General features: G+C 37.9%; 4 protein-coding genes across 15 annotated transcripts; 1 reads left to right on the top strand and 3 right to left on the bottom strand.

The window, feature by feature from the left end:
- Positions 1 to 4,382: 4,382 nt before the first annotated feature.
- Positions 4,383 to 31,668, bottom strand: zmp:0000000760 (collagen alpha-1(XXII) chain). Its single transcript, XM_048205900.1, has 27 exons — positions 31,330 to 31,668; positions 30,606 to 30,718; positions 29,973 to 30,096; positions 27,601 to 27,994; positions 24,647 to 24,724; positions 24,451 to 24,552; positions 24,318 to 24,371; positions 16,888 to 16,941; positions 16,757 to 16,810; positions 16,614 to 16,667; positions 16,349 to 16,402; positions 16,192 to 16,245; positions 16,040 to 16,093; positions 15,376 to 15,429; positions 15,214 to 15,258; positions 15,072 to 15,125; positions 14,920 to 14,973; positions 13,119 to 13,172; positions 12,911 to 12,982; positions 12,798 to 12,833; positions 11,179 to 11,223; positions 11,050 to 11,082; positions 10,621 to 10,767; positions 8,333 to 8,509; positions 7,225 to 7,315; positions 5,136 to 5,213; positions 4,383 to 4,995 (listed from the first exon to the last, which is right to left on the bottom strand). The coding sequence occupies exons 2-27, from the start codon at positions 30,664 to 30,666 to the stop codon at positions 4,730 to 4,732; spliced, it is 2,343 nt and encodes a 780-aa protein (XP_048061857.1). The 5' UTR covers positions 30,667 to 30,718; positions 31,330 to 31,668; the 3' UTR covers positions 4,383 to 4,729.
- A 7,684-nt stretch (positions 31,669 to 39,352) lies between these two features.
- On the bottom strand, positions 39,353 to 255,225 carry dst (dystonin). Of its 12 annotated transcripts, XM_048205886.1 has the most exons (106): positions 254,823 to 255,225; positions 254,458 to 254,489; positions 253,909 to 254,085; positions 243,622 to 243,835; positions 202,434 to 202,495; positions 194,973 to 195,062; positions 191,756 to 191,791; positions 186,887 to 186,964; positions 184,340 to 184,432; positions 166,085 to 166,251; positions 164,840 to 164,952; positions 162,113 to 162,219; positions 160,546 to 160,665; positions 156,881 to 156,976; positions 156,648 to 156,775; positions 150,558 to 150,651; positions 149,766 to 149,920; positions 148,785 to 149,235; positions 146,826 to 146,954; positions 146,635 to 146,712; positions 146,387 to 146,548; positions 145,797 to 145,901; positions 144,175 to 144,270; positions 143,955 to 144,080; positions 143,656 to 143,808; positions 143,414 to 143,568; positions 142,118 to 142,244; positions 141,848 to 142,031; positions 141,111 to 141,268; positions 140,817 to 140,995; positions 140,278 to 140,416; positions 139,988 to 140,181; positions 139,538 to 139,700; positions 139,370 to 139,453; positions 138,963 to 139,070; positions 138,774 to 138,872; positions 138,208 to 138,309; positions 131,437 to 131,583; positions 128,835 to 128,923; positions 128,568 to 128,676; positions 123,422 to 127,990; positions 123,147 to 123,293; positions 122,720 to 122,935; positions 122,479 to 122,628; positions 122,137 to 122,370; positions 120,992 to 121,144; positions 118,846 to 119,079; positions 118,407 to 118,691; positions 117,298 to 117,846; positions 116,730 to 116,906; positions 114,699 to 114,822; positions 113,300 to 113,508; positions 112,501 to 112,818; positions 111,757 to 111,923; positions 111,019 to 111,175; positions 107,540 to 107,666; positions 107,369 to 107,425; positions 107,000 to 107,235; positions 105,452 to 105,581; positions 104,561 to 104,760; positions 103,153 to 103,648; positions 99,810 to 101,278; positions 92,146 to 92,307; positions 91,608 to 91,778; positions 91,339 to 91,505; positions 90,167 to 90,326; positions 89,643 to 89,969; positions 89,425 to 89,509; positions 89,093 to 89,334; positions 87,735 to 87,941; positions 86,947 to 87,066; positions 86,759 to 86,866; positions 86,462 to 86,680; positions 83,904 to 84,107; positions 83,104 to 83,335; positions 81,206 to 81,432; positions 81,003 to 81,125; positions 80,282 to 80,383; positions 76,995 to 77,096; positions 76,390 to 76,563; positions 74,875 to 75,030; positions 74,586 to 74,783; positions 73,808 to 73,936; positions 72,889 to 73,059; positions 71,013 to 71,168; positions 69,911 to 70,117; positions 68,886 to 69,005; positions 66,653 to 66,822; positions 63,892 to 64,051; positions 60,434 to 60,628; positions 60,104 to 60,232; positions 58,850 to 58,993; positions 56,942 to 57,130; positions 56,712 to 56,841; positions 55,354 to 55,517; positions 54,808 to 54,970; positions 54,579 to 54,733; positions 54,411 to 54,485; positions 53,533 to 53,550; positions 51,710 to 51,826; positions 49,692 to 49,809; positions 48,494 to 48,601; positions 47,177 to 47,367; positions 44,742 to 44,852; positions 41,345 to 41,468; positions 39,353 to 40,385 (listed from the first exon to the last, which is right to left on the bottom strand). In XM_048205886.1, the coding sequence occupies exons 1-106, from the start codon at positions 255,001 to 255,003 to the stop codon at positions 40,129 to 40,131; spliced, it is 22,671 nt and encodes a 7,556-aa protein (XP_048061843.1). In that variant the 5' UTR covers positions 255,004 to 255,225; the 3' UTR covers positions 39,353 to 40,128. The 12 variants fall into 12 exon arrangements, with proteins under 12 accessions (XP_048061843.1, XP_048061844.1, XP_048061845.1 ...); XM_048205887.1 differs by lacking the exon at positions 51,710 to 51,826 and having other exon boundaries at positions 254,823 to 255,224; XM_048205888.1 differs by lacking the exon at positions 51,710 to 51,826 and having other exon boundaries at positions 48,536 to 48,601; positions 254,823 to 255,224.
- On the bottom strand, positions 131,582 to 135,053 carry LOC125277492 (plectin-like). The gene has a single exon (XM_048205899.1). The coding sequence runs from the start codon at positions 134,095 to 134,097 to the stop codon at positions 132,028 to 132,030; it is 2,070 nt and encodes a 689-aa protein (XP_048061856.1). The 5' UTR covers positions 134,098 to 135,053; the 3' UTR covers positions 131,582 to 132,027.
- Positions 255,226 to 261,449: 6,224 nt separating the features above from the next.
- Positions 261,450 to 267,338, top strand: LOC125277490 (trypsin-1-like). The gene is made up of 6 exons (XM_048205885.1): positions 261,450 to 261,574; positions 263,457 to 263,607; positions 263,701 to 263,951; positions 266,226 to 266,362; positions 266,756 to 266,857; positions 267,186 to 267,338. Exons 1-6 carry the CDS (start codon positions 261,535 to 261,537, stop codon positions 267,231 to 267,233), a joined length of 729 nt encoding a protein of 242 aa, XP_048061842.1. The 5' UTR covers positions 261,450 to 261,534; the 3' UTR covers positions 267,234 to 267,338.
- The last annotated feature ends 3,804 nt before the right edge of the window (positions 267,339 to 271,142 follow it).

Raw genomic sequence — 271,142 nt, 5'->3', positions numbered from 1 at the left:
TGCTTAATAGTATGAGAAAGACATTTCATACCACTAAAGCAAAGACATAATACAGTCTGCTGTTTTCACGTCTTTGTTTTAGTTGAACTACTTTGAACTCTGGCTAAATAAATGAGCCCTCTTTGTTTTGGCAGGGTTCGTCAGTAACACTGTAATGGTTTATAATTCCATGCAATAAACGGCAATTAATGTGATCACTTCTGCGGTGTGCCTGGGAGAGTATAGCAGCAACAAGTGATTATGCTGACAGAGAGACGGAGGGACAGAGGCAATAAGAATTTCCATGGAAGCAGTTGGTGAGATGTTTTGAGAGGGAACACGTCTAGCCATATGAGCGTGCACAGTCTCGTGCACAGAAAGAAGGCAACGGAACACTACTGAAAGACAACCTGAGACTCCGTCACGTAGTCTGAGAAACGGCTGTTGCGCAAAGCGAAAAGCCAGCTTTATTCTAGGAAAATGGTTGTCATTCTAGTCGTTTCCAGTGTATTTTTGCTTCACGGTTATGTCATTACAGACTGGGTAACGCTGTGTTGATACAACCTTCACTTTCACAGCAGTCAAAGTTCATTATTCGGAAGCTTGGAGAGTCATGGCTTCATATTAATGTTATAAGACAGTTTTCTTCATCCACCAAGTAAATATGGCACATAGCCACATTTATGCATAGTTTGCAACAATGAAACTGAAAAGTTTTACATAGAGATGCACTGGTCAATCTGAACCGGCCGTTTTTTGTTCCAAGCACATGATAGGCAACCAGCTTTTAGTTTTGTTTTGGCTGAACTCTATTCCAGGCTTGCACACAAACTGCATTACAGTCATTTCCCAAAATGTAATTTATAATTTGTGCTACAGTAACAATTAATTGCCCCTGCACAGAAGCAGACACATTAAACTCACTGTTCACAATGCTCGAAGTATTGGAAGAAAAATATAAATAATGAATTGGGGGTGGGGGTTTATATGAATGTATCTCTGACTGTCTTCGGAAAAGATTTGATGGCATTTTTATTTTTCTCTTACCTCTGTATAAAGTGATGTTTATAAGTGCAGCACAGCTTTGTGTACAGTGGTAACCACAGAAACTGCTGCTGTTCCATAAGCGCCACTTACTGTCAGAGTGAATTTGCATTTTCATTCAGACTGTCTGTGTTTAGTTCTGCAATTAGTTCTTTTGCAAAATCTTCATTGTAACCCTTGTTGATGAGCAGCGTATAGGTACAAATAGCGAAGTCACATAGCTTCTCGGTTGTTTTATCGATTAAGTAGTAGTTTTCTGTATCCTGGCACTATTTAAGGAATTAAATCATGTGTCCTGTATTTTCTGTCACTTGTTTAGGATCAGAACTAGTGATGTCCGATTGGTGGATCAAACATAGGTTCCTTTGGGTTACAAGATTTTATTTTATATATGTAAATATTTGATTATCATTTCAGAGGTCCTATACTTGAGGATGGAAAGACACTTGTCACATGAGGCAGATACTAAATGCTGAGTATAGGCCTTTGATCCAGATATGGAGTGGGGTGACTCAGGGTTCCTGGAATCGCTCAGTTCCCGCTCCAGTCCGTGTTTTCAGATTCACACTACTTGCTCAAATGAGAAAAGCCGCTCATGTTCACTCCATAGCAAATATGATTCTCACTTACCAGTTCACTGTAACATCCTTTAAATATTTGTAAATTTTTTATTTATTTATTTATTTTTTTAATATTACAAAAGTCTAGGCACAAGATATACTGATTGAAAAAATACATAAACAGCACTTGGAGAAAAGTCTTATGCTTTATTGAAACACTAACATTAGCCTGTTGACATGTGTTTTGCACGTGATGGAACTGTATAAGAGTGATCTTGGAGTGAGAGAAAACACAGACGCTCTTTAAAAAAAAAAAAAACTTGCCCGGCTTCTACTCCACATCACTCATGTCCTCTGGCCTCTGTGTTTTTTGTGTTGCGATTGGACTGCTTTTAATGTTTAAAGATGTACTAGAAATGTTAAAGTCAGGGAGGGTCTCAGATTAAACCCACTTATTTAATTTCTTATTCTTTGTATTGATACTCTATATTTGTACACATACTATTTACTTTCTGAGGTGTATATCAAAATAGCATTGTATTACTTTGTGATACCATGACTAGGGCTCCAGACCGCGCCTAAAACGGTCGCATTTGCGACTAAAAATATTAATTTGCGAGTGATATTTTTGCATACAAATTCACACATTACGACTGTAAAATGTGCAGTTATTTGCGTGTTCTGTGACCAGTAGTCTATCACATAATTTGCTGTGTTGACATAATTTAATGGAGATGCTGCGTGTGAAAGTTTCACTGGGTTAGAGCGCCAAAATATGAACTGGTGGGGGAAAATATCACACACCGAACAGACGCCAAAGAACTATCGCAGATGAAAGCCAACTATGCTGTCGCCTCGCGTCGGTGCAAAAAACTGCATTTGAACACACCGTTCTGCTCCTGTGTAAAGGAGACAACTGCCTGTTTCTTCATATAAATTCGCAGACTGCAGATACAAACACAATGCAGCGCGTGCTTACCATTTTGAATATCAATCATGCTGATCACTTTCATTATTTTACTCCGCTCATGCTCATCAGATCAATTTAAGGGCATAAAAGTCCACCTTAAATAGTATAACAAGAGTATTAATGATCATTTTAAGGTTCCAGCTATGTTCCAGTACTTGTGATGTCTACAGATAAGATACAATTTATACAAAATGAAATTCACTTTAAAGAAAGGTTTACTACAAAACAAAACTTAATGAAGTGGTGAAAATCACGTCTGACCGACTGCATGTCTCCCGACATACTGCACATCTTATTAGCCTATATTAGTAATTCTGTTCACTTTTCATAATCAACATAAATGAAATTTAAAAACGAATACTAATTAATACTAATTACTATAGTCTAATATTTAAACATAAATATAAAACTAAATAGGCTACGTGTTCTTTGTCCCTCTGGCCGACGAACGTGCCGGCACGTTCTGATGGATTTTTCTTCATGACAGCTGAAACAACTTAAAATAGGCCTACTCTGTCATTTTTGGCGATACAGATTAGTGCAAGACATCATCACAAACTACAAATGGTCTAATTTTATTTGTGTGTGCTCACAATAAAAACAAAACCTTCTGCTTTTGTAAAATAAATAAATAAAAAAAAACTGAATGTGCTTTCATCTGTCTTTGAATCTTTCTGAAACGTCTAAAAATGAACTGAAACTCAGCGAATAATTATCACACAAACACGAAACATAGCCTGCGTCTAAAGAAAGCATGAAATGTTTACTTTTAAATAAAACAATTCACATTTAAAACAACTATTCTATAATTATATTAAAGTTTCAAAAAGTTGCATTTATATCCGGACTGTTACCTCTTACCTGAAAAACAATATCTAAAGAAATCAGAATAGAAGTTTAGCACAACTCACCAGAACTAAGCAATGTTGGGGTATGTTCTTTCTGTAGAAAATAATTATTTGGTGCCTGTTTTTTCCCCCTATAGGAGCCAATGGCTCCTTAATACGTTTTTTTTTTTTTTTGTCTGGAGCCCTGATGACTGTACCATGTTTTTGACACAATAGTTTATTTATAATAGGCTACATTTTGTTATAATGTTACACTTAACATGCTTCTTAGTAAATGTGTTACTCTGCAGTATGTTGACAAGTTTTAAAGACAGTTGCAACTAAGTGTAAATAGCCACAAATATCTTTTTTACGCATAAGTGCATGTATGCATGTTTAAATGGGTCATAAATGGCTTTTTTATATATATATTGCTTTCTGAGATGCACTTATAGTGTTAGTGGGAATTTTCCTTTAAATTAATTTACACTTGCATTGTCGTATTTCTGTTTGTTCCATATCTATCTGTAAAGTCTGTTTGTAAAGCCTGTGTTGAATTACAACAGATTTACCAAAGAATCCACAGTGAAATTAACCAAACAAACTAATAATGCTCTATTTCACACAGTTGAAAATAAACAGCCACTTTCCTAACATTAGGAGCCTTTGGAGTTAACCTGTTTCTGTGCAGGTGGATGTATTCATCTCTGTAACATAACAAAGGGGAGGAAGTGCAAAATTAGTATTTTATTTATTTTTTTCTTTCAGTTTGGTTTCAATAAACAACAGAAATACACATCCAGCTAAGGTGTATGTTCTAGAGTATGGAAAAATAAACCTTGTGAAATAGGCGATTTGCTCTTGTCACTGTAATGGACTACAGACTCCATATTGAGATTTACGGTTTCTCTGAAATTTTAGTTCTGAATCTCCAATAAACTTTAATAAAAAATGCACATAACATGATACAAGTCAATAGAAAGAGAGAGGAAGGCTTAGATATTAATTTGTTTCATTTTTATTATAAACAGCATTAATTGAAAATAAAATTGAAAAATGTGCAGATCACTTTGAAACTACATGTACATTGGGTAATATAGGCAAACTTTATCTGTATCTTTAAATTACCTTAATTTGCAATTATAATAAAAGTTGGTCAACGGGTTTAACTTCTTGCAGTTTGTGATAGCTTTGCATTTTTCAGTGTTTCAGTCTTTGAATGGACACATTTCAGTTTTATATATACATTAATTACCCTTCACCTCACAATTTCAGTTTCTAATCCTTCCGCCATACTACTACACACACATTGACCCATATGTTTCCAAGTGTTTCTTTCAAGGGTGCATTCATTGGCGTCCTCTGAACCTCGAAGTCGCCCGTTGAGGTGATCGTTGAGGTGATCGTTGAGGTGCCCGCTGAGGTGCCTGCTGAGATACTTGTTGTGGCGATCCATTAGAAGTAGCATTGAGTAAGGCACACCCAGACGTCAGACAGACTCCAGGAACTCCACGTAGTCCAGGGTGGCCTCTTAAACCAGGCTGGCCAACATGGCCTCTCTCTCCCATCTGACCTGGTTGTCCATCAAAGGCCTGGCCGGGTCGCCCACGCTTACCTAGTTATATTGAAATATATTAAAAAAAAAAAAAAAAAAAAAAAAGCTTCATAGTCAACCAACATGGCTGTGAGATTAATTTGATCTCATCTGATGTTTCTATTACAAGATAGGTTAATTTTTGTTCATTATTATGTTACCCTTTGGTCCCTGCTCCCCAATGTGGCCAGGAAGGCCATAGCCTTTAGCTCCCTTGTCTCCTGGTTCTCCCCTGTCACCTGTGGCAAACACATTTTATTAAAATGAACAACCACCTAAATCTTCGAGTCCTACACCTTCAGGCATGTGTGTGCTGAGGTCATTACTGAATAAATGTATAAAGTTACTTGTTTTTGGCAGGAAACTGATACATGACATCACTGCCAGACTAAATAAAGGCCGTCGGGCAATGTCGGGTCATTTTTAAGCATCGGTTGGCTTAGTTTTTCGGTGTGTTCTGCACCGTTGGCTCTAGTTGGATGTCGTCTGGGTTTTTTGGGCCGATTCAGCATGTTGAATCGGAGTTGGGCCATCCATGATAGAGAGAACTCTGATTGGCTGTTCAGATTAGCGAACGAGTCAGTGCATGAGAATAAAAGCGAAACTGATGAAAGCGAGCAAAAAAGTCAAGACGGTACAGACAGAATGTTTTTATAATTTTACATCATCTTACCTGAGCATTCAAATGCACAAATATTTTCATAATAACATGAGCTGACTGGAATGAAGAAAACGATCAGTGTGATTGATATTCAAAATGGTACGCAATCGCTGCTTTGTTTACATCTGCAGTCCTAGTTTCGGTTTCCCTTTTTGAATGACAAAAACCTGCTGATAATGTATAGAATGATATTTACTTACACGCAGACACAGAACGCACATGCTAGTTGACAGTCACCAGTAGTCCTTTTGATTTTTTCAAGCGCAGATTTTAAGCTAATGAGAGGCGAAAACACAGTCAGCTTTCGTCGCCACTAGTTCTTTGACATCGGCTTGGTGTCTTCCGGGTTTAACAATGCAAAATAATGGCTTGTCATTTGTAACAGCAAAGTCTACCAAGCTTTTGAAATGACATTCATGACATACAATGCAAGAGGTACATGCTGATTCAGTAAATTATGAACAACTAGTGCTACAGTTACAATTCATTGCCCCTGCACAGAAGCATTTTGCATCTTGTTTGCAGTGAAAAATTTGTGCTTTAGTAATGCCTTTCATAACTATAGTTGTGAAGCATCTATACATCCAGGAATTTTCCCAAAACACTTTCAGCCTCGGGCCATGGGGCAAATTAATCATTTTGTTGTTGTTATTATTATTACTATTAAAAAACTTTGTTAAAAATTATATTTGTCTTCTGGGAAACATGTAGCTTCTGAAGAGCACATTTAAAAAAAAAAAAAGACCTTCCAATTAACTAAGAACAATTTAAACCGATCATCCTGTTCAAAAGTTTACACCCCATTTATCATGAGTCCTCAGTGTGAAAAGATGGATCTCAAAAATCATACAGTCACTGTTGGAAAGGGTTTAAAAATACAGATGATTCTGGAAAATCAAATAATGTGCAGAATCTGCACATTGAGAAGCAACAAAAAGTTTCAAAGTAGCTTCCCTAACATAGATCCATAACCCCACCTGCAAGCAAGCGCAAAACATTTGTCTAGTTTGTTGACATTTTTAACTTTTATATTATTTTATACTGTCAAAACAAGGTAATATAGGTAATTTTTTTTTCTTTAAACACTTAGTTTGAACTGTTGCACCTGTATACTCATTTGCCTCATTAATGCCGTTTGGCAGAGTCATCGCACATCTGCTCATGTTTAATAAAGCTATTACTTTTCCTCCACTGACGCTTGCAGACTACCATTACTTAAGAACACAGGCGCTGATGTCTATTTATTTCATGACACATCCCATTCCAAAAGACAACAGTTCCTTGTAAAGGTGAATCCCTCATATGGTCTGCTCACTTGGGCAGCTTTTCCAGCTGAGAAGTATTTGTTATGCTAGTTCCTCATGCATGAACACAGCCAAGAGCAATACTGACAGATGCCCTTCACAGCATTATTGTTTCTCTATATCTGGGCACGTTCTTTATTTGTAACTTTTTACGCTATCTGATGTTAAGGCAACTGCATATGATTAGCGTGAAGGCTCCAACATGGAGGACCACCCTTGTATTGGTGTATGTCCAAAAAGCTATTTGTACAATATGTACTACAGTGTGAAGATGGTTTACTGTACCTGGTGAACCCTGTCTGCCCAGGTCACCGGGTTCTCCGTAGAATCCCTGCTGCCCGATTTCTCCTTTAAGACCATCAATGCCAGGATCACCCTATTATAATAGTTTTTACAAGAAATAGTTGCAAATTTAGTTATTTGTTAGTAATTAGTCATTTAGCAAACACTGTTTGTCCAAAGTGACAGTATCTTTATTTCAGTTGCAACTTCCTTGGAACAGCCTTGATCAAGGGAACAATCATGGGTATCTGTGGGAATCAAACCAGCAACTTACCAATTACCAGCTCTGAGCTATATTGATTTGAGGTCTGTTCCTCACACAATGCTATTCGATGGCTTCAGGAGACTTTTTGTAGCCACTGGCAAATGTGTACTTTTGTTGTATGGAAAAATAGTAGCTTAGACATTCTGCAAAAAATCTTTTGCATTCCATGGAATAAAGTCATACAGGTTTGGATAATCATGAGTGTGAGTAAATGATAGTGGTGAACTATACGTTTAGAACCTTAGAATCAAAGTCTCTGTAGACTCTTTGCTATGCTGATCCTGAAGTTTTAAAAAGAGAAAGCCTCTTTATGTTGAATGCAGTTTTTTCCACAACCTTCAATTTTACAACCTTTTATGTATTGCATGTTTAAATTTGAGGCTCTGTGAACTTTTATCGGCCTTTGGGCCCCTTGAGTGAATATGTTCGAGAAGTCTGAAAAAAAGATCTGCTTGAGAAATATGGAGAGGCTTTCCACTCCAGTGAAGGTGGGATTCTCTCCAAAAACCATTCAACACAAAGCAAGTGCTTCGTCTGTGACTTCCTATTTGTCTTCACGGGGACTTGGAAATTTTGAATGTTTTAATTCCAACCTATTCTGCCAAACACTGCTGCACACTCTCCAGAGGCCTTCACACTATGTACATATCAGATTTGGCCTGGAAGAAAGTTGATGTATGGAGCATGTTCTTCCTTAGTTTACTATGGCAAAAACAGGTTTAACATGTGCTAACTGTGATGTCTAAAACAAACCACATCTAAATGCTTTTGTTTCCAAGGGCTAGCAAAATTGAGACTGTTCCAGAGTTGTAGTGGGGTAATTCTTCTCAGAGGTGGGAAACTTACTGGAGGTCCAGGTGGTCCTTTCGATCCTGGGGGACCTGGGGCACCCATTGGCACGTCTCCATAGAGCGGGCACACGGCCGCGCAAGTTCTTTTCACAGAGTTGGCAAATGTAGACATCTGCTCCAGCACCACCTGCTTGCAGACCTCGATAACATGTTGAGCGGGGAGAGTGGGGCCCTATGAAAGAGATCATTACCACTGAAACATGGAGCTCAGATCAGAGCACCTCTCGCCCGTGGTACTCTGGAAATGTGTGGCTGTGTAATGAAGGAGAAACAAATACAGCCAACAATATTTCACCAGCCTCATTATGGATTTACAGCCACACTAAATGAAAACCTTGCCCCGAGCTGCAAAGAAAGCCGCACTAATGAGAAAGCGTTTACTAGCGATCTTGACACCAAAATAGTTACCACATATTTCATGCATGTTACGCCAAGTGCCACAAGGGCTGAATCTCCTAGAGGCTTTGAAGGCTTTGTCTTGATGCTTGTTAGTCGGCTGGTGAAATGCAAACAAAAACACCTAACAAAGCTGTAAACAGACATTTGTTTCAGCTTAAGTAAGGAGGAAAGGTTGCATTTCAGCTTTCTTATGGACCTTTGGTTACTCATGGACCCTCATTTGCTTATGGACCCTAACATAAAGTCCATAAAGTCCCTCAAGCAGGTGGCAGCCATTTTGGCAACATGTCCAGGCAGCTATTTTCTATCCAAGTAACAGGAATAGGAGCACAGCTTCTACTGTTTCTGCTTAAATGGGGGGAAGAGCTGTGCCATTAAGTCAAGTCAAGTCACCTTTATTTATATAGCGCTTTTTACAATGCAGATTGTATCAAAGCAGCTTTACATTGATAACTGGTACATAATTTTTGCTGCACAGCAGCTCTTCAAGAATAGTGTCAATGCAGGCAGATCAAAGCACTGTTGAATAAATGTCAAGAATACTGTTGAATATCAAATGTCAAGTCAAATGTCAAGCGTCCCCAACTAAGCAAGCCAAAGGCGACAGCGGCAAGGAACCCAAACTCCAACAGGTGACATCAGGTGGCAAACAAGTGGCAAATAGGTGTTAAAATGGAGAAAAAAAAAAACCTTGGGAGATTACAACCATATGTCCATGCATCATAATATTTTGGCCAGAGAATTGTATCAGTACTTAAAGGTACACTATGTAGCTTTTGGCCCACTAGCTTCAGAGATATAACCAGTTTAGATGGATTGATAGATGTTGATTCTTGTTTTATTGTGAGCTCTATCACGTTCTCTTTTTGCCATCAGATAGGGCTCCACGATTAATCAGACGATTCGAAAAATAACACTTGAATGATTTGGCTTTGTGCGATTATGAAAAGCAAAGGTTGCAAATATTTTTTTTTTTTATGTGTGGTTTGTCAATGAAGTAGGGCTCCAAATGCTAATCCATCTGAAAGTCACCTATAAATAACATATTTACTTCAAACTCACTTCATAACAACAGTTGAAGCATCCTTCTGTGAGATGATGTGGCTTCATACACAGAATAAGGCAGTTGTGTGTTTATTAGTCATGTTTAATCAATCAAAGCGTTTCAATCTTCTGTTTATTCTTCTGTTTATACTGATCACAGAGCTGTAAAGCTCTGACAAGCTGCGCATTAAATAATCACAGGCTTTGGCAAATGGCATGCGATTTAATTGCGATTAATTGTGCAGCCCTACCATCAGACTTTCCTCTGTTCAGCGTATGTTTAAAATGGGTGATTCCTGGAGATTGGAGATTTAGTTGCTCCATGTCAGCCTTTCTTACATGTGTCAATGCAGCTGGAGCACTTTTCTCTATTTAAGGATATGACGGGCGAGTGACGTATCTACGCAATATTGTTTCTTTATTTTTATTTATATACTTGTGCCTTATCATATCATACAGTTAAATAATGAAAAAAAAAAAAGTCTAAAGAAATGTAAACTCAGAGTCTGGTGTTTCTCAGTACTGTCGGAGCAGCTTGTGCGTGGTGTGAGAGACCCTGGGCTGCTCTCACATATTTACACTCCCTGTCACGAGTCAGGCTAAAAATGTATATTTTTGAATCCAGTCTATCCAACCCATACATGTTGTAGAGCAATAAGACAAGGCAGTGCCTTTAGCAATAAGGTGACTGGCTCTTTGAACCAAAAGGCAGAGACTTCACTGCATAGCGAGCCTTATGATTTCTCCAGTTCAAGTGGACAGTCTCTTCATCTTTATGCTGTTTCTGACCATAGTGTTCAACTGGAAAACAGAAGGTATGAGTTGTATTTTTAGACTTACTGGTGGGCCTGGAGGGCCCTGAAAGCCCACTGGACCACCGTCTCCTCTCACTCCCTTGGAGCCTACACGGCCTTTTCTACCTGACTCTCCAACGGGGCCTCGCTTTCCTCTGCTTCCCTGTTGCCCTGGCACACCGGCGTCTCCTGCCTGGAAAACAAACAAAATACAAACATACCCATAAACAAGCAAGTGCACTTTTATACTGTGTACATATTTCTGAATGATATCTCGACAGCACGCCTGGAAAGAAATACGAAACGGAACTCAAACAGTACGCTCATGTGGCCATCACTTGGTTGTTTGTAATCCAACTGGAGTTCTTCTGTTGTTGTGACAGTGGACAGATCAAAAGCCCATCGCTAATGCTTATATGAAAGCTCCATGGTGGTAGTCAAACTAAAATGTGAACAATCTCTGAGACAGTCTTACCCTGCCTTTAGGTCCTTTGACTCCCTTTGCACCCTGTGGAACCAATGCGGTGGTGTTGTGAGAAACTAGAACCATATGATAATGGAAATGTGTCAACAGGAAATGAAATGCATGAGTGTCGTTAATTACCTTCTGCCCTTTGTTTCCCTGGACCCCTTGAATGCCTGTGTCACCCTGGAAGACACAAAAGCAATGTTTGCAACTGCATTCTGGATTTGATACAACAAATGTGATTTGCAGTCAAGATGTTGTGAGGGGAAATCCCAAAATGCTGGTGATGCTTTTCATCACTTTGTGTTTGTGTGAAAAGAGGGCTGTAAAACTCTGAGGAAAACCATTTGGTGTAATGTGTCCTAATCGGAAAATTGCCCTGGAATTTGACACATTAGCCTGTGATCTAATTTTGTGTACTCTGGCTCTCAAATACTCTACTGACGCTCTACACAATGAACATGATGTTCCGTGTGCTGCTACAATGTTTCTGCTACCAATAACTATTTTTATAATTCTTTCTAGATGTGTGTGTGCATTTGACTTCTAGACCAAAGACCCTGCTTCTATTCCTGAAATGAAAGGGGCAGGAACAAACCCAATATTTTCCATTTTCTAACTTTTGTATACTTTCCATTTTCTAAAACTTTCTAACCATGTATATTACATTACATAACATGTAGGCTCTTACCTTGATGACCGGTCGTTCAAATTTCACAAAATATGTTCTGGTAAATGTGCCTTTACAGTAGTTAAGAGTCATTAGCACTTATGGCAATATCCACGTGATGCTGAAATAATGTTTAGATAACAGATGACCACAGAAGGAAAATACGTGGCTCTATTAACACCATATGATGCTTCGTCATCTAATGCTAGAGCCCCTGTGGAAATTTGATTATTTTCAAATATGTTGATGAAAAGTCTTGTCTGCAGCGACATGTTTAAATGAAGTGTGGCAATCTTCTCAGAAGTTTAGATATCAGTGAAGGGTTGATGCTGGAATGAGAACAGAGCAGTCAACAGTTTTAGTCTGACACACTTTTAGTGTGACTGCACTCAGAGCCAAGTGACTGTATATGCAGCCAAAAACTGCAGTGCTAACCAGTGAAGAGCTGCACTGCTCAGACATGACTCCAGTGTGAAAACATGCTGGGGTTCTATGCTTTCAGATGACGGCGGGTGTGTTCTGGCTTACCTCCATTCACTCCATTTTTTTTTTTTTTTTTTTTGTGAATGGGTCAGTTCCTACTTTCAAGAAGATATTGCAGCAGTTTGTCAGGGCTTAAACAAATCTGGTGACAGGTTGTATTAGTATACATTTCACAAATGTTTAAATGGTTGTCTTTCACAGCAGATTAGCCCATTTGTACATCTGATGGTTTGCTGCTCACTGTAAATGCTCATATTCTTAGCATTCTAATTCTGTATAGATGCCAAAAGCACTACATAAGAAAATGTAGGCCTCAAAGTTTTTTTTTGCTTTTTTCTTTGGATCTTGGGATATCTGGTTGCAGTAAGCTAGTACTGAGTGACACATGATCTTATACATCTGCAGTGACCCCTCTATAAAGATTGATGAACCGATATAGAAATGCTGTATATTTACAAGACAGTGATTTACAGGAGATGATTTACATCACGCCCTGTCCCCAGCCCTGTCTAGCCATTGCAGTGTCTTGCAAAATTCAAAATGCCCTTTTAATGAAACGAAGTAGTGTTAATTTTGTGTTTCATAAGTGACTGGAGATCATTACCTTGGGGCCTGGTCTGCCGGGTATTCCCATGTGCCCCTATGAAGAGACATGACATGTTTTAGCATTTTGGAAGGTATAAACTTCTATTTCAAAAGCTTTGGGATATAGCTCACCGTTCTTCCAGGGGGCCCAATAAATCCCGGTCTTCCTGGCTTTGCAGCGGAGCCCTTGTAACCTTGTGGCCCCTGGAGATTATAGCACTTTATAAATCTACCAGAAGGCAGGGTGTATTTCTATGTCGTAAACGTCCAAAGGTAAAATATTTAGGTGGTATTTACATATGGATCAGTGTACTGGTCATTTCTTCACATGAGCACTTACTGTAAGTCCAGGTGGGCCCATGTTCCCTGGAGGCCCTTGTTCACCTTTCTCACCCTGTGTGAAATATAAAAGCATGTTACATAAGCACACACAGCTACACCCAATCAGACAAATGCTTCTTTAGAGATGGGGGTCATAAAGCAATTTAGCAATAGTGGTTCTGATTCTGATTTCCCTAAACGATTCTGATTCGTTAATGATTCTTTTAGTATTTTTAAAATATCGATTATAAATTTATATCTGAACAATCAACATGTATCACAACACAAACTATATCTTAATATAAACTATGTATTTAAACATATTTTATAATAAAAACTATGCTTATTAATGCATTTTAACTTTTTAACAACAATTACATATTGTCAAGTCTTAAGCGCACATAACACAGTACAGGCCTATTCACACCACAATTATATCGATAACAGCACAGAGAAGCAACATCGTTGGAATCACTTTCAGAACAATATTTCCAGCTGATGAATGATAAGAAGCACTGACAGCCAATCAGAATCCATCCTGCTCTTAAGAGCTCAAGCATTTAAAGCAGCAGCAGATCATAGTTGATCCATGATATGTACAGACCAGGCCCCACCCCCACGGTTCGGCGCGCATGTGATTCGCTGATTAATTGCAAAGTTTAACCATCTTAGAGTGATAGTTAATCATTTGCATGTTTTATCTTCCCAGTTTACACATTCAAGCGATTTTAAACCATTCAAGTGCAAGAAGAGGCAAAAGAGAACTCAATTTGGTATTTGCATGCTGTTATCTGTGCACACAGCCACACATACCCGAAGCACACACACACAGAGACACGTTTCAGATAGCGTGCAAACACTTGCGAATTGATAGCGCCAACTGATTCCTCTTCCACATCTCCTTGTGCTTAAACGGACACATACAGCAACGGCATATGACACAGCGCTGCCCACAAGGCTATTGCTCATACATAACAGCTTATTTTGATCAGTTCTTTTGTCTTTGGGTCGTTATATTTCTCACAGGTTTCTGCTCATTCTGAATCAGTTACAGATAAAGTAGCACAGTAAAGATTACATTTATATGAATACATTAATGAGAGGGTGATTGTGTGTGAATTAATTCTACCAGGCCGCGTCTCTCTACTAATAGTAAAGTTGTGGGTTTTAGTTACTAAGAAATATATGCTAGAACTTTTCAGTTTCTAAGCTATTTTATTGATAAATCACAGAACAGTGTTCACAATACATTTCTGCACTACTGAACGATTCTGTGCGCGCGTGACAATGGGCTACTGTCTGCAACTTACATGTTCAATAAGCTGTTTAAAAAGTGCATTCTCTCGATCAATTTTGAGCATCCAGATGGTATAATCAAACATGTCTTGTGGAGCGCTCTTGGAGTATGTATTTATTTGTCATTTTAACAGTTTTTAAACTGAGCGTAAATGTGGTTTTCAAAGATTTCTTATCCTGTTGCAGCCCCTATAGGCCATGACCAGCGACTAGTCGACGTCAAGCTTAAAGTAGCAAGCAATTCACTAGAAAAGAACTGTTGAATAGTTTGAGTTCTGTGTTGCATAACTTTGCTGTGGTGCTTTACATTCACTAGCTGAATAGCAGTGTAAAAACCACAGTAGTTTAGTGTATAAAAATTAGAGTATTTAAGTGTGTGCATCAGAGGTAAAATACAGGTCATGAAATGATAAAGACCATTATGTCATATAAACCATTCTATTCCTTTTATATTTTTTACAAGATTGATTTATTAATTCTTAGATTGCTATAAGGAAGTGGTTGATTAGGGAGAGTTAGGTTACCCTTTCGCCAACTTGTCCATGTCTTCCGTCGGGTCCCTGTGGTCCTTGATAAGCCTGCATGCATTTATACCATGACATTTTAAGCAAACTAGTGGGCATGAAAGCACTGTAAATCATTATTTCTGATCTTAATATGAAACAGCAATCTATACCTCAATTCCAGGGTCTCCATCTCGCCCTGGCAAACCTGGATCACCAACAATACCCTGAAATATTCAAAGGAAGCAACACTAGACATTTCACTTTCTGGTCAACAAATGATTTGACATTATGACCGGTTGACAAGTAACCAACCTTTCCCCCCATTCCACCAACTCTTCCTTTTGGGCCTAGAATACCCTGTGGAGAGTAAAAAGTTATGTGTGTGCCAAAAATGTTTCCATCTTTCAGTTAAGCTTAGCAGAGGAGTGTAAAAAGCAGCATGATTTGTGGGAATGTGATAACTAATATACGTACTGGCTTTCCCTTTTCTCCAGGTGTTCCTCGCTCACCGGGATCTCCCACAATCCCCTGTCACAGAGCAGAGACAGATTATAAACATCAAGTCAGATTCCCAAGATATTTGCATCATTTCAAAAAGACCAAAGGTCCAGCTTTACTACTTGCGATGTCAGTGGATTGTATATGGCAGGATGTCCTCACAAGTTGGGTCAGAATCTGTATGCAATCTTAGAAATATTGAATTGAGCTTTAATTTTCCCCAAACCACCATATTTTTAAAGCTGGCATTTGCAAACAATTTTGCTGATGTTTAAATTGTCCCTGCAGACAGTTTCATTTCTCTTCAAACCCCAAAAGATCAGGAATTTGAAGCTTGTGGGTTTCCTTGAAGCTTTGCGTTCCTTTTAACAGCCCATGTTTTAAAATTGCAATAACCCTAATAATAGGCTTTATTTAGTTTATTCACAATAAAGTTTCTCCTTTTGATTTTAGGTTAAAATATAGAATAAAAATTCCCCCCTTAGAGTCCTAAAACTTTTCCACTTTGACCTCCATGAGTACAGAGATGTGCACATGCAAAGATAATCCCTTGAAGTGTCAAATTTTAAATTTAAGATCAGCCCATGGCTTTTAAATGTCATGCAGCACAACGCAGAAGGTCCCCAGACTGTTTTCATACCTGACGACCCCGTGGTCCTCGAGATCCTTCAGCTCCGGGTAAGCCTTCATTTCCCTGTTCCAAGAAGCATTGGGAATTGTGAGATTTCCAACCAAACACAGCAACAAATGTTTTAGAGACAAAAACAAATCAGAGTGAAAGAGAAAGCATACCTTCACTCCCTGATATCCCACAACCCCCTCGTATCCCCGTTCTCCTGCTGCACCCTGGGAGATGTGGTGGGGAGCGAATGAGTCATTCATATCCCCAATAACACAATCCATCTCGCATGTATTTTATCGAAGCGGAGTGTTTTAGAACAGAACTTACAACTTCCCCTGGCTGGCCGATTTCACCCCTCTCTCCAGGTGACCCTCGCACTCCCTATATTCAGATGCATACCGTAACACTTATACAATGTCCAATGCATTGCTTACCGTGATGTGTTCAAGCTATGATACAGAACATCATTTCTTTGTGTGGTACTATCAAAATTTGGTTTCTACAGTTTTTTTTAAACAACAATCTATAAGGTACAGTGGTGTTGCATCAAACCATATTGGCTGTTTTTGCAACCAGCTGATGATGTTTTTACCTTATGGCCTGAAGCTCCTTTTAGCCCTTTCAGGCCTTTGGGTCCTCTGTCACCCTGTGAGAGAGAAGATGATTTGTCATTGTAAAACTTTGGAGGCAGAGCTACAAGTCCGTCAAAGTGGGCTTTGCTTTCGTATACATTACCTCCTGGCCTCGAAGTCCTCTCATGCCCTTTTCTCCTTTGATACCTTCTTCACCCTGTGGGACGCGAGTTGACCGGTGAGCGAGTCTGTACAACAGTGCCAACCAAGAGACTGTACAACGAAGCCACTCACCTTAGGTCCAGGTTCTCCTATGTGTCCATAATCTCCAGTGTTCCCACGTATCCCCTGCAACAAGAAGGTTTGAGGTGAATGCTTGCAAAATTGCTTGTAATAGTAAATAGAATGTAACAATGGCAACAGATGCAGAATTTAATTAGCCAATAAGGTTGGCCAAAGACGTAAAGAACTCTGTTTACGGTGCTGGAAAAAGGCAGCATGTATTCCACTATATGAGAGCCTGGAGCTACAGAACGGCTGGAAACGGTTCCCTCCATGTTGGTATAAAAATGCACTTGACCAAACAGGATCCTTACTCACACAACTGAACAACTGCCAATAGCTTCCAGGGTTATAATGAGAAAAACCTACATCTAAATGGCAAGCAGTGGAAGTCTAAACTTCTTAAGGCCTGTGCACAGTTTGTTTTCTTGATTTATTTCTTAAAAAGTAAATGACACATACTTAACAATGCATTAACAATATGCTGGTGATTTAACTTGCTCTTGCACCACAGAGGTCAGATGTGTAATTAGGTCTAATTGTGTAATATGTCTTCTTTCCCTTCATTTGTAAACCATTATCAAGGACCGTTTTTCTTGACTGATTTGGGGAGAAATCTTTGGAATTCTCCAAAATGAATTTAAACATGGTGAAATGTGTTAAATGGAGCTTAGAACCTCTTAAGGCCTGTTTCAGAGTATGATCAACACATATTTAGAGAATTCGCTCTGCATGTCGAGACAGGAGCAGGAGCAAAGCAGAAGTGACGTGAACGTTTTAGCACCGAGTGTTTTTGCTGTGCTGCTCATGCTTAGCCTGACGTGGTCATACTCAATTCTAGTCAGAATATGAGTCTGATACTGCTCCATTGGGCTTTGATTATGGGGGCGTATTTCAACCGATCCAGGAAAGACCTCAATTGGATAGACCTACAACCAATCAGAGCTACAGAGTAAGTGACGTATGTTGAGCGACGCATAGGTGTCAACAGAACTCTTCTTAGCGACCATCGGGGCCAGCTGATAAATCAAACTTTTGCCGAATTCCGTAGGAAGGACGGCAAAGACATCTTTCCCATCGACAAATGCCTTGATCGCGGTCCTCTGTTCCTCTTTTAAAATTAATGCGCTGTCGATATCTTCTATAACGGACGCGATGGCGGAATCTACACATCTCAGTTCTTCAACAACAGCCATCATTGTTGTAAACTAATTGACCTTTCGCAAAGACTCGCCCCCCTTAGTTACTGTTGCTTTGTCCGACAAGCCGTGGCGCTGTCACGCCACACAGAGTGGAAAATACATCGTGGAGCAAAGAGGAAACTGACAACACATCGACAGACGAGACAGAGCAGGTTACTTATGATATTAAACAAAGTCCCAGCTTTCAAACTGTGTAGTTATTAAAAAAATTCAAACAATAAAAACCGTTTTGTGGCTCTTTAATGTGTTGTGACCATGATCGTGACAGATTGCTGTAGCGCCTCAGCTCAAGAGGCTCGTTAACCGATCATCTCTTTCTACTAGTCCATTTATAGCATCAAATAAACATGAATGAACATGAGAATGAATGTTGTTTCAAACGCGGAAAGACGTCAATATGCACAATTTTTCAAGTTTAACTCCACCGATGTTAATCTTCTAACTCCTGACTGCTTTGTCGAACAAAATGGCGGATGCGGCGTTCTGATTGGTTAGATCGCTTGTCAATCAAACTCCCCAAGCGCTCTTTGATGACGTGGGTGGTTACGTAACCGCAGATAGCCTGTCCATCATCGATTAAAGCCTGCCCTGGCAATTTGATTGGCTCGGCCTTCTGGGAGCCGAGCATAATTACTCCACAATGGATCGAGTCCAGACCGAACTTCCCGTCCAAAAAATGTTGTGGGCGGGGTTCGGGCTGGCACCCAGACTAGCTCATGCTCAGTTAAAGCAACAATTCATTGTTCGTAGTCAAAATGGCCATAACACAAAAAAGTAGTAACCACACAACGTTACATGGTTTAACATCGTATATGATTATATGCAGCAATCACTTGACAGGCTGAAGATGATTGGACAACTACATTATTGCATGCAGTTTCATTTCACCCACTAGAAACATTTTCACCAGTGTGAAAGGACAATTGGCACTCACTTCCTTCACCCTGCTTACCCTTCCAGTGTGAAATAGGCATAAGCCTTGATTACACACTGATGGTGATTAAAATATTAGTTTCCTTCAGAATTAAAACTTCCTGATAATTTACTCACCCCCACATCATCCAAGATGTTCATGTCTTTCTTTCTTCAGTCAAAAAGAAATGAAGGTTTTTGAGGAAAACATTCCAGGATTTTTCTCCATATAGTGGACTTCACTGGGGTTCAACGGGTTTAAGGTCCAAATGTCAGTTTCAGTGCAGCTTCAAAGATTTCTACATGATCCCAGACAAGGAATAAGGGTCTTATCTAGTGAAATGATCAGTCATTTTCTAAAAAAAAGAAAGACATAAAAATATATACTTTTTTTAACCACAAATGCTCCGCTTGCACAGTTTTTCGAGAATTTGGTTAAAAGTATATAAATTGTTTTGTTTTTTAGAAAATGACTGATCATCACACTAGATAAGACCCTTATTCCTTGTCTGGGATCATGTAGAGCTCTTTGAAGCTGCACTGAAACTGACATTTGAACCTTCAACCCGTTGAACCCCAGTGAAGTCCACTATATGGAGAAAAATCCTGGAATGTTTTCCTCAAAAACCTTCATTTCTTTTAGACTAAAGAAAGAAAGACCTAAACATCTTGGATGGCATAGTGGTGAGTAAATTATCCGGAAATGTTAATTCTGAAGTGAACTAATACTTTAATCACCATCAGTGTGTAATCAAGGCTTATGCCTATTTCACACTGGAAGGGTAAGCAGGGTGAAGGAAGTGAGTGCCAATTGTCCTTTCACACTGGTGAAAATGCTTCTAGTGGGTGAAATGAAACTGCATGCAATAATGTAGTCGTCCAATCATCTTCAGCCTGTCAAGTGATTGCTGCATATAATCATATACAATGTTAAACCATATAACATGTTGTGTGGTTACTACTTTTTTGTGTTATGGACATTTTGACCACAAACAATGAATTGTTGCTTTAACTGAGCATGAGCAGCACAGCAAATATTCCTTGTCTGGGATCATGTAGAGCTCTTTGAAGCTGCACTGAAACTGACATTTGAACCTTCAACCCGTTGAACCCCAGTGAAGTCCAGTATATGGAGAAAAATCCTGGAATGTTTTCCTCAAAAACCTTAATTTCTTTTAGACTAAAGAAAGAAAGACCTAAACATCTTGGATGGCATAGTGGTGAGTAAATTATCCGGAAATTTTAATTCTGAAGTGAACTGATCCTTTAAACCACTGGAGGTGCTGAGCCTCTTTGCTGTTGGTTGTATTTAGTCATTCCTACTGGACTGTAGTTTCTAGAGGTGGTTCTCTGTGTGCATTCCCATTGGTCTCCACACTGCTCTTTTGCATAAGGTTGAACTCTTCTCAACTTCGTTGCATTGACATCACTTTGCTCATTTGTCACTTTCAGCAAAATGACTGGCCATTATGAAACACTGAGTTACTTAACACAGTTAACTAACAGCTTCCTCAGTACATTAAATTCTGTGCCACAGCCAATTAGTGGAGTAACCTCTGGGAACAGGGGTTCACAAAACACAGTAAAGACTTTTATAAACTATTCCTGGTACAAAAGAGACCCCACACACAGCAGCAGATGTACAGTGTGTTTGCGGGGGAAATACACTCAGTAGGCAGTAAACACCACATTGCCCCCTCCTACAGCGCTCATTATCAAAGTAATGAACATGTGCATTTTGGAAAGATAGTATAGATTCTCTGACTGATTAACACGAGCGACTACACTGTCAATAATTGGAAAAGGGCACGTTCACTCCGTCGCACGCTGCCGGGTCTGACTTTTAAAGATATTATTCCAGCACACCACAGAGAACTGGACTCAGATCAAAGAGGTAAATTAGTCATAACTCTGGGGTGGAAAGAATCAAGTTCACCGCCCAAGGTCGCTCACGAACATGAACTGTGCTTGCATAGCCCAAATGTATACAAGTAATTGGATCCTGATGCGCACAATGCCATGTCCTTTAATTAAGCTGATCGGCAGACATTGTCCTGTATATTTGCAGGGCCTGTTTAGACTCTAATAGCTTTGCTCCCTTTGAGTTCGTCTCAGGGACTCTGAGACTGACGCCACAACTGATTTTTCCATTTATTTATTTATACCCCTGCAAACTCAAAAGCAAGTGGGTGTACCGTAAATATAACGCTTCTGGAAGCATTTTAAAAAGTCACATTATGCACAGTGTCCCAGAACATTTCTGAAGGAGTGCAACGGTAATGTTCCGGAAGTAAAAAAAAATCTGTTATTTTCATCATGGAGAAATATTTTTTTCAGAGCCTACCTTGATCCAATATTTAAATTAGAATTAGCCTTCCCTGTGTGTTATTTATAGTTCAGATGAGTTAACCAACTGATCAAGGGTGTTTATGTTGGTACAGTTGGCATTTGGGCCACAATGTGCTTACAGTAAATTAAGTCCTTAACTTTGTTCTTACTGCACCAATTTTCTTGTCTTTTTTTTCTTTTTCTCAGTCTTTAGGACTGAGTGTCACCATTGACATGTTGCACAAATGCATGACCTCCTAAATGTCTAAGGCATTACTGTTTTTAGACATTCATTCATAAACTGTCTAAAACTGCTAACACATTCACCACTCAATTGAATGCTGCATGCGAGTGTAAATGAGTGAAGTCAGGCAATTGTAGACTCTACTGCACTGTCAATGTTACTATCACATCACATCCCAAATAATGAAAAAAAACTGAAATCTGAAATCTGATCTGACCATTAAGTCTTTAAATGTATTTCCAAAGTCTGATTTTAATCAGATTTCAAACCACATATGGATGTGGTGTGGATTGGGTTTGTAAAATTTGGATCTTATGTGGTTTTTTGGTGTTTGAACTACAAACAGCTAAAGGAATTTGAGTCGTACAGTATAAGCCAAAAAAATCCTTGTCTGAACAAAGCCAAGACAATCGCTTAGAAACCTTCCCAGAAAACTATATGGTTCAACCTTTCCAGTTCATGCAAGATATTTAGAACATAGACATATCTCAGATAAGTGACAAGAAACATGCAAAACCTCTGTGTTTGTCCCAAAGTTGAGGTTTGGCTGGTTAGCATGCCAATGTTAGCCCTAATCTGGTCTGAAAAATCAACAAACATTGATTTTTTTAGATTTTTTTTTTTTTATAATATAATATAATATAATATAATATAATATAATATAATATAATATAATATAATATAATATAATATAATATAATATAATATAATATAATATAATATAATATAATATAATATGCAGATGAGATTTAGCTCTGTAGCTAATTCTGGGGCAGTACTCTTTTATTGTCCATTGTCCCTGTCAAATAAAGAATTAAATAAATAAAATAAATATAATAATAGATTGTTTACCATTGCCTAATTATTTTTTGGAGAATTCTTAAAAGTTAACATGTAGGGTACAACGGGGCTAAAGGCACACCTTAAGAAAAAATGTGCTTTTTAATAATGTCTAGGTTAATACTTGTTCAAAAGAATCACTTTAGCAAAGTTTGTACTATTTTCTGTTTATTTTGATAAATAAAAGAATTCATTTTTGTTCAATAAATATACTGTCATTAAAATAGGCCTATGTTAATATAAAAATATAGTTTAAAAATACAGAAACAAAATTATTTAAAAAGTAAAGATTCTGAAAGCATTGAAGGAGATCCCATAATATTTAATATAGATTCACAGCAGTAACAATAAATGATATTTTATTATGAAATGATTATATATATATATATATATATATATATATATATATATATATATATATATATATATATATATATATATATAATTTTTTTTTTTTTAAATATGATTGTTTCATTAAATATGGGTATTATCTCTAAGATGGAATTCCCATTTTCATATATGATATTTGCCATCTGAATCTAACCATGTCACGTCAACAAATGGAAAAGTCAGTCTGCTATTCATTATCATTTTAATTACTGTGCCTTTTGCCCCAAATACCATACTTTTACATATTCTTCCATCATTGAAAAACTGTTGCTTGAATTACCTTGAACAAAACTGAAAATCATTAGAAGACCTTTATCTGAAAATACAAACATTAATTTAATGGATTCTTATTTGCTACTTAAATCAACAACATTTTAAAAAGCATCAAATATTAGATCAAACTACCTCAGAATCAACTTTGCGTTGCTGCCCGAGAATGCGTCAAGGATCAGACAAATTTGCACGTACATTTTGAAAAACGAAGCAAGTTTTTGTGCCATCTAGTGGTTTAGAGGAAAGTAAAATCAAAGGCGCCTTTAGCCCCGTTGTACCCTATTCATAATTTCCATGAGCTCATTGTTTCTACCTTAAATTAATACATTGTTAGAATAACTGTGATTTGCATATGTACATTTCGGAAATTACATTAATTTGGACACAGTCAACTCTGATAACAGATTACTCTAAATTGTAATGTTGACATGCATTCTCTGTAAAGCTGCTTTGAAACGAAATGCATTGTGAAAAGCGCTATACAAATTAATTTGAAATGAAAAAAAAAAAAGCATGAAATAAACTTTTTCTTGTGCAATTAGACAATCAGCATTATCATTATGTAAATTTTATTGTGATTATTCACATGACATTTACAGCTCAGATTACTGGCTGAAAATCCTTACGGTTCCATGAGCAAAGATGGTAGGTTGCAAATCTCATACTTCCAAGGGTTATTGAACCAGCCAAGCAACTAATGCACCACTGAGATATTATAGACCTTCTTGGTTTGTCCTTAAAAGAGTGCCTGCAAGTGGCAGTTTTATTTAACACTGCTTTACACACTGGTTTGTATTTGTATTATTATTCATTCTTAAATATTCTGAATGCCACATACTTATGATGGGCTTTAGCTAGTGTAGAATAGTAACAGCCTATCGTTGACAGTGATTACTGCTGCTGTCAGTAAATATAAACCTACCACAGGATGCTCTGCCGAACGAGAGAAGCCACAGTGTTTACCATTTTCTCAAAGCGAGTCCTGACTCTTGTTTCCATCATGCTGTACTTCAGTAATGCTTCGACTGCCATTTTCCACAACTTCACTTCCCAGACAGGATCTATTCCAGGTTAATTCCTTCTATCTCTTCTTTCAATCCTCTCTGCTTGCTTTCATTCCTGACCGTGCATGTTTGTCCATTAATGCCCTCTCATTAAGACCCTAATGACCAGCGACTGCTGTTTGTTGTTTGACCAACTCAAACACAGTGGAGTCCCACACTATGGTGAGAGATTTCAGACAGAACTCTTACCCAGTTGCCCACTCTGCCTGGCTCTCCCGTATTCCCTGGCAGGCCTCTGTGACCCTACGGAAGAACGATACAGTTGTAGAGATTGCATTACAGAGTTTATTGTTTAGGAAGACAGATGATAGATTTTGGCTACCTTGGGTCCTGGCCGTCCCTGGACACCCGGCTGTCCATGTACGCATTTACAGGTTGCTCTTCCTCTTCCTGCAGTTAAACCAATCTCAGCATATCCTCCGCACTGTTGAGGATCAAGCTGATGAGAACAGGCTGACGAACAGCTGAAAGCTCAAACAGAAGAGGGCAAGAGCCCACACACGGGGCAACTGACTCACCATGCTGGAAAGTTCACAGCAGCCTTCAGAGTATGCCTGATCAGCATCACAGGAGACTTCCATCTTTTGCAGATCCACCTTCACAAGAAATAAGTACTTATCAGATATATAATTAAATGTATACTTAAGCATGCTTGGCTTATTCTGATTTGGCTTATACTAGTATACAGAAAAGTCAATGTATATTTGGCCTATCCCTGTACAATTTTTTTTTTTTTTTGATCAAGATATTCTTAAGAAAATCATTGGAAATACGTGCCTGTGGTGACATTTCTGGGAAAATGATATTACGTTGCTTTTCGCACATTTCGCCACACTTTCAAAGTGAAATGTCCAGTGAGTGGCACTAAAAGCTCATTCAGTTTTATCCAAATACAGTGTTTTATAGTGTTAACAAAAGTGAGAGACGGGAGATAAAAATACATTTGCCTAAGCAACCAAGCTTCTACAAGTCCTTGAGTTTTTTTTATAGTGACTTGTGTTTCACAGTACTCGTGTGCAGTGCAATGCTGTACCAGGTGAGCTGCCGAGCAAGTTTACAGTGTCACAAAAGCCAAACATGGAGCTGGTTATGGGATGTAGACATCAAAATGTCAATCAAAATAAAGTCTTTATTAATCGATAATCTGCCCCTGTAATCATAATTTGTGTGAAAAGAAAAAAAAAAAGTTGGTGTTTTACTGCCACTAGTAATCATTTCAGCTGAAAACTGCATTGAATTGTATAGGTGTGCAGATAGAGGCACATTTTCCAAGGCGCCTAGGTTCAGGACAGGACTTACCATTGGACTAGACTGGGCTCCAGCCCATTGGCCCCACCTGGGTATACTTCGTTTTATTTATGCGCACGCTAGTGTACGCGCACAGTGGAACGCACAGCCTTGGAAAGTATACTTCATTTGACTCGTACGCATACAAAGACAGTTTTGAACAATCTCTCGCCATGAGTTACAACCCATATAAACGTCTTTGGTTTTTTTTTTCATGCTAGAGTTGAACAAATGAGGGACTTTCTAACCTCTTCACACAGTCTCTTGTCTATGTAGACCTCAATTGTTGCTGTAGCCTGCAGTTTATGCAGCTATGTAGTTCTGTTTATGCAGGATTTCTTCGACTACCTTATAAATCGACACCCCCAGGGCATAGTTGCCACTAATTACTGCAAAAAAAATTAAATGCGCATGTGCGACCTGCGTGTACTAGTATGCATGGTTACAAAAATCTGGCGTTGCACGTACAGTACGCAAGTACTCATCTGATGACTATACGTTGGTCTTAAGGGGCCCTGCCTTTACACGTTTACATTTGTAATGTCTTGTAGTTGTCTTTGCCTATATTAAATACTTTTTTTTTTTTTTTTTTACACATAATGGCTTCTTTTAGATAGTACCCCAGCATATGTTTTACATACAGTACTATCTGATAAACTTACATATTTTAACTTAAACTAACAATTCAGTTTTGGTGTGGAATACCTTAACTCTTTCCCCACCATTGATAAAAATTTTCATAATTTATGACTCAACACTTCCCCACCATTGACGAAATTTTCAGTCAATCCATGTTTTCACTGTTATACAGTAGGGGGCGCTATTATGCTTCTTCTGAAAGAGTACAGAATCTCTGGATCAAAACACTGGCAAAAAAAGAAGCAGAAATAAGCGACAGAAGCATTGCTTTTACACACTGTAGTCTTTGACAAAAATAAAAAAATATATATTTTCTCAGCTTTTTGTTTAAAATGTAGTTTGTTCTTCTTCTTTTTTTTTTTTTTAACTTACCTACATTCAAAGCTATATTTTTAACCAGAGGCTCTTTCATGTTCAGAGTAAATAGTTAATAAAGAGGGGGGTTAATAGAGTACATAATACATGGGCGGAAATGAACTTGAGATTGCAGTACTAGAACCTACACGGAATCAGATAAACATTTGGTTGATGTTATTGACATTTTTTTTTCTGCCTCCATCAAATTTCGTGCTGCCTCCGGCTGTCAACAAAACTCAGTACCCCTTTCCCACCTACACGGTTCTGTTCCGGGTTTCCTGCCCATTCTCAAACCGTTCGATAGTGATGCACGGATCGCGGTTATATCGACGGATTCTGCAGATAATCTGCGGGTCGGACATGCCAATTAATTGTGGGTGGTTGAGAGATAAATCTTTAATGTGTTGATTTTAATAAAGACACGGAACTCTCATTTCACGGTTAGATGCAACGAACGTGTGTCACTCTTTTACTTTTGTTTTCAACTGAACACATTTCTCTTCAGGGAAAACCAATCAAGGAGAACATGTGCCTAGTCATTATATAAAACACAAAGGAAAAACCCTACATGAGATATTGCTTTATAACTTAACAGCTTTAACTAAAAATATATACAAGCTTAACTAACAAAAATAATTTTGATAAGAGTGTTTTCCAACAATGATGTAATGACACAGTGACAGTTTAAGGTTGAACAGAGTTAAACCTGTGTTTATAGGCTATTTAGGAAATTATTTGCCAAATAAGAACTTTTATTTTAAATAAATGGTAATTTATAAGCAGCATTCTTCAGTGTGATATGTTACCTCATCATGCTTAACAATGAGAATTTGAATATTTGTACAACAGTTCAGTTCATTCAGATAATTTCATGCTGATTCATGCTGGTGTTTTCCATAAAACAAAACTGAACAAGTAGTAAAATGTAAGTCTCAATCTCATTTGCTATTCATATTCACACGTATCATGGCACATAAGGTTATGAGACTAACAAGACACACGAGAACCAACTGGAGGGAATGATTTTCAGCAAATAATCTTCAGCATGTTATAAAAGTTTCAGAAATACATTTTCAGTTTGTTACTTCTCCTTTGGAGTACACCATGAACAACATGGTGGTGAGTAAACGGTGATAGCATTTCCATTCAGCCTGATAATTCCTGTTAAATATTATTCCCTGGTACTCACCGAGACAGAGCGGTCACCTACAGCCCTCTTGACGATGGAGGTAAAACCTTGCCGGATCACCGGCCGCGGCTCGTCCAGAGGCTCCACGCTGACCTCCTCACAGTCCACCAGTAGCTTCACCTGCTCTCCTTTCACACTCAGAGCCAGCTTGTGCCACTCGCCGTCAAAGAGTTTTTCCACCCTCTGGAAGGTCCGCAGCATCTGTGTGCCTTGTGGGCTGGTGTAGAAGAAGTCTAGGGTTTTGGTGTCACCCTGAAAACGAAGGCCCACCTGGTCCCGTCCTTCAGGGTCGCTGACTTGCCACAGATTCCAGGATGTTTTAGCAGTGTCCTTGGTCACTTTGAAGGTGGCAATGATAGAGTAGTCTGAGGGTAGACCGCCTGGGTAGATGTCGCTGGATGGAGGGATGGGTGAGAGCGTATGTGAAGTTCACAGGGCAGAGAGAAAGGAACACAGTTTTACTGCAGACAAGGCCAAATCAGAATCAACCTCTGCACAACTCCAAGCAACACAAAGTAGCGGTGTTTTGTTCCAGAATGAATCTGTGTTGTTGAAAGAATTGGTTGAGTGAATGATTCAATAAGTTACTCATTAAGACTTTCTTACCAGCTGAAAGAGACTAATGCACAGACATGTCAGTATGTCTAGAACGTGTAGAAGAGACGAGTGAAAAGTTGGCTTGTGTGTCAACACTCTGGGAACCTTGGAGATTCTCTCATGGAGATTATTTGGATATGCATTACAAGGATAAATATTATGACAATATTAGTAAGATTTAGTAAAAAATAAATGTCCTATAAGCTGTGGGTACAGTGGAACTTTGATATACAGTATATTGTGGTCAGTGCTGGGTAGATAGTCAATTACTGATTCCAAATTACATGTCAAAAATTGTAGTTAGTAACGTGATCCATTACATTAGATATTTAAGGTAATGTAATCTGACTACTTTTTGATTGCTTTTAGATTAAAACTCATTTATCACATTGATTTGAATAGGATAATCTTGTACCATACTGATATAAAAATACAAAGGGAAAGAAAATATATTCCATTCTTTGTTATTAACAAATGAAGTGTAATAAATATTACATCACGGTTTACCAGACTGAGGTTCGTGAGTTTAATGAAAATCTAGTAAGTAATTACATAATAAAAAATTTAAATTTAAAATAAATAATTTTAAAATAAAATAAAAAATCTAAATATATATATATATATATATATATATATATATATATATATATATATATATATATATATATATATATATATATATATATATATAATTTGTTTACCTGCATGTGATGTGACATCAGAGAACCATGAACTTAATTTTATTTATTATTATTATTATTATTATTATTGGCCTAACTTATTAAGTTAAAATCTCAGGTGTCACTTGGGGAATCCCTGGATTGCATGTAAGTATGAAATTATGTGAATTTGTACATTTCAGTGTGTTTTGAAGGACAGAAGCCTTTCAGAGACCGTAATACATGGTTAAATGACTCAGTGATAAATAATAATCATGATTAGATATGCATTGTTGCAACGTTGAGAAAACACAGTAGTCTACTTACTAGTATTTTAAAATGTAATATAATTACAAGTGCTTAATTTTTGGAATCTGATTATGTAATCCAGATTACATGTAAACAGTTACTACTTGTACTGAATAATTACCATTTCCAAAAACATGCCTACGTTTTTGCTAAATTGTGGTCTTTCACAGTGACCTTATGTGAAGTTTTGCATTAATCTAAACCAAATGGTCTCCAATTGTTTCCAATTCCATTTTCTGCTCCCGTTTGTTTTTTAAGAGAGCCAGTTTGCTTAAATTAGCATTTAATGTTTCCAAGAACAATGTTCATTTACGCACAGTGTGGTTCCACAGCTCTCGTTTTCTCTTTTGATGTTGTTGATCCACATTTGGTGGCTGTTTTACAGTCATGTACTTCTCATGATTCTTTGGTCAAGTAGGGGATGTTAGTGGGAGATGGTTGTGGACAGCATTGTTGGCCCACACACACAAAAGGAAAGACCCAGCACATGCCATAACCACAGCTGACACGAACGAACAGCTGCTGGAGCTTGAGAAAATCATGAGAATATAATACAAACATTTCAGGACGATGACTGTGCTGTTTAAGAACAGACAGCTCTGTGTATCTGTGCTATACATCCCGTCGAGGATCATGTGTGAGCATATATTTGATCAAATCAGAATAAAAAGCCAGATTATAGCAGTGGAAGATTCTGAGAAGCAGGAGCAGGAAATGAGAGATATTGTTTGGAGGCGAGCATGATTACGCTCAGTGGAAAAGCAGAAAGAGTGGAAAAGTATTATGTCAGAAGGACGATATAAATACCTCGTGCTCTTCTTGAGGTGGAGGGATGGGTTAATGCGGTACGCCACCGCATCAGGTTCAGACCCATTGACCCTTCTCACCCCTCTAGACTCGGACAAGCGGAACTCTTCCAACAGGTCATACGCTAAAGATAAGAGCAAATGGACCACTCAGAAGCCGGAAATTTAATTTTCAAAGAGTAAATGCACAGGTTTTTTTTCAGCTACAAATAATTAATCAAAGTCTATGTCATGTTTTATTCCCTAGTAAAGAAAAGGAAAGAAAAACCAATGGAAACATTTGGATATGGAATCTGGATATTGAATTAAGCTGACAGATCAGTTTCCACAAAAAAAAAAAAAAAAAAGGCTTGACAGAGTTCAATCTTCATTAAGTAACCCTACTGCGCAGATGACGACATACTGGGCAGAAATCTCTTAAACTGGTCCGTGCTTCCCTCTACTGGTCAATAAGAGGAGCCAAAGGACTCTTTCATAGCTATATTGACTTCACTGCACCTGATATCTGGCTTCCTGTCATCACAGCCAGAATGATCTGAGATTCTCATCATCTTAAAATCTGAGGTCCATTTCATTTACATTGAAACAAATATCCTCACATGATACTGAGTTGTGCGGTCAGTTAGATTCTTACTTGGTAATTCCTGACATCTGACAAGGCCAAAGACAGCCAAGAGGACTGTGAACAGCAGCATTTTGTTCAAAGCTGGAGTTTTGGAAATCAAGACTGTCAGGATTTAAATGTGCCTGCAACAAGGAGAAAGATAAGATGGAGCATACAACAGGGAAAGACTTGCAGACCCTGTATAAATGAACTACAGAAATTATATATTATGTACAGTAAATGCCCATTGAAACTACACATTTCACAAAATGGAAAACAACAGCACATAACACTAGCAAAATGCTTCGATTAATATTAACATGATATTTAACTAACATTTAAATTCCAAAAGCATTTGAAATGTGAAGGAGGTTACTGCTGTGAAATAACGCTGACAAGATGCACTTCACAGACATTTGCTACAAAATTGCTTGTACCTAATCACATGCATTTCTATTTGGTGAAAGCACAATCATTTCTTTGTAAGCACTTTTTTAAGGTAAATATTTCACATTTTTTCTATTACTATTTTAGTGAGTTTAGAATACCAGGACAATCAATACAAAAAAAAAAAAAAAAACACTGATGCAATAAACAGTACAGTAAATTTGCCATCTACTATGTTTTGTAGTTTTCAGCTGCTGAATAATAATGTTTTAACTCAGAGTGTGATCTGCCACCCTTATGAATTGCAGCTCACATTTTAAATGAACTAAAGAGCAGTATTTGCTATAAACATACAGCATTTACTTACATATTCTTGTGAAGCCGTTCACTGCAGATTGGTCCTTGGCTGTTCCAGCAGTGATCATAAAGGCAATTTTAAAGAAGCATCTCTGGTCCTAATGCTGACTTGAGCTTAAACCTGCTGAGAAGAAAACCTGATCCATGAGCTCCACTCCACCCTCGGGCCCAAGAGGCCTTCATCCCTCCAGCACATTATCCTATGCAAACACTGACCTCCACATTCTTGACACAATCATTCTGCAGTCAGATGTTGCATTTGGGGACATTTTTATCCATGCTGGTACGTTCATGCACATTTCAGGAGGGCAGTGATGTGTGTGCAACTGCATCATAGAGACTTCACGCAGTTTTGTGCATAATTCTATGGCTGCTGCCCCAAAAAATGACAACTAGGTTTTTACACAGATTGTATTCATTACATGTACATTATATTTATTTTCTTACAATCTGGGCTGACCGATAAAATCATTATAAAAAAAAAAATAGCATTTCAGCACTAATTTTAACTGAATAGATGTTCCCAATCTTCTAGCTGAACTTTCAGATACACACCAAAAATAAGAAAAGTCAAACTATATCTCTGTTAAGTCTTCAGCAGACAGTGGATCACTGTCTAGAGCACTAGGAGACAGATGTAGTATGTCGCAGATAGGCACTAGCAGAGCTCTGCAAACATTCTGTAGGCCACAAACTGACCTACTCTCCTAAACCATTAACCAGGCCTGAGTGGGAATATAAGCTACATAAGAGCTATTCAATCAGAACAGCAACAGAAAACAGTAACATTTACTGTATTTAAGAGATTGGGCAAGTGCCTTTACTTCTTTGCATTTTAATTCCAGGACACTTACTGTAAAAAAATATATTTCTTAAACCCCTTACAATTACTTGCAGTGTTGTTTTGCTTTTTTGATCTATTTTTAAATCAAATCTTAAAAATGACATGTATACAGGTGTGCGTTTCCCGAAAACATTGTTAGCTTACTATGGTTGCAAGCTCCGTCGTTATCAGCATAGTTCTATGAGTCTGTGTCTACCATAGTTCCAATGAACATTCGAAAAACTGTATCGGAAAGTTGTGTGGTTAAAAAACTACAGCTCTCGAATTGTGGTAACTTAGAACCATAGTTTCTTGTTTGCATGCCGAGTCGCGAAATACGTACCGATGCGTACATCTCGCTGCAGTTTCGATGCGAAATGTCCACTGAGTGGCGCTAAAAGCGTGTTAATTTTTTATTTTTTTTTTGGCCGGAGCAGATAATAGGGTGAATACGGTACGTTTTTATGGCGTTGCTTTTTAGACGAATCGCCGCGGTTCTTGATTTGACATTTTGCGCTCCGTTGCGTTTTTAAAATAACGACACTACGCCTAAACCTACCCGATAGCATTAACAAAAAGCAAACGTGAGATAAGAAGCGTATACCACATAAGAAGATCGTATACCGTCTTTTCAGCTCGTTTAGATCTCTCTTATCTCTGAGCTCTCTTTTTACTGTCCGTCACTCGCCTTTCACGGGATTCGTCCCCAGGGGGACTCCTCGTCGTAAGTCCAACTTCAATTTCACTAATTCCATTCAAAAAGTGAAACTTGTATATTATGTTCATTCATTACACACAGACTGATATATTTCAAATGTTTATTTCTTTTAATTTTGATGATTATAACTGACAACTAAGGAAAATCCCAAATTCAGTATCTCAGAAAATTAGAATATTGTGAAAAGGTTCAACATTGAAGACACCTGGTGCCACACTCTAATCAGCTAATTAACTCAAAACACCTGCAAAGGCCTTTAAATGGTCTCTCAGTCTAGTTCTGTAGGCTACACAATCATGGGGAAGACTGCTGACTTGACAGTTGTCCAAAAGACGACCATTGACACCTTGCACAAGGAGGGCAAGACCAAGGCTGGCTGTTCACAGAGCTCTGTGTCCAAGCACTTTAATAGAGAGGTGAAGGGACGAAAAGATGTGGTAGAAAAAAACTGTACAAGCTCCGCACCCTGGAGAGGATTGTGAAACAAAACCCATTCAAAAATGTGGGGGAGATTCACAAAGAGTGGACTGCAGCTGGAGTCAGTGCTTCAAGAACCACTACGCACAGACGTATGCAAGACATGGGTTTCAGCTGTCGCATTCCTTGTGTCAAGCCACTCTTGAACAACAGACAGCGTCAGAAGTGGGGAGAACCAGGAAGTTTTAGAGCACTTCATGCTTCCTGCTGCTGACCAACTTTATGGAGATGCAGATTTCATTTTCCAACAGGACTTGGCACCTGCACACAGTGCCAAAGCTACCAGTACCTGGTTTAAGGACCATGGTATCCCTGTTCTTAATTGGCCAGCAAACTCACCTGACCTTAATCTATGGGGTATTGTGAAGAGGAAGATGAGATATGCCAGACCCAACAATGCAGAAGAGCTGAAGGTCACTATCAGAGCAACCTGGGCTCTCATAACACCTGAACAGTGCCACAGACTAATGGACTCCATGCCACGCCGCATTGCTGCAGTAATTCAGGCAAAAGGAGCCCCAACTAAGTATTGAGTGCTGTACATGCTCATACTTTTCATGTTCATACTTTTCAGTTGGCCAAGATTTCTAAAAATCCTTTCTTTGTATTGGTCTTAAGTAATATTCTAATTTTCTGAGATACTGAATTTGGGATTTTCCTTAGTTGTCAGTTATAATCATCAAAATTAAAAGAAATAAACATTTGAAATATATCAGTCTGTGTGTAATGAATGAATATAATATACAAGTTTCACTTTTTGAATGGAATTAGTGAAATAAATCAACTTTTTGATGATATTCTAATTAAATGACCAGCACCTGTATAGATGTGTATATATATATATATATATATATATATATATATATATATATATATATATATAATATACGAATGTCATGTTAGTTTGTTATGAGATTTATAGCACCGTTTTTGAAGAGTGCACGTGCGTACATGCTCTAGTCTAGTACATAAGAAGGAGCAAAATAACAGAAAAATGAGAAGTAGTCCTCAGATACCATGTCCGTAATTTATAGCAACAGATGTAGCATTAATTCGATCTCAAACGGATTCATTATAAGATGTTATTACTCCACCACCTGCATAACCATTAACCAATGTGGTGAACGACAGGTTTGCAACAATGTGATTTCGGGAAACGGTCGTGACTAGCTAGTTGATTTCTTCAACGATGCATTGTACTATGGTAGTGAAGCAGCGAGTTGTGTCGTTGTATAGGAAACACACCCCAGACTCAAACACATCTGAACAAGTTAATCAAGACCTTCACAATCTCTAGAAAGCTGTAGATTAGTTTGTTTAGGGTTGGAGATAAACTTCACAGGACACTGGATCTCAGGAGCCAGAGTTGCCCAGCACTGATGAAGGCCAAAGCTTATAATTCACATCATTTTCGTAGTCATCAAACCATTCAGTGAGCCAGTGTGTCCTAATTGGGGCATTGTCTGGAAAGAAATATTTCATTATAGGATAAAGATAATCACACATAAAGGTGTATATATTAGGACATTAGACTAGTATTATGTAAACCAACTATGAACCTTTTATGTTTAAATATGGTACAAAGACGTCCCTTTAAGGGTCCTGCCCCAGTATCAAGCTGTTGTACCCATAAGTGTATACAATTTTTGAGTTACTGTAAGTTGATTCAACAGGAATTACAGGAGTGTCCATATTGTGTAGTTTACATAGTGTATACTAACACTATCGGTAACACTTTATTTTAGGGTTTAATTGTCACTTTTAACTAGTTGCTTATTAGCATGCATATTACTAGAATATTGGCTATTTATTAGTACTTATTAAGCAGATATTGATGCCTTATTCTACATTCTTAATCCTACCCAATACCTAAACTTAACAACTACCTTACTAACTATTAATAAGCAGTAAATTAGGAGTTTATTGAGGGAAAAGTGGTAGTTAATAGTGAATATGTGTTCCCTATACTAAATTGTCACCACACTATCAAGCACTATAGCTGTGTCCCAATTCTTCAAAGGATGCAGACTTCAAAGGCATCTGCGAAGGACGGAACTGGCGTTGTTAAATGGGACAGTCTAGATAGGAAGGATAGTTCTTGTTGCCTAGCAACTGTGACAGCTGGCATTGATGAGCAGCAGTAACATTTGTACTGGACTCTTTTTTTTTTTTTTTTTTTGTTATATTCAACTGCCTGAAAACAAAACATATATATCTAGGTCCTTTTATGTTCATAATAAAGAGTGTAAACTATGTCACCATTTGAATGTTTTTTTTTTTTGTTGTTTTTTTTTTTTAAACAAAACATTTGTATCATTATATTTGAGAAAATTGAAATCCAGTACTTACATTTAAAAGTGTAATCCAAAAAAAAAAAAAAAAAGAAGAAGAAGAAGAAGAAAAGAATCTAATCGTCACCAGCATGCAATGAATCTTGGGATAGACTAGGCTGAGATGGATCCACTTGTTCTATCCTTCACAGCATAAGAAAGGAAGGACGCATTTGTAGGCCACATTCAAAGGAGCCTTTGAATTGGGACAGCCTTTGTCGTGCCGCTGTGATACATTCGATCTTTGAAGGATGCAGCTTCTGAACTTTAAGCTTGTGTCTTAAAAGTAAAATGGCTAAACTTTTCCATTGGGTCATTTTTGATACACCTTTTGAAAGAAAAACAGCTCCTTGGGATGATGTAAAATCTCAGCTTTATTTTCTTGATGTATTCATAACTGTGGTTCATCCACCTGAGCTCTGCCTTCTTTACTATAATGAAACTGTCCAACTTAAAGGATTGGTTCACTTTTATTTCAGATTTTCCTGATAATTTACTATCCTCCATGTCATCCAAGATGTTCATGTCTTTCTTTCATCATTCGAAAAGAAATGAAGGTTTTTGATGAAAACATTCCAGGATTATTCTCCTTATTGTGGACTTCAGTGGACTCCAGACGGTTGAAGGTCAAAATTACAGTTTCAGTGCAGCTTCAAAGGGCTTTAAACGATACCAGACGAGGAATAAGAGTCTCATCTAGTGAAACTATCGGTCATTTTCTTAAAAAAATGTAAATGTATATGCTTAATATAAAAAAATGATCGCCTTCCAAGTGCTTCTGCCAAAACCACACTTTTGTATTCTTCAAAAAGTGTACGCCGTATGTCCTACGCCTTCCCTATTCTACTTATGGAACAAATGCGGCGCCAGTTCCATTTTTTTCCATAAGTAGAATAGGGAAGGCGTAGGACATTGTAAGCTTTTTGGAGAATACGAAAATGCGGTTTTGGCAGAAGCACTTTGAAGGTGATCATTTGTGTTTATAAAGCATATACATTTACATTTTTTTTCGAGAATGACAGATCGTTTCACTAGATAAGACTCTTATTCCTCATCTGGTATCGTTTAAAGCTCTTTGAAGCTGCACTGAAACTGTAATTTTGACCTTCAACCATCTGGAGTCCACTGAAGTCCACTATATGGAGAAAAATCCTGGAATGTTTTCATCAAAAACCTTAATTTCTTTTCGACTGAAGAAAGAAAGACATGAACATCTTGGATGACATGGGGGTGAGTAAATTATCAGGAAAATTTTATTTGAAAGTGAACTAATCCTTAAAAGGCACAGTATGTTTTTTTTCACTGCTAGGGATCGCTAAACTCTTCAAAACAATAACAAAGGCGTAGATTGATGATGCGGAAAATGAGCGTGGACTTATGGAACTTGTCGTCATTCCGATGGATCTAATAATGTTTATGGGGAAATAATGTTTATGGATGAGTGAATGCATGTTTTTAACATGACTGTGGTATAAAGCAGGGCACGATTGCTAATGAGAGACAGATATCAGTGCCACACGCGAGTCCCAGGGGATATGAGGGAAAGAGGACATTTCATTCTACTGAACTACTTGCAAAGCTGAAATACTACTAATACAGGTCCGTTTATTTGACAATTAAAATTGTGAAGTAATGCAGCAGTTTCACTTGGTCTCACATTACACTATCATACTAAACTGCATTTGAGTGTGTTGAAAGTTATAATGTTATTCTATGAATTAGTTTGTTGGCTGTATGAGACTAACAGTAAGCTAGATCAACATTAGAATATCATACTGATGATATTCTAACATTTCATCGTGTTGAGCTATATAACATTGATTAGTCTTATAGCTAACACCTTGTCTAATAATGTGCAAGAGCGGCGTCGAGCTCTGTCAAGTCAAAGTTGTCGCAAAGCCATCTCGGAAACGCCACGCCGATATTGATCCTCGTTTTATTTTATACACAATTTAAAATTGTGAATTTCTCTTGATTTACAAATTATTGGAAACATTTAGGATAATGTAAGTACACAGCTGAACGAAATATATAACACTGTGCAAGTGGTTTTTTTGATATTTCAATATAAAAATCTTACATATTGTGCCTTTAATTTCCTTAGACATTCTCTCAATTTTGTGTCATTTCTAAAATACTGCCTGCCTTTTGTCAAAGTCGTCCACAAAATCCACACCACTTTTTGTTCTGCTATGCATTTCCATCTGCTTTGGCTTGTGGAGCACATTCTGTCAAGTATTTATTTTTTTCTCCCATGGTCCACTTGTGATGGATGTATCAGTTGACAGTCTTTAAATATTTGACCCTTTTGAATGATCCTATTCAAGCTGCCAGCCACTCTGCCGGGATGCTCATGGCAATCATCGTGGATCCTATCAGTTCATCCCTCAGGACTTGTGTAATCAACATAAGTTATAAACCATCGGATGTGGTGAGAACATCTTCACTGTAATTGAGAAACAGCTGTTAATGCTTTCTGGGACATTGGTGACATAATTAGGCCAGCCTGTATTCACATAATGAATCACCATTTGTAGCAATGTATCTTCTTTTGAACATGGATCGTTTCAAATAAATCATTGGCCTTGATGCATGTGTTGAGTCATTATGGGCCTCGTTATCATTTGCTAACCCAGCTGTAATGTTTGGAGGGGCGGGGGGATCGTTATATCAACCTAGTTTCACTTCAGCCGTTGGAAATTGCAAAAGAAGCCAGCAAGTCAGGACCTTTTTTTTTGCATAGCCACTCAAAACAGATTTTATCCATCTATCACTGGGTAGAAGAACTGATTATTCCAATTAGAATGATTGAATCTCTGTCTTCTTGTATTGCAGTTGCTGTCATTTTAGAAAAGCTATAAACCGCTCAAAACAGTGATTTAACCACAATTAGCCATTCTGCTTCACAATGTGCCCAAAACACACCCTGACCATTATAAAGAAATCTCCTTGACGGATGGCCTTGAGTGGCTTACTAGTTTATCATTTACGAAAGAAACTGAACAGTAAATAGTGTTAAAATAAAGTAGATATAACAGCTTCAAGGAAAAAAAAAAAAAACTGAGACACTCTAAGCATTTATAAGCTGTGATAAAAATGATATTCATGGAAAAAAGCTTGATCTTTACTTTCATTCCCAAGTTTATGATGCAACACATTGGATCCATGCCGAAACATGCGCATTATCATGACTGACTTGGGCAGATCCGGTGGAGATAAATCACACACATTTCTGAGACATACACATGTTGACAAGAATCATCTGATCAAATGGCTAGTGATTGGTGCAGAACTTTACAAAAAAACATATCAAAACTATCTCTTTTTCCCCCCTAGCGCTCTGGTGCAAGGCTAGGTTGTCCATATCCTATAGGAGGATGTTGAGGATTTACAGCACAGCACCACTGCCCTCAATTTATCTCATCTGATTTCACTCTGACATACTAACATTAATCCAACCAACATTAAAGGCCATCTGGCATCTTTACACAAGATTTCTTTGGTCCTATTCACTGCCAGAGGCTACAAGGCTGACTTGGCATTTTAGTGTCATAAAACATTTTATTTTCTTCTCAAGACTTGTTAATCTCAGGCCCGAGACATTATTGTGTAAATATTCATCGTTGTTTGAATGCTTTACAAAAGTCAGATACTTTGGAGCGAATGGAAACAAGCGAGTCTGTGATTGTTATATATATCGTTGAGCTTTCTGCAAGCATATTTATTACAAAAAATTGAGTAATTTGCATCACTCAGGCAAAAAGGAACCATAGAATACACAGGCATGATTGCACTTGAATGTTTTTTTAGTCAGAAAGTTGTAGTCACAGTTAGCAGGTGGCACACAATCTGTGATTTGATGAAATGATCATTACGGCGGGTGCTACAGACGGGAGTTTATAAGTTTAAAGGCCATGATCAGGATTAACTGTAGTGTATAGCAGTGGTTACAGTTGGTTGTATTGCCCTTTAAATGCATAACAGCAGCTTGTCATTGCACTTTAAATAGATGAATAAATAATTGTGGTGTCCTGGCAGAATACAGGGGCATATTATCGCCGACAAGCACGTCCGCACGAGGAAATGACTGTACATTCAGCTTCTCCCTCAACACGAACATGTGGAAAAGTGTTAGTTTGCCTAACAACATACAGTCTTCTTGTGTTCGCTTTCCCAGCGATCAAAGGAAATATTAAAGACGTTCACACAAAGTACAGGACAAATACACAAAGCCATTGCATTCCACACACACACACACACACACACACACACTCCACATGAATTTCCGTTTTCACGTTCACAACAGAATAATTTACATCTTGCTACGCTTTTTAAAAACGATAACACTTTGCAGTCTTTAGTGCGAATCTACGTCTGTCCAGTCTGGGTTTAGTGTGCGCTAACCAGTGCTGTCAGAACGGGGCACTGTAACGTGGCCCCTTCTGCGGACCGGACTGTTGACTATCTCTTGCTGGTCTTGGCCAGTTTGCTCGTAGGGGTGCTCCTCCTTTGGGGAGTCGGGATTTTGGAGGGCTTCCCCCCGTGTTGGCGAGAGGCTGAGCGTGGCGTCGGCCTCCCTGAGTCCGTCACGTTCTCCGACGCGTCCGAGCAAACCGACTGGATGTCTGAAATATCGAAGTCTGAGGCGTCGCTGCCACGGCGACTGCTCCCTCGACTTCCTGCTTTGCTGCCAGGCCTGCTTGGGATCTTGCTCAACCCTGAGGAGAAAGTTTAAAGCCAGTTACAGCTCAGTGATACAACACTGACATTAACATAACGACTCATGATTAGAGATGAGCCGTTAAGATAAAAAAAATAGTTTATATATTAATATTTCTATATTTTGATTTTTTTTCCCAAAGGAACCAGAATCATTTCATCCAAACAGCCACAGTTTACAAAAATGTAGATTCAAAATCTTTAATCCAAGAAGTAAAACACAGGGAAATCAAGGCATGTTTTCAACACTGCTGTTTACTAATAAATATAAATGAAAGTATTTGTTTATAATGAACTGTTATACAATATATTATAATAGACAGCAGTATTTAACAAAAAATTTAGGGCTGACCGATATATCGCATGCGATTGTCACGCGCATTTCGTCAGTAAAGCCGGTTCCCTTATTACCGCTGAATCGCCATCACCTGCTTTCAAATGGAACGGCTCTGTCTATTAAATGCCGCTACATTTGAAAGCAGGTGATGGCGATTTAGCGGTAATCAGGGAACCGGCTTTACTGACGAAATGCGCGTGACAATCGCATGTGATAAATCGGTCAGCCCTATAAAAATTATTAAAATATTATTCTGTGGTCATCATCATCATCATCTAGTGCAATTGCGCTTTGGGCGACTCGTGTTCGAAAAACGGTTCATGGTCATTTCCTAATCCCACCCTCTCTCTCTCTCCCACTTAACTTCCTGTTCTCTCTCCAATTGTACTAGAATTTTGGCAAAAGTGCCAAAAATAAACCTTAAAAACAACAACAACAACAACAACAACAACAAAAACATTAGTTTGTGGTAATTTTGGAAATTAATAGTTAAATAATAGAATGGACAGATCAAAGGAACTGAACTCTACACTCTCATAATAACATGAGACATAGAAGTACAGTAAAACCAGTCAGTCAAAATCATGTGACTATTCAATATATTGTATTTGTCAGACTCACCTATGGCTTGACCTCTGGCCTTCATGACTGCAGCATTAATCAGGGTTCCATCCTCTCCCGACTGAAAGCCTTTTCCTGACAAATATCCTGGAAGACGAAGCTTGCTGCCCTGAATGGGGGTGTTCTGTAAGATGTCATGATTTGGAAACAAATTGGCCATTTAGAACAGGACAATGAGGATGTAACTGGTAATTGACTGCTCATTGACAAGCAAAAACAGCAATCTCTGGATAAGAAGAGGTTTCTAAGATGTCTAAGGTACACCTAACATGCTGGCAATAGGGGCTTTCGCACCGGAAGAACGTTTTCATAGTTTCTATAATTAATGGTGGCGCGTTCGCACCGGAGGAACTGGGAACGATTTAGTTATAAGAACGCCTTTTGGGGAAACTAAATATGCTTGTATTTCAGAGTAGAGTCTGACCCAGCACAACAGGAACTACCAGTGACGCAAGTGTTTGTTGATTGGCCGAGCACATACCGTATGAAACACAGGCACTCGCCATTTTTAAAAAGCGGGGTAAACACGCAGTTTACATATAGCCTACTTACTCCATGAACTAACATAGCGAAAGCTAATGGTAATGGCATTTACCTGTCGCATTGTGTTCTTTTCTCAGCCTCGATGATGTATAGCTCTGCAAGTTGTTGTAGATTGTGTCTCTTAGCCCTCATTTTTGCTATTTCAATTGCATAACTTATACATCTACATTCCATCTCCATTATCATGAAACACACAACAAACACAGCTCTGATCACGTGTCCTCCATCCTCCAGCTGTTTAAATGGCGTCGCTGTCAGTCAGCTTAAAGGTACAATATGTAAGATATTCGCAGTAAAATATCCGAAAACCACTAGGCTAGTGTTATATATTTTGTCCAGCTGATTACTAACAGTATCTCTAATGTTTTCAACTACTTGTGAATCATGAGAAAATTCCCATTCTAAACAGTGACACGGGGCAGTGCAGTCGCCTGTCAATGACGTCAGTTACCCTTTGTTACCGCCTTTACTGACGTAGAAACCACATGACAACAGTGTCGTGGACAAATGCGGAAGTAGTGTCTAGCGTCCAGCAAACCACTAGCTTGCTTCAAGCAGTTCCTTATTTACTTCTTGCACGTTTTATGGTGGATTGCGTTACTTATTTATGGAACATAATTACTGTTTACCATCTGCCGCTGGTTCTGTCGACAAGGACAGCTCCCGTAAACGTAAGCGTACGGGGCCAACCAAACGACCCAAGAAGAGTTTGGGACAAGAGGAGAGAAAGAGCGAGGATCAATATCGGTGTTGCATTTTCTAGATGGAGAGAGCTTCGCGACAAACTTCACCTAGAAAGAGGTGCCGATCTCGCTTGTGTTTTACTCGACAGGTGAGTTGTTTTGATTCGTATCTTTACAGAAAACATATGCCATTATAACGATCAACACGATTAGTATTATGGGGCATACACGCCAAACACAGGGCATCGTGTCTCTAGACCCGCGCGAGGACGTGTCTGATCCATAGTCTGATCACGTCTTTGCATTGAATTTGTATGTAATCTACTCGCGCAAATCATGTTTTCGCGCAAAACTCGCGTTTGCTATGTATGCCCAATTACTGTGTTTGAATGTACACGAGTGTATATATTTGTTGAACAAGTGGTAATTGTTTTCATATCAACTGACTGAACAGTAATCAATTAATTTGATAATTTACTGTCAAACTATATTTGCTGTATTGTATTGCAATATAGCATGACGCAATATGTAATGGTGGCATGTGAAAATTGTCTTTTTCAGACACTTACGAAATCCAGTATTGGATAGATTTTGTTAGTTACTGTAGCAGCTACAGTGTAGTTATCATAATTTTACATCATAACCTCACAATAAAAATTGTGCTGTCAATACATATGATACATATGGAAAAGCGGAAGCGGCGCCGGCGACTGTGTCATAATAAAAGTCCCGCTGCTCGTGAGGCGTGTGTTGATCAATCGCTCCAGCTTCTCGTTCAGCTCCACAACACTCGCTCCTGCTCTGCTTCATACTACAGTAACGTTAATAATCGCATCCATTAACATGTTTTCTTCCCAAGTCCTATTGCACTGTCTGTTGAGGTGGAGACCACATGTCCCAAGATTCCACACTCAAACTTGCCGTCATCAAGCTACGCCTTTGTTTTGAATAGGCCTCTAGCGACCTCTAGCGGATAAAATTATCACATACTGCACCTTTAAGTCACTTCAGAGTTCCTACTGGAGGTGCAAATTCAACCAGGAAAATGGCCCTATGGGAAACTGTAGTTCTCAGTGGACCGCCCTGGTGGCTAGATCCTAGGGCTGGACGATTAAACGAAAAGTAATCGATTAATTAATAGACAATCACTCGTACTGGTACTGTGCTCATTTATCTTCATAAATCATTTATCTGATTTACAACGAGCAGAAATCTGTAAGAAATGTTACGAACCATAGATAAAATAACTGCTGATGGTGAGCTGTTATGTCAGATCACTCTTTCAAAAGGAAAAAATATCCCACCTTTAATATTCAATCATATTTACAGTATAAACCTTGTCAGTGAACTACGAGGGCAACAACAACAAAAAACAGAAACAAAATAATCGTTCATTAATCGTAATCCAGGTAAAATTAATCAAGGTTTTGATAATCGTCCAGCCATACTAGATCCTATAACTGAGTTCCTATAACGACCCGGTGCGAAAGACCCTATTGAAACTGCACTGAAACACACAAAATCTACATTTGACATAACAGAAATCCTGAATGAAACATTTAACTGGACAGATTGGATTAGGAGTGACTCCTGTATTCCATACACACACATCACAATCATTTAGGGAGTCACTTCTGCATTTAAATGCATTTGTTAATCCAAAACTTTGCAGTGTGTATGTTACATGGCCAGAATGATGGAATAAATGCATGACAGACAAGAAAATTACAGTTTACTGCTTACACTGAATAAAATTCAGCCATACACACCAGGAGAAAGAGAGGAAACGGTTAAGAGCGAGTTCTGGATGTAGAAAAGATCTCACAAGCATCAAGTTTTAGTGGCAACAGTTAGAATGAGAAAGAGAGTTATGTTTAGAAAAGGCCCAGTTGTCTTTGTACATCAAGCTGATTTAATTTAAGACAATCACACCATCCCCACTGCGACAGAGATTTGAAGATCAGCATTAAAGGACTTAGCAAACACATCCGCCTTAATAGCAGACCAGCAGAGTCCCTTCCATGCATCACTGCAAAGCCAAAGATAGAGCCGGAACTCAATTCCAAATCCACACAGGAAGCGATTAGATCAGTAACAAGGCAGAAACAGAGGTCAGGAGCAGGAGACGGAGATTAGATGGTGATTTGCCACTCATTTCTTAAGCACTATACCTCATTGGACGACCCTTGGCTGTCAAAGGAGTCAGATGATTTAAGAGGAGTAGCTGATTTGCTGTTTGTCAGCCAGGGTTTATCATAATTTCGGGTTAAATGTTGGGGTGTCTGTGAGAAACAGTTGTGGATAAACCACATACAAAGGGTAGCAATAGAAAAAAAGAAAAGAAAGACAATACAGGAAACAATTATATATCACAAAATGATGATGGGATAGTCAAAGGCTCTGTTCCAAATCCTAGTGAGCTCCCCATGTAGGCAGCACTTTATGATGTCATAGACACACTCCTGAGAAAAGATGTTTTTGCTGCCTTTCCAAAATATCGTCTTTTGGCCAAATTATAAATTCGATATCAACAACGAAGTGAGAGAAATATAAATTATAAACATAATTCATTAAAGGTGCAGTATGTAATAATTCTGTCCGCTAGAGGCCTATTCAAAACAAAGGTGTAGCTTGATGACGCCAAGTTTGAGAGCGGAATCTTGGGACATGTGGTCTCCACCTCAACGGACGGTGCAAAAGAATCGGGATAGGACTCGGGAAGAAATCATGTTCATGGATGTGATTATTAACGTTACTGTAGTATGAAGCAGAGCAGGAGCGAGTGTTGTGGAGCTGAACGAGGAGCTGGAGCGATTGATCAACACGCCTCACGAGCAGCGGGACTTTTATTATGACACAGTCGCCGGCGCCGCTTCCGCTTTTCCGGTCATGAGTATGAGGTAACGCAGCTCTGTTTATCATATTAGATACATTTGAGAGTGTTGAAAATGATGTTATAACGTTACTCTGTGCGTTCGCTCGGCGGCTGCTGTGAGACACTGTTACACACTGCAGTAAGATAGATCGATTTTACAATATCATATTAAATGCTGGATGGCTTGTGTTGATTTTAAATCATTTTAAAACGCATTGTATGATGGAGAAAATGCTGTATTACTGTTCCTAAAAATAAAGCTGCGTCTGATTATGCTATGTTAGCTACTTCACAAAATAGTGTTTTTCTCTGAGGCGTGGTGAAGCATGGTACTCGCAAAAAAAAAAAAATCAAGAAAATTAGATTTAAACAATAAGACTAAACGTGTTGAGCTATATAACAACAATTAGTTTTCTGTCTATAAATATATCAAAACAGTTGTTCATTTGTCTATTAAAACACGTAAATATTAAAGCGTCTTTGGTGTTTCCTTGGTTTCTACAAGATAAAACTGGAAACCGAGGGTAACGCGGGTATGACGACATTGACAGGCGACTCCTCACACGTCCCGGAGCCTTGGTTAAAATTGCAATTTTCTCACGATTTACAAATAGTTGCAAACATTTGGGATATTGTAAGTACTCAAGTGAACAAAATATATAACATTGGCCTAGTGTTTTTTTTGGATATTTTACTGCAAAAGTCTTACATATTGCAAAAAGTTGATTAAAAATAGTTTAGTCTAAATATTTTTTGTGTGTGTGTGTGCAAAATACTAACACCAATCCAAAGTCCCTTTCAGTTAAAGTTGGAAGACCAAAAGAAAAACATTTATGTCAACCTGTATTCGCAATGGACATTGGTTATGCTCATCTGTGGTAGCTCCTCTAAAGGCGTCTTGAGTAAAAGAGCTTCATATTTAATGTTGCATGTACAAAAGACCTAAACCTGAAGCAATGTGACCTGTTTTACAGAATACAGAATTTGTTGCACATAACCTCTGATTTACTTGAATGGGGAAATACCAAAATCTCAAAAACTTTAGCAATTAGCGATCAACTTTTTTATTTAGAAGGCGGGACTCAAGGCCCATTCACGCCAAGAATGATAACTATAAAGATAATATATATTAGTGTCCTGTCCACACCAATGCACGATATCATTCTGTTTATTCTAAGTGTGCGCTGCAGATTTGTCGCCTGTCACTTTAAATGCTTGAGCTTGTTACAGCAGGATGGATTCTGATCAACTAATCAACTGAAAAAAAAAAAAAAAACATTCTGAAAGCGATTCCAAAAATATCATTCCTCTGTGCTGTTATCGTGGACCCTGCTATTCTTCTATATTTAGAATGATTTTTAGAACTATGTCTTTATCATTATAGTTATCATCCTTGGTGTAAATGGGCCTTTATTCTGTAATATAGCATGTTGTACTTTCTCCTATTCTTAGTAATTTGAGTGAACCATCTTGACATATACACAGTCTTTGACAAAACTCATTTGACTGTGATCAGTGTGCTGTTTGTATTATGCACAGAGCTTTTGTCTTTGTAGAGTGTTCCAAACCAATAAGGTTTGTCACCTTACAAAGCAGCTTCCTTTGAAAGCGTTGGGCAGCAGGCAGCTCACTAGGTTTTGGAACCAAGCTAAATGATTGGCGACAGGAAAATGTGACAAAAACAGAGAGAAGTTACACATTTCTCTGCAACCCCATCAACGATAAGCATACCTTGGGTGTGCTGGCTCCGGGTGGATTGGGTTGTGTGGCGCAGCTGTGGCTGGAATTGGATCTGTTAGGGGAGGCGCCTCTTGAAGATGGCCGTGACCTTCGACCTCTGTAGCGGAAACTGGCCATCACCTGGGTGGTGCCTTCTGGGAGAATAAACTTCTCGCGCAGCTCCACATTGGTTCTGCCCTTAGCTGGAGGAAGAACACACAGTTCAGTGAGCCGGGAGCCATGACCGCACCAAAACCTTTAGCGTGGGTTAAAAAATAAGCCTCTGAAAATTGATTCAATGGAACATTTGGGGTTCAGTTTCAACTTAAGGTCTGTGTACGATACATGTGCTACACTCTTAAAAAATAAAGTTTCCAAAAGGGTGTTTTTGCAGTGATGCCATAGAAGAGCCTTTTTGGGTTCCCCAAATAACCTTTCAGTGAACAGTTCTTAAAAGAACCATTTTTTCTTAGTGTGAAGAACATTTTAAAAACCTGTTTCCACTATAAAGAGGCTTTTGTGCAGTGGAAAGATTCCATGGATGTTGAAGGTTCCTCACAGAACTGCAGAATAAAGAACCTTCATTTTTTTCATCGATTACATTTAGTTGTAGTGTCAATTTAGTAAAAAAAAAAAAAAAAAATTGATTTGTAAATGTATTTTTTGATGCTGTTCATAGAGATTGACTTGTTTTGAACCCAAAACATTAATTTAAATCAAGTTTCAGGAACTTCTTTCTGAAAGCCATTGTAAAGGTTCTGATCTTGGTTGAAGGTTTTATGAAGGTATTTTGAACTGGGTTGGGGATTGATGGGCACCCACTCAAATGAGCAAAACACAGTTCAGAGTTTTGCGCTTTGGTTTGATGTAGGGAATGACTTGCATGCACTTCACATCACTGGCAAATAATAAATAACACAACTATAAAGAAAAACATTGATGCTGCATATAAATATATTATCGTGAAGTAGATGATTAACTTCCAGACACTGCAGATTAGAAAAACAAATTAGCATAAAGTTTAATAGTTTATCATGTATTGTTCACTTCAAAGTGATGTGAGTTATTCATATCTTGCATAGATGAGATTGTCGAGCAAGTTTCACGACACTGAAACAGAGCTACAGTAAGCACATGCAGAGAAAGCGAGAGAGGACACATGACGCAAGACAAAACCGCATGCTAAACAGTCCCAGACAGCACGATGGAAAGGGAAGCATGAGATTAATGTTAATGAGAATACCATTCAAGGATCACTGCAGTGCACACACGCACACACGCACACACACACACACACACACACACACACACACAGGGATGCACACATACCACTGGGATGGAGCAAGGACAGAAAGTGTGAGAGTTGCCAACCTATAGGAGACTGAGTAATTGAAGAATTTGATTCCGAGCGCAACATTTTACTCCCGTGGTGGTGAACTAGAAGAAACGATAATTGGGTTCACTAACAAAGCAGCAGAAAAAGGGAAATTCTGAAAGAAAAGCTTCATGGGAAGAGACCGGCAAGCGTTAAGAATCTCATAAACAGCCAATTAGAATGCAGGAAGAAAAGATTCAGCCACAGTAAATTATTACAGCATACATAAGAATATCATCAGCATGTTCTCTTTCTAAATATTCAAATTCTTTAATTATTGGATACTAAAATTTGGATTTGCTATGCATAGGATCTGTTCCAAAACCTGGTCTACATTGGCAGGTGCCTTCTAAGGCCATTTATGAATAAGACCGAACTATTTTAATATGTACACTGCCCTCCAAAAGTTTGGAAACACCCCTGGCAAAGTGTGGTTTTGGACGATATCAGCATAAATCCTTATCATTTTTTCATGCAAATACATTACAGTAACTTGACATTATCATTGAAGACCAGCAATAATAATTTTCATTTTGATTACATAATAATGGCAATATATACATGTCAAAGTCAGACATGCCCCTTTGTCAGCTGTGATGCTGGTTACTGGTTTAAACTTGGCCCAGGTTTGTAAAAGATTTTTGGGTCAGCACACCTTAATAGCTTCAACAATTGATTGTCAATTAAGTTTAGAATACAATGAACCAATCAGAACCCAGTTTAGGTCAGATAGCTGCTAATGCTGGATATTTAGATGAAGTTTTTTTATATGTATAAACTGTTTATATAATAAAAAATGTTTTCGTAGTTTGTGTTGTCCCTTATCAGTGCAAAATGATCACACATTAAAAAGGATTCATCCCGATATTGTCCAAAACCTCACTTTTCTAGGGCGTTCCCAAACTTTTGGAGGGCAGTGTACTTTTCTGTAGCTTGTCACAATGTGATATTGGATTGCCTTTTGTGTCTATGATGTGTTCAAATGCTGCATACATAGGAAACTCAGCTAGGTTTTGGAACAGAACTGTCGGAGCAAAACACTGTTTACAAATAAGTTGAACAATTTTGTTATTCACAACTTCAATGTAATTAAATCACCATGGGCTAATGTTGAGTACAACATAAAGTGGAGTAGAAGTGGGTGGACGTTACCTCTGCACGGGTCATTTTTCACCAGGAACTCATCCAGGGCCATCCATCCACCACCCACCCGCACCATCACCGTACTGCGCAGGATCCGCACCAGCCGGAGCTGCTGGGAATCTCCAAACTGGACACGAACAGAGAGCATAGTCATTCCTCCGTGATACAGTCATGTTGTCAGTGACAGGCTCACAGCAGAGCAACATCAGAAACATCTGCCCTGTAACACTGTTTTCAAAGTAGTAAAAGCTAGCCATCAAATGTGTGGTGGAAGTCAAATCGCATCATTATTACAGTCCCAGTTAGACGCTACTTCTGTTTATCGTCTAGTTTCCTCTTGTTGCCCTGCTGAGCCATTTGATTTAGACAAAACAGCTTTTGATTGAGACACAACATTGGTTTCATTCCAGCAGACATGAAATGAATGGTCAATCCAACTGGTTTCATTTGTGGCTTTGTGCTAATTTAAGACTGATCATGAACAGAATATTGAGTGTGGTGCTGCGGATCACTGTTTGTCATTAAAGGTGCACAAAGTCCATTTTAGTTTGTTTTGCTGGCTGATACGACAGTAGATCTAGACCCTAAACTGCCACCTGCAGGCGTGGAGGAAGCATTATGCAAAAGCAAGAGATTTCCGTAATAAACGCTATTATAGAAATACTTGACTTGCAGGTTATTTTGTCACCCGTGATTAATTTATTCCACATTCAAAAGTGTCCTCTGTCCTCTTGTGAGTGTAAACAAATGTTAGCTAACTAATTTCTTAACAACAACTAAACATCCAATAATTTACATAATAAAAATATTATTATTTCAATCTTATGTGAGCAATGACGGTTAAGTTACTCTAAAAAAGTAATTAATTACTAGCTGCTAATTACATCTTCAGCAGTGTATTTAGATTACTCTCTCTCTAAAAAGTTTTGCATTACTTATTACTCATTACTTTCTAAATCCCATATCAACCTCGACCAGCTGAACAAGGATTAGACATGAAACTACTCTTTTAATTCTTTCAAATAAATGATATAAAATTGCACAAATTATTCTTGTACTGACCAAAGTAGGTCACATTAAAAATATAAATTTTAACATCAGACGTTAATGTTTGATATTAAATCCACTTTCGTTCTATATAAAATTGTTCTATAGTTCAATTACAGCAGAAGAAACTGTAATTAAATTACAGAAAAAATTAAGAGTATTCTCTTACTTTACTTTTTCCAGGGAAAAGTATTTAAATTACAGTAATTAATAACTTATTAATGAGTTACACCCAACACTGCTTGTGAATGAAGATCATGTTAAACGTTTGTCAGACATACTGTCAATGTCTTTCTGTCTGAAACTTTGCTAGAATACAAAACAGCACATTTAAGACAAGGTGGACAGTACTGTGATCAGTGTGTCCACTAGGGTGCGCTACGAGTGCACTCTGCACCCTCTGGCAGAGGATCTGTTTTCATACAAATAAGGGCACTGAAGCGTAGGGGAACGCTAGGGTATAAATCTACTGCATCCTACATGCCAAAGATAGGAGCTAAAGAAAAACCAAATCAAGCCAAATCAATTGCGTCCAAATGATTGTTGCCAGTTGGATTTGGCCAAGGCATACAGATTTCACAGCACAGAAAATTATGGCCTCATGCTTTCTGTTCAAAAAAAGAAATCATACCATATGAGAACTTTTTCCACAAACCAACAATACATACAGAAGTTGCACCGTCCAGAACTACAAACTACCATTCTCATAGAGGATGCGTGTGTTGACACTGATGCTCGACTCCAACGACACACAATATGGAAGAATGGCTGAAATCGACTCTCTGAGACTCGACATGACCAACACACTGATGGCGACCTGCTGAGCATCTCTCTGGCCTTTATTCTTTAAGTGATACCCAGAATGAATCGATATCACTGGTGAATTTGGTGATTGGGGGAGGAGAAGATGAATTTTGAAGCATGATCAAGAGAAATAATCAAGAGAATCACAACAGACGGCTTTAAGAATGACCATTTACCAGGATACAGCTTTCCAAAACGGCAACGTGTAGATGGGGGGTTAGATTTTGATTGTCCCTGTTTGTTATAGTCTCGTCGGCGATTAAGGGATCGTGTAAGCAGTGAACGAGACCAAACTGTCAAAAGAATGGTTTCAGTTGATGTGATATAAAGTTCTCAATACAAAGGAAGAAAAAACATGAGGTTTGCATGGCCTGCCCGATAAAAGCCCTTCACCAGCTAAGAGTCACGTATCTTCCCAAAACACGACCCTGAGAAAGCATGTAGCTCATGATTTTATGTGATTTATGTAGGGAACACCATGCATCTTTCACTGCAACATTTTTCTTGAAGCTTTTTGGCTTGCTTGAACATCAGCCACAAAATGTGGTTAAAAGAAAGAGTAAGCGCACTGACGTTGAGTGAAGCTCCTGTAAAGCAGAACTAAAATAAGGAAATTAGGCAGGTAGCAGAAGGCAAGCACACTGTGCTGTGTTGCAAAGCTCTTGCAAATAATAATAAAAAAGCGGAATGCAGCGCTGCGGGGAGAAATGCATTTGAACTCAAAAGCAGATAGGTGATAGTTGACTACAAACATAGGTCAACATGAAACAACATTAGCAACCATTACATTACTGTAACTACTGGCAAGATTTTAGAATGACTTACAAAACAATAAGGCCTGGATATGCTAATATACACACACCTGTGACCACATGTTCTTTTCAATGTGCCAATGTGTGTTTCTACAGTATGTTGACTGTAAACTAGAAACAGCTGCAAGCAGCAGAACTGTTTAGTATTAATAAACGTAACTATTAATGTAATTCTTCATACTGTTATTGGTCTTTTCCGTGAAATGTAAAAGTCACTGTTACCGCAGGACCTCTCATGGCTTATTGCTTTATTTGCTTTGAAAAAAAGTTTGGTTATACTTTATTTTAAAGGGTTAGTTCGCCAAAAAATTTAAATTCTGTCATCATTTTTTGAGCACGTTTGAGCTTCTGCAAGAACCAATGAGGTTCATTCTCGTGTTACGCAGCACGTTTGAAGTGGCAAAGTATCAGTTGCGTGGACTGTCAATGGAGTGACAGAAATCTCTCAGATTTCATTAAAAAGATAAAAAGATCTTCATTTGTGCTTCGAAGATGACTGAAAGTCTTACGGGTTTGGTAAGTACTTAATCACAATTTTTTTTCCTTTATGGGTGAACAAACTCTTTAAGCTGTCCTTGTTACAGTGTAATTACACATTTAATTACTGACTAATATATGATTAACTACATGTACTTACTACATGGTTTGTTTAGGGTTAGTTGCTTGTAATTATGCATATTTTACAGTTATTACTATAGTAATTACATGTAAGATGTGTAACGGACACTGTTTTACGAATAATGCTCAAAGTTGATTTCATGTTGACTTGAAACTATTCTCAAACATTTCTGCTTGCTTAACTTGATTTTCTGCTTGCTTGCTTAAATTAATCGATCTTATAATTGCATTATTTCACCACACAAAGAACGTTGAGGACATATCCACACTAGACACCATTTTTGGTGTCATTTAGTATCAGGGAAGTAGATGTTTTTTTACTCTCTATTCATAGCTTCACCTGCACTAGTTACTTTCCCACTCCACTGTGCTTGAATGCCAGTGGAGATTTGCACACAGCCACATGGCTGGCTATGGTAAGAGGTTTAAAAACTAGTTTAATATGCTTATCCGCTTGTGAGTTTAAGACAGCCTTAAATATTGGGAATTCAAAGACGCAATGACAGTGAATCAGATCAAACAAAAAAGGGCAGCACAGCAAATCTTTAAAAAGCACTATGCATGTATACCTGGTTTCCAAGGTAGAACTGATGTGGGGAAAAAGACAATGAAAAGACAAACATTAGTAAATACCAGTAGACTTTTTCTCATTGTACAATGAATTCTTTTGAAATCAAAAAAACAAAAAAAAACCAAGTTCTATCCAGCTTGTCTCCAGAGTGGCACAGTTACAGGGCTCCAGCCAGTCAGAAGAACTATGTTTTTATGGACACACTTATTATTCCCTCAGATTATGGGCAGTAATAGAACGGCTGACCGTGACCAAATGGCATGGGACCTGTTTATTAGGAGTGTTAGAGAGAAGTGGACCGGGAGAAAACCCTCACACTTGAGAGACTGAAAAATGCAATGGCACATAAAAATGTAATGAAGTCATTCTCTTTGGCATCAACAGCATAGGGGGCAAAGAGGCTTGTCTAGGGGAGCAGTTAAACAGGGGCCTGAGGAACACTGCCAACTTTCCAGACTTCATGTTTCCATCTTGTCCTCAAAACATTCCTTATTTCAGCTTTGATGCAAGGAAAAGGCCTTTTCATTTGGATACAACGACTGAGCTTTACTATATTGTTTTCATACAGTTATGTTGTTACTACCGGATAAACAACATCTTTTCTAATAAAAGCAGGGTTTTTTCTAGCATTTTGTTGTAAAATGACAGTTAATTAACAATTAATATGTATCATTCATCAACTTATTTTCACAACCATAGAACTGTGATTGTCTTGGGGGTCTTGTGAATTTTTTTTTTCTCTTTTTTTTGAAAATCTAACTTGACTGACTCAATGAACAGGTTTCTACATTTGTATTGTTCCATACTGAATCGAGTTTTATAAATATAAAGCTTTTTCTTGACTCATCATCAAAGCATGAAAAATCTGTCACTTACCCGATATTTGTTGGCGCCAATCTGCTCTACTTGGAACCGTTTTGGACACTTGCACTTTGCAACTTGGCGAGTAACCTAAACACATGAAGTCATAAATCAGACCGAAAATGACTACATGAAAGGCCATCTGTAATACTTCCAGTTAATAGGTGCACTGGTAATGTTTACCTCATCTTCAATTTTGTCAGCATCGGTTAAAGGTTTGTAAGCGTCTTTGTTTGGATGTAAAGCAGCCACAAACTCATAGTAGTCGATGTAGCCATCGCCGTCCCTATCAAAGATATCTGCCACGGCACTCATCTCCAGACGACTGGTGGGGAACTCTACAGGACCAGAGAGGTGTTGAGGGTAAAGCCTGAAAGACTTAAAGAAGACACTGTTTGAAATTTTTCCTTACTTGAGGACAGAATGCCATCGATGAATTCCTGTCTTGTGACTTTTCCATCCTGGTCTTTATCAATACGACGGAAGAAATCCATGACACGTGATTTCTTGTGGTTCATCCAGCGCATGTAGCGTTTCCTCCATACGTCGAAGTCAAAGTTGGCAAACTCTTTCAGCTTAGAGAAGAAGATTAAGAAAAAAATTTGTTTGACACATAACTGCTACTCTATCTTCAGGGTTTTTAAATTCAACATATAAATGTTTAGATTTTTACTATTGCACATTAGTGTCTTTTTAATTCACATGCTGAATACAAATGCAGTGGCACTTATGAAACAGCAGAAATATAGCGGTTACCCTGGTAAACCCTGTACACAATGCAGCTGTGCTGAAATGTGATGAGTTTGCAGGCATGAAATATATCCTGAAATGCTAATTAGGACCTTTTTTATACCACTTGAGATATTTAAAACATTTTAGGGCCTTAAATTTTATATAACTGAATATAAGAATTTTAAGGACCCTGATGATGATGGTCAGGTGTGCATGTACGACTGACCTCCTCTAGTCTGTCCAGAGCATCGTTGAGCTTCCTCCTCCTGTCCAGAGCCAGCAGCCACACCTGCTGCCACTTACTAACCAGCAGGTTCACTCTGGGGTTCTTAGTCTCGATTTGTGTCTGAGATGCTGCGGCATACATGGTTTGTGTAGGGGATCTCTTTCCTGATGACCAAAAACAAATGACTTAAACAAACAATCCTAAACAAAAAGTGAGTGCACTATATTTGGTGGACTTACTTATTATAAAAGCAGATGCTGTTTTTGTCTAGAATTAATTAGTCATTTAGTCAAGGGCACACATTTACATCTACTGAGAAAGCATGCGATTTTGGACACAACCTAGGTCTTTGTATTACCAAACCCTATCCCAAACTCTTAACAAATCTCCTAATTTTTAAACCTCAACCCTTACCCCAACACTGTCCTCAAAACCTAAATATAATCAAACCCTGCTCAAATCATACTAAAACAAGAGTATTGTTCAGGAAAGTCCAGCTAAGCTACATGCACATTTCATAATAATGACTTTCGTGAAGACCTGTGCCAAATTTAAAGGGATAGTTCACCCAAAAATGAAAATTTGATGTTTATCTGCTTACCCCCAGCCAATCCAAGATGTAGGTGTCTTTGTTTCTTCAGTAGAACACAAATGATGATTTTTAACTGCAACCGCTGCCGTCTGTCAGTGGTATAATGCAAGTCAGCGGGAACTTGGACCATAAGAGTAAATAAAACACGACAGACAAATCCAAATTAAACCCTGCGGCTCGTGACGACACATTGATGTCCTAAGACACGAAACGATCGGTTTGTGCGAGACACCGAACAGTATTTATATAATTTTTTACCTCCAATACACCACTATGTCCAACGGCATTCATCACTCGATTCGTTTGGTCTGATCGTGCTCTGACAGCGGCAGTGATGTCTCGCGCATATACTTCAATGAGAGCGAGACATCACTGCCGTTGTCAGAGCACGATCAGACCAAACGAATCGAGTGATGAATGCCGTTGGACATAGTGGTGTATTAGAGGTAAAAAATGATATAAATACTGTTCGGTTTCTCGCACAAACCGATCGTTTCGTGTCTTAGGACATCAATGTGTCGTCACGAGCTGCAGGGTTTAATTTGGACTTGTCTAAGCAAGTTTTATTTACTCTTATTGTAGAAGTTCCCATCCACTAGCATTATTTGGCTGACGGCAGCGGTTGGAGTTAAAAATCATCATTTGTGTTCTACTGAAGAAACAAAGACACCTACATCTTGGATGCTCTGGGGGTAAGCAGATAAACATCAAATTTTCATTTTTGGGTGAACTATCCCTTTAATTGAAACACTGGACCGGTACTCACTGACTGTTCGTCCTTTGTCTAGAACAGGGATTTGAGACTGAACCGGGGGTTCTGCTGTGGCTTTTCTCTTATGAGTTTTGGTGATTTTGTCCACATCCGGTTGTTTTCTGGTCATCTCTTCCATGAATGTCTTGAGCACAGCAAAGACACAAACAGCTTGTTTCTACAATTCACACTAATAAACCTTTGACTAATTCTGTAATTACGTTAAACTGAGCTCTTGATGGTACCTGGTGATCAGCGATGAGCGATTTGACTTCCTCTAACTCCTGAGGAAGAGGTTCCTTGTCTTTCTCGCCGAGTGTGGTCTCGGCCCACTGGAGCCAATTCAGGAGGTTCTCCAGCAGTTCTTGAGTGGCCAGCAGGTCGGCCAGAGCACTGGAGAGTCTCTGCTGGTGCTGACGAGCCCAGGCTGTTACCTGACATGAACACGGAAATCTGATTAGACTGACTGCTAACAGTTACGGATCACTCATCGTAGGATTTGACCTACAACATTTTGGTTGCCAGCAAAGATATTTGAGGTAGCATACAAAACTGGAATGTAGTTTTATGATCTGGAAAGATCTGATTGGCTGACTTTACACAACTTTGGGAAACAAGAGAACAATATAGTTTTATAAGTCCATCTGGAAGTGTTGTATTTACAAGGTAAGACGTTGATACAGTGAGCAATTTTGAGGAAGAACTAGTCTTTAATTCAGTGCTAAAGATAAGTGTGGCAGGCTAGTGGAATCAAATCTCTGAAAAGGGGCTTTTGCACTGGAGTAACATTTTCATAGTTTCTTTTTTGGCGTGTTTGCACTGCAGGAACTGGAAACGATTTTAGTTATAGGAACGCCTAACCCAGGCGTCTAACCCAGCACAATAGGAACTACCAGTGACATAAGTGATTGCTGATTGGACGAACGCACGCCATATAAAATACCGGCACCCGCCAATTTTAAAAAGTCGTGTAAACTCACAGTTTACATATACTTACTCCACTAACTAACATACAGACAGTTAATGGTAACGGCATCTGTTCTTGCCTCAGCCTCGATAATATGTAGCACTGCAAGTTGTTGTAGGAGATTGTGTCTCTTAGCTCTCCTTTTTGCTCTTTCAGTCCATCTCCATTATCACGAAACCCACAACCCACAACAAACTCAGCTCTGATCACGACATCCTCCATCCTCCAGTTGTTGAATGCCACATTTAAATGGCGTCACTGTCAGTCGGCTTACGTCACTTCAGAGTTCCTACTGACGGTGCGAATGAAACCAGGAAAATGGCCCTATGGGAAACTGTAGTTCTCGGGGGACCGCCCTGGTGGCTAGATCATCTACCCAGTGCAAAAACCCATAAAGATGAGAGCTTTGTTTGAGGCAGTTCATTGAGGTTGCAAGTAAACAGATACATTTTACCACTATTGTGGTAAAATCTAAGTCAACAAAATGAATGTGTTAGGTAATTTTACCTGTTAGCCAGATGGCCTTTTTCTGACCTAAGCCAGGTTCACTCTGTACAATTCTGGCCACCATTTGGCTGTCTCAGACAAATTTTGCAAATCCTAAAAGATTCCTCTAATCCTAGGATAAAATCTGTAGTCTTTGATCACTAGTTTGATAGCCAACAGCTAACAGCCGTTTAATGACCATTGCGATCAAATTTGACCTATGATGAAATTCTGCCAGTGTCAGAAGATTTGACGTGCAGTCCTGCAAGTGTGGCTTCTTCTATGAAGACCGTCAAATCAAAAACCAATAGCAGATGACCGATTAGTCTCTTATTCAAGAGAAGCCATGATCAAAATTAACGCTAGAGATTGTTTTTGTTTGCTAGCCACCATTTCAATCCCGCATGTAAATGCAGCTTACAGTCACTGAACGTGTCACGGACTGATGATGTAAAACCTTCTTGCATGCAACTGAGATCCTGCAGTGTGACATGGCTTACAGCGAGGATCATGTTCATACTGTCTGACAAGCAACAATCATAAAGGACTATTATAAATCGTACTTTACACATCTTGTTTAAGTGAGCGGTTCTTGGCCAGACTCAATACTCTATATGATCTACTTTTATTTAAATAAAAATGATGCTTCTCATCAAATGTATCTGAATAATTTAGTGAAAACTGGTAGAAATAGACAAACCTCCTCAAACCGCGCTTTAATGATGGTGTTCCAGTGTTTGATGGTGGTGATGGAGTCAGGGTGGCAGATGGACAGGATGGCCTCTCCCATGCTGGTGGCTTTATTCAGAGCCAGTCGTTTCTCCTCCAGGTTCTTCATAAAGTCCTGCATATATCAAAAGTTCTTTCATTAGTAAGTGGTCATGGTTACACAAAGAGAAACCCATCAACCACCACTATTTCTTCATGATCTGTGCACATGAATAATTCCTCAGGAGGAGTGTTGGGCGAAGTTAGATGAGATGCATCTGGTTCGCCATGACCGGTTAAAGTTCAGACATGGACCACAATGAAATTGCAAAACTAGATTTCTTCCATTATAATCTAAATATAATTCAACTAAACTGTCTACACTGCAAGTGACGCCTACAAGACTACCTATTAGGAAAAGAGAGGTTTCGATTGTAAGCTATTATAAACCCCAGTCGAAATAAACTTGGAGGAGGTGGTCAGGATCCTGATGAAAAGCAGATATACATTGTACTGACTGATTCCTACTTACTAAATATTAAGATTATTTTATTGTTTGAAAAAAAAAAAAAAAATACCAAGAGAAGAAAATGAATATACAAATATTTGGCCGTATGGATTACTCATCTAAAATAATAATAATAATCTTGGGTGTAATGGTGTAAATTTAAAATGTAACATGTTAATTCATTTGTTATTTCAAAAATGTTACTTCCAAAATTGGAATATTCAGTAAAATGTCACCATCAAGCGCTGTTCATTAGTAAGTGGCGGTTTTTACATAAAGAGAAACCCCATCATCACTCTGCAAACTGTGGACGTGAATAATGTCTCAGGGAGCAAACTATTTTCGATTGTGAATATGAGATCACACTACAAGGAAATATGGGTTGAACTCTTTCCTGGCAAGTAGTAGTTAATAAAGATTTGAAGCCATGTATGGCTTTTGTTACTCAGCTGGACATGGAGATAGACTGTCAGAATGAGCTGGGCTTCACATTATTAGAGCTAATAAAAAAAGAATGTCAAGGCTGTGGAAAACACAGACACACGTTCTGTCTTGGAAAGATTCTGATCCCACTGGCTCAGGCTTGCGTTTAAACACAATGCTGTAATGAAGAACAGATAAAATTGCATTTTTTGTGTATACTGTTGCCAGTAAATACTGATACACTAATGTCATTGAGAGGTTTTAGGAGGTAAAATCACACTTAATGTGAATTCTTTGTCCTTGTGGGAAACTTGCCTTGTGCTGTTCAATGAGAGCACGGAGGGCTTCTTCATCGTCAGGCAGGGCACCGTGGAAGCGAAGGCTCTGCTCCGCCTCGGCAAGCCACTCCAGTAAAATATGAACGGTGGAGTGGAACTCCTCAGCCTGAGGAACAGGATTTTCAAATCTTCTTTAAATGGAATAATGTTAGACAATTATAACAGAGATCATTTACATAGGAGCCACAGTAGCTTGTTTAAATTGAAGGGTCAGAAAGAGCGTGGAAAAATGTCATTAAAACCACATTGTGTTTTCATGATATTACCGTTTCAGCGTCACATTTGGCAGCATGACGGCTGGTCTTACCTGACACAGAGCCTGCTCAAGCCGTGTCTGTTTGGACACAGAGAGGCTACACACCGTCTCCCAGCGAGTACTCAGCTCTTGCATCTGAACTTTGACCCAGGACGAGTCATCGTGGCTGTTCTCAATAAGCTCACGGGCCGAACGCTTCAAAGCCTGCACGCTGCCGGTCCTCTTGCCCAACTCTTTCTGGAACACCTGTAGTGCACATGGACACATGTTTGATGAAAACATTCAACCAATCCACTTTTAGCTGCCTACATATGAGCCCACGACCTCGTAAATGAGAATGGTTTACATAAGTGATGCTCTGAAATTTTAGCAACTGAAAATAATCTGCCAAGAATTTTCAGTTTCAGATGGAACCGAAATCATTGAAATTTCAGTTTTGAATCATTGACAAAATTCATATTTTAAAATGAAATTCAATCAATAAATGTTATTTCGACTCTCTTTAATGACAGACTGCTGTAGTGTCTCAGTTCAAGCAGCACGTGGACCGATCATCTCTTCCTCTTTACTACTAGTTATAGCACAAAATAAACATGAATGAACATCAGAAGGAATGTTGAAAGATACAGTACAACTTACTGAAATGAATCGTGTATCTAAGTAACTGTGGCTGTCAATCCCAAAAACAGTGTGAACATAGCCAAATATTATTAAAACGTTTATTGAAAAACTGCCTTATGTGCAACTTAAATATTTCTGTACACCTCTGTGTTTATTTATTGAGTTGATTATTAAATACATTTGATTAATTCATTATTAAACATCATTTTTAGTTTACTTTAACTTCTGTTTTGGAAAAAAAAAAATTGGTGCATCACTAGTTTGCACAGGCAGCAACTTCATATATATATTCATCAAACAAAAAGCACTCCTCATGCAAATGTGATACTCTATTAAGAAAAAAAAAGTAATTAGATTTAAATAAAACTGCTTATTTAAGAACTACATTAATACTTGTCAGTACTTTAATGAATCATATTTAAAATCAACCTTCTGTCCACATGTTGTGGGGATTGTTTTACAGAGCTGGTCACACTGCATTCTGGGATTACAATCACAGTACATGAAATGCCATACTAGAATTTGGTAAAACTGCTTTTGTAGCAGCTTTTGCACTGAGAGCATGTCTCTGATGTCTATGTCATGCCAGGGCCCATGTCCACCTCTGATGTCATCACAGTTCTCGTCCTCGGATATCAAACACACTCCTAACTTTATTAACAGTCAGGCTTTTATGACATTTGCACATAATAGCAGTCACGTCAGCACCAGGTTTTAATTATGCAAGCCATGCCTTCCCATCAGCACTGATCATTACAAATACATCACATTATGTTGGCTCTGTGACTTTGATGATGTGGTGTATGAAGTATGGATCCCTTTAGGTGCTACAAAAATGTTGTGATATTTATACAATGTTGTCAAAAAAGCTGGCTTTTTTCAGCTCTAGATTGCATCGACAGAAATCGGGCGTAAACAGCACCAAACATAGTCAGAAAATTGCTGGTGACCATTTTCTCAGGCTAAGGCCGCAGTTATGATCATGAATGAGGTCATCAGCTCAAGTGTGCTCTGATAACTGTTCTGAAGATGTGATTGAGTTTGGGCTTTCCAGGACTCCTGTCACCTCTAATTGAAACCAGTGGGTTCTGTCATATTACACTCCCGCTGATGATAATACTGCATAATTATATTTTATTCTTGCCATAAACTCCATATATAGAACCAAGAGGCTGAAAACCGGGGCGTATATTTTAAGAAAGCTGCTCAATGCTTGAAAAAAGCACACACACACACACACACACCTAGGTTTGTTTTTGTGAATTGTGGGGACATTACATAAGCGTTATAGTTTTTATACTGTACAAACGTATTTTCTATGGCCCTACACCTAAGCCTACCCACCACAGGAAACTGTGCACACTTTTACTTTCCCACAAAAACTCATTCTGTATGATATATAAGCCTTTAGAAAACTGGCGACATGGGGTGATGTCCTCATAAGTCACCCTCTCCTTGTAATACCTATGTCATACCCATGTCATTATACACTGTGTGCAGAATTATTAGGCAAGTTGGTTTTCTGATCATATTTTTTTTCCAAGCACATTTTACCAATTCCAATCCACATCAATCTTAATAACTACTATTAATATTGTTTTTAATCATTTATAAGTGATATATAATTGTTCGTGAAGGCTGGAAATGGAAAATGCCTTATATTCAGGTGTGCAGAATTATTAGGCAGGTTTTCTTTTACAGGCAAAATGAGCCAAAAAAGAGATTTAACTCAGACTGAAAAGTCAAAAATTATTAAATACTCATGAGAAGGACGCAACACTAATGCAATACTAGAAATTGCAAAGTTAAAGCATGACCAAGGGACAGCAAAATGCTCATGGGGTCAGCGGGGTCATACAAAAACAGCTGGAGAAGAAATGACACGTTAACTGCAAAATAATTAAGAATTAAGTGTGAAACCATCAGGAACCCTTTAGTCTCCAGCGCCACCATTTTCCAGAACTGCAACCTACCTGGAGTCTCCAGAAGTGTAAGGTGTCAGGATCTCAGAGACTTAGGATTGATGTGGATTGGAATTGGTAAAATGTGCTTGGAAAAAAAATATGATCAGAAAACCAACTTGCCTAATAATTCTGCATACAGTGTACAAATTTGTGTCCTGATATGTCACAAACACACACACCCGAACCCTTACCCAAAACCTATCCTTGACCTAATTATAACCTTACCCCTAAAATCAAGTCTTGACCCTCAAATAGGCCTTTAAAGGGGTTTAAGAAAGTTGAGACTGGCTAAAATGTCCTCACTTTACTCTCTTTGTCCTCACTCTGATGGTCTAAAACTCAAACCGCTCATCACAAAGATATCTGTACAAGTACACTCACACACACACACACACACACACAGAACATTGCATGTGTCAAATTGGACGTCATACTGCCCTCTTTTGTGTCATAATCATGTGCAGTACCCACCAAGGTATATGCTAGGGTATATCTTATTCATTTTTGTCATTACTGTATTATAATATTTTATCTAGATATGCACTGTATTTTTGGTGAGGTTTGTTCTGCAGTGTCATGTTACAATGTATTTGATGAGCTCTATGTATGTGTATTGATCAATATGCATATGTAAATAAAAGCCTAAATTAAATCTGTTCATCACATAACATCAAATATAAAAATAAAATAAAAATAAAAATAGCAAAATATTTAGCACTTCCTTGCAAGATAAGGAAGAATGATAAAACTAGTCTAATGACATGTTCTTTAGTAGAGCCAAAACAATCAAATAATAATATATTGTGTAATAATATATATCATAACTTTATATTTTTGTATACATTTTATTTAATTATTAATTCATTCATTTCTTAATATCATGTTGTACAGTTCAGTAATGAAGAAGCAGGTTGTGTAAACTACCTTATGGCTGTCGATGAGGTTCAGGACGAGGTCTATGTCCCCGTGAACGGGCTGATCTTCTGCTAGCTGTGGTTCTACTTTATACAGCCAGTCGATGAGAGCCTGCAGTGCGTCAGTGAACTGACCTGAGAACAGCAGAGCCTCCTCCAACTTGTTCTGCCTGTGGATAACATAGCCCATACAGTGTCAAATACACAGTTGTGAACACATATCCTTTAGTCTGATCACCAATGATGCACAGTTTATTGACATTAACTACTGTTTACTCAACATTAGGATTTTAGGTTTCAACTGATATAAATACATAAAGGAAAATATGTATTTCACTGTAGGTGTTCTGATGTCACCTTTGATAAGACAAATTATTTTATGGATATATGGTAGGGTTGGATGGTATGGATGTATAAGGATTTATTTATTTATTTATTTTTTTTAATGCATAACAATAAAGAGAATCACTATTAAGAACAATGGGATTGCAAAAAATACATAAAATGTAAAACTTCTGGACATTATAGTTTGGGTGCAAATGTGCAATATTGCCATAAAATACCCCAAATGTGACCAGTCACGGAAAGTAGGTTTTGACAAGTCGGTTTTGGGGCATTTTGAGATATTCACAGATTCTGAAAGTGCAGTCTCCAAGCTTTCCAACGATGTGTGACACATGGAAATCTGATAATATTTGGAGAAGTTGTGGCCATTTGAAGGTAGGCAATCAAGAAAGCTCTATAGGGAGAAAAACGCCTCTAAAGTTGCAGTTCTCGCCTGTTCTCACCTGCTGGGAGTGACAATAGGGCTCATTTACATCTCATTTAGATAAGCCATACCCCCTGTAAAGCTGCATGGACCGCATACTATTAATAATAAAGGTTAATGTGCATTGTAAATGTCAGTAATTTATCTTTTTTGACTTTTATAAAAATGATTTAGAGGCTGAAATATGTGACTTTTTTGTCAAAACTCTATTTGAACTTGTGCATTGTAGATAACATGTTGCAAGACACTCCTTTAAAATCTGCCCATCATTTTTAATGTTATTATTTTAATGTTTATGTAAAGAAAAAGTACATATTGATGCTAATTTTATTTTTTATTTGCTGGTTTTCCACATAAAACTTGGTGAATTGACTTTTTGAACAGGATTCTGTGATAACCGTGATCATTTTGGTCACTTTAATCATGAAATGAAATGTTCTCACCTGAGAAGCCTGTTAAAGAAGAATAGGCAATCCAGGAAATAACTGGAAATAACTGGACTAACAGAGGCCAGAGATCGCTACCTATGGCTATTCAAAACACTTTTCAAGTCAATAAATACACGATTGAGACGATGAATGCATGCATTGACTCAGAATTTGCGTCTGAATAGCGCTGGCTCCGTGGGCGTGGCCGCATTAGCAGATAATGAGCTGAATCACGGACTTCTGACATGGCTCTCTTTTCATACAGATTACATAAACACAGAAGGTTTGTTTTCGATTTGACTTACACATTTTAACACTTGACATTTCAACGTTTTTTCAGACATAGGCTAAGTATAATTTTTTTATGATTAGTATTCACTAAGTTACAGTTCATTTTCTGAGAACTATCAGATTGGACTTCATTCAGAGGGAGACGAGAGATCACGCATAATGTTAGTTTTCTTTATTTTTCAAAAAGCACAACATTGTGTTTTTACTCTGAGTGTACACAAATAAAAGAAGACATTCTATAGTTTCAATTTGATATATTACTTATGTCTCTATGACAAAAAATGACGGAGTATTTTAAGTCTGTTTTGCTGCAATGTGAAAAAAATCCTGCAAAATGCGCCGGCGCGTTACCCGACTCCAGAGAGGTAATGTCTTATTATGCCGCTTTCATCGTCGCTCAGATCGTCTTCAGAATCAGTGAGCGCTTGTTCATAAGCATCCGGCTTGTCGAAGAAGTACTTCAAAACATTCATTGAATTTTGATATCAGCTAGAGCCGGCCAGAACGCTGCATAATAAGTAGCCACGCTTCCCCAGTATGGAAATACACACAGACAATGACACGCCCCTACTGCGTGCTAGAGTCTCCGAAAAACAAGCCGATTTCAACCTCAAAATGTACGCTTTTAAATATACCAATACTGCTATCTCAAACACGGAAAGGCTTCTTCATGATCTCAACTAACAGATTCTGCAAAAAAACGAAAATCACCAATTTTGAAAAAAAAATGCTTCTGTCTCATTTTGCTCGAGAGTTGTGCTGCCGACTTGTGTCCCTGGTTTCCGTGACGGGTCACAAATTATCCCAAAACAGGCTTAATTTTGATAATGCAAAATATATGCATTTTTTTTTTTAAGTGGACCTATTATGCTTTTTCCCATGTTCATCTCTCTTTAGTGTGTAATGTTGCTGTTTGAGCATGAAAAAGTCTCTCCAGCAGGAGTTCTTCTCTATATCAGTGTTTCTGAACTCTCTGAAACACCTCCATTGTAGTCTTGAGTTTTCTTCACAATATTTCTCATTTAAATAATTAATATGCAGAATAAAGGGGTGGGGCCTGGTTGAGTTGGTTAGTAGTGTGTTGAAACTGGTGATTATGGTAAGGGGTGGGACATTTCCCAAACACCAATCACAACACACTGCTCCAGCCGACCAATCAGAGCACATTGTGCTTTCCAGAAGGCGGGGCTTCATAGAGACAGGAACTAAACAGAGCGTTACTGACAGACTGGGAAGAGAGGAGCTAAATGTAACCAGAAAGTGTTTGCCTGAAATCCATGTACCTCTCCACAGATTTCCCGCAGACTGTGTCCCATTTGTCCCTGAGCTCACTGAGCATGTCGTCCAGTTTCTGGTTGTCATCTTGCAAGGAGGTCTTGTCCTTCAAAGCTCGGCCCGTGCGACTGGTGGTGTCATACACTGAATGTTTGCTGCCCAATGCTTTCTGAAACTCCTACAAAGACAAACAGAGGCGTGAGGTCTTTCAACTGTAGCTCAAGGGCACACGTCATCCTGTGAGGCCTTACGGGAAGCCTGATGTCATCAGATCCTGCCATTTGTATTTGTGACTGACTCATCAGAACTTCTGAGGCACTGCTGAGCTGTTAATTACAGCACTACGGTCGCACAATCCTCCGCCCACTCGTATCCTGCTTTAAAACCACTGATGGAGGAGATTGACTTCAGTTTTGAAGCAAGTTGAGAAACATTAAACATGCTCAGTGTGTTTACTTCCAATATTTGGCATTGTGTGTCATGAAAAGGTGGATCTTTTTTAACCGCTACAAATGTAAACCATGTAAACCTCTTTAAAATATCATGGTTATTTATAAAATGCGGGAGATTGAATTATACAGGAGTATAACAGGATGACACTTCTCATGACCCTCATTCAGTGAGTGAAGAAACACCTGGTACTGTGATTCACACTCTCTGTTAACCAACACGTCAGATGCTCCACACAGATGGGGGATAAAAACATAGTAGCTAATGGTGTGAACAGGAAGTCTGTATGACCCCCTTTACACCTGGCAAAAATATCTTTTTGTGTGTGTGTGACTGAATCACAAGCGGTCAGCGATAAATACCGGTGTAAATACAAGGGTTTTTATTTGATGAATTTTCTCACTCACTCATGAGCTGCATAAAATGGATTTGTTCATTTAATGTTCGCCCCCGTGAAAGTGCTGTAGAAGATAAGAGGGGAGTGTCTTGAAGAAATCAGAACACAAGCTTTCGCAGGAGACACATTTGGATTGCATGTTAGTTTGTTCACACAAAAATGAAAATTCTGTCATTTACTCACTCTCGTGTCGTGTCATGTCCAAACTAGTGCTGTCAATCGATTATAAAAAAAATAAATCGAACATTTTTCTGTATTTAATTGTGATTAATCTCACCTAAGATTAAAGTTTTGAATTTTTCATATTGTAATAATTTCACATTTAATCTTCAAATGAATGTAGAAAAAACATAAAAAGAGTATATTTTAAACATTCGATATCCAAATATCCATAAATTGAATAAAGTTATTTATTATAATTTAAATATAGATTTTTTTTTTTATTAAAGCTACAAAAGTTATTCAGTCAATTAGTAATTGATTTTTTTTCTTTGTCTTTTGTTGTTTGATTAACATTAATGTCAGACAGCAGCAGGTTTATTAGGTTGCTGTCACTTTAAGACATGACGCAGATCTTATACATCCTATTTTCTCACAACTCTTGACTTTTTAAAACTTTATTTAACTCATTTAAGTCTGTGCTGACTAGGATACTTGACCAGTGGGCATTTTGGCACAATTTTGTGTGTTTTTGTCCGTTCAAATGCGCATGAGTTGGGTTTCTGTCACACAGACAGAGGATTCACAGACAGTGTGCCAGTACCGCACTGCGTTCTCTTTTGTGTCTTGTTGCGCTTGAATGGTTTAAAAGCATTTGCATGAACAAGAGCATAATATAATGAAACGCTAAAGAATGACAGAAAATAAAAAAACAGATACTGCGTTAATTGCGTAAAATATTTTAACGTGTTAAACTGAGAAAATAATGAATCACATGCGTTAATGCGTTAATTTTGACAGCCCTATTCCAAACCCTTAAGACTTTCGAAACACAAATGAAGATATTATTAATGAAATCTGAGAGATTTCTGTCCCTCCAGTAAATGATGGCAGAATTTCATTTTTGGATGAACCAAACCTTTACTACCAGTGGCCAGCTACATATACTGCTTAGTACAGTCTTACACGTTTACAAGTAACGTTTTTTTTAAGTCATAACTTTTTAAGTCAGCTACATAAAAACATAGATTGTTCTCATTTGAATCTGAAAGGCACGGTTCTCGCTAAACTAACTGCTAGTTGGCCAGACTCGTTCTTAACTAGTTTTAACATAGTGGCTGTGTTTATTCAACTGGGCCCAGGTGGAAATGGTAAAGCATCTAGACTGACCACTAGTGATCGGATCATTGAAAACGCAAGAAGTGAACACTGGGTAATGGACTGGTGTCAGTCACCTTGTGCTGGGTTAACTGTGTCTTGATCTTGTCTGGATCATTAGCGATCTCCAGCTCAGAGTCCAGCGCTCTCTCGGACTCTTCCAGCCACTCCATCAGTTTGTTCCAGGTCTCATGGAACTGCAAAAGACAAGAGCACGGGAATCCATTTGTGTAGTAAACAGTATATTACAGCGTTTTCTTTTCCCAGCTTACGGTAGATCAGATCCAAATGACATACAGTTGCTTGATTGAACCACATCTGAACAACAAAATATTCTTTCATGCCCAACAAGTTTGCTCAGAATCAATTACAGTTGATTGCATATATATTCACCCCCTTCCGCTCAGTTTTTATTAGATGCACATTTGGCAGCAATTCCAAAAGTGTCTGTGTTGATACTATAGGACTTTATCAGCTCTGCACATCTGGCCACTGCAATGTTCCTCATTCTTCTGTGCAAAAGTGCTCCAGCTCAGTCAGACAGCATGGAGCTTATGAGTGAACAGCCTTTTTAAGTTCCCTCATAAATTCTCCATTGGACTGAGATCTGGACTTTGACTTGGCTACTCCAGGACATCAACATTGTCGTTTTAAGACATTCCTGTGAAGCTCTGGCTTTATGCTTGGGGAAAACAAATCACTGCATATGTCCTGCATAGACAATACAGGGATTTCCCTGTGTTTTCCTACATTTATTTTATCCTTTTACAGTCTGCTGCAGAGAAGAATCCCCACAGTATGGAGGGATTACTGCAATTTTCTGCACCAGTGACAATTTAGGTGTGTTGTAAATAATAATAATAAAAAAATATTTTACATTTAAAATTAATACATGTATATAATATGTGTAATATAATAAAATAGTATAAAACGATACAAAAAAAATCACTTAGTAGAGATCTGTTTTCACTTTGACATTAAAGAGTCTCATTCTGTTGATCAGTGGAAAAAAAGTCCAATTAAGTCCACTGTGATTCAATCTTTACTATAGTGACTGCATGCTTTCTAAATTAGTTCTAGCACACGGGACCATTTTTCCCACCTGTTTGGCACGTTTTCTGGCATCGTCCAGCTGGCGTCCTCTCTCCACTGACCGCTGCACGACCTTCTCCCAGCGGCCTTGAACGCTCAGCAGGAGGTTCTTGATCAACACCACATCCTGTTTCTGACTGAAGTACTTGAGGTGTGTTCCTGTCTTATCCAGCTCGATAATTTGATCCCGATGAGAGTTCACCTCAGTCACAAACACCTGCAGAAATCCAGCAGATCCATTTTAGGAAAAGACATGGCTCATAAGTCATGATGAAATAGAAGTTCTTTTCGTCCATATTATGATGTACATCCGTGATAAATTACGGATTACGGATAACGAATTACCCAAAAAGGAGACTTGGTTCTATGCATCGGTTGCTGATTGGATGTTGAGATGTGGGTGTGCCACTCAACAGTGTATGCAGATGAGCATGAGGTTGTTTGGGTGGAGTTTATGCACACTTTGGGTACGTTTACGTGTTTTAAATGCTAAATAAAGAAAAGTTTTTTCTTCATTTTTTTTTTTTTTGTACAGAAGACAACATTTGTCAAATCAATCCTCGTTGACACAGATCCGTGAAAACGACTAAAAATGCTGTATTCTGTTGCCAGGCCAGTAGTTGGCGATGTCACTTTGTAAAGAAACACTATGCGCCTATAGACTGAACATGTAATAGGCATGTGCATGATGTCACCGTTTTCACAAATTTCTGTTTTTGTAGCTTACACAGAGACAATAACAGTGTTGTTTTCAAAAACGTTCAGTTTGAAACCCGATTTCAAAAGTTTTCAGTTTTCAGGACCCCAAAACACTGTTGTCGTGTAAATGAATGACCAAAATGCATAAAAAGTTTTCCACTTTTAGTTGAAAATGGTGTCATGTAAACGGCCCCTAAATCATTGGAGAGTCCTGTATACGTCACCAGAGAAAAGTCTGCCATTTCTCTGGAAGACCTAGTTACAAAATTTTTGATTTAAAACCATGAGGTCAAAAAATAATTAAAATGAAACTTATGAACGGATGAATCGTTCGCAATAAGATCTAGAAAATAGATAAAGTGCATTGACATCAAGTGTTATATCATGGTGTTTATCATGTCAAGAGTACTGACCTTATGCTCATCTATCTGGAACATGATGGTCTCGAGGATGAGAGAGGCAGGAGATATCATAGTGAGGGTCTGTTCGGCCTGGGTCAGCCAGTTAATGAAATCCTGCAATGAGTTATGGAAGTCTGTGGCCAGCGCCAGAGCTTCCTCCAGTTTCACCTATGGGCGATCAAACACACACACATTAAAGAGGACCTATTATGCTTTTTTCCATCTTCATCTTTCTTTAGTGTGTAATGTTGCTGTTTGAGCATGAAAAAGCTCTGCAAAGCTCCAGTTCTTCTCTATATCAGTGTCAGTGTTTCTGAACTCCTGAAACGCCTCCATTGAGTTCTCTTCACAATATTCTTCATTTAAATAATTCATACGCAAAATAAAGGGGCGGGGCCTGGTTGAGTTAGTTAGTAGTGTTTTGAAACTGGTGATTATGGTAAGGGGCGGGACATTTCCCTTGAACAGTCACAACACACTGCACTGCACCAATCAGAGCACATTGTGCTTTCCAGAAGGAGGGGCTTCATAGAGACAGGAACTAAACAGAGCGTTACTGACAGACTGGGAAGAGAGGAGCTGCAACAATGGAGAATATGAGGAAAATAATCAACATTCAAGCAGGAAAACCTGTTCTAGTAGAGCCCAAAAACAACATCAAGACTTCGTAAAAGTCTTTAAAACAAATCCTTCTATCTCAGTTTAATGCACAGGGACAACTATAAGTCATTCGTAGGTTGACCTCCTGAACAGTGTAAACAGCATTTTCAAAGCATTAATGTTTAGTTCAACCAGTGGGGCTTGAGATGGGACTTGCTGTAATAAGCTGTTAGGCTTATTGTGGAGAATAGACTGGTTTGACGATAGAAGATGAGGATGGAGGACTGTTTGGGAAACGTGTTAGAAAAGGCAAGTTAGTAACAAGACGTGGCAAGACACCTCTTGAAAGTTGAAATATGATGTTAACTTTTGGAGCACTTTCCTCGTGTCACTGATAGGCAGAGGAGGATATGAGACAAGAACTTCAATGATCTCATCAACATCAACAGCATGTGACTCACCGCATGTAATGTGATGTCTGGTTAGCATCACGTCAAGAGCTATTTTTGTGAAAGCTGCAAACTTTAAAGGAGGACTTCACAAATGTTACAGATGACGATCTGACGAGAGCTTGTGTGGTCAAATTCCTGCTGTAAACAGGCGTCTTTGCCAAGCCTTAGATTCAACACAGCAAAACGACCTAAATCAAATTTACATTAATCTGACGTCAGTCGATGAACAGCCAGATCTGATTTGGACATTTTAGAAGCCTTTTGTTTTCCATTGAACACATGCCAATTTTGAACTTTGAGAAACTGAATATGCGCTCATCATTTACTCACCTATAATTTAAGTCTTATTTTTACTGTACCTTACTTTTTTAAAGCTGCTTTTATGCCGTTTTTGGTCTGTTTTATTATATCATATGCGTTCATTGTATGGAAAAGAGCAGTGTGAATATTCTTTAAATGTTCTCTTTTTGTGTGGAAAAAACAAATCATACAGGTTTGGAACGACGACAAAGGTGAGCAAATGATGACAATGTTTGTTTTTGTCTAAACTATTCACTTGTTCCACTTCAGCAACTTTTTTTTTGAGACCGCAGACAACCCTACTTTGTTCTGTACTGATTTATAACTCACTTTGGGCATGTGCTCAAGTGAAAAAGAATCATTCATCTGACCACATCAAAGCACAACAGCTCACAGATCTGATATCACAGCTACACTTCAGCTCTGGGATCCAAACCATCAGCTCAGTGATGATGATGATGATGATGATGATGATGATTCAAACTGACAGGAAGAACACAGAGAATGCTAACAGAGTAGAGTGAGTAAATTCTCACCTTCCTCTCCATCACTTTGGCCTGAACACATTCCCATTTGTCCTGCAGGTTGCGTAGGTCCAGTTCAGTGGTGCTGTCTTGACCCTCAGGGGTCAAGGCCAAAATCTGCTGCCCTCGCTGAAGAAGTTGCTTGTATATTTCCTCCTTCGCTTCCAATGTACTGCAGAGCTCCTACAAACAACAAGAGACATTGTGTTAACTCAATATATGTTTACTATTCAAAGAGTTATTTCTGATATTTGAGTGTACTGGAAATATTTCCTTCATTGATCAGCAGAAATTAGAGTGTGAAAAGTCAATAATTTCTCTTTAAAAAAATTTTTTTTTTAATTGAAAGTGTTTTTATTGCACTTTAATACAATGAAATAAAGCCAAAGAAAATGTGAACGTTGTTGTTTTTCATCCCATGTTAGATTTAAAGACAAAACTTCTGACACCACTAAATCATTCTAAACCTGTAAGACTTTTTTTCTTCTATGCAACACAAGATGAGACTGAATGATGAATGTATTTCATAAAACTCACACTCTATATTTCAATATTTATATATTGCTTTTTTTATTCGATTCTGATCACTGTATTCTTCTATTTTGCATGGAAAATAGAGATGAGCTTGGTGATTTTTCATGCTGTATTAAGAAAAGAATAAAGTCATGTGGGTTTGGATTGGGACTGTCATGATGTGAGTAAATGATGACAAGATGTTCAGTTTGGGGAGAATTATTCCTGTAAACAAGACTTTTATAATAAACATTCTCTAACAGAAAGCTTTGATAAACCAAACTCAGCAAAACTGTTTTCAACAACAAATGCATAAATCTGTTATTAAAATTGTTGATACGCAAAACAAATATCGTGTCCATTAGCTGTTATAAGCTTGCCATACGTGTGCAGATCTGTTGTAGTATTAAACACGTACCAGATGGGTGTTGAGCTGCTCTCGGGCCGTGTCTGGTAAGCCTCCCAGAGCCTTTGATGCTAACAGCTGACGCTCCGTGACTTTCAGCCACTGCTGCATGTCTTCAATCTCACCATGGAAACCTTGAGCCTAGAAAGCAGATCAGCCAGCGTCACAACAATAGGGTTCACACATTCATTACCGCCGGCCGGAGGGGTGGGGTTCAGAGAACAGAGGCTTGATTAATGAGCACACATTATTAGCCTTAAAAATGGCAAGTTTGTTGGGATTCTGCAACAAGAACAATGGCGTCTGGAGAAAAAGAGTTAACACGGTCTTTTTTTTTTTTTACTTAATAACAGAATGTTTCAGTTTTTTCTTAAGCCAGAATATGACGTTCTATTAATCAACACTAATAATCATTATTAAGAGCAATAATCAACAGTAATGATTTTGTCATGATATTGCAGCTTCACCCTCTACTGAGTTCCATGTATGCATGTATAATTAATAATGACCAAATTATGTTCTTTTTAATTGTTCCTAAATTTTAGTTTGTACGGTCAAGTCATTTGACGTCAACTTTAGGCGTTCACACATCAAAGCAATCTCTGTGAGTGAGAGCATGTGGACATTGAACCCTTTACTGCTTCTCTTTCACATTCTTTAAGATTAAGAGAGGAAATTTTTGGCCTCATGTTGAGAACATCATCAATCATATCTCCATTTTAGGAAACGCTCGGCCTCTGAGATTCCAGAGGGTTGCCAGGCCTCCGTCTGGCTCGTACTCGCTCCTGACCTGCAGAAGGGCACTGTCCAGAAGCTGCCATCTCTGCTCAGTCTTCTCCAGGATCGTCTTCCAGCGCTGGTTGAGGTTCTCCAGCTTGTTCTGCAGACCTCTAGCCTCCTCTCCAGCGCTGGAGTCAATGAGCTCGCTGCCGGCCTTGTTCACCGCCTCCACTGTGGTCTTATGGGCCAGCACGTCGTTCTGCAACACCTAGAGAATGGAAAGAAATTGTGAGATCTCCGGTGCTTGTGGTTCTGTGGCTTAATGACCGCATTATGAGTTTGTTTTCCCCGTGACGTACGTGGTGCTTTGCGAGCTCGATCTCAATGGCTTTGGGGTCTCCGCAGGCCTTCCTCTGTTCACTAAGCAGCTCTTCAGTATGAGTGAGCCAAGCCAGAAGTTCATCTAAAGCATGCTGGAACTGTCCTAGAGCCAACAGCGCACCTTCCAGCTTGTGCTACAAGAGATGAAGACACACAGCAGCCATTAAAATACTGCGTTTTCCTTCATAATTTGGCTAACGTTACGCTATATGATCACGCTCTTATTCACGCAAATGCTTTTAAACCATTAAAGCGCCACAAGACAAACGAGAATGCGCTGTCTGTGACGCGCACATGACTTGTGTGCAGAGAAAGACACGCGCCAGTATCCAGTTCTCTTTCGCCCTTGAACGAACAGTAACACACAGAATTATGCCAAAATGCCCATTTTTTCAAGTATCCTCATAAGAGCAGTCTTAAATGAGTTAAATAACGTCTTAAATAAATTTAAAGAGTTGTGAGAAAATGAGATGTGCGTCAGATCTGCGTCATATTCGGTAATGGCAGCTCTTAAAGTGACAGCAGCCTAATAAACCAGCTGTGATGTCTGTCATTAATGTTCATCAAAGAATAAAAGTAACAGAGATAATTGTAGCTTTAATAATTTTTAATTGATCATTTATGCAGCGAAGAATGTAGTGTTTGATAACTTTATTCAGTTTCTGCATATTTCCTACCTGTTAGACAGGTAAATGTGACATTTATTATAATGGGTTTATGTGAATATTGTTTTAAGTTCACTTAATATATATATATATATATATATATATATATAATAAATGTTTAAAAGAAATCGCTTTCATAGAGATATCAGTACCAGTAATAATATCAGTGATACTGGCCTTCATTCATAAAAAGATGCCATTTAAAAAATGGCTGTCTCTTTAAGTTGTTTCCACATTAATTTGGAGAGTAACTGTGAAATTATTACAATATACAAAAACTTATTAAAACTTATTAAACTTATTAAAACTCTATTAAATGATTACTCTATATTAATATTAAACATGTTTTAACTATGATTAATTGCAATTAATTACAGAAAAAATATGCGATTAATTAGTTATTTTTTAATCGATTGACAGCACTAAATAATAATATGATTAAACCCACAAGCCTTCATTTCATATAAAAGAAGACCTCTGACCTTAGATCTTTGTACTTTTTTTAAATTATTCTTTATTCTTTGCTACTTTTGCATTAAATTTCTTCAAACGTTTAAATTTCTTTTATGTGAATGGCAAAATGTGATTGATTTAAACTTCACCATTATTGCAGTTATCTCAAATAATTGTGATTAGATTAAATACCCATGATCAGATGATTAATCAATAAATCCAACAGGCTTTCATGATTACAATCCAATCAATTCCTGATGGATAAAATCTGCTCCTTTTTTGACTATCCTGCTGTACTCTGAGATGCATCACATTAACAGACGTGAAATGGGTTTTACACTGATTTTAAAGTTGAGATCCTTCTCAGTGTCTGACCTGTCTGTTGATAATCTTTTTATCCAGGTTTTCCCAGAGCATTTTCAGCTCAGTCATTGGCTCCAGGATGGAAGTACGGTCGGATTCCTCGACCACCTTCTTTAGCAGGAGCCCGGCCTGATGGTTCAGCCTTTCCATCTCAATCTGTAGCTGGTATGCGTCACCTTTGAACTCCTTCACACACACAACAGCACACATTACGTGATGAGATCACTGTCTCACTATGGCTGTGTTTGTATATCTCTACAATAACACACTGCTGGGCTATTGTGAACTATCTCTGCCACTAGTAAATTCTCAGGAATTGTGTACAAATGAAATCTTGGACTAAAAGCATGTTGGTTCACCTGTAAACCATTTTAAAAACATTAATGGTCAAAGATTTTCAATTGTGCAGGCTTAAGCCAACTGTACAAGATGAAGCAAATGAATGGCTCAGTGTAAACACAGCTGCTGTGTGGTCTGTCAGCTCAATTATATTCATGAAACAATCAAAAATGAAAGGGACTGGAGATAAATAGCTCTAAACTTTGATCTGACTTGAACAGAAAGCACTGTGTCATGGGTATGAGAAAATCTCCCACACAAGAACAGTAAATCAATACCTTCAGCTCCTCAATCTGTTGTTTCACAGTCTCCAGGTCTGTGCCCACGGGCGGCATCGAATCCAGTTTGCTTTCCATAATATCCACTGAGTCAAACATGTTCTGCAGAGGAGGGGAAAACTATTGTCACAGGCTGCACAACATCCGAGCTTTACATCGAGTCGAGTTTCACTTATAGCCCCGATACAAATGTGGCTCAGATGACGGTGAGAATGAACAAAAGCCACACCTGAACCGACTCTACTCCAATCTGGGGTTTGGGGAAAACAAGTACAACTGGTTGATATTCACTTTGATATGAAATAAAATATCTGCGAGAATAATTGAGATATAAAACTAAAAACTATAAAAAGTCAATCATTCCCTTAAAGAGGCTATATGTATATAATTTGCTTTTTGTATTGCCAATGTGTGAACGGCTTGTAACAAAACTTCCTAGGTTGTCTATGAAAGCCTGTAGTCTGATTTTTATGTGAAGGACTCAGGATGTTTTTGCTGTAAAATCTAAAGGATGTGACATTTACACACGCTCTCAAAAGCCTCTCATGACATAAATGCTTATGTTCAGGATAATGCCGAAAGAGTTATTCTGTACTGTAATGTCATTGTGTCATGCAAAGAAAAGGGAGTTATTCAAATTGTAGACTCATATAGCCAGATCTAAATAGTCTATAATCTCAGATATACTTTATAATCAAACTATCATAACAGTGTCATTTTAATGACCTCATCTGTCGACATGATGCAGGTGAATCACAGAGCTGGTGCAAACACATCCACATCACTATGATCAGATGCTTTCTTAACAGCTGTTTTCTCACAGCTGTCATTTTTGTTGTGTGATTATATTGTTATTGAGAGGAAAGTGCGCAGCACATATTTACATATTCATCTAAACATCACAGCAGTGTGGATGTTCATTAACAGTATATCACTGCAAAGGTATTTCCAACTTCTTTGTGCCTCTAAGCAAGGAACAAAAAAGACCTTCGCCCTGAGAACAATGGGATCTTGAATCACGTTCAGTCTCTTGTACTTTATGTGTGCATAAGGAATGTACAGGTGCTGGTCATATAATTAGAATATCGTGAAAAAGTTCATTTTTTTATTGTAAATTATTTTTTAAAATGAAACTTTCATATATTCTAGATTTCCTACATGTAAAGTAAAACATTTCAAAAGTGTTTTTTTTTTTTTTTTTGAATTTTGATGATTAGAGCGTACAGCTCTCAAAATATTAGAATATTTACTAAGATCAATCAAAAATGGATTTTCAAAACAGAAAAGTTCAAGTTCTTTAAAGTATGTTCATTTGTACACTCAATACTTGGTGGGCAGCACATATTACAGCAAATGACTTGCTCCTAGCACAAATTACAGCATCAGTGAAGTGTGGCATGGAAGTGATCAGCCTGTGCACTGCTGAGGCACTATTGAGCCTTCAGATCATCTGTATATTGTTGGATCGACTGTTTCTCATCTTTCTCTTGAAAATATCCCATAGATTCAGGGGTCAGGCATGTTGGCTGGCCAATAAAGCACAGTAATATCATGGTCAGCAAACCACTTGGAAGTGGTTTTTGCACTGTGGGCAGGTGCTAAAGTCCTGCTGGAAAAGGAAATCAGCATCTCCATAAAGCTTGTCAGCAGATGGAAGCATAAAGTGCTCCAAAATCTGCTGGAAGATGGCTGCATTGACTTTGCACTTGATAAAACACAGTGGACCAACACCAGCAGACGTCACAGCCCCCCAAATCATTACTGACTTCAGAAACTTCCCACTAGACTTCAAGCAGCTTGGATTCTGTGCCTCTCCAGTCTTCCTTCAGACTCTGGGACCATGATTTCAACATGAAATGCAAAATTGACTTTTATCTGAAAAGAGGACTTTCGACTACTGTTCACTGTCCAGTTCTTTTTCTCCTTAGCCCAGGTAAGATGCTTCTGACGTTGTTTCTGTTTCAGAAGTAGCTTGCTAGTCCTTTTCCTGAAGATGTCTGAGTGTGGTGACTCTTGATGCACTGACTCTGGCTTCATTTGACTCATTGTGAAGCTCTCCCAAGTGTTTGAATCGGCTTTACTTGACAGTATTCTCAAGCTTGTGGTCATCCCTGTTGCTTGTGCACCTTTGCCTACCCAATTTCTTCCTTCCAGTCAACTTTGCATTTAATATGCTTTGATACATCACTCTGTAAACAGCCACCACATTCAGTAATGACCTTCTGTGACTTACCCTCTTTGTGGAGGCTGTCAATGATTGTCTCCTGGACCATTGCCAAGTCAGCAGTCTTCCCCATTAGTGTGGTTTCAAAGAACAAGAGATACCCGGAATTTATACTGTAGGGATGGTCATTTAATGAAACTCAAATGTAAATATTCTAATATTTTGAGATACTGGATTTTGGACTTTCATGAGCTGTATGCTCTAATCAACAAATTTATAAAAAAAAAAAAAAAAAAAAACTTTTGAAATGTTTTACTTTACATGTAGGGAATCTAGTGTAAATGAAAGTTTCATTTTTTAAAAATAATTTACAATAAAAAAATGAACTTTTTCACGATATTCTAATTATATGACCAGCACCTGTATATTGCTGGCTGCAGTTCACTTAACAGCCACCGGTGTCACTAATAACAAGGGATTCTACATATAACCCCTTTAACATGATTAAAGCAGGGCATGTTCTTGATCTGAATACAATATGCCAGTGACAAAAAGCACCGGGTCATCATGGTTATAGGAAAGTCATTTTTTGCACTGTGACTTTTCCATGACAATTAAGCACTAAAGAATTTCCCTTTCAAATTCCCAGTAGTTTCACTTCACTTTCTGATTAAAAAGAAAAAAAGTTGACAGTTTATATATATATTTTTCTCTTTTAAATTCTCCATGTACCCTCTCGGCACCCATCAGGGCTAAATCACATCATATGAATCATTCATGGGTAACACTTTATTTTAAGCTGACGTAGTTATACATGCTATACATGTACTTACTAAATTATGCATAATTGTAAGCAATTAATCCTAAACCAAACACTTTTAGTAAGTACATGTAGCTAGTTCAAATTCTTCAATATGTAATTACACCGTAACAACGTCACCTCAGAATAAAGTGTGACCCATTCATGTAATAGCGCTTTTCCTCTATGAACACATTCAGCATGACAGGCGATCAGACTGCGCTGACTACCAACTAGTTACAGTAGTTTGCCACAGCTGAATGATCAGACAGGTCTGTGGTGTGAGTCATCGGGAGTGTAATGGTCTGTGTGTGTCATATGAACCTGGAGACTGTCCTGGAACTGAACCGCAGCTTGCATGGCTTCCTCTAGAGTCTCTACTCTCTCCTTCCACGTCTTGTTCAGGGTCTCCCAAGCTGAGTTGACCTGTGGGACGTACAAGATGTGGTCAGACAGTGTGACGCCAACTCTGACTCATCCAGCAGGAACATCCTAACACAAATTACCATCATCGTTATGTGTTGTAGGATGCCTAAAGTTTTTAAATTGCTATTTTATCTATTAATTTAGAAACTCCATGTAAAATTCCACCATCACAAAAATGAAGAACGTTTATCCCGTTTTTGTGATCAGTGCAGTGTCACAGAGAGACTTATACTTGTTCACTCTTTATTATTTTTATATTAATAAAATAATTACACCTAAGGTAAACCCTAACCTCACACATGTAATGCTGGATAGACTAAGTTCATCATTTTTAAAGCATCCAAAACACTTTAGAACTTTTGTAACGTTTACAAAAACAACCATAATTAAGAAAGCCATAGTTACTACAGCTTTAATTTAATATAACCCTTGATAACTTACTTTTAGCCCTCACTTCGTAGAAAACAAAATTAAAGATTCTGAAAGCTTACATCAATATATTATGATTTTACAATAATTTACAACAATTACTCTAATAACTATGGTATTTTGGCAGAAACTATGATTACTTTGGTCATTATTTGCAAGGGAAGCAACCGTTCTCCTTTGACATCATTACCTCATCTATACTTTTCTTGATGACAGGTTTATCAGGTTCTCCACACGCTGTCATGAGCTCAGCTCCCAGATTCTGGACCACATTCAGTTCCTCCTGCAGCCCGTCAATCTCTTCTCTGAAGCTCTGTGGAGCAAAACAACGACTATGAAGTTGTTGCACGAAGCTGAATGAACATCAGACTCTCTGTTCTGAAGCCTCCAGACCTCCACAGACTCTTGCTGTTGCTTGACCACTGAAGGATCGACTCCAGGCTCCTCCAGCTCTCTCAGCAGATCGTGCGTGTCCTTGATGGTGACGATGAGAGCGCAGTGATCACACCAGAACTTCTCGGCTAAGTCCATGACATCCAGGAGCTTGGCCTCTCTTTCCTCCAGAAGAGCTTGGATGTCATTCCATAGAAACACCATCTGGTCCAGCTTATCTTGAACAGCTTCAAATGAAACAAAAGAAGGGAGGTGTCATCATGTCCAAAACAATACGCATTCTGTCACACTGCCTTAAAATCGAGTAGTCACGCAACAGGGTTATTATAGCTAACTAAATCTAAAATTATAAAAAATAATTAAAAGATATGCAAAATGCTCCTCTCTAGAGTTATGTTTTTATAGTTAATAAAATCAAGTTAACAAGTTTCACGATTGAGTTTATTCATTAAAGAGCATTGAAACAACATTTATTGTTATCAATTTGAAAGTTGAGATTTGATTAATTTCAAAAGTAACAAAGCACAACGCTTATTGGATGGCAGAGATTTTAAAGAATCGATGCATCACTAACTAAAATAACAAAAAAATTAAATGTATAAAAACTATAAAGATATGGAGTCAAATTAATGCCTTAAAGTTTTGCACAAAAATAAAGTTTTGCAAAACACAAAAATGAATTGAGCAATAAAAAAATGTTTTGCAAACAAAAATAAAGAATTGCAAAGGAAAAATAAAGTATTGAGCGGAAAAAAATACGTTTTGCAAACAAAAATAATAAATTGCAAAAAAAATAAAAATAAAATGCATTGGGGGGGGACGTAATCGGCGACAGGTGAAATAATTCTTTGACATTGTTAAAAATAATGAATGGTTTGTTTTTGTTGGTTTGTTTAGCATATGTTGTCGCCGATTACGACCCCCTCCAATGCATTTCTTATAGTAATATGACCCGCTGCGCTCTGTCTCACTGCCTGTATCCACTTTTGTGTCCTTAAACATTCGTTTTTTGGGGTCGGCAGCTTATAAAAACTTATTTCTGGGTTTTTTAGCTTGTTAGCTGTACACCTTGTCACACAGCAGCTTTTAGGCATTGTTCTGTTTTTTGTAATGAGTCAGAAAAGACGAAGGCAGCCTCATGCAATACAAAGTCAATGGAGACGGTTGGATTGTTTTTCCCCCCGGTGTGCATGGTTTTCAGATTATAATAAATGCGCTCTGTCTCTATGCTTGATCTGTTCTGTTGCGATCTGCGACAGAACAGATCAGAACAGATGACGTGTTTCGCGGGGGCGTGCCCCCGTTTCTTGACTCCACCCCCACGTCAAATCAGTGCCATAAAGAGAACCGCACAGAAAAGTGCAGCGCAAAGGAAAACCGGTATCGTGAGCGCACGCTTGACTGAAACGCAGAATAAAATGAGCGTTGCAAATGATTTAGTAGATTTGAGCATAAAAATATGTGGCAAAGATAAAATAGGATTACAGCTGTCACTGATGTTTGTAATTGATTATATTTTTATTTTTGCACTACGTTATTTTATTTTGCAATTTATTATTTTTGCTTGCAAAACTTATTTTTTTCTGCTCAATACTTTATTTTTCCTTTGCAATTCTTTATTTTTGTTTGCAAAACATTTTTTTATTGCTAAATTCTTTTTTTTTTTTGCAAAACTTTATTTTTGTGCAAAACTTTAAGGCATTAATTTGACTCCATATAAAGACATATTACACACAACACCTTTACTAAAAGTTTAAAATTTAAAAGAAAATAGAAAATATTTAAATAAAAATTAATTCAAAATATTATAAAAAAAAAAAAAAATTACAATATTATCTCAGTGACACTAACACCGTCACTCAAGCCCAGATACGGCGAGATGATGACAGCATAGTTACCTTTGGCTGAAAGGTCCTTGTCTGCTCCTTCGGAGCGAGCGATCATCTCCTCTCCTCGCTGCTTGAGCGTCTCATACGACGGCTGAAGCTTCTCCAGGTCTACAGTCACCGCTTTGTTCTCTGATATCTGCTCACGGATCTTCTCCACCTCGACGGAGATGGACGGAGGCTGGCGCAGGCGTTCGGCGATGCGCTCCAGAGACTCCAGCATGGGGTCAATCTTATCATGGAACTGTGGAGAAATGATTTACAAGAGTCATTTAAATACTTACAGTACTGCTCAAAAGTCTGGAATAATTATGTTTTTGAAAGAAGACTCTTTATGCTCACTAAGGCAGTATTCATTTGATAAAAATATAATAAAAACAGAAATACTGTTGAAAATTATTACAATTTAAAATGACTGTTTTCTATTTTAATATATCTTGAAATATTTTTTATTTTTGTGATCAAAGCTGACTTTTCAGCATCAAAAGAAATCATTCTAATTTGCTGATTTGTTGCTCTAGAAACAGTTTTGCTACTTAATATTTTTGTGGAAACCATGATGCACTACCATTTAAAAGTTTGGGCTAAGTATTCATTTTTGAATGCAAGGATGCATGACATTCATCAAAAGTGAAAGTAAAGATTCATAATGTTAAATGTTTATTCACATAGAAAACACTTATTTGAAATTGCAATAATATTTCACAATATCACTGTTTTTACTGTATTTTACTGTATTATTTCTATGAGTAAGAGGGAGGAACACTGGTTGACAATGAAAAAAGAGTATACAGAATATACAGAAAGTGTACCTGGGTGGATTTGGAGATGGCCTCATCCAGGGCAGCTGCTCTGTGCTTGACGTCGACTTTAAGCTGGCCGTACAGTCTGTCGGTGGCCTGGTATTTGTCTCTGATGGCCGTGGCCTCTGTGGGACTCAACTCCACCAGCTGAGGGCCAGTTTTATTCATCTTGTCAATGTGTGGCTTGTGCTCTGCTATCAGCTCCCTCATTTGCTGAAGATGGAAAGATTAATATCATCAGAATAAAATGCACCGGATTGTTTACAACATTATCAGCAAAAAACTGTTAAAGATCAAGCACAGTCCGACAACATATCACGCAGATCTCACATAGCATCTGTCAGGCCACTGAGGTACATAATACTTTATCCTCTTAACCACTCTAATGAAGCACTAAGCCATCCAAGGCGCTGCATTACAGTGATTTTGTGACAGTTAAGCACAAGGCAAAACAGAAAGCCATGGTAAAATGAACAGCATATTGCTTAATTAAAATGCCAGCAACTGCACTGTATATGACATTTCTTATGTCCATATGTCTGTAAATTTCTTCAACGTGTCTACACTGGAAGAATCACCTCATCACCACACACTAGGTACGTTTACATGCACTAATTTCTGATTTCACAATCTGAAAGTTCTGTTTAAAGGTGCCGTAGAACGTCTTTTCAAAAGATGTAATATAAGTCTAAGGTGTCCCCTGAATGTGTCTGAAGTTTCAGCTCAAAATACCCCATAGATTTTTTTAATTAATTTTTTTAACTGCCTATTTTGGGGCATCATTAACTATGCACCGATTCAGGCTGCGGCCCCTTTAAATCTCTCGCTCCCTGCCCTCCTGAGCTCTCGACTATAATACAGTGCATAAACAAAGTTCACACAGCTAATATAACCCTCAAATTGATCTTTACAAGATGTTCGTCATTCTTGCTGCATGCATGCGTCGATTCCTGTGAGTATTGTATTTATTTGGATGTTTACATTTGATTCTGAATGAGTTTGATAGTGCTCCGTGGCTAACGGCTAATGCTACACTGTTGGAGAGATTTATAAAGAATGAAGTTGTGTTTATGAATTATACAGACTGCAAGTGTTTAAAAATGAAAATAGCGACGGCTCTTGTCTCAGTGAATACAGTAAGAAACGATGGTAACTTTAACCACATTTAACAGTACATTAGCAACATGCTAACGAAACATTTAGAAAGACAATTTACAAATATCACTAAAAATATCATGTAATCATGGATCATGTCAGTTATTATTGCTCCATCTGCCATTTTATAAGTAACTTTACAACTGTATGTCAATGTATTCTACTACCCCTAATAGTCTACTAATACTCTAATGAGAGTTAGTCGACATGTAGGTGCAACATTACTTATAGTCAACAGCAGGGCTGGATATTAACTTTTTTGCTCACTAGTCACTGTGGCTAGTGGTTTTCCAAAGTTAGTAGCCACTCAGCATTTTCACTGACCACAATTTTGACATTAATACCATGGGGAAAAACTGCCATATGGATATTTTTAATATTATCTCATAATTTGTCAGCAGGTTTATTTGGCTGCTGTCACTTTAAGACCTGATACACGGATCCATTATACTGTTACACATGCGTTTTCTTTCTGTTTACGTTCACTTAAAACATAACTGACTGTGTTTACATGAATACTCGCCAAGACCGGCATTTTTACATTATTTTGTCTGTATTTGACTGTTTAAGCAGCAAAAAATAACTCAATTTAGCACTGAGAGGCAGCTTTATGTGTGCGCACTTTGGGTGTGGGCAGAAAATCTGCGGGAATGAGTAAAATTGTGCGCAATATACGCAATCTGATGCTGAAATTCAAGCTCTGTAACATCAACAATATTCATTCGGAGCAAATGAAACGAGGTGGTTTGTGTGTCGACTGGCTGTCGGAGAGATGAGAGAGAGAGAGAGAGAGAGAGAGAGCAGCTGGTATTGTGTGTCTATTCTGTGGAAAATGAGTATTGGAAATGTGTCAGATATTTCAATAATGACGTATTGAAAAATCAATATTTTTGACAACACTACAATGCACTTAGTTTATTATTTCTGATTATTCAGATTATTTTAAAAGTCTACAATTGAAAAATGGGTAGCACTTTATTTTACAGTCCTGTTCTCAGTGTACATACGATGTACTTTTTACAGTAATTACAATAACTGGGTAATAACTAGGTACTAACCCTGAACCTACCCTTAAACCTAACCTTAACCCATGTAGTTACCTTATATAACCCAGTATTTCCTTAAGTAAGTACAATGTAAGTACACGTACATATGTTATATATAAAATTCAACCTGTCAAAGAAGGAGTGACTAGTAGGCTAGTGTTACACGCCACTGCTGAAATCCACCTGCATTTGGTGGATTGGCGGGTGTTACTGGCCCTGGTCAACAGAATGTCTAAAGTGGACCATCAAAATCAAGTGTAAACAAATGATTTTATTTCAGACAGATGATGAGTAGGTGTGCGCTGCATCAGGCACTTCCCATGTCTACAGCTTCATTGACTGTAATAGGAATGATCTAGTTCTTACCCTCAGCTCCTCTTGTTGCTGTCGAAGGGCTTCGTACTCAATAGCCGGCTGGGACAGCTGAGTGAAGGTAGTTCTCGTCTCCTGCAGCCATGGCCACAGTTCATCGTATGTCTCCCAGAACTGGCAGGCTAGAGAATGAGCTCTCTCCAGCTGCAGACAGCGCTCCGAGTTCAGCTGACTAACCACGCTGTATTTCTCCGACAAGGCCTGGAGCTTCACCTGTACGAGACCACAGTGATTTTACCTCTATGTTACACAGCTTAGGCTCCCTTTCTTTATAAATGTACTTATATTTACCCTCAACGCCTGCTTCTCTGCTTCATCTTTGCTGTTCATAATGGCCTCGCCGGTCTTCACAATGTCATCCACAGCATCTTTATGCCTCATAATGTCCATGGAGAAGCTCTGGAGGAGAAAGCGAGCTTTAGACAATGTGCGCTTTATAATGTATATGTTAAAGATGACCACGCAAATGCCCGACCGACCTTCTGAGCCTGTAGCTGAGCTGTGGTCTGCTCCGGCTCAAGCCTGACATCTCCAAGGCACAACAACTTCTTCTCCGCCTCCGTCAGCCACTCCAGCTCTGCGGCAGCCGCCTGATCAAACTGCACATCAGAGGAAAAGCAAGCAAATCGTGCTATGTGATATGCATTTCTAGTATTCCATGCAGTTCTAACAAAATGCATACATTTAATTGTAAATAAAACAAATCAAGATGAATTGAGTTTGATGTATTATACACATATTTTATATGTTCATAATGCACAACCCAGAGAATTCATGGAAACAAAGCAGCAAAATCAAGCCATTCAGAAATTCACACATCTATGAACTCATTTACATGATCCCCTACATTTACATAACAACACTGTGAATATTCAGCAGATGAAGACAGGTTGTTACTTGTAATATATATATATTAAAATGTATTATATCTTATTAGTATTTTATTGTATATAGTATTTTCAAAACTAGGTCAGCTATGCATAAACTAATCAGTATAAATGATATAAACACACTAATGTGATGCAAATGAAATCAATCTGGGTCACACTCCATTAGTTTATTATGTAAATACCATCAAGGCGACTCAAGAGGATAAATTAAGTTTGGATGACTATAAAGCATTAAGAATTAACAGCACAATGAGGCTGATCACTCTTGGCAGCAATCACAGGCGCTTCATTGTTTGGGCTTTTCAACAAAACTTCATTGTGAATCTTCCTAATATATGGGTGGTGTTACTTTCTCAAGCAGCTGAGAACCGCCATACCTGCTGGGATTTTAAGATGGCAGCTCCAGTCTGGTCCACATGCTGTGTAATGGCATCGCTGGCCGATCTGTAGCGCTCGTTGTAATCTGTGACCATCCTGTCCAACCCTTCTCTCGCTCGCCACGGGACGAGTTCCAGCAGAGCGCTGCTTACTTCATTAAGAGAGTCGACCAGTGGCTTCTGATCCTTCACGTCCTTCAGCAGAGTCTGAATGTCACAAATAAAGGATAAACTGATTTAACCAACCAATTATGAGTGTATTTGAATATTAAAAACACTTTCCATTTTAAAATATTTTTCTGTTAATTTTAAGTAGATTTTTCTTAAGGGTTTTAATGTGTGAGCTAGAGTTTTTGGTGTCACTTTATTTTAGAGTGTTCTTGTTATGCATGTTACATGTACTTACTAGAGTAATATCAGCAAATTATGCATGCTTACAAGCAACTATCCCTAAACCTATAAGTACATGTGATGTTAATTATTAGTTGTTAAGTACTTATTTGTGTAATTTCACTGTAACAATGACACCTTAATATATATATATATATATATATATATATATATATATATATATATATATATATATATATATATATATAACCTGTCTTATTTTAACTGCATTTTTTTTTATTCAACATTAGCATTATATTGCCATCAGCCAGTCTTTGCAAGCTTTTTATAGGAGTTATATTTGATTTTAATTCTCAGTTATGTTTCAGCAATAAAGTTGGACATCAAAGACCATATAATTTAGTCTGGCAAATCTGAGCACAGTTTGAGATATTATTGAGATCTCTTCTGAAACTAGGAAGGACACAAATAAGAAGGAGACTTAGGGTACGTTTACACACAACGATGTACTAAAAACGGAAAAGTTATCCCTTTGCCTTTTCGCATACAGACAACACAGATGTCAAAATGATACTTGATCACACGGTTCCATGAAGACAGCTAAAAACGCTGTATTTTGCTGTCAGGCCAGTAGATGTCACTTCATAAAGAAACACTGCATGCCTATAGACTGAACACGTAATACACATGTGCATGACATCACCGTTTTCACAAATTCACGTTTTTTTTTTTAGGTTATACAGAGACGATAACAGTATCATATCAGTGAAAGTCAAAAACTTTCACTTTGAAACGCATTTTCAAACGTTTGCATTTTCAGGCCCCCAAAACGCCATTATCATGTAAATGAACGACCAAAACTCATAAAAACTTTTTTGTTTTTATATGCAAGTGGTGTCATGTAAACAGCCCCTTTAAAGACTCCATTTGTTTGGTATTCTAAGTGCCTTAGCATAAACACTGTTGTGAATTTTCTTTCCAATGGGTTAAAATGCTGCAGCACTTACTTTCTGCCTCTCTTGCAAGCAAGTGAGCTGCTCTCCGACTGGTTCTTCAGCTTTAAATGTAGTCAGCTCGGACTCTACCTTCTCCAGCCAGGAGCTCAGCTCCTCGTGGGTGTTTTGCAGCTTAGTGGCAAGAGACAGGGCTTTGTCCAGAGTCTTTGAAACATTGCTGCTCATTGTGTTGATCTCTGAATACCTCGTCTTTATTCCATCCAGTTTACCTTGGATGACGACAACCTCATCGCCTGAATGAAAGTGAACACAAAACAGAGAAAACTTCTCATCAAACAGCAAACCTTCCAAATATTGACTAAGGGTTTTTTCTTTAATCTTACCTGTGGACTGTTTCAACAGTTCTAACCCATTTAGGATGGCCTGTTCGATGTTTTGTTTCCTCAACTCAATGTCTTCATGAAGAGCCTGGACATTGAAACATACGTCAGTCATCTTCTAACAGAGCGATACAGAAATAACACCACACCACAGAAGACAGAGAAATTAAATGATCAAAACAAAGGGAAGGAAGCCTTAAGAGGAGGAGCTTGTAAAGTACCAGCTGCTCGGCGTGCTGTTTTGCGAGCACGGCCGTCGTGTAGTCTTGAATCGAGACTTCGCTCAGTTTGCGGTGCACCTCATCGAGCCAGGTCATTAGGGACACTTCGTCCTCCCCAAAGAGCTGCGCATTAGCCAGGGCCTGTCGCATTAACTCGGCCTTCTGCCGGCAATGCTCCTGCAGCTCCATATAGCTGCTGTTCATGTTGTCTAGCTTTGCCTGCACCAACTCCTTGTCATCCACACAGCCGACCGCCCGGAGAGATTGGCCCAGACTCATGGCCTGGTACAAGAGCTTACCACGGCCCAAAACCTCCTCCTCTAAGGACTGTTTACCATGGATGTCACATAACCAGGGAGCGGAAACCATAATAACAGAAAAAAAGAATGGATCAAATGTGAACACAAGGGAGAAGAACATAAACGTAGGGGAAATGATGGGCAATGGATAAAAAAGTAAAACGCAATGGTAAACGAACTAAGCACGGTCATGGGACTATGCCGTCGCTACAGACGGTTCTGTACCTTATGCTGAGAGATTTGCTCCTCTAACTTGGACGTCTGGGTGCCAATGGGCTCTGAGTTGGCTAGTCTTTTTTCGGTAGCTGTCAGCCACTCCGTCAAAGGCTCAAGGGTCTCGTGGAATTGCTGTGCCACCACCAAAATATTCTCCAGCTGCTTGTGTCTGCCAAGAATGCTGCAGTTAGTTTTATTGCTGGACATGACTGGGTTTGATTATACCGTACATACATATACTAAAACACAGTCCTTTACCCATGAAAAAAAGACAAATCTGGAATTTATACATGCAAAGCAGTGATTATGATTATACCTTATAAGCAGAGTTGGAAAATGAGAACTGATTCGTATTTAGAGCTGTAACTTAAGATTTGTCCACCAAAGTTTAAACTCGTTCAAAACCATTGTAAAATGCTGGTAAACACATAAAACATAAAAAAGCCAGAAATTGCTAGTAAATTTCCCCAAAAAATTACAAACAAACACAGTAACACATTAAATTAAACTAGTGCTGTCAAATCGATTAATCGCATCTAAAATAAAAGTTTGTTTACATAATATATGTGTATATATATCTTTATATATATATATATATATATATTATGTAAACAAACTTTTATGTTAGATGCGATTAGTTGCGATTAGACAGCATATGACATTTGTTGTTGAAACACTGAAATTGTATTTTTTTAATTAAGGGAACATCTTATAAGACATTTTGCAAAACAAAACATTTTGATACCTATTTGATTTGCCACCAATGGGCATTTTATGTCCAGAATTTAATAACAGATTTGGTAACAATTTATTTCAATGGTCCACTTTAGACATTCTGTTGACTATAGGGAATGTTGTTCCTACAAGTCAACTAACTCTCATTAGAGCATTAGTTGAGTATCAGTAGACTGTCTGCTTAATATCTGCTAACACTTTATTTTGATGCATTCAACTGACTATAACTTGGCATATAAGTAACTATAAGTACATTTCAATTTACTCTAATAAACCTAAACCCTTCTACTAACCCTAATCCTACCCCTAACAGTCCACTAATACTCAACTAATGCTCTAATGAGAGTTAGTTGACATGTAGGTGCAGAGTTACTTGTAGTCAACAGAATGTCTAAAGGGGTCCATCAATGTAAAGTGTAACCAAAGATTTGTGCTAATAGTTTTACCTGTTCTCAGCTTTCTTGAGTAGGGCATCCCACCTTTGCCCCAGGCATTCAATCTCTCTCGCTATCTTCTCCTTATCAACAGTGTCAGCTAAGTCTGTCACCTTCCGTCCCTCCGTCTTAATCAGCTCCACTGTAGTTCTTCGGTCATCCAGCAGTCTCTGCAGGAGCTAGACAGAGCCGATTGGAAAAAATAAATTAATAAAACCAAAAGATTCACATCAGTGAACTGATTCTCATTGTGATGGGTCTAAGCATTTCTGACGTCATACCTTCTGCTCTTGTATCTGTGCTTTGACCACTTTGAATTCTGCTGACGGAGGCTTCTGATTGGCCACCAGCTCCTCTGTGTCCGTGAGCCAGCTGAGAAGGGACTCCAGTGCATCCTGGAACCTGCCACAGTGCAGCAGGGCTTCATGAAGCTGCGCAGATCGCTCCGCAACCTGAGAAGATCACACATACAGCAGTGCTGAGGAAACTACCTTAAAACTGTAGCTTGGCATGCTACACATGATTAAATTTGTTGGTGTAGCATCTCACACTACACCGCTACTTGTTCTAAAACATAGATACCGGAAAGGCTACACTATATTGAAAACTTCTCAAAGTACTGAAAAATACAGCTAAGGTACTCGTCAGTACTTGTTAGGTACTCACCAACATTGGCAAACATTATGATTGCTATCAAAAGATTATGAGCATTCCAGAGTGCAGAGGATAAAGAAATCGAACAATTCACACATGATATTATTGCAACTTTTCAACTGAAACGTAAACATCTTGTGAAACTAGCTGAAGAGTGGGTCTTACTTTTTTGTTGAGGGTGTTCCATCTGGTGTTGACCTCTTCTAGATCATGATCAAGGCTTTTGGTGCTGGTGCCTTTGGCGGCATTCTGGATCAATGAATGGCCCAGAGTATTCAACTCATGCAATTGGCTCTGCAGCGACTCAATGACGTCTTTCTGGAAAACCTGTAAGTGATAAATATAGAAGAACACTAAAAACCAATGAAACCACGCTAAGCTATTAAATGTTTGAAGATTCACTGAACTACGATCTTTAAAGTTACTCATTGACAATATCTAGAGTTCTCAGTTATGGTTCTACATTAAGAATCAAATGAAGAGTTTGGATCCAAAACGCAATAACTCCATTTTGATTAATTTGAGTAAAAAGGTGTTTTCTTTACCAAGAAAGTGGTAACTTTTTCTGTTTCAACACTATTTTCTATTTCAGACTTTCACATAGCATCTTTTGGTTATAAAAACATTAAAAATTCAAATCTACATTTTGATTTTAAAAAGTTTATTATAAAAACGTATTATTTTTTTTCCCAAAATGCAATAAATCCATGACACTTTTTTTTCAAAATGCAATTAATCCATCAATATAAAAGTTATTTTTTTTTTATTGAAAATACACAACAAAGTAAGTTGATTCACATTTATGACAGAGTCTAAACTTTGCCAATATTTATCTTATATACAGGCATTTTACTAAAAATACATTCAGCCGTCGCTCCCAAAATGAATTCAACGGGTCATCTTGTTGATGTTATAAATTATTTGTCATTACTGATTAAAAAGTATCTGGAGCCACCGCATGGTTAAATAAACACATTTGCCAAGTACATTGGTATTAAAAACAGCTTTTTAAAAATGCCTTCAATGTTTACAGTGGGTGGAATGGTGCGCTGTGATTGGTTGAGTGGATATATCGCGTTCTGCAGAAAAAGGAGACTGGCGTTTGTCACGTTTTGGAAAGAAAGGGAGAAAACATGACAGAATAACACGATGGATATCGCATTTTGCACAAAAAATTAATTCAATTCAATACCGACCAGACACAATACTCTATTTTTTTGAAAATGGCATTTATCGCGTTTTGGAACCAAACTCTTCACTAGTGCCCAGTTACGTTGGTCTTTTCATCAGGGTAACTAGATATGTTTTAGCCAGCATCCTTATAAGGTGATGTTCTTCCACTAAAACGGGCACTATGTGCTCCAGCGCCAGTCAACTGGTTGTTGTGAGAGGCTTCTACTCAGTTATAGCCAGCTGTGCACGATCACAACATCAGCAAATAACGATAAACCCAATTCAGCTGTCTCCTAATCTGATAAAGGCCAAACTGCACTAGCCAGCCTCCCAGGAAACGCTAATCAAACAATCAACATTCACCAGCTATTTTGGGGTACCTGGGTGGAAGGCAAGGCCACAAGGTCCATCTGCGAACATTCAGCTATGGATGTTAATAGACTCTCTATGTCTTCGTCGTCCATGTGTTTTATTCCGTTGGTGAAGCCTGCCTCCCTTTCAACTAACAACAAGAAATCCTCCAAGTCTGCCATTTTGGAGTCTGTAGCTCTTTGCTCGTATTCATAACTCTTTTCATCCTTAGATACATGTTGTTCTATATTCTGCAGGCAATGTGAAAGAGTCTTTGGTTCTGTCACCACAACGCTGAGCAGCTCGCAGTCATCCTGTGAACAAGTGTCTTCAAGAAGTTCAGCTGTGGGTAATTCCTCATATCCTGAAAATGTTGTGGACATATGTGTTTTACTGCTTGACTCTGCCAGCGTACTGACATTTATATCTGGACAATTGCTATTAGAAACAGTGTGCTGACCCACACCAAGGTCTGAGTTGTATGTATTGTTTAGCTGTTGGCTTCCAAGAGTTGATGCGTCTGTGTAATACAGTGGAATTGGTAACCTGTCTTTCACTGGGGAGAAGGGGAAGTCTTCCTGACCAGAGCTGAGGGAACGCCCTGGCTTCAGGTCCCCAGATAAGTGCACTCCCTCAGCAGAAGAAAGGCTTCTTGTGCCAGGCCCGGTTCTCCTCTGGGCTCGTGGGTTTTGTTCTCTTTCCACAGTGGGACTACACAGGCCCGAGTCACCTTCTGAAGTAAGAGAGTTCGTCATACTGCGTCCTCTTCCTACTCGACCCAATCCACGTTGGCCCGTTCCATCATTGCACAGCGTTCCGCTGGAGCTGCCGAACTCACTGAGGTTTGCGGGGGCGAATGTCCGCCAGGAGCGGCGGTGCTGAGGCGGCTCCCTTTTCTCGCCAACTGGTCGTGGCTTACACAGCATGGTGTCTGCACCCCGGATAATATCCCCATTAAGCTTCAAGCCGTCAAACACGTGCCGCTCATCCAAACGCGCCGCCTCCCTGCTGCGGAGCTCAAAGGCACTGGAGGAGGCCAAGACGCCGTTCCCACAGAGTGCGCTTATGTCCATGGTGCGATGGCTATATGGCAAAGTACCAACGAAGTGCCTTGAGGCCAGGCTGCCCTTGGAGCCTGAGTCGATCTGTTCATTCAGACGCACTGTGTCATATATGGACCTCTGGGGAACGTAACAGTCATCGATGTTGAGGTCTTCCTCCTCTCCTTTGCCCACACAAGAAGGGTTCTGCCGCAGACAGTCTGGTCTACTCAGAGGTTTTCCCATTATGACAATAACTTACGAATGACGTATAACAATGAGGTAAAGGTTTTCAGTGCAACAATCCCTACAGACATGAAAAACATTAAAAGACTTAAAAAGAAGCCAAAAGGGAGTCTTTACTTTTGCAAGTCACTAGACATACACTTTACCCCAATGAAAAGGTAAGAAAATAAATACAGCAGTAAAAGAAAAATATAGACTTTTCCTATGAATATACAATTTAAAACAAAAAAATACTATGAATTTCTTTAAATTACTTTTATAGAGATTGGCGGAAATAAAATTAATGAAAAAATATATATATATATATATTTTTAAAAATAAACTTTTGGTATTTCACTTAATACATCACTTCTTCCTCTTAAACATCCTTTTCCAAGATGACAATCCTGCTGATTTCCATTTCTCCCCATTGTCACAACTCTTCATTGTTGCTTGTTTCCTTAGTTCTTTATAACTCCATCATATACATCATGCAGTCCACAAAGTGCCTGGAATTTTAGAATTTCCTGAGAACTCCCCTACAGTTATCCACACAGAGGTATCCCGTATGCATGATGGTGGCATATCCCGATACAAATCCTTAAATCTGGGAAAACAAAGCCATAAGCTCCAGGAGAAACAAAAAGCCACTCCTGCCTCTCTTGTGGTCCAACCGGCAATGACAGACACCCTCCTGGCACAGGGCTCAAGGCCCCGCCCCCCTCACATTATTCAGGCAACATCTGCCACAGCTCCATTTGTGTGGTGGCCGGCTCATGCTGATTGGTAGACGCTTGACCCTCTTTTAATTCTCCCCTTCTGTCTCCGTGTCCCATTTGACTTAACTTCTTAGTGTGCTTCTGCTCTGACAGCAGCCCTCCTCCTCTTGTCAGGGTAGGGCAGAGAGAGAGAGAGAGAGAGAGAGAGAGAGAAAAAAAGCGGCCGGCACCCTTTCAGATGACATCACACAAGGCAGAAATAGATATGCTTTCTGCTCTCTTGCCCTCTCCGTCCCTTGTTTCTCCTCCTCTCTGCCTGGTGTTTTGGAGCCACAGAAGTGCCTGTAGTGTCTCATAATTACAGTGGAATGCTGAGGGAGGAACTAGATGCGGGTAATGAAACACCGTGACCTCTGCCAAGTGCATGACAGGTCTTTTTTCATGGCAAGTGGACAAGGTGGGAGAAGCAATGGATTAAAGGCTAGACTGAATAAAGAATGCAGTTTTGTTTCTGGTACTTGTCAACGTTACGTCAGCAAGATAATCTCTGGATAAGTTCTAATCACCTGATAGTGCCTTCCGTAGTGAACTTCTCAGTGCATTTTACTCAAGGGAGATTCCAAATTCTAGGGAGTGTATATGCTCAGATTTAAAAGGGCCCTACATAGGGAACGGGGGGGGGGGTCATAAATGACCACGAGCCAGGACTCATACTCAGGGCACCCGAATTGCAACCGCACCATGTGTTGGAGCGCTGCCCACAAGGCAACTGGCTATATATCGATAAATCGCTCAGTCTTTGCTCACCAACTCAGTATTACATGACATTATCATATGTGAAAACCCTAATCTAGGAGATTTAAGTGTTGCCTGTGTATGATGACATTGCAGCGTATTCTAAGTGAACTACATACTTTCCCTTCTAAGTGTGTGGGGGTTAGTAAACAGTGCGCAGGCATCCAGAAATCAGAACACAGCCTCTGTGCTAGCGAAAAGAGGAAACTGGCAGAGGTGAAGAGGTTAAAGGGATGTCTGTGATTTGAAGAAAGGATATTTTGAAATAATCCAGGCAGTGAATTAAGAAAGACGTTTGTTTTCATAGTTCGAAGGTCCAAGTCTTTAATGTCTCTGAGACGTGTTTACTGCTGTTGACGCCACATGGACGTCTCATGAAGCAAATAAAAGGGATTTATCTTTCTATGACGCAATGTATTTGGATGAACTTGACCATTTGCTGTGCTTTACAGCTGCTTGATCTCAAGGCCTCATTTATGAAACATGAGCAGAATTTCTGCAGAATTTTTTATAAATTAATTCTTAAAATGTGACAATTTAAGCATGAATTATTTTACAAACAATTTACACAGAAGTTTGCGGTCCTTGGAGTTTTGCCATTCATTTGCAGTTTACTAATGGAGCCAGCTTGCAACTTTGTAGTGGGCCTTTTAAATGTGGATGAATAAATTCTCTGCCCTGATATTACACGCATGAAACCATTCATTTAAAACCAGACATGATGGGAAACAATGCCCGTCTGTGCACAGAAACAGGGCAGGGATGTTTCCCCATCTGAAAAAAAACCTCTGTCAACAGAATCTCTCACCATTCACATGAACAATACCCACAGGCACTGAAACGCAGAACTATTATTTAGACGAGAACAAAGCTTTTGTTGAGAAAAAAAAAAAAAAATCTCAGAATAAATTCCTCGAGCACTCAAGGGCTGAGATCCGTTGGGCCAAAAACGTTATCTCTCTCTCTCTCTCTCTCTCTTTGCCAATGTCCCATGCAACATGATCACAGTCAAATAACAACTTCATCATAATGCAACAATGTGCATAAGTTCTGGTGCTCTGCTGGTGCAGGGTTTCAGGTTCCCTGATGGGCGTCTGTACGGTGAGTCAGGCTGATGATTCAGCCAACACTGGGGGCCTCACAAAAACCCTTTTCCAATAATCACCTATGGAATTACGAATAGCTATGATTCAAGAGCCAGAAATTCCCACAGGTTTGCATGAGACATTAATGTCATGTCTAAGTAGTGGAAAAGAAGACAAACAATTCCTTCATTTCCGAACATCTCCTGTAAAGCTCACCTCCACAATGCTGTTTGTCATTGTCATGTGTTTGCTAAGGTGTTCTGGGTAGTTGTTAGAATATTGTGTGTTGATTCTAGCTGGCTTTACTCAAATGACCCCACCTCCAGTTCTCTATGATATTCTGGTCTTTACACATGGCTCGGCTCCCTAAATATTGGGTTTGTTCACAAATGAATCCAGTGAATTGAAGTAACAAAGATAAGGATAAACAAGCAACACATTTTTAAATGACAAAGCCTCTCTTTGTGTTTCACGATCTGGGTAATTTCCCTGAGTTTAATGGCCGTATCAGTGCGAACAAAGCTGATTTTCCAGCAGCAGCTGATGTAGCAGTGATCATCCATCCAGACATTGAAAAGAACAAAAAGAATGGGGGAGCCCGAACAACAAGGGGCCAAATGATCGACTGAACAGCGGCAGCTGATGCTTCGGCACAGCGCATGGATGTCCATGTTTGATTCATATGCACGTCCAAATATAGGTTAAGCTTCTTTCAGCTTCAAGCATTTAAAGGCTTTCCGGACAATGTTTTATCCCACTTTGACAATGGTTTTATCCAGGAATGATATTGTAAATCACATTGTTTTGTTCAGCAGGTTTTCTATCACTGTTGTAGTAACATTATAATATTACCCATCCTAATATTTCCCAAGATTTCTCCTAGTAGTAATTAAACTGTAACAAAAACTGAGAAATCTACTCCAGGTCTTTTGTTTATGATATGAATCACACTGCGTCGCCATAACAAAAGAATAGAAAGAAGGCTTTGCTCCAACTTTTGGAGGCACAAGCTTTATTTTTTGAGGATCTGAACAATCCAGAAATTCCTGCAGCAGCATACTTTTCCAAATTATGTACTACTTGAAATATGGAGTCAAAAAACATCCAGGAATCCAAACTGACAGGCCAAAACAAATAAGTGGAAGTCAACGTCTCTAAAAATATTCCTGGTTAAATACAAGTTTAGCTTTATCAACTGCATCTGTGGCACAGAAAACATTTTTGACTCATTCCTCAGTTTGTAAAAACGAACAAAAATCGCTGTATAAAACAAGACAAATATACATTGTTCAGCATTGCATACATCTGTTGTGAGCGTGTAGCTGTCAGCAGGGTTTTCATTTTTTTTTTTATAAAACATTATTTTCTGTTAATGTAACGCTGAAAATAAAGTTTTATGGAACATCCTTTAATCCTTTAATGCTTTGCTTTAAACAATATCATAAACTTGCATTAAAAGCAACCGCAATAGCAAAAAAGGCTGAGCTGATTTTTTTTTATATATAGTAATAATCAGTTTTGCTAATGTTCTGCAATCAGAATCCTTAACGGTAGCAGGTTAAAATGCAGAAGAAGAAAGAAGAATCTAGCAGCTAAAAATAAGAGAGCTAAAAACATCTTTTGTTTGCACTGAATATAGAGGCCTGCACTAGCACTCACTAACAGGTCAAGGAGCAGAAGTCAGACCCCGCTAGCTTTCACTGGCCACTACGATGCACAGCACCCCTCTGGCCCTCAGCTGCCTCACTGCACATTCGCAACAATGCCCCATCAGCTGACGTTCTTTTGTTAGCACCAGATGCTCACCCACATATTGAACTGTCAAGAGAAAGATCTAACACGTGGCTAACAGACCAAAACCATGCTACATAACTGAGGAGCAAGATAGCAAAAATCCTCACGTAAAACTAAAAAATAAATTTCATTTCTGTGAAATGTTTTGCTTGCAAAGTGTGGCACTTGCTTTGATATTCAAACATTTTTAAGTGTGACATAAAGGTGAAGTGTAATTTCTGTGCTACTAGTGGCACCAAAAGGAATTGCAGTCTGTTTGATTGAGCAGCCCAACTGGGCACAACATAACAACACTGGCTCAACCAATGGCGTGAGTTTGTCCAAAAATGTAACATTGTGACTGACTGTTTGAAGACAGTCAATATTTCGGAAACTCTTTTTGGTGCCATTAGTGGTGCATACATTACACACTTCACCTGTTCAAATATTTTTGGGTCCACTGTAGATACAGATCTTGTTCATTATGAAATGCAAAGCTCACGTTTACCTCATTATATTGATATTTCATGTGTAAGACTACTATTAGTGTTGCTAAAGGTTATTTCTTACAGTTCTTACTTGCAGTATATCAATCCTTTAAAATGCCAGTGCACTGCTATGGATCTTCTAGAAGGGGAACAGAACAAGGTAATGAATCTTAATTTTACCTTGAAGGACTCCAGTTGTTGGTTAATGACTTCTGTTTCCAATCCAACAGACCCTTGGGACTCCTCTTGCTTCTCAGCATTGCTCAGTTTACGGGTAAACTCTTGGGCCTTGCTGTAGAACTCCTCCAGGTGACCGAGGGTCTCCTCAACCTGCTCTCTTCTACCAGTGGCTCGGTCCATCAGCTTCCCACATTGCTTGCCCAGGGCTTCCAAGTCTCTCTTCAGACCCAGGAGATCTGGTGAGGCCTCTGACTCCAGCATCTTCTTGCAACTGTCTCTGCCATTGGCTGTGTTGGTCATCAGTTCCTGAAGTTTAGCAACAAAGTCTTTTATAGAGCTTTGCTGATCCCGTAAGGTGTCAAGATCCCTGCCTACTGGAGCCATACCATCTAACTCGTCGTCCAGGTCTGCGAAGTTTGCAAACATTTCGCGGATGCTATTCTGGAATTGCCCAATGCCTTGGAGCTTGTTCTCCAGGGTGGAGCAAGCATCCTCTACCTTTTTGGTAATTGACATGTGGTCTTTTTCCAAGCTATCTGCCTGAAGAAGAAGGTCTGTCACACCTTCGACCTCAGAGGCATCTACTACAAGACTTTGTGCAAGACTTTTGAGATGCTCGATCTGGTTGTGGACACCCTCTAAGCTGTTCTGCTGAGCCTTCATGTTGGACAGGTTCTTGTTGCTGTAGGCCTGGACACCCAAGGAAGAGTGAGAATCGAGCTGTTTCCTGACACCCTCCAGTTGGCCCTTGGCTTCTTTCTGTAAGTCGTTGAACTCTTTCAGCTTCTGCGAGATATTTTCTAATGTTTCTCTTTTGAGCATTAAATCTTCTGTCAGCTTATCCACTCTTTTACCAGTGGTTACCTTCTCCTCCCTAACCGTATCACCATCTGATGTGACGACCTCCAGGAGGCTGTCTGCAGCTGTGTTCATCATCACGACTAGCCCTCTATGCTTGTCAACGTCCTTCTGGATGGCCTTCAACTGCGAGAGGGAGCCCTCGATCTCCACTGAGTTCATGCTGAGCTTCACATTCTTCTCCCTGTCTTCACACTCTTGCAACCATGAGCTCAGCTTCTCTAAATGTTCCTTGTACTTCAAAGCCCTCTGCATGGCACCTTGAAGCTTTTCTGCTTGCTCAGCATTGCTTTTCTTCACATCATCCCAGCTGGACTTTAGAGCAGAGAGCTGTCCCTGAAGGGCCACCTTTTCTGCCCCCTCTGTTCTCTGAAGGAGAGTTTCACCCTCTTTCATGATGGTGTTATAAGGTTCCTCATGGTCACTAATGGCCTTCTGAACAGCACTGTTCTCCTTGAGACTCTGTTTTAACATCTCTGCATAAGCGGAGATGGGCTGTGTCTTACACTGCTCCTGGAGAGTTTGATTCAGCCAGGCTTGGAAGTCCTTAGATGTCTGATGGAACTGCTGGGAGCTGGCAAAGGCCGAGTTGAGCTGCTCAATCCGCTTTCCTGGTAAACACAAGGTAAAATATAAGAATGTTAGATAAGAAGTCTGAACAGTTGTCATAATTATGTAATAGAGTGTCTGAGCAGGGAATAACATGACAAGTGTCTAGCGTCTAGAACATTTTCAGCCATGACTGAAAGCAAAAATGCTTTCAAAAATGCGGGGCTACCCAACACCACTGTTGCCAAATAGTTTCAATGGGAAGTTGCTAAAGCCTGCCCGAAATTATAATAATTAGCATAATCATGGCATTTGCATTCATCCTAGTTTCAGCTCTTTACATTTGTTTGCTCTCTCCTACTCTCCATACTGAGATACCCTCTGGCCTCTTTGTTTAGGGGTCACACTCGACTCCTTCGCAGTCAAAAGTAACCAAAGCCTTGAAATGTAACTGTTTTTTGTTTGTTAGTTTGGTTTTTTCAGGAAAACCAGTGTAATATATTTTTGTTCAATATTTTTTTTGATTATTATTTAAAATTTTGAGGGTATTTTATGATACTATGCAATATTTATAAATTTGTATTAGCTATTTTCCCCAATGAAAATAATACACAATTTTTTTTCTAATATGTTTTATGATTTCAATTAAAGCAATATTCCATATTAAACTAGAGACAAGGCATTTAAAAATCCAATTTTATGAAGGTAGACTAGTGCCATCTGGTCGGAGTAAAAATAGAAAAACTTATGTAATGCAACTAGATTCCTATATAACTCTATATAAAGTGGCGTATAAATTCTCTAGTGTTTTTTAGACATAAATATTATATTTTTATTAAAATAACATTTTTATTAAGTTGTGGATTTGGATTTATACCAAATGGATTTATACTTTACTTTTTGTCAAGGTTTAGATTTTTCTTTTCTTTTTTTCTTTTTTTTTCTTTTTTTGATTGAAATGTTAATTTGAAGTGTCAGTTTTTGCAATAATTTAATACAGTCAAACCTGAACACAGAGGACATTATGTTACATATAACATCAAAATTCATTAAAAATGTAACAAAAATGAACAGGTATGATTTATCACAGCTTAATAAATCCTGGTCTGATCTTATTTCAACATTTTATTTGAGCCTTTTGGCTCAATTTTACCATATTGTTATAGCCACACCAGTTCAATAGTGTGTTGTGTGTGTGCGCGTCTCTGCATGTGTGTGTTTGAGTGTGTGTGTCTGTTTTGTACTCTCAATGTTTTAGAGTGCAATCTCTTTTTTTTTTTAGTGCCTTGTGGCTGAATTATTGATTTTATCTTTTGCAAAAACTTGCTCTGTTTAATAGTCGCACTGTTTGTGTGTATATTTTGCACTCTTGACATTTTAGAGTGTCAACCCTTCAGTGCTGTGCACGTTTTTCTGCACAGCGGCTGGATTGTAGTTTGTACCACCAAAAGATTCTCTGAGTTTTCGTATTTTTGACCGTGAAGTCAAAAATAATAGTCAATGTGACTATTTTTTTTCAAAACTCTTTAACATATCCGAATCATGTCCATGATTTGTGTGTGTGTGTGTGTGTGTGTGTTCACATAGCTAATGTGCCAAAAGTCACTAAGTGTCATCCCATTCCGATGAACCAAAACAAAATTAAATTTTAAAAAGTAAACATTTTCGGTCATTTTTGACCAAAGAACACATTATGAAGCCTTGAAATGTAGTATTTTCAAAAAGATTAAACATTATCAAATTAGCCAAAGTACTTGATAAATGAGCATGCAGAGGTCGGGGGATGTATAGGACTTCATGAATGAAGGGCATTCATTCAAATTCTAAGGAAATCTGTATAGCTTTCGGTACAGTTATGTGTGTGCAAATAGAAAATCAGTATATTATGTGATGTTGCAAAAAGAAAGACAAGACTAGTTGAAGTTAACTACAATACCTGCTTTGTCCTCAAGTTGTCTAAATGGTTTAGTGACGGCCTCAAGCTGTTTGGTCAAGTCTGCTCTGAGATATTCCTCAGTCACCATGGCAGAGAGCTCAGAGCAGACGTTTTCTGCCTCTTTCAGCCTCTTCTTCTCCTCTCGTAGCTGAGCCAGGATTGCATTGGTGGCTTCAATCTGCTTCTTGACTTCATCAGGTTGGGTGCTGAGAGGCTGCTGGTTATTAAGTTCAGTCTCCAGGCAAGTGGCACTTTTATTGAGGCTTTGCAAAATCTCCTGGAATTGAGTGGTCTTCCCAACAGCCTGCTCAATGAGGGCATGTCTTTGAGACAGCTGACCTGTCAGGGCCTGCCACTTCTGGGAAATAGATGCCAGCTGTTCTTTAACCTGCTCTACAGCAGGATCCTGCTTCTCTGATGCACTAGTGATTGCTGTGGCGGCTTCAGTTAACTTCTCATACTGAGGCTTGCGGCTGTCAAACTCCTTGAGGAGAATCTAATCAAAGGAACGACATATGACATTAAGCAATAGGCATTATGGGATACACATTCTTCAGTAGCATAAGAAATAGCACAGTATGTCACTCCATCTTTGTAACTTAAAAAAAAACAATTGACCAAAAAAAAAAAAAAAAAATCTGTCATCATTCCAAATTGGTTTGACCTTCTTCCATGAAACACAAAAATGTCTGGCAGAATGTTTACACTGCTCTTTTCCATACAATGAAAACACACAACCAGGGTCTATCAAGCTCCAAAACCAATAAAAAAGCACATGTTCATATGACCAGTGTACTATATTGCAAGAAGATCACTTTGATCGAAGAAGGCACTGAAAAGTCACTATTTACAAAACATCGCATCAAATGCCATTGATTCTTTTGTTCCAGGTGACTGATCAAGTGTGATGTGCAAATAAGAGCAACTGCTGATTTTCAAAGAAAAATTACTTATATTGTGGTGTGTTCCTCACAAAAAGCCATCATATGATTTGAGAAAACTTGAAATTGAATGCGAGTCATAACCATATGTGCTTTATTGTGTTTTTCGTCTTTGTATAGAAAAAAAAGGGCAGGAACATTCTTCAAATCATCTCCTTTAACTGTTGCACAAAAGAATTATGAACATCATGCAGACGAGTGAATGATGACAGAAATTTATTTTAGGGTGAATTAGGGCTGGGCGGTATGATATATTGTGATATAAAGTGTCTATCACTAAAGCTCATGCTAACTGACACACACCTGAAGCGCAAACTCAGAGAGTTTGCGAAATAAGATTTTGGTCATATCGCCCATCCCTAGAGTGAACTATGCGTTTAACTTCATTTAACCTTTAATATTTGATAATACTGTTCTTTCATATGAATTACAGTTGTTATCTATGTTTACAGCATGACTGCCAGTACCTGGACTTGCTGCTTTTGTGTGTTAAGCATGTTGGGATCCATAGACAAAGACCCCAGGACGCCCATCATCAACTCCTTCTCCTGCAGCCACTGCGAGAGTTGTGGTTGGGTCGTCTGGAAGAGCTCCAGCATGCGGGACGACTCCTCCAGGTGCTGTTTCCGGATCTCCATGGTGTCCTTGACCTCCTCCCATCCTGCGTCTGTGTGTGGAGCAGAGCACACGTCACTTTATCACTCCCAGCTTCACTTTAGCTGAGCATTGATTCAGAGTGTGTGGAGGAGGCCAAACTCCTCCACTATCAGCTTGAGCTTTCACAGGAGCTTCACTTCAGTTCACAGCAGGGTCGGAAATTAACGGGGGCTTGGGGAAAAAGCCACCAAGATGAAGAAAAATGCCTGCTAAATTCAAGATAAAGAATTAATCTAAATCTATTTCGACTGTTGTGATTAAAATAAATTGTGTAAATTAATGAAAAGTGTCGATTACAGATTTACATTTAGATCAGGTCACGTTGCATCAAAGATTTTGCGGCATTGAGCATTACAGCCACTCACAGATGTGTCTGTTGAGCGTATGAATGTAACGGCCAATCAGAGGCTAGCAGCTTCTGCAGTGTAAAATGGCTTTGTTGATGTTTGTTAAAATTTTATTGGTAACAGCCAACATAGTATGTCATTATTCTGATCATCTGAATTAATTGATTAAATTTAAGTATTTGACATAAAAGATACATTAAATAAGGTAATTATAAAAATTGCCCCCTTAATGGAAAAGTTCATTTCTGACACCGGTTTGCAATTGGTGCAGAAAGGAAGTGTGTGAATTTGCACCTGGCCATCTACACAGCAGGTAAAAGTAGATTAATGTTTTTGGATGTGCTGGACGCATACCTATCTGTGCCAGCATGTGCTTCCACTTTTCTGCCTCAGGTGAATCTGGGTTCTCCTCGATTAAGCTGAGCAAATTCTCCCTGAGCTGCTGGAGCTGCGCTTGCTTTTGTTTCATATTCTCTTCAAAGACCTGCAAGACAGATATATTAATAATAATAATAATAATATAATATAATAATCAGCTTTTCTCAGTGCTTACAGTTTAAAGAATGGGCTTATAATGGCCGACACAGAGTTTGTGCTGTGTTTTTATCATCTCAGAGTGACTCAGTTCACAGTAAACGCTGCTTCTCATCAACTCCATCTCTTCACTTTATTTACACATTTGCATAATTATCAACATTTCTGTGGATTGAAGTTTACAGCAATTCACCAGTATTTGTAACAGTGTGGTAATCAGGCATGAAGCAGAAACAACTAGACAGTCTTTATTTATAACACAAAATACGTAGGAGAACGCACGCAAACCACATAAATCATATATACGAGAACCGACAAGGAGCTGAACATAACAGGAAGTTTAAAAAGAATAATGACTGACAGGTGATAATTATGCGTAACCATAGAAACAAACAAGGAGATAGTCAGTAACAAAAGAAACACGGAACTAAACAGAGCAGGACAACAGGAACAAAGGGAACAGAACCGAATATTAAAGTAGAAGACCATAATCGTGACAGTATCACATTTTTAAACATTTAAAAGTGAAGAACTTAAGACATATTAGTATTGAAACTTGTAGTGTAAAATAAAATTATTATAATTATTAAAAAGTCATGTTTTTATTTTACAGGACAACTGTAATTTACAACAGTAATATACTGTGTTTATATCTTCATTTTTAATAATTAATTAAAACAATATAATAATAATAAGCCCCAATATACGTGCAGCCTGATGCATATAAATACATTTGAAATAAAAACAATCAAAATTATTTTTATGGATTATTATGGATTTTTGAAAATTACCTTTCATGTAGTGTGTAACATAGCTAGGCTAGGTTCGCTAACATAAACATAAAACAACTTATTTCCAACTTCTTTATTTTTTACAACAGAGCGGAGCACCATCATTATTATAATACAATGTAAGTGATGCAAGCACTGTATACTGTCCTCCGTGTTAAGTCATCTGACCAATCACCGCAGATTAGCGTCACGCAAACAAGGGGTTTGAAAAAATTAATCGTTGAGCGGATCGTTTGGGAGTCGTTGAGCAAATAAGGTAAAAATAAATGCATAAGACAATGAAAATGTTTTTTGACCTTGCATGCTTGTAAACCTGTTGTTGGGGACTCCCAAAACAAAAATAGGAACCTTTCAAATGCCATAATAGGGGCACTTTAAAATGGTATCTGTTTACTTGCATGTCATGTGACCACTGACCCAACATCAGAGAACCATGAATATGTGAACGTATCGTTAAATTATTGAAATATTCAAATCTGAGGGGGTACAATATTTTACATCTAAGGGGTTCAGATGCAAAAAAGTACAAATAATGCTAATGAAGTACACATAATCCACATTAACGAGTTTCATTTACCTTCTGTTGCTCTATCTGTGATTTTACTGTGTCTTTCCCAGATGGATGGTTACTCCATGATGATGCTGTTTTCTTTGTGTCTTCCATCCACTGACGTAAAGACTCAGCCTGTTCATGGACGCCTTGAACTTTCTTCAAGAAAGCGCTGATCTCAGATGATCTGGCCTTCAGAAGCTCCCCCAGATGTTCGTAACTGCTGTTAATGCAGGACATGTTCTGCTGCACCAGCATCAGCTCTAAAGGCAAATAAAGTAATAATAGGCAGAATAGTATAGATTTACATTAGCCATCATAATAGTTATTAGTCACAGCATTTAAAAAAACAGTTATGTCAGCCAAAACTGATGCATCACTAGTATGAACTTTCACCTTGGTTTGTCAGATAGGCATGACTTCCTGGACCAGAACCATTACTGACAGCTGATCCTAAAGATGAAAAAATATATGTGTTCACTCTAGATGGAATTAATGAGTGATCATGTAGAACTGAGACATGCAGTAAATGTTTTTGTAAAACCTTAAAATACTCCTGGGCAATACCTGAGTTGTGATGTATCTTGGCTTTGGCCGGTGATGTCAAAACACTGATTAGGCTACATAGAGCAGATCCTCTGCTATTTATATCCTGGACCGCAGGAGCTTTGGAGGTCCATTCATCCAATAATCCCTGCAGACAGCATAAAAAAGACCAGAATATGTCATTTGAAAACTTCTATATCTATATAGAGTTAGGAGACATTTTGACATCATTATTCATCACATGTTCATTATTCTCCGTTGACCTTTGCAGCATGACACACACATTCTTGAATGCTGAGCAATGCTGGAGTCCAGTAGGCTGGATGTGACTAGAGTAAAGAGGGTTACCTCCCTGAAATAAACACTTTAAAACAGGAATGTGAGCAAAAACATGATCCACTGTTTATCCTCCTTATATGGGTGATTCTTCAGAGAAACATGTCGGTCCTTAAGGAAGATTTTAATGGGAAAAAAATTCTAATTTAACCCTTATGTACTGTTGCAGGTCAATTTGACTCGTTTTGATTCGAGTTGTCGGAAATATCAGTTTTTTCTTCAAATTGTGTGACTTTTTCTCATTTAGGGTCATGAACATGCAAGCAAAGTTTCAACACACTGACGTGTTGTGAAACGTACATACAGAAATCGTATACGTTCTTACTGTTCATGGGTCAATTTGACCCATATAGACAGCTGTTCAAAAGCAACTGTACAGACCCAAAATACAAAACACTTCTGTGATGCATGTCACAGCTCTTCGACTTCAGTCCTGAAGTGCCAGTGTCTTACTGAGTTTAACAACTTTTAATTCTCAAAGTTTGTGAAAATATAAAGTTTTTTTTTACCCATCAACTGTCTACTTTTTGAGCATAGACTTAAAAAAAATGACTTTTCCAACTTAAGTTTGGACTTATGTTTGGTATCTTTTTAAAGGGAACACTTCACAGATTATTGTAGAAGTAAAAAAAAAAAAGTAAAGTTTAAAAAATGTTATAGAAGTTTTAGTTATGATATATTAAAATATATAAAATATATATTTTTATTTTATATAAAATATATATTTTACAAAAAAGTTCAACTCTAAAACATCAAGAAAATCAAAGCTAAATATCTGAACAAGTTCTGTGCCACATTTTAGGTTGATATCTCAAAAAAACAACATTCAGTAAGATTTTTTTGTGCTCAGTACCAAACTTTTCCACCAGATGGCATGCAGACTCCACTTCGATTTCCATATATGGTTTCAGTGATCTGGGGTCATATTCACAAAACATCTTAAGACTAAAAGTAGCTCCTAACTTGTCGATTTAGGAGAAACTCTTAAAAATAATGGGAGTGTCAGTCCTAATTTTATATTTCACAAAGCATTTTAGTGCTAAAACTAGCTCCTAAGTCTGTGAAACGTTAGGAGTAGTCAAGAGGACTCCTAAGTCACTAAGAGCAAATCACAAACAGTCCTAATCCAACCAAAGACACTGAACACCATTGAGGCAATAGCGATAGAGCCTTGGGTGCTGAACCTTTTCTTCATAAATGCAATACATATTACATATAGATTTGAATCTATGATAAAACGCCAAAAATAAATCTTTAATAAATAAATAAATAAATAATGCCTGATTGCCTGTGGAAGTTGTTTTAATTAGTTCACACTTACAAATGATCAAACAGAACATGTACTAGTTTAATTAGTGACACTTAGCCTACATTTTAAAACTTTTAATTGAATATGGCAACATTTTTATTTTAAAACCTTTATTTTAATATAGAAACATGATAGCTCATTCTACAATATTTCTATGATTAAATCGCTGACAGAGACTCCTCCCCCATCAGCCAATCACTGTGTGTTTACTCCATATCAACGAGGTCAACCCCGCCCTTACTCTTAGCTTAAGACTTCCCTCTATTCCTTAGTAAAAGTTGGTCTCAGCAGCTTTGTGAATAGGTTTTAAGAGAAAACTCTTAGCTAAGAACTTTTACTGCTATTTAGGAGAACTCTTAGTGGTAAGATAAAATGTTTTGTGAATATGGCCCCTGATCCATATATTTCAAAACTTTTCAAAATATTTATGAAGTAGACTTCCTATTCACAAGTAGTTTGGGCAGTAATGTTAATATATGGTTTGAATTCAATCCATAAAACACATAAAACACATATGAAAAGAAGCAGAGCTTGTTTTATAGTTTGGCACCACATCACAAATGAAGAATCTATCGTTATTTATCTATTGCTCTGTCATTTCTTTTGAAAATCAGTCACCAAATATGAAAACTAGAGTCTGAAAGCTTTGATATATAGTTTGTCAAGATTACTTTAGGTTTAGACTAAAATATTATTGTTATAAATGTGTAATGGCAAGTGTCCCATGGGTGCAGGGAGGAGCATTGCTATAAATCATAAATTCAGATATTTATTCCTTGTAATGTGTGAAAAGTATTGATATCAAAAGTTGATTACTTGTACATGATTGTATGTTTCTTTTTTTTTTTTTTCATTGTGTGATTTTTTGGGAAATTGTATTGAATCTAATTAAATCGAACACTGCATGACGGTTAAAAGGGTGGAAATAGATTTAAAAATCTTTATTTATTTATGTTGTCACTGTTCAGTGAGATAATATTTGGTAGAATGATTGTTTTTTGCTTAAACTTCTATTTTTTATAATACTAATCACTGCTGTTGTTACCACTGTTTTACAAAACAATTGGGGGAAAAAAAATTTGGTTATAATGGAAATGGTTTGAACATCAGATGTAACCCCTAAAGGATGTAATTTAGAAACAAAAAATATATAATAAAATATATACAATATATCACAATAATTGACTGCAAAATATCACAATAATGGACTGATAATAACTGTTTTAGCAAGTCCACTGATTACTCAACCTGTCCAAAAATGAAGAAAAAATAAATAAATAAATAAATAAAAAATATATATATATATATATATATATATATATACACCAGCTCACATTATACCAAAATCCATTACACCTTTAGGTTACACTTTATTTTGATGGTCCACTTTAGTCATTCTATTAACTATGAGTAATTTTGCAACTACATGTCAACAAGCAGAGTTTAGTAGACATTCTGCTTAATATCTGCTAACTTTATTCTGAGTCCCAACAGAATTTGACTTAAGTAACTTTACAACTACATGTTAACCTATTCTACTAACCCGAACCCTAACCTAACAGTTTACTAATACTCTAATGAGAGTTAGCTGACATGTAGTTGACAAGTTACTTATAGTTAGTAGAATGCCTAAGGTGGACCATCAAAATAAAATGTAACCGACCGTTCATTCCAGGACATGATAAAAAAATTGGCAAATAGATTTGGAGTAGTTCAGAAGAATCTGAGTACGAAGACTCATTCCCAGTGAGATGCGCTTCTTCTTCTAGTTCCTTTCTGTAAATTTACAGCATCGTTCTATCCTGAAAGTTTTGTGACAGCAAATTAGAGGTGAAAAGTTAAATCCATCACTCACATTGACCTTCTGCAGGTCTTTTCCCAGGCCCTGTTCACTGCAGTGGGGCTGAAGCACTGGCACTTGCTCTTTTGTCTCCTCCAGCCATTTCATTAACACCCCTGCGGCTGCTTTGAACTCCTGCAGCTGCTTCTGGCAAGATGAAACCTCCTGCTTCCTGCAATACACAGGACACATATGCATACAGAGCTTTATTAAAGAGCTTGACATCTGGCAAAAAGCAAAACTAATATGTATTGTAATACTGTTTTATTACAGCACATGGTTTCTATAACAGTCCTAGCTAATCAAAACCCTCACTTTATACAATTAAATTAATAGTTTTCAACATTGATAATAATCAGAAATGTTGCTTTAGCAGCAAATCATCATATTAGAATGATTTCTGAAGGATCATGTGACACTGAAGCCTGGAGTAATGATGCTGAAAATTCAGCTTTGATCACTGGAATAAATTAGTTTACAATATATTCACATAGAAATAGTTATTTTAAATTGTAATAATATTTCATAATTTTTACTCTATTTTTGATCAAAGAAATGCAGCCCTGGTGAGCAGAAGAGACTTCTTGCAAAAACATTAAAAAATCTTGCTAGTGTATGTCAAAGCCAAGAGAAGCATAAAAATGAATGAGACACTTTGGAATAAGACCATATTATCATTTGAGGTGTAATCTGTATTAACATTTAACATTTCTGTACAAGTATTGTTTTTAAGTGCCTTACTTAATCACTTACTTCTCTGTAACTGTCTCTTTGAAAGCATTAAAGCTGTCTGAGATGTTCTGCATCTTGTTTTGAAGAAGAGCTGCGCTTCCTTCAGGACCAAACCCGCTGAGTTCCTCGGAAAGTTTCCGTAGGGTTTCCATGTCCTTTGCGTGCTCAGATAACTCTGCATTTGTGTCCTACAAATAAAGACTTTATTAGAACTTCAAGGTGTGAAACATAAACAGATTAAAGGACATAAACAGTCAGACTGTCTCTGCTCCAAACTGTAGACAGCTGCCTCACTTTCTATCCATTAAAAAAAAAAATCAATATCCTTTCATTAATTTACAGCCATGAACCATGATTTATATCATTGGACAAAAATATGTATTGATCTCTGAGTGCAAAACAAGTTATCAATATCTTTAGAGGAGAAAGCCTGTACTTTTGTATGTTCATATCAGTAACACTTTACAATAAAGTTCCATTTGTTAACATTGCATTAGTCAACATGAACTAACACTGAAAAATATGTCTAAAGCATTTATCAGTCAGATACCACATTGCTTTAGTAGGAAATACTTCTTAGCAAACTTTTAGTTATAATGATGTTGACTTTTATATCCACTATAGGCCAATTTTGTCAACTTTTAGGAGGACACAGAGGGCAGCCAGTATAGATTTTGACCTCAAAGCTAATAGAAATGAACCAAAGGCATAAAACTCCAGATAGGTAGTTCACTGGCTTTAGGAACAGAGTCAGGTTCAGCATACCTGGACGAGCTGTGAGAGTTCAGCGACGTTCTTTCCTGGCCCGTCTGTCTCTGACAGAGCCTGTGAGCTCTTCAGCACAAACTGCTGCACCTTCTCAGATGTCTTTTCAAACTGCTCCACCTTGTCTCTGAGCTCCTCCATCCGAGCCATCTTCTGCTTGTGCTGCTCAGAGGCGTCAGTAAAGCGCTGGGACAAGCCCTCCATCTTGGTCTGGAGCAGTGCGGCAGCTGCCGGGTCAGCGTTCTCCGCAAACTTCTTCACCTTTGCCTTCATGGCTGAGATGCTGCTCTGCCTGCTGGACATGTCCTGCTCCAGAGCCTGAAATAAACATTTTTGAACAAAGTTTTAATGGGTTCATTTTATTATTGTGTTTACTAAGTTAAGATAAAAGGTGTGTAAGTTTGCCACCAAATGGAACTGAAGAAATAATTAAATTATTAAAAAATAATACTAACTAAAATGGCAAATTTAGTTATATCTTTTTTTAACAGAAGAAAGAAACTCATACAAGTTTGGAACAAAATAAAGGTGAATGTCAAAATTTTCATTTTTGGGTAAACTATCCCTTTAAATCGATACAATGGAAGTCAATGGGCACCGAAACTGCTTGGTTCCCAACATTCTGCATGATATCTTATGTTCTACAGAAGAAGCAAAAGCATAACATGGTGCAAATGATGATAGAATTTTTGGGGGAACTATCCGTTTAAGAGTGCATGAGTTCTGTCTGTTATGCTTTTGCAATGTTAGTTTTGTAAAGTATAGAGTGTCTGTGAATGAAAGGTCAAAGGTCACATACTGCCTCCTTGCTAAGCGCATCTGTGATGGAGTTGGAGTCCAGCGGCACTTGTGTCGTGTCCTTCACGCTCTTCTCCACCTTCTCCATCCAGGTCATCATTTCATCCAGCCCGTCCTGGACGCTCAGAGAGCGCGTCAGAGTCACCTGCAGCTTCTCATTGCGGTCGCTCACTGACTTCGACAGGTTGTCGTATCTCTCTACGATGTCATCTACAAATAGAGGCATATTTTAAAACATTCGACTTGTGATATAAAGTAAGCTTGGAGAAAAAACGTGGTTTTAATCTCATAAATTGTCGTGCATTGATGGTGTGCTAAGCTAACATGCCAGCTAACCCTAAGATGCACCTGCCACTTAGCTGAGCAAATATGTTATTTTTATAAATGATTTTGAATAGTAAGGATCACTGAAATGTAATTTTTTTTCAAGAAGGGCATTTGAAATTTCAATGAAGGTGCAGTGAGAAGTTTGATCAAAGAAATGAGGGATTAAAACTGTGTGAATAGAAAGTCGTCAGTAATTATAATAAAGACATAAGAAAAGTATAATTAGGGCCATAACCAGGCCGGAGAGGTGTGAATGTGTGCAGGGGAGACAGAACTGAATGGGGCAGTTTGCACCACAAAACAATAGAGACACTGAATGGATGCTCAGAAGATGGCAATAAGCATCACTTAGCATTTTAGAGTCTTCTCAAAATAAAATAGCATGACATGATATATACATGAAATATAACATGGTCAGTCATATGGCTTTAGCTGCAGTGCATTTTTAGGTTGCAACAAGGCCAACTTCAATTTTCATAAAGATACTTCATAAAAATAAATTTCTAAAAACTTTTCAAAATTTTGAAGCTATTTATAACTTTTTTTTCATTATGACAATAATTAATTTTGACTTTACAGTAAACTGCAAAGTGTCTATTTTCAAATTAGATCATTCTTATGTTTTTAGTGCAAAGGCTTCATGAACTGTATCTGTTTTGGTTTGGTTATGCCATTTTTTGGGATTTTTTCAAAAGCGGGGGTTCAGGCTAACAGGTTAATGTAGACAGACGTTTTAGCTTCTAAACTTATGATTTAATCATACATAATTTAAACTGGTTTAATTATCACAGTTGCACTTTATTTTACAGTGGTAGAGTGCTACCAGTATTATTGTAGTATGTTATACTGCTATTTTATGCTGATTTTAAAAAATACTGAATAAAGAAATTATTAATGAATAAAATATACTTTGATATTACAGTAATGAATTTTTGTGTGGAGATTGTGCTTTATTGTCATGAAAATTCTTCATGATGCTAAAATAGGCCTTATTTTCTTTTTTTTTTTGTTTTTTTACCATACGCTTCTGGTGTGAAAGCCCAGACATGTTTTTGCGTGACTGGTTGACTCACCCACTGTCTCCTGAATCTCCTCTGGATTGGACAGCAGGTCTCCCTCTGCGCTGATCAAGGCATCAGCTGTTTTTCTCAGCGCATCCACCGCAGCCTGACGGGACGTTGTTTGCCCTTGAAGACTCTGGAACAGACCAATGCTTATTACAATCTACTAATACGAGTGCAGTCAATAGACTGAAAAGCACAGCATCAGTGGTGTGTGCTCTATATTCATCTCAGTAAGTCATATGAGACAGTGACATGAAAAAAGGTCCTTTAGCACAAGGACATATACATTCAAGGTCAGAAGACAGTCGTACTGCACATCCCTAGAGAACAGTAATGGAACATGAATACATTTTCTCTCTGTGTATCTGATCTCGCTGCTGATCTCAGCTGAATGTGGTCTGAGTGCATCATGGGAGATGTAATTTATTTAAGTATGATTAGCATTGTCTGCTTCTCTATCCATGTTTGCAAGAACAACTAGCAAGTTATTTGTGTCATGGCAAGTCTTCAGTGCTATAAATACACAGAAAAAAGTGAAACGACTGTGTATCATGATTTTGTTCAGTTTGTCTAGAAGCAAATCACTAATTTCAATACTCCCCATAGAAAGAATAGTATTACAATTTAAAATAACTGTTTTCTATTTGAATATATTTCACAAAGTAATTTATTCCTGTGATGGCAAAGCTGAATTTTCAGCATCGTTACTCCAGTCTTCAGTGTCACATGATCCTTCAGAAATCATTCTAATATGCTGATCTGCTGCTCAAGAAACATTTATGATTATTTTCAATGTTGAAAACAGTTGTGTACTTTTTTTTTCAGGATTCCTTGATGAATAGAAAGTTCAAAAGAACAGCATTTATCTGAAATACAAAGCTTCTGTAGCATTATACACTACCGTTCAAAAGTTTGGGGTCAGTAAGAATTTTTATTTTTATTTTTTTGAAAAGAAATTAAAGAAATGAATACTTTTATTCAGCAAGGATGCATTAAATCAATCAAAAGTGGCATTAAAGACATTTATAATGTTACAAAAGATTAGATTTCAGATAAACACTGTTCTTTTGAACTTTCTATTCATCAAATAATCCTGAAAAAAATATTGTACACAAATATTTTGTACAATTGTACAAATTAAATGTTTCTTGAGCAGCAGATCAGCATATTAGAATGATTTCTGAAGGATCATGTGACACTGAAGACTGGAGTAACGATGCTGAAAATTCAGCTTTGCATCACAGGAATAAATTACTTTGTGAAATATATTCAAATAGAAAACAGTTATTTTAAATTGTAATAATATTTCACAATATTACTGTTTTTTACTGTATTTTTAATTAAATAAATGTAGCCTTGGTGAGCAGACGAACCTTCTTTTAAAAACATTAAAAATCTTAGTGGTTCCAAACTTTTGGACTGTACTGTATAAAGATATATATACACAGAATGCTGGCTTATGTTGCTTTGCGCTTCACATTGCTCATAATGTCCCGTGGTTAACAATTAATCCCGGGTGTTCATATGCTGCCATTTCACACTGTACTCCTAAACCCTGTGTTAATGTTCTTATTTGCGGTGTCAGTGTCATTGATTGGACGAACGCCGTACGAGACCTGTTTTCATAAAGGCTCCAGCACTATGCACCTTCATATTATATATTGCGGACTATCAAGTTTATACTGAATTGTCTTTTCAGACTATAAAGGTAAGAATGAAACTGTATATTCTTCACTCCAAATGATGTGTTTTCTGTCACCATTTGACATTTTTCCATTCAAATGCTGAAACAACTGTTTATATACAATGTGCAGTGTTTCCGTGACTGTCCAAAGCATGTGCTGAGCACCAAGCCATAACATTCTAACACCTCATCATTGGCACTGCAATGCGGGGATAACAGCACAAAAGCGTTGCTAATCCGGTTAAAAGAGGGCTTTAGAGCGATGATAACTCGGGGTTCAGCACAATATGAAAAGCCTGACACAGTGCCACTATAATTCTGTGAAGTGAAATAATGAAAGTAGATTGTGTTCATGCCTTGGTCTCCTCCAGCTGTCTCTGTAAGGTTTGTGGATCTCCAGCAATGGGCTCCGACTGCTGCCTTCGGGACTCTTCCTCTGAATTACTGAGCCACTTCACCAGAGCACCACTGGCATCTTCATACTTCTTGTACTTGTCCACCACGTCTTTGAGATTGTTTCCAAGCTGATTACTCTGAAACAAATGAGATGTTTGTTTGTTTGTTTGTTACAGTTTATTTGTCCTGTTCATCATCTCAAACATTTAATGTCATTTTTTATTTATAGTAAAAAGATTGGAGGATTTAATAACGTAATGTCAGAACAGACCTGCTGGATATTGTTGATTGTTTGCTGAATTGGAACCATTTAGAGACAAATGCTGCCATCTATTGGTTGTAATTATAAAGTGGTTCATTCATTTCCCATACAGCAAAACTAACTAAATGTGTGTGGAAAATGCAATTTTAAGCAATGTTCCTTAAAAATAGTATTTTTTAGGCTAAATGTAATTTCTGTAAAATTTGTTTGATTTTCAGGACATATTCTTTACAGGATTCTACCATAGAGATCAAAAAGAGCATTACCTGGGTGTGCAAGGCTTTGTAGCGAGCGGCAGCAGAATCCAGCTTTTCTTTGACTGCAGCACAAGTCCCGGACATATCAACCACCAACAGGCCGTCCGTTCCCCCAGATTCACTACGATCGCAGGCCTTTGCTGCGTCCAGCACCTTCTGACCCGAGATGGTAATGAAGCGCAGGTCTCCTTTATGAGAGATGACGTCTTCAGAGAAGCTCTTCTGTCTCTGTAGATTATTACTCAGAGCGTCCAGACCGGCAGCGGGCGTCCCCAGCTCCTCCACCTGGCCGTGGGCCTGCTGTAGCCACGTCTCAAACTCCTCACAGTCACCCTTAAACTTCTTAAGTTCCTCCTGAACAGTCTGGACTTGCTTCATCTGCTGCTCGGCCTGTGTGAGAGAGGCCTCGTAGCGACCCTTCAGCTCTTTAATGTCCCTCTGTAACTTGTCTTTTTCAGCAGGTGACAGGACTTGAGCCTGTTTGTCGAGTAACGCCTGCGCTGACTGTGTGGCGATGATCAAATCCTGCTGTTGGGACAAGATCTCCTTGTGGTGAGCCTGTGGAGATGGAGAATGGAGGGCTTAGTAAGTCAATGCATTTAATTGCCATTAAATCTGGTTTTTAATATATATAGTTCAGTGATGAAACTCTAGAGGGCTCAGACGAATAGGTCCTTTACATACAATTTACTGCATGGTCTCTGCTGATCCCGCAGCCAATGAAATAGCTTACTCAATTAAATAGTCTGGTTCAGTGCTTGCTGTAGGTTAGCCCTGCAGTGCGATATAGAGAGTTCCTCTGAACCCCTCCACCTCCCCAGCTCCACCTGCCTAGATCTGCTACGGGATTTATGTGCGTCTATTTATGAAACAGCAACATCTTACATGCTCACAGCAAAGTCCATACTTGCTCTGCAGCAACAATAATCAACAGCAGCAGCGTAACAGATCTAGTCAGCCAACACCAAATACATTAACACTGAATTGCACCACTGTTTTAAATTATATCATTTTTTTCTGTAATAATTACACTTTTGTATGCTGAAGTGTACTTCTGTTTCACAAGGGTATGAAAAGTCTTCCAAAGAGCTACTGTAAATAAATACTGCAGTACTTACTTGAACTCTATCATACTGCTGGTCCAGGTCCAGGGCTTTACCGTCTTGTTTTTTGCCAGTAAGGACACTTGTGTTGTCCGTAGCATCTAATGCATTTCCATTAGGATCATCTCCCTCTCCAATTATTCTCTTCATTGATGTATCCTCCGGCATGTTTCCATTCTGTTTACCTGTCTGGTCCTTTTGTATGCCACCCATTTCTTTCTCTTTCCCAATGTTGGAGATCCAGTCTAGAAGACCCTCAATTTTGGTTTTGCTCTCCTCAAGTTGTTCAACAGCTGCTACCTGTATTGTAAAAAATAACTACGATTTACTGAAAATGATCACAGAAATCCAAAGATACTTTTGAGAGCCAGTACAAACTGCACTAAAGTCACTAAATTTCTTTTTTTAACGACCACTTGAATAGTGGTAGAAAAAGAGTTTTTATCCCCCTAACCTTCTCAGTCTCCTGCTTGATAGCACTTGTCAAAACCTTCTCCAGATCCTTCCTTGACTCTTCTGCCATCTGGTTTAGCATATTCGCTTTGCTCTTCAGTTCTTCCAGTTTGTTCTCAAGAGCCGATATCTGCTCTGGTGTGAGTTTACTGCGATTCTCCTCCAGAAACTTCTTTGTGCTGCTGATGACTTCATTGAGGGCATTGGCATTAGCCTGCAGGTCTTTCTGTAGAGCCTGTGAGACCAGTATAGAGAAACAGTCTTTAATATTCAGCTTCCATCTAAACAGATAAAAACAATATAACACACATAATTAATTGCAACAAGCCACTGTGTTACAGTGATTTTACCTCAGGTAAAAGAGTTAAGGGTGTTCCGAGGCATGCAATAATGGTAAAATCATTGTAACACGCAGACATGAGTGGCTAATAGCCTATGCAAAAGAAACAGTTACATAAACAGTTACATTTAATATTCATTATTAATGTTCATTATTCTAAATATAGGCAATTAACAGCATGTTTGTCAGGACATTGATATGCAGCTGCTAAAGTATTCTGACTGGTTGTTAGACCGTTGCTCAAGAGCTGCTCAAATGTTCAGGATGGTTTCTAAAGTGTTGCTAGGTGGTTTCTATAGGTTGTTTGCAATCACGTGGTTCTGGTGACGCGCGAAATACCGGTGGAGGGCAAGCAGTGAAAATTAGAATGGAAGAGATGGAGAAAAGTCCTTTCTGTGCTGGTTTAGAAAGGTATAAACAGAAAATCACAACATATGCTGGACGTGATCCTTATGTTATGAAGATGAGCGACTTTTCCACTGAATTGAAAGACTTTCCTGCCATCGAGGAGATAGATATAGAGAATGTGAAGCTGCCGTTACGCCAGGTTCAGGTCTAATCTGGGTTTGTTTATATCGCGCTGCCTTTCTGCTAGTGAAGTTAGGGCAGTAATTTTGATTTTCTGCCACGATTGTGAAAAATGTCAAAATTGTAGGTCATTTATGCTGAATCGAGAATTGCAACAGGAGTTCACATCATCGTTCAAAGAAAAAACTGGACGGTGTAATACAATTGTTGCCATTTATACATGTAAAAACACACTAAGGGAAAGTTGAGGAGCTGACGGGAAGACGCCGTATATCAAATCTAATAATGTCACTGATTTAACCCACTCCCTCTCACTCAATAAAATAATCGCATAGCTGAGTGTTTTTGAAAGTTTTGTCTTTGTTGTTGAATCAACTAATGTCAGCTTGTTAAACATTTATTTATTTGGACATTTTCTACCATACGATGGCTGAAGCAGCAGCGCGTGACACTGTTCTCATGGTAACCAGATCAACATTGTGAACGGAATACTACAAAACTGAAGTGAAAACACCAAAGTGAAAACGATATAAGTTATAAAAAACGGTATAAGTTATGTAAACGATATAAACACCTTCTGGGTTCTCGATTTTATCGATCTGAGCAACCATAAACGACGCAAAACATATGAATTTTGAGTTTTTGATAAGATTCCTATATAGAAAAATCACTCCCTGCCCTCCAGACTAATTCGCGCTGCTGCTGTGACCTCATGTGCAAACAACCTATTGCGTTCTATGTCATTGAAAGCTAATTGGTAGGCAGTTGTGAAGCCAACTTGACTGAGTGTATGCTAGGTATTGCTAGAAGGTGATTGAGCTGTTTGAGGTAGTTGGTAATGCATGTATTTTGTGTTTTGTGTGGTTGTTAGGCAGTGGCTATGGTGTTCTGGGTATTACTAGGATGTTGTTGGGCTGTTTATCAATGCAAGTATATGGATTTTTTTTGCTCCTCTTTTTCATCTCCCAAACAAAAATATGGTCTGATCATTTATAAATGTAACAGCACACTTTAAATCAATAATCGCCACAAATTGAGTATGATTCATCAGCCTCCATTTAGTTAGCAACACCCAAATTCCTATGATCCAATCAATTCCCGAAGGACGTAATCAAGTCCCGCTCTACTTTTCCAAGTTTCACTTGGATATACATCACATTTGGGAAGAAATACTATCGCATCTTCCATTTCATGCCGACTTTAACAAAGATCTCCAATAACTTCTTTAAATGTATGTGTTACATGTACAAGCGTCATAGGAAGTGTCACCAGGCTGTACCTGATGCTCTTGCTGGTATTGCTGGAGGTCTCCCACAGTCTTTGCACTGGCAGCCTGCTGCTGGTGGCCAATGAGTCGGTTTTCCGTCTGTGTTAGATCATCAAACAGCTCCTGCAGCTTTTCTGAAAACTCCCTCTGCTTCTCTACAGCGGCCTACCACATAAGCATTCAGTTAGAAAAGAAACCGTTTCCACTGAGAAAAACCACAGCATCAAAGCAAATACTGAGCATTTAACCATTAGCAGTGACTGAGTATGCTGTAAACATGCCAGCCATTCAAAGAGATTTTGGCAATGGTCAAGAACTGTAGGTTAGTGCTGCCTTTACAGCCGGAAAGCATATCCACATATAATAAAGTTTAGGTCCTTTGGTAGTAAGAGCTGAATAGGTTCAGGAAGCCTGAAAAATGCAAACAGGATCAGAAGAAGTTAAGTTGGTGGCAGTGATCAAGCCATGGCTTTTCTGTGTTGTAAATAAAACAGAAATTGTGGTTAAACTCAGCAAAACACACACACACACACACACACACACACACACACACACAATACATTCCTGAATAATGAATTTGGTCTTAAAAATATCATTATAAAACTCTTTGTCGCAATGACTTTTTTGGAGAGGGCTACAATTTATAGTAAATTTACAGTACAGCAAAAATAACTAAAAATATTCATTACTCATCTAAAATGGCATATCCGCATTTTGGTCCAAAACAATGAAATAATGATTGTTTCTAGAATGTGAACATTTATTATCAATATCAATGACAAGTAGCAGATCATAGTTAATAGTTGTGGCATAAACAAAACACTATCTTTTTTTCTTTATTTCTACCAATTTCAAAAAGAAATGTCAACGCAGGAAAGAAAACTGCACTCAAACCACTTTTTGGGGTCCCATGGGTTAATAGGGCAATGAGTTTTCCGACACTTCATATCAAAATGAAGTGTCATATCACAACTGAATTTCCCCTCTGGGGATTAATCAATCAATCAATCAATCAATCAATCAATCAATCAATCAATCAATCAATCAATCAATCAATCAAAATACACCACACATCAAAGCAACAACTTTTAGAAGCATCTCCATGCATTTTCATGTGATCAGGTAAATGTCAACGGTCAGTGTGATCTCTCTCAGACCTGCTGCTGAGTCTCATCCTCACAGATCTCCAAGTGGACCTCCAGAGTTTGTCTCTGAGTGAACACTCTGTCCATGAGCTCTTTAATGGATCTCTGGGTAGTGCTGAGAGCCCTTAGAAGGTGTCTGCTGTGAGCAGGACTCAGGAACTGAGCATGCTCAGAAATGAAGTTTTGGATATCAAAAGCAGCATCTTCCAGGAGCTGTCGGGTTCCTGATAAGCCCTTCTCTATGTCCTGAATCAGGAACAATAAAGAACATTAAGTAAAACTGCTCAGATGGTGACATATGATGTGGTAGCTGAATAGCAGGATATGATGTCACACTGTATAAAAACAACTTACCTTATTTTGCTGAATCTTGATCTTAATTCTTTCTGTGTCATCAGTCTCCATGATATCAAGCTTAGCCACCATCTCAGAATCATCTTGTATGCAAGCTGAGATCTTATCGAGAGAGCTTAGCAAATCCTGATATGAGGTTTCCAAATCGATCTGTAACCCATATGTGAAAACGTGTGAGATAATATAATTTGCATTATTCTACATTTACTCTTTCTTTCTTTTCTCACGTAACCTTACTAACCTTCACTGTTTCAATGGCTAGTAGAATAGCATTACTTCGCTCAGCTGACAAGTGGCAAACATCTGTGAAAGCATTCTGTATATCTACATAGACCGTAGCCAAATCTTGGTGGATTTGCATGGGAATGAGTTCATCGGAAGAATTCAGAAGTTGTTCTGCTATGCTCAAATCAGCTGTTAACATGTCAGGGAGAGCAGCGATTTGTGCTTCCAGAGACTAGAAACAGAGTGTGTGGAAGTTGTTGAGGGGAAAAAGGAAGGAGTTGTAAAGAACAGTGACAGAATAAAAGGAATAAGCAACAGACTACAGTAGAGATAATCGTGCAGACAGAAAGCACTGGTCAAAGATTAGCAAAAAGCAGGAATATTTGGGGTCAAGAGAATTTCAGTGAAGTGAAGAAAGAGCCTTTATATTATATGTGACAAACCTGAACTGCCTCTAACTGACAATGCAACCCCTCAATGTCTTCTGCTAACGGACCATTGGTCCGCAAGTCGCTTCTTATATCTTCAAGAGTATCGCAATGATCCTGAAGTCTCCCAACACATTCCAAGTAATTCTGGGTGGAACATCTCTGTAAAAAGTACATAATTATACTTACAACACTATCTGAAGATCCAAAACATGCATCTGGATGATGCAGAGTTGATAATGCTTTGGTAATCAGAGTCTAACTCAGCTGAGAGTAGTAGCAATACTCACTCTTGGTTTGTCTTCATCTGTTTGCTTTATGTTTGGATCATCTGCAACAGAGATCTGGTTGTTAGAGTTGGTTGACTGGAAGACATCATCTGCAGCAGCATCATCTGTGGTTGAGATCTTGCTTTTAGCATCCATGCTTTCATCTCTCAGGACAGTGTCTCCCCTGTTAAGCTCTCCACCCACATCTTCGAGCATTCCTTGATCTCTACTTGTGGAGATCCCCTGAATCATCTCCAGTATATCAGTCTGACGCTTTGAACCATCATTACTCTCATCGGATGGACAATTCTGAGCTTCACTTGGATCAAGTCCTTCATGTTTTTTCAAATCCAGGAGGATATCTGGATCCTTTATTATCTCATTTGAGCTGGGATAATTGGCTGGAAAAGATCCAGAGTGGTGCTGAATAATTTCAATAATGCCATCAATGGCTTGACATTTTTGTTTTTGAGTCTCGTCCACACTTGTTCCATCCATCTTCGTTTGGATTAACTCATTTAAAAAATCATTGCTTCCCATTGATTTTGGAGCACTTTCATCTTTGGACCTTGCCATTTGAGGTAAATGAAGGTCGTCTTGGTGTGCAGCTTCAGCAACCACTGTATCTCTACCCTGAGACTGTTTGAAGATGTCCGCCTTTTTCTCGCTATTCTGATCAATCATGACTCTGACAGAAGGACTTGGAATTTGGGGGTCAGACTGCAATTCATTGGATTCTGTGAACATCTCGTCTGAACAGTGACCTGAAGTTGACTTTAGAGTTCCTACCAAGTCTTTTACATGTTCATCATTGTCACCTGTAAAGTTGGATTCAGTCGATCTGGCTATTGCAGTGGCCATTGAGGCTACTTGATAACAAAACTTGCCTTGCTCACTTGGGTGTTGTATGTTATGCATAGCTCCGCTTGAATCATTTTGACTAGAGTTAGTAGCAATTTCAAGAGGTAATGGCTTAGAATTTACTGTTGATCCAGCTAAATCCTTCAAGTTGAGTTGAAGTGTGTTCTCGGATCCTTTGAAACCTATAGAGTTTTCAATGTCACCATTCTGTTCTACCTTACAGTCAATTGTGCTTTCTGTACAGACCCCTCTGGGCTCAGGTTTTGTTATTGGTGCATTTCTGAAGATTTCTGACATGTCCTCATAACTAACTGACTCATTTACTCTGTTCTCTGTACAAGATGCACCTGGATCCTCATCAGAGTGCTCATGATCTGGTTTCTCATTTATATTATTGGTGTATTTAGCTTTATATGATGCATTGGTCTGAATTGATATATCCTCTTTCTCATTCTGCAAATTTTGAGCTAATATGTTGTGACAATCAGTACTTAAATTTACTTCTGTTGCAGTTTCCATTGGTGACTGGACACTTGCTCCACATGAAGACAAGGCTGACCGTGCTTCTGCAAGTGTTCTAACTTGTGCAACATCTTTTACCATTGGAAGCGAAGTGCTCTCAGAGAGCCCCTTGTCGAAATATGCATTTGTTATTGCAGACTCTGCTTTGGACCTGTTGAATTCCTGTTCAGGATTAAGTACACTCTCTGATTTTCTTTCATCGGTGCAGACATCACTTTGTGATGAACATGATATCCCAGAGTCACTCTGTACAGGGCTAACAACCTGACTTGCTATAGTCTCAAGATATGCCACCTGCCCGACACACGATGAAGGAATTCCAGTTTCACGAGAAACATCAACAACAAAAGTGTTCACATTGTTATTTGGCCTTTTTGATTCATTTCCTTCCAAAGTGAAAATACCTTCTCTTTCATCTATAGTGTTTATCTCATTTTTCATATCCATAGTCTTGAAATTACCACATTGTACATTACAATCCTCCCCTATTCCAAGAGTCTCTGAGACATCATCATACACGTTATCTTTTGTAGAAATAACTTTAGATGGAATGCCACAAATGCTGGGTAACATAAGATCCTCACTACTGCCAACATCTGATATGTCTGTAGATACCTGTGTGGCTTCATCTGATCTTGAAGTTATTTGACCTCCTTTTGCTGAGTCAAGTGCCATAATGTCTACCCTTTCATCCTGCTGTGAATGTAGCATTCCCTCAGCCTCTTCATCATCCAACATTCCCAACCGGTGGGCATCATTTACACTGAGCACACACTTTGTCTCTGGATCAATGATGGCCTTCTTGATTGCCTCTGAACAGAGAACACTTCTGCTAATATCATCAGTAATCAGACCCGTCTCTAAAGCATCACAAACGCTAATGGTTTTTCCGACAGCTGCATCATAGAAACCGCCCAAAAGGTTCTGCTTTTCCATGATCCGTAGTGCTACCTTACTTGAGATGCAGCCTTTATTGACAGAAGTGTTCAGAACTGACAGTGTAGCACTTTCGTTATCCTTCAAACCATCCTCTTCAAGCTGCAATGCAAGTACTTCTAAGACAGTCTCTTCATCAATAAGGCCTTTATCGAGAGCAGCTTCAAGGTCATACCGTTTTCCTGAGGTGACATCTAAAATCCCACCTTCCTCTACTTGTGCCATAAGAAGATGGATGGCATAATCTCTCTCAACTTTGTCATCCCACACTACCTCTGCATGTGGGAATTCGGAGGGCATATCTGTATAGTTGGTTGTTTCACTGGACGACAGTGAGGCTGTCGAAAGTTTTTCTTGGTCTTTAACGGCATCACTACATTCAGGATTCGCTACGGTCGAGCACAAACTTGTGGCAGTTGCTGCTATAGAGAAAGCTGTTTGTGGTAACTGCATTGTTTTTGATGGTTGATGGGAATCTATGTCACTTTTGTCTGCTTGGTACTTGTCTGTGTATGAACTTGTAGAAACCTCAGGCAGTTTGTTAGTTTCAATTGCAGTCACATGTTCATTACTGCCTGGGTAATTATTACACTTCTGATCTGTTGCTAAGGTGTTTACATCAGATTCAAAGGGTAGAGTAGGTTCTAGGTAATTGTGTGATACTTTCACATTCACTACTTCATGTTCTTCTTCTGTTGTGCTTTCCAAAGGTTCACATATTTGCAGTTCTCCAAAAGCATCATAATCAGCATCCAGACAATCGTCAACACTATTAGGAATGCTGCTGTTCAGTGGAGACTCATGCAAATCTTCTGAAACATTATTCATATGAAGACCACAAATGTCACATTCTGATTCTGATGTTTCAAAGAGTAATTTAGCCATTTTATTTAACTGGCAATCAAAGATCAACAGCCTTTGGCCTGACTTTGGATCCATATAGCTATTCATCATGAGGTAGGAAATAAATAACTGTTTCACCTCAGAGAGAGATGGTGCATCTGTGCTGTTTTTGTCACTCATTTCTTCACCGGATGTACAAGTTCCTTCCATCTGTAGCTCCCGCATTACCAGCCATGATGAAAACCTGTTATTCAGTTCATCTATATCAGGAAAAACATCTGGGATTTCTATTGTCTTCAACAACTCTTTTGTAAATGTCTCAATCAAGTTATTCTCCACTGCAGAGTCAACGTCAACTACCTCAGAGGTTTCAGGTATGTACAAGGCTGTTATCTTCTGCCGGTTATGCAGCAGTTCAGACGCCAGTTTGTCTGTGATTATATTTTGCTGAAGAGAGGTGGAGAAAGAGAGGATTTCACCAGCATTTGGCCAAAGGAGACCCATGAAGGCTTTCTGTCTCTCCAGAACTAACAATGCACTGCTAGAGCTTATTAAGTCACACTGAACAGCCTCATCGACTGTAAGTCTCACCCCATTGCAAGGATTAACAATGCCACCATTTTGGGCCTGATGGCTCAATATCTCGCTCGCAGTAGCCTGATCAATCAGACCCTCAGATAAGGCTTCCTCAACAGTCAGCTTTTGGCCGGTTTTAGGGTCAGCTATGCCTCCTGCAAACAACTGGGTGCTCAGCAACCGAAGCATGGTCTCTCTATCAATGGCACCCTCGTGCATAGCTTTCATAACGTTAATCTCTCTCCCAGATGTCAGGGATATAGCTCCATCTTTTCCACGTTTCACTGGAAGCAGGCGAAGTCTTGTCGGCTCGTGGATCAGGCTCCTCTCCAAAAGCTGACTAAGTGTGACTTTTTCTGCAGTGTTGGGGTCAATCAAGTTCTTCCAAGTGTCCTTTCTCTCTAACATCTGGATAAAGAGTGAGTGGGGTATCAGGCCAAGTTGAAAAGCCCTTTCCAGATGTAGGATATCACCAGTGTATCTTAACCCTCCAGTCGCTAGCTGGATTTCAATGATCTTTATAGCTGTTTGCACAGATATAGCCCCATTTTCCAGGGCTGTTATAACTGGCAATGGTTGGAAAGCAAACTGGGGATCCTGAACACATTTTATAGCTTCATTCAAGTCTTGCAGTTGCTTGAACATTGTGTCATCCACAAGTTTGTTCTTGAATGCGTCCTCTAAGTCCATGCACAAGTTCTTTTCAGGCCAAATGAGTCCGGTGTTTATAAGTTGAGCCTCTAGAAGACCAAGTCCTGTGTTGTGGTCAATGAGGCCACTGTTCACCGAGCAACACACAGACATGACAGCTCCACTTTCAACATCCAGAATCCCTTGGATGACCTGCAGTGCCTGGAAAGAGATAAAAGAAATCAAGATGTTTCTGAATGTATGTTCAAACATAATCACTAGAAATTTGGATAACGATATTAGTTATAAATTGGATCATACATACTCACCCATCAGTCAAGTCTACGGATTGTAATAGCTCATGTGCAAAAGTCATCAGCAAGAGAAATGGGACGCAATAAAAGCTTACATGCATCTGTGAACAGAACTATCAGTATTTTGTAGAACAACACAGTTAGAGAAAACACGCAGAGCATTATGTTATTATGTGCAGTGTGGTGAACCTCATGTAGACATGGAAAAGAGTGTCCTGCTGTGAAGAAAGACTGAGACTGGCTGACATGCAATGTATGTTTACAGCATACTCAGTTTACCATGAAGTTTTAAAACACACACAAAAAAAGTATTTTTTGCCATCTTTGCAGTGGTGGCATTAAAAAGTTAGAGTGGCTTACCATGCTACATATTTCAAGCTGTCAAAACAATGTTAGTCATGCAGTTGGAGAGAAAGTTTACACTTTGCACACACATAATTACCATATATAACCACCATTTGGTTGGCAGTGGCAGAATATCTCACCTGATCAGCTGAAGAAGTTGCATCTGCACACTGTTGAGAGAGCTCGGTGTAGGCCTGCTGAAGAGATCTTAGCTGCTCTTTTGCTTCTTGCTTTTCTTCTTCTGTCATTCTATTAAAAGAAAACATTTTACAAAAATTCCTTTGGTGAAACCACATAAATCACTTAAAAATGAGAAATTAAGTTAAACAACACAATCAAGTGCATTCAAATAACCAAGCCACAATTCATTCTATGCAAATTCTTCCCCTGTCGACATTATAACATACTTGTCACTGTGTTTGGTTAGCATCAGCTGGGTAGTTCTCAATGCTTCCCCAATTTGTTCCTTCTTTGTCACCATCTCCTCCATTGAAATCTATAATATAACATGATAATGAACAGTGTTTAGCAAATCACAGTTAGGTTAAGATTAGTTGCACTTTGAAAACCACTTCATCCAACATCTACTGTAGGTTATTCAATCATTTGAATTCAGACAAATGTTTTGTAAGCAACCACTACCCATATAATTTGCAGAAAATGAGGGGATATGTCACTATAAGAGTTACATTTTTTAATTTTAGTCCAAAAGTTTGAGACCACACTGAAAACCTGGGATTCAAAATCTAAATTAACACAGTAAATAAAAAAAATTTCATGATTTTGAATATGTTAAAAAATATAATTACTATACATTCATTCTCAAATCCTCTGTAGGAAGCTGGAGCCTATCCCACACACACAACTACAGACAATTTAGGGTCAGATTTACTAACAGCTTGCACCACCGCAAACCCTATTTTGGTGTTAAAAACTACTGTCAGGATTTACTAAAGACACTTTTTAGCGATGAAAAGGAGTGGACAGTTATTTTTTGCAGCTGGCCTTATTGCATATGCATTTGTAGGAGTTTCCCTTTAAACGCAAAATTAATGGGAGGAGAGTATTTAAATGAATCCTGCAAGGTGATTTACTAAGGTTTGCACTAGTCAATTTACTAACGCCCCCAAAAAAGCATGTATTAAACCAGACGCTTTTAATTTGACCTGCTCCTGGCAGATTACGTTGGTCATTATGGAAATGATCCGGTTGCGACTGTGTTCTTTAGTTTGCATGTCGTCAGTAGATCATGTGCAGAACTTTCCACTCCCATCGCACTTTTTTGGAATTGCATTCTCGTGCTAATTTGCCCTGTTTAGTAAATCTGGCCCTTAGCATCTATGGATTGTAAAAATCAGAGCACACATAAGAAACCCATGCCGACACGGGGAGAACGTGCACACTTCACACAGAAAGGCCTCCTGACTTGAGGCAGGATTTATACCAAGGACCTGTTCAATTATTAAACTTACCAATTATTTATAAATGTAATATTTGTAAGTTGCTTTGGATAAAAGCATATGCTAAATGCATAAATGTAAATTTAACCATTTATACATATTGTGACACTAACCATGTGTACCTTTGTACAAAAAGTACTGCTCCTACTTTACCACAAAATTCACTTATTAGCATTCACATATCATGCTAAACAACATGATCAACAGATTTTACACAAACATGTGGAGTCCATGTCAGCTTGTGTGCATGCTGCTATTAAAGGGTTAGTTCACCCAAAAATGAAAATTTCGTCATCATTTACTCACCTATTTTAAAGAATGTTGGTAACCAGACAGTTGACGGTAGCCATTGACATCCATAGCATTTTTTTTTTTCCTACAATGGATATCAACGGCCACCGTCAACTGTCTGGTTACCAACATTCTTTAAAATATATTCGTTTGTGTTCAACAGAAGAAAGAAACTCATAAAGGTTTGGAACAACTTGAGGGTGGGTAAATGATGATAAATTTTTCATTTTTGGGGTGAACTTCCCCTTTAAAGCAAATACAGATTCTGAAATTCATGTTATTTTTTCAGTTACACTTTTACTCAAATTGTTATGGTGATCATATGATTTGAAATTGGGGGGTTGGTGGACAGAAAATGCGAAATACAGGAATTTCCACAAGTGGTCTCATACTTTTGGATCCCATTGTATTTTTAAAGACAATTTGCCATGTTTATATAAACATGAAGGTTGAGTAATCAATCTTTTGTTTGGAGAAGTATATAGTCTGTCATTAGGGATGTGACATTGTAGATGGATGAATAGTCATTCTGACACAACTTTCTAACTTGGGAAACAATTTATTTTACATGGCATGTAAATTGCTCTCTGGTCTTGGTCAGTCATCAGTACATTTACCACCTAAATTACTTGGCTCAGACAACCAAGCAGCTCTCCAAAATGAGCGGTGTGCAAGATTGTGTTTGATGAAGTGTAGAGATATAGCAACGTCACTAGTGCAGGGAATGCTTTAACCACCATAGAGCACAGAAGGCCCAGTGTAATTTGTACAGTTTATCACACTGTACATGCAATATATGTTGTTAATGTGTCTGATAGAGCCACTTGTGTGCTTGTGGATACATTTCCATTGGATTATCATTGTTGCACCTTGTATAAAATGGGAAATTGCCTGATGGCTGGTCCAGATGTGATCAAAATAGTGATTATGTTGATTAAATAAATCACAATTTGAAATGAAAGGGTAGACACATCACGGGTAAATATTTTATGTGAAATGTGGGTGGATAATAAAAGTAAGCAACAAGTATGTGAACAACACAAACATATGAAGAGATACACAATAACAATTTTTATTCAGAAAAAAAAACAATGTAAATGTGTTTTGATGTGTCTGACATATTAGCAAAGTTTTGAAATGTCAAAAAGGTCAGGTCCCTATAATGTTCACTATGTTGACAAGATGCTGACATTAAAACAGCTACAGATAAACCTGTTAAAAACGAAGAGAAAATAATTGGGTAGCTTGACTTGTTTACCTGGGGTTTACTAGTGCTCTCAGTGCTGGGTTTACCATCACTTTGAGCTTTTCCATCTTTGTTCAGATTCGTTTTCATACTGGACATCCAATTCAATAACTTGTTAACTTTATCGCCATGTTCTTTCTTCTCATCCTCAACAGACCTCTAAAATCATTGAAAAGAAATTGTAGGGTCGATTAAAAAAACAATGTAAAACATTCATTATTAGCGCAATAAATCCTGTGTTTTAATGCAATATACAATAAGGAATTAGCAGGTCTATAAAGCTCCCAGCCATTTTACAGGGAAGCATGCTTGGAAATAAATAAAAAATGCCATCAAAAAGAAAAAATGGATCACATAAGATATGAGACATTTTTAAACAATATCTTACAGTAGAAAAAAAAATCCCATATTTTCTAAAGACTGCCATTTTCACCATTTTGACCATTATGGTATTTTTTCAGGATAAAAAATATATATTTTTCTATATTGGATAATGCTCCATCATAAAGTGTTGCAAATATACTAGGTATGTCAATTGCTTTTTCTGCCATATACAAAACATTCACCAAAAAAACGGCCTGATTTTAGATGTCCAGAAGCACATCAGAAGTGCCGATAGGTCCAGAAGTATTGGAAAGATGAAGTATTGCCAGTACTATGGGGCTTTGTTACTTCAAGAAGGACAAACCCAGTGTGGCTGTCAAAGACACTCTTTTCTAGAGCTTCGTTGAAAGACATTTTTCTTTTGGTTTTGGGGCAAGTGATACATTTCGAATGGGAATTTTCATGTTGAAGATGTGCAGCAGTTGCTTTGTCGATCAAGCAATTCTGTATGGCATCCTCCAATGAGACTCTCTCTTGGCTCTCTGGGTTTATGAGCCCACCTGTTGCCAGTTGAAACTCAAGACACCTCACTGCAACATCTTTTGGGAAAAGGTTCTCTTGCATTGCCTGAGCCACAGTCAAAGTCTTTCCATTTTGAGGGTGAATGATACCATAGTAGGCTTGCTCACATTGCTGGATCTGTCTGGCAAAACCTTCATCTAAGAGTCCTCGATGCTGTGCTTCTGTAATCAGAACCCTTTCTCCAGACGCTGGATCACAGATGCCTCCAGTGCAAGCCTGGGCTTCTAGCAACCTCAATGCGGTGAGTCGGTCCACAAGGTTCTGCTGGTGTCCTTTGAAAACTGGGAGTCGTTTCTTCAAAGAAACATCCCAGAGTCCTGCAACAGGACTGTTTGAAACTTTAAAGGCAACTCTTCTAGAAATCAAAAGATCAGCAAACTCGGAAATGCTGAGCTGACCACTTCGGTAGCTACTGAGCTCTTCTGCTTGGAGAATTTTCAGACTAAGAGCGTTTTCAATGCAAATCTGCCGCCCACTCTTATGGTCTGTTAGGATGTGTAAAAGATTCCTACTTGAGTCCATGATTGTTATCTCATGCCATTCGCTCTCTTGTTGAGAGAGAAACAGGTAAGTTCTCTTGTCAATGTGACCAGTCTTATATGCTTCATAGGCTGACATTTTCGCACCATTAGAAGTGTTGATGACCGATATTCTGTGTTTGCTGGAAGGTGAGAGGGTGAAGAGATGCTGGTCACCAAAAGGAAGAAGATATACTCCACCGTTGATATCATATACACAGATTCGGAGCAGTTCGCTGTAGTATGCCTTCTGCCCTGTTTCTGGATAGTGAAAATCTTTTGGGTTACTGACTGGGTCATAGAGACTTTGAAGGGTGGCTTGATTTATGAGCCCCTGCTCTAGTGCACAATCCATGGGTAACCTACTTCCAATTAACGGATGAATCAAACCTCCAGTGGCGATCTGAGTTTCCATTATTGCTTTCCCTCTGTGTCTATCAAGAATTCTCTCCTCCATAGCCTGAAACACTGATAGAATCTTCCCAGCATGAGTATAGCCACTGACTGCTTTGTAAGCATCACTTATTTTGTCCTTGAGATCCTCAGTAATGATACCTTTCTCAAAAGCATCTGAAGGAGAGTAACCTTCGCCTGTCACAGGATCAATAATGTATCCTGTGGCAGCTTGCGCTTCCAAAAACTCAACGGCATAGGTTTTAGATATGAATCCTCCTGCAACAGCATCAAGGAAGGACAGCTTTTTCTTGCTAGACTCCATATAAACACCTGCAATTGAGGATGGTTTACCAACAAATTGAGCAAGTGATGCTTCTATCTCCTCCATAGTGATGAGGCCTGTTTGCAACTTGAGTGCAATTTCCTGAGAAATTATTTTTGTTTTGATTAACTTTTTAATACTTATCCGTCCTCTGAGACCTTGAATTTTATTGGAAGAAGACTCCATTTTCAGCCCTTTCGATTTACTTGTTATAGGCGAGTCAGAAGCAAGATTGATGGAGGACTCAGAATCATTGATATTGAATGAAACAGTCTGGCTTTTACCAGACCTGCCTGAGCTTTTCCTGAGTATAGGGTCAGTGATGTCACTCTGACTGTTACCAACCATTACTTGATTTGTGTGTATTTCAAACGCATTTGAATTCTGGAGTGGAACCGAATTTTCTGTTTTCTTGGTAGCATATTCCAGAGTTCTTTCGTTGATTACTTGCATTTTGGTTTGCTTGACCTTTTGTAGCTCCTCCAGCACTTTTTCCTTTTCCAGTGTAGCTATCTGAAAGCATGAGATCATTTATGCAATTAGAGCATGAAACCTAAATTGAAATGTAGACTCTATGATGATGATACCGTACTGTAAATTCATTATATATTACATTACATTTATATATTTATATATTCATAAATATTTTTAGAATTAAGAATTAAGGTGAAGTATGTGATTTCTGCACTAACAGAAAAAATAGAACCTCTCTACCCCACTGCTTTTATTCCCAAAAGTGAGCACTATTTGCCTCATGCAATTATTGCGCTATTACTGTCTGGGGTACAAGTAGTGAACAGAATTTAAATTAACAGAATTTATAGTGAGCACGGCAGCAATAATTTTTCAAATGATGATCAAATTCTGGAGAAGAGGAGGAAGGACAACTATCAAATGACTTTGGTGCTTTCAAACTTTTGGTGCATACTTGACGTCAGAATATGGTTTGTTTGGATAATGTGAACACTGTTTTCAGAACTCGGGTGCACACCTGTAAACCATGACAGACTCCACTTAAAAAGGTGGTCTGGGGTACTCCGGTAGGGTTTACTGCTGATATGAATGCTATTGTTCTAAATCATAGAAGTGAGCTGCTATTGATGACGCATGATTGGTCAAATTGTGTCAGTGTGAGGTCACTCACTTTCTTGACAAGTAGGATTGATGCACTGCAAGCAGAGAGATAAAGGTTTATTATTTATAATTTCCGCTCGCCTCAGCAGAAGCCGACTTCCGCATTCTCTGGAATCTTTGCGGCAGATAGACCAAAGTATAAAAGTGAGGCGAGCAAACCTTTCTATTTTGCTGTCTTGCCCTGCATTATCAAGGGTAAACAGCTGCCAATTTGATGACGCAAGCATACTGAGGATCTGACTCACAAAATAGTGTGAATAGAATACAAGAGGATCAACTGACCAAGCAATGGAACCAAGAGTGAAAGCACCTTTAATTATAGTTGTCTCTGCACGTCGTTAAAACACAAAGAAATCACACACTTCACCTTTTAATGAATGTTTTCAGAGACAACTGTGAATGCACTTGAAATCGTACCTCAGAGCTCATTTTCATTTTCTTTAGTTCCTCCTCCAGGCTCTGTTTCGCTTCTTCGTATGACACAACAATTTTCTGAGTCAGCTGAAGTTCAGTCTTGAGCTTTGCCAGCTCTTCGTCTTTTGCACACTGATGATTGGCTTGTCCAAGAGCCTCCAATTCTTTTAGATGCTTCTGCTCAGAGTTGACTGCTACCTCAAGCTTCAGATTCTTCTCCTGTAGAGACTTCATTTCCTTGATGTAAGAGACAATCTGTTCTTTTAGAGATCTTGCTTCCCCTTCTGAGATGTCCAATTTCTGCTCAGTCTCGGCCAACATTTGCTTTAACCTTGATATCTCATTTGAGCTGTCTTTGTGAATATTGTCGAGTTGAAAAATATTGGATTTGACCCTGATTTTTTCAGTTTCTAACTCAGAAATTTTTGATTTTGCTTTGAGAAGTTCAAGGTCAAGAATTCCCCTCTGTCTGTCAGATTCGTCCAACTGTATACGTACATTGCAGAGGTGTTGTTCAGCTTCCTGTTTGGCTTTTGTTGCATTAGCAACGAATGCTTTCAGCTTCTCCACTTCTTGAGACAGGTGTTTGTTGTCTCTCTCTGTAGTTTCCACAGTATGAGAGTGCTCCTTTGATTTCCTCTCATGCTCCAACTTTAAGCGTGATTCTTGCAGTGAAAGCTTTTGCTCCATTTCAGCCTGCACTAACTGCAGTTGAGTCTCATAGCCTTTCTTTTGTAAGTTGAGTTTACCTTTGAGATCATCGAGCATCTTTTTACAGTTTTCCAGTTGTTCACCAAGCTTTTTTGACCTCAACTCAGCAGCTGCCGTTTGATTTTGCTTCTGCTTAAGCTCTTCCTGGGTTTGTCTCAACTTCTGCTTAAGTTCTGATGCTTGGAGAGTTAAACTTGTTATTTTGTCTTCCGCAGCATTTCTATCCTTTTGAAAAGTTACTAGTTCTTGTTTTAAATTCAGTACAGATTTATCTGCGCTTGAGCTCAATTCTCGCATAACAGAACTTTTCCTTTGGAGTTCTGCCTCCAATTCTTTGAATTTGGACTGACTTAACCTGTTTTCTTCAGTCACCCGCTGTAGCTCATCTTTTGTTCTTTTTAGAGTGGAACTAAGATCATCAAATTCACATTTTAACACCTGTAACTTCTGGTCAGCGGTTTGCTTATCCCTCTGAAGAGATGAAATGTCCTGTTTCAGGCTTACGGTGGCTTTTTCTGAACTTCCACTGATCCTGCTAATCGTCTGCTTACATTTCAAAAGCTCATTTTCAAGTTCTCGCACCTTTGACATGCTCTTCTTACCTTCAGATGACTCCCTTTGAGATTCTCCTATGGCTTTTTTTAAAGCCATGTTCAGGTTATTTATCTCGACTTTATGTTCCTGAACCTTCTGATTAGCCAGATTCCTCTCGGTGGTTATGGAACTCAGCTCTGCTTTGAGATTTGAAACATCTTTTTCATAGTTGCTGATAGTCAACGTGAGAGACTTGATCTTCTGTTGTAGCTCGGTTGTCTTTATGGCTTCTTCATTGTAATCTTTAAGTTTGATCTGAAGCTCATGAGATACCTGTGTTTTGTTCAGAAGTTCCTCTTCAACTATTTTTACCTGAGATTTTGCACTTTCTGCCTGGGATCTGAGTATATTAATTTGCTGTTCCTTACTGTCAATCTCAATAGATGCTCTATCGAGTTCTGCTTTCACATTTTTAATGGAACGCTCACTGTCCATGTTAATCTTCTTGAGTTCTTCTACTTTCTTAGCAAGCTGTGTCAGTTGCAAGGAACTTTTCTGAAGCTCTAATTCAAGGTTTTTGATTTTGTGTTGAGCTTCTTTCTCTGTTCTTGTCTTCAGATTGATCTCTTCTTTGGCTCTCTGCAGTTGCTCCTTCAAAACCTCTGCTTCACCTTTCAGGGTTTTAATCTTTTGGTCAGCGTGTGATTTGTCTTGCTGGATTGACTCAATACTTACCTTAAGATGTCTGGTATCACTTTCCAATAACTGATTCTTTCTATTAAGTTCATTGACCTTGAATGTCATCTGCTCTACTTCAGTTTGTTTGGAAGACAACTCATCTTCCAGGCACCTCAACTTATGAGTGCTCTCCTGTTCAAAGGAGGTCCACTGTAAAAGTTTTCCTTGGTTGACCTTGAGCTGGTCCTTAATGCCATCAACCTCTGTCTTCTGGAATAGCACTCTCTGCTCCAGAGCCGATTTGTCTCTTTGGAGAGACTTGATTTGTTCTTGATACACGTAGACAGACTTTTTAAGTTCAGAATATTCTTGTCTTAACTCCTCTGCTTTCTGTCTCATGTTGGACCTATCTGCATCCGTTTCCACTTGAAGCTTCAAAAGCCTGTTGTTTGCCTCATCTAAGAGTTCTTTAAAACGTTGGGCTTTCTCCTCAGCCACAGTTTTGTGGACAATGACTGAGTTCAATTCAGACTTCAAGGTCTTGATCTCATTCTCAGCTCGCTTCTTGCTCATAATGAGCTCTTCCATTTTGCGTTGCAGAACCTCTGCCTCAGCTTCAGAATGGATTATTGAAGAACTGGTTGTAAAGGTTGACAGTTGTGCACCTTCTTTGGAGAAACCCAACAAGGATTCACCTTGCATCATTCTGACTTCCGACTTGTGGGCCAGATCCATTTCCATGATTCTCACCTGGCTGATGAGCTCTGCCTCGGCATCTTCCTTAGCCCTCAGTTCTCGCTCTAATGTACGACTGTGCTCCTCCAGGCCCTGTACATCACTGTCCTTGCGACGTAAATGATCTTCCAGCTTCTTACGAGCTAATGTACTTTCCTCTATGCTCTTTTTAAGGTTGCGGAGGCTCTCTTCCAGGGAGGTCTGTTTGGCCTCTGACTGCTGAACCTGTTGTCGAGCTCGATTCAACTCTTGCTCGATGGAACCCTTGCTTTTGATCACACCTTCTAATTCAACACGATATTTCTGGGCCTCATACTCAGCCTTTGACTTCTGTAAGGTCAAGTCCTCAATTGACTTTTTCTGAATCTCAAGATCTGCTCCCAAGATGTCCAGCTGCTGTTGCCTGTTAGAGAGCGATGCCTCGAGTTCCAGTACCTGACGCCGCAGCCTGGTGATCTCCTCTTCACTTGCAGCTTTCTGCAGCTCCACGCTCTCAGTCCAGCTTAAGTACTCCACATTTTCCAGTGATTTCCTCCTCTGAAATGAAAGATACAGTCATCTTCCAGTCAACCACTTGGAAGGGAAAAGGCGGTTCTTGCCCACTTACCAATAAAAGGCTGAAAAACCACCACCATCACGTATTTGCATGTACTCTTCAGCGTTTTTCCAGGACATGCTTTCCCAAAGGTCAAAGTCACCAGCAATGATACAAAATACAGCAATCTGTGCTATTTTGTATCAAAATAAATCTCCCAGCACTGAGCAACATTTTGAAATGCAGTGTGTAATAAAAATGTGTGCCACATGTTAGGGCATTTGTCACTATTCTAACTGGTGAATGAAACATGGCTGGGAGCATAGCCTTGCTAAATAACATGCAATAAAGCTGCTACAAAGCAAAAAACAGAAAGGTAACATTAGCATTTCAGCTATGGTGCTGATGCTAATCTACTCTATTTGATGAAGCACGAAAGACAATAACAAGTCAACAAATGCCCTACCTCGTCCTCTTCCGCCCTCTTCAGTGTTTCACCTGCAAACTTCACATACTGTGTCATGAGAGTGACCAGCGCTGTGTAACGTGTACGAAGGTCCATAAACTGAGGAGGGAAACAAAGACAGACATACTCATACAACCTCAATAGAATAGCAGTGTAAGCCTATGAAAATGGGTAATATTTATCTCGTACCTCTTGCTGGATGACATCAGAGGAACTCTGCATCTTCCTCCTCTTCACTGGGGATTTATGCTGAGAGTCAACCATGGCTCTATAAGTCATCAACTGCAGTTCATAGTCCTTAAAGAAGAACAAGGTTGGAACAATCAGTCTAAAGTTTGGTTGCTATGTGCTTAATTGCCATATTGCTATTTTTGTTTTTATTTTATTGTTTCCCTGGGGATAAAGTATTTTTGGGTATAGCATTTCCACATAAAATTACTATAATGGTACTATGGTAAAGTACTGGTGTCACATGGTAATAACATGGTGCTACATGATTACAATATTCACATGAGACAGTATATCGTAGTACCCAAAGATTATTACCATGGTACCATATACTTTATAATGTCAGAATATTTCCAAGTTTGTCTTACTTTCACTCCAACTGCATACTGCTCTGAATACTTCTGGCACTCCTCAATTTTGCTCTGTTTTTGCTCGATTTCTGCAACCAAAACCTAGAAACAAAACAAATGTTAGGATTAGATGCTAGTAAACTAGATAGACATACAATTTACCAATTTTTTTTTTTTTCTTCGTACTTTCTGTTGGTTAAGGAACTCGGCCAAAGCCTTGCTGTCCTCAGGTTGATTCTCTTGGGCCTTGAGTTGCTTGGCTTCCATTTCTTTGCTCCATTCATCCAGGCCGTTGTATGTGTCTTTGTAGTATTTAAGAGATTTGCTAATGCCTTCCAGGTCTCGGAGCCTAAACACAATGGAAAACAAATACACCGTACATCATGAACAAGACAAATCGTGCATTATCAAAATAAATGTCCATGCATTAAGCTACATGCATTCCTCTAGCTCAAATGGTACATCGTGGTGCTAGCAACGACAAAGTAATGGTTTGATTCCTGATAAAATGCATACCCTAAATGCAATGTGGCGCTTTAGATAAAAGCGTCTACCAAATACATAAATATATAAGTTATAAATAAATGAAAAAGACACTAATCCCTGCAGCAGGGGCAAAAGAATCAACTTAATGACCTGTTTTCAATCTGAGAGTGGATGTTTTGCCAGCGTTCTTTGAGCTGGTCGGCCTTCTCCTTGTGCCAATCCAAATCAAAGTCTCTCTCGTTGTGTGTTTTGAACATACGCTCACTGACCACTCGGGCCTTTTGCAGCTCGTCCTCCAAGTCATGGAATACCTCGCGTCTTTCATCGATTTCAGACCTCCATTGCTAAAAAATCAAAAGTGTTAAGTCAAAGATGTTCCATGACTAAACCATCATTAAGATTGAGACAGCTTTTTCAAAGTTACAATGAGAGTTTGTTACCTTAAGAGTGCTCATGACACCATCGATAGATTTTATATTAGCATTGACTGTATCCTCCTCACACAACTTGGCTTCATAAAGTTTGACCAGAGCTTCGGCACTCTGACTGTGTTTCACCACCAAGCTCACTGTCTTCATCCTGAGAGTGAAAGATAATCAAGTCAGATAGAAATTATATAGCAGCCCTTTCTAGCAGTTCCTACAGTATAATGCTGTTCATCTTTCTTTAGTGTGTAATGTTGCTGTTCGAGCATGAAAAAGCTCTGCAAAGTCACAAAGTCCCTCCATCAGGAGTTCTTCTCTAAATCAGTGTCAGTGTTTCTGAACTCCCTGAAATGCCTTTATTGTAGTTTTGAGTTTTCTTCACAATATTCCTCATTTAAATAATTCATAAGCAGAATAAATGGGCGGGGCCTGGTTGAGTTAGTACTGGCAGTTACGGTAAGGGGCGGGACATCTACTAACCACTAGGCTACATCAGTAATACTTGTCTTAACTCTTTCAAACACATCTCATTTAGGGACTGAGTAAAGACTCACTTCTCCAGGTAGATGCAGCACATGGAGTAGACCTGGTTTGTGCTCTGGGTGAGGATGTTGAGCTCAGAGGAAAGTGTGGGGACGGATGGAGAGGCAGCTGCTTGCCTGAGGAAAACTTCACACTTCTCTCTCAGGGTCTCCAGGTCTTCCTTCAACCTATCCAGCTCTACCTTTTTTTTCTGAAATGTGTGAGAAGGAGAAGCCAGATGTATTATAGAAATTGTTTTTGATTCAGGATCCAGATTTAACACTGGACGTCAAGTGCTGATCCAAAAACAGAGCTGAAGATCAAACCTCCTGTTCAGTGATGCGCAGCAGACACTCCTGCAGGTCATCTCTGTCTAGCGGAGTACGGATTTTCCGGATCAGCTGTTCCTCATGACCCTCCACACGCATGCGGAAGTTACGCACCTCAGTTATGAAGTGGTTGAACACAGACTCCTCGTGTTCTTCTGTTGACCACCAGAGGGCAATGTATTACATCAGTGAGACTCCATGATGTCCATACAATAATTTACAGTTTGTTTCTTTCTTTTTCTTGGAGAAATACTGTGAAAATGTAGCTAGTGACAACACAACTAAGCCTAATTAATCTTTAACACTTGTGTATGTGCATGTAAATGTGATCAGTTTTGTTGACAATTCATTATTAGATTACAGGCAGCAGATATAGCTAACTTATGAAACCTCACAATAAGAGCAACAAAAACAAAAAGGACCCAAAAACACTTGCTCTCTAATTTCTAATGTTGATGAGGAGATCTGTGCATGGATAAAACATCATTCCTTATAGTATTAACGTTCTACTTAATAGGCTTAGGAGAACACGTGTTTCTAATGAACGTGTGCTATATGTCTGGTGGCACCAGTCACTGCTAATTCAAACATATAGTTCAGTTATTCTCTGAACAGCCCCATATTTCACTACTCACATTTGATGTTGCTTTCCTGATATGGCCACTGTCTTTGAAAATGCATGACTTCTGGTCACTTTGTTGTATATGCGGGTGTGTATGTGTACAGTAACTTGCCTCTCTCTGCAGATTTGAGGAGTTCCTCGTAGTACTCCTTACAAGCCAGAACCTCCTTTTCCAGCTGGGCACAATCAGCCACTGTGAAAACATCCGATTCATCGCTGTCCCGCAGGAAGTCCTCAAAGTGGGACTGCAGGCTGCTCAGCACCTGCTCGTGATCACCTGGCAACAGGGTCTTGATCTAGGGAGGGAAATTAACATTATACGCTCACTAGGTTTTAAAACATAACTTTAGTCTCAAGGGACACGCAAACAGAAGATCTGTACCGAGGCAACAGTGCTTTTGCGGATGGCACGGATGTCAGTCATCAGATAGTGCCAGGACACGACGCTCTTCATGTTAATGTGAGAGTGATGCCACAGAGCCAGAACATTCTGATACAGCTGCTCAATCCTGATGGAGTGAGAGAAAAAGTATAATATTTAATATTCAATATTTGTGAGTAACTGCCATTAAGATGAATGGGAAGGATACAGGACAAATATAGAGACCTCCCTCCTTTGTTTGAACTAGGGCTGCACGATATTGAAGAAAAATGCAATATCCTTATCGCATAAAACACTGCTTAGTCTTTGCTGTATGATAGAAATATATAATGATTCTTATTAAAGCTAAACAAGTTATTCAGTCAAGAGTGAGTGATTTTCTCTTTGTCTTTTGTTGTTTGATTGACATTAAGCACACAGACGGAAGCAGGTTTATTAGGCTGCTGTCACTTTAAGAGCTGCACGGATCCAACATACTGATACACGCACACTTTCTTTCTCAACTGTTTAGTCTACTTAAGACATAACTGACTGTGTTTACATGAATACTCACCAAGATGGGCATTTTGACATTATTTTGTGTGTATTTGGCCATATAAGCTGCATAAGATAACTGAAATCGGGATTACGCGCTGTCCGAGAGGCAGCATTGAGCATGTCACACGTGTGTAACAGTCATTTCCAGCCTACGATGACCTAAATCTTGGACTTTTTGTAATCTTCTGGAACATTAAAATTATGCAGTTATCATAGTCATTGCGATATGCATATTACGATATGTACATTTGCGATATTTCAATAATTTCGATATATATCGTGCAGCCCTAGTTCAAACAATTACTTAAATGCTGTATTTTATCGTATTTGAACATAAATTGGTAAATTTCACTCTAAAGCTTGCATGAAATGAAAATTCATCTGTTTTCTAAATGCATGTTATGCATCTTATTAATAATTAATCCGTGCATATGGGTTATATTTAAAAAAAAATGCCCTCGTAATATTTAATCAGAAAGTCATTAGACTTCTTTCTGTTGACATATGCAGGACTCTCCAATCATTGAGTGTGCTTAAACTCCACCCCTGCAAGCTCATCTGCATACGCTTTTGAGAGCCACGCCCACATCCCATCATCCAATCAACAACCAATGCATAAAACCAAATCGTCACCCTACTTTTTTTCCCGATAATCTGTTATGTTCGGATGTACGTCACAATACAAAAGATCTGTCACTACTTCCATTTCACAACTTTTAAAAAGAAAAACAATCAAATGGATTCCCAGAATGTCCTCACCTGCTTGCCATTTCAACTGCCTCCTTGTTGGGTGGAGGAACACTGAAGCAGACCGAAGGCACCATGGCCTCATTTCCAGACGGACTGATCACTTTCCACTTTGCCCTGTGAGAATTACTCACTAGAACACATTCATCTTCTTTGCCGATGGTGATCTGAGGAGAGAAGAGTCACAAAATGCATTATTGCAGACAATGCTGTTAATACGGGCAGCAGCAGCAGTTCAGGCATGGTGACCGTACCTCTATCTGCCGGTAGTCACAGATGGATTTGACGGTGATGGAAGTTCTGATGGGATTCTCTGGGTTGCGAGCCTTGAGCTGAACAACGGACTTTGCCCGGCCCACTAACCCACCCACAGTGCTGCTGTATTTCAGAAGCTGCTCTTTCTCATCCTGTGAAGAACAAACATCAATCCATCATGCCATGTCCAGTCATGCACATACATCTACACATTAATGGACAGGGATGAGAATCTGAAGAAATGTATTGCTCCAACCCCAAATAATTGCATACATTTATTTTGTTGAAGCTAACTAACCATGGACTCTTGAATTAGATCTTCCAGCCGATGTAAGCTGCTGCTTCGGTCACAGCTGTACTTCCTGTGGATGGCATCTTGGAGGCTCTTAAGGTAATCCAATGACTCTTTGGCATCGCTGAAAAACTATAGGGAGAGTAACGTCATAACTGTAGGTCTGACATGAACTGACACAAGTCATGAAAATCTGTTAAACAGCTAAACTAGCTGCATAACTCACGTCGAAGTAGACAGCGTTCTCTTTCAGATGTTGCTCCACACAGTGACAGAGCTGCAGTATCCAGCTCCACTGAGTCTGCATGGCTGCTCTGTATGCCTGATTCACAGACGGAAGCAGAAGGAACATCTATGAATTTACTCAGTTTTATTATTTTATTTTATTATGCAATGGTCAAATAAACAAAACAAAATAGCAATAAAATGTTAATACAATGTTTCCATAATGTTAGAGGGAACATATATAATGTTTCATTTTTAATTTTATTTAATTTTATATTATTTTATTTCAATTATATTCTATTATATTATATTCTGTCATTATTTTAGAATGGTAAAAATAATAATAATAAAAAATAAAAATAGTAATGAAATGTTTTTGTTATTTTATTTTATTTTATTTTATCATGAAATGGTAAAATAAAAAATAAAATAAAATGTAAAAATGTATTTAAAATTTTTTAAATGTTTCCATACAGTTAGAGGGCACATTTTTATTTTATTATTTTTTATATTATTTTATTTTATTATGGAATGGTCAAATAAAAAACAATTTTATGTAATTTTATTTTATTATGGAATGGTCAAATAAACAAAATAGTAATACAATATTAATACAATGTTTCCATAAAGTTGGGAGAGGGAACATATACTGTATGTATTTTTTTAATATATGTATGTTTCTTTTTTAATTTAATTTTATTTTATTTTATTTCTATTATATTCTATTCTTTCATTATTTTAGAATGATAAAATCAAATGTTTTTCATTGTATTTTATTTAATTATTTTTTACTTTATTTTATTTTATTATGGAATGGTAAAATAAAAAATAATTTTTTTTTTTTTCCCATACAGTTTTTATTTTATTTTATTTTATTTTATTTTATTTTATTTTATTTTATTTTATTTTATTTTATTTTATTTATTTATTTATTTATTTATTTATTTTTTTTATTGAATGGTAAAAATAAAAAATAAAAAAATAGTAATATAATGTGTCCATAGGGAATATCTATGTATTTTCTCAGTTTTAATTGTATTTTATTTTATTATTTTTTATTATTTTATTTTATCTTTCATAAAAAATGTCTCTCTTTCACGGAACAGAAGTTTCACAGAATGTTCAATGCTCTGTTACATACAATGATCTTGAATGAAGATGGAAGCTGTCAAGCTCCAAAAGAAAAAAAAAAAAAAAAAAAAACACCATGAAAATATATCATAAATGTGGTATATTCTGATACGGCCCATGACGATGGTAATTGTAAATATGCAAAGAGCAGAAGGGAAAAATGATTTTAGAAGACTTACAAAATAATGTACATGAAGTTTGCCTAACCATAACTACTTTCCTCATATAACCTTCCCACTCCCTTTCATTATCTGGAAAAGAACAGTGTGAGTCTTCTGCTAAACTCCTCCATTTGTGTTCAACTTCTCCTACAGGTTTGGAGCAATATGAATGTAAATAAATGATGACAGAAATGTCTTTTTTGTGTGCACTATTCCTTAAATAGTAGTTTCATGACTTTTTATATTTTATTAATAAAAATGACGTTTTAAAGTTTAGATGGATAATTTTGTTTGCCATTAAAAGAATGTTGCAGGCGTCAGTCGGCTCTACCTCGATGGTCAGTCTGGCAGGATGGTTCTCCAGCAGGAGGCTCTCTGCCTTCTCCTGTACTGACTTGATCACCTCTTCCTTGTCATCCAGTTCTCTCATGAGATCCTGTGGAAAGATGCGGGCATATGAAGACTTTCCTGACACAGATATCTAGCCTCCTTTCCAAGAACCTGCACCTTAACACGCAAAGGCAAGTGAAGGCAAATCATGACGGATGTTTACAGTGCCGCCACATCTAACAGCTGTCTTTACAGCTCCAATAGAAGAGGGCGTGTTCGCTGCTGCTGCGGTTAAAGTTAGTTTCCAGTGCGGCTCTTCTGGATTGATATAATTATGGGCGGCTTTTCATATTGAAGCATCAAACCAAAACACTATTTATCATAGGTAATCCATCTGATGGAAAACTATATTACTGTTCAAAAGTCAAAGGTTTGGGGTTGGTTTTTTAAATGTTTTTGAAAGAAGTCTCTTCTGCTTCTTACAGACCCCATACGGCTAACAAAATATATGATAAATATTCCATACTGTATATAACTCAGGCCCTTTAGACTGAGCACAACATTCAGTTGATGTGGGCTGGATGGTCTTACTGCATGATAATCCCTCTTCCTCGAAATGTTACTGTTTCGTTCACTCCAGTCGAAAGCCACTTCCTCTTCCTCCTTCTCATTGAGCCAGATCAGCTCCTGAGTGGCACGGGATACAAAGTCATACAGGCTGTCCAGGTGTTTCTGCCTCTCACCAGAGCATTTCTGCAAACACAAAAGCACAGGAAACAGTTCGCACAGTTCTTACAGAATGTGGGACCTTAATTCAGATCTTTACAGAGTTCATTTACCAGCAGCCTCCTGTACTGGCTTTCTAACTTGTTCAGCTTCTCAGAGTAACTCTGCTTCAGTGGCTGGGTCATCTGAATCTGTGGGGGTGACACGGTAAGTTTTATAGCATTTATAGGAATAGTTCACTCAAAAAAAAAAAATGACAATTTAGATTTTTTTTAATAAAATTTCAAAATATGTAATGATTCACCTCATTCATTTTGGCTTCTTTAATGCTCATCTGGAATTCTTCAATGGCTTTGTGGAAATCTTTATGATTCCCTAAATTTGATTCAACACTCGGTAGGTCAGATCCCCATTCCGCTTGATCCAGCTGAACCTTTCAGAGACAAATAGATCAGAGCAAAAGCATTAATAACCTCAACACACCTCTTTTTGTCTTGCTGTGCAGTAAATATATATAAACATAATTACACGGTTTTGCTTCTCAAGCAAATAAGGGCCAGATTTACTAAACAGGGCAAATTAGCATGAGACCGAAATCCCATAAAAGCGCCAATGGGAGTGGAAAGTTCTGCGGGTGATTTACTGACAATGAGCAAATTAAAGAACATTTCCAAAATGACCAACACCATCTATTAAATTTGCGTAGGGTCGTGAACTCATGTGATCTACAGTACAAATAATGGCACAAATACTAATAAATTGACTAGCGCAAACCTTAGTAAATCACATTGCATGATTTATTTAAATACTTCCCCCCATAAATACTGCGTCTGAAAGGGAAACACCTACAAATGCATATGCAATAAGGTCAGCTGCAAAATCAACTGTGTCCACGTCTTTTCAGCGCTAATTTTTCCCTGCGTGTCTTTAGTAAATCCTGACAGTAGTTTTTAACACCAAGAGAGGGTTTGCGCTGATACAAGCTGACTTGATTTCAGAAAATAATAATTACATTTTGAATTACATTTATTTTTCTTACTCTGTTGGCAAATGATTTTTTCCTTATTTTAAGCATAAACCTCTGAAAATTTTGCAAGATATATTCTCTGAGATAAATTACTTTAATAATTCTGTAAGTTTTGTTTGCATCATCACTCAATGCATTAAAACAGTGTAGAAAATTGACAAATGGACAAAAATTTTTTTTCTAATTCACACAAAAAACAATAACTATAATGATAACTATATTAGAGTCCACACCAGCGGAGGATATTGTTTTCTTTATTCTAAGCATGTATTCTATGCATGTTTGTTGTCTGTCGCTTTAAATGCTCAAGCTCTTTAAAGCAGGATGGATTCTGATTGGCTGTCTGAATTTATTATTCATCAGCTGGAAAAAAAGAATTCTAATAATTAATCTATTCTGTATCATTATAGTTATGGTGTGAAATTTGCTACATTTAGAATGATTTTTAGAACACTGGGCCCTATCATACACCCGACACAATGCGGCGCCAGGCGCACCAGGTGTTTTTTGCTAGTTTCAGCCTGACGCAGTTATCATTTTCACGTCAGCACCATGTTGTTTAAATAGCAAATGCACTCACACCCATCTGTTCGCACATGGGCGCGCTGGTCTGAAAACTAGGTGTGTTCAGGTGCATTGTTGGCGTGTTGCTATTTTGAGGCAACTGAAAACGACTGCACCATTGACCAACAAAAACCTGCTCTAAAGTCAATGGTGCAGTATTTTTTGGTTATTTTAAGGGCACGTTAGTAATATGCAGCTATAGGCAGGTGCACAACGTGCATACACTCTGCTTGTTACACACACACACACAAACCTACATGTCATAATGGATAGTCATTGCATATATCAGAATTACCTATTTACAGTAATGACGAATGAAATTGGCTAATGATTTGACCAATCGTGGCAGTACACACATGTATTTAAACCATGGTGCAAGCACACCTGGCTTTTAAATGGGAGATGAGACTCTGATTGATTTATTGCACATTACGCCCAAAACACACCCATGACTCATTAAGAGACTAAGCACAACCCTTTTGGACCATGCGCCTGGCGCCAACCATTTTTCAATAGTTAAACTAGCAAAAGTGGAATCGGACACGCCTTAAGTGCACCTGCGCCGTGTGTTTCAGACCATGCGCTTAAAATAGGGCCCTATCGTCCTTAATGTGAACAGGCCTTGAGAATGATTGTTTGCAGTGCACTAACAGAAGAAAGTCTTGAACATACCTGCATTTCCTCAACCCAGTTAAGTAGATCCTGCACAAACTTCATATTAACTTCATCCTCGGTCAAGTTAGGATCCGTGAATGAGGATTTGAGCATGGGCTTGCGGATCTGCAAGTGTTTGAGGTGCTGAAGGATAGGAGGCTCCATGCCTCCTCCTCCTCCTCCACCGGTGGTGAGGTAAGCCTGGACCGAGGCAGGCTGCATGTTGGGGGTCATGGCTGGGGTCATTGCAGGGCTGCCGCCCGTACTGACCAGGCCTCCGTGAGTGAGAGCTGGAGTGAGGGCAGGAGACAGTCCGGCGTTGAAGCTTTGGGAAAAGTTAGAGTTCAAACTCTGCGTGATGCCGGAGATCATCATCTTGGTCTGTTCTGAGGTCAGTGTGCGTCCTTTGCTGTAAACGCTGGAGCACTCCGTCCTCAAAGCCAACAGGTCGTCACGGAGCTTAGATACCCTGAGGAACCACAGAGAGCGTCACTATTGCTTGTTTTGAGAACATTGTAAACCCTAACGCTCAAAATACTTAATTGCTTTGAGTAGGACAAACTTAAATTAAACAAATTAGTTCAGTTAAATTAACTGTTATGAGTTTTAGAACTTTCTTTATCTTTTGAGTTCACAGCACTGACATATTCGTTGTTTTGAGTTGTATGAACTAATTTCTTTTAAGTTTAACTGAAACTGGGCTGAGAATTTAATATTATTATTATTTGCCCATGGCACTCAAAAGGGAAAGTAAATGCTAAAATTAATTGTTATATAATGTTAAGTTTTGTGCAAGATTAATGTAAGGGAGATTTAGTAGTGATTAATGTTTAGTTATGCTAATTTAGAAGAGTTTCTGTTAATGTGAGATAACCTGACAAGTTAAATGTATAAATTAGTGTACTCAAATATTTTATGGTTTACAGTGAATGCCACAAAGAAGATTATAAAAGTGAATTATTATCTTTAATAATGAAGTTCATTGATCCACGTTCTGACCTTTGAACGAGCTGATCAGCCAAGTAGAATTTCCCATCCAGTAGAAGCTGAATATCCACAACCTGCTGCCTCAATAAATTCTCACACTCCAGAAGATAACCAGCGATCTCCGCTTCATTTTGGAACTGAATTCCTGATTCCAAACGTTTCGCATCCTAGAGGAGATATTCGTTTTCTTTCAGATTTCCAAAACAAAACGACATACCTTTGCTTCTGCAAAGTTTTAAATAATTATTAAAAAATATATATTTTCTTCTTCAGTATTTTTGCATTTTCCAGTAAAATATCTAAAAACATAACACCTAAACATACAAAAAAAATCTAAACATCCTTAAATAATAAATATAAATTACTTGAGAAAAGTAAAAAAAAAAAAAAAACATATTGGCCCGGTTCCACAGACAAGGCTTACATTAAGCCAGGATTAGGTTTTAATTCAATTAAGACATTTAAATAGCTTTTATAAATTGTTGCTTAGAAAAAAAACATTATTGGTGTGCATCATCAAAACAATGACACTGACATATTTTAAGATATGCTTTCAGTTAAAACAGCTCAAATGTTCATTTTAGTCTAGGACTAGCTTAAGTCTTGTCTGTGAAACCAGGGGATTAAGTATAAATCATATTTTATTTCCTTACTCCACTGGCCCAATTAAAGGTATCTGTTAATTCATGGAAATCATTTACATTAATGCATTTAGCAGGTGCTTTTATCCCCAGCGACTAACTAAAGACAAAAACAGTTGTCCAGTATTCGTAATATATGCAAAATATTCAATTCTGAACTCACCGACTGAAGAGCCGTCCGTGCAAGCGCTAATTTGTCCTCTCCGCCTATGCAGTCTCGCTGAACTCTGTTTGCAATCTGCTGGAGCATTTCAAGTCTATGAAAACAAGAAGACAGATACAGTCAATCATCAGGGCAGGAGAAGCTCATCTCCCTACAGCGCGTGCGGCTCCCTCACCTGGGTCCATACACAGAGCTGTTATTGAGATAAAGCGGGGTGCTGGACAGAGGCTCGTGAGCTCCGGAGAGCAGGTTTTCAGCAGAGCCCAGGCTGGTTAGAGTGCTGTCACTCACTGATGAGGTGCTACTGCAGTACACCAGGTTGCTGTGCATCATAACAGACTAACAATGTCTTTGACTGACCCAGAGAATGGTGATTACCACCCATCCATCAGCAGCAGACACCCCACCGGCCATCTACAGCCCTTCTGACGGCACCCGCTTCCAGCCACTGATATTTATAGGCTCATACCGGTTGCATAAAAGCCAGCCCACAAAAACATTAGCCCCAGGTAAAACACTGAGCGTTCATTTCATGTAAGACAGATGATCCACCACAGGTTCAGACAGTAAAGCTGTGAGAGATGTGGGTGTGCCACACTACACACCACATTCCTCACCCGCCTTCACAGTCATTTCAAACATTTAACCATTTACGCCATTTATGGCTGTTGTTATATAATCACGTATAAATAAAAGTGATAACAAATATTAAATACATGAGTGATTTCCATATATTTCCAGGTGATTTCCAACACCATGTTTTCACATAAATCTCATGAGTAATTCAGCTGTGAATTGCACAGGTGCGACAGTCATATCTGTGCATAAAACAAAACTAATCAATATAATTAAAAAAGAAATTTCAATCTTTTTCAGCCTTTTGGTGATATTAGTTATATACACCTGTCAAAAGTTTGAAAACACTAAAAAATGTTATGAAGAAAGTCTCATGCACACAGAGGCGGTATTTATTTAATCAAAAATACAGTAAAAACAGTGAAATATTATTAAAGTTTAAAAAAAAAATAGTATAATGTAATTTATTCCTGTGATCAAAGCTGAATTTTTCTGCTTTTTTCTGCTTAACATTTGTTTTTGAAACAATGATACCATTCAAATATTTGCGGTAATATTTTTTAAAAAAGAGAGAGAAATTAATACTTTTATTCATCAAGGATGCATTAAATATATCAAATGTGACAGTAAAGACATGTATAATGTTACAGAAGATTTCTATTTAATAAATGCCTTAAATCAAATAAAAACATTTAATAAATGCTGTTCATTGAACTTTCTATATTCATCAAAGAATCCTGAAAATATATCACCATATCCAAAAACATGTTGTGCAGCACAACTGTTTTCAACATTGATAATAATCAGAAATGTTTCTTGAGCAGCAAATCATCATATCAGAATGATTTCTGAAGGATCATGTGACACTGAAGACTGGAGCAATGATGCTGAAAATTCAGCTTTGATCACAGGAATAAATCACTGTACATTTTAAAATATATTCAAATAGAAAACAGTTAATTTCATTTGTAACAACATTTTGCAATATTACTGTTTTTACTGTATTTTTGATTAAATAAACGTGGCCTTGGTAAACAGAAGAAACTTCTTTTTTTTTTAAATGTAATGTTTCCCAACTTTTGACATGTACTGTAAAAAAGTGGAGTAGCATATAAGAGTGATTTTAATTAACTATATACATATTTACTAAAACATTAAAAGTGGAGCATGTAAACTAGCATCAATAGCCCTAATTCATGAAACATGAATTTCATGAATTTCAGCATCAGTCATATTTATAAGACATTCTTGATTTTGTCAGCAAATTATTTCAGTACATTCGTTGAGTTTAAGAACGGATTCATGAATGATTGACACAGAAAATCATTCTGCTCATGTTTTGTGAATAAGGCATCCATCTCCTATTGATCAGAGAAACAGATGGTCCCACCCCAAACTCAACCACTGGTTGCTACAGTTGTGGTCAGAATTATTGGCACCCTTGGTAAATATGATCAAAGATGACTGTGAAAATAAATCTGTATTGTTTATCCTTTTGATCTTTAATTCATAAAATTAGCAAAAATGTAACCTTTCATTGAAGGAAAAGAATTGAAAGTGGGGGGGATGTCACATTATGAAATAAATGTTTTTCTCCAAAACACGTTGGCCACAATTATTGGCATCCCTAGAAATTCTTATGAGTGAAATATCTCTGAAGTATATTCCCATTTATATTTACATTTTTTAGCAGACAGGGTGATCATGAACATGAAATTATCCAGCCATGACTTCCTGTTCCACAGGAGTATAAACATGAGGAAACACAAAGGCCAAATTCCTGTAATCGTTCATCACAATGAGAAAAACCAAAGAATATAGTTCTGATGTGCAGCAAAAGATTGTTGAGCTTCACAAAATAGAAAGTGGCTGTACGAAAATAGCTAAAGCATTGAAAATCCCCATTTCCACCATCAGGGCAATAATTAAGAAGTTCCAATCAACTAAAGATGTTACAAATCTGCCTGGAAGAGGACGTGTGTCTAAATCGTCCTAATGCGCAGTGAGGAGGAGAGTTTGAGTGGCCAAAGACTCTCCAAGGATCACAGCTGGAGAATTGCAGAGATTAGTTGAGTCTTGAGTCTCAGAAAGCCTAAAAAGAATTATCAAACAACACCTACATCCCTACAAGTTGTTCGGGAGGGTTTCAAGAAAAATCCTCTGCTCTCATCCAGAAACAATCTCCAGTATATTCAGTTGTCAGACAAGACTGGAACTTCAAACGGGACCGGCTTCTATGGTCAGATGAAACTAAAAAAAAAAGAGCTTTTTGGCAGCAAACCCACCAGATGGGTTTGGTGCACACGTGGATAAAAAGTACCCCATGCCCACGGTTAAATATACTGCTGGATCTTTAATGTTGTGGGCCTATTTTTCTGCTGGAGGTCCTGGACATCTTGTTCATATACATGGTATGATGGATTCTATCAAATACCAACAGATAAATCAAAACCTGACGCTTCTGCTAGACATCCAACAATGGGCCGTGGTTGGATCTTCCATCAGGACAATGATCCAAAACAAACATCAAAACCAGCACAAAAAATGTGTCACTGAACACAAAAATGAAGCTTCTGTCATGGCCATCCCAGTCCCCTGACCTGAACCCTAAAGAAAATGAGTGGAGTGAACTGAAGAGAAGAAAGCACCAACATGGAGCTGGAATCTGAAGGATCTGGAGAGATTCTGCATGAAGGAATGGTCTCTGATCTCTTGTCAGGTGTTCTCCAAACTCATCAGGCATTATAGGAGAAGATTCAGAGCTGTTATCTTGGCAAAAGGAGGTTGCAAAAAGTATTGAATAAAAGGGTGCCAATAATTGTGGCCAACGTGTTTTGGAGAAAAAATTCAAGATCAAAAGCATAAACAATGCAGATTTATTTTTACAGTCATCTTTTACCAAGGGTGCCAATAATTCTGACCACAACTGTATGTCGAGCTGGTTAGGATGTTCAAACACACAGAGCAATGCTTTGACAGCACCACAGTGTTTACACTTTTCAGGGGAATGACTAATAGCAAGCTGGACTACAATATCTGGAAAATACCATCATTAGCATTCAATGGCAGTTACTTGGCTGCTGCAGGGCCCACCAGATATGAAATCTGCCATCTTTGTTTATGGCAGCTTTAAAAATTTCAATATAAGTCCAAGTATCTACCAGCAAGAGCTAACTGGAACGTGCTAACATGCCCAACCTTGATCCCTTGACTTAAATGTCACTTTATATCATGTTGAGACATTCAAAAGTATTTTAGTGGACATTTTTAAATGATGACACTTTTAAATCACTTGCATTTTTGCAGCTGAATTAAATAAAAAAACAAAACAAAACAAACAAACAAAAAAAAAACACCTTGAACACCTTAATGCTCTCATGATCTTATTTAATGTAAAAAGTCATAAGACAAGAAATTCCGCAATAGTCAGTGCACTGTCCGCATGACATTGTTTTCGTCATTTGCAGGGTCCACGGACATCAACGTTCAGCCTAATTTTTGTGTTTGCACGGATGGTGCATAAGGTGAATGTTGAGACAGACGAGACAAGTAGTTGAAGAAGAGTGCAGAAAAAGTGATACAAAACAAAACGCTGTATCAAGAACAGTAAACAAAGCAGCAAATCACCCTAAGCCCTCGCGATCTTCCTCCAAGCCCACACTTTTGTGACGTAATGCCGCTTTGACTGTTGGGTAGAAGTCTGCTGAGGAGCTCGCGGGCTTGCAGACTTGGGAAAAGCATGCATCGAGGGTGCATATCGCCCGCAAAGGGTCCCTTGAGAAACTTAAACCTATTTGAAAAGAGCCTTCGAATTGGGACAGCCTTCGTTGCGCCACTGTGACGCAGTCGGCCTTCGAATGCCGTCTTAGAAGGATGTAGTCTATGAATTGGGACACAGCTGAAGTGTGCCATTTGGGACAGGGTAGAGCTGCATGATTAATCATTAAAAGATTGCGATCTCGATTCAAACACCCACACGATCTCATTCCTAATTGACAACGATTCACCTGTATCTATTAAACCTTTAACAAAATCACACCGGAACATTCAGATCTGCGACGGCGCTGCTGCTGAGCCAGAGAGAGCCGTTGGTATGTATAGGTATGAAACATCTTCAAAACAGTCAACCACATAGTATCATTATTTCTGTGCTGCAAATATTCATATCACAGAAGAACTGTGATAAAAGTTCATAGTTTGGATATAAACACTGTCTAAAAATAGAGCAATCAAAATCACCTTTTGAAAGTAACATGGCACTTCATATGATGATAGTATCAATTACATTGTTTTGCCACCAGGTGGCAACAAGTGACTGTTAAAAAATGTATTTGTCATTGAATCATTCATTCAAAAATGCTGATTCATTCAGTAATGAAACAAGTGAAATCTTTATGAGTGAGTCATTGAATCATTCAATCAAACCGATTTTTAAAAAATAATTCATTAAGATTTATTAAACATTTTAAATAGACTGCAGCAATTAACATTTTGTCAGAACCTCTAGTAAATTACATGTTATTTTGTTAAGATTCTGTTCAGAATCGAAGGAGAATCGTGATCTCTGTTTGAAACAAAAAAATCGTGATTCTCAATTTGCCCAGAATTGTGGATAAATTCAAGGCCTATAATTTGAAAGCTGTGCAGACACGACTGTGCGCGAGATGGAGCGGAAAGTGGAAAATAAAGTATACCCAGGCCTAAAAGTCTCATGGATAAAAAGCTCATTCAAAATCATTGATTCAATATGTATCATATGGTGTAACTTCATATCACCTGCAAAATTATAGAAAAAATAATCTGTATCACCCATATAAAAATAGAACACATAAATATCACTTTGAAAGATCCAATTTAAAAATATCGACATCACAAAACATTTGACCCTTATAAATGAATAAGCAGTACAACCAAAGACTATAGAATAAAACAAGATGTGTCACTCTTGTGGCGGAATAAGTCCCGCCTTCTAAATAAGAGCTAGTCACCGACTGGTAAAGTCATCACATCACTGCAGAATAGAAACAGTCAGACGCGCGCCTCCGAAACGAGGCACAAGAGATGTGCATTTAGGTCTGCGCATGCGCATTAGCTTGATCCAGCATATAAATACAGGTTTTCTTGTCATGATTCGAGCGTTTGGAAAAAAAAATTATGAGACAGTTGTTGTCAGATTTCATTGGTGATATCAAATATGAAATTTAATCGAAAGCTTGGCAAACAGCTTTGGAGCTGCATGATGCCCAGGATGCCCGAGAGGCGTTTCAAAGATGGCCGCCGAGTGAAATGACTTGTCTTAAAGGGACTTTGGTACAACTCCTTTCTAAAAACATTCTAAAGTTCTAAAAAAATGTGTATTATTGCTTGTTTGACCAGATAAAAATGATCAAAAATGTCAAGTAGATCCTAAGTGAATTCCTCAGTGGGATGCATGTCATCCACGCCCATATTCTTTCATTAAGAAATAGCGATGGAGAGATAGTGTGTGTAAATCATGCCGACTGCCTCTCATACCTGTCCACTTCAGGCCTCAGGCTCTTCTCTCTCTCCAGCATGGCCACGATCAGCTTGCCCCATTCCTTCTCCACATCATTAGGATGGTAACCTTGAGGGAGCTGGATGCGACCGAACTCCATCCACACCTACATCCCAACAAATAGCAGCGCTTAAGACAGACCTACATGTGTCAAGTATTGTAAATGTAAAAGATATTTGAATGATAAAAAAAGCAAACGAAAGATACAAACCTCTAGCATTTTGTAGAGATGCTTGATTTTGGCCTTTTCGTTCTCTTTCAGGGGTATTTCATTTTCTTTAAACTGTTGATACTGAGTATAAAGTGCCTGTGAAGTTAAAAACAAGTTAGTTAAGACAAAACAAAGCACACCGAAGAAAAGACAACATACCCGCTGCAGAACACCTGTACTCTTTGTGTCTCCAAAATCTAGGAGAAAGATGGAGCTGCTCCTCGAGTCTTTAATAGTTTTTTAACACGAGTGGGATGCTACCTATTTGCCGTGTAAATCCTCTGAGCGAGTGCAGGTAATTTGCCTCAGGATCCAATACACTATGCAATGTTTAATGTTAGCGAGTTAGCAGCTGCTGATCTCTGAAAATACATGTCAGCAAATTCCTTATATATGACAAATTATTACTTCAAATATATCTGCAATTTCATAAATCACAGTGTAAAATCGGCCTTGCAATGATACACCACGAAACTTCCCTTCATGTCTCTCTAAATCTGTATATTTCTCGTTTCCAAATAATCAAAAAAAGAAATAGGACATTATATTTTGCATAAAGATCGTCTGTAACGAATATTGTCATTATTACTTTATTTGATTTTTTTTGCATCATGGCATTATTCATGATAATTTCATGAAAAATAACTAGTCATTCAGACATGGAAGCCCATTTCCTCCACATAAGGGAAAAAAAAAATCATGTTTTGGTAAATTGTAATTGAGATGAAAAGTCAAATTATGCCAAACTAAGACATAAAAGTCACAATTATGATATTAAAAGTCAGAATAATTATATAAAAAGTCGAAATTATGACATACTAAGTCATAATAATGACATACCAGGTCAAAATTATAATAGAAAGTTGACTTTATGACATAAAAAGTCAAAATTCTGAGATAAAGTAGAAATTATGACATACTGAGTTATAATTGACATACTAAGTCAAATTTTGACTTGTATCATAACTGACAGTCAAAATTATGAGATAAAGTCGAAGTTATGACCTGGTGTGTCATAATTACGACATAAAAGTTGAAATTATGATATAAGAAGTCAAAATTGTGACATACTACAGGTGCTGGTCATATAATAAGAATATCATCAAAAAGTTGATTTATTTCACTAATTCCATTCAAAAAGTGAAACTTGTATATTATATTCATTCATTACACACAGACTGATATATTTCAAATGTTTATTTCTTTTAATTTTGATGATTATAACTGACAACTAAGGAAAATCCCAAATTCAGTATCTCAGAAAATTAGAATATTGTGAAAAAGGTTCAATATTGAAGACATCTGGTGCCACAATCTAATCAGCTAATTAACTCAAAACACCTGCAAAGGCCTTTAAATGGTCTCTCAGTCTAGTTCTGTAGGCTACACAATCATGGGGAAGACTGCTGACTTGACAGTTGTCCAAAAGATGACCATTGACACATTGCACAAGGAGGGCAAGACACAAAAGGTCATTGCAAAAGAGGCTGGCTGTTCACAGAGCTCTGTGTCCAAGCACATTAATAGAGAGGCGAAGGGAAGGAAAAGATGTGGCGGGAAAAAGTGTACAAGCAATAGGGATAACCGCACATTGTAGAGGATTGTGAAACAAAACCCATTCAAAAATGTGGGGGAGATTCACAAAGAGTGGACTGCAGCTGGAGTCAGTGCTTCAAGAACCACTACGCACAGATGTATGCAAGACATGGGTTTCAGCTGTCGCAACAGACAGCATCAGAAGCGTCTCGCCTGGGCTAAAGACAAAAAGGACTGGACTGCTGCTGAGTGGTCCAAAGTTATGTTCTCTGATGAAAGTAAATTTTGCATTTCCTTTGGAAATCAGGGTCCCAGAGTCTGGAGGAAGAGAGGAGAGGCACACAATCCACGTTGCTTGAGGTCCAGTGTAAAGTTTCCACAGTCAGTGATGGTTTGGGGTGCCATGTCATCTGCTGGTGTTGGTCCTGTGTTTTCTGAGGTCCAAGGTCAACGCAGCCATATACCAGGAAGTTTTAGAGCTTCAAGTTTCACTTTTTGAATGGAATTAGTGAAATAAATCAAATTTTTGATGATATTCTAATTATATGACCAGCACCTGTATATTATAATTATGAGACATTATGACACACTAAGTCAAACCAGTGTTGGGAAAAGTTACTTTTAAAAGTTACTTTTGCATTACTTCGTTACTTTTTATGAAAAGAAATGCGTTATGTTACTTTTGCGTTACTGTTTTCTCACCTGAGCTGGGCTTGCTTGTTTCTTATGTAACAACAATAATAATAATAATAATAAAATAATTTTGGCGAATGTAAAGGCCGTTTCTCATCGAAAGTGATGTGAATAAGCTTTGGGCTGAAGGAAATGCAAATTCACACGTGTACAGTAGAGTGCGCAGCTCAAACAAACCTTTAGTTTAGAACTACAGTAACCATCATGTTCACACTGCGCACTCAACGCCTCGGCACTTACTCGTGATTCTCTCAACATGAGGACAGGAGAATCAGTCAATAAATGGGAAAATAAAGTACTATGCTTTACTTGTTTGAAAAAGTAACTCATACCCCCCTTTCCACCAGCACGAACCGGGTGCTAGTTCAGAGCTAGTGCTAGTGCCAGTTCAGAGTTGGTTCAACTGACGAGCCTTCTAAGAACCGGTTTGCCTTTCCACGGGCTAGAGAGCCAGCACAGAGCCAGGATTTACGTCACAACTACGTCTCATATTTCATAGCAAAGCTAGCGCTGCAGCGCCAAACACAAACACATCAGGCTTGTTCGAGATGCATCGGCTTCCCCCAGAGCGATCGGCGCATGACATTAAAGCACCACGCGAACGATCCAAAAGCACAAGGAGTCGTATGCTTTACAAACACACCCGTGGACCTGCGGCACTCTGATGTCACCCGCCGAATCGGTCCGCGCTGCTCCGATGCACCTCGAACAAGCCTTCCATTAACAATCGCGAATGTTTTACTACTGTTGATGCTCATGGCTTTGCGAACCTATATCCATTTGTATACAGACGGAGATTATGATCGAGCTGCTATTAGCTCGATTAGCTGCTATTTCAAAAATGGCGGTCTTAAGTTTTTTGTTGGTCATGGTAACCCCGCCCCCAGCCCCTGACGCAAGCGGTTCTTACTTCTAGCCCAGCAATGTTTTGGTGCTACTTACGAACCACTTTTCCTGGTTCGGAGCTGGTGCTTTTTGTGTCGAAAGACAAAGAACTGATTTGAAACTAGGCTCTGGCTCCGAACCAGCACTCAAACTGCCTTGGTGGAAAAGGGGTATCAGATATTCTGTTGTAAATTTAAAAGTAATGCCTTACTTTATTAGTTACTTGAAAAAGTAATCAGATTATGTGACTCGTGTGACTTGTAATGTGTTACGTTTACCCCCAACACTGGTTGTGACTTAATAATTATGACATAAAAAGTCAAAATTATGATATACTGAGTCATAATTATGAGAAAAGGTTGAATGTTCAGACTTTCTATGTCATTATTTTGAATTATAAAGTCATAATTTTACCTTTTTATATCCTAATTATGGATATTTTTTTTCTAATGTGGTGGAAATGGGCTTCTATATTCAGGAAACACACTGAGTAGTCAGTTTTGAAAATATGTGAATTCTTAAAAGCATGATAAAATCGTGAGGCATCTCACCTTAAGTTCCACAGGATTGCTGGGGAAATTTCTGTCTGACATAACAGTCACATTGTGTTTGATCCACTGGCTGAGGTACATCACCATGTTCTGGTATTCCACCCATTTAATGTCCACATCCTGGAACAACATCAACCATCTTATGATCAAGGTCGATATCTCACTGCAATTCCATGAAATGTGAACACATACATACTTCCAACAATATGAGTTTATAGTATGAGTCACTTCTTGGCTTTCTAAAAGCATTTCCTTCATATTCTATTCATTCGCTCATTTATTTGAGAATTGCAAGCATGTCTGATTCAAGGTTAATGTGACTTAAATGGTAACCAGTATACTGGTTCTCTTCCTCAGGGAGAATTTTCCTGTTCTGGGAATGACTCCAAAGAATCAACAGATTCCTTAAAAGCTTCTAACTTAGTTCAGTTTCCTGCATAACAAGCCTCAAACTCCTCCAAGACACATGGAATGCTTATGTAATAAAAAAAAATTTAGACACAAAGTTTGTTTTCATACACCAAGCCCACCCAGCTGAAAAACCTTCTATAGAAAGTCAGGCAGGTACTGTCATCCTTGAGATGTTAGCGTACTGTCAGCCTGAGTATCCTCAGAGAAGAGTCATGGCTGAAATGAACATATTTCTGTGTTTCAGTCACAGACAGAGATAGACGCAATGGCAAGAAATGTCTTTATAGTGCCATCACCACACAGACAGCCCGCATTTAGCTTGCACTGAACACCGAAGGCCCATTTCAGGTCATTTGTATTTGTAGTGCTTTCAATTATAACACTTCAGAAAAAGAAGTGTGCTTAATTGTATTGAATGTGCACTTTTAGTGTGTTTCAAATATTAAAAGTATATATATAAAACTGTTCTTGCAATTAATATCATATCACTGCAATAAAAGGCCACTCTTTCTTGATACACTCAAGTACACTTTTAAAAATTGCACTTTGTAATAATGTCAAATTAAAGTTTTACTTCAAAGTACATTTTAAAACATGTTTTAATAATCTTTTCTCATGCTTTAAAGATGTGTTGACAAACAGATTATTATTTTAACCATAGTGTTATTCAATATTACATTTAAAGTTAATATATTTGAAACATACTAAATTGCAACTTCATTACAAATGTGTAGCTGCAAATATTTTTAAATACATGACATAAAAATTTCAACAGAAATAACATTAAAGTTTACTTTAAATATGTTATACGTTTGAATAGATAAGTTATTAGAATTAAATAAACTATAAATGCTTGTCAATACATTCAGCAGTATTTATGAAATTACATATAAAGTTGTACTTAATTTCTACTTAAGTGGGTTTAGAAATCACCCAAGTTCAGCAAATTGCATTTAATATAAATTTAAACTATAATACACTTTTAATTAACATGCAATTAAGAGTCTGAAAACATTACAATATATTTTACATTCAGTTTGTACTTAAGTATATTCTTTTATTTCCGTAATAAGTACTCTTATTAAAAGTATGCTAAAGTGTACTACTTTTTCACCAGGGCAGTTACTGCATGTTATAAATCTGTGATTGTACTTACATTTGCACTGATGCCCTCCATTCCTTCCGGTACTTTCGGGAAGACATCGTATAACGTTGAAACGTATGTAATGACCGACTTCTCATCCGGAGATGACACGTCAACATCTGCTCGAAAGGGCAAACATTTGCATAGTTACAATGCTACTTTATAAAACATTGAACAGTTTTGTAACAAATATTGATGATTGTAACCTTTCCTTTCAGAACAATTCACTACAGACAAAATGTCTATTCTGCTGAGGCCATTGGGTTTGAAATGAATACTATTCTTAGATCCCAGTGTTGTTTTACAAATGACCATGAAACACCATGAAACTGCAAGGTAAAATGTCTGACATTCAGACTGCAGCTCAGATTCATCGCTCTGGTGACTCACTGTATAGACTGAGGAACCCGTTGTGCTGCATCAGACATCAACATGTCAAAGTTAAACCAATGATTGGTCACTTCAGAAATTTGGTAGAGTTGTGTAAACTAGCAGCTCATTCTCACTCCAAGGAAACAAGTCTCACACTTCACCAAAAAAAACTTTGGCGTCATTATTTTGCAATGCTTGGTAACCTCATTGTTTTCAATGAGAAAACGTTGGCATAATAAGGATGAACTTGTTTTCTAATGACATTGCTGTCAAACCTGGCATGTGAGTTTTTAATTTAATTTAATTATTTACATTTATAGTCATGCATTTAGAAGACACTTTTATCCAAAGCAACTTTGTCACAGTATCAATAATATTCATAGTGTACAATTCTAGGTTTATTAGAAAGTCAGACTAGGAAGCAAGCTAAACCAGGCTCAAATTACAGGAGTTTTAGGCCGATTTATCCATGATTTCCCCTACCGACAATCTGAGAAAAAATCTTGTCCAGGACCTTGGTTGTTTCATTAGCATTAAAACATGTGGCTAACGTGTTAGCAATATGCTAATTAATGCTAAAGTGCTAAAACATGATAATTAATGCTAGCATTGTGCAAATTCATCCTAGCAGTGATGCTAAAACATGCTAATTTAGGCTAGCATTGTGCTAATTTATGTTATCAAATTTTAATTAATGTTAACAATGTGTTAATTCATGTTATCAACATCAATGTGCTCAAACATGTTAATTCATGCTAGCAATGTGCTAAAACGTGTTGTTAACAAGTTAACAATATGGTAATTTATGCTAGCAATGTGCAAAAACATGTTATCTGTTAAAACATGCTAGCAATGTGATAATTCACGTTAGCAATGTGCTAATTCATGCAAGCAATGTGGAAAAAAATGCTAATTCATGCTAGCATTGTGCTAATTCATGCTAGTAATAGGCTAATTAATGCTAACAATGTGTTAAAACATGCTAACAGTAGGTGCGTCCCAATTGACCCTTCGCAAAGACCCCCTTAGTTACTGTTGCTTTGTCCGACAAGCCATGGCGCCGTCACGCCACAAAGAGTGAAAAATACATCGCGGAGCAAAGAGGACACTGACAACATGTCGACAGACAAGACAGAACAGCTTACTTATGATATTAAACAAAGCTTTCAAGTTGTGTAATTTTTAAAGAAATTCGAACAATAAAAACCATTTTGTGGCTCTTTAATGTGTCGTGACAGATCTTTAGCGCCTCAGCTCAAGCGGCTCGTGAACCGATCATCTCTTCCTACTAGTTAATTATAGCATCAAATAAACATGAATGAACATCAGAAGGAATGTTGTTTTAAATGCGGAAAGATGTAAATACACACCATTTTTCAAGTTCAAGTCCACCGAGGTTAATCTTCTAACTCCTGACTGCTTTGTCGGACAAAATGGCGGATTCGGCGTTATGATTGGTTAGATCGCTTGTCAATCAAACTCCCGGTGAAGGGTCAATTCGCGTACTTATGCACTATTCTATGACGTTTTTAAATATAAATAGTGCAAGTAGTGTGTTCACACTGACAATTCCAAAAAGAAAAAGTGCACTTTAAATACCCGGATGATGCACTAAATTAACGGAAAAACACTTGGACACTTCATGCACTCAACTGTCGCAACTTTAATTACATAGCGGAGGGGGAGGGGGATCAGACTCCAATGTTAAATAAAAAATAACCTTATACAATTCACGCACTACATGGATAAGTACATATTGTACAAGTGCATAGTGCATAGTGTGTCATTTGGGATGCAACTAATGTGCTAATTCATGCTAAAAACATGCTAATTCATGCTAGCAATGTGCTACAATCTATCTATCTACCTATCTATCTATCTATCTATCTATCTATCTATCTATCTATCTATCTATCTATCTATCTATCTATCTATCTATCTATCTATCTATCTATCTGTCTGACTTCTTATAGAGTGTATTGCCTTCAAACTACTTTAAAACTACTTAAACTTCAAATTAGTTCAAACTGAGAACCTCTGAAAACCAAAGCTTTTGTATTTGGATCCAGCTCTCCCTCATTTCTGAGTGTCACCTATGTTACATTTACAGCACAGCCAATAAACTTTGTCTTTTATAATGACTTATTAATGTATTATTTTACTTTTACAGTTTAAAATATTTTTAAATATTTTGACTTTTTTGTTTTTTTGTACAATCAGCATTGTGATAAAAGTACCACATGAACAGGAACGTAACAATGCTAAATGGTTCCATTGGTGACCTCCAGTCCAAACATCAACATGTGACACCTTGAAGCCAGACAGTGTTGAAAATGGTCAATATGGATTAGGACAACAGAAACTCACCCTCTGGGTCCAACAGTCGGGCCACACCAAGCTGCTCGGCCACACCAAACGCTTGCTCTAAGTTGGATCTGCTACTTTGTGTTGAAACTCTGCTCATATCGACCAGGTCAGGCCTGAATGAAGACAGAATCGAGACGATATTATGTTATTTCACAATCTCTCCATGTCTGATATCTTTCAGTGACAGATATGTTTTGTATCACAAGATTTTGCTTTAATCAAAATGTTGTTTGATTAATGATGACAGGACATTTTCATTAATGAAAACTGACCCTGGAGTCACACTGGGTTTGTGTAAATCCCCAAAGGATATCAGTGTCAAAGACTCCACATGTACAGCCCTCACTTGATCAAGCGACGCCATTCATATGAAGGAGCATACAAGGAACAAATATATTTTGCATAGAGAAAATGAAAGCTATTTTAAGCTATTTTGGTCCCAAAAATAGGCTTCATAATCTTTAAGAAAAACAGGGTTTCTTTCTTTTGATTTCGGGGTGAAATATGACCCAGATTTGCTCTGGCAGTGATGGCTAGAAATATCTTTGCACAAAAAAGTAATTATTCAGAATCTAGGCCATCAGTGCATCTGTTAGGTAAAAAGACATTTCATCAAACTATAAAGTGCAGGTTATGATTATGAGGCACAGCAGATCATTCCAAGAATAGAGATCAGAGATAAACATACTTTATAAGTACAAGAAACAGAGTTCATAACCTGTTTTACTTCAATAATGTAACATTTTATTTCAGAGTGATATTCTATTTGGCAAGACTAGGGTTGTCACTGTCCTAAAATTTTAATAGTCGGTACCAACAGGGGCGGAACCAGACATTGCACGCACTTTAAGAGCTCAAATTTAGAAGCTCCAACCCATGTTCAGTGTGCAAATTAAACAAAGAAAAAAGTCTGAGCATTGACTTGTACCTGAACTTTAAACCTCTTTTTAAATACCTTCTTAGTCTACATTACATTCAAACTGCTGTTTTAGGAAGCCAAAAGATAATCTAGATCTATAAATGGATTGAATGGTGAAAAATGTCAATATGACATTTTGATGCACTATGAACAATATGAGAAAGAACCTGGTAAATGTTGATGTAATTTTGCTTTTACTTTAAATCAATTCACATTCACAATTCACAAACTGAAATTCTGTCATTTATTTACTCACCCTTTAAAACATGGGATCAGATGCAAACCTATAAAAAAGTCATGCATATGGATATTCTGTGGGCTGTTACCTGTATTTATGAATAATAGCATTGAACAGTCGTCCATCCCTCCACGAGGTAGTGAAGTTGTCACAGCGGACACCTACATAGCCTTCAGTCATCTGCTGGGACCACAGCAGAAGCCTCTCCTTGGCTGTCATGTCCTCGGACTCTCCTGTCACATGGATGTCCGAGATCTGCAGGCAGGGAAAATGACGTTTTCGTTAATATTGTTAAGGCCCTGTGTTATAACATAGATGCGTGGCCTCTTCCCAAACCTAATCATATTCAGCAATCTGTAAAAAAAAAAAGGTCATTTTGTAACACAATTCTTAAACGGTTTTAAAAATAATTGTTATATAACAGAATTAAATTGATGTGCATGACATAATAATGTGTACCCATTAAGCTTATGTACCCTTTAAGCCCACTTTTAACTTTGAAGTCAAATAAAAAAAAGAGCAAATCATGTTTTATGCTGCTTATTTAAAAATCCAGTGTTTTGTTACTTCCCTGACATTTTTTATTGCATACAATCACATTTGGCAAAGTTGAGTTAGCCCTGCTCATGTTCATGCCGTCTCAGGGGACCTCACACAAACACACCCAAACACTTTGGTGTTTCGAGACCCTTCAGAAATCAACACATTTCCACAATTTTCAGCCATTTCTTTGGCAAGTACATTTATATGTCAAATAAGAGATAAATGTATTGTTTTTTGTGTATGAACAAATAGTACTTTATCATTTTAGATCATTTTCCTTTAAATGAAACGATGAGTTTTATTAGCTTGTGCACAAAGCTAATCTCAGGGTCAAACCATTAGCGTTACTGAAAGATAGAATGCCAAAGAATTAAGCAGGTGAACTACAAAGAATAAATGTTTTGTGCTTGATTTCACATTAATTTACAAATAAATACATCATAAATTGTTTTGTAGAACAGATTATTTTCATAAATTAACTTTTTTTTAAGATGGGCTTAAATGGTACAGCGCTACAAAACGCATGCAAACTCAAGCTAAACTTGAATGAAAAAATCGTAACACAATGAAAATTACTTTAATGCTTAGTCCACATTATATTTAAGCTCCATGCATGACTTTTTAAACCTATCTTATATTTTTAAAGGAAAACATTGTCTTTTTTCATCATTACTCACTGTGGTACCATTTAAGCCCACCTTATGTGTTTCATTGAGGAATCCCACAAACTTTGAACAATTTTCTGAGTGAAAGTGTTTAATGAATACATTTTTTGTGTACTTTTACCTTACTAACCTTTTACCTTAACTTACCTTACTTACTACTTTAATTTACAACTATATTTAGATATTTATATATTTAGCCTACAAATTACACACATTAATTCAATTGAGACAGAGCCTGTTGTCCTAAAGTTCCTTATATATAACCGGACATAACTCTAGAGCCAAGCCAAGTTAAGGCTCCATACTCCTGGTGTGGGAACCCCTGTAAGCCCAGAGTGTTGAGCCCCAACTCGGCTTGGCTCCTGAGATACACCCGGTCAATAGATAGATTTTTATATTTTGTGAGTCAGTTATGTTGTGGGCTAATTTGGAACACATGCAGGCTTAAATGGTGCCAAAGTACCAATTAAGCCCATGCCAGACTTCTGACTTTATTCATAAAATTTCTTAATTTGTATATTCTAAAATGTACATCAACTAATTAATACATTTTCAAATGAGAGATAAATCTTGCATTTTAACAAATTATTTTTCTTATAAACCATGTCAATATCTATGAAAAACACCTAAATTTGATTTTAGTAGGCTACTCTTACCCCTATTTTTACCATAATGTAATGTCAAATCTGTTCTGCAAATGATCTAGGAAAATTCTTCTAAACTCTAGAGTTTAGAATTACGAATAAATAAAGATGCATATTTAATGCACATTCCAAATTTTTTGCACACCTCAATTATTGTGTTTTAAGAACATCAGTCTTTATGATTATGACTGTGAACACAAAGCATGGCAAGACTTAATCGGCAAAGAAGAATAAAGGGGAAAAACTAAAAATGAATGACAGGGACCGTCGAACACCAAGGAGGATCACATCAGTGACAGCCAACATCAACATGAAAGAGCTGTGCTAAAAATCTAATCTAGACACCAGTGGTGTTATGATCATAAAACCTGGACAGTTGAAGCACCAGAATGAACATCATCATCATCTGCCCTGGGCTGCGTTTCCCAAAAGCATCGTAAGCTTAAGTTGATCATAGAGACCATTGGTGGCAATTGTCTACGATCAAGCCCTGGTCAGTTTAATCACCTGACTTGAATATTATTCAGCGAAGACTGAGAAACAGATTCCCTCCCTTCAACATCTCTGAAGAAACTCGCAGATGTTCTGATAGATGACATTCAAAAGTTGTATTATTCTATTCTAATAAAGTTGGAAGCTGTATTAAGAGCCTACTTCCCTGTTCACATTATTGTGTTCAACCCTTATCAATTGTGTTAAATTACAGCAAAAGACTATTAATATAAATATTAGCAAATATCTGTAATTTGGCCTTTTTTAAATGTCTGTTTCAGCATTGAGGCTCAGCTGGTGCAAGGAGAAAGTCTGAATCATGTGATATTTGATCAGTGATTCACCAGCACAGGTTGGTTGCTCTGTTTCTTCATTTAGAGATATTTATAGTAGTCTCCATGTAGGCAATTAATCATATTAAATGTATTTTCGATATAGAACTGAAAGACATGTCCACTGACCATTAGACTTCACATTATAAAAATAGAAGGATTTTCACCTCTAAAATCAAATGCCTGGAGCAAAAGGTAAGCCAACGCCTACAGATTTAAGGAAACACATTATACCACAACATATAAAATCTATCAGCTTAACAATCATTTACAGATTGATAAGTGTATAATGTGTGTACGTGCTGACACTGAAGTAAACTGAAAGGAATCTGCCGGCCGGCCACAGTGTAATTATAGCTTGTAGGAAGAGAGCAAAGCACATGGTGTTTAGACTGTGGGTGTGGAAAGACTGAGCTATTAAACCAAGAACCAAACACACCAAAAACATGCCAACTCTGACTAAACATTGCCATGAATGATAATATTATGGAAACTCTGTGTCATTCATTATAAAATGACTAGTGTTTAGATTTTAGATGCTAATTGGTCAATATATCTAGTTAAAATAAAGAATATAGTAACAGCCATGACACAAAGTAACTGTTACTAGTTATATGCAGCATAAAGGTCAACTATCACCCTTAGTTTATTCTAGTGGAAGGATGCCACTAAGTTAATTTCCTTGTCTCCTATAGCATTCCTGTAGTTCAAACAGTGCGCTAATAATGCCATATTAATAGCTTTGATTGCAAGAACTGCTCAAATGCATACTTTCAATGCAATGTGAATCATCTGGGATAAAAGCATCTGCCAAATGCATGAATGTAAATGTACTTATGTAACAACAAAACAACAAAACATTAAGGCACTCAAGGCTGTTATATAGCTGCATTCACGCCATGTCACGCCATAACTTGAAAAAGCATGCATGTCCTTGTAGAAATCATAAAACAACAGAATTTTTTGACAGCCCCAACTTGTACCGCTTGACCACTGCAGCATCATGCATGTGAAAACACTCAAAGTAGTAGTGACTTCAGGAGTGAACTGTAGTTATTTCGTAATATTTCTGTTTAAAGTCCTATAATTTACTATTTTTAATGTCTTAACGCAACAATCTGGAAATAAAAGATGTAAAATACAGTTTAATGTAGTTAGAACAGAGTTGAATAACTAATGTCTCTCTAAATAACATAACTATAGCGATTATCAATAATGCGGTTGCCTTACGATTACTTTTGTTGTACTGTGGTTATGTCTACTGATTTTCTCAAATGACACAGATTGATTTTGATGTTAATAATGCCATAGAAATGCATAATTCTCCTAGGCTTCTGGGGGGCCCAAAGCAAAGCTTTTAAGGGGTCAATGCGTCCATAAAAACCCCAAAATGACCCCAAACCCCTTAATCTGTTCTTTCAGAGCAGTTTCACTGTCTACAAACAACAGTGAGTTGAAACAGTGACACAATAAAACAGAAGAAAATTACAAACAATAGGACAAATACAAGTTACAGATGAAATAAACAATTTAGCCTACTAAAAATAATTTTCTCATTTTCTTTTGTTGTTCGATTAACATTAATGACAGACAGCAGCAGGTTTATTAGGCTGCTGTCACTTTAAGACTAAACACAGATCTAATATACTGACAAGCATTCGATTACCTTCCCAAATTTACTAAAGACATAATTGAATGCGTTTAAGTGAAAGCTCCCAAGATGGACATATTTTTGTGTGCATTTGTCTAAGCGCACACCCAAAGCCCAAAGTAGCCTATACTTGTCCATGTTTCGCTATATCTCGGAGCGTGCACACAGAAAGCCGCCTTTGCAGCTCAATACGCTCTTTTTTAGTATCGAGCAGGTTCAATAGGAGACTGTATATTACAACAGTCACGTTACATGATTGGACTGATTTGGATGTTACGTAGGAAGGGCGACAGCGCACACTGCTTTAAAGAAAAGGAACGGAATGCAGCATCATGTATTCATAATCATTGGAAGCCGAACAAAAGTAAAATTCTAGTAAAATTCTATTAATCACACAGGCATTAAAAATTGGTAGTTCAGGGGCCCTCTGCATGATGTAACGACACTTTCATTGTGTCATTGCATCATAAATGGCATCTCAAATGTTTACAGATGCTGATATTACCTCCTGGTGTTTAGTAGAACCAAGTTTAAGATCTTGCTGGACAGTATCCAAAGAAGCCTGGGAAACTAACTCTCCCGAGCAAGTGTGGGCCCTCCTCCGCTTCCTGTGCACTTGAGTGTCCCATATAATTTTGGAGAACCCTTCCATGTTTTCCAGCTGATGATCTACACTGCTCTTCGTCAGGGAGCCTCTTCCTCTCAGTGTCTGGAGCATATGCTCCACCGCTCCAAAACTAACCACCCTCCTCAATTGTCTCCGCAAAAGTTTCTTTTCCAAAAGCCCATCCTTTGAGGCGATGCTTCTGGAGCTCTTGGTGACCCCATGTAGATTATGCTCAGCAGTAGGCCTGCTTTTGTCCTTACTGATCTGATGAGTACCTGGCCTCCTACCGGTTTTACCTCGGAGGACTGGGACTTCTCCAACGTAGACCCCATGGCTGATACTGTGCTGCCGGGGCCTTGAAACCTCATCTTGCTCCGAATTCAATGTACCAACCTGACTGAGAGAATTACTACTGGATGTGGCATGATCCAAGTCATCAGTCTTACAGCTCTCAGTTCCATGACTTCTTAAAGTATCAGTGGCATTAAAATCTGCTGATTTTCTCTTTTTCCTCCTTTGAAAGTATCTGCGTCCACTGAGCTCCTTTGGTGGGGGGCTGATTGGGGCTTTCGTGGGATCAACATAACACTCCTCCTTGGAGCCCCTCACGCATCCACACATATTACCCATGGCGGTTTCTCATGCTAATAAGGCTCCCCATCAAGAAAGTTTCACTCCTTCCTGCCAGCTGTAAACAAGTTCAGCAAGTTCAAGGGTTTCTTATCCCGGGAAGTATCAGCCATCTTTTCCCCTGCAAGTGTTTAGGTACGACAAACAGCAGTAGTCCAATATCCAGAGCAGTACGGATGATGTGAATCCCTCTGAGACTCAGCAGAGGACCGAGACACTCCACATAAACTTCTGTTTCCTGTATAGCACGTTCTCGCTGCACAGCCCGGCCCTTTCTTCTCACGCTGCCAGCACACTGAAGTCTCAATGACCTTTGAAACGGCACCCTTTGCCCTGATCCTCCAGAACAAACACTATACAGATCGAGCGCACGGCAAGAGACACAAACTAACTCTAGCTCTCTGTCACAGCTGAGGAAACGTCACAGTCCTCATGTGATGTGTAAACACAGCCACCCCCAGAGCCCTGCTGGTGTTAAGTTTCCAGAGGCTGAATGTCCTTAGCGGTCGGAGGCTGGAGAGAGAGGGGGGGGGGGGGATGGGAGGGGAGTGGGACACACTCTCATCTGATCCCTGATGGATTCTGGTAACTGTGGGCTGCGTGTGAAAGCTCTGCTCAGCAAGTTGAGCCATTCAAATAGGACGTACCAGGCTGAGAGAGTCATGGCCTGTCATGTGGCCTTTTAAAATAACAGGACAATGTGGCTGGCTTGACAAACATGGCAAACTGCGCTGCCCCAGATGACAAAGCTCTCTATTTGCTCTTTAATCTTGCTCAAAACAAGAGCAAAGCTTTGAAAAGGATCAAGTCCAACACTTAAAGCAAACAAAGATAGCCAGTGGTCATAGATATGGAAGATGATAACTTATATTGACTATATAAACTTGCTTGGGTGAATATTCAGTCATCTAAGTTGTATAGTTGTAAAATATAATTAGCTTATACAGCAAGTTACTGAACAAACAACCATTTAAAGTTAATTAAGGTTATTTGCATTATTGCATTAAATCGTTTTAGGGAACCCACACAAGATGTGCTAAAACATTTGCATAACATATCACCACCATAACATCTCACACACTTGAGGATGGATGCCTTAGAAAATTGTTTTAATCATGCAGCAACATGCAACAAATTGCTTAACAATAGGGCTGTAATGGTACACAAAAAGGGAAAACAGGTCTGAAATGCAATTTAAGCTGCACAAGAGGGAAAGTTCTTAAAATGCTATGCTTATGAGTTAGTTTGTAATGTTTAGTATAAAGCATGTCTCACTTTTAGGACAACTTGTATTGTGTACTTCAGATGTGTTCGCAACATCAAAGTGAATCAATGTCCACACACAGAATTTCCACACGTGCAGTGGTTAAAACAACGCTGCACTCGTCCAGTACACAAGTGTGCTGAACTGAAAGACAACTAAGTAACCAATAAATTTCAGTATGAATATGTGTAAAGTTAGGACCCATATAGCAAAATTCTAGCACCATGGCTGTGCCCTTTTCTAGTTTAATCTCTAGTTTAATCTATGGATGAACTAGGGTTGCCAACTTCTGGAAAGGAAAATAAGGGACAATCGTGGTTCTTTATAGGAAAATAAGGGACAGAATAAGGGACACTCAAAATATTTGCATTATACCACACAGTGTATGTCATTTAACTATCTGCAGTTAAGTAGGTGTATAAAAGATGTATAAAAGGTTCTCAGACATAAACACATTTGGGTAAATTTGTGTCAAAATCAACCAAATTTCAGAAACTTTCCCTGCTCAAATTTTTGATTTTTTTTTTTTTTCTAAAGAAAGACAAACATAAATCAAGAAGAAAGCCAAACTATTAAATGTAATGGATGTATATTTACTGAGTAATCCAATATTTTGTAGAGGGGGGGCAGAATTACAATTTTCACCTGAGATTTGGAGTCAAATTACGGGGAGTAAAATGACTTTAGAACAACATATTTTACACAGAGATTGGTAGGACTGTTAGTTAAATCTGTTGACGTTAGCAATCTTTGTTGCATCATAAGCCAACAGTTCAAAAATGGCAAAAAGCACTTCTTGTATTTTCGCCCAAAGTTTGCATTTCTGTAACTCATATTACAGATATCCTTTTAGATTATAATTCTTAAAAAACTTTTCTTTTCTTAATTTTTAAGTCCCAATATGGTTAATTTCCAGAGAAAGGGATCTCAGTGCACCTCCAATAGTGAAAATTGGTACACATTTTTCTGAAGAACAAATAATGTTGAAACTATAAATGTATCTCGTTTTTTTCTATCAACACAATTGGACATTCCTGTCTGAGTGCCATAAATAGTATTTTTCCAAAGTTTTTGTGCCTGTAATTCTAAAAGTATTAAAGATATCTCAATATCCATCTATATTCTCATTCTTAATAAACTTTTCTTCCCTATATGTTTCAGTCCCATATAATGTGGCTCCATGTTCAAATTGTTGAATTTGAACCATTTTCTACATATATATATAGCTACACCAACGGATCTTAAACATCAACCTCTATTCAAAATCATAAACCATAAACAACAACAAATAAAAATGTCAGCAAGATAGGCCTACATAGATGGCATAAAATTTGAAAGCATAATAACTGAACATCTTTAAAATTTCAGCCAATAAAGCATTTTTTTAAACAATGGTACTTAAAAGTTGAACTAAATGTTGTTGCAACCATGTATGAATAAATAAAAATGATTATTTTTCAATTAAAGAGAAGTAGAGAATTATGGGCTGCTGAGTTTGAGACTTTATTATTTTGTGTTTCAATAATGAGGTCCAAGTTAGGCTACTTAAATGAACGTAACATGTTTTTTTTCTCTATTTAACAATATTAGCAATAGTGAAAGACGACTTCCCTTTTTGATCACGTCTTCCCTCAGGGAGATTGCATGTTTTCTTGCGTGGCTGAATGCTGAAATCAAACCGCGAACAGTGAAAGGGATTTGCCGTTACCGCGAGACCCGCTCGCTGTGAAGCCGACAGAGAAGTCTGCTTCCGCTAACGGCTATGTTGTCAAATTTGTCACAAAGGAATGATTAATTCTCAAATTAAAACGCATGCCTGAGAATGCAGGACATGAAAGGCATACGGAACGCTTCTTTGATGCCTTAAATACGGGACGATTCCGTATTATACGGAACGGTTGGCAACCCTAGGATGAACATATAATTGCATGTTGCTGGTGGAGTAGGAGTATTTATTTTATTTATTTTTTTTACATCAGTTGCGCTTCGGCACTGCTCTTCTTTATGGATGAATCGAGGAGTCACCATGGGTACCGATAATCACCAATCAGAGTGGATCCGTCATGCTGCATCTCAGAAGCACAGACAGTCAAAAGTGCTTCCAATAAAACAAATAATAAATGGTATCTGAGCAAGTATCATATCTGCTAATCTTATTTTGGCACAAGCTCTGTCACTTTCCCTTTATGGCTGCAGACTCACTTCTCAGACTCTTCACAGATTTTTTGTTTTGACAGTGAGTGATTCCCCAAAGTTCAGCTGTCCATGTTAAATGGTAGCTAGCTGACTAGCTCTATGCAAACACATAGCCAAAAGCTACTGTACAAACACTCCTCAGCATGATTTACTGTAGTAGACAGGTTTTCTTCTGTACAGACATGACGTAAACACAAACAAATGTATAAAGCAGGGGTATTCAATTAGTTCCAAGAGGTCCAGTCTCTATATTTCCTTCCCAACGGAGGAAAAAAAAAAAAACCTTAAACACTCAAAATAGTCATCAAAGATGAGAATCTTGGGCCCCGAGAGCCAAAGTAGTGATATGTATTAATTTTTCCAATATTTATCAAAAAAAGCAAATATTTTCTCCCAACTGGATATGATATAAAAGGTTAGATGAGATGTTTTGTCAGGCTATTTTTGTGGTGTTGTTTTTTTGTTTGTTTGTTTTTGTTTTTACATTTAGACACCTACGTGTATGGCACAGAGAAGGCCTTGGGACTGAGAAAACATACTGGGGTGCAGGGTTTACCTCTTAAAGGGTTAGCTCACCCAAAAATGAAAATTCTGTCATTAATGACTCACCCTCATGTCGTTCCAAACCCGTAAGACCTCCGTTCATCTTCGGAACACAGTTTAAGATATTTTAGATTTAGTCCGAGAGCTTTCTGTCCCTCCATTGAAAATGTATGTACGGTATACTGTCCATGTCCAGAAAGGTAATAAAAACATCATCAAAGTAGTCCATGTGACATCAGAGGGTTAGTTAGAATTTTTTGAAGCATCGAAAATACATTTTGGTCCAAAAATAACAAAATAACAAAAAGTACGACTTTATTCATTTATTTATGTGTCATTTTATATTTTAAGATAAGAGAATTTTTTTTTGTTTTCCCTTGCCATCTCTAAATAATTTTCCTAATTATAACATTGTTTATTATGAAATGCTCTTGATATGCTGATTCATCATCATCATCATCATCATCAGTCACATGACCCAGTGTGGTCGTCGGGTCGCTGCGCTGTTGAACATCTGACCAGGTCCCTCCACTTGTCTCGGTCATGTGCTAGTGCCTGTGTCTCTGCAAAGCTTTTCATGGTCCATTCTGTAATGTTGTCAGCACACTTCTTTCTCTGTCTACATCGTCTTCTGCCACCTGAGATGCTACCTTGGAGGTGGACAGGTTATTGGCTGTGACGACATGTCCGTACCATTTCAGCTTTTTCTTTCTAACTGCAGAGAGGAGGTACTGGCCTGCTTCGCACCTGATGATGTTTCTCACTGTTTCATTTGTGATATGGTCCTTGTAAGAGATGCCAAGAATGGTTCTATAGCATCTTATTTTAAGTGCCATTTCAATCCACGCACTTGAAATATGCTGATTAATAATGCTAAATATGGTGAAAAAAACAAAATATCTAAAGGTGCCACATGTTAACTTAGTTCTGTCATGACAACTCTCATGTAGATATATTTGGTCTTGGCGGAATATATCTGCTGCTGCTGCTGTTGATTATTGCTGCTGCTGCTTCAGAGCAAGTACAGGACTTGCTACTGCCAATACATACACGACCCGCTGCTGTGAGCAAGTAAGACATGCTGCTGCTGTACAATAGCGTACATGAATAACCGTAGCAGATCTATACAGGTGGAGCTGGGGAAGGTGGAGGGTTTCTGAAGCATGTTGCGCTACTAAGCAATGCCAACTCATGTATTTAAAGATTAAGCACGCAAGCTCATTGGCTACTAATACAGCAGGAACCAATCATCTGTGAACTATAGATAATGATGCGATAATTAGCAGGTTGTGTTAAAGGACCTATTAGTTTGTGCCATCTAGTCAGTTTCATGTCAGAACTTTGTATTTATCACAAACCAGTTTAGTTAAATAGTCGGATCTATGACAGATAAAAACAGGAATTGTATTTTGCTGCTCACCGTGTTTCTGCTGTTGTTAAAGGAACACTCCACTTTTTTTGAAAATAGGCTGATTTTCCAACTCCCCTAGAGTTAAACAGTTGAGTTTCACCGTTTTCAAATCCATTCAGCCGATCTCCGGGTCTGGCGGTACCACTTTTAGCATAGCTTAGCATAGTTCATTGAATCTGATTAGACCGTTAGCATCTCGCTCAAAAATGACCAAAGAGTTTCAATATTTTACCTATTTAAAACTCGACTCTTCTGTAGTTATATCGTGTACTAAGACTGACGGAAAATGAAAAGTTGCGATTTTCAAAACTCAACTGTTTAACTCTAGGGGAGTTGGAAAATGAGCCTATTTTCAAAAAAAGTGTTCCTTTCAAATAACCGCATCATCTGCAGCTCTTAACGTGACGCTTTACATCTTTATCAGGAGAAAGTGCATGGAGCAGAAAGAGCTTGAATGAAGCGTGTTTGGCTCTAGATGAAAATATTAGAGGATTTAGTGCCAAAAGATCATTACAGTAAATGGCCCTGAGCACTTGTAGTGTGAACCGCTCCTTTGTTTTGACGCGCTGCTAACTTTAATCTGTAGAAACGGTAAAATGGTGCAATTATGTCCCACGGTCCAGATGAAACTAAACCCGAGGTCCAGAACTGGCTATTTTAATACCACTGGTATAAAGCAAACATTTCCCACCAAATCTAAACTCAAAATTTAAATCAGTATTCCTTACTGGCTTAACGTACTGAATCGGAGTAAGGCAGGTTTGAACATGTTTTTAGGTACTTGCTCAGAAATGCAGTTTGTTCATTTTTTGACCAAAAAATATCAAATATCATGTTATAGTTGCATATTGTGGCTAGAGGACATGTTCATACACCCTTCATTCATGGACATCAAAGCATGTCAAAAACGTCAAGCGAAAGCTTCTGAAACAACAGAACTGATTCAGAACTGAATGTCTTTGATCGCATGTTCAAACAGACAGTATTCAGATGCCAGCTGTGAATATTGTATAAATGAATAACTGCGTTCTTTAACATCTTTAATTACAAGTTATTTCCTAAAGAGCCGCAAACAATAGATGTAAAGGTAGTGAACTGTGATATTTAATTTGTTGGAAACTGATTCAAAACAGGATACTTCCAAAGAAGAGACCGGAGGGCAAAAGAAAATATGAACACGGTTCAAAAATCAGCCCTGAGAGACTAATGTCTGAGCAGAGGCACCAAAAACAACTCTCCGTACCCTCCAACTGCAGATCATGAGGGAACAGGCCGCATGCCCAACGGCTCGCGTGAGAGTGACAGCGGCAGGTGCTTCTGCACGTCCCCACGCTACCTGTCAGCAAGTTTTATGAACCCAAGCATTATTTAACACACATTCTTCGGCTGTGCCCCAGAAATGGATTTTCAGACTTGTTTTGTATGCCTTCAGCCAACTGAGGGCCGTCAGGGAGGCTGGGCCAGCATGGTTTGCGGTGAAGTTGTTGTAGTGCGTCATTCTTGCATGCTGGAGATGTGAATTAGGAAGAGCTGTGATGGTTTGGGTTTGAATCGAGAATAACATCATCTCGAAGGCGAACGTGCAGCCGAGCCAAGGATATTAATAATCTGCCACTGTGAAGGTGGGACAGTGTGTTCAAAATCAGTAGGGGATATTCGCACTGGATGCATTCGTGTTGGCAGAGGAAATAAACCAATCACAGGAGCCCCGAGACGCATTTTACAACTTTGAAAAGCAAGAGCGTGTCCTGTGTGAAATGCACTCCTCTCCGCCTCAGTCTTATATACTGTACATTTGATGCAGAGAAGGTTTCACAAGCTCAGACCTGCAAATGCGCAGCTGCAGTAAAACCTCTGAGTGACCTCTGCGTGTGGCAGCTAAAGCACAAATCCCTCAGAAATACTGCAGGACTACTACGAGTCCGAGTTTTAAAAAAGCATGTCGCAAACACAAAATGCATACATCATCTGCACCCGCTCAGGATGGCATCAGCACTTGATTTTCAAGAAATAAAAACTCTTGCACCATGAAAAGCACAGACATATATATCACAAGGAATGAAAAAGCTGATGAAAATACAAATGCGTTTTTACAAAACTGAATAACTGAGTAAAAGATACAAGACAGTTCTTGTGTATGTAATGACAATTATTTTCGAGCTACTACATGTTGATACTAAAATGATGATGTTAGTAAATCAATCTCACCATGTAGTTACTGAGAAAAATAACATGATTGAAGCTTCATTAAAACTGAGTGTTTGAGAGAACATGTTGTGCCGACTGACAGATACACCCAAACAAACAGAGCTCACTGCGCTCCACCTACAGCCAAACAATAATTACACTAGAGGAGGGGAAGCGTTGGCTTGATGTTCCTGCAATAATTCCATTTTGATTAATTTGAGTAAAAATGAAAGAGCATTACAGACACCTTCATAATCTTGAAAAGAATAAGCATCAGACTCGCTCAATTATGTCATTTTTAATGCAAAGATGACATTGTTTGAGATGTCCGAGTTATGACAAGACATAAACCAATACATCATAACCTGAGTGTTTGACATCATTTAGAGAACTGTCAGGTTGGTTTTGACATTTGTCATGCATTATAATAGTGTCATAAATATGACTGAGCTCAGATACAAATTGAACTTGTCATTAAAATGTCATTAAGTGACAAAAACAAACAGAGCTCACATGTTTTTTTTTTTTTTTTTTTTTTTTTTTTTTAAGTTTCCTCCAACATAAGGTCAGATAATAGAATTTCAAATTTCGTAAAAAAGATGACACTGTTATAAAATAATGGTAACACTTTATTTTAGGGTCTTTTAACTAGTTGCTTATTACTATTAGCATTCATATGGCTAAAATACTGTCTATTTATTAGTACTTATAAAGCACATATTAATGCCTTATTCTGCATGATCTTATTCTACATTCTTAATCCTACCCAATACCTAAACCTAACAATTAACTATAATAAGCAGTAAATTAAGAGTTTATTGAGGGAAAAGTCATAGTTAATCGTTTATAATGTGTTCCCTATACTGAAATGTTACCAAAATAATGTAATGTAATGTTAACCCATAAAGCTAAGTAGTTTTTTAAGTTTGATAATTAATCTGCTATGTCATGTTTATGACAGGTTATGATGTGTTGGTTTATGTCAAGTTGTCGTAACAAAGACACTGACAGGTTATGATGTGTTGGTTTATGTCAAGTTGTCATAACAAAGACATCTCAAACAATGTCATCTTTGCATTAAAAATGACATAATTGAGCGAATGACACTTAATGACAGTTGTCATAAACATTCATAAAACCTCCTTAATTCATGACACGTTCATTCAAGATTATAAGGTGTCATTCAGTCTTAGCACACCCCTTAAGTAAAGTGTTACCGTGTTTTCTTTACCAAGAAAGTGGCAAGATGAAAACCACTATTTTCTGTTTCAAACTTTCACATAGCATCTTTTGGTTATAAAAACATTAAAAGTTCAAATCTACATTTTGATTTTAAAAAGTTTATTATAAAAACATGTTATTTTTTTTCCCCAAAATGCAATAAATCCATGATACTTTTTTTTCAAAATGCAATTAATCCATCAATATAAAAGTTATTTTTCAAATTGAAAATACACAACAAAGTAAGTTGATTCACACATATATGACAGAGTCTAAACTTTGCCAATATTTATCTTATGTACAGACATTTTACTAAAAATACATTCAGCCGTCGCTCCCAAAATGAATTCAACGGGTCATCTTGTTAATGTTATAAATTATTTGTCATTACCGATTAAAGAGTATCTTGCGCCACCGCACTGTTAAATAAACACATTTGCCAAGTACATTGTTATTAAAATCGGCTTTTTAAAAAGCCTTCAATGTTTACAGTGGGTGGAATGGTGCGCTGTGATTGGTTGAGAGAGGATATATTGCGTTTTGGAGAAAAAGGAGACTGGCGTTTGTCGCATTTTGGAAAGAAAGGGTGGGAACATGACAGAATAACACGACGGATATCGCATTTTGCGCAAAATTAATAAATGACTTTTCAATACTGACCATATACAATACTGATTTTGGCAGAAACTCGACTTTTTTTGAAAATGGCGTTTATCGCGTTTTGGAACCAAACTCTTCATTTATGGACTTGTGTAATTGGGCAGTTTGAAGAATGAAATTAAAGGCTGAAAGCTATGTGGTTGCAAGGGGTTTCAGAACTTACTAAGTTATGCTAAGGTGTTCTAGGTGGTTGTTAAGGTGTTGCTAGGTAGTTGCGAAGGTGTTCTGAGTGCTTTCTAGGGCAACGTTAGGCAGTTGCTAAAATGTTGTAAGTGGTTTCAAGCATTGCTCGGTGGTTATGCTAGGCAGTTAAAAGGCAGTTACTAAGATGTTCTGGGTGGTTGATAGGGTGTTACTAAGTGGATGTTAGCATGTTTTGGTTTCTAGGCAGTTGCAAAGAGGTTTTGAGTGGTCTCTAGGACATTGTTAGGCCGTTACTTAGGTGTTCTAGGTGGTTGTTAGGGTGTTGCTAGGCAGTTACTAAGGTGTTCTAGGTGGTTGTTAGCATGTTTTGGTTTCTAGGCAGTTGCAAAGAGGTTTTGAGTGGTTTCTAGGACAATGTTAGGCAGTTACTAAGGTGTTCTAGGTGGTTGTTAGGGTGTTGCTAGGTAATTACTAAGGTGTTCTGAGTGCTTTCTAGGGCACTGTTAAGCAGTTGCTAAGGTGTTGTAAACAGTGTTGGGGAGTAGTTAACTACATGTAGCGGCGCTACTAGTTTAACTACATTTTTCAGTAGCTTGTATGTAGTTCAGCTACTTTTAAAACAGTGTAGCTTTTCCAGTAGTTAACTACATTTTCCAGCAAGTATCGGTGTAGCGCGACCAAAAGCTACAAGCTACATTCCGTTTTGAGTTCTGACGAGCCTAATTCATTCATAAAGCAGCACAGCATCTTCAGATCACAAACTAAAATCGTGCATTATCGCCATCTGTTGTTATATAACGCATCTTGCGGCTTTATCAGTTCATCAGCAGTTCATTGAGAAGAGATCGCCTGATGATTATGTAAAGGACAGGAGTGGGTTTCACACTGCACGAATCGATTAGTAAAGGTTACGCTTAATTTATAAACATGATTAAAACACTGTCTGTGTCAAAGACTTCAAGCACATACAGGTGAATAATAGCCTTTTTAAATTGATTGTTCTGCTTCTGTTTTATTGCAGTCTATATCAAATGTATGCGAACTCTTTTATTACAGTGGTGACCCGCCATAGTTTAATCTGTCCCGCCAGTTTTATAATGATCACTAACGCGGTGTTTTGATTCATTGCATTGGCAAAGCATCCGTTAACTGAACAGAAAACAACAACATAGCTTAGTGCGCTGAGCTAATAAAATCGGTTGCTCGGGTATAAGAATGTTCACGCGAGAAGCACATGATTCGCATAGTGAGACATTTAAGATGTTAAATCATTTTACAAATAATTGGAACAGAATTTCAAAAATATTGATACAAAAATTCTAATATTTTTCTAGTCTGCATTTACATTACTTTTTATTTTTATTATTGCATATTTTTGTCCCATGTTATGGTTATGGTAGCAATTTTGAGCATGAATCCTGCATTTCTATGTAGAAATCATTTCTTAAACTCCAGTGCAATTGGTCGTCGGTCCTCTCATAGCATGAAAAACAAAACTTATAATACATTCAGAATTTTAATATATATAAAGTGTGCAAAGAGAGTCAGTGAGATATAGGAGTATTGACATTTGAGTACTGTATTTTTTGATATAGTTTACAAAATAAAACGGTATGCTTTGAAATCATAATTGTAAAGCATTGCTTGTTTTAAACCCCAAACATCTTACTTTAACATTCTTCATTAACAGTTATCCAGTTATTTGTAATAAACTATGTCATTTAAAAAAAAAAAAAGTAGTTTCAATGTAGCTAGCTACTTTTTGATAGTAACTTGTAGTGTAGCTAACTACTTTTTCAAAAGGGTAGCTTGACTGTAGTTTAACTACTTTAATTTATGAGTAGCTTGTAGCTTGTCAAACTACAGTTTCAGAGTAGCTTCCCCGACACTGGTTGTAAGTCATTTAAGGCATTGCTAGGTGGTTGCTAGGCAGTTACTAAGAAAATCTGAATGGTTGATAGGGCATTGTTTGGTGGGTGTTAGCATGTTTAGGTTTCTAGACAGTTGCAAGGGGGTTCAGAACTTACTAGGGAGTTAACAGGCAGTTGCTAAGGTGTTCTAGGTGGTTGTTAAGGTGTTTCTAGGAAGTTTCTGAGGTGTTCTAAGTGCTTTCTGGGGCATTGTTAGTTGCCAAGGTGCTGTAAGTGGTTAAAGGTATTGCTAGGTGGTTGCTAGGCAGTTCCCAACAAACACTGGTCCGATGGCAACGTTGTGTACCTGGCCAAAAAAAGTTGCGGTAGGACAGCATAAAGTGGTAAAAATATGTAACACAGAAAAATGCATTCAGATACGTTTGTACATGTCTGTAATTCTCTGGAGTGGCATGTATAATTGTTACTTTGACTTTTAGCTACATGCATTTCAATGTATAATAATTAATTAATAAGATAATGTCACAGACGTCCATTCAAATTTCATTTGGAACTATTTTTCAACCATGACGGGACGTGTCGGAGGGACGTCTTTTCAATGGTTATTAAACGTCCAAATGATTTGCTGGGTTGCAATGCAGCTAATAAGATAACCTGAGCGGTTGACAGGGCGTTGCTAAGATGTTGAAAGTAGTTTAAGACATTGCTAGGTGTTCTTAAGTGGTTGATAGGCCACTTCTAAATGGTTGCTAGGGTGTTATGGGTGGTTGTAGTTTAAAAGCTCTAGGAGCTACAGTTGAAAATGAAAATGTTGGTCTTTGGTCAGGGATTTTGTACAATAACAGCATGTTTACTTACTCAAGCCAGCATAAACACACAGTATGTGCTGAAATACAGCAGTCAAACAAACAATGTTGGTTAGCCATCACAGCCACAGACAGAAGTAAATACAGGGCATATTTGTCTCATTTCGCTCAATATCTGCGCAGTGCACACCCTCCAGCAAATACATGTCTGACCTCTTGTGGTCAGAGAATGAACTGCAAAACGAAAGCAGTTTGCATGTATTTCATGTTCCCAAGTAAATCTAATGAGCTAAAACATCACACAAGAATGCTAGTCATGCAAAACTTCATCAACAAAATGAAACTAAGACAAAACAATATCAATAATTTATTACTGGCATATTCTCCATGTTTCACATCGTGGGGAATAAGCAGGGTGGACCCCCTTCAAACATCTATAACTTAACAAATAAACAACACAAAAATAGCCGACTCACCTGAAAGTGCAGAATTATGGTCCATATTAATCCCAATGTCAGTTTTGGGTTTCCATCCGTTATGTCATCATTCCTGATGTTCACCAGTTTCACCTGAGGACACGAGGAGTGAACGAACATAATCATTCAGTGCTCTGCATCATTCCATGAAGACATGAAACACATGACTGAATATATAATGACATTTTTATTTATTTATTTTAAATCAATGCGTGTTTATACACAAAGACACATACAAAACCATATGCAATTTAAATGTAATTTTTCACCTCAACATTACAATGTGCAAGGCTATATTTTGGATTCAGTAAGATTTAATTACTGCTCAATTTCATGGCCATTTAAATCTAATTCAGTTGCTTAATTAATTCTTTCTAATTCAGTAGCAAATGAGATGAGATTAAGCGCTCGAAGGCATGTAATATTATTTGTAATGTCCACAGAAGCACATGCAAGAGTGTTTTTATACTTTATACACTTTCCATATGGTTTAAAAACACATACCTAGATAAATATATACCCTAAAAATGTAAAATACTGTAGATACAAGTGCATGATGGCCTATACTGTAAACATAATTCTAAGAGCAATAAATATATAATAAACCTCATGCTGCTTCTGACAGTGACATAACATTGTCAGTGGCTCACCACAAGAGGGCACTACAGTACAGTACTGTTATTTAAAGCATAATGGGGAATAATTGCTTGGATAGTTTTATATATTCTGATTGAAACAGCTACATTTAAAGCCACTGTGAAGTTGATACACTGTTATTGTTGATTTCAATTTTTTTTTTTATTATTATTATCAATAATTGCTTTTGCAACTATTTTAGAAAACTGCTGTCTTTAATCATATTGGGTTAGTCACTATTTTGAGTCAAACAATAAAAAAATCACTGTTATGCACTTATATATGGGTTGTGGCTTGTTACGTTGATATTCATTGATTTTAATACCGATAATGAAAACAGAATGTGGATTATGTGCAGCGAATCATAACAATAGCCTGCAGTGATGAATATTTCACAGCATTCTCACAACTGTAACCATGCTTGATCTTGGATAAGGCAATGATTTCTAAAGTGCACTGAAATATATTTATGGCATAATCAAGCAATTACAAATTAGAGGTCATGCAATATTTTATAAACAGTCAGCTAAAGGGAAGACTATCTCAAATATTTATGATTTCTGATGTCAAAGTCTGCTTCCTCTGAGCAGAACTGCTTGGGCTTGTATTTTTAGAAATAACCAAATTAGATGTCTCTTCTCATTTTCTCTATAGAAATGAAAGCCCACCCATAGCACATATGCATTGCAGATTTGATCTATTTCCTTTGAAAGATGCATCATTTATCAAAAACTACTGGTATAATACAATATTTGTCAATGTTTACCCATCAGGAATCTTATGTCACACAAGTGCAACATGAGTGGAATTTACAATAATTTAGTTTAAACGTATGAAATTTGCTTGGTGAAAAACAGTCAAATATCTCTGTGGGAGCAAAGCAGCATCATTTTGAATTGCAAATGTAGCTTAGAGTAGCATTACTGCAAATGATTTATGTTATCAAGATGATACTGCACAGCAAGAATTCTGCAGATATCAACAACTGCAGTGAGTTTGGCTTGTAAATGAGATTTCATTCTTGTTGTTGAGCTTCAATGACCATTTAATCTACTTTACAAAGACAAAGTCTTTTTTATATTTCAGAAGCAGAAAATTATACACTATTTCTTATAGTGCTGCACAAAATTATACAAAAAATATAAACTTATTTAATCACTAAATTTGTAAACGGCCATAACCATGTCTTGAACACTGGGGGACCTTTTTTATTTTTATGTAAAGTAACAATATATTTAGAGGATTAAAAGGGATTTAAGGGAATAACAAAAAAATAACGGCACATAAAATATGTTGTAGGTCTAACTGTGAAGTAATCGATTTAAACTACTTGCAAATAAAATTTTATTTCAAAATATGCGCGCACACACACACATTCACTCCTATGTCAAAAATGCAAGACGCTTTTAGTCTTGTCACATTCAGTTTTCAGAATTACATGAATAAGGTAAATTTATAACATATATTTCCAATTCAAAATGGTGAAATGTCATAGAAGAGTTTGCATTACTAGATATTTCTGTCGGTTGTTAAACATTACTATAGTAAAAAAGTTGTGTGATATTAAATGTTGCCACGCACACTTTTACTGTTAAAACTAAAGCGCTGTGTTGGAATTTGCACTCGTCTTCTGTGAAGCCCCGCCTTCTTTGATTTGATTGGCCATCTCAAACAGAGCGCCGAGGCAGACCAGCCTAAAAATGTAACTTTTTTTAACTTTTCAACAATCAGAGAAGTGTGTAATGGTGTGCAGCAGAGAAACATCAATAATACCAAATATTGGGGGGGACAATTTGGCCATTTCTAATTCTCAATGTCTACGGTGGGTATGACCCTGCAGCATGAAATGAACTGCTTAAAAAAAATAATTAAAAATCTGCCTATGTTGATTATGTTTCCCACTGGTCTTACCTGTCGTCTTTTTAAATAGTCCAGTGCAATCTGTACATTCTGGAGTCTGTGGAAGCGCATGCGGCCCTTCTCCCGCGGCTGTGAGGGGAGGAGAGAGAGGAGAAGCCGTCAGAACACGTATAATCAGACACAGCCGAGCTCTCGGCACCAGACACTCACCGTACCGTCACACAGACGCTCTGCCTGCGGGGAGAGAAACTCACAGCGCCCCCTATCATCAACTACTGCACATCAATCCCCTCTCTGAATGGGCAAGTTCGCCTGACAAAAGTAGGTGATGTTTCTTGCTAACTTCACACATGTACATGACAGGTTTGCACTAAGTTATATGAAGCCTTGAAGGAACACAAAGCCAAACGCAAGGTCAAAGTCGTGAAGTGGGCCGAGACTGGTGCGGGAAGCAACTAAATGGGAATAAAGCAGATGGAAAGAAAGAGAAAATCTCCACTGTCCAGCTGAAACATAAAAAAAGCCTCATTTCAGCTCAAACTTAATGTACAGTACAGTGTGGGTAGACTTAAAGAGAAATGAGCACAATAGAGCAGATGATGGATGACTCTAAGAGAATCGTCGTTTGTTTTGCCCTTCAGTGCAACAGCACAGAGTCTGGAAGTAAAGGACTGACATGAGCTCCATGTGTTTTGTTCACAGAATTGTGAGAAATGACAAAATGTTCTATCAATCAATAACAAAAGGTTTCCATCACATGATATAGCGATTTTGATTAAAGATAAGTGTGTAATTTTCTAAAATCATGATGAACATTAAAGGACCCCATGAAATGCTTTGATAAACACAGTGAAAAATGACAGCAAATTTTGATTTAGTTTTAGTCAACAATACACAGATCCTTTACACTGATATAGGTACATCTGATATTCCCCAAACTGTTTATGTTCACCCAACTGTACTTTGCTCGCCGAAGTGGACGTTTTTTGACCGTTCAAGTGCAAAAAGACACAAAAGAGCAAAATTCAGTACTTTTCAGGAATTGACACACTTTTTTATTGAGGTACTATTATAGTTTTCATTTAAAATTTTTATTAGATTTTATTTTTAGTTTTTCTGCTTTCGTTATAATTTTAGTTAAAAGTTTTAGTATTTTTTGTGTGTTTATGTCTTTTAGTTTTGCTTTTAAATGTCTATAAGTTTGTTATTTTAATACCTCAGGTTAAGCTAAAGCTTAGAAACTAGATTAAATAAAATAAGTTTACATTTTTTATATATATTTATTTTTATTTCAGTTAACGTTTATTTCAAGTAATGACGATTTTTTTATGGTTTTAGGTTTAGTTAACTATAATAACCCTTATACTTGTAAAATATATTGAATAATGTGTCAAATAATGTTCTTAGTCTTTCCTTTCTCTGACAAGATACAGTAGCTTACTATGAATTAAATATAAATTAAATTAAATATAGTTTATTGTTTAAACAATAATAACAATAATTACCAGGAAAAAATAATAATTATAAACCATCCCGAAAGTAGACCGTGACTCTTATTCTGAAATGTCTGCAGTTTGCTCATTTAAGTTCAGATGAGGGAGATAAAATATGCATTCTTACAACCGTCTAAAACATATTACCATATAAACATTGTGTAGTAAACATTGTCATCGTCTCGTTTTCGTCCGTGAAAAAAATTACGTTGATGAAAATTATGACAAAAATTATTCATCAACAAAATTAACACGGGATAAATACAGATGCCAAATATCAATTCCACAGCAAACACTAGTACTAGGCTAACTAATGTAAGTAAAAAGTCCTCAAACAATTAAAGTAATAAAATAAGAACAAAGAAACAAATTACGAGCATTAGAGTGCTGCAGTGATGGCAAATTTTTTGTAGGTCAACCTGTAGGTTGACATCACACTGGTTCCCTCGACAAAAACCCAATAGGATTTTTACACTGGCTTTTGGATATTTGTAAAAAAAATAAGCTCTGTGACCAACATAAGTTTATGATTCCTTTATGAAGTGTACTACCCGATCACGTTCAAAAGCGAAAATGAAAAGCGAGCATGCATTCATAAGGTCTAGGTCTGCAAGGTTTGTGAAATTAAATGTTTATTAGATATTCAAAGACTTGTTCAAATTATATAAATGTGTATTTGCTGAATGCCGACGATAGATGAGAAAGTGTTATAGTATTTGCCTGTCTATTACTAATAATATAAACACTATAATACTTTTTCATATTCGGTTTGCTTTATTTGTTTAACAGTTCTATCTAATAATGTATTAGAACTGTTAAAAAGAGAATAAAAAGTCAGAAGATGCACCAATTAAATAAAACTACCGCCTCCATCACATTAGTCAAACAGAAGAACTTATTGCCGATAATTAAAAAATGCCAAAAAATCAACGATATACTGGCCTTGGTGATATATCAGTCAAGCACTCATTTTTAAATTACTCTTTTTAATATCAATCAGCAATAGACTGCATTTTACGACAATAATGTTAACAAAACAGATATGAACAGTACTTAAACATTTGTACCAGTTTTTCATGTAAACCTGTATACTACATTTTTCCAGTGTATTATTCAAGTATTATTCCTATTCATTTCCTCCCTAGGAATTGAAAAACATTTTCAATAAAGAGTTTTAAAAAATGAAGTTGAAATCACGCTGACTTCATGACAGCTTAAAAACTACATAATCACTTAAAACTTTTTGTGGATTTCATTCAAACTAAGAAAAAAATGTGTCGCTGAGCCAGAGATGTCATCAATTTCAAAGGCCCCGATATACTCAAGCCAAAGTTCTTTTTGTTATTCTTCACTCAGGGGTAAAAAGAAGTTGGAAATACCTTTGTGACAATATACTCTTAGTGAACCACCCAAACACTGTCTACACTGCTGAGATAGGGCTGGGCGATATGACCAAAATCTTATATCACGATATGAGTATATATCACGATATAGTTATTTTTGCTTTAAATACGATTTTTATGATATTAAAATTTTCTATATAATTGAAATTTCATAATTATCATCAACTGATGAAAAGCCTAAAAAACTCAAGCTAACTGAAGACAAATAAACTGTGCTAAAGAAAGAGCAAAGAAAACCAACTACAATAGAACAAAGACAGACGAAATAGACCTACATGAAAAAACTTCAAGCGCTAGAAAATGTATAAAGCAATCAAAGGTATAAAAAACAATGCATAGTCTTTACTGTGTAAATTAAATATACATTTATTCTTATTAAAGTTTCAAAAGCAAACAGTGAGAGATTTTCTCAAAATACGTGGTCACTTTGGCACATAGGTGTATTTAATGTGTATTTAACAGTTCACGCGCACTATGAGCAGCGGCTTCATGTCTCTCAGAGAGCGTGCATATGCTGGAATGAATTGTCTTTCGCTGCTAATTGCACTTAAACGGTTTAAAACCACTTGTTTTTAAACCGCAATGCTTAAAAACTCACGCTTTCGTGACCTCACGTGACAGAGACAATTGTCCAAAATCTCTACCAGTTGACGAATTTCAACCGGCTAATCGTGTCTATCAATATATCGCCCACCCCTACTTAATGTGCTTAATACACTTTAACATCGAGCACGTCTCTAATTCGTGATCGCCTTCTGAGAGAAGCAGGTTTCATGCGTGCACTTTGGCAGTGTGCCAGTCAGCATGAGCGCTGCACCGAGTTCCTTTTCAGGATACATTCCGTTTATAACTCTTTTAACATCAAGCACTGCACTTTATATTCTCATTCATGCATTTCATCACTCAGAAGTGTCAATAGTGCAATATATTTACATACTACGTAATATACGATATAGCAAAATCTCTAACAATAGACATTTTATTTCATGGTAACGATATGTATCGTCATATCGCACAGCCCTATGCTGAGAGCGATGTTTAAATGAATATGTAAATATGTGCTGCGCACTTTCATATCAATAACAAAAAAAAAAGAGCCATTCAGTAAGCATCTGATCATAGTGATGTTGATATGTTTGCACCTGTTCTGCAATTTTGCATTTCAGTCATGTAACGTTTTTTTTAGACAGTTCTTTATACAACAGATTGATTTAAAGCAGCAGTTTTACAGTATTAAACATGAAAAACTGTGTCAGTATTGCTTTCAATTAGAATTACAACTTCAGTTTCTACTATAAAGCAGCTCTCCAGTGTGTTCATGATTTTACTCATGTCTGATCGGACTAAGCAGAAGAAATGAACTGGAGATTTTCATGTCAAAGAAGGTGGAGCCTCAGAGCCACACCCACCTATTACATCACGGACCAATGGGTAGTTCGAAAGCGTTTACCAGCCTCTGATGAGCTATTTCGAACTCCAGAAACTTCATTTTGGCAAGATTTTGTTCGCATGGACGTCACACCAGTTCATCAGTTTCATTTGAAGTATATCGGGGCCTTAACCCTCAACAGACATGAACTAAAAGCCACAAAACTTTGATTTCATGGGGTCTTTAATGCACTCTTGAAGCGAAAGGAACTTGAATCAGGCCTTTAGTTCACAGCTCAAGCTTCTGTGTCTTGAGAAATGACCAAGCTGGCATTCTAGAGCTCTCCACAGAAACCCCAGAAGGCAATATTTAGCCATTATGAACATGGTATTTACCCATCCCTGTGGCTTCAGCCTAACCATCGGGTGAATTTGTAAAGATCGGGAAAGTTCTAGATGCCTACAGTCCACTGATGAGAAGCCAAGCTTCTCTGGGTTTTGCACTCCAGTTAATATCACAGCACACGCTACATTAGTCCTGTTATTGAGGGGGCAGGAGGACACGTGTCCACACCTACCCCCTTATCCTCATCATCATCATCATCATCGTGGTCACGTCCATGCCGCTCAACCGTGCATGCGTCAGCCGCACTCACCAACCGTAACGTCTTCAGAAAATCACGCTCCCTTGGCTTACCGCGGGAACGTGAGCACGAGAGAGAGACACACATACAGACACAGAAACAGGTGGACACATAAGAGATGGACAGAAGAAGAAAATGAGAAGGACAGAAACAAGGAGGAAAAGAAACAGGGTGTCATCAAAAGAAAGGGGGCACTTCTCTACAGTGATGAGAAGGTCTGTCAGCAGCCAAACTAAAGACTCGCATCACAAAATGACCGGACTTGACAGTAAAAGCTTCTGGAGGAATTCTCAGTCAAATTAAACTCGATCCCTCAGTCTGAACAGAGTTTTTGGTTTCTAACGATAAAATGATCTTCTAGATGAATAAATGTAGGTGTAATGTCAAGAATAAAAACTAATCAAATATAAACATATAACTAAATATAGCTGCAAGCAGCAATTACTGGGCTGCGCCAAACCCACCAATTGCATGAAGCTTGATTGGTTGTAGTATTATGGTGATTTTTTTCACTGTTGAAATCGGATTCTGTAGGACCAAAGGAATAGAAAGAGGTGAGACTTTCAAATTCCAAAAAGCTAAAAGAATAATTGTACATTTTCTCATATTTTTTGACCACTAGATGGCACCAACCCAAAACTTGACATGTGGCTTCAGGGAATGGTACTGAAGACACATACCAAGTTTCGTAATGATATGTCAATGTGTATGTTAAATACAGCATTTTAATTCAAAATTCAAAATGTTCAGCAAGCCACACCGAATATAAAGAGTTCAATATTATGATTTTTGGTCAAAATGTACAGAAGTTAACCAAAAATAGCCATTTTCATATCTCTTGACTAGTAGGCTGTTCCAAAACTGTGCATGTACCCTCAAGTCACCACCAAGTTTTGTCTCAAAAAGCCAAAGTGCTGCAGAGATACAGCCTCGCATCCACTCTGGTGTGCTTGTCGTCAAATTCGTAAAACAAATTCTCAGGAACAATTTTGAATTTTGAAAAAAACATGATATTTGTTTTTGGCTCAGCCTCACAATCATCTGAACAAAATTAGGTTAAGATTGGACAAAATTTATAGAAGAAGAAGGAAAAAAGGTTTTTTTTGTTCACATTCAAAATGTTGGACATTTTTTAGGGGAAGCAGTAAATGCTCTGATTCAGAGGAAAAGTTAACTTTTAAAAAATATCAATCCAAGGCATTTAGGAGTATTTAGGAAAAATATAAAAAGACTTTATTTAATCATGGCTTAGGCATTTGAAAACAGGTGACATGTAACCGCACACCGACGTGTTGCGGCTAATGAGCCTTCATCAGGGTGTGAACAACAAACATTATCAGAGTTCACAATCAGCAATTAATTAGTCATGTGACAAACACCTGATTACATGGTATAGGATATGCACACGAGACAAAGTTTAGATGATATTAAAAGTGCTGTAGAGCGTTTTTTCAAAAGATGTAATATAAGTCTAAGGTGTCCCCTGAATGTGTCTGTGAAGTTTCAGCTCAAAATACCCCATAGATTTTTTTTAATTCATTTTTTTAACTGCCTATTTTGGGGCATCATTAAATATGCGCCGATTCAGCGTGCGGCCCCTTTAAATCTCTCGCTCCCCCGCCCCCAAGCTCTCAACTATAATACAGTGCATAAACAAAGTTTACACAGCTAATATAACCCTCAAAATGGATCTTTACAAAGTGTTCGTCATGCAGCATGTCTAATCGCGTAAGTATGATATTTATTTCAATGTTTACATTTGATTCTGAATGAGTTTGATAGTGCTCCGTGGCTAAAGCTAACATTACACACTGTTGGAGAGATTTATAAAGAATGAAGTTGTGTTTGTGAATTATACAGACTGCAAGTGTTTAAAAATGAAAATAGTGACGGCTCTCTTGTCTCCGTGAATACAGTAAGAAACGATGGTAACTTTAACCACATTTAACAGTACATTAGCAACATGCTAACGAAACATATAGAAAGACAATTTACAAATATCACTAAAAATATAATGTTATCATGGATCATGTCAGTTATTATCACTCCATCTGCCATTTTTCGCTGTTGTTCTTGCTTGCTTACCTAGTCTGATGATTCAGCTGTGCACAGATCCAGACGTTAATACTGGCTGCCCTTGTCTAATGCCTTGAACATTAGCTGGCATATGCAAATATTGGGGGCGTACATATTAATGATCCCAACTGTTACGTAACAGTCGGTGTTATATTGAGATTCGCCTGTTCTTCGGAGGTCTTTTAAACAAATGAGATTTATATAAGAAGGAGGAAACAATGGTGTTTGAGACTCGCTGTATGTCATTTCCATGTAGTGAACTCTTGTTATTCAACTATGCCAAGGTAAATTCAATTTTTAATTCTAGGGCACCTTTAAGAGAACATATCTCACCAAATATATAATTTGTACAAGCATAATATATACAAGCATATGTTTCTGTAATAAAAAGTATTTTTAAAACTAGCCTAAGGTGTACTTTTTCATAAGGATAAGGTCATAATAAATATATTTTGACTTACATTTTAAATGTGCATCTCAAGGTTTATTGTGTCAACTTTGAAGGGCACACTAGCACATAAATGTTAGCTTCAAAACTAACAGGCAAAACAATGATTTTATGAGGTCTCAAAATATATATTACACACAAACCCAGACCTGTCAAATACTGACACCACAATCTCAGCGGCTTCTAAAATGTGGCCTGCATACTATAATCTGCTAGTATGTGTTTGTTTACACAACTCTACAGCACATCTGATGCTGAATGAGAATTCCTCCAAAGCTGACACTGAATGTATTGTAACACAATACACATCTTTCTTAGTGTAAAACTGCTATAGTGTGAATATGAAGGGTTTGTTGTACACTAGTGTGTAAATAAGCAAAAGCATGTTCACATATTACACTATTTGCACAGATGTTTTAGCTGGTGTAAAGCATGAGTGTGCAGGAACTGGTTACGTCACTTTTAGCAAAGCTCATCAGTGTGTGAGTGCACATTTAATCGGCCTGCTGGATTAGTAACACACACACACACACAGATGTGGACTGGTGTGGATGGTGAATCTAAGATGCCCCCTTCAAAAACAGCAAGTGACTGCACATGTGATCAAGTGTTCCGCTTCAAGACTGCTTTTCAAGTGTGTTTCAGATTCAAACAGTGGACAGACAATAAGTGATAACTGAACAGCTGAAACAGAGCAATACTCACCAGTGTCTCACCGGACAACACCTCCAAAAGGGAGATCAGGTTATGTCCATCACGCAAATCCTCATACAGGTCGTTCACGTGCTTTCGTACCTGCCACAAAGTGAGAAGAGAATCTATCAATCTATTAGCAGTGTAAAAATTCATGAATTTTCTCAATGCATCGGTTACAAATCCTGCCAATGCATGGATTTTTGAATCATAAATCATTTGTTTTGGTCAATAATTGAATTCAGTGTGGGGGACTCAGTGTTTTATTTAATACAAATTTATATGAACCTTAAGAATTTAATCAAGTTTTTAAAATGTAAATGAAAAATGACCATTAATTAATCTAATCTATCTATCTATCTATCTATCTATCTATCTATCTATCTATCTATCTATCTATCTATCTAATCACATTATAATGCAGGAGAATTTATCACCATTATGTCATGAATCCATTTCCTTTAAGGATTTGCAGGGGATTCTTTCATGGGAAATCATCTCCAGCAATGAACGATATTTGAAATAGTAAAGAGATAAGACACTCCCACCACTGTAGTTATTATCCTTCAAAAGACAAAGGACCCATTTTATGACTGCGAGACACTGGTGCACCTTGAAAAAGGCCTGTTTAAACACAGCAGTTCTGACAAAGGCCAAACCAGCACTTACTGTAAAAAGATTGATTAATATTACTGAGTTACTGGTTGTCCAAGTTCAGCATCACAGTGTCTCAACAATTAGTCACTGCTTGTTGCAAACAATTACTCAGGACTGATGTTTGACCATTGTAAGAGGATGTTTTTTTGAGGTATCATTTCACAATGAATCATCCCTTATGCTGTGTTGAAAGCCTTTTTATCCCTCACATACACATACAGGATTGTAGCAGTTCCCTATAGTAAACACGAACGCTCCCGTGAGATACTGGCTACCGACAGACATCTTATCTGAAGGCCTTTCGCTACTGCAGCTCCAGCAGCATGACCGTTGCCTGACCATGGTCCTGAATACCACGCCGCTGAAGTCACCTCTCTGCCTCACTGACCTGCTTTCACCCAGGTCCTCTCGTTCCCCAGCAACCGCAGCTACATGATTAAAATAGATGTTTAACTCGGGATCTGGGTCAGTCCGTTACACTTTACCATGCCCTGCAAGTCAGCACCTTGCATAACAAATAGTAGTAGCAGAGGTGACTCCAATACTGTAAAACAGTGGTTCTCAACCACATTCCTGGAGGCCCACCAACACTGCACATTTTGCATGTCTCCTTTGTCTGACACACCCATTTTAGATCTTTGAGTCACTACTAATGAGCTGATAACCCTAATCAGGTGTGTTTAATTAAGGAGACATGCAAAATGTGCAGGGTTGGTGGGCCTCCAGGAATTTGGTTGAGAAACACTGCTGTAAAATATACATTGTAAAAGTATTAAAAATTATTATTTGTAGTTAATGGTATAGACTCAATCAGTGCTGTATTGCCATATTATTCATTACAACAAATGAGTATTTTTCAATTAAATTAACCTACTCATTTGCAACTGTTTTTGTGACTTTTTTTATACAAAAATATATAAATACTTAATAAATAAATTTGACCTGGAGTTAGGGCTGGACGATTAATCGAAAAGTAATCGAAACCGAAATTCAGAACTTCTAACCGACGTAATTTTCCCATGTCGGTTATTTCGGTTTTTTAATCCTGTTAATACTTCCCCCTTAAAAACATAACTGCGTGTGTAGCCACGTGACTCCGCCCAGTCCAGTCAGTGGCATAAAAGCAAAACACGGAGGTGAACGCCGGTTCAACACATAGTGATGGCGCGCGAGCGGTGAGCCTTGCGTCTTGACTAAACTTTGTCAGTTGTATTTGTTTTATGGTTTGGACATTCAAGCGATTAGACGATCGGATGTGTATTATTATATCGAGCTACCGCGCTCGCATAGATATATATATATCTATGCCGCGCTCGCGCAGCTGCATGTGGCACGAACACTCATACAAACAGCTGCGCAAAACGTGAAGATCGCGCGCACACAGAGGAACGCAGAAACTTGTTGTCAGCGCTGTCCTGTGATTTATCACTAAAATAGCTTAGAAACTCAAAAGTTATAGCATCTATTTTTTTCTACTTTTGAAGGAACTATTTACAACCCACAGCTTCACAATTAATAGAGAGACGGTATGACTAATTCACACACGCAATCACTACTGGTACTGTGCTAATTTATCTTTATCTGATTTACAACGAGCAGAAACCTGTAAGAAATGTTACAAACCATAGATGAAATAACTGCTGATAGTGAGCTATGATGTCAGATCACTCTTTCAACAGGAAAAAAATATCCCACCTTAATAGTCAATCATAGGCTATTTACAGTACAAACCTTGTCAGTGAACTATGAGGGCAAAAAAAAAAAAAATCAGAAATAAAATAATCGTTCATTAATCGTAATCGAGGTAAAATGTTCAATTAATCGAGGTTTTGATTTTAGGCCATAATCGTCCAGCCCTACCTGGAGTGTTAAAAATTATAATCTTATAATATACACCATCTTTCTTATTTTTATTTAGTTATAATGTACTATTAAAATAGATTTTTTTTTTTTTTTTGAGAAAAACATTTTAAACCATTTCAGAGCAACAAAATGTATAATAATACTGATAAGTGTGCTGAAAAATATTGATATTATTTCTTGTTATACTGTCCAACTGTCACAGATGTGTGGCTGTAGTAAAGCGCACAATGATAGAGTCCAAATAAAACAGTCTTTAATAAATCCAACCAGGAACATGCAGGAGAATACAAGTAATAAGTATTGAACACAACCACGTTAACATACACATACACAAGAATGACCCATGAACGGAGGAAACTAATAGCTTAAATACACAGGGAGAGCTTAGAAGAGAGCTTAGTGAGATTAAATCAGAGACCATAGAAATAAATGAGGAATTACAACTAAAGCCAAAATAAAACACAAATGAACTAACAGAACTAAACATAACCTTTAAACTACATCCCCCTCCTGGAAGGTGCGTCCTCGAGCCGTAACTATTAAGTCCTCGAGCCGTAACTATATATTGTTGAGTCCAACAGACGAGGGAGGGTGGGGGCTCTGGAGGAGGATGTGAAGCTGGAGAGGAATGTGACCAGAGGGGGACTAGTTAATGGAAAAACCATGGCAGAGATGGAGGAAGGAGCCAGGGAGGAGCTGATGGAGGGAGGATCTAAATAACAACCCAGTGTACAACCAGGATGAAGGCCCATGGTGGAACCAATGGTGGGAGGAGCCGGATTGGAGTCAGCTGTCCGACCACCAGCGGTGGAGCCAGAGTTGGAGACCTAGGTGGAACTGAGGAGACAACCGGACAACACCTTAGGTGATGATGAGCCGCCAAGGTGGAACAAGGGTGCCAGAGGACTAAGGTGGAGCAGGTGGGAGTGAGGACCAAGGTGGAGCTGGAGCTGAAGGGGTAGAGGCATGAGGCACAGCTGAAGGCCCGGACGTCCGTGGCGCAGGCAGAGCGAAGACTGACCAAGGCAGAGCCGGAGGGATGAGGGAGCCCGGTGGAGCCATCAGGGTGACAGTCCCAGGTGGAGTTGATGGAGGGAGGATACAACTAACAATGCAGAATACAGCCAAGATAAATGCCCATGGTGGAACTAATAATGGGAGGAGCCAGAATGGAATCAGCTGTCCGACCACCAGCGGAGGAGCCAGGAGATTTGGAGACCTAGATGGAACCGTGGAGACATAGACACCGGACAACACCATAGGTTCTGGAGGCCAAGTTGGAGCCGTGATGATAAGCTGCGAGGTGGAACTTGAGTGCCAGAGGCCAGAGGCGTAGCAGGTGGGACTGAGGACCAAGGCGGAGCTGGAGAGAAGGCAGAGCCTGATGGAGCTGAAGGGGTGGAGGGACGAAGAGCAGTTGAAGGTGATGTACATGGTATAGGCAGAGCGATGACTGACCAAGGCAGATCCACAGGGAGGAGGGAGCCCAGTGGAGCCGTAACGACGACGGTCCCAGGTGGAGCCGAGGGAGGGAGGAGCCCAGCTGGAGCCGACTGGTTGATGGGCCAAGTTGGAGTGACGGGCTCAGAGGCTGGAGGCAGAGCCATGGGATCCCATTGCAAAGGCAGAGCTGGAGACCGTAAGACCCGAGACAGGCGGGAAGAGTCGTTGTGAAGACAAAAAGCCTACTACCTGAAATTGGTAGGTCAGCTTTAAAACGCATGTTATCTGTGTTTTTTGTTTTGTACCAATATTGTTTGCAAGGTATAAATATGTTTGAGTTTATAAATACTCGTAAGAACATCGAATCGAGTGCTCATTTCCCTGTTAAGCCGCACTAAGTAGCTCTTTCCTCCCCCAGCGGAGGAGCCAGGAGATTTGGAGACCTAGATGGAACCATGGAGACATAGACACCGGACAACACCATAGGTTCTGGAGGCCAAGGCGGAGCCGTGATGGTAAGCTGCGAGGTGGAACTTGAGTGCCAGAGAGTGGGACTGAGGACCAAGGCGGAGCTGGAGAGAAGGCAGAGCCTGATGGAGCTGAAGGGGTGGAGGGACGAAGAACAGCTGAAGGTGATGTCCATGGTACAGGCAGAGCGATGACTGACCAAGGCAGATCCACAGGGAGGAGGGAGCCCAGTGGAGCCATAACGACGACGGTCCCAGGTGGAGCCGAGGGAGGGAGGAGCCCAGGTGGAGCCGAGGGAGGGAGGAGCCCAGGTGGAGCCGACTGGTTGATGGGCCAAGGTGGAGTGACAGGCTCAGAGGCTGGAGGCAGACCCATGGGATCCCATTGCAAAGGCAGAGCTGGAGACCGTAAGACCCAAGGCAGATCCACACAGCAGAGTAGAGTCAACAAAGGGGGAGCCGAGGGACTGAAGGAAACCAGCAGAGGCGAGGCTGAAGGACTGGCTGTCTTTAGTAGAGGAGGTGGGAGAGGGAGGCTGGGTGGGACCATTGGAGACATAGGAGACTTGGGGCTGGGCAGGACCAGCAGGGAAGGGAGACTCAGGCAAATATCCTCTTCCACTTCCTCATATAATAATGTAAAGGCCAGACACAGCTCACCCTCATTGGTGGGAGTATGAGAGGGGCTCCACTCCATCCACTTACTCCATGAGGACACCTACTGGCAATGACTCGGGCTCCAGGATGAAGATGGCCATAGGCTTTTGCTTGGGCTCAGGCTCTGTGGCGGTCACGGGCTCAGGGTCTGTGAAGGGCTTAGGCAGTATGCCTGTGCTGTGTGGATGGATGGCTGGGCTCTTGGTCTGGAGTGGGGCTGGCAGGGTCTTCTTCCACTGAGCAAACGATGAAGGGCAATCCACAATTCACCAGCACCCACTCCAAAGAGGTGGCAAAGTTTCACTGAGGACCGTCCATGGACAGGGGTGCCTTGGACTGCACGCTGGGGCACGTGAACTAAAAATTCCCTTGTGTGGTCTTCAAGGTTTTGCTCCTGCTCCAAACAAAGACAACGGACTGCAGATAAGTCCATAGTGGGCAAAAGAAAAAGAAGAAACATCACAAAAATTTTCTCTAGGTTCAGTCTTCTGTCACAGATGTGTGGCTGCAGTAAAGTACACGACGATAGAGAGTCCAAACAAACCAGTCTTTAATAAATCCAACCAAGAACAAACAGGGAATAAGTATTGAACACAACCGTGTTAACCATAGACATAAACAAGACTGAACCATGAATGGAGACACAGGAAGAGCTAATGAATTAGAACAGAAACAGGTGTGTGATTAATCAGAAACCACAGAAACAAACAAGGAATTAGAAACAGAAAAAGGGAAAGCTAAACTAAGGATACGTTTACACGACAACAATACACTTAAAACGGATACGTTTTTCCAGATTGTACAGATGACAGTCATTGTCAAAACGATCCCCATTCACACGAATCTGTGAAAAGGACTAAAAACACTGTATTCTGCTGCCAGGCCATTAGATGGCGATGAAACACTATCCGGTTGTTAAGTCTGACGTCACGCGGCAGCGCTTCCGGGTCCTAACGCTCTATCCCATACCACAAGAAAACAACAAATGATGCTAATATACATACACGATGTGGTGTAATAATACAAAAAACTGCCCCTAAAACACAAATGAATTAAAAGAACAAAACATAACCCCTACACCAACTCTAGTGCTACTGCTAGTCGTTAAGCTCACTAAACCCTGAACAGTGATTGTGGTATTGATCATACTACTACAATCTAGAGCAATGTTATTTTAGTATCTTTGAGATACTATTATAGTTTTTATTAAAATTTTGAATTATATTTTGTTTATATTTTCCGTTTTCATTTTAATTTCAGTTAGTTTCAGTAATTTTGTTGTGTTTGTCTTTTTTTTTTAAATGTCTCTATAGGTTTTATTAATTTTGTTTCAGTTTTAATTTTATTTAATTTATTTTAGTACATCAAGTTAAACTAAATGAAAATTGGAAATGTTGCCATGGCAAAGGGCTGAAATATTATTATTTTTTTTTATTATTATTATTACAGTTAACATTTATTTTCATTTCAAGTAACGAAATGTTTTTTTATGGTTCTAGTTTCAGTTATAATAATAACCTTGAAACAGAGATCTATTAAACATTTAATGGAGAACAGTTGATCTATATGAACACTTTACTCAAGTCATTTAGAACATTCCACAGAGTGAACTATAACAATTATCCATATCAAATTATCCATCACGTTGTTACTTGTTTTTTTGTTTTTTGTTTTCTTTATGGTGGAATATCCTGCTACCTTACTGACTGTAATAATAATGACAATAATAAAAATAAAAGCTATCTAAAGTCATTTTTCTGATTGGAGATTTGTCTTCAACAGAAAATCAAGCTGAAGTGATTATATCGGACACGCTGTTACTTGCCGTCTTAGATAAGTTTGTTGCCTAGGAGTACCTGAAATGAAGTCTAAATGAACACAAAACATTTGCACAGACTTGAAAAGGTAGTTGGACCTCATATGGAAAATACAGACAATAAAACTAGTTTGACTGATTAATTTTATACCTGTTATTCACAATAAAATGATCTGTTCTGTAGACGACTTCTTTTTATCCAAGAAACAGTATATTCTGCATATCATGGGATGTTCAGGCATGCCGACATGTGCTTCACGGTTAATAAACTGATCATAAGATCTAACATTTATTATGGGACCTGTTTTAAATGCCCTGAAGACGTTGGCACACCTGAAGAATTAATGAAGCGTGTAAGGAGCTGCCAGGTCCCTCCCAAACAGAACTAAAGCACATGTTAACACCTTCCTTTTCACAGTTCATTGTTTGTACATGTATATTTGTTTTTTTGTTGCTATAATTCAGATTACAGCATATTGGGAATGTTCTCTTTCTACAACCAACCTTGACCTCAGAAATGTGCACTGATACAAGACCCCAATGTCATGAAAACAAGAAAAACAGACCTACCTTTAAGAGGTGCTGATTGATCCATTTTGTAAAAGTCTTTTTCTGGACTCGGTCTCTTTCATCTGAAAAACAAGAAGGATAGATGTTAGGACTGCTTTCAGAATAAATTTTAGTATTGACACCATATCCAGTGATACTGGCTCAACCAATGGCAGGAATATTTTTATTGTATTACAGTAAAGATGTCCTTGATTATGATTTCCCTTTTTTAACTTTAGTTAGTGTGTAATGTTGCAACAAACGGCTGGTAGGGATTACAACAAGCTTCTTCCTGGGTTAGTGACATCACAAACCCTACAATTTACATAAACCCCGCCCCCGAGAACACACAACAAAGGAGGTGAGGTCATGTTGGGCTGCTTTAGAGAAGAGGAAGAGTTGTTGTAGTAGAGTGTTGTTGTCATGCCGTCAATTTACGCCGGACTGCTTCACAAACGAGGGTCAATTCAACACTGGATTTGCACAAAAGATGAACATGACGGCACATGCTAGTGGATGAGTTGAATCAACTCTACAGCAACTACATAAATTTATCCGCTAACCATTCAGAAACGTCTAAAAGTTGTAACTTCTTCCTGAGTCTCTCCATCAGTGTCGACTCCGGTTTGAACAATGTAAGGCTGAACACCGTTACTGACAATCCTCATTTTGGCTGCGTGAGATTCTCCAGCTTTGTTGTTGTTGAGCTGTTAAAGCTCCGCCCTCTTCTGGGAAGGGGGCCGGGAGCAGCAGCTCATTTGCATTTAAAGGGACACACACAAAAACTGCGTGTTTTTGCTCACACCCAATTAGGGGCAAATTTTACAAGCTTTAATAAATGATCTGTGGTGTATTTTGAGCTGAAACTTCAAAGACACATTCTGGAGACACCAGAGACTTATATTACATCTTGTAAAAAGGGCATAATAGGACCCCTTTAAACTAACTCAATTCAATTATGGACAGTGGTTTCACATAATGGAAACATGTTATCATACTTCATGCATGATGAACTAAACTGAATTAATCTTAAACTTAAACATGTCCTAAATCAAGTTCATCCTACCTACAGTATTTAAATAGAAATAATGTGTTTAAATCATATGGAACCACTGTACATGATTTAAATGAGTTAAAGTAAAATATTTTTGAGTGTAGTTGCGATCTTCATTGTGCAAATAAATATTGCTTGCAATTAGATCCTTGCCTTTACTTTAATCTCTCTACTGGACCCAACCATGACAGTATACATTAGAGTTTCACGATTAATTGTTAAACGATCGCAATCTTGATTCAAAACACACACACGATCTTATTCATGACAGCGATTCGGCTCTGTCTATTAAATTGACAAGTCCGATCACAGCGAACATTCAGATCTGTGTTCTGATCCAGAGAGAGCAGTTGTCATCTATAGATATGAAACAGCTTCACAAACAGTCTTTTCAAACACACAGTATCATTATTTCTGTACTGGGATAAAAGTTTATAATTTGGATATAAACACTGATGTCTATGGTAGTGATCAAGATAGAGTGAATCCCTTTTTGAATGTAACTTCAAATAACGACTGTATCAATTACACAAGTGACTGTTGAAAAATGTTTCTGAAATTTGTCATTGAATCATTCATTCAAGAGATTCATTCAAAAACCCTGATTCATCCAGTTATGAAGCAAGTGAAGTCTTGATGAGTTAGTCATTGAATCATTCATTTTTTTCAGCTAAATTAATATTTTACTTTTGGTTTCAGTTCAAAATTGATTTCAGTGCATCACTACATGATGGGAATTGGGAATGAAATGACCAGTCTGTATTCATCTGAAAATACATCAAAAATGTCTTGCATGTAAACACTACAACATTAAAACAAGATGTACCCATTCTGCGTAGTTTTACAAAAGCTACAACCTGGAAATAAATACTAATGTTAGTTGGCATGTGAGGTTTCTGTCATGCTGTAATGTCATGTTTCTAATCTAGAATTCTGGACAGGATGTGAAAGCTAATTACAGAAAAAGACTGAATCCCAGGCAACTCTTGCTTCCATTACACAGCGCTCCCAACCACAGTATTTTGTTCCCTGTGTCCATGACAACAGACAGGCCTGCATCACAGACAGCTCAACTGTGAGAGGACTCTGTCTTTTAATAAAACAGCAGTATAATAAAAATATAAATAGTATTTCAAACCCCATCAGTGAACAGTCATCTTCATATAAAAAGGAAAGCAAAGCAAACTTGTTCTTAACATCATGCAGATTCTCTTAATCAGACATATTCATAATCATGACATCATCATCATCACTTGACCATTTGTTCAGTGTTGCACATTAATATTTGAAAAGGGCCTGTTCTCTAACAGAGACCTGCAGTGCAGAAAACAGGACTATTTCACCATTTGTCAATTAAAACAGTGGGATGAGCTACAACTAATCCTAAAACTACATGTTTACACTCTCTGAGGAGAATCTGTGTGCTGTTTGCCTGTGAAAACTTGTGTTGCTATGCATTTACTATTTACTGTGGTTGTTAATAGTCAGATGTCTCCATGATATTCCGCTCTATAGATATGGTACTCTACTTCAAACGTAACTATATGGGATTATCTGAATTCTATCATTCATCAGGAGAAATCTGATGCTGATGATTGTGCAAAAAGCACTTGAAAAGGGTGTGCGATGTGACACATGTCATGTTTTTTTACAGCTATGTTATCTGGGATTTGGTGCCCATTGCTAGTGAGATTTAAAAGGATACTTTATTCATCGTCAGGTAAAAATCCCATTCTGAAAGTAACAGAAAGCATAACAAGCCGCATACTTTGGGGTGTTTTGATGAAGCGGCACAATAACAGCAATCAGATCGTATTTGATGTGCAAATGTGTAACATTAAAATGCTATACTGTGCAGTGATATTTTAGTGTTATTTATAAGGCAAGAACACATCAAGCCGACGGTCGGCCGGCAGGCAGGTTTTGTTCGTCACCGACTAAGTTTTCTCAGTGTGTTCCGCACCGTCGGCTGAAGTTGGTCCTCGTCAGCTTTTTTTCGGCCGATTCGACATGTTGAATCGGCATCGGAGCTCGTCGGTCCGCCAGGCCATCTGATCATTCTGATTGGCTGTTCAGCTACTGCCACCTGCTGGTTCGGAAAGGCATTTCATCTTACGCAGGCGCAGAACGGACGTGCTACTTGGCCGTCGGCTGTTTAGCGTCGGTTTGGTGTGTCAGGGCAACTTTGGACACAGACGCTGCCAACATGAGCCAACCCCGCAGTCAGCTTTCGTTGCCATTTATTTTTATTTGTTTTAAGTTTAAGTTTTTCACCTACTATTTATATTGTATTTTATTTAAGGTTTATGTCAATTAATGAAATAAATTTGTGTTAACACTTTACAATAAGGATCATTTGATAACATTAGTTGATGTATTAACTAACATGAACTAACAATGAGTAATACATTTGTTACTGTATGGGTTAATCTTTGTTAACATCAGTTAATAAAAATACAGCTGTTCATCGTTTGTTCATTATAGTTCAAAGTGCAATAACTTATGTTAACAAAAACAATCTTGATTTTAATAATGTATTAGTAAATGCTGAAATTAACATTATCAAAGATGAATAAATGCTGTAGAAATGCAGTTCATTATTACTTCATGTGAACTAATGTAGTTAACTAATGAACCTTATTGTACAGTGTTACCCAATAGTTTTAGTTTCAGTTAACAATAACAAAACTGCTGTGTCATCTAATAAATTAATAAATTAATAAATAAAAATCATTTTAAATGCTAGACGTGAATTAAGGCATAACAACATCATTGTGTACAGTATGAAAAATGGATATTCATTTCTGTTTTGAAATTAAACTTAAAGATTACTTTTAACAGTGTCATTAAATTAGAGTTGCATGATTCTGGAAAAAATGACAATCACAATTTTTTGTTTCAAACAGAGATCATGATTCTCCAACAATTCTGAATAAACAACTAAACAAAAATGTTACTAGCTGCAGTCTATTTAAAATGTTTAATGAATCTGAATGAATTATATTTAATAAACGGTTGAATGAATGATTCAATGACTCACTCATAAAGTCTTCACTTGTTTCATTACTGGATGAATCAGTGTTTTTGATTCAATGACAAATACATACAACAGTCACTTGATGCCACCTACTGGTGTAACGATGTAATGATTCAATCATTATTTGCAGCACCATGTTACTTTCAAAAGGTGATTGTTCTATTTTGATCGCTACCGTAGACATCGGTATTTATATCCAAACTATAAACTCGTATTCCCAGTGATCATTTGAATACTTGTAAAACAGAAATAATGACACTGTGTGGCTGAAAAGACTGTTTGTGAAGCCGTTTCATAGCTATACATGATCAGCGGCAGCACCGTCGCACCGTTTCAGTGTGGTTTTGTCAAAGGTATACCAGACACAGGCGAATCATTGTCATTTAGGAATAAGATTGTGAGGGTGTTTGAATCAAGAGCCATCTTTTAATGATTAAACTTGCAGCTCTACATTAAATGGTTTTTTTTTTTTGGAAATCAAAATGTAAAAATCAAGGAAAAAATTGCAAGCGCAATTAGGCATACAATATATATCTAGCATTGATCAATACCACTGAATTTAAAAATCTCTAATATCAGACAATTAACCAATATGGTAAAACCTTGACATACATGACACGTCACTTGGAAAGGACTCGTTGTTTATAGTTTGTTCTAACATTTAATCCCAAGTATGAGCAACAGCCACACCTATAATTACCAGAAAGCAAAGCATGAATCTGAACCACTGTCACACCAGTCAACTCAACCTGACCGGAGCGGCGAAACATTCAAAATCTCACTGCACTTTGAACCCTTCAGCACTGACAGAGATAAACTCTGCCCCAAAGAGCCTTACAACAGCAGATCAAGAAAATGGAAAGAAAATGAAAATGAAAATACTGCACACTGCAGCAAAGCCAGGAGGAAAGACACTGACCCATGCAGCACATGAGCGTCACCAGCAGGGCGCCGCGCCGGCCGTCTCCCCTCATCAGACTGAGCGTCCCCAGCCCAGGTGTCTTCAGCAGAGCGCCGTGCATGTCTGTCAGACCGGCTACAGACGCCGCGTGTTTGAGTCGGCTTCTCCGCGAGGCAGTAGCTACTCCCTTGCTTTTCACAAGCGTCTAGAACGAGTCCCATCAGGTTTTCCAGCAGCGCGCAGTGAGTAACAGACTCCGCCGCATGGTGAATGTTTACATAAGGACGGCTCACTGCGGTGTGTTACCAAGGCTGCTGGATGAACCTCTGAGGATATGAGTGCGCTGAGCAATATATTCAGTGACACTTTCTACACAGCGCTCCTTTGTGAAGCAGCAACGAACGGGCCTGTTTCTTTAAGGAAACAATGATCGATTCCATTACTTCATACAGTGATTAACCCTGTGCTGTACACTTCAGTTATTTATGGAAATGACAACCAAATTGTATTCTCGACTAAAAATTGCAATGCCAGCAGCATTTACATTAGAGGGATTCTGTCATCATTTATAAACTTGTATGACTTTCTTTCCTCTGCATACACACAAAACTAAATATTTTGAAAGATGTTTCAACTGGTTTTACCCATACAATGAAAGTCAATGGGGTCCAAAACAACACTAGATTAGGGGTTGACCGATATGTGTTTTTCAGGGCCGATGCCAATAACTGATATTTTGAACCAATATATACGTCTGGTATAAAAATTAAACTTAATTAAACTTAAAATCTTATCTTTAAATGCTTCTAAACATATTCTGGGAACTGTTAATAATAATATTAATAATATTAATAATAATCCAATATAAAATAACTCTACATAGCCTTAACTGTATAAATTAGTAGACAGTAGCAGGTTTAAAGGCTCTTTAAGACATAAAGGAATATACTGTTACACATGCTGTTCACATTCACTGAAGACAACCGACATGCTTACGTGTATACTCGCCAGCAGGCATTTTAACATATCTGTGTGTGTAACTGAACGTTTATGTTTAATAAGTCGTGAAAAATAACTCAATTTGACATTTGTTGAGAGCAGTTTGAGATAAATAGCGTATTTCAAAATTTAATTATTTTATCTGCAAATCGGCTTTGAAAATGACAGATACCGATAACTAGAGATGCACCGATCCGATATTCAGATCGGGTATCGGCTCCGATACTGCCATTTTTGCCGGATCGGGTATCGGCCGGACGGGGCCGATCCGATACTGTGCGTGTACTATTCTGTGTTATTGTTAAGCTCCACAAAAGGCACAAAAACATTAAAAAGCACCATAAAGTTTCTGTGCACTATATTCCAAGTGTTCTGAAGCCATTCCATAGTTTAATTTGAGGTACAGATTAATATTTAAGTCGTTAAATTAAAGTTCACGTAAATGCCTCCCTCCGCTGCGGCTGTCAGTCATTCTCAGTTCAGCATTCAGACTGCGTGTCGCATTCGGTTACGACAGTCAACACATGGGAATTAAAGGTGCCCTAGATTATGTTTTTAAAGATGTAATATAAGTCTAAGGTGTCCCCTGAATGTGTCTGTGAAATTTCAGCTCAAAATACCCCATAGATTTTTTTTTTATTAATTTTTTCAACTGCCTATTTTGGGGCATCATTATAAACGCGCCGATTTTATGCTGCGGCCCCTTTAAATCCCGTGGTCCACGCCCACAGAGCTCGCGCTTGCCTTAAACAGTGCCTTAACAAAGTTTACACAGCTAATATAACCCTCAAAATGGATCTTTACAAAGTGTTCGTCATGCATGCGTCGGATCATGTGAGTATTGTATACTGTTATATTGTTTACATCTGATTTTGAATGAGTTTGGGGCTATGCTGCATGGCTAAAGCTAACATTACACACTGTTGGAGAGATTTATAAAGAATGAAGTTGTGTTTATGCATTATACAGACTGCAAGTGTTTAAAAATGAAAATAGCGACGGCTCTTGTCTCCGTGAATACAGTAAGAAACGATGGTAACTTTAACCACATTTAACAGTACATTAGCAACATGCTAACAAAACATTTAGAAAGACAGTTTACAAATATCACTAAAAATATCATGTAATCATGGATCATGTCAGTTATTATTACTCCATCTGCCATTTTTCGCTATTGTTCTTGCTTGCTTACCTAGTCTGATGATTTGGTTGTGCACATCCAGACGTTAATACTGGCTGCCCTTGTGTAATGCCTTTTATAATGTTGGAAACGTGGGCTGGCATATGCAAATATTGGGGGCGTACATATTAATGATCTCGAATGTTACGTAACAGTCGGTGTTATGTTGAGATTCGCCTGTTCTTCAGAGGTCTTTTAAACAAATGAGATTTATATAAGAAGGAGGAAACAATGGAGTTTGAGACTCACTGTATGTCATTTCCATGTACTGAACTCTTGTTATTCAACTATGCCAAGATAAATTCAATTTTTCATTCGAGGGCACCTTTAAAGTTACAAGCAGCATCAGCTTCAGTAATCTGTCAAAATGACGGACAGGCTGCAGATTTTTTCCGTCACTGCTAAAAAAAAAAATTCCATTAATGACAGAACATTTTCGGTTAATGCAACCTTTGAGATGATATATTATATACACGCCACACTACCGCCGGTGACACTCCACGACGGTGCGGTTGTCATGCCGACCGTCACAGCCCTAAGTGAGGCATACAGTTTATTAGGTATTTTAGCACTTTTCTTATTACTTGAATATCGGATCGGCTCGGTATCGCCCGATACTGAATCCCAGGTATCGGTATCGGAAGCGGCAGATCGGTGCATCCCTACCGATAACCATAAAAATGCTTAATATCGGCCAAGCCGATAATCGGTTGACCCCTACACTAGATCCCATTGACTTTCATTTTATGGACTAGTGTTGTCAAAAATACTGACTTTGATATCAAGTCGGTACTAAAATTTTAAAAACGTGATGGTTTGTGCGAATTCATAAACACCTCTGATTGGCCACTGTGTTGACGCGCTCATCAGATATGTCTGTGATTGGCTACAAAGATCAACGCACAGGAGCATTTGAGAAAGCGTTTGAAAGCGTTTGAAAGCAGGTGTCTATCAGCGGACCGGTCCCGTGTGTATCTGTATAAGCGCTCAGTGAAGAGCGTCATTGATGTCTATTTACAATGTGTTTGATAATTGTAGCCAATCACAGACATATCTGATGAGCATGTGAACACAATGGCCAATCAGAGGTGTTTACGAATCCGCTCAACAGCGCTCAAAGAGTCACATTTTAAAAATTTCAGTACCGACTTGGTATCAAAGTCAGCAATTTTGACAACACTAATATGGACAAAACAACACAGAGACATTTTTCAAAATATCTTTTCTGTTGGTTCTCTACTGTCCTTTTCGATGAAGGCAGACTAAAACCTACTGGACAATAATAGGTTCCAGTCTTTCGTCAAAAATATCTAACATAAATGCTGTTGGTATCCTTTTTTTTTCTTGGTTATCACTGTCAACCATTGAATTTTCAGGATCTACTCCTGCATTTTGTACACACACACAAAACAATAATGTACTCATGCATTTAAACATGCTTGTGATTCCAAAACGTTGCCGTTTGTGTTTAGTCATACTGTTTAAGAATTCAAAATGTGTCAATGTTTAACCTACAATTTTCAAATATACCAAATAAATAATAACCACTTATTTGGGGCTTTTTACAAGTTTTACTTTAGCGAATGAAGAACCATTTTTAAGTTGTTTGGAATAGCACACTATCATACTACCACAAGTTCTTGACTTTTGACTCTTTCTTATCACATATTTGTATTATTTTTGAGATAGCCTATCTGAAAGCCACTTCCTAAACGAACAACAAAATACAAAACAAAGCTAGTTTGAAATATTCAGCGTTCCATAATTTATACTTTTTGCATTTAAAAAAAAAAAAGAATCTGAGGCAGTTTGCAGTATATAGTGTGCAGTGTGCAGAAAGTACTTCTTTCCCAGCAGTCAATGTGAGCTGTAACTAAATTAGTGCTGCGGAAAATCAAGGTCATCAAAAACGACCTTATTCGTGAACACTCTTGAATGTATTTAAAGACATCAGCTATAGGATGTTTTATGATCTCATCTATAGGGCTATGTCTAGATATAATGCTCTTTAAAACATGGAAGCACTACAGATGCAAGATCATCAGAAAAACTGAGTGTAACAGATTCTTCATTAAACAACTGTCTATTAAAGTCAACATGAAACGACACTCACAACCCATCTAACTTCCATCATGTGACATTTAGAGTTTGCAGGGTATTGTGACTATCCCCCTCTGGAAACACTGGCATCATCCACTTTTGTTATTTGCTATCAATGCCTTAATATTCAGTACATTAATGTTAACCAGCATTAACTGATTTGAGAAAGTCTGCATTAGCTGCAGTAAAACAATGCCTAAAATATGTAGTTGTAGCCAAAACAATTGCCACAATAAGACCAGGAATGTGAACTCAAAGTAAATAGGGTCAATTTTATTTCTTTTTAACTTTAAATGTGAAGCATATCATTTCTGCATCACTGTAGGCACCACTAGTAAAAATAATCAAGCATTTCTACTAAGACATTAGTAACAGCTTTACACAAGAAACACTATTCACTTACAGTATATATGATTAATGAAACGATTTAAATGCATGTGCATGGGTCTTGCATAAAAAGAAAGGTGGCATCAGCATCCTGAGGCAGAAGCTTTCGTGAAGAATGATGTAATGATGGAATAACAGGTAAACGGTGCCCCCTTCAGGATGCCAAAAAATCTGTGTTTTCTTGCTTTCCGATCACAGCATTCTTCCACATACCAATGAGTCAACTCTCCATAAAACTAAGATAAACTTACTGTAAAGACTTCAGGAGACAATAACTAGGCTATTACCAAAGTAAATTGGAGTCAAAGGTCACTAACACTCATAAATAGCTGATTTTACAGCTCAATGCTTCATTAGTGCCACATTGACTCATGTTTATTTTATATTTCTCAACTCAGTCTTTGCGAAAGTAAACAAGCCCGTGCCTGACGACACGCTCTAATCAGAAAGTGATGACTACAGCTGTTTTACTGTGATACACATATCACTTATAAACGCATTACGGTTCATAAATCACAGCAAGCTGAAGAGGCGTATGAAGTGACTCCTATTTCATAGATGTGGCTGGTGTGCGTACATGAGTCGACAAAAACAGTTTGAAACAGGTCTCTGTTAAAGGTTTATTTTGTATTTTTTTAAATACGAATTGTTAAAATGTGTTCCAAAAGCATTTGGTGCCGCTAGTGGTGCAGAAATGACACACTTCACTTTTAAAGAGATGATCGCAAAGATGATTTCAAGTGATAGTGTGTGTTCGAAATGCCTGACACGCATCCCGCATCAAATACGATGCTTATCGCATGATATCTTGCCAGAACAAAAACCTTGGGTATTCAAGTCACAATATCCAGTAAAGCTTTTAAAAACAATCTATGGCATCAGGACGCAGCATGTTTGCCTTTAAAATGTAGTGCTGAAGTAATCCTAGAAAAACATAACATTTACTTGACCTTCATTTGACCTTTCCTCTTCAAGGAAAAGAATAGGGTGTAAAGCTACTATGTTGATATATGAGTCATAAAGAAAAATCACACTAAACAGGACAAACCCTCAGAGCTGAATCACACAACCTCAGATCATCGCCACTTACAAAAAATAAAGATGCCTTAAGCTTGTCAACTATCCAGCAAAAATCAAAATTCTGTATTTTGCTTAAAGAAAATGAAAGCAAATTAGAGATTCTTCACTTTCATAGTAATTAAGTATGTTCCTCTCAAATTCTCAGCATTTAAACAATTCATTTTTGCATTTTTTTTTCTCAATTTCTATTACTTTCAGCAGCAATAATAAAAAAAAAAAAATCTATAAATTATTTGAAAAATAAGGTTACAATGCAAAACAATTCTTAATTTAATTTATTTATGCAAAGTAAATTTGAATAAAAAATAAACTCTATTAAGGGTGAGCCTGGACACGTTTAGGAGATTCACACAAAAAAGTGTTATTTTAGTTATTATAGTTTTTATGAATATTTTAAATTAATTTTTATTTTTATATTTTCCGGCTTCATTTTAATTTTAGCTTAAATTTTAATCATTTTGTTGTATGTTGTTGACATTGTTATGAGATTTATTTATTTTTAAATATGTCTATGTACTTTTTTTGTTATTAATTTTTATTTTAGTTTCAATTATTTTAGTCCATCAAGTTAAACTAAATGAAAGCAAGAAATGCTGCTTTGGCAACTAGCTGAAATAAGTTAAAGTTTTTGTATATTTTATATTATTTCAGTTCAATTTCATTTTACTTCAAGTAACGGAAATGTTTGTGGTTACACTTTTGGTTAACTTTAATAACCCTGTTTTCGGTACTTTTAGCTTATCTGCCATTAACCTCTGTGTGTGTGTGTGTGTGTGTGTGTGTGTGTGTGTGTGTGTGTGTGTGTGTGTGTGTGTGTGTGTGTGTGTGTGTGTGTTAAAAACCTGAACCAAAACCTGAAAACAATCCCATACAATTTAAAGCATATCGTTTTCTTGTTTTTCTCAGCTTTTTGTACATTGCTTCTTCAGGTTTAATATGTAACCTCGAGGTTTTTCGCCTCATTAAGCACAATGTTTCTTCCTCAGTCAGCGAGCATAGGACTTTGCATACAGTACAGCAGGGCCACGTACAGAACATCAGTGAACGGGGAAGGAAGTGCGGTCGGGGCTGAGAACAGCCATGTCTATGATCAGCCACTCCAACAAAACACAGATCTCCTGTCATCATCAGCTGTATGGCATTTGTGCCAGTTATTGTGCCAATATTCACCTGCGCTCATTAGGGTGCTGCTAAAACCCTTTCGTGAAATATCTGGAAATCTCCTGATCAAAGCTCACACAATATACGGGTATACAACATTTTTTTGTACAACTTTTTTTGCTTCAATTTCATGACATGATCATGAGGAGTGTGGATTATAACTAGGGCTGCACGATTAATACAAAAAAAAATTGTGATGTAGCGTAGTGCAATTGTCAAATCACAAAGGCTGAGACTGAACTTCATAAATATATGTGCTGCGTAGAGTGAAGCGTGGCCCTGTGTTTATTTACACGTGAGCAGCTCATGATCCGCCAGTGTCTCAGTGCACCTCTGGTTTTCCATCAAAATTTTCTGGTTTTCCATCAAAAGTTTGATGTAAATCACATTTTATCTTGCCATTTTTATCAGAAATTTTGCAATTATATGTTTTTTCCCAAACCGTGCAGCTCTAATAATAACCATGACCTCTGAACTCTCAGCATGCAACAGCCTGTTACTGGACATTTAACAAATGTTTTGTACTCACAGCTTATTCAGAGCAACTTGCACAACACAAATTGCAGGGATCATCCCTCTGAAGCAACCCAGAGTTAAGTGACCCACTCAAGGGCACAACAGCGATCTGGATCTCAGTATCTCAGCAGTTCACTTTGAAGTGGGATATTTTAACCTGGTCCTGTAAAAAAAAACACCCAGACCACTCCAGAAAGCACCTAAAAACCAGCCAGAACTGAGAACCTTTGACCCATAAAAGTTCCCACACCAAACCCATCTTAACAAACCTGTTGGTGTTTAGTCATAATTATGGGTGATGTGTTACACCTTTCAGAGGATTAGAGTCAAAATCTGCTAAGGGCTCATTAAATGTAACAAATCATGTAAAAAATTGTCATCTTTCATTGGAAAATTAAACAACATTTGATCAAACTTTGATAAACAACTGAGGAGATATGAACAAAAGTCTTATGGATTTGAGGGTAATTAATTGATGACAGAATTTTCATTTTTGGGTGAACCATCCCTTCAAGATTCAATTTTAAGCAAACTAAATGGCTCAACATTTTTGCAGTGCAATGATGATAAAATCAGTTCAGCAAAGGTTTGCAGAAACACAGTAAATGATAATGAAGGTGTACACCTGCAGAAAACATGCTAGAATTGCAACACACTTTGGCAATCTTTGTTTACAACTGAACAACTGCAAAGCTGACGCCAGGGCTGCAGTTTTGTCATCATCCATATGTCTGGTGATCAAATGCCTTCATGGCTGCATTGTTGCAAATACCTAGCAGAAATGTTGCACATCAGCCTTTCAATGGAATGAAATGGGCCATACCACAACATTTTAAGTCTTTAAAAACTTAAGAAATAAACACACGAGGCCATGCGAGATAAACGGCAATTGACGTTCTCCTCATTCCACAGCAGTTAGAAAACCAGATTGTCTCCCTCAGGCAAGGTCAGCATGTGAAATACATTCATGAGACAGAGAATCTTCCCAGCTGACATACACGCCTTCATATGGGCCAAACAAACAGCCTAAAGAACTGAAAGCTACAGCATTACAAGATACACAATCACTGCTTTGAGGGAGATCTGCCACTTCTACAGCATCACACCCCATATCCTTCACAGCTAAAGCAATAAAATTTACATAAACCCCGCCCCTGAGAACACAACAAAGAGGGTGAGGCCACGTTGGGCTGCTTTAAGCCCTGGATACACTGCATGATTTTAGCAATCCTATAAGATCATTACTTTATCAGACTGTGTGACATGGATCTACTAAACTTGGGTACGACATGCATGTAGACTGTACGATCATGACACCAATTGACTCGTAGGCTACGATGCAAGATTTATAAAAGAATAAAACATCATCAGCATGCACTAGTGGTAAACAAAACACCATGTTGAATCACACTTTGGCAGTTTTTATGTGTGCTGAAAATAAAAAGGAAGCGGCGAAAGACGAAGGGAAAAGAGCTTGAGTTAAGCAGTTTTAAGTTTTAGCTTTGATTTTATGTCACATTTTCATTGGCTGGTCATTAGACGTTGGTCGTAGCAGCAAACACACTGTGCGTTGATCATGATGAATTTATGACACTGTCAGAAAATGATCGTAGGCTATCTTTGGTCGCAAGACCAGGAAAACGGCCGTCTTTGAACCTCTCTCACTGTACTACATAGGACCACCAATTAAGAGCCACGATGACCGAAATCGCCATGATTGTTTCACGATGGCAATCTTTCGTCTGGGACAGCCAAAAATCGTGCAGTGTATCCCGGGCTTTAGAGAAGAGGAAGAGTTGTTGTAGTAGAGTGTTGTTACCATGCCGTCATTTTACGCCGAACTGCTTCACAAACGAGGGTCAATTCAACACAAAAGATGAACATGGCGGCACATGCTAGTGGATGAGTTGAATCAACTCCACAGCAACTACATAAATGTATCCACTAACCATTCAGAAACGTCCAGTTTCATTCTGGTCACTGGTAAAACATCTACATACAACATATTTGCAATTAGTTTGCTGCTTTCAGAAGCTGTATTTTTATACATGGAAATGCTGAATCACTCTCAATGGTGAAAGATGGGTCCGTATGGTTGTAGCTATGGCATATACCAGCAGGGGTAACATCACCAAGCGAACCAGCCAAACCTACACTCCCTGATCCAGCCGCCAGTGTCTACATTACCGTGGCTTTATAAGAGCTTTATCTTTATCAGGTTAAAAGCCTCAAGCGGCTAGCAAGAGAGTTAAAACTGGCAAGATCCATTAGCTGCAGGATGTTCTCAGACCAAACCCCCTCTCAGCCATGATTCAGAAGATAATTGTGTGATAATGTTGCATGGTCAATAGAGAGATCAGAAGAGAGTTGGGGTCTCAGGACTGTGATGTGTATTGATTACCGCCTCAGCCATTAGGACTCAACTGTTCAGGCTCAGATGTTCTAATGAAGCTCTCAAGAGGGTCGGCTGTGACGATACTGATGAGGTGATACAACAATAGAGTGTCTACTGTGCATTACTGTCATAGGAAAGAAAAGCAAATAAACAGAGCACTATTAAACTCACCATTCTTATTTTCTATATTTATTATAAATTATTTATTCGTACAATCTTTGCTGGTAATTGGAATAACTTCCCCTCCCTCTTGCAGCGACATCTCATCTCTTCTCTGATGATGAGGGCGGGGCAACCTGTCACTTGCATGAGATCCACCAATAGCAAACCACAACCATCCAATCAATTCCCCATGGACAAAATCAAGCCCCGCCCACATCTGTTCTTGTTCCAGAAGCCGTTTCACTCAGATATACATCACAATAAGTGAAGAAAAGTTCAATTTCATGATGACTTCAAAAGCTAAAATCCTCATTTGAACAAAGGATCTTTCATTTACAGAAGACAGACTTTAAAGGGGTCATGAATTGAGAAATCAACTTTTTCTTGAGCTATTGATATATAAGAGGTCATCGTACTATAAGAATATCCTGTAAGTTTCAGAACTGAAAACTTTATTGTTAGTCCAATAAGAGCTTTTATTGACACCAGGTCCAGCGAACGACTGATCATAGACAGGTGAAACTCTACCTCTGCAGAAGAAATCAACGCCTACTTCATCATTGCAAAAATTAGAGGAGAAAAGCAATACAGGACAAAAATAACATTACCTTTCAAAGGATCCTCATGCTAGGAATATGGTTATTTTCAACAATGTGAATGTCTCAGTTGAGCTTTATTTATTTGTATTCGGTACATTTCACTGTGGATTCTTTGGTAAATCAATCACATTTCGGCGCAGGCTTTGCAAACAGACTTTTACGATATGGACTCGACAGTAATGCAACAACATGTCAGTAACTGTGTTAATTCTAATGCCTGATCTGATATTAATGATTCATGTACAGTCAGATGTTCATAGTCTGTGTGTCAGTAAATCAAACCAGTGACTAAACGCTCAACTTCACCTTGTTTCTCTTAGTAAGATGAAAATAATCTGTTATTAAAACTGTCATTAAGTTATATTTAGAAAGCGATCAAAGAACACTCCCTTTACAATCGCTGGAGCTGTCAATCAAACAGCACGAATTTATCAGTGACTGAGTTCTGGACTCGTGCCAAAACTCCCGTTTTACTCAACGGATCTCTTAGTTACACTGAGTTTGCACTGTTAGTTATGATGAAAGCATTTGTTAGTGTGCAGAAATTAAGTTGTAATTGATGAGATCACTGCTTTCATGCGCTCAACATGTCTGTGATCGACTACATGTTCATCACTGCAACCTTTCACAATCTAAATATAATGCCATAGATCTAAATGTAATGCAACACTTTTCACGATTAGTTAACCTTGAGAGTTGTAATAGTAAAAAACGTGCCAAAAGTTTTCGAGAGAGTAATGCTTAGCTATTTCATATGGAAAGATGTTAGCCAATCACAACAGTGGGCATTTACACTGAAGTCTCACAGCAGACACGCCCCTTAAAACAGAGCGTTCAAACTAGAGGATAAAATCAGGGTAGGAAAAATGCCTTTTATTTCTAAATGATGACAATTTGATATAAAAAGCATTCTAACATTATAAGTGCACCACAGGAAACATTATAAAACAATAAAACAACAGAGTTCATGACCCCATTAAACTGCTAAATGGGTCTCCACACTGAAGGAGAGGCTTTCAAAAAGACAAGAAATCTTTCTGTATCTACTTGTTCAGGATTAAGGGGGGGTTATGAGAATCATGCTGTATTGCTGAGTCACTGCTTGCTCCGACCTTAAAGAAATTATATTATGCACAACCTTGCTTGCTAGAAAATGACTATTAGTATTATAGCATAATGGCATAATACTATTTTCTGCTTTCATTATATTTCATTATATTCTGATATTAACCTCTTCAGATCACCAAGAGTCTAGACATTTCTACACAAAATTGCACTTAATTAAGTGCAAAATAACAGTTTATGATAACTGACTCACTGAATTTAATGTGTACATAATAACAATGTTGCATACTACTGTCTGAACTGTTTATCATGGCATACTGCATAATGATTCACATTGTATTTTTTACAATAGTGATCAGTCTTCAGTGTATACTTTACAGAATGCAAAATATTCCATTCCGAATATAGTTGTTGTCTTAATATGTCATGTCATGAATTTCATGTTTGTTCATAATACATTTATTTATACACTTCAACTTGAAATGTTAAAAATGTATTAGTATATATAGAAATTAAAATGAACCTAAATTATTAAATGATATAAAAGTAGAGTTCATTGTTATTTAATTTTAGCTATTGCATTAATTATATGTTAAAAAATCTGAACCTAATTGTTAAGTATTGCCATTATTACATACGCCGCAAAATATGGCATTAGAAACAGTCACCATTTGGCATTCAAAGGATAAAATTTGTAGCAGGATTATTATTGTTAACTGAAACTAAAACTAATTTAAATAAATCTGAAATAAAATAAAATAAAATATAAATATCAGTTGAAAAACTTAAAGGTGCCCTAGAATTTAAAATTGAATTTATCTTGGCATAGTTGAATAACAAGAGTTCAGTACATGGAAATGACATACAGTGAGTCTCAAACTCCATTGTTTCCTCCTTCTTTTATAAATCTCATTTGTTTAAAAGACCTCTGAAGAACAGGCGAATCTCAACATAACACCGACTGTTACGTAACAGTCGGGATCATTAATATGTACGCCCCCAATATTTGCATATGCCAGCCCATGTTCAAGGCATTACACAAGGGCAGCCAGTATTAACGTCTGGATCTGTGCACAGCTGAATCATCAGACTAGGTAAGCAAGCAAGGACAACAGCGAAAAATGGCAGATGGAGCAATAATAACTGACATGATCCATGATATTTTTAGTGATATTTGTCAATTGTCTTTCTAAATGTTTCGTTAGCATGTTGCTAATGTACTGTTAAATGTGGTTAAAGTTACCATCGTTTATTACTGTATTCACGGAGACAAGACTGTCGTTATTTTCATTTTTAAACACTTGCAGTCTGTATAATTCATAAACACAACTTCATTCTTTATAAATCTCTCCAACAGTGTGTAATGTTAGCTTTAGCCACGGAGCACTATCAAACTCATTCAGAATCAAATGTAAACATCCAAATAAATACCATACTTACGCGATTAGACATGCTGCATGACGAACACTTTGTAAAGATCCATTTTGAGGGTTATATTAGCTGTGTGAACTTTGTTTATGCTGTTTAAGGCAGTGGCGAGCTCGAGGGGCGGGGAGCACGAGGATTTAAAGGGGCCGCAGCCTGAATCGGTGCATATTTAATGGTGCCCCAAAATAGGCAGTTAAAAAAATGAATAAAAAAAAATCTATGGGGTATTTTGAGCTGAAACTTCACAGACACATTCAGGGGACATCTTAGACTTATATTACATCTTGTGAAAACGCGTTCTACGGCACCTTTAAACTAAGCAAAAGTAGGAAATGCTGCCTTGACAATAAACTAAAATACGTTTTAAGCTGAAACACTAAAATTATTACCTACAAAATAAATAAAAACTTAAACTACATATAAAACTAAAATAAATAACAGTATAAATTTTAAAAACAAATAATAATAATAATAATAAAATAACAAAAGCACATAATGAAATTACTAAAATTAAACAAAATTTAACATGAAAACTAAAACTATACAGATAAAGCCAATTCAAAATACTAATAAAACAAAAAAATTAAAATAACACTGATTTGTAGAAGGCTTTTGCATGACAACAACAGGTTTCCCTTTTTTCCCCATTTTTCACTGTGTGCTACATAGTGTGAGAAAGGAATTGTATTTGAAACATATTAATGATCACTTTAATATCATATCTCATTCTGTCCTAAGGCTGTAGCAGGTCCCAGCAACACATCAGCTGCATTGGGCGTGTTTCCTGCATCCTTCCCTGATTAAATGCTAGTCCCGAGGGGCGGAGCCGTGAGTAATCACATGACCTCACTCAGACAAAGCTGAGCTGTCTGGAGCAGGGAGCGGCCTGCATACTGAGCAAAGTCACTATGGCAACCGGACAGCACATTCACTAACACACACTACTCAGGCACACTAACGAGAAACTGTTACTTCATCAAATACCCAGTGAGCGTTCTCATCTGAATCACTGCTCAACTACTTTTTGTCCTGTTGCAACTGTTCTCCATTTACAAGCAGAAACAGCTGGGAAAGTCATCAGGAAGCCAGATTTGATCAATAGCCAGTGCATTCTTAAGACCAGCCGTTTGCTCTCAAAGAAAAAATTGAAATTAAATAAAAAAAGAGCTCAAGTACCAGTTAATTTATTCATAATTCATAACATAACATTCGATGTTTACTTTAATCTTGTTTTAATTTTAATCTTGGATTGTTTTTTGTTTGTTTTTCAGTGGCAGTTTGTGCTGTTTTGCTTGGAAAAGCATCTGCCGCTCCGTCGATGACATCATGTCATGCACATCTGCTGGCTGGCCGCCCCTTGGGGAAATGACATCAGACTTAGGAATCGGTTTCAAACGGAGAAGCTTTTTTTTTTTTACCTTCCTACATTCAAATTTATTTAAACAATTCTATTTAATATTAATAATATCCTCCTATTTATATATTGCTGAATATGTCAGAATATAATACACCACACTTTAGATAAATATATAAATAAAGACTGATTTTTAAAACATATTAGCTCCAGTATACACAATGAACACAACATCTGATTTCTGGACCATGTTTGTATCAGTGCATCAGTTTATAAGGGATAAAATGGAAGCACTTTAATACATGATGATGCTTATAATTAATAATAAATGGATGCTTAAATGGATACTTTTGCTGAAGTTTCTAATGTGGCCTTGAAAATACAAATCTGTTTCTTGAACGCTGAATGCAACAGACTTTAGCGGTGTGCTTTTTAGCATGCCTTTATATTGCATCTCTTAGTTACCATTACCAAACGACAATGCAAAAAAATGGCTTCCATTCTGTCACAGGTCAGAAAAACAGATAGTCTTGTCATTGTTGGTAGAGATGCTCAGACAAACAGAGCTTTTGAAAGAGCCACAGCATGGCTTAATTATAATTGTGTCTGCATATTAATCTAAGATATGAGAAATTATAAAACCCCAAAAATTAGACACTTCACTTAAAGTCTATGCTGATCATCCGAATGATGTCAGTGACCTCATCATACCCTTGTGACGCCACCAATCTCTCAATCTCCTCTTCACCACAGTTACATAACTCCTCTCTGGGTGAATTGGTTGAGCTGACAAAGAGATTTGTCATCGCTCCAGTTAAGATTTCTCTTCATGGAGCTGAGAAAGACCCTTGACTGAGGCTGCATGTGTGAATGTGTTTTCTGGGTAAAGAGTAACGCACTGCTGTGGGCATGTTAGTGTTAAAATCTGTAACTGCCCCTTAAAGCTCATCCCCTCATCCCACTACTCTATTCACACAAACCAATAGCATACAGAGCCAGTCCTCTCACAATTATTACATAATTGCCAAATCGTGATTATTTGACCTAGTATATATGAAGGGATAGGCTCCAGCACTGTGAAGGTATGGATGGATGGATGGATGGATGGATGGATGGATGGATGGATGGGTGGATGAATGGATGGATGATTGCATGGATGGATGGATGGATGGATAGCTGGCTGGCTGGCTGGATGGATGGATGGATGGATGGATGATTGGATGGAGGGATAAATGGATGGATGGATGGATGGATGGATGGATGGATGGATGGATGGATGGATGGATCGAAGGATGGATGAATGAATGATGGATGGAGGGATAAATGGATGGAGGGATGGATGATGGATGGAGGGATAAACAGAGGGATGGAGGGATGGATGGATGGATGGATGGATGGATGGATGGATGGATGGATGGATGATTGGATGGATGGATAGATGGAAGGATGGATGGATGAATTGATGATGGATGGAGGGATAAATGGATGGATGGATGGATGATGGATGGATGGATGGATGGATGGATGATAGATGGATGGATGGATGGATGGATGGATGGATGGATGGATGGAAACTAAAAGATTAGATCATTCATAACAAATGAATGATAAGTCTGACATGGGTACAGCTTTACATTATGTCTCACTCAAAACAGAAACACATGAACATGAGTGGAGGAGTCACACGTCTGTCAGACAGAGATGAACCTGAGAGAACGAGGCAGACGGTGTTAGCGTGGGCTGCTGGTCGAAACGAGCGAGTGACCACGACTGCAGAGGAGGGGCTGATGGGAGGAGGATGAACACAAAGACAATGACGGTGCACAAACACAGGCTTCAGGCCTTGTGCTGATGGGATTAATCGAGTATAAAATCACAATAACATCATGAATCAGCTGCTATGGCCGATGCTTACACTGTCAGAGGAATGAGATGAACGTTCTTTCACTCTTCTTTTACTCTTCTACTCTTTTTACTACATGAATGATGTAATGATGCACCTCATGGATGTTAAAGAGGATTATGCTATATTTTTCCCATCTTCATCTTTCTTTAGTGTGTAATGTTGCCGTTTGAGCATGAAAAAGCTCTGCAAAGCTCCAGTTCTTCTCTATATCAGTGTTTCTGAACTCCTGAAACGCCTCCATTGAGTTTTCTTCAGAATATTTCTCATTTAAATAATTCATACACAGAATAAAGGGGCAGGGCCTGGCTGAGTTAGTTAGTAGTGTGGGTTGAATATGGCGGTTATGATAAGGGGCGGGACATTTCCCAAACATCAATCACAACACACTGCTCCAGCCGACCAATCAGAGCACATTGTGCTTTTCAGAAGGTGCGGCTTCATAGAGACAGGAACTAAACAGAGGTGCGTTTCCCAAAGCGAACTATGGTCGCAAGTTCCGTCGTTACCAATAGAGTTCAATGGGACTTACGACCATGGTTCACCAACGATGCTTTCGGGAAACTCACCCCAGAACTGGAAGAGAGGAGCTGCAACAATGGAGAATATGAGGAAAATAATCAACATTCAAGCAGGAAAACCCATTCTAGGTCCCTTCAAAAAGCCCAAATAGACAAATAGTTGCTAATAAAATGGTATAATTTATATCAAAATTCTAGCAAAAAAAGGGAAATATAGAACGGTGACATGATGGCTGAAGTACAATTAAAGAAGTTGTGGTGATTGTGTGTCTCATAAAGCCACGCCCTGAACTGAAGACTCTCTGGCTGCGTCTGCAGTGGAATACTAGTATATACTACTTGCAAAATACTGTGCAGTATACTGCGTACAACCTACTAGGGAGGAAGCATAATTTTGGAAAGTAAAATTGTGATTGCATTTTAAACTGTATTTTTTTAAAGCTCCAGGTTTTGCACAATTTGGCCAAAAATCTTGTCATTATATATCAGCATGACTATATAATAATAATAATAATAATTATTATTATTACATTATTAAAAATATTAAACAAAATAATAAATATCACTATTTTAAGTATTTACGAAAAATAATAATAATTTTACTTTACAGAACAACTGTAATATTGTATTCATTTTCAAATGTTAAATCATCAAGTTTTTATTTTGACAGTGAGGGATCTAAGTCCTTGGGTTGTGTTATATATTTTCTTTGTTTTTATTGAATTTATTAATTAATAATCATTTAATCATAATCATTTATCATTGAATAATTGTTTAATCGTATGATTTGTGTGGCCAGGTTTCATGAGTGAGAGATAAGATAAAGTCTTTATTTCAAGGTTTTTTCCTCCTGCTTTCTGCTCATACTCGGCCTCCTCTGTCAAGCTCTCAAGACTTGTAGTTAATACAGTATCAAAATACAAATATTTTTGGGTATCAGACAAGACTCGCTGAACTGGTTTTGGGTATGGATCCGATGTTCCTGCAATGGAGATTCGATCTAGCATTTGATCAGCAGGATATCGGCACGATCTAACAGTGGAAAACCGCAGGAGGCCCTTAAAACTTCTCTTTTATTGGCAACATCTTGTTTATAAGCACAAGTTTGGGTGAATGGTTGGCGGATGTTGTGTTTCCACATGCAGATTATAAGCAACCCAAACTCCCAGCACATGCAGCTCATTTACCGTGAACCGAGGCGCGCCAAGACACCGGATCATGAGCTGCTCGTGTGTAAATAAAGCACAGTGCATAAATGCCTTTTTATCCAAAGAAATAGAAACCAGACAATAAATGAAATGGTTAAGAGAACTAAATGTCCAGGCCACTCATCTACACACAGCTGATCACCATTAAAGCCTCTTTTCATCATGTTTGAGAGCTGAGATTATCTAAGGACTGTGTCATGAATATTACCATAGGCCATGTGAAATAAATAGACTCTTAGAGACGGTCTAACAAACACGAAAACAGTGAGGGTTAGAGGAGGATACTGTTATTTTCAAAGTCAAAAGGAATCCATGTATATGAGGATGAAAATCATTAGTGGTGTTTCCTAAGGCAAGCAGCACATTGCTATTGCTCATATTTGAGGTTAGAGAACAAACCCCTAACCCTGTCAGTTCAATCTGACACATTCACTGGTGCTTTGTGAAAAATGTGAGACTTTAATATTACTACTGTTAAGATATCAAGGCAACGGGGTTGTTGAAAACATTGTTTCATTCGCCCCAGGTGTTATTTGATCAGTCTTTTGAGGTTTAGTGATCACACTGGGCCATATCGTGATTATGATTTTATTGAATTAATGAAGCTTGCGCAGCTTGTTTTTGCTTTTCTAAGCGATTGAACTTTTGCCTGCGGAAGATAAAATGGGCAACAAAAAAAAAGCCCACGGACTTACAATGAATGAGCGACCCAAATTCTACAGAGCAGAGTATAATAGAGACTGGGAGGTGGGCTCTTTTGAGCCAGTGAGCAACCACCCAGAACACCCTAGCAACCGCATAGCAATGCCCTGGCAACCACGCAGAACGAACGACTTTTGAACAGGCAACCACCACTGACGTTTTCTTCAGAAAGTGAAAAAGTGCAGTTATGAACCCTATAAAGCCTGCTGTATCATATTTCTAAGGCCTCATAATGATCAACATGATCAATATTTTGCTACTCCATGCCTTCTGCCATCTGATTGATAGTTTTTTAGAAAGTAAACATCTTTTAGTGTTATTATACAAACATCCACCTTCAGCTCGTGGTTCACATGTCTTTTTGCTATGAAATCTTTACTGATTTTAATAATGTAAACACAAGAATAACTTTTATATTGTTAGTGATATTTCAAGATGAACACCTTCTGGACTGAAGCCACTTCGGTTTACTTGATTATCCATCATTTAAAAAAAAAACAAATAATTCAGTTCAAATGTGAGGATCAAATACGATCAGTGTTTTGAGGAAGGTTTATTTCATCTCTCAGTCATTATTGTATTGCATTGCAGTATATGATTTAAAACTACAGAGCTTTAATTATAAAACTAAGCATTTAAATATTATTGGCGGATATAGAGTGACGAATTTATATAGATTTTATGTAAATTAATCTGCTATACTGTTATAAAGATCTCATTGATAAATGAGATAGGACACTCAACTCAACAAAAAACACATATGCAAACCTTTTTTTTTTTTCAGAATTTCTCTAAAGGGGTGGTTGATTATGATTTCACTTTTTTAACTTTAGTTAGTGTGTAATGTTGCTGTTTGAGCATAAACAACATCTGCAAAGTTACGACGCTCAAAGTTCAATGCAAAGGGAGATATTTTCTTTCCCAGAATTTTCTGTTTAAGGACTACAACAAATGGCTGGTAGGGACTACAACGAGATTCTTCCTGAGTTAGTGACATCACAAACCCTAAAATTTACATAAACCCCGCCCCTGAGAACACACAACAAAGGGGGTGTGGCCATGTTGGGCTGCTTTAGAGAAGAGGAAGAGTTGTTGTAGTAGAGTGTTGTTGTCATGCCATCATTTTACGCCGGACTGCTTCACAAACGAGGGTCAATTCAACGCTGGATTTGCACAAAAGATGAACATGACGGCACATGCTAGTCGATGAGTTGAATCAACTCTACAGCAACTACATAAATTTATCCACTAACCATTCAGAAACGTCCGGTTTCATTCTAAAAGTTGTAACTTCTTCCTGAGTCTCTCCATCAGTGTCGACTCCGCTTTGAACAATGTAAGGCTGAACACCGTTACTGACAATCCTCATTTTAGCTGCGTGAGATCCTCCAGCTTTGTTGTTGTTGAGCTGTTAAAGCTCCGCCCTCTTCTGGAAAAGGGGTGGGGAGCAGCAGCTCATTTGCATTTAAAATTTGAATTTGCATTTTTTTGCTCACACCCAAATAGGGGCAAATTTTACAAGCTTTAATAAAAAATCTATGGGGTATTTTGAGATGAAACTTCACAGACACATTCTGGGGACACCAGAGACCAGAGACATCTTGTGAGAGGGGCATAATAGTTCCCCTTTAAAGTGCCCCTATTATGCCTTTTTTAAGGTTCCTAATATTGTTTTGGGAGTCTCCTACTACAGGTTTACATGCATGCAAGGTCAAGAAACACTTTAGTTTTCTCATAATATACATTTCATTTCACCTGAGTTTTCAATCTTTTGTAAATGATTCGTTTGAAGCAGTTCAGAGAATCAGTTTCTCTAATCCCCTCCTTTCCGTGAGCCTACACTGCTCTGATTGGTCAGATAGCCATCAGTCCTTTGTGATTGGTCTACTGCACGCACCACGCGGCCATTGTTATAACTGAAAGACAACTATCAATTCACAAGATACTGTATACAATGTATGACCAGAAAAGATTTTACCGTATAAATTCGACCCGAGTCCGACAACGAAACGTCTGAAGTAGTCAATCAACCAGAAACTGATTTGCAATCATGACTACAGTATGACGTTTCTATATGGTAAGTGTCACCTTAGTTATTGATAAGACATGATAGCAGCGTCACTGTTATACTTTATGTAGGTGCACCGGTGGGAACTGTATCAGAATGCCAAGTGAAGCTGAAAACCTCTAACATAAGATAAACATTTAGGCCAGATGTGTACACAGACTTTTTCGTCATAACTATTAACAAAGAAAAAAATGGCTATATCATTGTTTGACATTACAATGAGTGTTTACTGTTTACAGAGAGAATACTTCAACTAGTTAGTGCGGACTAGCATCCTAACATCCTATTACAACACAGATAGAGCTCCGCTCTACTGTAATAATAAAAACGCAGAGGTATTGTTGAAAGAATTAATTTTCCCTGGTGTCTGCATGCGCAATAAGTGGGCGGGCAATATGCTAATGTTTCGTTGTCATGTCACTATGAAACGGCTTGGGATTCGTTTTACAAACGACTCGTTTAATTGACTCAGAGTCGACTCAGATGTTTTCATTCACTTAGAGCAGTGTTACACACTACATGAAAGGTCATTTTCAAAAATCCATACTAGGGGCATTTTAAAGGTTCCATAGATCCAAACAAAACCTGATAATTCTTTCATATGTCAGGGTTAAAAACTTCCAATATTCTGATAAAAATCTTCAAGGTAACGTGCTCAGTCATATTGGAGCTAAAAATACATCAAGGTTTCTAAAACACAGATGAAAATCTTTAAAGGTACAGAAACCTCTTTGAATCTGAAAAAACAAGGACCTGATAATCTGAGATATATCTAGTGCCTTAGAAACACACACACAAAAACATTACTTGAAACGCTCCTAAACAAGGTTTGACTGTGTCATGCAAAGACGGCAAACAACACGTCAGTGGTCGATGGTGGGTCATGTGACAGTGGACCGTTTGGCATTTGCTCTGCCAGTGTTTCAGCTGGCCAGAGACCCTGTCACAGGATCTGTGACCCGGAGCCTCATCACAGGTGTGACATTACACATTCCAGGCTGGCAAGCTATTTATGGACGTTACTTCAAACGTTTACACTTGCCATGCGGAAAGAAACACTTTCCTCAGACTCTCACGCACAAATAACGGAAGCATGGCTATGAAGCAACTGATATGAAGAGTGATTTAAAGGGGTCATGTTATTATTTTAATAATTTCCTCTGCTATACTCATAAGCATTACAGTGACAGCTCTATACAAGCAAAACTTGAGGGAAAACTATATGAGAAAAACGTTGCTCTCTTTCTCATCCTCATCTGCGTCCTCCTTATCACCCACACGCAAATTCACTGACTTCCACAGCACATCATCTTATAAATGAATGCATAAATGCTGACTTCAGTGTTTACTTCCGTATAATTCTGCGCTGTGTGCCATCTTTGTTATTGTTCTTTTGCACATGCCGGTCAGTTCAGAATTCTGAAATAAAAAATGGAATCTGAGTAATAAATCAGAACTGAGCACTGAGAAGTCTTGCAGTGTGAACGTAACCTTAGAAGATTTGAGAAATGAAATGTTTATTAGATATTCAAATGTTTGTTTAAATGATACAAATGTGTATTTGCTAAATGCTGACAATAATTGAGAATGTATTATAGTGTTTGCCTTTTTATTACTAATAATATAAATGCAAACGCTGTAGTACTTTTTGTATACCGTTTACTTTCTTTGTTTAACAGTTCTAACAACGTATTGGACAAAACTGTTAAACAGAGACGTAATCTAATGAAGATGGAGAATGGGAAAGCTGTGCTCAGCGCCTTCAAAATAAAAGTCTCGCTTACGACACATCGCCCAAAAAGAAAAACGTATTGGCCGATGCCGATATATTAAAAATACCAAATGCTGAATAAATGCACTTTCTCAAACTCTGTGCAACAAAACAAAGTCTTTTTGTTGTTTTAAGAGAAAAAAAAAAAATGTTAAAATCATGTTAAATCATCTTTCCAAATCTGTATAAGTTTCTTTCTTCTGCTGAACACAAAAGAAGATGAATATGGGTAACAAAACAGTTGATGGACCCCATTGGCTTCCATAGTATGGGACAAAAATGACTATGGAAGTCAATGGGTCAATGTAATGGTTGATTTGTAGGTTAGTGTCCAGTTACTGTTACAGATTCAGTTGCAGCAGGGATGAGAAATGCAGAATCGGACTTCTACAAAAATGGGTTTATTAAACAAAGGAACATAACCGAACACATCTAGCAAACAATAGAACAGACAGGGGCTGTGTCCGAAAACTGGAAAATGCTGCCTTCTGAGGACACATTTCAAGGTAGTAAGGCATCGAGGCACTTCCGAATCCAATGTTAGCTTCACTTCCTGTCTCATGAGATACCTTCCTCAGATCGATTTTTGAAGGAAGCATGGATGTATCCTTAGCTGCCTTTGATATCCCACAATCCTGTGCTTTCCATTCTGTGACAGTTGAGCTAGAAAAATAAAGATGGCGTCCGAAAGTTGCGTTTGCTGCTCAGTTTGTGTATAAATGTGCGATTTTGACCAACATATTTCAATTTTGATATCATTTCTATTGAGAAATTACTACTGTAATAATTAAATATTTGTTTAGTTCTTACCAAAGCTCGCACTATATCGCTGTAGATCATTAAACTGTTACGCTGCCTCAGAAGTCTGTCTGAAATCAATTTCGCGAGGTACCTTCATGCACAAACGCTGCCGTACAAGTCATTCTCTTATAAGATAGCGAGGCAGCAAGACAGCTACCTAGGTTTTCGGACGCAGCCAAGGGGTGCAGGGAAGTGGGAGTGCAGATGATGAAGTCCAGGTGCAGGTAATCCGTGGTGATGGGGAGTTGACGAGGAAGTGAGTGCAGATGTGGAACAGGGAGGATCATGGGAGATGGAGTCCAGAACAGAAGGGAACTGTGACAGTTACGCTGCGTTCACGTCACCTCGTATTTACCGGATTCTTGAAATGACAACACGTGACATTATATTCGGAGCTGTTCACGTCCTTTTGGTCCTTGGACTGGGAATTATGCGTTTCCATGGCACCACTATCAACGCCTAAATGAATCTACAGCGGTCAGGTGGTACATGTGGGAGCTTTCAGAAAACTCCCAGCTTACAAGCTGTAATTACGAGCTCTACGAGGACGTGAATGCTTTTAACAAGCAGGAATCTCGTAACTACAGGAATTACGAGGCCGCGTGAAAGCACCTTTACTTTGTGGAATTTAGTTTGTTTTTGGTTTCAAAATTACATACTTCACCTCTAATATAACAAGTTACTAGAGAAACTGCAATATTTCAGGGGTTTACTGCACAAGTCCAGAACTGGAAAACTGCTGGTCTGATTTGCTTCGGGCAGCAAAAGAAGCTGACCTCGTACAAAGGATAGCAAGTCCAAGCAAGTAACAATCCATGTGTTGATCCCTTCTGTTGACTGTGTACGAAACCTTAACAGCCAGCATTAGTCACAGCAAAGTCTCCTAATAAAACTAGTTTCAACACAGCTTGCAAGGCACCATAACATCACGTCTAATGATGCAAAAACAATTTAGGTGGGATTTAGAAATAACCAAGCAAATATTTACTGTCTATAATTAGGGTTGGGTATTGTTTGAATCAATTACAATTCTGCTTATCAAATCCGATTCTTATCGATTTTGCAAAGCATTCTGTTGCAGCTGAATGCCATGGAATACACTTCAGTCAGTTCAAGAGCAAAAAAAAACCTCAATTCAGTATCTGTGCACTAAATAAGAGAAATGTGCATGCACCTGAACTTTCTGTGCACTTCAGATGTGTGTTCTGCACAGAACAAAGTGTGCAAGTGCACGTGTCAACAGACGATGATCATGTATCGACAATAGCCAGAGATACTGTCAAAAGCATCACATACTGGCAATATTAAGAGGATTTGGCATTTCCAATTAATGTAGGCCTGTTACATTCTTCTAGTCTATTATTATTACTTTTAGGTTAGGCTACTTTTATTATTAAATTAATATTATAAATAATTTGCCCCGCAATAATTTCATAGCGCATCACCGCATAGGCCTAACTGACGTTCTGTGAGGATAATAAAAGATTAGGCTATTAACACATCTTTGAAAATGTTTTAAACATTTTTTAGGTCTATTATACAATGAATTATAGGCCTATAATTACAATTATTAACAGTCTATAATATTTCCTAACACTGACTGCAGTCATCAATGAAAATTAAGAGCTACTTCAAGCACCGACTTTAAAAAAACAAGCTGTTTAACACGAAATACTATCATTCTCATTCGTTTCACTATATGTACAGCCCACAAGAGAAGTAATGGAATAAATGAAGACAGTTATATACCGTTATCAGTATATTATGTTGATATTCGTCTCTGAGAGAATATGCTCCGTTAATGCAGCATCAGGCAGCTCCGTCACTTGAATACTGACTGAGGTTAAGCTTTTACCGGAATAACTCTTGCGCAAAGTTTGCACGTTGCTTCTTGTGTGATATCCATTGGCTCCCCTTCTTGGTTTAAAACGGAAAGATTTACAATATTGTGACGTTTCTCTCAAGATATCCAATTCCTGACCTTAAGCATCAGATTCCAGAATTGGAATCGATTCCAAAAATGAAATAAGAACAACATTTCTTTAAAGGTAGACATCATTTTATTTTTTCAACGCCAAAGACTGTGTGATATCAAACATAGCCAGGAATACATCTATGCTGCCTTCAAAATTCAACCAGATGAAGGCGTCTTCGTTGAGGGGACGTTATGCAACACTGGATTCAGACGTGCCTTGATGTCTTTTTCAGGTTTCAGACACTGTTGTGTCTCATTTAACACATTATTGCTGCAGGTGTGCTGCAACATGACACCCTTGACCACCACAAAACTTCCCTACAGCAAGACGAGAAACCTGAAAAAGCTGTGCATGAAAGTTGCAATATATTAGTAGCAATATATTTGATGGCACACAAATTAAATCCATCTGACCTGGTTAAATGCAATGTGTCTGTGAGTATGAACTAAATATATCATGGCCCAGTATTTTACTACAGTGTGACGGGAAACTACAGCTAATAAGCACGAAAACTATCTCTTTTATGCAAATTTGTTCTCTGGAACTCCAGATTTTCTGCACTACTCTAATCATCATAATAATATGGTTTACCCATACAAAACAACATGTAATCACCAGAAACGGCTAATATTTCCAATCCCCTGGTTGCTTTTCTTCTCTACTATTCACCCACATAAGAACTCAATCACATAAATCACAAAAGCCTTATAAAAGCACTCCACAGTGACAAACGGATGTGAAATGTGTTGGTTCTGTGTACACTGTAGTATCTTTAGAATTTCATGAAAGAGCTTCTTATCTTAGTAGAAAGGAGGCTCGGTCAGGCTCAAAAGAAAACTGTGAGACGCACCCACTCCTGAGTACATCTTGAGCTTTCTTATACACACAGTGTTTAGAAAGACAAAGGCTTATGCAATTCATGATCTTCACCTGTTAGTACATTTCCAGGCCTGAGCGATGTTAATTGTACATTGTACATGTTCGAGTCTCAAATATACAGGCCTATTTAAACGTGCGCATTTGGGTCCGGATCAAAAGTACAAGATTAAGACATTTTGAAAGGAACCGACTTAATCTCATCTTTGATGAAAGGCCTCTGGTTTACAAGAACTGGTTTAGACTCCAAGAAAAACCTTTAATACCCAATTAGCCAGGTATTGTACCACACAACAAACTAAATTCCAAGTAACTGGACACTAACCTACAAATCAACCATTACATGTTATATGTTTAAGTGCCTGATAAGTGATTTATTTCTGTATTTTATATAGCAAATGTATACAATAAATAAATCATTACTGCAACAATGAAAACATAACATGCATTATGAGAATATTTATGTATGCACCGATGTATAGGCCAATAATCGTTATCGGCTGATAAAATCAATTATTTTTAATTATTCACTGATAAAATCAATTATTTTCAGTTATTCACTGATAAAATCAATTATTTTCACAATTGTTTAAAAACAGCCGATGATCAGGGCCAATTATATCCTGTAAATCAAAAGGGGCGGAAAAACCGTGTCAGACTGCATCTCATACTGTGTGTGAAGAAAATCTCTCTCGTGTTGAATTTAGGGCAAGTTAACGTGACAATAATGCATTAACAGTTAAAAAATAGCTTCATAAAAGCAGGATCTATTTGAATCACCTGTAGTTCAAGCCAGGGTTGGAAAGTCCGCAGTTTTACCCCACACCAAACATTATTTGTAGCGCCCATCCAGTAATCACAAAGAGCTTTGTGATTTGTTACTTCTGACAAGAAATTAAGTCTCAGCTTTCATTCTGTCCATTTTATCATGAAATTCAAACAATAAATGGCGTTTTGACACTCTTAAATGTGACATGACAGATCGCTGTAGCGCCGTTCAAGCGGCAGCGCGAGTCTTTTTTTCCTCTTTAATATAAGTTATATAATAATAATATAGCATAAGAAAACATGAATGAACATCAGAAGGTATGTTGAAAGATATGGTACAACTTACTGAAATGAATCATGTCTCATGTAATCACTCAGTCTGTGTTTCAGCCGCAGAAAGACGTCAATAAAACAGTTGTATATAAACATTTCAGTTTTTATTTGAGTGTAATTATTATATATATTGCGCTCAGTTGTTCATTTTAACCTCTAATATTATAGTAATGTACCAAATGAGATACTTCCCTGGGTAGATTACAGCAGTGGGGAGAATTTTTTTTTTTTTTTTCTTAAAGGGGTACTTCACCCCTGGAAAGATGAATGTGTATTTAAAATTGGTCATTTATGTAGTAAAAATGTGAAATTATTTTTGAATTTGGAGCTTTCTAGACTGAGAAAAGGCAAAAAATTTATTTTTGACTAATGTGGATGAAAGACAACAACTCCCAGAATGCACTTGTTTGCTGCCCTTGCGAGGCCACGCCCAAACCACGCCTATCGGTTACAGGCGGAATTACCAGGAAAATTCAAACAACTAGGCTTGCTTTGTTACATATTAATTCTATAAATCGTGAGTTAGTTCATACATTTACAGCGAAATGGTGCTAAATTGCTTTGTACCTGGATGTACACCCAAAACCAGGAAAGGACAAGTAAGTTTCCATCATTTTCCGATTAAGTTAAAGATTTGGAGCGATGTAAACAGTGGCTGCGGGCCATCAAACACCCGAAGTTTGGAGATGACACCGTTATAGAAAACCTAAAAAAACGCAGAATATGTAGTCTCCATTTCAAGCACGAGGACTACGAACCAAATATCCTTGCAATGAAGAGAACCATTCTGAAGGACACCGCGATCGATATTCACTTTCCCAGAGGACGAACAGCCTGGGCATCTGGTACTAAGCGTATTCGCCTAGAGGTAAGACTCGCTGATACTGGACTGATAACACAGTAGCCTATATGTAGTGTTGTAGGTAGCAGTAAAACTGCAAACTTAGCAAAGTAACGTTAGATAGACAATTACATATAAGTTGCATATAAGTTGACTGTTATCAAAGTAAAGCCACTGTTCTGTAAAACTGAGTTAGTCTATTTATCTATTTATGCTAACGTTACCACAAAAGCCTGTTGCTGTATTGGTTGAGATGACTGCAGAGACTGATAAATTAGCGAGATGAACCACTGATGTAGTGCAGACAAAATAAAGTTAATTACTGTAAGCTTAAAAATATAATTGACACCCACTTTTGATAAAATCTTTGATCTATGTCCGTGAGTAACCTCAAACGCGCATATGTATGGGCGTGGTGAAAAAATGCGGAACTACCTGCTATTACTGGCTGTAGTTTTAAGCCTCTGGCCAAAAAAGCCTCCGATGACGCAAAATGACGATTTTTGAGTCATCGGAGGCTTTTTTACAGAATAAAAATGCATAAATCTCTCATCTCGGGCTGATATGAAGGGGGAAAGCACGGTAATTCGAAAATACTAGTGGTATTCTACTAATACAAAGCTTAATGCTAAATCCTGAAGTAACCATTTAAGAAAATCAGGTTGGTATTGCCTGAGAAATGTAGTATTGGTGTATCTCTACGAATAATTATTTACAAATAATAATTCATTATTATTATTATTATTATTATTATTGCCCAATAAAAGTGCTGATATTTTGTCTGATAACTGAAATTGTTTTGTTTCTGTTATAGATAAATAGATTTAATTAGAAATATATATATTGATATATTTAAAATATGCTGTTGCTCTCTCCCCACATATAAAGTGTACATTGACTGTAGCTGAACTACTTTAAATTATGAGCAACTTGAAGCTTGACAATCAATGTAGATCCCCCAACACTGACCCCTTCCTACGCACTTAGTCATGTACGATTTACATTCAGCATGATTTTTCACAATAGAGCTAAAGAGAGACATTTAGCGCAAGAGAAAAAAGGCCAGACAGTCCATGTGAACATCTTTTGTTGCGAGAACAGCTCCAGCAGTGTTACTGTATAACTCTACTGAGCTGGACGTCACTTCCAGGAATGTTTCCACCAAACATCATTTTTATCATTGTCAGTGGTTCCCACTCTCTAGAGATCTCCAAACCAGATGAATAGACTACTGACAAGAGGAGTAAAGAGGAAAATAAATCTTAATATTGCTGAATTATATTATATTTTTACTTCACAAAAAAACGAAGCTGCAATGACCTCACTTCATTTGTTTTAAATATGGAATTTTCTGGTGATGATTCTAGAGGAAGGATATTCAGAGCATCACACTTTCCAGTGTGTGTGAAGCCTTGGTCACATGGTTTAAAAAGTCATTGTTTCTGGAAGAACTAAAACTGGATTCAGTGTCACTAAGCATCTTTAAGAATAAAGTACAATATTTAATTCAAAGGAAATGCTTTTCTTTAATGTATATCTCAAGTTTATAATTTCTTGTGACTGGTTTATGATTTATGAACTGACATCACCAAGAAAGTATTACAGTAAACAAGTGAGGCTATTATCTGTTGAGTCTTCATGTAGATTCCTTGTTAATCTTCCTTAAAGCAAAAGGATTTGTTCATAAAAGATTCCTTTCAGAAAACACACACACTTCAACGCCTACCTCCCTGTAGCTATAACATAAACTAAATCACATGATACACCAGCGCAGTGACATATATCGAATACTCACACAATGCATTGAGAATATCACTAAATAATTTGTTGTGACTCACAGTGAGACAATTAAGAGGTTTTATACTTCAGAAGAAAATATTAGTACGATTCATTTCTGTGAATCAGTTCAAACTGCAATCGATTCAAAAATCGCATTCAACGATTTATTTCCATCTTAAGTCAAAAAAGTTTCCCCAGAGCATATTAAAACATTTTACTAAAGCTATAAGTAGGTAAATGTTACATATTGTTCATTATTAAGCATTGATAAATGAAATTATTAAATAATATCATTCTGCATTGTGTTTTTATTTTGTGCAACTGTCTGTGGAATCATTAATAAAATCACCATTTTAAAGTAATCACATTTGCAAATGCATGCTATACTAAATAGTGAAATATATTTCATGTATATATATATATATATATATATATATATATATATATATATATATATATATATATATATATTAGGGGTGTAACGATACATGTATTCGTCCCGAACCGTACGGTATGGACGTCACGGTGCATACAGTCAGACGATGAATAAAGTCAGTCACAGGTGATCCACACTCCAATCCAGAAGGGGGCGCACACGGTAATGAAACACTATTTGTTTACTGCCACAACAGGAAAAAGTGCAGAAGAAGATCTAGATACGTATGTAATCTCTCAACCAGTGTTTCAACCACGGAAAGATCAATAAAACAGCTTGAGAATAATATCTCACATAGCATTACATTTACCTCAGGCAAGTCATCTAGTGTCCACAGCATGTTAGTTCACTAGAGAAATGAACTCTAGACGGAGCATTTCACTAAATATATCCACTATATTAGCTTATATATTCATTATATTTACTTTACCTGTTAGTAATGTCTTAATTATTTAATTTTTAAATAAATTTGTCATAAAAACAAGTTGACAGAAAATGTGTAAATGATTATATTTCAAAAATGAACTGGAGTAATAATTTATTATAAATTTTAGAAGTTAATGCAAAACCTGCCTTATGTGCAATTTATGGTTTTTTTTTTGTTGATTATTATATCTAAAAAATAAATAGCAACTGAATTTAATAGTTTGGGCTCTGTTGTTAATTGTAACCTTTAATATTATAGTAATGTGCAAGAAAGGGCTGTATATAGTTTGCAGCATTTATATTCTTAAGAAAATGTAAATTATAAATGATTTTTTTTTAAAGAGACACAATTTGTTTAATAAACCGCTGTTTAAAAAGAAGAAAAAGGAAGCAATTTTATGTTTAGTCTTCTCACCCTGCTGTACCGAACCCGTACCGAACCACTATGTTTGTGTACCGTTACATCCCTAATATGTATATATAAATATATATTCATTTTGTATACCTCAATATCTTCTGCCTCTGCTCACCCAGCCCTAGTTGGCACCCAGGCTTGTTAAAAGTGAACAATAAACTATTTCTGATAACCTCTGGCCTGAAGTCAAACACTCCTGACAGCCAGAACAAAAAGGACATTAACAAGACATCGCCTGAACCTAGACAGATTCCAGAAAATCAGGAATGTTTGGGTGTTTTTCAACAGCTTGTGTCAACCCACAAAAACAGCTTAAATATAGGTTTTCTGATAAACAAATACTGTTGTGTCACCATGGTTTTATATGTACTAGTAGTATGCAGCACTGTAGAAAATAAACAAGTCTAAGATAATAAAGATAAGAGATTATTTGTCAAGCTTATTGCCTCCAGAAAGCAAAAATCACAGAATCAATGACCCCTAATCATATGACTGCAGCACACACACACACACACACACACACACACACACACAGCTTTACCACAGCTGACTGTGAGCTTATGATACTCGACAGCTGATAGACTCTCTGCTGCTCTGCATGAGCTACAAATCACCAAAAACAACATCGATCAGCTTCACCTGAACCCAAAACACACATTCGCTGAGGGAAAATGCATTTCTGTGCACGAGTGCATTTGTATATTTCCTTAGAAATGCATGTTGCAGAGACAGAGCTTGACTGGTAGGATGATGCTGAGATGAAAAAACATCCCTAAGCCAGGACTAATGATCCAAATGGCTCTAAACCATGATAAATGCATGAGAGGAGATGCATTTAGAGCAGTCACGATGGATGGGACAACAACAGGCGGATCAATCGAATCACAATTCCACAATGGGCTTACATTACAAAAATCACTAACACTTTACTATTATGGTTCCATTAATTAACTATGGTTAACATGAGCTAACAATGAACAGTACTTCTAAAACATTTATTCATTTTAGTTTGTTCATTTCAACATTTACTAATTCATTATTAAAATCAAAATCTGTTAATTCTTCAATGAACTAACAATGAACAGTTGTATTTTTACATTAATAAATATGTAACAAATGCATTGCTCATTGTTAGTTAAACGTGTTAGTTTCATGCTTTAACAATGGAACCTTATTGTAAATCTACTACAATGCATCTGAACACACAAACAGAGCAACATTTCTTCAATATTCGTAATAGACAGATAACCAGACAGAAATGTCATCTGTTATATTGTATCAGATCAGTAAGCCTGCATGTTCACTGTAACACCGAGCCATGTATGAATGAATGTAACACTGTATCACGCTGATGTTCTGACTGTTAACTGTCGCGCTGCCATTTGGGAGCGACAGGGTTATTAAGCAAAATTCCACCCATTTGATTCACCAAACGGACGAACTGAATTCATTCTTTACCTTTATATTTCTCAAGCACATCCTCGTACGCCTGGAGATACTCCAATTCGTCGGCGAGCATATACGGAGCCGGTCCGTAACGGGCCATTGCCGGGGCGGTCGAGGCTGGTCATTTACCAGCCGCACAAGCGAACTGAAGCCCTGCCCGTCTGCCTGACCGATGAGCGCCGCTGCTTCATGACCGGCGACGCCCTGCTTCCCTCCCACATCCACAAACCGGCCAATGAGCGGGACTTCCTCTGCCGCCTCAGCCGTAAATCTCAGCCGTTCGGCCGGTAAGAGGACGGGCTGTGTTGTTCACCGTGTCATCATCATTCCCAGCAAAAGCCAGTAGGCTCTTTGCAACTATAACAGCATTTTTTATTATATGACGTTTTGCATGCTCATTTTACAAACTCTACTCTTCTTGACCATACTGTGCATGTGTGTCACTGGTCAGCACTCATCCGGAATGCTAGGCCTATATATAATCAAATGTGCGACTAATGTGTCATGCAGAGTCATCCTCTATTTTAGAGGCGCACTGGCTGCCATGTGTCTATGACACAAGCGATGCGCGTGCACGTGCTCTCCAAGGTCCTAGAACCAGAAGATTCCTGCCCTCGCGCTATATTATTATTGTTCCATAAAACCGTTAAATTAAAAACTATTTCTCATATAAATACTAAATGATAAGCATGCAGACTGTCTGTATCATAGACTGTAAAAAGGTCTGTATATAGGCTATTAAGGTTTTTATGATAGATAGATAGATAGATAGATAGATAGATAGATAGATAGATAGATAGATAGATAGATAGATAGATAGATAGATAGATAGATAGATAGATAGATAGATAGATAGATAGACAAAGAATTATTATAGATAGATAGATAGATAGATAGACAAAGAATTATTATAGATAGATAGATAGATAGATAGATAGATAGATGATAGATAAAGAATTATTATAGATAGATAGATAGATAGACAAAGCATTATTATAGATATATAGATAGATAGATAGATAGATAGATAGATAGATAGATAAAGAATTATATAGATAGATAGATAGATAGATAGACAAAGAATTATTATAGATAGATAGATAGATAGATAAAGAATTATATAGATAGATAGATAGATAGATAGATAGATAGACAAAGAATTATTATAGATAGATAGATAGATAGATAGATAGACAAAGAATTATTCTAGATAGATAGATAGATAGATAGACAAAGAATTATATAGATAGATAGATAGATAGACAGAATTATTATAGATAGATAGATAGATAGATAGATAGATAGATAGATAGATAGATAGATAGATAGATAGACAAAGAATTATTATAGATAGATAGATAGATAAAGAATTATATAGATAGATAGATAGATAGATAGACAAAGAATTATTATAGATAGATAGATAGATAGATAGATAGATAGATAGATAGATAGATAGACAAAGAATTATATAGATAGATAGATAGATAGACAGAATTATTATAGATAGATAGATAGATAGATAGATAGATAGATAGATAAAGAATTATATAGATAGATAGATAGATAGATAGATAGATAGATAGACAAAGAATCATTATAGATAGATAGATAGATAGATAGATAGATAGATAGATAGATAGATAGATAGATAGATAGATAGATAGATAGATAGATAGATAGATAGACAAAGAATTATTATAGATAGATAGATAGATAAAGAATTATATAGATAGATAGATAGACAAAGAATTATTATAGATAGATAGATAGATAGATAGATAGATAGATAGACAAAGCATTATTATAGATAGATAGATAGATAGATAGATAGATAGATAGACAAAGAATTATTATAGATAGATAGATAGACAAAGAATTATATAGATAGATAGATAGATAGATAGATAGACAAATAATTATTCTAGATAGATATAGATAGATAGATAAAGAATTATATAGATAGATAGATAGATAGATAGATAGACAAAGAATTATTATAGATAGATAGATAGATAGATAGATAGATAAAGAATTATATAGATAGATAGATAGATAGACAAAGAATCATTATAGATAGATAGATAGATAGATAGATAGATAGACAAAGAATTATTATACATAGATAGATAAAGAATTATATAGATAGATAGACAAAGAATTATTATAGATAGATAGATAGATAGATAGATAGATAGATAGATAGATAGATAGATAGATAGATAGATAGATAGATAGATAGATAGATAGATAGATAGATAGATAGATAGATAGATAGATAGATAGATAGATAGTTTTTTAATTTCATCACTGCAGGACAACTTAAAATAAAATGTCATTTTAAAAAAATGATATTGTCATTTGATTATGTCATCTCCGTTAAAAATTAAAGTTATTTATTGGGATCTATGGCTCCATGAAGAATCTTTATGGAATTTTTCCATTTCACAAAAGGTTCTTTTAGAGTGGAAAAAATGTTCTTTAGATTATTAAAATGTTCTTCACTATGTCTTTTTAAGAACTTTTATAACACTTAATACCATGCAGTTTTGTGTCTAATTTCACAATGCATGTTATTTTATCTGTCTATATTATTATTATTATATTCTATAAAACGGTTAAAAGAAAAAAATATTTCTCATATTAATATCAAATGATGAGCTTCAGACTGATAGATAGATAGATAGATAGATAGATAGATAGATAGATAGATAGATAGATAGATAGATAGATAGATAGATAGATAGATAGATAGATAGATAGATAGATAGATAGATAATTGCACCACACAGGACAAAGACATGCAACTATTGGTTAACTTAAAATAAAATGTAATTTTTGTAAAAAAAAAAAAAAAAAATGACATTATTATGGCATGTCATCTCTGTTAAAAATAAATAATTATTTTCTCTTTTTTTTTGGCAGTGATGGTTATAGTGGAAAAAGGCTCTTTAGATTATTAAAATGTTCTTCACACTAAGAAACAAAGTTTCTATTGGGAACCCAAAACGGTTCATCGCTGTGAAAACCTCATTGAAACTTTATTTTAGGAGTATACTGCTGTCCCGTTTCCATGTTCAATAGTTTGCTACAGAAGGAGAGCATGTCCTCTCATTCCAGAGCTGGATAACATGCACATTACAGATTGCTGATTCATCTTTCAGCCTTGAGCTTTTAAAAACAACACTGGCTTCAGCTACCAAAACAGTTCCAGAGTCCAGCAGAAGAAACGCTTCAATTATTATTTTTCCTTATGATGATGATGATGATGATGACCTGTAGATTTTTCAGGATCAGACACATAAAGCATGTGATCCGGACCACCCATAGCCAGCTAAAGTTCCAGTGATTGTTTAATCCTTAACCATTTGTTAAAACCCAAAGTTAATTTGTCAGGGTTTATTATGATGTATCCAGCTCTGCATTTGCAAACAGTGTAGTTCATTGATCAAACAGGCCTCACAGAGCTAATGAATGGATGTTTATGGGTGTAGTAAGAGTGGGATATTTTGGATTCCTACCCGCGATTCTGAGCACAGCTCTCTCGGCAGGATCGAGCACGGATCCTCCCTGGATCTTCCGCTTCGAGCGCTCATGTCTGGGTAGATTCCACGGTAACGTGTCCCCCGGTGCCGGCGACACCGACCCAGATTTCACACTGTAGTCTTCATCATCTGAGAAATCAGCCGATGAAGACATGGAACAGCGCAGGGACGCGTTCCCAGACCCGGAGCTCTGTGTGAACAGACAATAGACAAGCAATAAATCGCGTATTCATCACCGGAGCGTGAATAAAACCAGCGCCGTGCGCGTAACCTCACCATTACTGCGTTCACAATACACTGAGATTAAAAGACACATCGGACTCGAATGATCAGAGATCGACAATAAAACAAAACCCCAGCAGGATGATTTGCATGTGGCTCCCCCACCAGGACAAGCCAACACTCACCGCTGTGTACATCTCTAAAGGATGGGCAGAAATCCTACTTGCACTTGCCAAAAACATACGGCGATGTCATTTTGGATAGAACCACACCCTTGTGACGGTATTCCGTCTCGCGTCGCCCGGTTTGATCCAAAGCATGAAACGGTGCGAAATCCCCCAGAGAGAAAGAGAGAGAGCAGACTGCGCTGAGGGAGAGCAGCACACAAACCCACAGCGTCACCGTCCACAGACACGCGCAGACTAGAACCACGGACAGAAGCCAGGATCCTCCAGTCAGTCTGGTGTTACAGCGCCATCACCGGACGCGCGCGCACTGCTGCTGCTTTTGTCTGCTGCTTTCGCCCTCAAACGCGTCCTCACTTGCTCTCTCACCTTCTCAACAGCTGCTTTCGCCAGTGAATCATTCAGTATGGACAAAAATAATGTTGGTGTTGATCAAAAATGAATAAATCAATTAAGTTGTCTTTCAACGAAAAGGCTATAACTCCCCCCCAAAAATGAAATTTTACCATTATTTACTAACTTGTTATTAATAAGATATTTTCCCCCATGATGAAACATAAAAAGAGAGAAGAGAGAGCACGGCTGTCAAGCTGCAACAATAAAATTAAATTAAAATAAATGTTTTTTTTTCAGTGAAATATCCCTTTAATGAGAATTCACAAAATTCTTTCTTTTTTGCTGCAGTCTTCAATATATTGTCAGTCATAACTTTGTTTATCCAGCTCAAGCTAATCTTATATGTATAACCTTCTCAATTTTTGATCTTTGTGGATTGTTATGTTCTTCATAAGTGTTTATATTTGGTTGAAAGGCATCAAAAAACCTACATTGGGGGAAAATTGGTGTAGAAACAATTTTCACTTAGACATTGCTAGTAAATATCATAAATAATAACAAAGAATTGGCAAGTAACACATTGAATTAAACTTGGACTTTGAAATAGCATTTTTTTGTAAAACATACTCCAATAATAATCTGTTTTATTCACAACTTTGAAAAAAAAAAATGTATCATACGTTTTAAATACATATCACTCTAAAAAAATGCTGAGTTAAAAACAACCCAAGTTGGGTTGAAAATTTGAATGAAGTGATTGGGTTGTGTTAAATGTTGACCAACCTGCTGGGTAGTTTTATTTAACTCAACTATTGTTTAAAAATTACTATATTGCTCACTTAATGTGAACCCATTTATTAAATGAACATTTATTAATACGTTTAATTAATAATAATTAAACTATGAACATTTATTAAATTGCTTATTAATAAATGTTCACCTTTTGATTATTAATGTTGCCTCTACTAATTATGTCTGATTTTTAATTTTTTAGTTAAATAAAACTTCCCAGCACGCTGGACAAACATTTAACCCAACTGCTGGGTTAAAACAACCCAATTGCTGAGTTTGTCCATTTTCAACCCAACTTGGGTTGTTTTTAACCCAGCATTTTTGTGAGTGTAGGCTACATAGTGAATATAGTAACATATTATAATATTATTTTACATTTAAAAAAACAGCACTGCTTTCTTCTAAAATAGTATAAATAAATAAAGATTCCCAATGTGTGTGTGTTATATCAATGTACTGTATCTTTTTGTTGTGTAGTTAAGACATTAAGGTTTGTTAAAAATATTCACAAAAGTCTGACAGCTCTCCCTGGTCCCCTCAATCTGCAACTTTAAGTATGACAACCATGTCCCGGTCTGAATGTGAGTTAACAGGTGCGAGGCAAGCTGTCAGTGAGCTTCTGAGGTCTGTACGCCAGACAGCATGTGCTCCAGTGTGGGTTGGGAAAGAAACACAATACAAATGGTAAAATATTTAAAACAATATGATAATGACTTGTTCCCAAGTTTGTTTTTTCACTGAAGAAGCATTGAAAGACTTCAGTTGCAGATGCATGGCAACTATTTTCATAAACTGTTTCAGCAAGTTTCCACACATATACAATGTTTTGGATTCAAGAAAAACACAGCATATAATTTATATACACATGTAAGGTTTGTGTCTATCACCAGGTTAAATGAATATTAACATTAAAAATTGTGGTCATTGAAGTCCTTGTGCCACAGATATACACATAAAAACAGCATAAAGTCAGACTATTTCACTACATTTGAAAGAAATTAAATATGTAATACACATACTGTGGATGTACATGGTTTTTCAGCATGTATGTGAAGCCTGGATAACACGTATGACTTTGCACTGTATGACATATGTACATGTATACTGTTATGCAGTATATACTTTTACGTACTATACAGTATGCAGGGCAATACTTTGTAATATTGAGCATTCTGATGTACTACTATTGATTGTGCCTCCAACAACAAAGATCAAGTTCAGTTTTAAGGTAATACAGATCAGCATAAGCAGGAAGCATTACAGTCTAACTATTTCGGGGAATATTTTTAGTAATGCTCAATGCCTCTCTCACCACTGCAGTGGCATGCCATTACTGATCAAACTAACAGTGAACAACAAAGTTGAGATGTGCACTGTTCAATAGCAATTATACAGTATATAGCTGTTTAAAAGGAAGGACCTATTTCAAGAAAGGTTCAAAATGACAAGCAGGCCTGAATTCACATAAGCAAAATCACTCTCATCTACATCCTGTTTTTCTAAGTATAAATACAAAGGGTCTTTGATCACCTTCCTGCCTTTCATAAGAGTCTAGCCAGTCTAAAGCTAACAGCACATGTTTCTACTGTTTGAATTAAATGAGTTTTTCTGCATTATGTTCCTTTATTTTCCACATATATGAAATTACAGAGTTATTTAAAATCTGATATATCCTAAACATTATGTGTCAGTACTAAAATATCATGGAAGCAAAAGTAAGATGCACTTTTTTGCAGGTTTTAAATCCCATTTGGATAACCACTGCAACTGTGGAAATGCAGTGTTGCTTTGGTGCGTTCATGTCCTCCCGGGAGTTTCGTATTCACAAGACGGGAAGTCGTGTTTATGACGTCAGGTGCATTCATGCCACTTTTGTTGAAGCAAGATGGCAGTGTACCTTCTCTTAATTAATTTAAACAAAAATACAGCAAAGCTTGAAATGAAGGACAAAGAATGTGCATCAGGTGTGTTTTGCTTTTTTTTATTGTTTTTAATTAATTAATGAAGTCACTATAAACTTTATTGTTACATATTTTAGTGTTATATTATAATGCTATCACATTTGTATGTATTGCAATTAGCTTATTTTGCTTATTTTTTAGCTTATTTTGTTGTAAATATAAAAGCCTGACAATGTCACTGTTAAATATCTAAATATTGTGGTTTCTCACTGACACGCTCCAATTCTAAACTCTGGGCTTAAAGAAAATCCCAAGCTTCACACCCGTATTCACTGGTGGCGATCACCATTTATTAATCACTTACTGAGAAACACAAATTGACTTAATGACTTAAAGGTTTAGTTCACCCAAAAATGAAAATTCTGTCATCATTTACTCACATCATATCCTTCCAAACCCATAAAACTTTTGTTCATTTTCAAAACACATACTGAAACATTTTTTTTTTTTTTTAAATCTGAGTGATTTCTGTGCCTCCATTGACAGTCTATTCACCCAAAACACTGATGCTTCAAAAGGTTAATGAGACCATAAAATAAATCCAAATGAATGGAGATGTTTGATTCAAATCTTCTAAAGAGACGTGATCGCTTTATATGATGAGCAGATGATCACTGCACATAAACAAAAGCTCAACCGTAATGCTTGACAATTGAGAACAAACTTCATCGGTTCTTCCGGAAGCTCAAAAGTGCTGCGTAACACGAGAATGAACCTCATTGGTTCTTGCGGAAGCTCAAACGTGCTGCGTAACATGAGAATGAACCTCATTGGTTCTTGTGGTAGCTCAAATGTGCTGCGTAACATGAGAATGAACCTCATTGGTTCTTGCGGAAGCTCAAACGTGCTGCGTAACACGAGAATGAACCTCATTGGTTCTTGTGGTAGCTCAAACGTGCTGCGTAACATGAGAATGAACCTCATTGGTTCTTGCGGAAGCTCAAACGTGCTGCGTAACACGGGAATGAACCTCATTGGTTCTTGCGGAAGCTCAAACGTGCTGCGTAACACGAGAATGAACCTCATTGGTTCTTGCTGAAGCTCAAACGTGCTGCGTAACACGAGCATGAACCTCATTGGTTCTTGTGAAGCTCAAACGTGTTGCGTAACACGAGAATGAACCTCATTGGTTCTTGTGAAGCTCAAACGTGCTGCGTAACACGAGAATGAACCTCATTGGTTCTTGTGAAGCTCAAACGTGCTGCGTAACACGAGAATGAACCTCATTGGTTCTTGTGAAGCTCAAACGTGCTGTGTAACACAAGAATGAACCTCATTGGTTCTTGCGGAAGCTCAAACGTGCTGCGTAACACGAGAATGAACCTCACTGGTTCTTGCGGAAGCTCAAACATGTTGCATAACACACAAGAATTAACCTCATTGGTTCTTGCAGAAGCTCAAACGTGCTGCGTAACACGAGAATGAACCTCATTGGTTCTTGCAGAAGCTCAAACGTGCTGCGTAACACGAGAATGAACCTCATTGGTTCTTGCAGAAGCTCAAACGTGCTGCGTAACATGAGAATGAACCTCATTGGTTCTTGCAGAAGCTCAAACGTGCTGCGTAACACGAGAATGAACCTCATTGGTTCTTGCAGAAGCTCAAACGTGCTGCGTAACACGAGAATGAACCTCATTGGTTCTTGCAGAAGCTCAAACGTGCTGCGTAACATGAGAATTAACCTCATTGGTTCTTGCAGAAGCTCAAACGTGCTGCGTAACATGAGAAAGAACCTCATTGGTTCTTGTGGTAGCTCAAACGTGCTGCGTAACATGAGAATGAACCTCATTGGTTCTTGCTGAAGCTCAAACGAGCTGCGTAACACGGAGAATGAACCTCATTGGTTCTTGCTGAAGCTCAAACGTGCTGCGTAACATGAGAATGAACCTCATTGGTTCTTGCTGAAGCTCAAACGTGCTGCGTAACACGAGAATGAACCTCATTGGTTCTTGCGGAAGCTCAAACGTGCTGCGTAACACGAGAATGAACCTCATTGGTTCTTGCAGAAGCTCAAACGTGCTGCGTAACATGAGAATGAACCTCATTGGTTCTTGCTGAAGCTCAAACGTGCTGCGTAACATGAGAATGAACCTCATTGGTTCTTGCTGAAGCTCAAACGTGCTGCGTAACACAAGAATGAACCTCATTGGTTCTTGCTGAAGCTCAAACGTGCTGTGTAACACGAGACCGATCCTCATTGGTTCTTGCTGAAGCTCAAACGTGCTGCGTAACACGAGACCGATCCTCATTGGTTCTTGCTGAAGCTCAAACGTGCTGCGTAACACGAGAATGAACCTCATTGGTTCTTGCTGAAGCTCAAACGTGCTGCGTAACACAAGACCAATCCTCATTGGTTCTTGCTGAAGCTCAAACGAGCTGCGTAACACGAGATCGATCCTCATTGGTTCTTGCTGAAGCTCAAACGTGCTGCGTAACACAAGAATGAACCTCATTGGTTCTTGCTGAAGCTCAAACGTGCTGCGTAACATGAGAATGAACCTCATTGGTTCTTGCTGAAGCTCAAACATGCTGCGTAACACAAGAATGAACCTCATTGGTTCTTGCTGAAGCTCAAACGTGCTGTGTAACACGAGACCGATCCTCATTGGTTCTTGCTGAAGCTCAAACGTGCTGCGTAACACGAGACCGATCCTCATTGGTTCTTGCTGAAGCTCAAACGTGCTGCGTAACACGAGAATGAACCTCATTGGTTCTTGCTGAAGCTCAAACGTGCTGCGTAACACGAGAATGAACCTCATTGGTTCTTGCTGAAGCTCAAACATGCTGCGTAACACGAGAATGAACCTCATTGGTTCTTGTTGAAGCTCAAACGTGCTGCGTAACACGAGAATGAACCTCATTGGTTCTTGCTGAAGCTCAAACGTGCTGCGTAACATGAGAAAGAACCTCATTGGTTCTTGTGGTAGCTCAAACGTGCTGCGTAACATGAGAATGAACCTCATTGGTTCTTGCTGAAGCTCAAACGAGCTGCGTAACACGAGAATGAACCTCATTGGTTCTTGCTGAAGCTCAAACGTGCTGCGTAACACGAGAATGAACCTCATTGGTTCTTGCTGAAGCTCAAACGTGCTGCGTAACACGAGAATGAACCTCATTGGTTCTTGCGGAAGCTCAAACGTGCTGCGTAACACGAGAATGAACCTCATTGGTTCTTGCAGAAGCTCAAACGTGCTGCGTAACATGAGAATGAACCTCATTGGTTCTTGCTGAAGCTCAAACGTGCTGCGTAACATGAGAATGAACCTCATTGGTTCTTGCTGAAGCTCAAACGTGCTGCGTAACACAAGAATGAACCTCATTGGTTCTTGCTGAAGCTCAAACGTGCTGTGTAACACGAGACCGATCCTCATTGGTTCTTGCTGAAGCTCAAACGTGCTGCGTAACACGAGACCGATCCTCATTGGTTCTTGCTGAAGCTCAAACGTGCTGCGTAACACGAGAATGAACCTCATTGGTTCTTGCTGAAGCTCAAACGTGCTGCGTAACACGAGAATGATCCTCATTGGTTCTTGCTGAAGCTCAAACGAGCTGCGTAACACGAGATCGATCCTCATTGGTTCTTGCTGAAGCTCAAACGTGCTGCGTAACACAAGAATGAACCTCATTGGTTCTTGCTGAAGCTCAAAAGTGCTGCGTAACACGAGAATGAACCTCATTGGTTCTTGCTGAAGCTCAAACGTGCTGCGTAACACAAGACCGATCCTCATTGGTTCTTGCTGAAGCTCAAACGAGCTGCGTAACACGAGACCGATCCTCATTGGTTCTTGCTGAAGCTCAAACGTGCTGCGTAACACGAGACCGATCCTCATTGGTTCTTGCTGAAGCTCAAACAAGCTGCGTAACACGAGACCGATCCTCATTGGTTCTTGCTGAAGCTCAAACGTGCTGCGTAACACGAGACCGATCCTCATTGGTTCTTGCTGAAGCTCAAACGTGCTGCGTAACACGAGAATGAACCTCATTGGTTCTTGCTGAAGCTCAAACGTGCTGCGTAACACGAGAATGAACCTCATTGGTTCTTGCTGAAGCTCAAACATGCTGCGTAACACGAGAATGAACCTCATTGGTTCTTGTTGAAGCTCAAACGTGCTGCGTAACACGAGAATGAACCTCATTGGTTCTTGCTGAAGCTCAAACGTGCTGCGTAACATGAGACTGATCTTCATTGGTTCTTGCTGAAGCTCAAACATGCTGCGTAACACGAAAATGAACCTCATTGGTTCTTCCAGAAGCTCAAACGTGCTGCATAACATGAGACTGAACCTCATTGGTTCTTGCTGAAGCTCAAACGTGCTGCGTAACACGAGACCGATCCTCATTGGTTCTTGCTGAAGCTCAAACGTGCTGCGTAACACGAGACCGATCCTCATTGGTTCTTGCTGAAGCTCAAACGTGCTGCGTAACACGAGACCGATCCTCATTGGTTCTTGCTGAAGCTCAAACGTGCTGCGCAACACGAGAATGAACCTCATTGGTTCTTGCGGAAGCTCAAACGTGCTGCGTAACACCAGAATGAATCTTATTGGTTCTTGCGGAAGCTCAAACGTGCTGCGTAACACCAGAATGAATCTTATTGGTTCTTGCGGAAGCTCAAACGTGCTGCGTAACACCAGAATGAATCTTATTGGTTCTTGCGGAAGCTCAAACGTGCTGCGTAACACCAGAATGAATCTTATTGGTTCTTGCGGAAGCTCAAACGTGCTGCGTAACACCAGAATGAATCTTATTGGTTCTTGCGGAAGCTCAAACGTGCTGCGTAACCAACACGTTCTCCAACCAATACGCCTATATAGGTCGTTTGTCTCTTCCCTGAAATACGACCCATAGGAGCGTTTACTAAAGTTGCGCCCCTATCGACAACAGGACACTTTCATTTTAATGCATTGTTCCCTTTTATCTGCGTCATATTTCATGTTTCGCGTAGCTCAATTGGCAGAGCATTGCAATATATAACAATATGCAATCATGTGATCATGCGATTGTGGGTTCGATCCCAGGGAACGCATGTGCTCATAAAGTGTACAGTATATGCACTATAAATCACTAAGGGTAGGTTTATGGGTGGGGTAGGTGTAGTCGTTAATAAAAAATTAGCCTTGCTAAATGGAAATAGGACAAATGGTGTAAAAAGTCCACACATTGCATTTAAATGAACACGCATTTTGATTTGTAAAAAGGTCATACGTCATTTCATGATGACAGACGTAACACGACACTGTCATTATTTTGATACCAGCTAGAGGGCGCATGACTTTAAAACGTAAATATAGGTTGTAATAAGGTGCTTGAAAAACGACCTATAGGGTCATTTTTTTTTTGGAGGACAGTCTGTGTGTAACACGAGAAGGAACCTCATTGGTTCTCGCACGTCAAGTGAACATGCTTGAGATTCCGTTTAACATCTGATGTGTGCATTGATGAATGTTTATATGTGAATATAAGCCTAAACTAAATCTGTTCATCATATACAGCAAACATGTCTCTTCAGAAGACTTGCATTAAACAGCTCAATTCACATGGATTTGTTTTACAATCTCTTTATGAACGTTTTGAAGCATCAAGTGTTTTGGGGGAACAGACTTTCACTGGGAGAAAATGACAGAATTTTAATTTTGTGTGAACTCTCTCTTCTCTGCTTTGCCAACCCACTTCTGTGTGATGTATTTGTGAGGAAAGAAATGTAGGATGGTATTAGGCTAGTTTTCTGGAATTATTTGGGTGGGGAAAAGAGATCTAATATGACAAGTGATTGGAAGGAAAGATTGAAGAAAAATATGTTAAAATTGAAAGTTGGTGCAGAGGCACAGCATTTTTTTTTTTTTACAATAAAGTAATTAATATTTTATCACAGATGAATCATGCATAATAAAAGCAGGGTTGTGCATTAAAGGGGTCATGACATGATTTTTTCATTTGTCCTCTTGTCGGCAGACTCAAGCGAGTATCTGTATACTGTATCCAGAGTAGACAGCATCAGTGATTATAACCAGGGTTATATTTGCTTTTGATGGATGCTTGCATCCGGTCTAGGCAAGTGTCAGTCGTTAAGTGACTGAATGCCAGTGATGGTGTGATGATGTAAAACTATATGTTAATAGGCTTGTTCGAAGACCGATTGGCGTATGACACCAAAGTACAGTGGAAGCGATTCAAAAGCATCAGTCGTTTGCACTCCAAAACGCTCTCGTGGTACTTTGATGTCATACGCCGATCGGTCTGTGCAGCGCTGATGCATCTTGAACAAACCTAACATTTTGATCTGGAGGCAGTCATATGCAAATGTATTTGCCCATGTAACATCGCAGATGCCACGATGATATCCAAACAACCCATTTTTGGAGCTTGATAAAATAAATGCTAAGTTTATAATGAGAAGAACATTTTAGGCTCTAAAACGCCCATGTTTTAATGGTGCAAAGACCTCTTATATGTCAAAAGATCAAGGCAAATTTGATTTTTCATGTCATGACCCGTTTAAGAAAATAAATAAGGTCGATTTTGAGTTCATTTTGACTTTAGCTTATCCCTGCTCACTTTTGGAGAGGGTACAATCAAACAGTCAAATGATCACATTTAATTAGAATTTTTTAATGAAAAGAAACTATTAGACCTATTAGAAAATAGTTTACTGAGTTTCTCTTGGTAATGTCTCTCTCTATCTTAGTGGTCTATCCTCACATGTCAGGGTACACAGATATGATATAGGCTACTGTAAGTAAATGACTTTTAAGTCAGCATATACCTACTGGTTTGCGTGTCGGCGTGAGCTGCACGGAGTGATAAAACTCCGGCTGGACTCTCTTCTTCACCCTGCGCTTCCTCACGGCCCCGCTCGAGTCCGGCTCGCTCTCAATGAGCGGCTTCTCTTCAGAAACACGCGCGCGTGCGCTTCTCCTCGCATGACGTGGACTGTGACGACATGCCTGTCAAACAATGACCATAATATCAGCGCATATCACAAAAACAGAGCAACGCTACAAATTATTGCATTCTTTCCATGTCCTAAAATATTAACATTTGCTCTAATTTCGCTATTTGTTTTCAAATATTTACTTGGTAACATGAAAAGTATATAGGCCCATAGCATAGTCTTTCCTGAATTATTTCGGTCACACATGCGCAATGCGTATTTCACGCAGTTTCTTAGGATACTGTTTCTTCATCAAGATGAAAGTAACTAGACAAACTATCAAACAAAAGGGAACATTTCTTAACAATCTCATTATTTTGGATGATTTGCTCTACTTTTCTGTTTTCTATGACCTTGACAGACGGAGCAAGAGAAAGAGATTTACCTCAGAGCGAAAATGATGCGGCCGGAAACCAGCTTCTAGAACAAATGGGAATGATTGAAACAAACCCCACATGCATTCAGTCATATTAGAGATGCTCTTCAAATAACTTTGTCTGGTCTTGAAATAAAGAACACTTTATTAAGTACACAACAACAACAACAACAACAAACGATGAAAAATGAAGGCTCGCTCGCACTCGTGCGCCTCGACGACCGTGTCGTTTTTAACCCATACGAAGAGAAGAATGAATGGAAATGTCTAATAAATACTGTCGCTGTACATGCAGCATGCATGTTATCGCAATGACATGCTATAGAAACACGTATATAGGGAGGACATATAATGCGACGCGTCTGTCTACTCACCACGACTCCTTGAACGCCTCGTAAGCACAGATTTTATGGGAATTTTCTCATTACGGAGCTTCCGATGCCAGCAACAGAGAAACAGAATCGTGGCGACAGTTCCTATTAAAAGCAATAACAGCAATAATACACACTGAATACTCAAGGGTCTCAATAAGACCAAAAAAGCCGCAGCAATCATTGCGATGTAGGACAGCCACTCCTACACGTATGCTATGCTTCCTCTCCTTATGTAAATACTGTGAAAGCCTATTTCATTCTGTGATGCCTCACTTGTAGGTCCCCGACATATAATCTATCTCATGGTGTCTGTACTTCAGTAATGGACCACAACAAGCCATGACTCAGCAGGAGCCCCTGTTTTTTTTTTTTTTTTTACAGCTCATGCAGGGCACCGCCAGCATCAGCATCTGAGCTCAGCAAAGCTGAACAGCCGACAGCGCCTCTGCGACGACGAGTTCAACAGCATCTGCATGCGTTTGGAAATGTTCACGTGATGCGTCTTCTACACGCTTAAATATAAAGGTTCTTTATTGGCTCGAGGTTCCATGAAGAATCTTTAACATCCATGGAACATTTCCATTCCACAAAAGCTTCGTTATAGTAGAATGATTAATTTTGGGTTTTTAAATAGGCTAGGATATTAAATTGAGGATTTTTATAGTGACTTTTTAAAATGTTCTTCACACTAAGAAAAAAAAAAAGTTTATTTTAAAGGGGTCATGGCATTTTTTTAGTATTATTATTTTAATACGTTCCTTAAGGTTCACTTATAATGTTAATAAAGTTTTTGCTCAAAAAAACAAACAAAACAAATATATGTGCAGAAAATTCTGAGCCTCTGTCTGATATGGTCAGTTTTTAAGGTGCGGCTCCTTTAAGGCTTGTCAGTAAATTGCCAGTTCTGATTGGCTACTGTCTTTGCATAGGAAACAGTATCAGTGCCCACTCGCTATTGCAGTGAGTAAGTGTTTTGAAACCATTATAAAAGCGCCATTTACAGACAAAGCTTTATGAAATCACTTGCTTATGGTTAGTGATGCAGCTGCTGTCAGATCCAATACAGTTGCTGCTTCATCTTTCAACAAAAGTTTCTTTGTGAACTCTCCATTACACTGTGCCTCATTTACAAAACAAAATGCTCCGAACAAACATATAATCCTCTGACGCAATTCGGGACTCCATTAAAATAAACCATCCAATTGTGTCCAACACTGGGATCCTTCTTTTGAACGTTCTTTCACTCTTCCGTTTGTCCTGTTGTCGACAGACTCAAGCGAGTGGAGTATGTCAGAAACTGAACACATATCCGTATTTTTGTTATGTTCAGAAACGACAGAGAGGAGGATCCAAATGCAGTGACTATTTTATTAAAACAAAGAGAACTAATCAACAAGAAAAACTACAAAGGACTACAAAACATGGCATAAAACAGGAAATCAGCAGTTAAGAAACTGAACACCAGTGGGCGGGGCCTGTGATGCGATGATGCAAATCTATTTGTCGATGTCTTGCTCTGGAGGCAGTCATATGCAAATATATTTGCCCATGTGACGTCACAGATCCCACAATATCCAAATGAGCCATTTTTGGAGCTTGATTAAATAAATGCTTTGTTTATAATGAGGAGTATGTTTTAAGCTCTGAAACTTACAGGATGTTTTAATGTTAAAAAGACCTCTTATATGTCAAAAGATCGAGGCTAATTTGATTTCTCATGTCATGACCCCTTTCAGAACTGTTGACTGAAAGGTTCTTGAGTGAACCCCAAATAGTTCTTCTATTGCATCACTGCGAAAACCTCCATAAGAGCCATTTTGACTAGAACTGGCTTTGGTGTGAACTCTTTCATTCAGCTTCATGAAGCTGCATGTGGACTTAATTAATGCATTCGTTTCTAGGACATCTTGAACTATTTTTATTTTTAGTGACTTACTCTTCAGCAAATAGGTAATTGAACAAAGCAATCAGAATCAGATTTAATGGCAGCACACACTGAAGGAATATGCAGGGGCGTATAGAAAACTAATAGGTTATTTATGATTCATAGGCTTTTGTGTGTTTGGGGCCCCTGTTTCCCTGGGGCCCTAAGCAAACTCTTACCTCTATTATTGGTTAAGTTTGGCCCTGATAGGTGGGTGATTTACAATTAATATGCCATCAATCAATCAAATCAAAACATTACTGTAAGAAATACAGTGAGGATGTTTCAAACATGAAAGCATATCATTTTGGTAACTGTATAGTTTTATAACATTATGCCCCTTTCTATATGAATTATAAATGGATTCATAGGTGTACTTTTTAAAAAAATAATGTCCAAAATATTTTACTGTAAACATAAGCTATATGTTTGGCCTTGAGTAATATCATATTAATTTTCACTGTATGTTATAAGGTAAACCTTTTAATTTAAAACAAAAATCTGTATTTCACAGAAAAATAACATGTGTAGTCTTGTAAAATATATTCTGTATTACCCATAAATTACCATACAGTTAACGTTCTTTTTTAAATTAAAAAATTGTTAACACTTTTATAACTGAGATCTGTCAGTTGCGGTACCCTTGAGTACCAGCAGATGGCAGCCTCGTCCCTCACTGTTTCCATAGACTCTGTTATTCCCTGACTTCATTTCCCAGTATCCTCTGCTCATTATTAGTTAGCCTGTTTCAGCTGTGTCTTATATTCTTATTTGATTACCCTGACTATTTAAATGCTTTTTGCCCTGCATTTTGAACTTTTGTTTGTTTTGGTTTACATTCTCCATTGGCATTTTTAGCAGTTCTTGTGTTTGATTTCTACCTGAGTCTTGGATTCCTTGTTCCTGTCTGTCTTTCATGGACTGTATGTATGTTTCACACTGATTATATGTGCTTGACTCTCTGCCTGGTATGGACTATGACCTTGGATGATACTTGTCATTAAACTCACTCCTTCTGCTGTATGCTGTCATTCCATTAATACCAAATCAGTACAATAACATTACAATAGGCCTACTGTATCAGAAATACTCCTGGCGAAGTTATTTTTCGTTCTCCGTTTAGGGGTAAAATGAAGTTTGAAATATCTATGTGAGCAGCGATATGCTGTTATCCAGAGGTGGGAGTAAGTCACAACAAGTCAAGCAATTCAAGTCAAGTCATAGCTTGGGTCAAGCAAGTCATTCAAATGTTTGATGTAAACTGAATTTATATTAAAATGTTAAAACTACAGTAGTTATGGACTATGGGAGTTATATTTGCAACAAAAAATTGCAACATGAATTTCTACTCAAAAGGTGTTCACATACGCCTGAGCTGTTAATACAATAAAAATCTAAAAATAAAAAATAAATGAGTGTGTGTGTGAGTGAAAGTGGTTTGTTTGCATGTGCATGGTTGTGTATGCAAATTTGACTGTTTTTTCTTTTTATTTGTGTGTGTGTGTGTGTGTGAGAAAGAGAGGTGATGTGATTGTGATTCATTAATGTTTGTGAGTGAATGTGTGTGCACATGTATGAGTGAAAAGTGTATTGTTTGTTTGCAAGTTTGAGTTTTTTTGTTTTGTTTGTTTGTTTGTTTGTGTATGCATGGTTAGGTTTACAAGCCTGTATGATTTTTTTTTTTGTGTGTGTGTGTGTGTGTGTGTGTGTGTGTGTGTGTGTGTGTGTGTGTGTGTGTATACAATATATTTATGTGCATCCCCATAAACTGGGAGCGTCTGAGCATTGGTTGCGGTCACTTTAAGATCTGCCGCGGATGTCACGCGCGTCCCACGCCACTTTCTCATAACTCTTTACTTTCGTTTAAGACTTTATTGAACTCATTCAAGGCTGCTCTAATGAGGATACTCCACAAAATGGACATTATTGTTTTGATTTTATTTTATTCTGGCGGTTCTTTTGTGCGTCGTTGTGTGTACAGGACATTCACAGACAGCGTGTCCTCTTTTTCTCTTTTGGCGCGCTTAAATGGTTTAAAAGCATTTGCATGAATAAGAGTGTGATCATATATTGTAATGTTAGCCAAAGGATGACAGAAAAAAAAATGGATGCTGCATTAAGAGCGTTAAATATTTTTGACGTGTTAAACTGGAAACAATTAATCGCATATGCGATAACGCGTTAACGTTGACAGTCACAGCACTGATTTTAACCCAATTTTCTGTTTAATGAACACAAAACCAATTCAAAGTCAACTCTTAACATGTTAACAATATGCTCACATATTTTGAACTTCGTTTAACCCCTAAACGAAAAAGTACTTTGCCGTGAGTATATATAGGCTATATACCGATATACTCACGGCAAAGTACTTTTTCGTTTAGGGGTTAAACGAAGTTCAAAATATGTGAGCATATTGTTAACATGTTAAGAGTTGACTTTGAATTGGTTTTGTGTATATATGCCGTGAGCCTTTCACGTTGCAAGCTGCTTCAAACTCCCAAAACGAACACAAAATGAACTTCATTTTGGACTGATTTTGTTCTAAATGACGTCACATCAGTTTGTTCTTCGATTTCGCTTGAAGTATATCGGGGCTTTAACAGTTTATCACTGCTCACGTATTTCGAACTTCGTTTTACCCCTAAACACAGAAACAAAAGAAAAACATAAATATATCAGGGCCTTTCGATTTGGCAAGCTTTTTCGAACATGAAGTGAACTTGGTTTTGGCCTGATTTTGTTTGAAATGACATCACATCAGTTCGTTATTCGATTTAGTTTGAAGTGTATCGAGGCCTTAAGTGTGCTTAAAATGTCACTGCCTTGATTTCTAATTTGAGTTATGAGGCCAGTTGTGTGGATCTGGGTCTTCTCACTTGAGAACTGGATTGAGTCTGTATATTAAAGCACTGATTCATGTTGTTTTAGGAGGGCCCTCTCAGACCAGTGCTGGAATGCATGTCATGTTGTTCCACAACACAAAAAAACACATTTGGCAGAATGTCCAGGCTGCTCTTTTCCATCACGATTCATGCAGCCAAACTCCAAGTCTTCTGAAGCCATTTGATAGCTTTGTGTGAGGAACAGGCTGAGATTCAAATCACAATTTTAATTTGAATTGTAGTGTTGTGGTGCTTTTGTAACTTAAAGGCCCACTAAAAGCTCACTACATTGACGTAATAATAGACACCTTACGTATGTCACACAAAAAGCTAAAAAACAAACAAAACCAACAAAAATGGCAGCCCCATGCTACATTTATTAAAGAATGGGATTATTATCTGCTCTTAAACTGCACCCCCATATTATTTTATGCACCTCTCTATGGATGAACTCTAAATATCTACAGGATATGAAAACTTTCATCTTCACAGCAGTTAATTTCACATTCGAAATGCACTAAAACTACCAAAACACTTCATTCATGTCTCAAATCAAGTCATTCTTCCAGAACACTAGCAAAGATTGCCAGCTAACAAACACACTTTTGTCACTCTAAAAATACTAAAAACAGGCAGCATTACACAGTGATTTCTTTAGTAAAATTTCCTTACAAAACAAGATTGACACTCCGCCTTTTAGAATTCACTGCAGTCACATGGTCCATGTTTACATTACAGCACAAAATTACAAGTTTGCCCATTTTGAATAGATGGTAATGAAATGTTCTGCTAACTGTTTTGATAATATTTCATTTTTTTAGATGCAGAATATATTTCAATATTGTATTGTTACAATACAATATTGTTTTGAATTAAAACTTAGAACTTTATAATTAAGTAATATTTACTTAATTTCTTGATGAATGTTAAGCTCAATAGTAGATTTTTCTTGATAATAACAGGAAAGTTGTACAGAATGGTAACAGTAAAATTTACTTAAAATTTGTTAATGCAAATTGTTATGAGGATTTTATCAAGTAAATCCTACAAGTTATTTTTTTCAGTCCATACTCAGATATTCTTTCATAGTTTAGAAACACTGTTCAGTTTCTATGTGATTCTGACTTTATATCTCGCCATTGTGAGTTTATATCTTACAATTCTGAGAAAAAAATCAGAGAAATAAACTCGCAATTGCAAGAAAATGCAATTTTCTTGCAATTGCACACACACACAAACATAGCCTATATATTCCTATATTAGTTCCACTCTCTCAAAAAATGGGCCTAATTAAGACCAGCATCCTCGTGATTGCTGCCTGATCATGAATATGTCTGACTATGTCACACTTCTCACATTGTTTATTTGAAAAGTGACTATATACACCCCCACACAAGACAACAGCTGACAGACAGTGACAGACAGTTTTAGGAATTAATCTTCATCATCTCAAACTTTATTAGATTTTAAAGACTGATTTCCTTAGTGTAAACCTTCACTTTTGGGGAAAAACTGAATACAGTGCTATTAGTTTGTGCTCTGTGTGTCAACATGACTTACTACTAACATAATTATGTTAGACTTACATCTACCATAATTGGGGTTTTTTTTCAGCTGTTTTGCTTTAGATTTGTTTACCTGAAAAGTGCTTGATAAGAAACACATGTATGTTTGAACTCATGTTTGTTGAGTCACAGGACAATCCAGGGTCAGCATGAAAATAATACAACTGATTCATTTTCTGTGCATTTATATATCTCTTAGATTAGATCTTTTCCTGAGTATTTGATGGTATTGATTAATCACTGGGTCACAAGATTGTGATCTGACCCTCTGTGATCTGTATAAATGATAAATGAGGGCAGTGAGGCGTTAGGTCATTGAACAGGATCATCAAGCCATCATGAGGTCTTTGGTTTTCCTTATGTTTCTCAGCACAGCATGTAAGTACAATAACCTTTGTAATGTAATAGCAGTGCTTTTCAAATTCTGGTTTGTTGGATAGGTGCATCAGGGAAACTATTATTTAGCACAGATACTTTTGGGTCATTGACATACAAGATTACCCAGGAAAATTATTTTAAAACTGTAGTTTAAAACACACACATGCATAAAAAAAAAAAAAAAACAACAACTAAATTTTAACAAAAAAAGTTTCAATTTTAAGTTTGAAATGTCATGTGGTTTAGCCATCAAGTAAAAAACAATGGAATGTATTTGAGTATTCAAATATAATCATTTATTTTTTAAAGAAGTTATAAATATATTTTGTAAAGTAAAAAGTATTATTAATATTTTTACAAATATAATGCATTATTAATTCATACATATTATGTTTTTTGGCAGTCGCTACATTACATTTTACATCCTGAACTAATCTTGCCATCATGTCATAAAAAGGATTAATTATGTGATATTTTATTTACTTCTTGACCTGCAGGAGTCCTGTCTATGATATCATTTCCTGTTTTTTTTTTTTTTTTTTGCATGTTTATCACAGAAGTTTATCATAATTATAATTGCATCTTTTAAATATAATTTTAATCATATATCTGGAAAAAAGAATGAGCATGAAAGCATGAATTAAATTAGATTTTAAGCACATTTTTGTTTACTTTTCTACGATAAAAAGTATAAGTTTTGAGTCGCAACTGATGTAAAATCTGGTTCCTTAAAGGCGCAATATGTAATAAAATATTCAAAAACCACTAGAACAGTGTTATATATTGTATTGACTTGTGTACTTACATCATCCCAAAATCCAGACAAATAAGCAATTTTAACCAGACCACGGACCGTGTCACATATCAGTGACATCATACCTGCGTCACCCTCGATTTTCAGTTTTATTTTGTAGTAACCATGAAGATGCTTTAATATATTATATTATGTGTTTTATACATTCATTGACAGATAACTAATCATGTTATATAGCTCAACACAGTAAGTCTTATTGTTTGAATCTCATTTTCTTGATTTACTGCGAGTACCATGTTTTACCATGACTATCTTACTGCAGTGTGCAACAAGTGTCTCATAGCAGCTGTGTCATGTGTCAATTCAAACCGTGTACACAAAAAACAACATTAAGAAATCCCAAGCTAAAGTGTATATATGCATGTGTGTGTGAAAAGTCTCTTAAGTCCAGCGCGTAAAAAAAATTAGGCAGTAATCCTTGCAAAAAGCAAAAATCAACTGTGAAGTGAAAAATCAACTCTCCATAAAACAGTCAGGATCCGAAGCAGATGAAAGAAGCAATTTATATATTTATGAATGAAGAGGCGCGCTGTCAAACGCTGGCGTGCCAGTTCCTTATATAGGAAAAAACATTGTATTCATCCCGCTGAGATGACGTAACATCATGTCTCACGTGAAAATAAATCAGGGTCAAACACAGACAACACATAAGGGAGAAAAACAATCCACAGGGGAAAGCTATCAACATATAATAGTCAATGCATTATTATTGGCAATTAATATAATAAAAAGCTTCCCCTTATGTGGCAATGCTACATGTTAATAAATCTTTAATACATTAGCTCATCCATGAATATGATTTCTGCCCGAGTCTCATTGGATTCTTTTCCACCAGCTGTAGACATGAAGACAACACCTCCCATGATTCCGCGAAATCAAGGTGTCATCAAGCTACGCCTTTGTTTTGAATAAGCGACCTCTAGTGGCGAAAAATTACATATTGTGCCTTTAAGAAAACATAAATCGGCTTCCTATTTTACACAACAGATACTCATTAATGTCAAACTATATGTACTGTGCTATAATTAACAATGTCAGATGATAACAACAGACATTCAATGTATGCAGTTGCTGAAAACGATTTCAAGATTGTTGGAGGATATGAATGCGAGCCTCATTCCCAGCCCTGGATGGTGTTTCTGCGTGCGACTTCTCACCAATGCGGTGGAACCCTGATCAATCAGAACTGGGTTCTGTCAGCTGCCCACTGCTACAGCTCGTGAGTAACATCCATGTACACAAGGGAAAATAAAATTCAGGTTTGTGAGTAAATAATGACCGCATTTTCTTTTTTCCTCTCTCTCTCTGTTAGCCGTATAGAGGTTCGTCTGGGTAAACACAACATTGCGGTGGATGAGAGCAGTGAACAGTCCATCCTTTCTGAGCTTGTCATTCGTCACCCCCAGTTTGAGTCTTCCACCATTGACAATGACATCATGCTGATAAAGTTGAGCAAACCTGCGACTCTCAGTGACAATGTGAAGCCTCTGGACTTGCCCAAAAGCTGTGCTCCTCCTGATACCATGTGCAGAGTCTCTGGCTGGGGAATCACCATGAACGAGAGTGAGTTCATCCATAATATCTTCTTGTGTAGGACTCGGACAACTGTTTGACAGTTTTCTTAAAGGTGCCCTAGAACCAGTTTTTACAAGATGTAATATAAGTCTAAGGTGTCCCCTGAATATGTCTGTGAAGTTTCAGCTCAAAATACCCCATAGATTTTTTTTTAATTAATTTTTTTAACTGCCTATTTAGAGGCATCATTAAATATGCACCGATTCAGGCTGCGGCCCCTTTAAATCTCGTGCTCCCTGCCCCCTGAGCTCTCGACTATAATACAGTGCATTTACAAAGTTCACACAGCTAATATAACCCTCAAATGGATCTTTACAAGATGTTCGTCATGCATACTGCGCATACTGAAGTTGTGTTTATGAATTATACAGACTGCAAGTGTTTAATAATGAAAATAGCGACGGCTCTTGTCTCCTTGAATACAGTAATAAATGATGGTAACTTTAACCACATTTAACAGTACATTAGCAACATGCTAATGAAACATTTAGAAAGACAATTTACAAATATCACTAAAAATATCATGATATCATGGATCATGTCAGTTATTATTGCTCCATCTGCCATTTGTCGCTATTGTTCTTGCTTGCTTACCTAGTCTGATGATTCAGCTGTGCACAGATCCAGACGTTAATACTCCCTGCCCTTGTCTAATGCTTTGAACATGGGCTGGCATATGCAAATATTGGGGGCGTACATATTAATGATCCCGACTGTTACGTAACAGTTAAAAAAAATAGTTTTGTTAAGGTCAGTGTAAAGGCAATTCAGAGATTTGTTTCTAAACACATTTTAAATGTTAGAAATGTAATGCTGAAAACATGTTACAAAGATTGTGAACTACGTAGTACTGAATTGTGGAGTTAGACCATTAAACAGTTTTTCACCATTTTTGTGTTGAGGATTTTTTGGGCAGGTGTGAAATCATGGCTCGATGAAGCACTGGAGTCACTGATCATGGCCCTGCCTCTAACATTATAATAACTAGAGCATGTTAGCATCAGCGGTTCGCCCGCTCAATCGCAAGTTACGGTCAGTATCGTTAGTTACTACAGCCTACAGTTTGCTAGCTAGCTATGCCTTCATCACGCAAATGCATGTTACCTTGAGATGATTTACAATCTCCTTATTTAAATTTTCTAAAAACGATGATATCAAGAAGAGGTGGATTAATTTTGTGAAACCAAACTTTCATCAGAGACAACTGGGATTCACTGATAATCCGCTGTTACTGGTAAATCGGGCCGAACTGATCTCCCGCCCTGACCTTCATCCTCCCGTCCTGCCGACAACTGGTGATGGGGCCAGACCGACTTTCTCTCATCCCAGCCTTCACTCGATAATCCTATCCCACCGACTTCTGGTGCCATTGTCATGAGAATCCGAGTCCCCCCCAGGAATCGGGACCCAGACATGCCTGATCAAAAGTTATCAGAATATCTTGAATAATTATAACCTATTTAACTATTATATGATGTTTATATCATTAAGTGCACAAACAATATGCTTGAAATATAAAATGAATGCCTTTGTATCACATAAACCACTATGCCTAACAATGTATTTTTTATAAGGATAAGGATTGTTGCAACATACTATGTTGAACATACTAAGTAATGGAATATTCATTTTACACAATAATAGTAATGTGGTACAGTATAGGCTATAATAATACTATAATGCATTTTTAATATATTATTTGTCATACTAAGTACACACAAATGCCATTAATTTTGAAACATGTAATCTGGAACCAAAAACATACCTAACAAACAGTCAAACCAAAAATTAATCAGACACTAGATATATTAAAGTAGACTGTGACATATATTATTCTTCATACAGTGGACTACCAGTAAAATTGATAAAAATTTGGAACCAAAAATAATTCAGACACTTTGACCAGACCATGTTACATCTTAAGTGTTATCTGACATAATTAAGATAAAAAAATTTCTGACACAGTTTAACTCTGAGATCTTGTCATATTTTATTACCATTTTTAAACTGTAATAATGAATTAAATGATCAAGGTGTCTGCAAATCCATCATCCATCATTAAGGCATTTTAACTTTAAACTGTTGCTTCTGCCCAAAATACCAGTCCAAAATCCATAATAGCTTCCTCCAGTGAAAAAGTTGATTGATGGTTAATTGATGGACTCGAATGAATCGATTGATCTATCTTACAAAAATTAATGAGAAATATACCACAGTATGATTTTCTGTTGACAGTCTGTTCACTTTCTGATTTCTTTGTAGCCGCTGATTCTGATAAGCTGCAGTGTCTGAATCTTCCCATTATCTCCGATCGTGACTGTAACATTTCCTACCCTGGCCTAATCACTGGCTCCATGCTCTGTGCTGGACACCTGGAGGGAGGAAAGGGCGTTTGCATGGTATCGGATGATAGACACATTACTATGCCTTTTAATGCATTTAATAAAAGACATTGGTCATACATGGTCTGAACTGGTCCTTGTGAAAAAAATATTGGTAACACTTCAGTGAGGGGAACAATTATCACTTTTAACTAGTTGCTTATTAGCCTGCTTTTTGATGTTTAATAGTGCTTATAAAGCACATATTAATGCCTTATTCTGCATGACAATAATTCTACATCCTTTAATCCTACCCAATACCTGAACTTAAGCACTGCAACAACTACTTTACTAACTAATAAGCAGTAAATTAGGAGTTTATTGAGGGAAAAGTCATAGTTAATAGTGAATATGTGTTCCCCATACCAAAGTGTTACAAAAATATTTAATCCTCATTCTTGTCCCACTCAGGGTGACTCTGGTGGTGCTATGGTGTGTAATAATGAGATACAGGGTATTGTGTCAGCGGGTGGCCGTTGTGCTGCAAAAGATCAGCCTGGTATCTTTACTAAGGTATGATGACAGCTGTACATCTGCATCTATCTCCCTAATAGCACACATACACCTATCTATTTATCTGCACTTTGATCTTATTATAAAATTGCATTAAACTGCATTGCATACAGTGACTTGAATATAGTGGAAATGTTTACAAATTCTGAAATGATTTTGATATTTTTGTGGTCAAATATCAAGGCGGTATATCTGTCTTGATCTCTATAAGAAGAAAAAGTTTTATTATCTAGGCTTATTATCTAATGAAATCTGCAATATTTGTTGTAATAGAAATGTTTATATTCAAAATATAATACTCTGTATAATCTCTCTCATTCTCCACTAGGTCTGCCTGTTCAACGCCTGGATCACTGAGACTATAAACAAATACTAAAAACCGATTCCAGTTTAAGACTCCACACAACTGAATATTCCTAGTGTGAAACCTGTCGACAGTTTATATTGATTTAATGTGCAAATAAAATCATTTGAAGAATTATGTTCATGAGTCTTCCTTTCTCTAATGAATACATAAAACCTACTGAATCACACTGAATATGGTTTATTGAATCTGCTTAAATACAGTGACCAAATTAACTTTAATATAAACTATATAGATTGTTTTTGTTGTCAGAAGAGTTGAACTAACCATTGAGAGCCCCTGGATTTGATGGATTGGCAAACTAAAATCTACAGGTGTGTATGAGAATTTAAGAAGAAATTATCATTTTAATTTAAAAAATTTACTTTTAGTATAAGAATGTTTAAATAGTAAAATGTTCTTAAAATCAACACATTTTATTATTATTTGATGAATGTTCTCATAATGTTGGCAGAAAACATTCTTTAAACTACATTGTTCAAATGTCCTTTAAATATTAAGGATCACTGAAAAAAATGGCTTAAGGTTGGATGTTACACAGCAAAATGCCCCGTGTTTAATGAACACTGCTCAGTGTTCATACTGCATGTCCACACTACAGAGTGTTAAAATAACACTGAAGCAGCGCTGGAGTTTAGTAGATAATGAAGTGATGACTGAGCATTAGTGATGACACACTGAAGGGAAGAAGAACAAACATTTGAAGTAACCATTGTGGTGAGAAGTGGTTCCTGTAGTTGGGCTCTTGGCCCTTGATTGTTTGTTAGTTTTTTTTCTTCTGAAAACACATTTCTTTAGAAAAGCACAAATGATCTCTGAAAACACTATTGCAATTGATGAAAGAAAAGAATCCATACTCCAACTAAAGCAAACACTGACATTTTTATGTTTTTTGAATGTTACAAGTCAAGGTTACAGTGGGGATCGAAAGTTTGGGAACCACTTTCAGAATCTGTGAAAATGTGAAAATTTTTAACAAAACAAGAGACATCATACAAAATGCATGTTATTTTTTGTTTAGTACTGTCCTGAGTAAGATATTTTACATAAAAGATGTTTACATATAGTTCACAAGACAAAACAATAGCTGAATTTATTAAAATAACCCTGTTCAAAAGTTTGGGAACCCTTGATTCTCAGTGTGTGTGGTTACCTGATGATCCACGACTGCTTTTGTGTTTTGTGATGGTTGTTCATGAGTCTCTTGTTTGTCCTGAGCAGTCAAACTGAGCTCTGTTCTTCAGAAAATTCCTCCAGCTCCTGCAGATTCTTCAGTTTTCAAGCATTTTTGCATATTTGAACCCTTTCCAGCAGTGACTGTAGGATTTTTGAGATTCATCTTTTCACACTGAGGACAACTGAGGGACTCAAACACAACTATTAAAAAAGGTTCAAACATTCACTGATGCTCCAGAAGGAAACACGATGCATTAAGAGTCGGAGTAAACATCTTTTATATAAAATATCTTACTCAAGACAGTACTAAACAAAAAATAACATGCATTTTGTATGATGTCTCTTGTTTTGTTAAAAATTTTCACATTTTCACAGATTCTGAAAGGGGTTCCCAAACATTCGATCCCCACTATATAATGTTGAGTTGTTAATAAAAATTAAGTTGAAAGAAGGTTTCTGGAACGTCATACTATCCTTAAAAAACATTCCACCAACATTAAGAAAACAATATATTTTATGGCTCATCATGTGATGAAGCCACTTCTGATCCCAAATGGAAGTTATTTCAAAAACTCAAATGATGTTATGAAGTGAGTTTGGAGTAAAACATGTAATGTTTAGTGCTTTTTGCTTTTCAAATGCACATCATAAGTGATTCAAACTCAGAGCTTGCAGAGATTGAGCCGCATATACCGAACCAATTGAGCTGCTCCTCACTATGAAACATTATAAACATTATATCTGAGCAGATATTCACAAACACAGTATTTTACAGTAAACTAAGCTTTCTAATATTCATCATGTTACAGTGTAAATGCTCATTACTTTTATATTGTACTGTTTTATATTATAGAGAATAAAAACATCTTTGTGTCATACAACATTTATATTTATTTTGACATTTAGCAATGAAAGGTTGCCTACCTACCAATATAGCCTATTTCATATTTCAACATGTTTCATCTGATAAAATGTGTAGACCTACAAGTTTATGTAACAATAACACATTAACTAATATAAGTAAGAATAAATAATACTTTGTCAGAAATTATATCCTTTGGTTGGCATTCTTCTTCTTCTGAGGTAAATTCAAGGCTTATTCCTCACAATGCCTCTTCTTCCAAACTCGATGAAAAGTAGATGAACGTGACAAAGCTTGATGCTTTGTTTTTGAGGTGACGGGGGTGTCGCCTCTGCCAACCCCAGAGGGTTAACCATCAGAAACCCACAGATTGTAGATGTTGCCATATCTGATCACGATTGTGTCTTTTTGGATATTTCAGTATGCATACCAAAATGCTATCTCACTGCTGATTCAGCTGCAACCCATGGAGCTCATGTCCTCTCACAGAATTTTAGTCTCAGGCTCTCTGAATTTACTAACTGTGTTGCCCCCTCAAAAACAAAGACTGTCTCTGGAACCATTAAAGCCCCATGGAAAAAGAGTACATCCATAATAAAACGAAAAAGAGACTCCAGGGGAGCAGAAAGGCAATGGAAGCACACACAGCTTACAGTTCACCATGATATCTATGAGACTCACCTGAAAATGTTAAATAATGCAATGAGGTCTGCCAGAAAAGCTTATTTTTCAAGTTTCATTGACAACAACAAAGACAACCCTAGATTCTCATTCTTCACTATCAATAGGCTACTTAAGCCCTCATCTTAATTATCATCAGAATTTCTCACAAGTGCAAAGTGCAACGAGTTTGCAGAATCATTTAATGACAAAATACCTTCCATAAGACAAAACATTTCCAGCACTTGTCCCACTTGTAAGGCCACCAATTAGGTCCCAAGCTAGTCCTTTGCAATGTATTCTGTCCTCCTTCTCAGATGTAAGTCCCAGTACACTTACACAGGTCCTGTCATTCATAAATTCCTCCAGCTGCTTTCTCAGCCCATTACCCACAACATTTCTCAAAACAGTTATCAACTGTTTATTACCAGACATCCTGAATTTTGTTAATCAGTCGCTACATCAATTAATTTTTCCACAGATTTAGGCTCCTGCTGGAGACAAGTAATCATGACTGTTCTGTGCTCAGTAACCATAAACCAATCTCTAATCTTCCATTTCTTGGTAAAATAATTGAAAAAAAAAATAAAAAAAAATAGAGGGTCTCATTCACTAATAATTGCATGGATTATTTTGTATTTGTACACACAGGAGAACTTTCATGAAAAATCTCTGCCTAATTCACAAAACGAATTTGTTCTTAACCTCATTCTAATGTTAGTAAATTTTGAGTATTCCAAATGAGTGACGTTGTGCATAAACGTCCACATGGATGGCAGGACCCAAGGTTTCCCAGCAGAACATTGTCCAAAGCATCACACTGCCTCTGCCGGCTTGCCTTCTTCCTATAGTGCATCCTGGTGTGTAAGCGACACACACGCACCCGGCCATCCATGTGATGTAAAAGAAAATGTGATTCTTCAGACCAGGCCACCTTCTTCCATTGCTCCGTGGTCCAGTTCTGATGCTCACGTGTCCACTGTTGGCTCTTTCGGCGGTGGACAGGGGTCAGCATGGTCACTCTGACTGGTCTGCAGCTATGCAGCTCCATATGCAACAAACTGTGATGCACTGTGTATTCTGACACCTTTCTATCAGAACCAGCATTAACTTCTTGAGCAATCTGAGCTACAGTAGCTCGTCTGTTGGATCGGACCACATGGGCCAGCCTTCACTCCCCACATGCATCAATGATCTTGGCCGCCCATTACCCTGTCTCCGGT

The sequence above is a fragment of the Megalobrama amblycephala genome, linkage group LG10 (assembly GCF_018812025.1).
Source record: "Megalobrama amblycephala isolate DHTTF-2021 linkage group LG10, ASM1881202v1, whole genome shotgun sequence".
Lineage (NCBI taxonomy): Eukaryota > Metazoa > Chordata > Actinopteri > Cypriniformes > Xenocyprididae > Megalobrama > Megalobrama amblycephala.
This window is presented reverse-complemented; position numbering and strand designations above follow the sequence as displayed.

Bases quoted from the DNA above. Each gene is read 5' to 3' on its own strand.
- zmp:0000000760 (XM_048205900.1), bottom strand. From the start codon at position 30,666: ATGCTGCTGTTCACAGTCCTCTTGGCTGTCTTTGGCCTTGTCAGATGT. The intron at 15,126-15,213 runs GTTGGTTACTTG...TGAATATTTCAG, and splicing joins TTGGTGGAATGGGGGGAAAG to GGTATTGTTGGTGATCCAGG. The intron at 14,974-15,071 runs GTATAGATTGCT...AAATGCATGCAG, and splicing joins ATGGAGACCCTGGAATTGAG to GCTTATCAAGGACCACAGGG.
- LOC125277490 (XM_048205885.1), top strand. From the start codon at position 261,535: ATGAGGTCTTTGGTTTTCCTTATGTTTCTCAGCACAGCAT. The intron at 263,608-263,700 runs GTGAGTAACATC...TCTCTCTGTTAG, and splicing joins GCTGCCCACTGCTACAGCTC to CCGTATAGAGGTTCGTCTGG. The intron at 266,363-266,755 runs GTATCGGATGAT...TGTCCCACTCAG, and splicing joins GAGGAAAGGGCGTTTGCATG to GGTGACTCTGGTGGTGCTAT.
- dst (XM_048205886.1), bottom strand. From the start codon at position 255,003: ATGATTGCTGCGGCTTTTTTGGTCTTATTGAGACCCTTGAGTATTCAG. The intron at 138,873-138,962 runs GTACGAGATAAA...TTCCCTCCTCAG, and splicing joins CTGATGTCATCCAGCAAGAG to TTTATGGACCTTCGTACACG. The intron at 103,649-104,560 runs GTACTGGCAGTC...TCCTTTGATTAG, and splicing joins CACAAAAGCAGCAAGTCCAG to ATTCTCCTCAAGGAGTTTGA.
- LOC125277492 (XM_048205899.1), bottom strand. From the start codon at position 134,097: ATGATCTCATGCTTTCAGATAGCTACACTGGAAAAGGAAAAAGTGCTG.